General features: G+C 41.7%; 16 protein-coding genes across 18 annotated transcripts; 9 read left to right on the top strand and 7 right to left on the bottom strand.

The window, feature by feature from the left end:
* Window positions 1-12,744: 12,744 nt before the first annotated feature.
* Window positions 12,745-14,224, top strand: LOC138604650 (apolipoprotein A-I-like). The gene is made up of 3 exons (XM_069676607.1): window positions 12,745-12,787; window positions 12,998-13,133; window positions 13,318-14,224. The coding sequence occupies exons 1-3, from the start codon at window positions 12,745-12,747 to the stop codon at window positions 13,895-13,897; spliced, it is 759 nt and encodes a 252-aa protein (XP_069532708.1). The 3' UTR covers window positions 13,898-14,224.
* A 13,324-nt stretch (window positions 14,225-27,548) lies between these two features.
* LOC138604550 (apolipoprotein A-I-like) lies at window positions 27,549-28,710 on the top strand. Its single transcript, XM_069676480.1, has 3 exons — window positions 27,549-27,600; window positions 27,811-27,946; window positions 28,131-28,710. Exons 1-3 carry the CDS (start codon window positions 27,558-27,560, stop codon window positions 28,708-28,710), a joined length of 759 nt encoding a protein of 252 aa, XP_069532581.1. The 5' UTR covers window positions 27,549-27,557.
* Window positions 28,711-39,477: 10,767 nt separating this feature from the next.
* LOC138604676 (apolipoprotein A-I-like) lies at window positions 39,478-40,960 on the top strand. The gene is made up of 3 exons (XM_069676640.1): window positions 39,478-39,520; window positions 39,731-39,866; window positions 40,051-40,960. Exons 1-3 carry the CDS (start codon window positions 39,478-39,480, stop codon window positions 40,628-40,630), a joined length of 759 nt encoding a protein of 252 aa, XP_069532741.1. The 3' UTR covers window positions 40,631-40,960.
* A 1,566-nt stretch (window positions 40,961-42,526) lies between these two features.
* Window positions 42,527-48,682, top strand: LOC138604549 (T-box transcription factor TBX1-A). The gene is made up of 9 exons (XM_069676479.1): window positions 42,527-42,533; window positions 42,694-42,868; window positions 42,972-43,073; window positions 43,180-43,351; window positions 43,455-43,610; window positions 43,737-43,804; window positions 46,339-46,448; window positions 46,747-46,893; window positions 48,528-48,682. Exons 1-9 carry the CDS (start codon window positions 42,527-42,529, stop codon window positions 48,680-48,682), a joined length of 1,092 nt encoding a protein of 363 aa, XP_069532580.1.
* Window positions 48,540-64,332, top strand: bace1 (beta-secretase 1). Of its 2 annotated transcripts, none has more exons than XM_069676636.1 (9): window positions 48,540-49,434; window positions 52,998-53,086; window positions 54,867-55,083; window positions 57,104-57,241; window positions 57,321-57,455; window positions 57,553-57,654; window positions 59,922-60,071; window positions 62,311-62,482; window positions 62,770-64,332. In XM_069676636.1, the coding sequence occupies exons 1-9, from the start codon at window positions 49,093-49,095 to the stop codon at window positions 63,006-63,008; spliced, it is 1,584 nt and encodes a 527-aa protein (XP_069532737.1). In that variant the 5' UTR covers window positions 48,540-49,092; the 3' UTR covers window positions 63,009-64,332. The 2 variants fall into 2 exon arrangements, with proteins under 2 accessions (XP_069532737.1, XP_069532738.1); XM_069676637.1 differs by lacking the exon at window positions 48,540-49,434 and adding an exon at window positions 50,452-51,009.
* Window positions 64,333-65,876: 1,544 nt separating this feature from the next.
* On the top strand, window positions 65,877-90,340 carry pcsk7 (proprotein convertase subtilisin/kexin type 7). The gene is made up of 17 exons (XM_069676722.1): window positions 65,877-65,954; window positions 68,103-68,404; window positions 70,210-70,446; window positions 73,691-73,825; window positions 73,944-74,109; window positions 74,203-74,293; window positions 74,631-74,685; window positions 75,086-75,224; window positions 75,737-75,837; window positions 79,419-79,586; window positions 81,250-81,354; window positions 81,505-81,607; window positions 85,438-85,594; window positions 85,781-85,875; window positions 86,560-86,665; window positions 87,051-87,168; window positions 88,999-90,340. Exons 2-17 carry the CDS (start codon window positions 68,162-68,164, stop codon window positions 89,272-89,274), a joined length of 2,295 nt encoding a protein of 764 aa, XP_069532823.1. The 5' UTR covers window positions 65,877-65,954; window positions 68,103-68,161; the 3' UTR covers window positions 89,275-90,340.
* A 1,960-nt stretch (window positions 90,341-92,300) lies between these two features.
* On the bottom strand, window positions 92,301-101,253 carry tagln (transgelin). 2 transcript variants are annotated; one of them, XM_069676548.1, is made up of 6 exons: window positions 101,074-101,253; window positions 95,466-95,508; window positions 94,574-94,762; window positions 94,285-94,456; window positions 93,033-93,135; window positions 92,301-92,941 (listed from the first exon to the last, which is right to left on the bottom strand). In XM_069676548.1, the coding sequence occupies exons 2-6, from the start codon at window positions 95,475-95,477 to the stop codon at window positions 92,803-92,805; spliced, it is 615 nt and encodes a 204-aa protein (XP_069532649.1). In that variant the 5' UTR covers window positions 95,478-95,508; window positions 101,074-101,253; the 3' UTR covers window positions 92,301-92,802. The 2 variants fall into 2 exon arrangements, with proteins under 2 accessions (XP_069532649.1, XP_069532650.1); XM_069676549.1 differs by lacking the exon at window positions 95,466-95,508.
* A 16,409-nt stretch (window positions 101,254-117,662) lies between these two features.
* Window positions 117,663-118,621, bottom strand: LOC138604548 (complement C1q-like protein 2). Its single transcript, XM_069676477.1, has 3 exons — window positions 118,615-118,621; window positions 118,209-118,349; window positions 117,663-118,096 (listed from the first exon to the last, which is right to left on the bottom strand). Exons 1-3 carry the CDS (start codon window positions 118,619-118,621, stop codon window positions 117,663-117,665), a joined length of 582 nt encoding a protein of 193 aa, XP_069532578.1.
* A 7,471-nt stretch (window positions 118,622-126,092) lies between these two features.
* Window positions 126,093-128,496, bottom strand: LOC138604547 (complement C1q-like protein 2). Its single transcript, XM_069676476.1, has 4 exons — window positions 128,434-128,496; window positions 127,955-128,087; window positions 127,722-127,862; window positions 126,093-126,526 (listed from the first exon to the last, which is right to left on the bottom strand). The coding sequence occupies exons 1-4, from the start codon at window positions 128,494-128,496 to the stop codon at window positions 126,093-126,095; spliced, it is 771 nt and encodes a 256-aa protein (XP_069532577.1).
* A 2,681-nt stretch (window positions 128,497-131,177) lies between these two features.
* ftr86 (finTRIM family, member 86) lies at window positions 131,178-137,008 on the bottom strand. Its single transcript, XM_069676691.1, has 11 exons — window positions 136,370-137,008; window positions 135,921-136,016; window positions 135,536-135,769; window positions 135,263-135,425; window positions 135,087-135,188; window positions 134,946-134,996; window positions 134,781-134,831; window positions 134,625-134,666; window positions 133,487-133,552; window positions 133,181-133,383; window positions 131,178-131,616 (listed from the first exon to the last, which is right to left on the bottom strand). The coding sequence occupies exons 1-11, from the start codon at window positions 136,877-136,879 to the stop codon at window positions 131,281-131,283; spliced, it is 1,854 nt and encodes a 617-aa protein (XP_069532792.1). The 5' UTR covers window positions 136,880-137,008; the 3' UTR covers window positions 131,178-131,280.
* Window positions 137,009-137,739: 731 nt separating this feature from the next.
* Window positions 137,740-143,995, top strand: nudt8 (nudix hydrolase 8). The gene is made up of 5 exons (XM_069676658.1): window positions 137,740-137,822; window positions 139,513-140,367; window positions 140,466-140,598; window positions 141,945-142,022; window positions 142,581-143,995. Exons 1-5 carry the CDS (start codon window positions 137,740-137,742, stop codon window positions 142,764-142,766), a joined length of 1,335 nt encoding a protein of 444 aa, XP_069532759.1. The 3' UTR covers window positions 142,767-143,995.
* A 395-nt stretch (window positions 143,996-144,390) lies between these two features.
* Window positions 144,391-153,123, bottom strand: mfrp (membrane frizzled-related protein). The gene is made up of 13 exons (XM_069676729.1): window positions 153,070-153,123; window positions 150,953-151,061; window positions 149,785-149,922; window positions 149,428-149,595; window positions 149,054-149,273; window positions 146,392-146,522; window positions 146,146-146,271; window positions 145,980-146,056; window positions 145,723-145,871; window positions 145,458-145,588; window positions 145,105-145,239; window positions 144,744-144,871; window positions 144,391-144,615 (listed from the first exon to the last, which is right to left on the bottom strand). The coding sequence occupies exons 1-13, from the start codon at window positions 153,121-153,123 to the stop codon at window positions 144,391-144,393; spliced, it is 1,791 nt and encodes a 596-aa protein (XP_069532830.1).
* Window positions 153,124-154,956: 1,833 nt separating this feature from the next.
* Window positions 154,957-165,015, top strand: LOC138604594 (complement factor B). Its single transcript, XM_069676540.1, has 19 exons — window positions 154,957-155,008; window positions 155,123-155,229; window positions 156,967-157,114; window positions 157,242-157,427; window positions 158,940-159,119; window positions 159,303-159,401; window positions 159,505-159,647; window positions 159,752-159,893; window positions 159,993-160,127; window positions 160,280-160,387; window positions 162,542-162,679; window positions 162,799-162,908; window positions 162,984-163,101; window positions 163,248-163,395; window positions 163,506-163,579; window positions 164,124-164,215; window positions 164,300-164,432; window positions 164,522-164,571; window positions 164,659-165,015. Exons 1-19 carry the CDS (start codon window positions 154,957-154,959, stop codon window positions 164,830-164,832), a joined length of 2,337 nt encoding a protein of 778 aa, XP_069532641.1. The 3' UTR covers window positions 164,833-165,015.
* Window positions 164,888-175,060, bottom strand: pnkp (polynucleotide kinase 3'-phosphatase). The gene is made up of 17 exons (XM_069676541.1): window positions 174,940-175,060; window positions 173,492-173,538; window positions 172,946-173,224; window positions 172,550-172,831; window positions 172,045-172,124; window positions 171,818-171,875; window positions 171,624-171,731; window positions 169,848-169,919; window positions 169,595-169,643; window positions 168,424-168,494; window positions 168,134-168,226; window positions 167,932-168,028; window positions 167,787-167,848; window positions 167,505-167,614; window positions 165,747-165,834; window positions 165,579-165,646; window positions 164,888-165,392 (listed from the first exon to the last, which is right to left on the bottom strand). Exons 1-17 carry the CDS (start codon window positions 175,058-175,060, stop codon window positions 165,272-165,274), a joined length of 1,806 nt encoding a protein of 601 aa, XP_069532642.1. The 3' UTR covers window positions 164,888-165,271.
* Window positions 175,061-175,567: 507 nt separating this feature from the next.
* On the top strand, window positions 175,568-186,819 carry LOC138604593 (TRPM8 channel-associated factor homolog). Its single transcript, XM_069676539.1, has 13 exons — window positions 175,568-175,599; window positions 176,660-176,743; window positions 177,035-177,700; window positions 178,857-179,073; window positions 179,214-179,505; window positions 180,307-180,608; window positions 180,728-180,902; window positions 181,025-181,119; window positions 182,381-182,591; window positions 182,805-183,041; window positions 183,324-183,547; window positions 183,672-183,785; window positions 184,915-186,819. Exons 3-13 carry the CDS (start codon window positions 177,054-177,056, stop codon window positions 185,155-185,157), a joined length of 2,757 nt encoding a protein of 918 aa, XP_069532640.1. The 5' UTR covers window positions 175,568-175,599; window positions 176,660-176,743; window positions 177,035-177,053; the 3' UTR covers window positions 185,158-186,819.
* Window positions 186,820-191,463: 4,644 nt separating this feature from the next.
* LOC138604521 (endonuclease domain-containing 1 protein) lies at window positions 191,464-194,926 on the bottom strand. The gene is made up of 5 exons (XM_069676453.1): window positions 194,849-194,926; window positions 194,670-194,770; window positions 192,348-192,462; window positions 192,061-192,217; window positions 191,464-191,855 (listed from the first exon to the last, which is right to left on the bottom strand). The coding sequence occupies exons 1-5, from the start codon at window positions 194,924-194,926 to the stop codon at window positions 191,464-191,466; spliced, it is 843 nt and encodes a 280-aa protein (XP_069532554.1).
* Window positions 194,927-208,386: the final 13,460 nt, after the last annotated feature.

The raw sequence follows: 208,386 nt of genomic DNA, 5'->3' as shown, positions 1-208,386 counted from the left end.
GATGAGGGCGTTCAGTTAGGCGGGAGGCGTTTTTGTTACCGTTTTGTAACAGGGTTCAAAACAGGGTTTTGAATTTGGAGTAAAGTGTGCTGCAGGAAGGCCTGTCAGTAGGGAGTTGCAGTAGTCATTGTGTGATATCATTAGGGCCAGTACCAGCGGTTGTGTCGCATGCTCTGATAGGTAGGGTCTGATCTTCCTGATGTTGCGCAGGGCAAATCAACATGACCGAGCAATCAAGGCCACCTGAACCTCAAAGGTCAGCTGGTCGTCAATTATGACGCCCAGGGTCTGGGCAGACTTCGTGGCCATGAGTTCAGTTTGTCCAAGCTGGATATTGATCTGTGGTTGCATAGAGGGACTGGCTGGGATGACAAGGTGTAAACAACACAACACCACAAAAACATTTATCGATTGTTCCCCAGGGACAGGACTGAGTTGTTCGACATGTCCTCAGTCGTGATACACTCTGATCTTGTTGTTATCGTCCAGGCCCAGCTGGACCAGGCCGCTCTTGGTTGAAGGAGGCTGACAGCGAGTGAACAGAGGTCTGGAAGGCCGAGTTAAAAACAAGGACAGGTACAAGCAGTTTCAGGGCTCCATTGCCATAGACTTTCACATAATGGCATAAACATACAATATACTGTATATGTATTCATTATTACAGAGCAGTGTTGAGTACTGGATTTTAATTGGTAATTTAGGACATCTGTTTTTTTTGTAAATCAGTCAATTAACAGACTCCGGTGCCTGTTTACTGGATGGTGGTATTGGTACGGTATACAACAGTGCTTAAAGAAAATGTCATCAATGTAATCAAAGCTGATTAGGCTCAATTTAAGAAGCCTACAGTTTACTGTTGCCATTTAAGCAGTTACAAGGGACTTGATTTTTTTAGCAGAAGAAAAAAAATCCCTTTTAAACCAATAAAATATAATTAATATTATTATTGGAATACCATTCCAGGGGGAGCACTACTTGTTACTGTGGCTCTAATCTCTATTTACAGATTCTACATAGAAATGTTGACTCTGTAGGCAGGGACGTGGATTTCCTGGACTGCAAGTGTTCTGATTTCCATTTGTAGTACACTTGTAGTCCGAGTAATATTGACCAATCACGTATCAGCAGGCTGCGCCGTATGCAGTGTGGAGAGCAAAAGCAGGCAGAAAGTAATGCTCCGTAATGACATCCCGGCTCCCATCAGCGGCTATCTGATGATGATTTTGCTTCTTGTGATTTCTTATGAAACAGACTTCTGCATGCTAACAGCTAACAATCTGTTCTAGAGCAAAACTTCAACTTTCCCTTGACACTGTGTCACAAAAGCCGTTCCGCGTTCAGATCTCCCGACTTCCTCGAACGCAGCAGCAGATCGATCCAACTACCGTTCAGCAAACAAGCTTTTAAAAAGTCGTTTTCTTCTCCTCTTGAGGACCGACCTGACAAACCTTCATTTTTACTTTTTACTAATCTGCATCATGATGTTGAAATTTCAGCAAAGGTAAGACTCGTTAATATAAAAGTCAATCACAACAAAAAATGGTTTATTTATCTGTAAACAATGCAGCACGCGAGAAGGAAGACGTTTACTGCTACATGCCACGGCCATACCGCCGTCAGACTATAACTGGTGGGATCCAAGATTGCTGCGGCAACTTCAAATATTAAAAATACAAGCAAACCAGTTAAAATACAGCATTAAAAGTATTAGTGACCCATTATTAAATAGCAGTAAAAAACAAAATATAGTCAAAATTGTGCTTTTATAACAATTAAATGTATTCCCTGCTTTTTCTGTCTCTCTACCTACTCGTCAGTGCTGCTGTGGCTGGGGAGAGAGGGGGGGTCGTCCAGGTCTTTCACATAGCGGTGAGTCTTCCCTTTCACTGGGGGGCGCTGTGACCTCTGCTTGCTCTACCTTCTTCCTATCCTGTCTCGGTTCCGGTCTGATTGAGGCACTCACACCTTCGCCCTTTCTCCAGCTCACCGATTGGACAAAATAAGACCACAATCTCTTTAAAATGCAAACAACCCTGCAGAACACTGCAAATCAATCAAGTAATTTCACTGACTGAAATTGAAGAACATACTAGGTGGGACACTATACCTGATTCTGTGATTGAGACTGTCACATCTCTCTTGTAACAGCGCCACCTTGCGCCCCAGTCGCTGTTTGTCCTCCTTTTCCCTCCTACTCTCCTCCCTTGCTTTGTCTCTCTCCTTCCTCAGCCTCTCCGCCTCCTCCTTGGCTTCACTTCGCAGCTCCCTTGCTCTTTGCATGAGCTCTCTTGGCTAGATTTTTTTCCTCTCGAGCTCCCCCTTCAACTGGTCCCTCTCCCTAATTACCTGGGGTGAGGCCTGGAGACAAACAAATATACAGTATGGGGCAAATATGGGGTTGATAGGTGGACTGATGGGTGAATATAATCTCTGTTTTCATGAGGAAAGAGTAAGATGTACACCTCTAGCTGACTGTCCAATTCATCCTCTTCCTCCCCAAGTTTCTTCCTCCTCTTCTTCACTTCTGCAGCCTGATTAGAGACAGAAATCATTCGAAAGTGTCACCTTGCGTGAGCGTCAGCTGTGTCTTTTGTATCTGTTTGTCAAAAGCTGCAAGCGTTGGACAGCGCGTGAGGCCCGGAGGTGCACTCCGTCCTCCTGCAGAGCGGAAAGCAAGCTCTCTGTGCGGTCTCCTGGAGCGGACAAACACACAGCCAATTATTTGTTATTTGTTTCAAAGATGATAATAATTTGGATAATAATGTGAAATGCTCTCACGTCATCGAGGTACACTGCTCTCTGAGGTTGTTCATCTCCCTCCTGTGGTCCTTCCTCAGCTGCTCCAGCTTCCTCTCACCTCTCATCCCGCACCTCCTGAAGACAATCAGCAAGCTAGAGAGACAGAGAGCGACCGCCATGTAACAGCAAAGATATAATGCAGTCAATATTTAGTTTAAACCTTCAGAAAGAAGTACACATTATGATGATGGTTATGTAATTCTGTACATAATGTGTGTGTGTGTGTGTGTGTCCCCTCTCACCTCTCGGTGGTACTCTGCAGGTTTGTGACTCATGAGCTCCCTCCAACTCTCTGTGATTTTAACCTTTATACAGGGAAAATAGTTCAAACACAGAGTCAGACACACATTAACGAGGTCATTACTCAGTGTCCCTGAGGTCCAATGCCACCTTGTATCATCGAAATAGAGCAAAAGCAAACTTTTAATTCGATTTGTGATAAAGGGTGAGGCACCAGACTAACCTCCCATGAAAATGGCAGAGCGAGAAAGAAGGATGAAAACACAGCTGAGAGTCACTAGAAAAGTGGACAGTGTGTGTGTGTGTGTTCTTTTAACCTGTTGGGAGAGTGCTTCAGGACTGTGGCCTCAAGATGGGGCCAAGTCTTGCAGCTCTGGCTCCGTCCTTTCCTCAACTAGCGCTCCACCACCGGCTTCACTGTCTTACAGCGAACACACACACACTAAACTTTCCACTGGAACGGAATAATCCATCCATCATCTTAGACTATACCTATTTTCCTGTTCAGGGTCGCGGTCCGGCTGGAGCCTATCCCAGCTGGTCGCCACTTATGCCAACCTTAATTGTAACATCTGACTTTTGACCTGGGGGTTTTATTCTGCACTTCTACTCCCTATAAATTGATACAGACCTTTTTTCAAACAGGACTCCGAAGCTGATTAAATTGACCTCCTCTGAAGCTCATCCTGACTGTTCCAGCTTACACTGCTCTACTCTTATTATGTAAAGCTACAATATTTGTTTTACCTTAGCCTCCTTTCCAGATTCCAGATTATACCAGATTTGCACTGGCACTTTGATTTTACTGCCAGCTCTCAGATGGAAATTAGGTTTATGATTTTAAGTATAACACATTTTTACCTTTCTGTTACAACACTTACTTTGTTGCTGCAATTGTTGAATATTTTTTATAAAATTATATGAATTAAAAAGAAAAACAAACACACACAGTTGGAGTCTTGCAGCTCCTTATTCTTCTTCCTCCCCGTGCCTTCTGCAGAGGCGGCGAGTTGGGCTGTGTTACGTTCCCCTGAATGGGCTAGGGGATGAGGGGAGTAACAATAAATTAAAACCAGGAAAAAGAAGGGATGAACAAAGTATAGGCAAAGTTGAAGGGATTTATTAACAACCTAAAGCAAAAAGGAAACACAAAGCGAGCTTCTACTAAACAAAAGAGAAGCTGTTCTATAAGACAAAACACATACACATCCAAAAACTGCAAATGACAATACAACACTAAGGCCTCGAAGAAACGCCCTCTTTCCACTGAAAGAGTAAACCCGAACACGAAGAGGTCTGTCACACACAAAGCCAAATGGCCCACTGGCTCTTGCTGTCTCCTCTCTGCTGCTCTTTATACTCTCTCCTGATTGCTGGAGTGGTAACAGGTGAGCCTGATCACCTGCTGCAGCAAGTGGAGATCAGCACCAGAGGAGCACAGGAGAGAGACACACACACAGAAAACACAACACAAAACTACGGCACGTAACAGGCTGCATTCACGCTCCTGAGCCACCAGGCGGCAGTAGTGCTGATCGCAGGGGCGATCCCAGGTTCACTGGCTCGAGGTAAAGCGGAAATAGATGTCCGCTGTCACATCCTGGCTGTTGGAGGAGAATGGAGAGGTGGAGGGATTCAGCACCTCATAAAGACATCCAGGAAGTTATAAAGAGAGCAGCTGGGTGGATGGGTACATGTCACCAGAAGTAGTGTTGTCACCTGAAGCTTAACACTGCTCCAACTGTGTAACATACATCATTAAAAACTTTGTTAGTTTAATCCACAAAGAATTAAAACTGCTAAGTGTTCACAGTTGTGACTGTGTAACAAATTATTTATGTTGAGTTAATAATTATTAGTTTAATACAATAGTGGTTTAAATAATAGAGAACAAAGGCGTCTATTTGTTTTAGTAGCTGTTTCTTTATGAATCATACATGCACCTGACTTATACTGCTGTTTTAGAAATGTGTTACTGTAACTTCAAAGCAGCTGAAATCTCCCTGGAGATGCTTGTTAAGTAAAAGGTTGCTATGCACCTCCACCTTCAGGTGTCAGAAACAGAGCCCCTCACCCGTTATTTGTTGCAAGAACTGACCGACTCCTACACTTCGTAACTGTAAACCACACTCTTAAATCTAACTTGCTGCTTGGACGACTACTTGTACAAACAAAAGCGAGTGTCTTACACATTCACAAGCATGTGCATAATTAAACATCTAGATAAACATAAAGAAGGCCCAAATCCACCTGGCGCATGGGGAGAGGCCCAACATGCTGCCAAGTGCAATGGAGAGAGCTCATTGAAGCCTTAGGGGATGAAGAGGAGTAAGTAAGTAGGTAAGAAAAAACTCCCCACAGAGGCTTTGACTTATTAAGCTAGCATCTCAGCTAAATTCAAATTAGCTAGGTGGGCGCGCCGTCTATCCAGGTAACGTTGGCACAGCTAGAGAGGTCGTTCGAGAATAGCTCATTTGTGACTTACGTTAGCCTCGGTGGCACTGACAATAAGATGTGAGTTTTAAAAACAGACATTGTTTGTGCAGAGAGGAGAAAAATCTCCATGAACGAGAGGCGTTCAGGCGCTGCAGCTGTTCCAGTTGTAATGTCACACTCACCAGGCTTATGCATATTATAATAAGAGGACAAGTGTTGTGTTTAAAAGCCATTTGCTTAAATCCACCACTGCAAAAGGTAAAATTTAGCTCCATAAAGATGTTGATACGCTATTTGAAGAAGACATTATTATTCTTTAAGAGCTTTCCTTTTTACAATTTACAAAAGTTAACATATTAAAGCTTAGTAGAAGTGGGTTTAATTTTCAAAGGGGAAATGGTGTGTTTGCATACTGTGTCTTTGCAGGGGACGTTAAATGCAAGGTTGCCTAATGTGTTGAGAATGGCACTTTCCTTGAGCCTTTCTTTCACAGCTGGGGGGCTTCATTGACACCGTGTGGCTAAATGATGCATTTGTTCAGTCTCGGAGCCGGGATGTGATATCAGAGCGTTGACACTCTTCTCTGTTGTCTACAGCAGAGTAAGTTAGCACAAAATATTCCCTGCCCACCATCCTGCATGCTTGAAGATGTTTAAAATTGGACCTTTTGTTGCATTTGTACAGAGCAGGATTATAGCTCTGCTGATCCCTTTACAATGATTTTTCTCCACAAGAGGGCACATGAAGGGAAATCATCATGAGTGATTCACGTTAAAATTGTAGTCTTTAGTCAACCTCTTGAAACTAAAATGACTGAATTTAGTGTGTTTTTGTTGTTTATTGTGTTGCTTATAATCCAGTACATTTTTAAAACCCCCCCTGTCAAATCTTAGTTTCTCACTTATTAGACTAGCTTCTTTTTGGAATTAAGTATGCCTCAAAATATAGTACAAATAAATATTGAAAATAGTTTAATTGCACTATATAATAGGTACCAAATAGCTCACCAGAATCCCTGACATGCATGGGTTAAGGTAAAAACAACTAATGTTCCCTTCCTGTGTTTGTCTATAGTGTGGGCAGCTCAGTTCTAGTAATAAGAGTGAATGACCTCTTCATCTTTGGCAATGCTGTGTTTAACTTCACAAACTGGCCTTGGAACCTCGATGATCAACTCAACACCTACGCACCAACCCACAAAATACACAGTGCTAATGCAAGATTGCAATGTGCAATCTCAACATCCCACACATGTAAAAAGCACTGTTTGTTACAGTTTATGCAGAACATCAAATCTGTTAGCCATAAAGTCAATCTATCTATAGGTAAAAACACGAGTCAATGGTGGTAGATGTTACAAATGTTGCTGTTAACCAATACCCTGCTTAGCCATGTGTAAAACTATTGCATTCATATTTAAATTTAGCACACTGAAGTGAACCTGAGAAACAAAAATACATGTGGAATGCATAAGAGTGTGAGTTTATTGCATTGAAACATGTAATATCTGTGTACCTACAGCCCATTTAACCATCGGATTTCGTGAAGGAAACGGTTATGAAAAGTTCCACTTCCATTCATTCATCTTTCAGGTCTACTTAAACAATACTGTGATCAGGGCCGGCTTTGGCGATCTAGGCGAGTTTGGAATTTGCCCGCTGCAAATGGTAAACTATGATTTTTTTTTTGCCACGCAATATAATTTTTTATTTCGCATGCCCGTGTGCAACACAGTTACCCAGAAGACACCTGATTATGAGAGCTGATATTGCAACAAAGATCGATCAAGCTTACTACAGTGTGTTGGGATACGAGGACATTGTGAGGCCTTAGGCCCCAGGAATGTTTTTTATGAAAGGTGTGTTTTGATGCAATTTTATGCACGCTTTATTTACATTGAAAGTAATCATGAATCAGTAAAAATCCGCACCTCAACTGTAATCATTTAACATTTATTGAATAGACTTGGAAAAATGTGAAATTCATTCTATAAGGGTCTTTCTTCATTCATAGACACTCACAATAAACGTTTTAAGATAGAGTGTCTCCTTCCTCGCTCTCTCTTTCCATCACATGCTGCTCTCTCTCTTCCCCTCCCTTTCTAGTATATGTTGCCTATCTGTCTGTCTCACTGGGAGACTGTACACGTGAGACTCTCACATGTGGGATTAGACCAGAAGGACGAGCTAATTAAACAACATTATTTGTTCAACAAAACCTCTTGCCCTCCCCTCTATTAAAAGATTGAGTTTTTTAGTTTTGTAACTTGTGTCAGGAAGGGCGCGCTGAGTGAGTGGTCGAGGAATGCGAGAGGGGCAGAGAGAAAGGTTGGAAGTGAAGGTGTCAAAGGTGTCAAAGGTGTCGTAGGCTTGAATTCATCACCAGGGCTTCATTCAAATATTAATGCTCCCCAGAACGTAGCGGACTTACGGAAGACGATTAGGGCCACTGAAAAAAAAAAAAAAAATTAAGGTCCAATAATTTTTTTCTTCTTCTCAGAATTCTGACTTTAATCTCAGAATTCTGACTTTTTTCTCAGAATTCTGACTTTTTCCTCGGAATAATTTTTCCAGTGGCCCTAATCCTCTTCCGTAGGCCTGGCTGTGTCATTCCAAGGCTCACATGTACACGATGTGCTTTGAATTGAACTATACTGTGTTCTTTCTTGTAGCATTTGACATTGCATCACCTTTCGGAGGTGTTGTGCTTCGACAAGAACATGTTCTTCTTTTACAGGCATGACCTGACTTTTAACTGAGCTCTTTCATAAACTGCATTATCAGTGTTAAGAGCAACGTATGGCTACAGAGGCTCATAAAAGGAGAAGATAATGTTCTCTATCAGCGTTCAGAACGACACTCACTGCATGTTGGTGGGCACAGACGTTGCCCTCGTGTGTCCTCGTTGTTGACTGATTATGTGAGTGTCGGGTCACCACAACTTTGTGGTGTGTGGATTATTCTATTATTTAAAAAAACCTTCCTACCTTAATTTCCCTCTAATAATTTAGGTTATCTGAGTTCAGGATGACTTTTCTTGCTTGCTTGCTTTTCTTGGAGGGTGATGCATCCTACAGTGACACTCTACGACCCCGGGCCTCGCTCCAGATATCTGTATTAAAGCAGAAGCGACCTCAGCAGATGTGACATTGCAAAACCACACCACTAGTTAGAATTGCGCTGAAATTTGAAGTGGTGTATGTGTTGGAGAGGATGAGAGCATGCGGCACACTGTTGCTCACAGCTGAGATAACCTCCCCCGCTGGTTTGAGAACAGTGCTCCATCATGGAGGCAGCTGGAACAATGACATGACCTTTGAACCTCAGCCAGAGCCTGATCAAATGGTGGATTTTCTGATTAAATATTTATCAGCTCCAGGCAATTACCCCACATCTGTCTGGCTGTTTGACGGTCTATAAACCCGGTTGTTGATCATCAACAAAGTCCCTGTCTTAGTAGGGCAGCAATAAATCCCATCACATGATAGCCTAGAAATCTTTAAACAACTGTTCAAGACATTGAATTATTTAACTTAATTTTTTATCTCTGTTTCGCAATGATATTGTCTTAAATCAAGTGGTCGGTTCAAGTCCCGGTATGGACAAAGAATGGAGTTGGGGCTGGTAGCTGGAGAGGTGTCAGTTCCCTTCATGGGCACTGTCGAGGTGCCCTTGAGGAAGGCACCGAATCCCCCAACTGCTCGGGGCGCAATCCATGTGCATGTGCAGCCCCCTCACGCTGACATCTCTCCATTAGTGCATGTCCATAGAGTCCTGTTTGTGCATGTGTGTTTTTCGGGGCTATGCTTGTGTAGCATGTTTGAACTAAAATGAGAACATTGAATTTCCCCTTGGGGATTGATAAAGTATACCTTCTTCTCACATGATTACAAAACAATTGCCCGGCCAGCTTGGGGTTCTGAGTTCGTATTGATAGCAATTACGATGGCTGTAAAAGATAGCTCCTGGTGGACGCTGATTCAACATGGTGCAATGCAAGCAGTCTCAAAGGTTACTGTAAGATAAGATTCATTCTTTTGACGAGGCCTGTTTCACTCCTTGTCAGATGAGCTCATTGCAGCTGATTCGTAGAACACTCTTATCTCACAGGCCAGGGCAAAAGCCCCTACAGGAAACTTTACAGTGATTGCATCGGCTGTTGAAAGGGGCCACATGCTGTAAACTGTTCTGCCCTTTACTGTTCCTGGTGTGTCTACTGGAGGTCTGCAACTAACCATAGTGCTGTGTTAGCATCAATCTATCATTCATTGATTGTTTAGTGTGAAAATGGCCTCTAAGCTTGTGTTTGCTTGCCTGTTCTAGTTTACTTGGCTAAATTCTCACACATATTTTGATGGCAACTACATTACTTCCTTACATTCTGCTGTATTTTGCTAGCCGGTCACAGACAAATGGCTAGAGTTGATAACATCAGTCACCTAGCAGGCGTTGATGTAGCTTGCGTAGGTGACAGCTCTGACACCCCTTTGACTTCACAGCCTCATCAAGCTCAGCTTGGCTCCAGACCATAAAAGTTTAGAGTTGAAGCGTTTGTTGGCAGGGGGTGAGAGTAAAAGAGTGTAAAATGGTAAACAACAAAGGAAAATGGAAGTAGAGGAAGACAAAGAGGTTAAATGTCATTTGGCGGGAAAATGTGGGTAAAGAAATCGCTGCAGAAAGACTCAAACCGGGTTTTTCAGACCCAGGAAGGCCCTCTAATAAATGCTGATTGTCTCTTTTCCCATTGTCAGTGGAGTATTCTCCTTTCGGCCTCTTTTCTGCTGCGTCACCATCTGACTTCACAAACGCACCAGACACCAGGTTAGGAAACAATAGTACGCACAAAGAGCAAACATTATACTCTTTAGTAAGCATCATGGAGGCCAGTGAAGATGTTTGGTTTGGTCTTTATCTAGTAATCATTCAGTCTGTTTATCAAACTCGGCGCAAATTTGGAACGTTGTTGGAGCGCTGCTCGGACGGAGAGTTGCTGAATTTGTAGCTGAGATGATAGCAGAGATTAGCGTGTCGACCCGGGTTTTGTGTTCCCATCAGTGCCGATCGGAGCCGAGGCGATAATTACCCGGGTCTACTGCAGAGTCAATTGACCCGGGTCAGAACGCCAATTGTAACGTTTCCCACTAAGCAAAAAAGCCGGGTGTTAAAGAGACATTAGAAATATGCTGGTTTTACACTCCTTAAAAAATAGTACCCCTTTACAAAGATAATTGAGTGCCACAAAGCAGTCTAATAAATGCAGCAATGTCATGTTCGGCACGGGTTGAGATGATATCAGATTAGCTGACTCAGGTGGTGCAAACATTCAAAAATGCAAGCACTCAAATATGCAGACCATCTGATCCACCATGTGAGGTAGAAATTCAAATGACAAATGTAAAATAAATGTAAATACTGTAGAATCCTTCCAGCATGATGTTTGGTAGTAGGGACTTATTACAGATGACTATTAGGTAAATGGTAAATAAATGGTTGCAACAGCTCGGAGCAGTATTGAAGAATTAGAGAGTCGTGGCAAAAAAAAGTACATTGAATTTTGAAGGCTACGTTCATGCCAGGAACACGGACCAGTTGCTTACAAATGATCAATGATGACAATGATTAACCTTGCACCTAACAACCCTGTACTTTTTCACTTGCAGATTTTTCTTCCTGATATGCAGAAGGTAACATTTTCCTTCTACGATGGTGGAGATGCTTGTGCAGGATCATTTCTATAGCCAATAACACACAAGGGTTAATAAAACAAGTAGAAAGCATTCCTATTCCCTCAAATTACACAAAGCCACGGTGACAAAGTCCACTGGTGATAGGAAAACAAATAACCGCATGGCACAAACCTCTTAATAATCGCAAACACACAAGCCACAAACTTTGCAATCCAAAAACTACAATAAGTCTTCATACTCGGTTCTTTCTAGATTAATGTACTGTTTTAATTTCAGTGCCTGCATGGTCGTCTCAAACTTTCGACTGCAGACTATATGTGGTTACATTTCAGAGAGTTGACTGCAACAAATCAGTGTCTTCTGTTTGCTCTTGTTTGTGTCCTTTGGGAGCCTTTTGGCATGACTGGGAGTGTTAACAGTGTTGCCTGATGTCCTATACACTCTCCTGAAGCAAATGGTAGCTAAGAAAACGACAGGAAACCGGGGGGGGGGGGGGGGGTTCCTGTTGTTTTTTTGTCTCATCACCTCATGTCATCCTTTGTTATATTCACATTTCTTTTGTAGTTTAAGGGTCTGCATGGCCCTGTCTTCACACCAAGTTTCTTTTGTATACGTAAGCCTTTCATGTCCTCAATACAACAAGAGGCTTAGCAATGAGACAAATGAGTATTTCAAGCGGGAAAAAAAAATCTATCACTGTAAAATTTCTCCTTAAAATAAGCTACATTTAAATTCGACTTTTGCTGTTCATGTATGATACTGATACTGATAACGTGTGTCAGCGTGAGTGCTGACTGATCCCCTCCCAGCAGGTGACCTTTGAACCCACAACCCACAGTTGGGGGGTGAGGTCCACCTCCACGGAGGCACACTGCTTTTCCCCCCTTCTCCTCCCCTCACTGACTCATCCCTCGCTCTGGCACTATAAAAACTCTGCTCGTGCTGAAGTTTCTCAGTCTCAACACGAGCTCCACCAGGTAAGACGAGCAGCTGCTGTGGCTCCAACTGGATCTTGAGCTGTAGAATAGAAAAGAACAACTTCATGGAGAGCTTTTTGTGAATGCTCAGCACTTTGAAAGCTTAGATAAAGTTGTGACTCCTTTGTGGTCTGATCTATTTATTTGTAACTTCAAGATACTGCTGTTTATCTTGTTGTGATATTTGAGCACTTCTAAACAGAGATTCCTTCACAAAAGCACTTCCAGATTGAGATAGTCTTTGAGATCAGAAAGTTGGCTCGCTAATTTACTGTCGAGCCCGGATCAGGATTATGTAGTAGTCCAGAGCTAATCTGCTTGAGCTGTCTCTCTCATTTGTAACCAGCCCTAATCTACACAGATTACAGGTTATTTTATTAAGAAGCCATATGTTGAGTGAGAAGTCAGGGATGAGTGTGGAGCATTGGCAATGTGTTTACTTTGAGGATTTAGCTTTTACTTTAGGTTTCGGGGTTCAAGATAGATTGAAATAACATCATTTATTAGTCTAATAGAAACTGTAATGGTCCTTTAAATGTAGAAGTGTGATGTGTTAACTGAATAACTGAGTAACTGTTACCTTTTTCTCCACTCAAGACCGCCATCATGAAATTTGTGACTCTTGCTCTCGCCCTTCTCCTGGCTGTCGGTGAGTACCAAATGCACTTAGCCGGTTAAGCTCAAGTATTTACCTGCATGTTCAGCTTTCCGCAAAATATCTTGCATAACAGTTCATGTATTTAAAATGTACTTTGAAATACTATGTATTGTAACTGCTTACTGTTGCTTTTCCCTGCTTCCCCTTAACTCTTTTTCTGGTCACCTCACCTCCTAACCTTTCCTTTTCTTTCCTACCCAGGCTCGCAGGCCGCTTCCCTGCAGGCTGATGCCCCCTCCAATCTGGCATACATCAGGAGTGCTATGGATGTCTGCATCAATCAGATAAAAGAAAGTACCCTCAGAGCCCTGGATCAGGTCGATGACGCTGATCTCAAGTAAGGCCATGTCATTCGCTCATGTTAGACCCACGTTCTTTCAGTGATACTTGCCCAGTCACTGGTTCATTTGCCTTTCCTCTTGAAGTACTTGTTACCGTTCTTTCTTCATCCTTTGCTTATTGAAGTATGAATTTACCTGATGCTAATATTGTTTTGCTCTCCCATTTCTGTTCTCTCCCAGGGCTAGACTAGTTGAGCACGTGAACAATGCATACACACAGATCAAGAGTCTCCAGCAAAATGTTTCCCCCATGACTGACACTGTTGTCGAAACCATCATGTCATCCACCGCTGAGCTCCGTGCTTCTATGGAAAGAGACATTGTGGCACTGAAAGGGGAGACTGATCCCCTTCTTCAAAACCTGAAAACCATTCTCACAAAACACATTGATGAGTACAAAGCAGCATTAACCCCCATTATGGAAGAGTACAAAAGAAAGCACACAGAAGAAGCGGAAAGCCTGAAGACTAGGCTGGAGCCCGTCTTTCAAAGAATGCAAGTGAATCTGGAGGAGACCAAGACCGCCCTTATTCCCATTGTGGAAGCTGTGCGTACAAAGGTTAATGGCTTGGTGGAGGGTATGAGGTTGCTGGCTTTACCCTACATCCAAGAATACAGGGACCAGTTGAGGACTTCCTTCGCAGAGGCAAACGCCAACCCCGAAGAGATGGCAAAGACGGTCAAAACAATGGCCAAAGAGTATGCTTTGAAGCTCAAAACCATCGTGGATGGATTGGCTGAATCCGCCCAAAAAGCCTAAATCCTCTCTGCCCTGATCCTGTACCCAACCTCACCTACCCGTCTATCCAAGATCCATTCCAACTTTCCTAAATTGTTCCTCTCAGACCACCTCCCAAAACGAAGCCGATGCCTAACTGATGCACATGGCAGGACTCTTGTTCTCTCTCTCCCATGCAAACATCTTACTTCATGCGCACATGCAGGCATACGTAGACACATACATACTAAGCATAAAGATGCTTCAGTCACTGCACGCCATGGCCAATGGCTTACATTTTGTGTAGGAATTGTATGTGAATTACCATCACGTGCCTGAACCTCTGTGTAATGATGCTTGTCTGATGAAAAGCAGATCAATAAACATTTGACTGTTTATACTACTTTGATCTTTGACTCTAATTTAAGGTTTTTATTTAGCATTTAGTTTTTGAAATGGTTTGCCCTTTTCCATTAAATGTCCCTTATTTTAATCAACCCACAATGAACCTATCTGACCCCTTTGCCCATTTTAAACTTTGGTTCATAGCTGCTTATCACTCGCTGCCCTTACAAAGGCAGTAGCTCAGTCTGTATGGACTTGCGAACCGGAGGGTGGCCGGTTCACGTCCCGGTAAGTATGGAGTTGGGGCTGGTAGCTGGAGAGGTGTCAGTTCCCTTCATGGGCACGGTCGAGGTTCCCTTGAGGAAGGCACCGAATCCCCCAACTGCTCGGGCCACAATCTATGTGCATGTGCAGCCCCCTCACGCTGACATCTCTCCATTAGTGGATGTCCATAGAGTCCTGTTTGTGCATGTGTGTATTTCGGGCCTATGCTTGTGCAGCATGGTTAAACTAAAATGAGAACATTGAATTTCCCCTTGGGGATTGATAAAGTATACCTTCTTCTCACATGATTACAAAACACGCAACATTAGCAATTGCCCGGCCAGCTTGGGGTTCTGAGTTCGTATTGATAACAATTATTATATATAGATTCATTCTTCTGACGAGGCCTGTTTCACTCCTTGTCAGATGAGCTTATTGCAGCTGATACGTAGAACACTCTTATCTCACAGGCCAGGGCAAAAGCCCCTACAGGCAACTTTACAGTGAATGCATCGGCTGTTGAAAGGGGCCACATGCTGTGATCTGTTCTGCCCTTTACTGTGTGTCTACTGGAGGTCTGCAACTAACCATAAAACTGTGTTAGCATCAATCTATCTTTTATTGATTGTTTAGTGTGAAAATGGCCTCTAAGCTTGTGTTTGCTTGCCTGTTCTAGTTTACTTGGCTAAATTCTCACACATATTTCGATGGCTACATTACTTCCATTCTTTCTGCTGTATTTTGCTAGTCTGTCACAGACACACTCAAAAAAATGAATCATGGCATAGTTTATTATTAAGTGTTTGTATCTATTTGATTTTATTTAAATCATCATATTTTCAAATTTTATTTATTCAAATTCCTTAGAATCAGCGTAAATCTGTTAATTGTGAAAACAATTAAATTGAATCAGTTCAGCAGGAGTTCTCTCCACAATAAGTTACTACACCAGTGGGGGCAGCAACGCACCCAACTGTGCCTACTCTGCCGGAAAGCAGCAGAAGAAGGGTTCAGAGTTCAAATTGCAGAGGCTGAGTTGGGAATTGCACAGACAACGATGGGCATCTACATCATTCGGCTGGAGGGTGCTGGTCCCGGAACCGAGCCTACAGATGCTGGTGTTGTACTTGAAGGCGTGGAAGTTCTGCAAAACCTACAAAGTGTCACCCTTGGATGTGTGATGCTTTTTGGACTGATTTATGCACTTCACTTAAGCTAAGGACCTCAAGTGCACATTTGAAGTGTTTCAGAAGGTCCTGATGGAACTGGTCACAACCAAGCTTTCACCAAAAGTCCAAGCCCTGAAAATTAAGATGCTCCAGTGACTGAATGAGAGTAATTGGACTGATACACTGATATTTCCCTCTGGATAACGTATATCAAAGTGTTTGACTTGCTGCAAATTTGTCACAGTCCTTGATTGTCATGTTTTTGCTACAGAATATTCCTTTTATATTCCTGCACTCGTAATTAAACATGCATGAAAAGTGTGGTGGTACAAAGCCACTCAACCACTGAGCCTTATGGCAATGTTTTGGATTGTTAGGGTGGTGGTCAGAAAATTAAAAAAAATGGATGTCAGGGATTCTTTGAAATGTTAGTGTACTGTAAGCATCACAGTTATCAATGTTGATTTACCTGTCTACTTCAAGTTTCACACAATTGTTAAGCACAGTTCTTGAGGGAGTTTATCTTATTGCTGCACAAAGGTCTGTTTACAATATATATTCTTTGTGTCATGTAACAAGTAGCAAAGTGTTCAGGTCAATGGGGCACAGTTGCCCACCTGAGCCTTGTCAGCCTTCTGAGATCATAGACGAACAGAGTTCAGAAGTTCATGTTTGCATTTATTGGATCAAAGAGGTCGATTGTGGCAAAGGAAATGTTTGAAAATAGGGCACTTTAACTTCAATGCGCACGTAAATGTGAGGGCATTTTCTTTTTCATGATTTGTGTTTTTTCACACAACATTTAGTGTATGAGCACTTGTTCTGTGTAGAAGTGTGTCTTGCTAGCTCCTCTTTTTGTTGGTGTGTGCTCATATCAGTGTATCGTGCTGTTGAACCACACACATGCCTTGAAGCATTATTCTAGTTAGATATTGTAGGTGTGGGCTAAATAGAAAAAATATTTAAATTTTGAAATATCTGGTTAGACATTTTAAATACATTAGGTTTATTAATAAACCTCATTATTAAGCATTTTAAACACATTGGATTTATTAATATTGAATACATAAAGCTGGTTCTTATGAATTTGAAACACATTGGGTTTATTCTTACTATTACATAAATCTCATTCCTACTTGTTTCATTTATGTTTGACTGACAAATATGCATCACATTAGGTCTATTAGTTTGTTTATGTTAAAACTGAGTAATCTAAATGGATGGAAATTTGATATGCAATCAAAATACATAAATCTTAAATATAAGGCCTAAATATTTCTGTGAGTGCAAATGGCTAGAGTTTGGCACCCTGCTTTCTAGCCTTCAGCCCGCTCAAAGTGCTTTTACACTACGTGTCACGTTTACCCTTTCACACACACATTCATACACTGATGGCAAAGGCTATTGTGTCAATCTCCAATCAGAATCCATGAACATTCATAGCAGAGCAATTCGGGTTCAGTGTCTTGCCCAAGGACACTTCAACATTCAAAATCTTTGAAGTAAGTCTTTGTTACTCTTCCGGTTTTGCCGATGTCTTAAAGCTGCCGTGAGGAACTTTCAGTTTGTGTCAATTTTGGCACCAACTGTGGACAAAGCCGTACCTCTTATCTCTGATTTTGTCCTGTACATGCTTAAGTGGTGCTTTTTAACAAAAAATCTCACCCTGCTTTCTTTAACAGTCATATGTATGACTCAATTTAAATTTTTGCCCTGGTAAACAAAGGCAGTGTGCAGTTAATCGCTTCGTCTGACACCTACCCCCCGCCAGCAGTTTCAGGCATATAGAAACTCAAAACTATATAGAAATAATCAATGTTGTCGTTGATGGTCTGGTTTGCTTTTATGGGTCATTTAGAGGATATTTAATTTCTCCTCAACTCCTCACAGGAGCTTTAAAATGTATGTTACTGTATTTAATTTTCTTGCTGTCGTCTCTGAATTTTGAAGGCTACTGGACCTATGTTATGCCAGGAACACGGACCAGTTGCTTACAAATGATCAATGATGACAATGATTAACCTTGCGCCTAACAACCCTGTACTTTTTGACTTGCATCTGTACTTGGCTAAATTCTCACACATATTTTGATGGCAACTACATTACTTCCATACATTCTGCTGTATTTTGCTAGTGTTAGACAAATGGCTAGAGTTGATAACAGTCACCTAGCAGGCGTTGATGTAGCTTGCGTAGGTGACAGCTCTGACACCCCTCTGTCTTCACAGCCTCATCAAGCTCAGCTTGGCTCCAGACCATAAAAGTTTATGGTTGAAGCGTTTGTTGGCAGGGGGTGAGAGTAAAGGAGTGTAAAATGGTAAATAACGAAGGAAAATGGAAGTAGAGGAAGACAAAGAGGTTAAATGTCATTTGGTGTTAAAATGTGGGTAAAGAAATCGCTGCAGAAAGACTCAAACCATCAGAAATACCCCTTTCCCACAAAGATGAACGTGTTGACGCAGGTTTTTCAGACCCAGGAAGGCCCTCTAATAAATGCTGATTGTCTCTTTTGCCATTGCCTTTCGGCCTCTTTTCTGCTGCGTCACCATCTGACTTCACAAACGCACCAGACACCAGGTTAGGAAACAATAGTACGCACAAAGAGCAAACATTATACTCTTTAGTGAGCATCATGGAGGCCGGTGAAGATGTTTGGTTTGGTCTTTATCTAGTAATCATTCAGTCTGTTTATGAAACTCGGCGCTGACAAATTTGGAATGTTGTTCGAGAGCTGCTCGGACGGAGACGGGCTGAATTTGTAGCTGAGATGATAGCGGGGATTAGCGTGTCGACCCAGGTTTTGTGTTCCCATCAGTGCCGATCGGAGCCGAGGTGATAATTACCCGGGTTTACTGCAGAGTCATTTGACCTGGGTCGGAATGCCGATTATAAAGTTTCCCACTAAGCAAAAAAGCCGGGTGTTAAAGAGACATTAGAAATGCTCGTTTTACACTCCTTAAAAAAATAGTACCCCTTTACAAAGATAATTGAGTGCAACAAAGCAGTCTAATAAATGCAGCAATGTCATGTTCGGCATGGGTTGAGATGATATCAGATTAGCTGACTCAGGTGGTGCAAACATTCAAAGGTGCTGGGTGTTATATGACCCGAGTGTAACATGGTGATGTAGAACACCATGGTTGCTGATAGCAGCACAGATTGTGACCAATGTGTGTGGTCCAATCATCTTTCGGCCTCTCCTTCTCCTCTTTGTCAGATTGAAGCCTGCTTCATTGACAAAGATGAACTCATGGGGTCTGTCCAAGGATTCCAAGTCAAATATTGTCTGTGTAGAAATACAGTATACTGTATGTAGAATTTTGTAAGTCGTACAGAGACAGTGCTATACTGTAGAGTACAATTAGGCCTACTGTATGCACTTCTGATTCACATACATTGTATGTACTGAAGAGTAATGTCATTCACATAGTATGTGGCAGCACTGTAGACAATTTGGATTACAGTAAATGTGTCTGAATGTACACTTACTTGCACATACTGAGCTCGCAGTTCTTTCACCCTTGGTGAGTTGCGCTCAAAAGGTACTCTGTATACTTGTTTCATTCGCATCCTGTTATGCTGGAGGACATGGTCAATTGTGGAAATGCTCACACTGTCGATTCCCTGGAAGAGTGTGTTGTCTTGTATCACTCGTTCCTGGATTTCTCTGAGTCGTATTACATTATTTTGAAGGACCATGCCAACTATAACGGCCTGTTGCTCCCGAGTGAATATAGCTGTCCTTCCACCTGCATGTGGCAGCCTTGCAATTCTACCAAAAGTAGATGTGCAGTTACAAAAAATATTTATGCAGTACAATACATACAGTGATGAACTTTACAAATGTCTATTGAAACAGCTGCATATAGTGTAGTACAGTAAATTTGCAATTACAAAAATACAGTAGTATACTGTACCTGTTCTCTTCTCTGAATGTCCTTACTATGGTGGACACAGAAAATCGGCTCAAATTGGGTTGCACTCTAAGTCCTGCTTCCCGCATTGTCAGTCCATAGACAAGAACATGGTCAATGACTGTTGCTCGAATTTCATCAGATATTTCCACTCTTTGTCTTCCTCTTCCTCTTTGTCCTCCTCTTCCTCCTCGTCGGCCACCTCGCATACGCACTCGTCCTCTTCCTCTCACATTGTTTCTTCCATCCACTCTTAGACTTTCTCCGTCCCACCTTCAACAAACTGTTTGCTCTCTGAACTGGCTTATATTGGTTGTGTCACATGATTTGAAACAAGTGAAATCAATTTTGAGTGGTTGTGATTAATCAATGACATGTGTTCTCTATTTGTATTTGATTGTTGCCACTTGTGTTTACCAGTATGGATGACATGTGCATTAGAGTGCAGAATGTGTTTTGAGAATGAGAATGTGTTTAGAGTTCTGCTGAAAAGTCTAAGTGAGATCTGCAAATTGTGTTTTACCATGTGAAATGGTTTAAGGTATTGACAACAGACTGCACAATTAGCTAAATGAGTTCAGGCAACTGCGAACTTTGTTCAGCCAATGGGTTTTAGTGTTTTAGCAATTGAGAAAAACTGCAAGTGGTGTTTTTTAACAAAAAATCTCACCCTGCTTTCTTTAACAAATTTTTGCCCTGGTAAACAAAGGCAGTGTGCAGTTAATCGCTTCGTCTGACACCTACCCCCCGCCAGCAGTTTCAGGCATTTAAAAGTAACTATATAGAAATAATCAATGTTGTCGTTGATGGTCTGGTTTGCTTTTATGGGTCATTTAGAGGATATTTAATTTCTCCTCAACTCCTCACAGGAGCTTTAAAATGTATGTTACTGTATTTAATTTTCTTGCTGTCGTCTCTGAATTTTGAAGGCTACTGGACCTATGTTATGCCAGGAACACGGACCAGTTGCTTACAAATGATCAATGATGACAATGATTAACCTTGCGCCTAACAACCCTGTACTTTTTGACTTGCATCTGTACTTGGCTAAATTCTCACACATATTTTGATGGCAACTACATTACTTCCATACATTCTGCTGTATTTTGCTAGTGTTAGACAAATGGCTAGAGTTGATAACAGTCACCTAGCAGGCGTTGATGTAGCTTGCGTAGGTGACAGCTCTGACACCCCTCTGTCTTCACAGCCTCATCAAGCTCAGCTTGGCTCCAGACCATAAAAGTTTATGGTTGAAGCGTTTGTTGGCAGGGGGTGAGAGTAAAGGAGTGTAAAATGGTAAATAACGAAGGAAAATGGAAGTAGAGGAAGACAAAGAGGTTAAATGTCATTTGGTGTTAAAATGTGGGTAAAGAAATCGCTGCAGAAAGACTCAAACCATCAGAAATACCCCTTTCCCACAAAGATGAACGTGTTGACGCAGGTTTTTCAGACCCAGGAAGGCCCTCTAATAAATGCTGATTGTCTCTTTTGCCATTGCCTTTCGGCCTCTTTTCTGCTGCGTCACCATCTGACTTCACAAACGCACCAGACACCAGGTTAGGAAACAATAGTACGCACAAAGAGCAAACATTATACTCTTTAGTGAGCATCATGGAGGCCGGTGAAGATGTTTGGTTTGGTCTTTATCTAGTAATCATTCAGTCTGTTTATGAAACTCGGCGCTGACAAATTTGGAATGTTGTTCGAGAGCTGCTCGGACGGAGACGGGCTGAATTTGTAGCTGAGATGATAGCGGGGATTAGCGTGTCGACCCAGGTTTTGTGTTCCCATCAGTGCCGATCGGAGCCGAGGTGATAATTACCCGGGTTTACTGCAGAGTCATTTGACCTGGGTCGGAATGCCGATTATAAAGTTTCCCACTAAGCAAAAAAGCCGGGTGTTAAAGAGACATTAGAAATGCTCGTTTTACACTCCTTAAAAAAATAGTACCCCTTTACAAAGATAATTGAGTGCAACAAAGCAGTCTAATAAATGCAGCAATGTCATGTTCGGCATGGGTTGAGATGATATCAGATTAGCTGACTCAGGTGGTGCAAACATTCAAAGGTGCTGGGTGTTATATGACCCGAGTGTAACATGGTGATGTAGAACACCATGGTTGCTGATAGCAGCACAGATTGTGACCAATGTGTGTGGTCCAATCATCTTTCGGCCTCTCCTTCTCCTCTTTGTCAGATTGAAGCCTGCTTCATTGACAAAGATGAACTCATGGGGTCTGTCCAAGGATTCCAAGTCAAATATTGTCTGTGTAGAAATACAGTATACTGTATGTAGAATTTTGTAAGTCGTACAGAGACAGTGCTATACTGTAGAGTACAATTAGGCCTACTGTATGCACTTCTGATTCACATACATTGTATGTACTGAAGAGTAATGTCATTCACATAGTATGTGGCAGCACTGTAGACAATTTGGATTACAGTAAATGTGTCTGAATGTACACTTACTTGCACATACTGAGCTCGCAGTTCTTTCACCCTTGGTGAGTTGCGCTCAAAAGGTACTCTGTATACTTGTTTCATTCGCATCCTGTTATGCTGGAGGACATGGTCAATTGTGGAAATGCTCACACTGTCGATTCCCTGGAAGAGTGTGTTGTCTTGTATCACTCGTTCCTGGATTTCTCTGAGTCGTATTACATTATTTTGAAGGACCATGCCAACTATAACGGCCTGTTGCTCCCGAGTGAATATAGCTGTCCTTCCACCTGCATGTGGCAGCCTTGCAATTCTACCAAAAGTAGATGTGCAGTTACAAAAAATATTTATGCAGTACAATACATACAGTGATGAACTTTACAAATGTCTATTGAAACAGCTGCATATAGTGTAGTACAGTAAATTTGCAATTACAAAAATACAGTAGTATACTGTACCTGTTCTCTTCTCTGAATGTCCTTACTATGGTGGACACAGAAAATCGGCTCAAATTGGGTTGCACTCTAAGTCCTGCTTCCCGCATTGTCAGTCCATAGACAAGAACATGGTCAATGACTGTTGCTCGAATTTCATCAGATATTTCCACTCTTTGTCTTCCTCTTCCTCTTTGTCCTCCTCTTCCTCCTCGTCGGCCACCTCGCATACGCACTCGTCCTCTTCCTCTCACATTGTTTCTTCCATCCACTCTTAGACTTTCTCCGTCCCACCTTCAACAAACTGTTTGCTCTCTGAACTGGCTTATATTGGTTGTGTCACATGATTTGAAACAAGTGAAATCAATTGTGAGTGGTTGTGATTAATCAATGACATGTGTTCTCTATTTGTATTTGATTGTTGCCACTTGTGTTTACCAGTATGGATGACATGTGCATTAGAGTGCAGAATGTGTTTTGAGAATGAGAATGTGTTTAGAGTTCTGCTGAAAAGTCTAAGTGAGATCTGCAAATTGTGTTTTACCATGTGAAATGGTTTAAGGTATTGACAACAGACTGCACAATTAGCTAAATGAGTTCAGGCAACTGCGAACTTTGTTCAGCCAATGGGTTTTAGTGTTTTAGCAATTGAGAAAAACTGCAAGTGGTGTTTTTTAACAAAAAATCTCACCCTGCTTTCTTTAACAAATTTTTGCCCTGGTAAACAAAGGCAGTGTGCAGTTAATCGCTTCGTCTGACACCTACCCCCCGCCAGCAGTTTCAGGCATTTAAAAGTAACTATATAGAAATAATCAATGTTGTCGTTGATGGTCTGGTTTGCTTTTGTGGATCATTTAGAGGATAAAGAATTAATTTCTCCTCAACTTCTCACAGGAGCTTTAAAATGTATGTTACCGTATTTAATTTCTTGCGAGTTATTCACTGTTGTAATGTTGCAACAGCTCAAAGCTAACACAATGGCCAATCAGAAAACACAGTGGTAAAACAGAAAACACAACAACAAATCAGAAAACACAACAATAAAAGAGAAAACACAACGGCAAAACAGAAAACACAACGGCAAATCAGAAAACACAAGGACATTAACCAAAACGGAAAAGGTAGGTACCCTCGGGCAACATGAAACGTCGCTGATTGGTCCGTCCTTTATTTTGATGCTGGACATACATATGACGTGATACTGGATATGCTGTCGACAATTCACAACATAAACATGAGTCTGCGTACGCTGAAGACACGTTTAAAAGAAGCAGTGTTGTCCTTCCGGTTCAAAGGACGGACCAGTCCAATCAGCGACGATTCGTGTCGCTCGAGGGTAACTACCTTTTCTGGTTTGGTTAACGCTGTTGTGTTTTCTAATTTACCGTTGTGTTTTCTGATTTACCATTGTGTTTTCTGATTTGCTGTTATGTTTTCTCTTTTACCTTTGTGTTTTTTGATTTGCTGTTGTGTTTTCTCTTTTACCGTTGTGTTTTCTGATTTACTGTTGTGTTTTCTCTTTGACCGTTGTGTTTTCTCTTTTACCGTTGTGTTTTCTGATTTACTGTTGTGTTTTCTCTTTGACCGTTGTTTTCTCTTTCACCGTTGTTTTTTCTGATTTGTCGTGTTTTCTGATTTACCGTTGTGTTTTCTGATTTGCCGTTGTGTTTTCTGATTTACTGTTGTGTTTTCTCTTTGACCGTTGTGTTTTTTGATTTGCTGTTGTGTTTTCTCTTTGACCGTTGTGTTTTCTGATTTACTGTTGCGTTTTCTCTTTGAACGTTGTGTTTTCTCTTTTACCGTTGCGTTTTCTGATTTACTGTTGTGTTTTCTCTTTGACTGTTGTGTTTTCTCTTTTACCGTTGTTTTTTCTGATTTGTCGTTGTGTTTTCTGATTTACCGTTGTGTTTTCTGATTTGCTGTTGTGTTTTCTCTTTGACCGTTGTGTTTTCTCTTTTACTGTTGTGTTTTCTGTTTTGCCGTTGTGTTTTCTGTTTTGCCGTTGTTATTTGCACTTCAGGGCCACCGTACAAAGCAGTCTTGACCGCGCAAGAATTAGAGAGTCATGGCAAAAAAAAAGTGCATTGAATTTTGAAGGCTACTGGAACTGTGTTATGCCAGGAACACGGACCAGTTGCTTACAAATGATCAATGATGACAATGATTAACCTTGCACCTAACAACCCTGTACTTTTTCACTTGCAGACTTTTCTTCCTGATATGCAGAAGGTAATGTTTTCCTTCTACGATGGTGGAGATGCTTGTGCAGGATAATGTCTATGGCCAATAATACACGAGGGTTAATAAAACAAGTAGAAAGCATTCCTATTCCCTCAAATTACACAAAGCCACGGTGACAAAGTCTGCTGGTGATCGGAAAACAAATAACCGCATGGCACAAACCTCTTAATAATCGCAAACACACAAGCCACAAACTTTGCAATCCAAAAACTACAATAAGTCTTCATACTCGGTTCTGTCTAGATTAATGCACTTTCTTAATTTCAGTGCCTGCATGGTCTTCTCAAACTTTCGACTGCAGACTAAATGTGGTGACATTTCAGAGAGTTGACTGCAACAAATAAGTGTCTTCTGTTTGCTCTTGTTTGTGTCCTTTGGGAGCCTTTTGGCATCACTGGGGGTGTTAACAGTGTTGCCTGCTGTCCTATACACTCTCCTGAAGCAAATGGTAGCTAAGAAAACGACAGGAAACCGGGGGGTGGGGGGTCAACGTGTGGGCTGCAAACATTCACGAAATAAAACGGGACAGAAAAGACTCCTGCAAGATTCTTACTCCAGCAAAGCGGGGGACTATTTTATGTAGCCTCTTCACAACTTGTTCATGCCTCTTTATCTTTATTTGTCTCATCACCTCATGTCATCCTTTGTTATATTCACATTTCTTTTGTAGTTTAAGGGTCTGCATGGCCCTGTCTTCACACCAAGTTTCTTTTGTATACGTAAGCCTTTCATGTCCTCGATACAGCAAGAGGCTTAGCAATGAGACAAATGAGTATTTCAAGAGGGGGTTGTAAAAAATAGAGCCCAACCGATTTATCGGTCAACCGAATTTATCGGCCAACATTCGCACTTCGCAGATATATCAGTGTAAATGTCCTCCAACATGCTCTGATATAAATAAACTTAACCCCATACATTTTTTGCAGTGCTGTGGGTTAAAGCCATCACACCTTCCGATATACAGAAGGCGCAGTTTCAACTTAAACTTAATGAGAGCCAGGTTCTGTTTTTTTTGTTTATTTTTTTACAAAAATACAGCTGAAGTCAAGAAATGAAACAGCCACCTCACTCATGGTTAAACTATAAACCAGCACAAAAATGACAATTACCAACCTATGCAGAACATATGTTCTTAACAGACACATTAAAAACACTAACAAAATATTTTTTGGCATTTTGGAACATAAATAGCAAACTTAAACTACTCAGTCAGCACTAGGCGGCAGGCATGATGGGAAATGAGGACGCCTTCATTCACAGAACGGCAAATGAAGACGTTTTGTGAAGTCCCTTTCACGTCTCATAAAGATGTTAAAGTTACGGTGTTACAGACAGAGCAGAGCAGAGCAGAGAGATAGCCATGTCACCGTGATGCTACGTGTCGTTTGAGTCCCGACCTGCGGACTGTTGGCTGAGCTCCAGACCTCTTCCCCGCAATAGACAGCCCATAGATAGTTCATAGATAGTCCAAATGTCCCAAACAGAGCAGAATAATAAGAATAGAAACACAGACGAAGGGCAGATCCTCTGCAGATATAGACACCAGCTCACACTTCTCCTGGATTGTAATGTTGATTAAGAGGGAATATTTAATACGGAAAATCCTGCTCATAAAGCCTTTTATAACTATTATTAACAGTATCTGCATGTCAAATGATTTGGTCTGTGTTTAGTGACCTGTGTTCTGTAGCAGCACTGTGTGAAGGTGGGAAAAACAAGAAAATAATTTTTGGTCCTACTTTTGTGTGTTTTTGTGTTATACTCACTTCTATTTCATTTGATATTTTATTTTAGTGCTATTTAAGCTGCTACAGAAACACTATTTTATTTGAATTTTGTATGTCCTGCAAATGTGACAATAACCTTTCAGATTTGGAATTTTAATGTTTTGATTTCAGTTACATTTTGAACATATGTGAATATATCGGCCGATATATCGATATAGGAATTTTTGTACTCCCTAATATCGGAATCAGCATCGGCCCCAAAAATCCAATATCGGTCGGGCTCTAGTAAAATTTCTCCTTAAAATAAGCTACATTTAAATTAGACTTTTGCTGTTCATGTATGATACTGATACTGATAGCATGTGTCAGCGTGAGTGCTGACTGATCCCCTCCCAGCAGGTGATCTTTGAACCTACAACCCACAGTTGGGGGGTGAGGTCCACCTCCACGGAGGCACACTGCTTTTCCCCCCTTCTCCTCCCCTCACTGACTCATCCCTCGCTCTGGCACTATAAAAACTCTGCTCGTGCTGAAGTTTCTCAGTCTCAACACAAGCTCCACCAGGTAAGACGAGCAGCTGCTGTGGCTCCAACTGGATCTTGAGCTGTAGAATAGAAAAGAACAACTTCATGGAGAGCTTTTTGTGAATGCTCAGCACTTTGAAAGCTTAGATAAAGTTGTGACTCCTTTGTGGTCTGATCTATTTATTTGTAACTTTAAGATACTGCTGTTTATCTTGTCGTGATATTTGAGCACTTCTAAATAGAGATTCCTTCACAAAAGCACTTCCAGATTGAGATTGTCTTTGAGATCAGAAAGTTGGCTTGCTAATTTACTGTCGAGCCCGGATCAGGATTATGTAGTAGTCCAGAGCTAATCTGCTTGAGCTGTCTCTCTCATTTGTAACCAGCCCTAATCTACACAGATTACAGGTTATTTTATTAAGAAGCCATATGTTGAGTGAGAAGTCAGGGATGAGTGTGGAGCATTGGCAATGTGTTTACTTTGAGGATTTAGCTTTTACTTTAGGTTTCGGGGTTCAAGATAGATTGAAATAACATCATTTATTAGTCTAATAGAAACTGTAATGGTCCTTTAAATGTAGAAGTGTGATGTGTCAATTGAATAACTGAGTAACTGTTACCTTTTTCTCCACTCAAGACCGCCATCATGAAATTTGTGACTCTTGCTCTCGCCCTTCTCCTGGCTGTCGGTGAGTACCAAATGCACTTAGCCGGTTAAGCTCAAGTATTTACCTGCATGTTCAGCTTTCCGCAAAATATCTTGCATAACAGTTCATGTATTTAAAATGTACTTTGAAATACTATGTATTGTAACTGCTTACTGTTGCTTTTCCCGGATTTCCCTTAACTCTTTTTCTGGTCATCTCACCTCCTAACCTTTCCTTTTTTGTCCTACCCAGGCTCGCAGGCCGCTTCCCTGCAGGCTGATGCCCCCTCCAATCTGGCATACATCAGGAGTGCTATGGATGTCTACATCAATCAGATAAAAGAAAGTACCCTCAGAGCCCTGGATCAGGTCGATGACGCTGATCTCAAGTAAGGCCATGTCATTCGCTCATGTTAGACCCACGTTCTTTCAGTGATACTTGCCCAGTCACTGGTTCATTTGCCTTTCCTCTTGAAGTACTTGTTACCGTTCTTTCTTCATCCTTTGCTTATTGAAGTATGAATTTACCTGATGCTAATATTGTTTTGCTCTCCCATTTCTGTTCTCTCCCAGGGCTAGACTAGTTCAGCACGTGAACAATGCACACACACAGCTCAAGAGTCTCCAGCAAAATGTTTCCCCCATGACTGACACTGTTGTCGAAACCGTCATGTCATCCACCGCTGAGCTCCGTGCTTCTATGGAAAGAGACATTGAGGCACTGAAAGTGGAGACTGATCCCCTTTTTCAAAACCTGAACACCATTCTCACAAAACACATTGATGAGTACAAAGAAGCATTCACCCCCATAATGGAAGAGTACCAAAGAAAGCACACAGAAGAAGCGGAAAGCCTGAAGACTAGGCTGGAGCCCGTCTTTCAAAGAATGCAAGTGAATCTGGAGGAGACCAAGACCGCCCTTATTCCCCTTGTGGAAGCTGTGCGTACAAAGGTTAATGGCTTGGTGGAGGGTATGAGGTCGCTGACTTTACCCTACATCCAAGAATACAGGGACCAGTTGAGGACTTCCTTGGCAGAGGCAAACGCCAACCCCGAAGAGATGGCAAAGACGGTCAAAACAATGGCCAAAGAGTATGCTTTGAAGCTCAAAACCATCGTGGATGGATTGGCTGAATCCGCCCAAAAAGCCTAAATCCTCTCTGCCCTGATCCTGTACCCAACCTCACCTACCCGTCTATCCAAGATCCATTCCAACTTTCCTAAATTGTTCCTCTCAGACCACCTCCCAAAACGAAGCCGATGCCTAACTGATGCACATGGCAGGACTCTTGTTCTCTCTCTCCCATGCAAACATCTTACTTCATGCGCACATGCAGGCATACGTAGACACATACATACTAAGCATAAAGATGCTTCAGTCACTGCACGCCATGGCCAATGGCTTACATTTTGTGTAGGAATTGTATGTGAATTACCATCATGTGCCTGAACCTCTGTGTAATGATGCTTGTCTGATGAAAAGCAGATCAATAAACATTTGACTGTTTATACTACTTTGATCTTTAACTCTAATTTAAGGTTTTTATTTAGCATTTAGTTTTTGAAATGGTTTGCCCTTTTCCATTAAATGTCCCTTATTTTAATCAACCCACAATGAACCTATCTGACCCCTTTGCCCATTTTAAACTTTGGTTCATAGCTGCTTATCACTCGCTGCCCTTACAAAGGCAGTAGCTCAGTCTGTATGGACTTGCGAACCGGAGGGTGGCCGGTTCACGTCCCGGTAAGTATGGAGTTGGGGCTGGTAGCTGGAGAGGTGTCAGTTCCCTTCATGGGCACGGTCGAGGTTCCCTTGAGGAAGGCACCGAATCCCCCAACTGCTCGGGCCACAATCTATGTGCATGTGCAGCCCCCTCACGCTGACATCTCTCCATTAGTGGATGTCCATAGAGTCCTGTTTGTGCATGTGTGTATTTCGGGCCTATGCTTGTTCAGCATGGTTAAACTAAAATGAGAACATTGAATTTCCCCTTGGGGATTGATAAAGTATACCTTCTTCTCACATGATTACAAAACACGCAACATTAGCAATTGCCCGGCCAGCTTGGGGTTCTGAGTTCGTATTGATAACAATTATTATATATAGATTCATTCTTCTGACGAGGCCTGTTTCACTCCTTGTCAGATGAGCTTATTGCAGCTGATACGTAGAACACTCTTATCTCACAGGCCAGGGCAAAAGCCCCTACAGGCAACTTTACAGTGAATGCATCGGCTGTTGAAAGGGGCCACATGCTGTGATCTGTTCTGCCCTTTACTGTGTGTCTACTGGAGGTCTGCAACTAACCATAAAACTGTGTTAGCATCAATCTATCTTTTATTGATTGTTTAGTGTGAAAATGGCCTCTAAGCTTGTGTTTGCTTGCCTGTTCTAGTTTACTTGGCTAAATTCTCACACATATTTCGATGGCTACATTACTTCCATTCTTTCTGCTGTATTTTGCTAGTCTGTCACAGACACACTCAAAAAAATGAATCATGGCATAGTTTATTATTAAGTGTTTGTATCTATTTGATTTTATTTAAATCATCATATTTTCAAATTTTATTTATTCAAATTCCTTAGAATCAGCGTAAATCTGTTAATTGTGAAAACAATTAAATTGAATCAGTTCAGCAGGAGTTCTCTCCACAATAAGTTACTACACCAGTGGGGGCAGCAACGCACCCAACTGTGCCTACTCTGCCGGAAAGCAGCAGAAGAAGGGTTCAGAGTTCAAATTGCAGAGGCTGAGTTGGGAATTGCACAGACAACGATGGGCATCTACATCATTCGGCTGGAGGGTGCTGGTCCCGGAACCGAGCCTACAGATGCTGGTGTTGTACTTGAAGGCGTGGAAGTTCTGCAAAACCTACAAAGTGTCACCCTTGGATGTGTGATGCTTTTTGGACTGATTTATGCACTTCACTTAAGCTAAGGACCTCAAGTGCACATTTGAAGTGTTTCAGAAGGTCCTGATGGAACTGGTCACAACCAAGCTTTCACCAAAAGTCCAAGCCCTGAAAATTAAGATGCTCCAGTGACTGAATGAGAGTAATTGGACTGATACACTGATATTTCCCTCTGGATAACGTATATCAAAGTGTTTGACTTGCTGCAAATTTGTCACAGTCCTTGATTGTCATGTTTTTGCTGCAGAATATTCCTTTTATATTCCTGCACTCGTAATTAAACATGCATGAAAAGTGTGGTGGTACAAAGCCACTCAACCACTGAGCCTTATGGCAATGTTTTGGATTGTTAGGGTGGTGGTCAGAAAATTAAAAAAAATGGATGTCAGGGATTCTTTGAAATGTTAGTGTACTGTAAGCATCACAGTTATCAATGTTGATTTACCTGTCTACCTCAAGTTTCACACAATTGTTAAGCACAGTTCTTGAGGGAGTTTATCTTATTGCTGCACAAAGGTCTGTTTACAATATATATTCTTTGTGTCATGTAACAAGTAGCAAAGTGTTCAGGTCAATGGGGCACAGTTGCCCACCTGAGCCTTGTCAGCCTTCTGAGATCATAGACGAACAGAGTTCAGAAGTTCATGTTTGCATTTATTGGATCAAAGAGGTCGATTGTGGCAAAGGAAATGTTTGAAAATAGGGCACTTTAACTTCAATGCGCACGTAAATGTGAGGGCATTTTCTTTTTCATGATTTGTGTTTTTTCACACAACATTTAGTGTATGAGCACTTGTTCTGTGTAGAAGTGTGTCTTGCTAGCTCCTCTTTTTGTTGGTGTGTGCTCATATCAGTGTATCGTGCTGTTGAACCACACACATGCCTTGAAGCATTATTCTAGTTAGATATTGTAGGTGTGGGCTAAATAGAAAAAATATTTAAATTTTGAAATATCTGGTTAGACATTTTAAATACATTAGGTTTATTAATAAACCTCATTATTAAGCATTTTAAACACATTGGATTTATTAATATTGAATACATAAAGCTGGTTCTTATGAATTTGAAACACATTGGGTTTATTCTTACTATTACATAAATCTCATTCCTACTTGTTTCATTTATGTTTGACTGACAAATATGCATCACATTAGGTCTATTAGTTTGTTTATGTTAAAACTGAGTAATCTAAATGGATGGAAATTTGATATGCAATCAAAATACATAAATCTTAAATATAAGGCCTAAATATTTCTGTGAGTGCAAATGGCTAGAGTTTGGCACCCTGCTTTCTAGCCTTCAGCCCGCTCAAAGTGCTTTTACACTATGTGTCACGTTTACCCTTTCACACACACATTCATACACTGATGGCAAAGGCTATTGTGTCAATCTCCAATCAGAATCCATGAACATTCATAGCAGAGCAATTCGGGTTCAGTGTCTTGCCCAAGGACACTTCAACATTCAAAATCTTTGAAGTAAGTCTTTGTTACTCTTCCGGTTTTGCCGATGTCTTAAAGCTGCCGTGAGGAACTTTCAGTTTGTGTCAATTTTGGCACCAACTGTGGACAAAGCCGTACCTCTTATCTCTGATTTTGTCCTGTACATGCTTAAGTGGTGCTTTTTAACAAAAAATCTCACCCTGCTTTCTTTAACAGTCATATGTATGACTCACTTTAAATTTTTGCCCTGGTAAACAAAGGCAGTGTGCAGTTAATCGCTTCGTCTGACACCTACCCCCCGCCAGCAGTTTCAGGCATATAGAAACTCAAAACTATATAGAAATAATCAATGTTGTCGTTGATGGTCTGGTTTGCTTTTATGGGTCATTTAGAGGATATTTAATTTCTCCTCAACTCCTCACAGGAGCTTTAAAATGTATGTTACTGTATTTAATTTTCTTGCTGTCGTCTCTGAATTTTGAAGGCTACTGGACCTATGTTATGCCAGGAACACGGACCAGTTGCTTACAAATGATCAATGATGACAATGATTAACCTTGCGCCTAACAACCCTGTACTTTTTGACTTGCATCTGTACTTGGCTAAATTCTCACACATATTTTGATGGCAACTACATTACTTCCATACATTCTGCTGTATTTTGCTAGTGTTAGACAAATGGCTAGAGTTGATAACAGTCACCTAGCAGGCGTTGATGTAGCTTGCGTAGGTGACAGCTCTGACACCCCTCTGTCTTCACAGCCTCATCAAGCTCAGCTTGGCTCCAGACCATAAAAGTTTATGGTTGAAGCGTTTGTTGGCAGGGGGTGAGAGTAAAGGAGTGTAAAATGGTAAATAACGAAGGAAAATGGAAGTAGAGGAAGACAAAGAGGTTAAATGTCATTTGGTGTTAAAATGTGGGTAAAGAAATCGCTGCAGAAAGACTCAAACCATCAGAAATACCCCTTTCCCACAAAGATGAACGTGTTGACGCAGGTTTTTCAGACCCAGGAAGGCCCTCTAATAAATGCTGATTGTCTCTTTTGCCATTGCCTTTCGGCCTCTTTTCTGCTGCGTCACCATCTGACTTCACAAACGCACCAGACACCAGGTTAGGAAACAATAGTACGCACAAAGAGCAAACATTATACTCTTTAGTGAGCATCATGGAGGCCGGTGAAGATGTTTGGTTTGGTCTTTATCTAGTAATCATTCAGTCTGTTTATGAAACTCGGCGCTGACAAATTTGGAATGTTGTTCGAGAGCTGCTCGGACGGAGACGGGCTGAATTTGTAGCTGAGATGATAGCGGGGATTAGCGTGTCGACCCAGGTTTTGTGTTCCCATCAGTGCCGATCGGAGCCGAGGTGATAATTACCCGGGTTTACTGCAGAGTCATTTGACCTGGGTCGGAATGCCGATTATAAAGTTTCCCACTAAGCAAAAAAGCCGGGTGTTAAAGAGACATTAGAAATGCTCGTTTTACACTCCTTAAAAAAATAGTACCCCTTTACAAAGATAATTGAGTGCAACAAAGCAGTCTAATAAATGCAGCAATGTCATGTTCGGCATGGGTTGAGATGATATCAGATTAGCTGACTCAGGTGGTGCAAACATTCAAAGGTGCTGGGTGTTATATGACCCGAGTGTAACATGGTGATGTAGAACACCATGGTTGCTGATAGCAGCACAGATTGTGACCAATGTGTGTGGTCCAATCATCTTTCGGCCTCTCCTTCTCCTCTTTGTCAGATTGAAGCCTGCTTCATTGACAAAGATGAACTCATGGGGTCTGTCCAAGGATTCCAAGTCAAATATTGTCTGTGTAGAAATACAGTATACTGTATGTAGAATTTTGTAAGTCGTACAGAGACAGTGCTATACTGTAGAGTACAATTAGGCCTACTGTATGCACTTCTGATTCACATACATTGTATGTACTGAAGAGTAATGTCATTCACATAGTATGTGGCAGCACTGTAGACAATTTGGATTACAGTAAATGTGTCTGAATGTACACTTACTTGCACATACTGAGCTCGCAGTTCTTTCACCCTTGGTGAGTTGCGCTCAAAAGGTACTCTGTATACTTGTTTCATTCGCATCCTGTTATGCTGGAGGACATGGTCAATTGTGGAAATGCTCACACTGTCGATTCCCTGGAAGAGTGTGTTGTCTTGTATCACTCGTTCCTGGATTTCTCTGAGTCGTATTACATTATTTTGAAGGACCATGCCAACTATAACGGCCTGTTGCTCCCGAGTGAATATAGCTGTCCTTCCACCTGCATGTGGCAGCCTTGCAATTCTACCAAAAGTAGATGTGCAGTTACAAAAAATATTTATGCAGTACAATACATACAGTGATGAACTTTACAAATGTCTATTGAAACAGCTGCATATAGTGTAGTACAGTAAATTTGCAATTACAAAAATACAGTAGTATACTGTACCTGTTCTCTTCTCTGAATGTCCTTACTATGGTGGACACAGAAAATCGGCTCAAATTGGGTTGCACTCTAAGTCCTGCTTCCCGCATTGTCAGTCCATAGACAAGAACATGGTCAATGACTGTTGCTCGAATTTCATCAGATATTTCCACTCTTTGTCTTCCTCTTCCTCTTTGTCCTCCTCTTCCTCCTCGTCGGCCACCTCGCATACGCACTCGTCCTCTTCCTCTCACATTGTTTCTTCCATCCACTCTTAGACTTTCTCCGTCCCACCTTCAACAAACTGTTTGCTCTCTGAACTGGCTTATATTGGTTGTGTCACATGATTTGAAACAAGTGAAATCAATTGTGAGTGGTTGTGATTAATCAATGACATGTGTTCTCTATTTGTATTTGATTGTTGCCACTTGTGTTTACCAGTATGGATGACATGTGCATTAGAGTGCAGAATGTGTTTTGAGAATGAGAATGTGTTTAGAGTTCTGCTGAAAAGTCTAAGTGAGATCTGCAAATTGTGTTTTACCATGTGAAATGGTTTAAGGTATTGACAACAGACTGCACAATTAGCTAAATGAGTTCAGGCAACTGCGAACTTTGTTCAGCCAATGGGTTTTAGTGTTTTAGCAATTGAGAAAAACTGCAAGTGGTGTTTTTTAACAAAAAATCTCACCCTGCTTTCTTTAACAAATTTTTGCCCTGGTAAACAAAGGCAGTGTGCAGTTAATCGCTTCGTCTGACACCTACCCCCCGCCAGCAGTTTCAGGCATTTAAAAGTAACTATATAGAAATAATCAATGTTGTCGTTGATGGTCTGGTTTGCTTTTGTGGATCATTTAGAGGATAAAGAATTAATTTCTCCTCAACTTCTCACAGGAGCTTTAAAATGTATGTTACCGTATTTAATTTCTTGCGAGTTATTCACTGTTGTAATGTTGCAACAGCTCAAAGCTAACACAATGGCCAATCAGAAAACACAGTGGTAAAACAGAAAACACAACAACAAATCAGAAAACACAACAATAAAAGAGAAAACACAACGGCAAAACAGAAAACACAACGGCAAATCAGAAAACACAAGGACATTAACCAAAACGGAAAAGGTAGGTACCCTCGGGCAACATGAAACGTCGCTGATTGGTCCGTCCTTTATTTTGATGCTGGACATACATATGACGTGATACTGGATATGCTGTCGACAATTCACAACATAAACATGAGTCTGCGTACGCTGAAGACACGTTTAAAAGAAGCAGTGTTGTCCTTCCGGTTCAAAGGACGGACCAGTCCAATCAGCGACGATTCGTGTCGCTCGAGGGTAACTACCTTTTCTGGTTTGGTTAACGCTGTTGTGTTTTCTAATTTACCGTTGTGTTTTCTGATTTACCATTGTGTTTTCTGATTTGCTGTTATGTTTTCTCTTTTACCTTTGTGTTTTTTGATTTGCTGTTGTGTTTTCTCTTTTACCGTTGTGTTTTCTGATTTACTGTTGTGTTTTCTCTTTGACCGTTGTGTTTTCTCTTTTACAGTTGTGTTTTCTGATTTACTGTTGTGTTTTCTCTTTGACCGTTGTTTTCTCTTTCACCGTTGTTTTTTCTGATTTGTCGTGTTTTCTGATTTACCGTTGTGTTTTCTGATTTGCCGTTGTGTTTTCTGATTTACTGTTGTGTTTTCTCTTTGACCGTTGTGTTTTTTGATTTGCTGTTGTGTTTTCTCTTTGACCGTTGTGTTTTCTGATTTACTGTTGCGTTTTCTCTTTGAACGTTGTGTTTTCTCTTTTACCGTTGCGTTTTCTGATTTACTGTTGTGTTTTCTCTTTGACTGTTGTGTTTTCTCTTTTACCGTTGTTTTTTCTGATTTGTCGTTGTGTTTTCTGATTTACCGTTGTGTTTTCTGATTTGCTGTTGTGTTTTCTCTTTGACCGTTGTGTTTTCTCTTTTACTGTTGTGTTTTCTGTTTTGCCGTTGTGTTTTCTGTTTTGCCGTTGTTATTTGCACTTCAGGGCCACCGTACAAAGCAGTCTTGACCGCGCAAGAATTAGAGAGTCATGGCAAAAAAAAAGTGCATTGAATTTTGAAGGCTACTGGAACTGTGTTATGCCAGGAACACGGACCAGTTGCTTACAAATGATCAATGATGACAATGATTAACCTTGCACCTAACAACCCTGTACTTTTTCACTTGCAGACTTTTCTTCCTGATATGCAGAAGGTAATGTTTTCCTTCTACGATGGTGGAGATGCTTGTGCAGGATAATGTCTATGGCCAATAATACACGAGGGTTAATAAAACAAGTAGAAAGCATTCCTATTCCCTCAAATTACACAAAGCCACGGTGACAAAGTCTGCTGGTGATCGGAAAACAAATAACCGCATGGCACAAACCTCTTAATAATCGCAAACACACAAGCCACAAACTTTGCAATCCAAAAACTACAATAAGTCTTCATACTCGGTTCTGTCTAGATTAATGCACTTTCTTAATTTCAGTGCCTGCATGGTCTTCTCAAACTTTCGACTGCAGACTAAATGTGGTGACATTTCAGAGAGTTGACTGCAACAAATAAGTGTCTTCTGTTTGCTCTTGTTTGTGTCCTTTGGGAGCCTTTTGGCATCACTGGGGGTGTTAACAGTGTTGCCTGCTGTCCTATACACTCTCCTGAAGCAAATGGTAGCTAAGAAAACGACAGGAAACCGGGGGGTGGGGGGTCAACGTGTGGGCTGCAAACATTCACGAAATAAAACGGGACAGAAAAGACTCCTGCAAGATTCTTACTCCAGCAAAGCGGGGGACTATTTTATGTAGCCTCTTCACAACTTGTTCATGCCTCTTTATCTTTATTTGTCTCATCACCTCATGTCATCCTTTGTTATATTCACATTTCTTTTGTAGTTTAAGGGTCTGCATGGCCCTGTCTTCACACCAAGTTTCTTTTGTATACGTAAGCCTTTCATGTCCTCGATACAGCAAGAGGCTTAGCAATGAGACAAATGAGTATTTCAAGAGGGGGTTGTAAAAAATAGAGCCCAACCGATTTATCGGTCAACCGAATTTATCGGCCAACATTCGCACTTCGCAGATATATCAGTGTAAATGTCCTCCAACATGCTCTGATATAAATAAACTTAACCCCATACATTTTTTGCAGTGCTGTGGGTTAAAGCCATCACACCTTCCGATATACAGAAGGCGCAGTTTCAACTTAAACTTAATGAGAGCCAGGTTCTGTTTTTTTTGTTTATTTTTTTACAAAAATACAGCTGAAGTCAAGAAATGAAACAGCCACCTCACTCATGGTTAAACTATAAACCAGCACAAAAATGACAATTACCAACCTATGCAGAACATATGTTCTTAACAGACACATTAAAAACACTAACAAAATATTTTTTGGCATTTTGGAACATAAATAGCAAACTTAAACTACTCAGTCAGCACTAGGCGGCAGGCATGATGGGAAATGAGGACGCCTTCATTCACAGAACGGCAAATGAAGACGTTTTGTGAAGTCCCTTTCACGTCTCATAAAGATGTTAAAGTTACGGTGTTACAGACAGAGCAGAGCAGAGCAGAGAGATAGCCATGTCACCGTGATGCTACGTGTCGTTTGAGTCCCGACCTGCGGACTGTTGGCTGAGCTCCAGACCTCTTCCCCGCAATAGACAGCCCATAGATAGTTCATAGATAGTCCAAATGTCCCAAACAGAGCAGAATAATAAGAATAGAAACACAGACGAAGGGCAGATCCTCTGCAGATATAGACACCAGCTCACACTTCTCCTGGATTGTAATGTTGATTAAGAGGGAATATTTAATACGGAAAATCCTGCTCATAAAGCCTTTTATAACTATTATTAACAGTATCTGCATGTCAAATGATTTGGTCTGTGTTTAGTGACCTGTGTTCTGTAGCAGCACTGTGTGAAGGTGGGAAAAACAAGAAAATAATTTTTGGTCCTACTTTTGTGTGTTTTTGTGTTATACTCACTTCTATTTCATTTGATATTTTATTTTAGTGCTATTTAAGCTGCTACAGAAACACTATTTTATTTGAATTTTGTATGTCCTGCAAATGTGACAATAACCTTTCAGATTTGGAATTTTAATGTTTTTATTTCAGTTACATTTTGAACATATGTGAATATATCGGCCGATATATCGATATAGGAATTTTTGTACTCCCTAATATCTGAATCAGCATCGGCCCCAAAAATCCAATATCGGTCGGGCTCTAGTAAAATTTCTCCTTAAAATAAGCTACATTTAAATTAGACTTTTGCTGTTCATGTATGATACTGATACTGATAGCATGTGTCAGCGTGAGTGCTGACTGATCCCCTCCCAGCAGGTGATCTTTGAACCTACAACCCACAGTTGGGGGGTGAGGTCCACCTCCACGGAGGCACACTGCTTTTCCCCCCTTCTCCTCCCCTCACTGACTCATCCCTCGCTCTGGCACTATAAAAACTCTGCTCGTGCTGAAGTTTCTCAGTCTCAACACAAGCTCCACCAGGTAAGACGAGCAGCTGCTGTGGCTCCAACTGGATCTTGAGCTGTAGAATAGAAAAGAACAACTTCATGGAGAGCTTTTTGTGAATGCTCAGCACTTTGAAAGCTTAGATAAAGTTGTGACTCCTTTGTGGTCTGATCTATTTATTTGTAACTTTAAGATACTGCTGTTTATCTTGTCGTGATATTTGAGCACTTCTAAACAGAGATTCCTTCACAAAAGCACTTCCAGATTGAGATTGTCTTTGAGATCAGAAAGTTGGCTTGCTAATTTACTGTCGAGCCCGGATCAGGATTATGTAGTAGTCCAGAGCTAATCTGCTTGAGCTGTCTCTCTCATTTGTAACCAGCCCTAATCTACACAGATTACAGGTTATTTTATTAAGAAGCCATATGTTGAGTGAGAAGTCAGGGATGAGTGTGGAGCATTGGCAATGTGTTTACTTTGAGGATTTAGCTTTTACTTTAGGTTTCGGGGTTCAAGATAGATTGAAATAACATCATTTATTAGTCTAATAGAAACTGTAATGGTCCTTTAAATGTAGAAGTGTGATGTGTTAACTGAATAACTGAGTAACTGTTACCTTTTTCTCCACTCAAGACCGCCATCATGAAATTTGTGACTCTTGCTCTCGCCCTTCTCCTGGCTGTCGGTGAGTACCAAATGCACTTAGCCGGTTAAGCTCAAGTATTTACCTGCATGTTCAGCTTTCCGCAAAATATCTTGCATAACAGTTCATGTATTTAAAATGTACTTTGAAATACTATGTATTGTAACTGCTTACTGTTGCTTTTCCCTGCTTCCCCTTAACTCTTTTTCTGGTCACCTCACCTCCTAACCTTTCCTTTTCTTTCCTACCCAGGCTCGCAGGCCGCTTCCCTGCAGGCTGATGCCCCCTCCAATCTGGCATACATCAGGAGTGCTATGGATGTCTACATCAATCAGATAAAAGAAAGTACCCTCAGAGCCCTGGATCAGGTCGATGACGCTGATCTCAAGTAAGGCCATGTCATTCGCTCATGTTAGACCCACGTTCTTTCAGTGATACTTGCCCAGTCACTGGTTCATTTGCCTTTCCTCTTGAAGTACTTGTTACCGTTCTTTCTTCATCCTTTGCTTATTGAAGTATGAATTTACCTGATGCTAATATTGTTTTGCTCTCCCATTTCTGTTCTCTCCCAGGGCTAGACTAGTTCAGCACGTGAACAATGCACACACACAGCTCAAGAGTCTCCAGCAAAATGTTTCCCCCATGACTGACACTGTTGTCGAAACCGTCATGTCATCCACCGCTGAGCTCCGTGCTTCTATGGAAAGAGACATTGAGGCACTGAAAGTGGAGACTGATCCCCTTCTTCAAAACCTGAACACCATTCTCACAAAACACTTTGATGAGTACAAAGCAGCATTCACCCCCATAATGGAAGAGTACCGCCAAAAGCAAACACAAGAAGTGGAAAAAATGAAGACTAGGCTGGAGCCCGTCTTTCAAAGAATGCAAGTGAATCTGGAGGAGACCAAGACCGCCCTTATTCCCCTTGTGGAAGCTGTGCGTACAAAGGTTAATGGCTTGGTGGAGGGTATGAGGTCGCTGGCTTTACCCTACATCCAAGAATACAGGGACCAGTTGAGGACTTCCTTGGCAGAGGCAAACGCCAACCCCGAAGAGATGGCAAAGACGGTCAAAACAATGGCCCAAGAGTATGCTTTGAAGCTCAAAACCATCGTGGATGGATTGGCTGAATCCGCCCAAAAAGCCTAAATCCTCTCTGCCCTGATCCTGTACCCAACCTCACCTACCCGTCTATCCAAGATCCATTCCAACTTTCCTAAATTGTTCCTCTCAGACCACCTCCCAAAACGAAGCCGATGCCTAACTGATACACATGGCAGGACTCTTGTTCTCTCTCTCCCATGCAAACATCTTATTTCATGCGCACATGCAGGCATACGTAGACACATACATACTAAGCATAAAGATGCTTCAGTCCCTGCACACCATGGCCAATGGCTTACATTTTGTGTAGGAATTGTATGTGAATTACCACCACGTGCCTGAACCTCTGTGTAATGATGCTTGTCTGATGAAAAGCAGATCAATAAACATTTGACTGTTTATACTACTTTTTTCTTTGACTCTAATTTAAGCTTTTTATTTAGCATTTAGATGTTGAAATGGTTCCATTCCATTAAGGATTTGTCTGCAGTGAAGTAGAATATATATCAATATACAACAGTGTATTTTGTTTCTATATCCATGTCCGTACAATCAAAATTAGAAAACAGCTAACTTCAGGGGTGCAGGTTTAGCTCAGCGGTTAAGGTGTGCACCCTATGTACAGAGGGGTCACTCCTCACCGCGTGGCCTCGGGTTCAACTCCCAACCCTGGCCCCTTCGCTGCATGACATCCCCACTCTCTCTTCCCATGTTTCCAACTGTATCCACGATCCTTTCAAATAAAGGCAAAGGCCAAAAATATATCTTGAAATAAAATAGCAAATATTATCAGAATACATATGAATAAAGTAAAAAAAATTAAAATAATATATACATATATGTAATCTTAGGAATATACAGCACACCTCTAGCTTTTTTCCTAACATTTTGAGGGGTCATCATTGATCACAAGGTCAATTGGATTCCCAGAATTAATAATACAATCTCCTTAAGATAGGCTTCCAATAACATTTGAGATATTTCTGCCTGTAGTCCTGAAGGCTGTGATTGATGACCTGATCTGGGGTGTGGTCTATTGACTGACTGAAGTTTTGTTTTATAAAGGAAAAGTCCTTTTTTTCTGTCCTTGGCTCCCTCAGGCTAGAAACCCTTTCAACACCGCCTCATCATAGGGCCACATGAGGCTCTGCGGGAAAACACAACAACCAAACCCATAATGACTGCCACTCAGTTGTGATTGCACAACTTTGATTTGTCAAAAACATATATGATTGCTGTCTTAATTTCAGTTTTATGGACTGACAAAACTTTGCATGGTGGGACAAATACGCCTTCTAAGCACCAACTGACAATATCAAAAGCAAGAAAAACTATTGAGAATGTTGCCATTTTATTAACCAAACCAGATATTTCCACTTTAGTATGTTGTGGGGAATTACTGATTCTAATTAGTAAGGTGTTGAAACTCTGCTCCAAGAAAATTGCCAATGAATAATAAAAGCAGATTGTTGCTGTCTTCATCTGTTCACACCAAGCAACACCGGGCTGATTAGGATGTTATTAATGTCCTACTGCTAGGTCGAGACAAGTTCCACTTTAGGCTATAAGGCTTTAGGCAAACTATAGGACATGTGTGGGCGTGTGCACGTACTTGTATTCACAGTTATTGGGGTCACATGCGCGTGCAGCCATGATTAGTGCATGTCAGTGGCACTATGAGTATTGTAATGGATGAGGCAGGCATGGAGGTCCCCTGTGAGAGTCTCACGGTGTATAAAAGAAGCTTGTTCCCGGACACAAGCAGCCACTCCCACCTACCTACCCGAGAGTCTGGCACTGGACTGGGAGGACGATTTTTCGCCTTCTGGTTTTGATGTAATGAGAGGAGTTGCAGCTTGTCGTTGGAACAGACTGGTGTAAAGAGAAAGGTCAAACAAAGAGACAAAACGGCCAATTACTTTTCTTGTACACCTTGAAATTATGGAAGGTAAGTGTTTTGTTTTATCATCACAAAATATCGTCATCATCAAAGGACAAAAAATACATGTTTCGATGATTAAAGACAAAATCTTTGATCCAAATCGGACCACAAAACAAAAGCTCACCACACATCTCTCCTCTGCTGTCCTTTCCTTTCCTCCCTTTAGGTCCACAGCTGTCTCAGAGCTGTGAACTGTCTCCGCCCTGCTGTGCGAGCGGCGGGTCACTGTCCAGCGCCAAGGCCCCCCAAGTCAGCGGGGTCAGAGTTCAGCTGGAGATGCACGCGCTTTGGCAGCAGTTTGACCAGCTGGGCACAGAGATGATTGTTACCAAAGCTGGAAGGCAACAATGAAACTCATTACCTTATCGTATAATTCTCAATATTTCCTCTTTCTGTGGTGCCTCTTAACTAAATCACGCTCATTATTATGTTTACATTCTGCAGGAGGATGTTTCCCACGTTCCAGGTGCAAATCTCCGGGATGGATCCTGCTGCTGAATACGTCCTTCTTATGGACTTTATCCCTGTTGATAATAAAAGATACAGGTCAGACACACGTACAGAGTGTGCTTTTAAATGTAACAGATTTTACTTTTCCAACACACGTGTTTTTAGCTTATTGTGTGTGTGTGTGTGTGTGTGTGTGTGTCAGATATGCTTTCCATAGCTCATCTTGGCTGGTGGCAGGGCGAGCCGATGTCGTAGCCCCAAGCAGGATGCACTTCCACCCGGACTCACCTGCCTGCGGAGCCCAGTGGATGAAGCAGACCGTATCCTTCGACACACTGAAGCTCACCAACAACCTGCTGGATGACAACGGACATGTCAGTCAATGTCTTGCTTTTACTTTTTAGAGCAGCAAAAAGAGCCTCCTTATTTTGATTCCCTTTATTAATTATATTTTTTCTTGTCTTTCCTCCTTGCCAGATGATATTGAACTCCATGCATCGCTACCAGCCACGCTTCCATGTGGTGTATGTGGATCCAGCTCCCAACAGTCACTTAAATGCATACAGGAACTTCTGCTCCTTCTCCTTCCCAGAGACGCGCTTTATGGCCGTCACCGCCTATCAGAACCACCGGGTAGGAAGCTCAGGATCAGTAGGCTTCAATCTAAATATTACGCAGGTTCATAATCAGTTTGATACATTTGTACCAATGCATATGCACGCCACCTTTCTACCACCCTCCCCCCTTTTTCTCTCTCAGATCACCCAGCTGAAAATTGCCAGCAACCCTTTTGCTAAAGGCTTCAGGACAACAGACCCCCAGGTGAGGTGAGTGTCTATCAGTCATTAGAGGTGGAAAGAAACAAAGTACAAATAATTGTCGCCCCTAAAAAACAAGTGTCTGTGCATTCTAGTCCTTAAATGTTCAAAACAGGATACACTATAAAAAGCAACCTATGGAAGCTACTCAATAAAATTGAGTGAGTAAATTTGACCCTAATTGCTTGATAAAAATTTGTAATAATAACTCGAAACAGACAACTTTTTACACTCCCACTCACGGGCAATTTAGAGTCACCAATGAACCTATCAAGCATGTCTTTGGACTGTGGGAGGAAGCCGGAGTACCCGGAGGGAACCCACACATGCACGGGGAGAACTCGGAACCTTCTAGAAAGGCGACAGCGCCAACCACTGCACCACCGTGCAGCCTTTTGGGAGTTCAAGATGCTCAAATAAAACTCAATTAAAATAACATTAGCTTGCTTGTGTTAATTTACTTACTAACATTCATGAAAGTCAGCCAGTGTAACCGCCAAAAGAGGGCTGCAAATTTAAATTTCTTGTCATAAACAGACACGCCGACTACAAATTGTCTGGTATATCTAGCTAATAAATATATTCTTATATATATATATAACACTTTCATTCACTCTATGATACACAGCAAAATGTTAAACATGAATCATAACTTCAACCCCGATGGCACATCGACACTGGCTGATACCGAATAATCCAACCCTGGTCTGCAGCCAAGAACAAACGTTGACGCATGTGCCCTTTGCAGTACAGGCCCCAGATCTTTGGGTAGATTTATTATTGAATTATTATTAGTTATTTTGGGTTGCAATTGTCACCGTTGCAAATAAGGTAATGCAGGAAAACTTTACTCATTTCAATAAATTCATTTGCTGACTTATATACTTTTAGTGTAATTTACACAATTTGCATTTTTATTAATTTACTACCCTCAAAAATCGTTTTTTACAGGAGAGCTACTTCAGCTTTAACGCATTTGAGGAGGATTTATGGCTACTTTTATTCTGCATCATTGCTCATGGCCTTTCCAAGATCAAGACAGATTTCAATCTAAATAGATGGAACAAAAACAAATATGAGGGAATGACGAAAGGTGTAACAGGACGGAAACAACGTAAAATGCGTATCGAGATGAAAACAGACAAGAAGGGAAACTCAACATAAGAGAAGGGGAGAAGAAGTATTTGAAGCGTATTTTTTTGGCGGTCGCCGGGGTCAGCCCTACGCACGAGTCTGTATGTGACTGACTGACTCAGTGAGTGAGTTGCAACATCGCAATGGCGGATCATGGGGCATATTGGACCTCCACTGACGTGACTCTCTGTCTGTACGGCTCTGGATACTTTGTTTGGGGAGTAACTGCTACTCCGCTGCTCGTCCGCTGTCCTCACCTACGTCCGCAGCGCGCACCTGCTTTCAAACACGTTGTCATCTGCCTCATAAGGACACGGTCGGCCACATACGAGGTTTTGACCTAATCTTTTTGATTCATTCAAAGTGATAATCTCAAAGTTTCGTTCTATTTGGTGATAAAAGGCATTTACCAGCGCATGCGTCCCAGATAACCAGAAGTCTGTGGTTGGCTCCGGTTGTAACTCTTGATTTTCCTCGCTGACAGCCTCTTTCCTTTTTTACCTTCATCTGAGCGTCAAATTTGTTTCTTTTCTTTCTTTGGATTTTCACTTAATGTTGAAGTTGTATCTGTCGTCATCGATCTTTTCTTTGTTTGTTCAGCCATAGTAGATTACTGTTTACTCGCAACACTTGCAGAGACCGGAAAAGCAGCTGCTTAGCTCCGCCTACCCTCTCTGGCAGACCAACCACTGCTGGGTGATGGAAAGCGCGTCACTAACTGGGCCCCGCTTGTGATTTTTTTCGCCGCATGTCGCAACAGACACCCAGTCTGTAATACTGCAAATGCAAAGGCTTTCTTCAGTGGGCCATAGACTCAATCACCATTGTGTTACCTCATTCGGCGATAGATAGATAGAGACTTAACAGACATTCTTCAACATTATATCTTTAATCTGAAGTTAGAAAGTTTTAAGGGTTATAGTCTCTTATATTTGATGTGAGGTGCAGTTAGCTTTGCACACAGACAGCTGACACAAAAATGTCCTTTTTTTGTCTTTACTATTTCACTTCAGGGAGGGAATTGAATCAGCACTTTTGTCTTACACAAGTATCTACTTCGACTTGATTAAATAATGTGTGTAATTTGGCTCTGTCAGTCATTCAGTCAGGTATGGATGCAGTTTGCCTGATTAAGAAACACATCTTTTCCTGGAAAGGCCAGTTGAAACCATGACTAGATCACAGTGTATCTTTATCAGTGTATGTTATCAGCTGGTACACAGTGACAAGGCAGCAGCCTCCATGATAGCTAATTGTTGACCTTTGTATGGAAAGACGGGTCACATGTATGATAAAACTGTGAGGGACATGCATATGCGTGTGTATAGGCACCTCTGCGTCCTATGCTATTGTGACTATATACAGTATCCGTCTGGGGTAACTGTGTGTTTTTGTGCATGTGTGTGCAGGGTGGGTAATGCTGGACTCCTGGCAGTGTGGTGCCCACCAGAGGGCAGAGCTGAGCCCTTCAGTGTCAAACACGGAGAGCAGAGAAGAAGGGGGTCAGAGACTTCAAGCAGTGAGTCTACAAAATATAGTTAATCATGTTTTGTTTTTTATTACAACACATTTACACAGGGTTTTTTTAAGGTTGTCTCATCATTTTCTTTTCTTTTAGACTAGAATTTTTCCACTAGTACATAATTGTTTGAACTTTTTGCTGATTATATGTCTTATACAAGCAGCAGAGTAAAATAAAAGACTCTGAAATACACACATCAAAGAGCTCTAAGTAGTTTATCCTGTTAGATTTGACTGATTGAATACATAGCGATGCTGATTAGTAACTGCCCGACTGTGTTCTCCCGCATCCTCAGGACCGGAGGAACCAGCATTGTTGTTGGAGGAGCAGTGTGGACTTTTCCATCAATATAAAGACTCTGTGGGACTCACCATGGAAAGGAAAGATGGGGAGAGTATATTAGCACCTGCTTCCTTCCTCCCTATTTCGTCCTACTGGGACTGTCTGGGATCATCTCAAGAGAGAAGCAGTCTTCTATAGGGAAAGAGAAACAAAGTCACTTTGAATTAAATTTGACCCACTGCTTGCTTCCTCGTCTTAACTTTATTGTGTGTTATATAATAAATGTATATAGTTTGTGTCTCTTTCAAAACCCTGTGCTTGTAATTTTTGTTTTGTACAGCTGCAATGTATCTGTTTGTTGACTGAAATAATAAAATATTGTAAAATGTATGTGGACTGTATTAACCTTGAATTAGACTTCTGGATGAAAGCAGGAAGCAACGTCTTAAATAAATATGTGATCTGTGATCCGCAAAGCTGTTACGGTGAAAACTTCATTACCCAGAATGCTGAGTGTGTAAGGGTTATTTCCTGGAAAAAAGCTGAAAAAGCGTCGAGAGTCAAAACGTGACAGCGATGTTGCCTTCAAAGCAAAACATGTTATTCGGATTAAAGAAATATATAAATAAATATGGTGTTCATAATATATGACGAGACAGGAAGCAAAATTAATTTCAAATTAATTCAAATTATACAGCAATTCTACAAAACTAGGACATCGAGTGTCATTTGATGACAACAAACTAGTCCAAATATTATCATTATTGTGAGGTAGTTTGTAGCCTATTGCGTTATTGGCTTGCATTATAATGAAGATGACAGATATATTTATTTTTGTTTCCTTCCCCAGTTTATAATCAGTATCACGACTCTTTATTGTGGCCAGTCCAGCTCATTATGGTAGTTTTAATTTCAACAAATGGAATATTTAAGCCACTAATAAAATAAACATCTTACTGCACGAGTAGATTTGAAGTTGGTCTCAAAGAGTAAATCTCCATTTCACATATTGGTTTAACTCTAACTAGATTGCTGCATGTTTCAGTTGTTGGTTTATTTAATCAGTCAATGATGGCATCACCGTCTGGTATACTGCTGCCACTGTCCAGGACAAGGACAGGTATGCAGCGTATCATCCGCTCTGCAGAAAAGGGTGATATGGCTGCAATCTACCATCTCTCCACGACCTGCACACCTCCAGGATCCTGAGGCGTGCAGGTAAGATTGTGGCCGACCCCTCTCACCCCGGACACAGTCTCTTTGAGACCCTCCCCTCCGACAAGAGGCTGCGGTCCATCAGGACCAAAACCTCCCGACACAAGAACACGTTCTTTCCTCTGCTGCCAGCCTCATCAAGGCCCCGGCCCCATCCTACTCAGCCACATGACACGGACTCTCATTTTCACTTAATATTACATTAATATTAAGATTTATGCGTTTTCATTTTTATACTGTTAAATTTTTGAACAACCATCATCTTGCACATACCTGCAGATCTTTTATTACACCTGTATACGTTTTGTATTATATTGCTTTTTTTTTTATAACTTATGCTTATTGTCTATTTTAAATTCTATTTAAATGTCCCTGACAGTAGGAGTACTGTTAAATAGCTTTTTACTTATTTTTCTGTGTTAATTGTTCTGCACCTAAACACCAAGTCAAAGTCCTTGAATGTGTAAACTTGGCAATAAACCCCGATTCTGATTACTTTCTTATTTTGAAAACCTACCGGAAGTTGGGCTGTTTTGTCTTTTTTAACTTAACAGCAGTGCTGCTCGCTCTCTCCCGCAGCTCTGGAGGATGCAGCGGGGTGGATGGAGGAGGAGGAGGCGGAGGTGAAAGACTGGAAGGCGGAGATCAGAATGAACGGGTCTGGAAAGGGGAAGGATGCGGATTACGGTAGCCCGTCGGCCAGCCTACCTGCCAGCGATGGTTTCGGTCGTTAGACATGAGGATGTGCGGAGAAAACGTTACAGGCCTGCGGTGTGTTGATTTACTGAGCACGGAAGGGGAGCCTGTAGTTCACCCGTCGCCTCAAATTATCTGTGACACCGAGGGTTGCCTGAGTTAATAGTGAGGGTGATTTAAATTCAAGTGGAGGCTTTTTTTGTTTGTACATGTTACATTGTCGCAGTCTAAAATTGGTTTCCTTTGTCTTCAAATTACATGAAGAAAACTGGATAAAACCACTGTGACCCTGTCCCCCTTCATATCTGCGGCTCAACTGCCATCATGGTTTTAGCCGTCATTTTAGCATCATCGCCACCTGATCTCTTCTTCTTTGCCGCAGCAGCATAGAGGTCCAACTGAAGAAAGCGCTAAAACAAAACACACCAAAATACAACTTTCTGTCAACATGGAGGCGTCGACGTTACAGCCCTGCTGCTTTACAGGTCTGTTCATATGGACGATGTTGTGTCTGCTCAGCAACGGTCACACCGCTCCGGACGCCTCGGGCCTGCCTCTCGCCATCCGCGTGCCACTGCGGCAAGGCGCTCGCGCTGAGCCGCTTCTGCCACCTGCCGCTGCCGCAGCCGTTGGGAACCGCGAGCGCGGCAACACGGGGAAGCACGCTGTACGCAAGCGGAGAGGAGCGGCAGCAGGCGGTATCAGCTTCGTGGACATGATTGATAACCTACGTGGAAAGTCAGGTCAGGGATACTACGTGGAGATGGCCGTGGGGTCTCCTCCGCAGAAGGTAAAGGTTTATTTACATGGGATATTCAAAGAGATGCACCATATTATCAGCACGTTATCACCAACAGCTTGAAAATTACATACCACCATCGACAGATATTCTGCCGATATTTTCCGCCGATAAAACAACGCTTAAATGATGCCTAAATGCTCGATGATTCCCTTAAAAAAACTTGATGAATATTAAAGTTTTATTTGAAAGAAAATGTTACATACAAATAAATGTACATAACCTAAGTTTAAGCAGTTTTCTTATATTTCCCAGTGAATGTGTACATTTTAAAAAGCACTGTATTATGTTATTTCTGCATCTGCCAGTAGGCCACTACAATAAGAGTAGGCATGGTATCAATACCACTACAGGGGAGACTTTATGTTATCTGCAATTAGGAGGAAAAAAACGTGCCTAATATATTGATATCAAAATCGGCAAAAAAATATCAGCATGTCAGATATCGGCAAAACATCCAATATCGTGCATCCCTACAAAATACTAATAAATGCACATCTTGTTTGGGTATGAGCACTTTTTGTTCTTTACAAAAGATCTAGCATTTAAAAATCCAGTACATAAAAACCACGTTAATTCAAATTAAAAATGATATCATTCATTATTACCCTGCATAAAGGCTGGCTCTATTTCAGAATGCAATTTTCATCATTGGTTTTTCCTTCCCAGTTGAATTTAATCTGCTTTATCGGCAGTAATGTTGAATTTAATACCAGGTACGCTTAACTCTCCGTGGTACCACAACAAAATAATTGCAGTGTTTGTTATTGATATGTGGGTATACAATACAATATTAATTTAGTATTAACTTTAATAATACCCGACTATTAACATTAAAAGATTTTGTATTCTTTTAATGTTAGTGTATGTGTATGAGTCTGTCTCACTCTGTTTTGACAAACTAAACAAGTTAAGACATTAAAAAATATCTCTCTCACACACACACACACACACACACACACACACACACACACCAGACACACACTCATTAGATACTACGTAACTCAAAGGAAGGTGGCATCACTATAAACTTGACACACCTTGACAACACATGTAAAGAGTGTCCTTAATTTATAAAAATATCCTTACTTTCATATTTCTAATTTGAGATGTCTACACTTTAAACATTAAAGTCAGCTGAAGTAATGTTTTTCAAACACACTGTCAATACTGTTGGTGGCCCTGCAATGACAGATGGCCTGTGTACGCGCGTGCGTGTACGTGTGTGTGTGAGTGAAAGCACTGAGTGAGATGGATAATGGAACCATTAATTCTGCAGAGTGAGGAGTGCCAGCTGGGTGCAGCTGCGGTGTACAGGCTGGCACACAGAGGGCGACGGATAGAGGGAGGAAGAGAAAGTGATGATGTGGTAGAAGAGGAGAAGAAGGAGCTGGTGAAGGTGACAGAGGGAGTGAAACAGAAATGAAGAGACAACAAAGGAGGGAGCGGGATTGAGAGGAACAGGGAGTTACTAAGAAAGAGAGAGAGGATGTGGACGTGATGAAGGAAAAGGAGGGGATTAAAGAGAAAAGATGAGGGACCACGGGGCCAGTAGCACACTGTATGGTGGGTCGATTTACTGTCCACTTTCAAGGATCTCGTGCTTTAAAAAATGGAGACATATCTTGACAAAGCATCTGAGAAAGCTTTCACAAGTGCTTGTGATTTTTGAGAACTAAATTAGACTAAAGGGTGCTATAGATTTATTTACTGGAATTTACAAGGATATTAGTTAAGCCACACCCTTTCTGGTGCCTTGTCCTGGTCAGGGGTCAGTGACCGGTCAGGATAACCACATCCATACCAACACTGATAAGGCATTTGCAGCGACTGCAGTCGGTATAACTTATCTTGAATCATATTATCTTTATTTGCTAAAGGATTTCAGAGCCCCTGCATTTAAACGGACATAAATGAATGTATATACATAGATATATATTAATATAATAAGGCCTTTTATTTTCCTTGAGATGCTTATTAGGTGCAAAGTTGTGTGAGTGATCCCATGTCATGTCACAGTAACTTTCAGATAAGTTGCTGGTAACCACTAGATGATTTCTCTTCCATAGCTGAGGGGTGAGGGCAGATACGATGGCTGGAACAGACTGGCGCAAGATTGAGACAGCAGAGGAAGACATGAGGTCTCAGTGTGTCAGGATGCAGGCTTAAAAAGAAACATCCAACCTGAGCTGTCAGCACATCTCTCTGCACAGAACTTCATTACAGACGTTCGTGCTGTTTGCAGAGACGGCGTACATACGGGCATGTGTTACTGACGTCGATGCGTGTGTTTGGAAGAAAACAGTGAGGTGGTCAGAGTCGGTGTTTATTCTCGGCTTTCAGGCCCAGCCCTTGAGACAGTAGCGCTTCTCTGGATATTTTAAGAGCCAATCCATTATTGAACAGCTTGCTGTGGCTCCATGGCTGCCTTTCTGCTGTGTGTTTGTGTGCCGCACTGTCTGTCCAAATCTTTCATCATAAATAAATAAATCTACAGCTACAACAGCTTGGTGAAGCATAATGATCAGATAGTTGTGCTAGTATTAAAGGGGACATATTTTAGCAATCAATTTTCTATTATTCTAATGTTTTTGAATCATGTTGGTAATGTTTGTTTGGTTTAAAAAGTTAGCCTCGCCTTAGCCACGATTGGCTGAGAGTATTTGGAGTGACCCCATAGCCCCTCCCCCGCATGGGATCGCACTGCACTGTCACTCCAAAGTTGTAGAAAACATGGCTGCTCTAGGATCGGTTATTCGACCTGATATGTACGAGTCAGAATCGCAAGGAGGTATCGGAATGGTAAGTTGAAATCTTGACAACAACTTGACTACAAGCTAGTACAAGAAGGCAGCCTGAGGTGAATGACGGTGAATGGCGATGGGGCGGCTCAGTGGTAGAGTCGGTCGTCTCTCAGTCGGAAGGGTTGGGGGTTCGATCCCTGACAGCTACAGTCACACATGTCGAAGTGTCCTTGGGCAAATTGCTCCCGGTGGCATAGTTTATAATATATAATAGGATGCATAAGCAGTTGGTTTTGTATGTCTCCATTCACACATTCAGTCACTGTTTTGGCTGATTGCGCAAAATATGATACTCTCATAGAGATGCAGACAGAAGAGGAAGAGTTGGGAGAGCGAGAGGGAGTAGAATGGGCAACCTGAGAGGAGAGTGGAGACAGAGAGGGGACGGCGAAGGGCATTCAGGGCAACAGGAAAGAGCGCAGGATGCTACAAGGAAAGAGAAATGGATACTGAGAATGACTAAAATGTGAACAACAAAAAAAACAGTGAAAGCCGAGGCTCAAATGAAACAAATATAGCCTGAAATACAATCAGTATAAGAAGAGTTAAAATATCAATAGCAGACATCAAACATAGAAATCGTCTTGTCTGTCTCACAGGTAGCAAAGATACTGATTAAACTTGCCTTTCAGAGATTGAACATAATCAATTTCACAATGTAACCCAAGTGTCAGTTTTACAAACCTATTGATTTTTTTTGCACACAGCATCTTTTTAATCACTCTCCCTTTTCTCCATTCGTCTCATAAGTTGAACATCCTGGTGGATACAGGAAGCAGTAACTTTGCTGTCGGGGCAGCTGCTCACCCCTTCCTGCGGAGATACTACCATCGTTCACTGTGAGTACATTTAGAAGTAAAACATGTTTGTTTTTTTAACTGAAAACGTCTTGTTTTTCTAAAATGTTCATTTCCTTTACCCTTGCCAGTGCCAGAGCCAATAATCTAGTCTTCTATGATGTGCAAATCTGCAAGTACCAACCACTACAGCTACAAAATAAGAGACCACTGCAAAAATATGTTTTTCTCTGGTTTTCCACTATTTATAGTTGTGTTTTTCAAAATGAACTTTTGTTTTGTTATATTTCTCCCTCCTTCAAAATAAAATATTCTCCTTTAGGTCTTTTATTTGCAGAAAATGACAACTGGTTAAAGGTGTAATAAGTATGATTTTCCCTCACATTTTGTCAACAACATATTCAAACTGGGCCCCTCCTCCTGGGCTCTTCGTCACCAAAAGCTCACTCTCATTCTCTCATGCGGGAACACGCCCACCTGCCGAGCTAATACTGACAGCATCACGGTTACCTTTGCGCTAGCATGCTAACTGCCAGTTAGCTTGTCCTGCCCGGTTTGAGGCACCTACCTGTCCGAACAGAAAGAAGGCCAACTCTGCATCGCTCTTTCGCCATGTCTGCCGGTCTGAATGGGGCCCTGTTGCTAATTTGAACCACTCCCACAGTCACCCGTACGTCCCGTTCAATGCAAAACAACAGAATAGATGCAGAGGGAAGGGTCTCACAAGGGTCTGCACACACACTCACCAACACACATGTATAGAGGCCCATAAGTGATGATTAATATTATTTTACAATTGTAAAAGTCTATATTTTATTTTTCTAGGAAATTCCTACTTATTATACCTTTAAGGTAACAAAAAGATGCAAAAAAGAAGTTTTTCAGACCTCAAATAATGCAAAGAAAACAAGTTCATGTTCATGTTTAAACAACAGAATACTAATGTTTTAACTCGGGGAGAGTACACAAATCAATATTTGGTGGAATAACTTGGTTTTTAATTACAGCTTTGAGGCATCTTGTCATGCTCTCCACTAGTCTGTCACATTGCTGTCGGGTGACGTTACGCCCCAAAAATTGAAGCAGCTTGGCTTTGTTCGATCTTCCTCTTGATCACATTCAGGAGGTTTTCAGTGGTTCCGATCTGGATTGGGCTGAGATGTGTGTTTGCTTTTAAGATTTAAGAAGGTTTTTTTCCCCTATCTTTATTCAAAGGTGTATTTTTCATTTTGAGAGCTTGATTTTATTGATTTTGTAATACTTTCCCTAAAAACCTACTTTTGCACTTAAATAGCTCCTGTTTGTGCTTAGATTTTGCTCTCTTGGACAAAGCCGTACCTCTTATCTCTTTGCTGTTTTTGTCCTGTTGATGCTTAACAAAAAAAATGCAAATGTACATTTCTGCCCTTGAATATGTCAACAAAGGCAGCGTGCTGTTAATCGCTTCGTCTGACACCTACCAACCCACCAGCAGTAACAGGCATTAAAAATAAATAGAAATAATCGATCTCATCTCTGATGGTCAGGCTTGCTTTTGTTATCCATATAGAGACATCAGAATTAATTTCAGTCCATTTCATATCTTTAGAGCTTTAATGTAATAATCAAAATTGGAACTTACTTTATATTGGATGTCTATATTAGGTAACTACTTTTTACTACAAAAAGATTTGAATGGATGAATGTTTTCTATTTTTGTCTGAATTGTATTTTTCGCAGTTGAAGCTATTTTACACCACAATTCTGACAACTAATGCTGGAACCAATTCCTCTTCTTCCCACCCTTTTCCTCCCGCTCTGTTGTCCTACCATCCATTCACAGCTCCAGCTCGTACCGTGACCAGGGGAGGAGCGTGTATGTTCCTTACACCCAGGGCCGCTGGGAGGGGGAGCTGGGCACCGACCTGGTCTCCGTCCCGCATGGCCCAAACGCCACACTGCGCGCCAATATCGCAGCGATCACCCAATCGGACCGCTTCTTCATCAATGGATCCAACTGGGAGGGAATACTGGGACTGGCCTACGCTGATATCGCACGGGTAAGAGTGGTGTGTCACTGGGTTGCTCAAAATTTGGATATATGTTCTCATAAATGTTACACTTTGTGACTTCAGTTGACAAATCAATAAATTTCATGTTGTATTCTCGTCATAAACTCATGGACATGGGAGTATTTTTATATTACATTGTGCATTCGAGGGCCTTAAAGTGAAGAAGTCTTGTATTAAAAGAAAGAAGTAAAAAGCACTTAAAGCGACATGTTTTTATAAATATGTAAAATCAAAAAGAAGCAAGTTGAAGATTGATGAGAGAAAGCTAAATATCAAATTTTAGATCGATATTTAACTTTAAGACGGAGGACACGTCACAAGATTATCATTGGGCACACCGCCAGCAGCTGGTGAAGATTGACCACCGGGGAAAAAGGCATATATATTTGTTTGTTAAAAAACGACTTTTCCAAAGTATTAAAGCATAATTCCATCAATATTTAGACAAAACATAAAAAAACCCATATAAAATATGTAAACAATATTCACTCTTAATATTCACAACTTAATTTAAGCCTCAAAAACATTGAGGTCTCCTTCATTCGAAATGATGTCGAGATGCAGAAAATAACACAATTAAAAAAACAAGAAAAACACCACACTGAGGTAAGGTGGTTTGAGATCATCGCCGTGATTTGTTCGAGAGAAGTCGATCCTAAGAGTGTGTTGTAAATAATTCCACATATTTGGAGCACAAAAACAAAGGCGCATTTTCCAGGTTCAGAGTATATCTCCTGGATTTGAAGCATAGAGTCAGGAGAGTGAGTTTTGTATAGAGATAGACCGATATGGTTTTTTCAGGGCCGATACCGATTATTAGTAGTCAAGGAGGATGATAACCGATATTTGGACCCGATATTCATTTGGAGTAAAAGTGAAAATATTGGCGTCAAAATTTTGAGTAATACAAACTCCAACACTTAACTTTGTTTAAATGCCTTTAAGCATATGTTTATTAAACAAACAAACAAAAAGCGCAGGGAGTTCCCAGGGTCAGCAGGGTTAACTGAAAATTTAAATAAATAAATAACTTCCTGAAGTTTTATTAAGTAAATAAAACAAAGTTAAATAAAATTTGCAAAGAAATGAACTTTTTCTCCTCTCCGCCGTGTGTGTGAGCACTCTGCACTATTATCGGCCGTCGGATAAAAATAATAAATTAGAAAATTTAAAATAAGAAAAAAATTAAAAATTAAAAAAATGCGTCAAAATGCAGAATAGCGGCGCCGCTAATCGGCCCGGCCGATTATCGGTCTATCCCTAGTTTTGTAGGGTCCAGTGGGTGTTGTACAGGGTGGCGAACTACACTAAGGGATTTATAGATAAAAAGTGTTTATCGAGCCTCTGCGTCAGACAAGACCAGCCTACTTTGTTATATCGAATACAGTGATGACTGTCATAGAAATCTCCAGTGAGGAATCTAAGAGCAGACTGAGTCTATTCATTTAAGAGTGGAAGCAGCAGCATGTCTGCACAGCTCATAAAAAGACTGCTTCAATTATAAGCCCCTTTTACGCTGCAAGTTCAAGGTGGGATTATTACGCCTCTGTTACATTTGTCTTCTGTATAAAATGCACGGAGGCGGAATGGTGGAGTGAAGTCGTTCCACCTCTGAGCCGGCATCGGAGGTAGTAACAGAGGCGAAACGGCGTCAGTGTTAACAGCGGAGCTGGCAGGGCGGAACAGCGCTGTGTGTGTGTGTGTGTATTTAAACTTGCCTCAGTAGCAGTAAGATGATGCTTACATGACTTTTCTCTGGCATCCACAACATAAGCAGGTCTACCTTAGCATTCACTCAAAAATGCTGTTTATTTCGTCTCCTGTGAACCATCAGAATAATACCTGTGTATTTCCTTGGTAGAACAACGAGGTGAAAAAGAGACTGAATGTAGTCTGGTCAATTTTGTCAAGCTGATAATTCAAAGTTGCAGCTCAGTTGTCGTGTAGCAGTGAAGCTACCTACTAACTGTGTGTCTCTCTTGCTGTCTCTCTGACTCTCTCTCCTAAGCCTGACGAAACATTGGAGCCTTTCTTCGACTCTTTGGTTCGCCAGACTCCAGTCCCCAACCTCTTCTCTCTCCAGTTGTGTGGAGCTGGCTTCACCCAAAACTACTCCCTGGGCAGTGCGACTGTCGGGGGCAGCATGGTGAGACACAGGCCCACACGCAAATCATCTAATGTTGTAAATGGAGCCAGAACTTGATTCCATTGCTCTGTGCTCTCAGATCATCGGAGGCGTGGATCCATCGCTCTACGTGGGAGAGCTCTGGTACACTCCCATCCGCAGGGAGTGGTATTATGAGGTCATTATCGTTCGTATTGAGGTGAATGGACAGGACCTCAACATGGACTGTAAAGAGGTAACATCTGACAGATTGACAGGCTGCAAATACAAAAAGAAGAATGATTGAAAATCTGAACTAAAAGCTGTGTAACTGGTGACTGTGTGTTTTGCAGTACAATTATGACAAGAGCATTGTGGACAGTGGCACCACCAACCTTCGGCTGCCTCGAAAAGTCTTCCAGGCTGCAGTGAAGGCTATCGAAGCTGCCTCTTCGGTCAGTACATACCAAGTTTTACCAATTTAAAAAAATCTGGGTTACCTGAGTGAATCACCATTTGTTTTTTGCCTACACTCAGGGGGCTTTCTACATTATTGGTCTAGATTACATGGACTGTATCATTGATTTATAAGCACGAAGGACCCTGTTCTGTCAAGGTTTGGGTAAAAAAAAAATGGTAAAGGACCCAGGTGCAGACTTAGATATACGATTTAATTAACAAAAGGCAAAAATGCACAAACAAAATCTAGAATCCAACAAAAGACAAAACCAAATGGTAGAACAAAAAGTCTTATAGTCAAGGTAAAAGAATAATCCAAAGGAAAAACTGGAAACACACACAACAACAGGGAGCCACAGGGGAACAGGGAAAATCCACAAGGATGACAAAAGTCCACAGGTAACACGACAAAGACAGTGAACCAGCACAGACACAGGGGAGCACAAAGACTAATCAGACACAGGTGAGACAATCAAGGAACAGGTGAAAACAATCAGGGCAGGGCACACAATCAAACGAGCGGGAAACACAAAGGCAGGAAGTGGATCAACACGAGAGACAAGGTGACAAAGTAAAACAGGAAATGATCTAACCAAAGAGACCCAAGTGAAATACTTAACTAAACAAGACTAACTACTGACAAGAACACAGACTAAACTAAATACAAAACTGAACAATGAGAACTCATGACAATGCAAAACAGTAATAACTGAATACCTTAATACAAGACAAAACCAGAACTAAACTAGAAACTCATGACATGTTCATTCTTATGAAATTTTGCTTTGTGGCGTATGAAGTCCACCAAAAGTTCAACCAACGCTGCTTTCACACCTAAAGTCTGTTTGTTTGGTCCGAGTCAAAGACCAAATTTTTGCAATGTTGCAATTTGCCTCGAGTTTGGTAGCTTTTACCAGCAGAACAAATATTATCAATATTTTGATGAAAGAGGAAACTGCTTTCTGATTGGTCAGAATTTCCACGCAGGAAAGCTCCCTGAAGTTAACAAAGAGAGAGAGAGAGCACACTCTTCAGTCACACTCAACACGAACGCTGACTTTAATGTTTTGTTGACTGAGTTTTTTTTTACTTTTAACCACCACAGTTCGATCAGTTCCACTCTCCTTTAGTTTTTCACTGAACTACTACTACTCATCTTGCTGCCTGACTGCGTGGCTGTCTCTACAAGTGTCAGCATCCGTTAACAACCCACAATGCTCAGTTTTTTTGGTTTGCTTCCTATATTAGGTCCTACTTTAAGTCCAATTATGTTCTCACCTGAATCAAAAAGGACCGTGGTTTATTTGGAAGCGAGAGTTCCGACTTTTCTGGCGGACCATGGTCTGATAGTTTGGTCCGCACAAGAGTTTGAATGCGTGTTCTCACCTGTCCATATGAACCAGACTTTAAAGCCCCTTTCCCACTGGTCAAAAAACCCGCCAACACCCGGCTTTTTTGCTTAGTGGGAAAGGTTACAATCAGCATTCAGACCAGGGTCCGACTGGCAATGATGGGAACACAAAACCCGGGTCGACACGCTAATCTCCGCTATCATCTCAGCTACAAATTCAGCCCGTCTCCGTCCAAGTAGCGCTTGAACATCGTTCCAAATTTGTCGGCGCCGAGTTTGATAAATAGATTGAATAATTAATAAATACAATAAAGGCCAAACCACCATAACATCTGCACTGGCCTCCATGCTGCTTACCAAAGAGTATAATGTAAGCTCCTTGTGCGTACTATTGTTTACTAACCCTGTCTCCAGCGTGTTTATGACATCAGACGGTGACGCAGCAGAAAAGGGACTGAAAGTAGGATACTCCACTGGCAATGGGAAAAGAGACAATCAGCATTTATCAGCGGGTCTTCCCGGGTCTGAAAAAACCCTCGTCAACACGCTAATTTTAGTGGGAAAGGGGTATAAGAGTGTAAGTGTGAATGTCCGGTGTGAAAGCACACTAAATTACCCTGCTCTTCCTGGTCCCTTTGGCAAAGGGGGGCCTGTAGAAAAAGTGCACCACCGTTCCCTTTAAACCTGCCGAAAATCTGTGTGGTTTTGATGTTTGTTCATTTTCTGACTTTATTATTCTGTCCATGTTTTTGGAGTTCAATTATTTTAATCCGGATTGTAGAAGAACAGAGTTCATAGGCCATTTGAATTCCCCTCCTTCACCTCCTGGATAAGCTCCAGCCTCCCCACATGACTCTGATGTGTTGTGTGGAGGAAAGGAAAGAATGACTGACTTCTGACCCTGTTTTTCAGACAGAACAGTTTCCCTCTGGGTTCTGGCTGGGGGAGCAGCTCGTATGTTGGCAGGCCGGCACTACACCCTGGCATATCTTTCCAGTTATCTCGCTCTACCTGATGAGTGAAAACCACAACCAGTCCTTCAGAATCTCCATCCTACCGCAGGTAATTCAAAGTATCTCTTCTTGAAACTGAACGTGGTTGTGTAAGGCAGGAGTTCACTGATGATTTCAGGTCAGGGATTGACTCTGTGGCCTCCTTTCTTAGCTTAACATCCTGTCCAAATGATTATTATCTATCATTTTTACTACACCTGGTTTCCTGATGGGAAAATTCAATATCTGTCCAGTGCTAAAGAATACACAGTGACTGTTAAATACTGTTAGGAGATGTGTGAGACAGGTGTTTGATTTACTCTCAAATTTACCATAAGAGTTTTCAGAAAGTTGGTCCTTGCACTGAGTCATGTACATCCTTTGTAATTCAGAGGTCTAAGGTGATTTCACTGACTTGTAATCTTGAATAAATGCAAAGTTTTCATTTCCCCTGCCCCCTCACAGGAAGCCTGGTCCCAATTCAAGTCACTCTGTCCTTCAGCTGCTCTCTCTCAAATAGTCCCCAACAGATGAAAGCTTGGCAGGGAACCACAAGGAAAGAAATAATGACCACATTTCAAAGCGAATAACCTTTGAATATATTTTCTAAAGCCTTTCATAAACCTCTGAAAGGTCCTTAAACGGTTTTGATTCAAAGCCACTCAGAAAGGCCTCGATGCGGGTGGAATGAAAAAGATTTGACTGAGAGAGGTTCGGCTCTGTAAACCTGTGGGAGGCTCGTGCCCTTGGCACTGACTGGGGAATTACATGCTTGAGAAAAGATTTAACTTTCTTTACCTTTTGTAATTTTAATAGCAGGTATAACTCTAAATCAACCGGTATAGAATGCATACTGACTATACACTTTTACAAAAAAACTTAGAAGATGAAGATACTAAAAAACTACAGTAGAAGATTTTTGGCTGACAGATTCTGTAATCACCATATGACAATTTAGGTAACATTATTGTCTCTAATCTGACATTCATACAGGCTTGAGCAGTAACAGAATACAAGTACAAAAGGAAAGTAAATACTTATTTATGAATAAAAACATTTATACAAGTCATTTTAACACTATCTCCATTTATTTTCATTCAAAACACACACAAACTACAGCCTACCATCTGATTTTGCCATGTCGAGTCTGCAATCCTGCTAGCTAGCGTTAGCTGGCAGCCTACGGTAACATTGATTGTTGTGAGGGCGATCATGACGGAGCATGTCTGTAATGAAGCGTTAGCAACAATCAAATTAGTTCGCTTCACTTAAAACGGCGAGGAAAACACAAAACAGCACTGCGGCATATTGTAAAGATTAGATGTTGTAGTGGCTTAGACCCGGAAACAGTTCATACGGAGATGTGAAGTCACCACTTAACCGGATAGCGCCATCGTCTGAGTAAAATACCGTAACACAATAAAATACGTCTCTCTGCATTTTAAACTATAGGATGCTGCCCACTTTTAAGATGAAGAACTAGGTCAAAACCTCGTATGTGGCTGACCGCATCAGGTCATTGTGCGCTTTTGTGGGTAATGTGTCCTTATGAGGCTGATGACGACGTGTTTGAAAGCAGGTGTGCACTGCAGACGTAGGTGAGGACAGCGGACGAGCAGCGGAAGAGCAGCCCCGCCTACTCCCTGAACAAAGTATTCAGAGCCGTATGTTCCAATTGCAATGTCGCAACTCTCTCTCTCTAAGGCTGTGAAAATACCGTCACAGACACATTTATTAAAAATGGGGATGACTAGCAGTATTGCAGTTTTAAAATGAAGAAGATATAATACCAAAGATGCTTTGTAACATTTGGCATCTAAATTCTAAACTGTCCGTCCAACCGTCTCTGATAATACCATGTACCTGCGCGCACACTTTTCGTCTCTCCACGACACACAAGTCTCACAACACCGCTCCTCAAAGTTACCATCAACAGTCTATGGCTGCCATGGCCTGTGGTGAAAAAAGTGCTTTCACTGGGTTGAAATTTCTTTTCTCTCGTCTTTATTTGCAGATTTAGTATTGAAGTAACCCAAAAGTAACTGAAAGTAATCAGTTACGTTACTGTAAAATTTAGTAAAGTTGCGCCCTGCTGAACATTGTAGGGAATTTAGCTTAAAGTCTCAGGTTACAATAAATGCAAAAACTGAAAGTAAACAGAGCAAAGACCTCATTTATACCTCCATGGGAAAGTCCTAAAGCAATGAGGGTGTGTTTTTTCAGCTTTTCTGTTTGTGCTATAAAATTTGTAACACCACTCCTTGATTTTTCTTTCTTTTCTAATCTCTCTTCAATTTTTGTTTTTGCAGCAATACCTGCGGCCAGTAGAGGACGTGGCATCCGCCCAGGAGGACTGCTATAAGTTTGCCGTGTCCCAGTCCAGCACTGGCACAGTGATGGGTGCTGTTATCATGGAAGGCTTCTATGTGGTCTTCGACCGAGAAAAGAAACGCATCGGCTTCGCTGTTAGCACATGCCACGGTGAGGAATAGAGGGTGGAGGATGAGGAGAGGAAGAAGGGGATTCAGAAAGGGTTCACAGAATGAAATTGAAAAAAGGAAAAATAAAAGAAATATGGCCGGACGTACATCGAAGTATTAGCTTTCAGAGACTTGTTAAAGGCCATGAAAATATAGCTTGAAAGTGCATGATTTATCTTTAAGAAGATTTCTCTAATAACAACCGATTTGCAGTAATAGTAGCACACAGTGTATTTCATCCTGATGTCTGTTTCTCAAAAACCCTAAATCATATTCTCCCATCTACAGTCCATGATGAGTTCCGCACGGCCTCTGTAGAAGGCCCATTCCATGGAGTGGACCTAGAGGACTGCGGCTACAACATCCCACAGACGGACGAGTCCACTCTCATGACCATCGCCTACATCATGGCGGGAATCTGCGCGCTCTTCATGCTGCCACTTTGTCTAATGGTGTGCCAGTGGCGCTTTGCCCGCTGCCTCCACCCACATGGGGACTTTGCTGACGACATATCGCTTCTTAAGTGAAGGAGGGAAAAAGGGGACAAAGAGACCTACACTTCAAACACGGGACAGAGATGGATTGTGGTAAAAGGGTGTTCATTTTAACAAAATGATGGTGCTGCTGTAACAGAGCTTTGAAAAGGTTCTTCAGGAATAAAATATATAAAGTATAACACACTGTGTTTACACAGTAAACAGTGCTGCTCTAAAATTGGAGAGCATTTGACGAGCCATTACTAACCTGAAGGATAAACCATAGAAAGTTGGTGTCATCAGCGTCAACTTTAAGCCTGTTTAAGCTACCACGGATCAGCACGGCTAGAGGAACTAAAGTAGGAAAAATGCAGGGAAAGAAATCTGCTCTTTCTTATAAATAGTGTATAAATAGACCACAGAGATGGACTGGACGTTTTAAAGATGTGTCTCGTAACATTGCAGAGCTCCACACAGAATGATTTGGGATTTGTGGGAAATTAAAGAAAAAGCAGATATTTTAAAAAGATGGCTAAATAAAGAAATTCACAACCTGAATGTGAGCACAGGATGGGAATCCATCATGTAGTCGGGCATGGTTTGCTATGGTATGATTTGACCATATGAGCGTGTGATTACATGTGTGTGTTTATAGATCTACTGTTTGTGGCTTTTGAATGAATGTTGATATGTGTGAGCATGCCTGTATGTGTGCACAGCTGTACTGTAAGTAAAGAGTATTAAGAAAGATTTAATGAAAACGGTACTTAAGAGAATGAAGAGCATCTATGAAATTACACTATTCTGCAAATGCCAGCAACTAAATCTGCAATGCAATTCAAGTAAGCATAAAGAGGCTAATTTGATGAAATATAAGATTGTAACAGCCTTTACTGCATAAAATCAGTATTGCTTAGTGTGAAACTGAGACTACTGAACCAGTCAATATCAGATGTCACTTTCTTCTCTTATAGCTTGAATATAACTATTGTACACAAAATTTGTGCATTCCAGATCTTCTATTTGCGCAGGCACATACACACACAGACACACACAAATACACGTTGCTTATCCTACTGCTGCACCATAATGATGATTTGCACATGTAACACATTACATGTTAACAAACCCAGACTTGATAGGGCTTCTTTCACAAACAGCCTAACTCACCACATTTCTCAATGGGGACCATATATGCTTGGACAAGGAAACCAGCCCAAAGTATGTTATACACTCAAGAACGCTATGTATGTCTTCAATGGACAGTTTGTATTGTCCTTCAGCAAGTTGTAAATAGATAAACTCAGAACTGTATATTTATCTGTCAGGCGCTGGCAGCACTGTTGAACCAATAAAGTACTTATTGTAACTGTAATGTGACATGGTTTTCTTTTGTTCCAACACAAAACATTAATCACTAAAATCACCAGAAACTTCTGTAATGTTGGGAAATAATTAAGGTAATGCAAACACAGCTAACAAGCAGTCCCTTCCCCTCATTTTTTTACTGTTGTACTTCATCCCATTATCTACTCTATGTGTCGATTGTTTCAACTGGAATTTTCTTTTAAATTTTCCATCATTAAATTGCAATATTAATGGAGGGTATACGCATATCAAGGTGGCTACTTCATTACTCTTCAGTCGCTGTGTTGCTATAAGGTATTACTGCCATTACCCTTACCGGTAACACATCAAAAAACAACAACAAATGAAACAGACAAAAAGTCGTAGCAGTGGCTGTTCTGGTTATAGTTGTAGCAGTTTTACTACAGTTGAATGTAGGGCGCCCTCTTGCAGTTAAAAGCCTCTATGTTTCATGTTAATTTGTAATAAATTAAAATGCTCCTTTAAAATTTAAGTTAACCTTATACAAAACAAGAGCATAAACAATTTCAGTGCATTCCTTAAGTAAGAGAACACAAATTAAACATTTGCAGCGCGACAAAAAAACAGTGAATAAAATAAAAAAATATACATGGGTAAATCGATTTAATTAAAAATCAAAAAGCATCATTGTGTAACTCAAATATCAAAATAGACCAATGTAGAAGCAAAGGGATCATATTTGGAGTGGATGCAGAGGTATACGTAGTTTATTTCAAAGGGATGTTGTCTCTTTTCCCTATGTTGTTACTTACTGGAACAGCTTTACAAGAGACCTACACTGGAAAAACATTTGGAATTTGCCCTAGAAGTATTTATTGACTAACAAAAAAAGAGCAGTCTCCTTTCAAATCATACACAGATATTATCCAGTGAATCACTATCTTGTCAAGTTGAAAAAGGATATCAAGGTAAATTCTTCATTTTGTGATGTACTCCCAGAAATGCTTCTTCATTTGTTTTGGGCGATGTAACCAAACAAAAAAGCTATGGAAGGACCTGATTACATTTATTATTGATAATTCTGATTCACTTTATGCCTAGAGAATGTATTGTTTGGTTTCAATAAATGAAACGGCAATACAATCAAAGAATATTATATTATTAACCTACCAGTTCTTCACATTCACAAATGTAAATTTAATAAATCTAAACCCTTATTTATCGTTTTTGCAAGCAGTACATGAAAACTATTTTCTTCTCCAAATATAAGAAGGCTATAAAGACAATTTGTGCACCTCCTTTAATGTATTTGAATGAATAATTATCTCTGGCTTTACAAATGTACACTGTCCCCTGGCACTTTGTTTTGTTCTGTATATTTTATGCACTTTATTACGATTAACTGATAACACCTGAGTGTTCTCTGTGCCTGGGTTTCGAATGGTAAAGAACATTGGAGAAAGGGGGGGGGGGGGGATATTTGGAGAGGATGCAGTTCCTGGGCTATGACTTTGGACCAATCAGGTGGGACGCACGACGTTTACGCAACAACAGTATGACGTACTACGTTTATGTTGTGAGTCGTATGTCGCGGAAGTGAAATGACAAGCTCAACGTTACTCATAAACATCGCGAGGAACAGATGAGAACAACACATTTAGGAGAAAGGTAAGGTTTAACGGTATACTTGCCATATATTGTCATGATAACTAATGTCTTATATCACAAAAGAACAGGGATCTCATCGATTAGCGCCAGGACATTAGCTTACTTACCATGACAACAACAGTGCTTCGGTTGAAACTCGAGTCCCACTACAAGTTGTTCTGGCTTTATATTGTCGTTTTAAGATAATACACAAGTGTTATGATTTCGTTCACATGGCTGTAATGTTTAAGTGTTATAGTGGCTATTCATTGAATTACTAACCTCCTCAGCTAGCTGCTCAACTCGCTAGCTGATCCACTGGCTAAATAAAAACTAAGCAATCAGCAAAATTGAGAGCTAGCTAACATTAGCCGAGCAGGGGGGTAAAAGGTTACAGGAAATGAAACCAATTCTAACACAAAGCAGGTGGTTTCTCCAAATGTCGCATATCAGGAAGCTGAATTTATGCAGCTGAATGTAATTAAAATCTTAGTTATTGTTGTTAATGTTAACGTGAGTCAAACGTTTAAATGAGAATCTGTTGAAATCTAACATCACTTGTCTCTGATATATACCTTTTGTCGTTGTATATTATTTTACAATGTGGCCGGATGTTTGGCTACAGAGCAGCTTACAGGCTTTCAATGATCTCCTCAAGAACAGGCAGACACGGTTGTTGTTGGATGTGGTGCCTAATACCAGAGCCCTCTGGTCCATTAACTGGACAACTTCATAGAAATCCTCAACAAATGTGTCTTATGCATTTATATTATGGAAAATATGTGGCACATGGGAGGGTGTAAATATACAGTATTTTACAAAGGCAGAAAATAATTACATTCAATGTGTCTGGAAGAACAAGATGTTTCCTTTTAAACGTCACATAACGCTACGGTTTATTATTCCAACTATGGGTGTGGCAGTTTTGACATCTAGGTGGCCTCAGTGTTGATTTGTTATTGCAGTTTTTCATTTGGTGTCCCTAAGCAGACAGGCAGAGTCATATATATGTCTTTTATTCATATGATTTCTTGGTGAATTAAATCACTATCAGTGATGCAGGCGTTGTACCTGACTGTCGTGGTGAAGAGGGAGCTGAGCCTGAAGGCAAAGCTTTCAATTTACCAGTCGATCTATGTTCCAACCCTCACCTCTGGTCATGAGCTTTGGGTAGTGACCGAAAGAATGATATCGCAGATACAAGTGGCAGAAATGAGTTTCCTCTGAAGGGTGTCTGGGCTCAACCTTAGAGATAGGCCTTAGACATAGAACTCGGCGTAGAGCCACTACTCCTTCACATTGAAAGGAGCCAGTTAAGGTGGTTTGGGCGTCTGATTAGGATGTCTCCTGGGCGCCTCCCTTTGGAGGTTTTTCCGGGCACATCCAACTGGGAGGAGACCCCGGGACAGACCCAGAGCTCGCTGGAGGGATTACATATCCCATCTGGCCTGGGAACGCCTCGGGATCCCCCAGGAGGATCAGGAAAACGTGGCTGGGGAGAGGGACGCCTGATGCCACCGTGACCCGACCCCGGATAAGAGGAGGATAATGGATGGATGGATGATATCTAACTTGTATTTAGTGCTAACTTTAGTCAAGGCTGGATTAGCATTTCCAGACTTCCTTATTAATTAATTGACTGACAGTAAAAGCAGGTGCCGGATAGTGATCTACAACAGGTGGAAAGGTTGTCTGGGCAAATAACAAATGGGGCACCTATAATTTGCTGTGTGTACTGTGCTTGGGAGTGACACAGTACACTTATTATTTCACCTAGCAGGTTATACAGCATCCCTTTTTACTACTTAGCATTTTTAACTATTATGTTCACTAAGTTATCGTTCAACTGATCTCACAGGTGCTTGTTGTTGTTTTCTACTTATTATTTTGTTCGACCCTAGCAGTGCTAATAGAGGAGCATTCATTTGTAAATCACATCACTCTGTGCAGGAGCTGTGATGTAACCACAGCATTTAGCGAATGTGCCGCGGCCACAGCTCCCTCTGAACTGGTGTCCAGTTAGTGTGGTGCTGTGAATTCAGTGAGCGTCCTCTGAATGCTGCACATATATGAGAAGCAACCGGCCACTCGTTCTCAGATGATCATCACCACTACTAACAAAACCGTCTGTTCTCCCTGTCTGTCTGTCTGTCTGTCTCCCACGTCCAGGTTGCTCTTCAGATAAGGAGGGCTTGCCTGGTTGAGCCCGTTTGTCTCCCTCCGTTGCCATGGCAACACCCTATTTCCCCACATTCCTGCTCCTTCTCTTTCTGTCTTCCTTCTCCCTCTTGCTTTTGACACTCCTGCCCTCAGTTGCCCCATCGGTTCCCTTCGAGTCACCTTCCTCACCTTGGTCGTCACCCTCCTGCGGCCATGCTCAGGCCTGGGCTGTCCGGCTCGACGCTGGCCCACATCATGAGGAAGAAGATGACGAACAGAGCTCTTTGGACCTGGATGTGATAGCCAACAGGGTACAAAGCTTCTTAAACCCTTTTTACTGGATGTAGCTCCAGGACACATTTCTCTGTTCATTTTTGAAATAACAGAATATAGGAGAGCTACATACTACATATTTACTTGGTACTGTTGATTGCGAGGGACTACAGTATGGTTTGGTTGAAAGATACTTTTGTTATTGTCTTGTGTCCTACTGCATCATTTCAGTTTTACATATGAATGACCAGCCCACGCTTTATGTTTCCGGGTAGTACGATATATCAGGAACGCCTTAAAGGAGTTTCCTTCAGCTTTGGCACAAACGTCCGCTATCATCAGACTTTAGAACTTTAGTGATCAAAAGTTATGGAGATGTCTTTCTCTAATTCATTCATTATGTCCTGTCGAAAAAAAACACTTTTCTGGTTTCAAAATCCTGTATTTTTCTGTGGATATCTTAGGAACGCCTGGGGGGAATATCTTGGCATATGTCCACCAGCTTTTGGTGTCAAAGAACAAGGTCACCATGACCTCAAGTTCATTTTATTACATCTGTTTTAGTTTTATGTTGTTATCCCTCCAAGAAAACAATCAGCGAACAATCCCTTGCTCAACCCCTCCCGAACCTGTTGTTCTGTTGTAGCAGAAGGGTTCGCTGGCAATCGCATGCTGTGAAGGGAAACACGTTTTTTGTTATGTCTCTCCTTTATATAGTAGTGGTGCCACCACTTCTGTTTAAAGCCCAATTATGCTGTTAGTTTATTGTGTTCGTTAAAATGCTTTCATTACATCCTGCGTCCTCTGTCCCAGTCTTCTTGAATGGTTGGCAGAAGCATACAACCTTGAGGCCGTTATTCAAGTAATATACAGCTTTTTTAATGTTTTAGTTTTCTGATTTATATTTAAAGCTCCTGTGAGGATTTTTTCGCTGGTTATGAAACAGGAGGCTAAGCAAGAGTTACTTGAATTACAGCTCAGGACATCAAAAAATGCGGTCATAAAGGCGGTCAACAAAAATGCATCCTCCTCCCTCAGCCCCTCTCCGTACAGACAAACAGGTGAACAGCTGAATTCATGCGTTCATTTCTACCCCCACCCACATGATTAAATAGAGACTCTTACATTGCTCCTACAATTCTGATTACTCTAAATCAGTGGTTTACAACTGGTGTAGCCTCAGGACCCGCCATTACCTCCTTAATGACAAATCTCGACCCAATTTTCAACCACTCAAATTTATTGTTCATCTCTATGTCAACTTCACAAAATGTAACAGTGTTAAAGTCAAGCAAAATGACCAGCAGGCAGCAGTGCATAAGAGGAAAATATTCACATCTTTTTTTCAACAGAAATATACTTAAAAAAGTGCAAAATAAATGCAGCTACTGTGGGGCTCATCAAGTTTGAAGAATGTAAATGTAACTGTAGCTCGGATTACCCAATCAGTGGATACATGGAGTGGGAATAAACTATGCACATCATAGGAAACGCATGTCCTTCAAAATAAAAGCGCAGCACAGACTTTTTGCCTATGACTGTAAAAGAAAGCAGGATGACATTTTCTGTTAAAAACAACCACTTAAGCATGTACAGGACAAAATCCGCAAAGAGATGAGAGCTTTGTCCACAGTGGGCACCAAAATGAACACAAACCAAAAGTTCCTCAGTAGCTTCAATAAAACCCCCAATTTTGTATTTTATGCAACAACCCTTGTTCTAGGAATGATTGAAGTTTCTATGAATGTGTTCAAAAGTTGCTTAGGTCGGGGAAAGTTGCCCAATTTAAGAAGAATTGTGTAGTTTAATTTGCACTTATCACCAGTGTCCTCTCCGTACCCAGGTAGCAGAACAGGCCGGGCTGCAGAACCAGGGCCAGATTGGACAGCTGGAAGGCCACTATCTCCTGTGTTCTGTCAAGCCTGGATCTGGACCCGTCGCTGATGTTTGGAGTCTCCAACCTGCAGACGTCCTTGCAGCTCACCCTCATGTGCTTTGGTACTCCCGGGAGAGAGTGCTCAGCCGCTCTAAGAGATCTATGGCCTTCAACGACCCCCACTACCCGAAACAGTGGCACCTGGTGAGATTCTAGACGGTTGTCTGTCCTTGTTATCATTTGCCCACTCTTCTGGCCTTAGATTCGTGTCTGAAGTAACTTATTGGCCTTTAATAGTTCAGTCCATTTTGCAGTCACTTTATTTGTTGTATTTTTGACTTATGTTAGCTAAGTGTGAAATTTGATGTTTGTGGTAAGAATGATAAGATAAAAAATAGGCAGTAAGAATAAAAAAAGTAAGTGTAATTATACGCTTGTCTTGCAATATATCAATTATCACTGTATTGTGATATTCTTGTTATCATGGGCCACGTATCGTGTATCGTATCGTGACTTTCCCTGCGATTCCCACCCCTAGTTTGCACTATACCTATGGAAGCATTGATATGGTGAAAAGAATAAAATTGTGTTCAATGTCAAAAAAAAATCTGAAGCAATTCTGAAGCTGTCAGGTGTTTAAATAACTCAAAAGTATGTCAATGTTCTCATATTTGTGTGTCAGGATGTGACTGAGGTATGACTCTGAGAGGGAGTATGGTTTCCTTCACCTCACACTGTATCTTTGCCTTTCCTTTATCTATCCACATCCCCCATTGGGGAGGCTTTTGGCTTTCTCTTTCGCTTTGTCCTGCAGAAAGTCCCGTTATTTCCCCTGTGGTGAAAATGCTGTCCGAAGCACGTACTGTTCTCGTTAAAATGGGCTTTTATTCTCGATGTGATTGTGATGTTGGAAGTGAAAGAGGAAGGGAAAAACTAGTGACTGGGCACAGTCAGTCTCACTAAGTAAACAACACCCAAATAGGAAAAGTGCTTAAATGCTTACAAAATGCTACTCAAAACTAGTTAAAAAACAACATTTCAGCATGCCAGAGGGCTCTTTGCACATCCTTGGTATAATAAAGAGGAAAAAGTACATCAGCCCGTCTCAGTGTTCCTTCCCCATACCATGTTTTTCTTGGAAGAAGATACTCTGATATGTAATTCTATCTAATCGAATGACCAGACAGTATCACCATTTAACCTAACAAAGATCAAAGCAGGCCTTTCTTTGCTCTCTACAGTTTGTCCAATTAAAATACTGAGTGTGAAGGATCCCACACATTTTTATTTTTAACCTCTCTAATTGCTCATTTTAAAATCTTGATTTGCTTGGGAACACTCTGTTTAACTAAACATTAGGGGTGCTGAAAAAAATCAATTTTTAATTTCGACAACTCTGAGTCGATTTCAAACTTCCAAAAATCAATTTTCATACACGTTTTTTTCGTCCTAAGTAAATCAGCCAGTTTGCGCACGACAAACCCGCTGCATGCATAGTTTGCCGTGCACCATTTCTGGCGTATGTCGGTCCTGGCTAGTCGGCAGCGCTGCTAACGTTAGCTAACTCGCAGCGTTGGTTATGTACAGGGAAAGCCCTGACCAACGCCCACCTGCAATGTATGGACCTCTCGAGCCACCAAGTCATTCGTGACATTCACCGCTTACTACATCAGGGACGCCTTGCAGCTTGAGTCTCAAGCGCGAGTGATGCACGAAAGCCACACAGCTGTGAACGTGAGTCTGCAGTTGTCCACACACAAGCTGAAAATCGATGTCTCAAATAGCTGTCGAGCATTATTGTTTGTTTTGAAAAACATACAAAATAGGAGTTCACTGTTATTTGTGTAAAAATATTATTTAATTTCTGATAAGAGGCAGCTGGCCTTATTTAAGTGAAAGGATTTCTTATTTTGCATAACAGGAACTTGTTTTTCTTAAAATGTAACAGTCGAAGTCAAGTACTAAACAATGTTTAATTTTTGCTTCGGTTTGCCTCTATGCATTTACCATATTGTATCAAATATAAAAGCTGCATAATCTTGAACACATTTTACTGTGCTTTAATGTCATATAATTATTTGCCACTGCGGTTTTCTTAGCACACAGCAGACTGGAGTAAATCCTGCACACAGTGTCCTGTATGTTTAAAGGGCTGGGTAAAATGTACTTACGGGCGTAATAAGGCCCTGTTGTTCGGCTTACCAAGGGAGAGGTGAAAGCTGACAGCTGTTTTTCCTAAATACATTGATTATGTCTGAAGAGGTAGCAGGTGAAGGGGTAAATTTATGGTACAAAGGCAGAAAAGAATTCAATTCAATGCCTCAACCAGTACACACTGATGAGCCATACCATTATGACCAGTGAAAGGTCGAGTTAATAACATTGATTATCTTGTTACCATGGACCCTGTCAGTGGGTGGGATATGTTAGGCAGCAGGTGAACTTTTTATCGTGTGAGTTGATGTGTTGGGAGCAGGAAAAGTGGTCATTAGTCATTTTTACCATTTATAGTTTTAATAGATGACAACTCAAAACATTTTAGTCCAGATTTAGTCAATAAAAAGTCTCCCTCGTTTTCACCTGTTTGCTTCAGGTAAAGTTATCACTTTAAATTTGAGCAGTAAATGAACGAAGGGGACACAGCATCTAGGGACACTGAATTACATTTCTATGTTTGGTCCTAGCTTTTCAGCGCTTCTCATTTAAACAGTCGTACTCCTTTAAATGAGGATGGCTCTTTTTTGTATAAAACGCCCCTTTTTCTGTGAGCGTGCACAGAGCCTGAAGCGGAAAGCCTGAGTTAACAGAGAAAGTTCGTAACCACCTTCGAGATACCTGTTTTCTCTGACTGGTACTTGATGCTTTTAAAATATCGTGGCACTTGAATCGACAGCCCACCACTGTCACGTTAGTCCTATCTCGTGATGTTTACGAAAACAAAACAAACGTTAGCTCGTCAATGTCTCATCTTCGAACCTTTATTGTCATTATTTCCGTTAACGAAATGAACACTGCAATCAAGTTTCATGAAAATCCTGCTAGTTGTTTTCTCTTAATCCTCCAGACAAACATACAAATGGACAGACAAACGGCTCAGTCAGCCTGCTGCTTGTGAGCACTGCCTCATCCTCTTGCAGGTGTGGAGATTCTGAAAACAAACTGCAAACAAACTAACAAAAGTTGTCACGAAATTTGAAAGATTAAAACGTTTTTATAAAACCTAGTATTCAGAGACGCTGCAGCCTGAGCTCTCTGCTCACGCATCTTACTCTTACTTACGTTTATATCTATATTATTTAAAGCTTTGGCCACTTTTCAAATGAACATCTGACTTTGTATTTTGTATTTAAGTATATACTCAAAAAAGGACATCACTTTAATCCTGCACTGATGATCCCCCTACCCTTTGCAATAACGCATCCTTTCCTCGCTTGTCTTATTCTTGCAGCACAATGACCTCAATAAGGGTTTGGACATCAACGTAACTGGGGTGTGGGAGCGCAACATCACAGGGCAAGGAGTCACGGTGGTTGTGGTTGATGACGGGGTGGAGCACACCCACCAGGACATCCAGCCCAACTATGTAAGTAAATACTTAGAGTGGTTACAGTCTATGATTAATTTTATTGTAAATGTTTCCTATTAACCTCTGACTATCCCCACATTGACTTTTTTCTTCAACATTTTTGTTGTCCTCTCAGAGTCCTGAGGGCAGTTACGACCTGAACTCCAATGACCCTGACCCCATGCCTCACTCAGAAATCCACAACGACAACCACCACGGGACGCGATGCGCCGGAGAGATCGCAGCCGCGCCCAACAACAGCTTCTGCGCTGTAGGGGTGGCCTACGGCAGCAAGGTGGCAGGTAAAACTGTTGTTTTAAACTGTTTTAAGAACCGCTGAGAATTTAGGTCAATGTGTGTGGTGAAACAAATCCTGCTTTTTGTGTTTTGTTCAGGTATCAGAGTCCTGGATGGCCCGCTGACTGACAGCTTGGAGGCTGTAGCCTTCAACAAGCACTACCAGATCAACGACATCTACAGCTGCAGGTAACAAACATGTCTGGTCCTGTTATGTATTTTCTTTTTTTTAATGTTGTTTTTGTTCTGTTTTTTTACAACTTTCTGACATTTTAAAAACAAAACAATTTGACGATTAATCAGAAAAGTATTTTCCATATGGATTGATAAAGAAAATAACCATTATCTGCAGCCCTTTTTTTCCATTAGGATAGGGACTCTTATAACCAGAAAAACTTCCCACATGTATATGTGTGCATGTATCTCTTGATTCCATATGTCTATATTTATTATGTTACTCAGTGTAATATAATTCATACTGTCATGCCATATTGTGAAAGTTCATGGATTCTGATTTGTCTCCTAGTTGGGGTCCAGATGATGACGGACACACTGTGGATGGACCCCATCCCCTGGGCAAGGTAAGTTAGAAGCACTCTTTGTCCTGCAGAGGGCAGTACACCACAACAGATCCATTATATGGGGCGGCTGTTGCTCAGTGATGGAGTCGGTCGTCTCTCAATCGGAAGGTTGTTTAACTGACTGCTACAGTCACATGTCAAAGTGTCCTTGGGCAAGACACTGAACCCCAAATTGCTCCCGAAGGCGTAGTCATCCGGTGTGAATAAGCATAGATCCTGACTGGGGATTGGCACTTAGGCCATCAATGTGTGAATGGTCTCAAGTCTAGAAAAGCGCTATATAAGTACAGTCCATTTACCATTACAGAGAAATAGACATGTCAAACAAACTTTGTCCTTGATTGTATGAAGTACAATCTTCCCTCTTTTTAACGACAGCATCATTTGTTTCACCCCTCAGGCGGCGCTGCAGCACGGGGTGATTGCAGGCAGAAAAGGCTTCGGCAGCATCTTTGTGGTTGCCAGCGGCAACGGAGGTCAATACAATGACAACTGCAACTATGACGGCTATGCCAACTCCATTTACACCATCACAGTCGGTAAGACACAGCCGCTTGTGTGTGCCTGCATCATTTCTAATGATGTCTTCACTGGCTGCACAAAGAAGTCTGGCTGAATGTAAATTGATCAGAACACAACAGCACTTCTCTGTTGATTTATTACCTCATTAAACATTTTGGTAATGGGTTTATGGTCTCTTAATTGCTACTTCCAAGTCTCGTTCAATACAACGTGATGTTAATGTTGTAAGTTTTGGTCCAATCTACAGTTACAGTTATGCTGAGAGCGTGGCTGCCTGTGATTGACAAGTGGCTCCCACAGTGACCTGACAGTCAGGATAGAGGCATAGCCATGAGTATCCACCCTCTTCTCCAAATATGGTCACTTCTGGCTCCAATAAAGACCAAAATGCCAAAATTAAAATTTCAGATTGTCAAAAAAACCAATGGGTGACATCACAGTGGCCCTGTCCACTTCTTACGTACAGTTAATTGTGTCAACATGTAAGAAAAGGCAGTGAGTAATCATTCTGTTTGTTTGTGTGTTGCAGGAGCAGTCGATGAGAACGGCAGGATGCCCTTCTACGCTGAGGAGTGTGCGTCCATGCTTGCTGTCACTTTCAGCAGCGGGGGGACCAATATGAGGAGCATTGTGAGTCTTACAGCAACACACAACCACCCACACACGCACACAAAGGATGACTAAGAATGGATGAATAGTGACACAAGGAACAACAGTAAAGCAGGAAGTCAATAACGAACCACCCTGCACTGGAAAATTACGTAGATAAATAATGTCATTAAGTTAATTATTGTAGAGTTTGTCCAGTCGCAGTGACGGGAGCCGTAAGACCTAACCTAAGCAGTTAAACAAACTGTGTGTTGGATTGTTTTGGCTCCTATGAAAGCTGCATGTCCTACTTAATGTGGATTATACTGGCAGTATTCTCATTATTCAGGATGCGGACCAACCAGAGTATTCTGATGTGATTTTAGGGTGAATTCAAAAACTTAAATACTATTTAATCCATCTGCTAATCAGAAGCTGCAAAGAAAATGATCTGTAAGAGGGAAATATACATCGATGCAGGCTCCATGGAAGGTAAAGCTGTAAAATATGAATTCTCTTGTAGTTGGGACTTGTGTTCGGCCTGCAGATACTATGTCCCACAAATAAACACAAAATCCAGAAATATCTGAATTTGACTGGATGAACCTCGAGTGTTTTAAAAAAAACAAAAACATTGAGTTTAATGATTGTGACCAATTTTTAAAAGCTTATTAGAGAACAGCTCCACATCAGAAGAAACCAAAACTATTTTCATCCCAAAACGACAGCGGATGATGACATGAGTAAGGGCCGATTGAAGTCGCTGTTTGTGGTTGTCACCATGGTAACGCAGCTCGGACCAGGGATGTCATCGCCTGAAGGCTGAGGAGCTCAGCCCGGATTGGCCCTCTCTGTCTCTCATGACTGATCCACCACCTACCACACTATACTCTCTCAGGCCAAGTGCTTACCACACACTGCCCATTACTGTATTATTCTGAAGAAGTCATTTGAATTCTATCAAGAACAGCTGTCTTTCCAAAATCATTTCAGTTTTCCGAGTCTGTAACGACTGGAAAAGTCACAAAAATGGAAATTCAATGATTATTTATGCACTGTTTGAATTTGATAGCAGCTTGTGAATGTTCCTGTCAAACTTTTCTGCTGTTTGTAGAAGAAATTCAAGAGGCTGATTCGTCATCAAGTCTGTGTGTGAGACATAGGATTATATTATATATTTAAAGAGGCATTATTATGCTGTTTCTGCTGTTTTTTATATATGATTTATTTTGGGATTTTCAACACCAAAAGCAACAACAATATAATACACAGGCAGTTGCGTGTACAACTGAATAAATGAAATAAGAGCAAACATTCTGTTGAAAGAGGTAATTATATACACAAAAACCACAAGGAGAAAACTAAATAAATAAATGCAATAAAACCAAAAAAACAACAACAAAAAGAACATCAAAGACAATAACATATTAGGCATATTGTGTGCTACAAGCATGGGGAGAACAGGACTCGATCAGGGGTGCAGAAAATTTGAGCAGTACAAGAGGCCGCTCAGTCAATGGGGACAACATCCAGAGCCGAAGGGACCTGACATGCTCTAAGAATGGCCAACAAATTTTAGAAAATTTTACATCAGCATTTTATTTATTTATCTTTTTTTTTCTGGCATTTTGTCTTTATTAGATAGGACAGCTGAAGAGAGACAGGAAATGTGGGGAGTAGAGAGTGGGGGATGACATGCACCAAATGATCGGCAGACCAGGAGTTGAACCTGTGATCAGCGCATTGAGGACTGTAGCCTCTGTATATGGGGTGCCTGCTCTGCCGACTGAGCTAAACCAGCGCCCCATTGGAGCATTTTATGACAAATATACAATGTCACAATGTTGGACGTCCAGACTAAACGGAGGTTAAGTTTTCCAAATCTGTAGTTAAAAGTATGTCGGAGTAATCTCCAGGCTTCTCAGCTCGGTCTGCAGGCTGCTGTGAACGCCAGGTTTTAGACAGTTTTTTTCTACACACTCAGCAGGCTTCAGAGAGCTGGCCAATCAGAAGAAAGCAGGCTTGTAGGGGCGGGGTTTCTTAAAGGGACAGAGCTGACTGAGTCGTTTCAGGTGGAGCCTGTATGAGGACCTGTACAGAGCACCAGAAAAATGAGAAAAATACTACTGCTACTCCACAGGTATCACAGAGTGAAATATGAGGCTTAAAATTAGCACAATACTCCCCCTTTAACATGAGGCAGGACATGACATAAAAAGTGCGCTGCAGTCCCTGCAACTGCCCGACAATTTGACGCTAGCCCTCACAGTCAGAAGCTCAAAAATGTCTTCCTCTCTCCAATTTGCAGACATCTTTGCTATTATCATCTTGTACATGATCCTTCTTCCACCAGTGATCTTTGTAATCATCCTGTTATGTGCTGCTCTTTTGGTTTTGGGCTGATCGCATGAACATCATCACTCTGCCCACTCGCTCGCGGTGAATGCTCCTGGCTATTACCTGCTGCGTTCAAACATCGGCTCACCCCGACATCTTGCGCACATTTTACCAGGAGGCTGGCAGGAAAAAGTCTGCATAAAGTCGGGGTGAAAAATTCTGACCGTTTGCTTTCAGACATGCAGCCCACCAGGACAATGTTGGGAAATTTGGAGTGTTTAAGGGTCTGTGGATTCACACAAAAATCCCTCACTCTGCCACGGAGTTGTGCAGAAGGGGAACGTGTTGGTTTAGAATATAATCCCCTGGCTTGCTTGATCCCCGCTGTTCTCCACTCGCTCGTTGAGTCAGGTAGGAGGGGCAAACTTTAAATTAACCAATGTTTAATTTATAAACACAGATGTAACATGTTGGGGTTTGGAACGTGATTGTATATTCTCACCACATAAACAGCTGCTCTGGATGAACACGTCCAGCCCCTGTTGGTTAACCCACAGCACTGTGCAGCAGCTTGAACAGCTGTTGGAAAAGGTCCACACGTTGTCCGCATGTAAACACAGAGGGCCGGGAATTCCTCTGCCCCCACCCCTGTCTGTCAGACAGCCTGTCACTAATGTGTGTATCAGCGGGAGCGGAGGTGTATATGGAAGACATGTGTCACTTGTTTGCAGTGATGCTGCTTGCATACTGGAGGATTGGACTCCCCTCTCGATCCCACACATGTAGGGCCGAGAGACGCAGCTGTAAAACAAGACTATATCGGTCTCTTTTTCCTGCTTATAAAGTTTATCTCCTCTCAGTTTTAGTGAACCAATATCTGTCAAGATTTCAAACTTCTCTGCACTTTCATTCTCTGTTTATCTTCATTTTAACTTTCTGCTTTTTATTGTGTTGTAATGTGTCTCTCTACTTCCTTTCATCTCTTTAAAGCTGAACCTCTCCAGGCCTTTAAACTGCTGTCACACGGTCCATTAAATGTACACAACATCGTTGAACTCTGGCCGTAAATACCTCATTTTAAAATAGAGGCTCAATGACACTGGCGCCTGTTCTTTGCTGCTAGTTTAGTACCAGACAGAGTTGCATAGTTTGTGTTGGATATAGTCTGAAAGGTCTGTATTCACACATCTGTAAATGTATACACATACATGTAAGTGCTGGTTTGTGTTGAGCTTCTACAACCTTGGCACTGTTTGTAATGAACTGAATCTGTTTTTCACTGTCAGGTGACGTCTGACTGGTCCATGCGGCAGGGGACCGGCTGTACCGAGGGCCACACCGGCACGTCTGCCGCGGCCCCCTTGGCGGCAGGAATGGTGGCCCTCATGCTGCAGGTCCGGCCCTGCCTCAGCTGGAGAGACATCCAGCACATCATCACCTTCACAGCCACCCAGGTAGGCCTGATTACATTTCTTGCTGCATGCATGCCGGCTTGGATACTCATCCGGATGCTTGTGTCAGTAATAAATACTTTTACAATGTTAAAGCTGCCCGGTGGAGCTTTTCCAGTCAATAAGTGCATTTATTTCCTCATAAATCATTGGCAATGCAATTTGAATATGTAAAATTTGTTCTAACAATTTGCAGCACGACTATGTTACCTCTCCTGCATAATTGCATGTGCACGTGTCTCCACATGCGTGTGCACAATTTAAACAGACCCACTTGCAAAACATTGCTTCATAGCACTACTTGTGATCAGAAGCTCCACAGGGTTTGTTTTCGATTTATCTGCTCTTTATTTTTCTGATTAATTGATGACATTTCTGTAAATTTGATCAGAAATAAGGCACATTTCCAAATGTCCCAGGGGCCATGTTGCTTGAATTTGTTCAAACTTGTTCAAAACCTATAAAATTAAAAATGGCAATTTAAAAGAGTGAAGCAATAATTAAAATTATTACACATCTTGTTATTTCTCGATAACAGACTGTTGCTATGAAGAACAGACCGTTGCTAGGGATGCAGCTCTAATCCAGAGTAGAGTGGGCCATATGACAATATATATGGTTAAAACAATATAAAAATGTCTATCTTATGTGTTTTTCTATTTCGTCTCTATCGTGAATAAAACAGAAACTCAGTACTTTTTATTTGTCAACTATTGAATTCATACAGGATTTTCCAAAAATAGCCTTTACCATGTGGTTATTTCATATGGACTAATTACCAGAAAACATGCTGTATCATGATATATATCGTTATCGAGATTTTGGCCATATCGCCCAGCCCTAATCCGGAGGACTAACTGTGATCGTAATAATCCGCCGAAAGAAGTCCGGTAAATTTGACGTCGGTCTGTTAACAGAGGGAAAAAAAGAAAAGAGACAAAAACAGCAATAAAGGTTAAACGATGCAAAAACTGAAGGCTTCAGCTCAAACTGAAGACAGTACATGAAGTAAACATTAAACAGAACACAGTACGGGATACAGCGGCGTTTAAAGACGGTGAATGTAAAAGAAAATGTCAACAGGCTCCGACAGTGACGAGACAGAAAACCTCAAGCAGGTGCTGCGCTGATTCCTGTTGTCCTGTCCGTGTCTTACTTCACCGTCAGTGGACATGTTTCCATTTAATGTGAGTAATATTAGCTTACTCTGAGTGTAACGGGACTATTTTTAAACAGAAAATGGACTTCGAAAATAATTTCTAAATCAATATTTTGTCAAATAATTGATTTTGTAAAAAGCAGTGTAATAAGCAGGATACTGATGAAAGGGATAATAGTAAGCAAGTTGTTATCGCGGAGGGACCTGCGCGCCCTGTCGGGGTTCCATTCCACGATAACAACCTGCTCACTATACACTATCCCTTACATATTTAAAAGGCTTAGTAGTGAAAATGATCATTTGAAGTTAGAATAGGAGTCTGATACCTCTCTTGTAGCCACAGCCATTCTGTTAGCTAAACTGAAAACAGGTGGAGACGAGGCTGCCTCTGTTCAAAGTTTCTATCTGCCTGGTTACAAGACAATTTGTATTTGTTTGTGGGTCTATATTGCTGTATAACAACAAAAAAGTGATCTCCTGTGTGTGTGCCTGTATTTGTCTAAACAGTGTGACAGCAGTGCAGACTGGGGGGTAAACGGAGCCGGTTTCTACCACAGCCATCAGCACGGCTTCGGTCTGCTCAATGCATGGAGACTCGTCAATGCTGCCAAGGTAAATGATTATATACGCAATTATAGCTGCCAAGCACTTGCTTGTTTCACATCCAGTTATCTTCTTAATGAATAATTTAGTTTAGGTAATTACAAGCATTATTTTAGTTACATTCTAAGCCTAACATGTCCCCCTTTCTCTCTTTCTCAGGTGTGGGAGTCTGTGCCGTTCCTCGTGTCCTATCACAGCTCAGTGATAAAGGAGGAAACAATCATCCCAACTTATCCCAACCAGCTGATCCGCACCTGGAAAGGTCTGCTCCTCTCTCACTCTCTCAGCTCTGTATTGGACAGCTGTTTGTCCAGTTTACATACTGCACTACGTAGCTCTCTCTCTCCCTCCCTCCCTCCCTGACTGCCTGCCTGCTCCTCACTCAGTCTGCCGCTCCATATTAGGTAATGTTCTCCTGTTTGTGTGTTCCTGCGTCCACATTGAAATACTGTGTGAGATTTTTGTAGACTGCCTCCGTTATTTTTTCCCCCCTTTTTTTCCCTTCATTTTTTTCCCAAATCTGTCTCTGCATTTTATTCCTTCTCTCACTTGCTTGTGTTTCTTTTTTGACTGCAATAGTCTCCGTCAATAGTTATCCGTCTTTTTCTCCCTCACACACTTTCATGCGTACGGTGACCTCACTGAGGCAGAAACTTTTCCTTCTCCCTCGTCTCTTTTCCTCTCCTTCCTTTATCTGTATCTTCCCTTTTTTATGGCCTCGTCCCAGCCAGGAGCAAAGCCAGAGACAAGTGTATATGTGTGGACTCTTGCAACAGGAGTTTGTTAAGGACACAGGACAAAGAGTTGTTTACATTTGCAGATAAGACCCACAAAGATTCAAATTTGATATATACACTACATATCTGGTCTTTTAGTCCTCTGCTCAGCCGGTCTTCCTTAAAAGTTATTTTGCAGCTGACAGAGTTAAGGTCTAAATGTGTTTGTTTTTGTAGTCTCTATGTGTTTTGGCGAATGCACTGCCTCGTAAGCATTTCAAACTGCTGGCATCCCATGTGAACGCGGTCGCCACAAATATGCGTGTGTGGGTGTTCTTGCAAAATGTGCACAGTGACTGGTGCCTGATAATGACCAGTCACATCTCCATGTGTAACATGTGTTACTGTTAGAAAAAAGAACGTTTGTCTGTGTCTGGGTTTCTCATCATGCCAGTGAAGAGCTGAAGCTTGGGGTGTTTCTAAAGTAGAAAAGTAAAGGAAAGCAAGAAGAAAGATGGTGGTGCAGTGGTTAGCCCTGTCACCTCACAGCTATAAGGTTCGTAATTCAAATCCCGGTTTGGACGAAGTGTGGAGTTTGCATGCTCTCGTGCATGTGTGGGTTTCCTCTCTGGCTACTCCCACAGTCCATAGACATGCTCGTTAGGTTTATTGGTGACGTGTGGGTGTAAGCGTGAAAGGTTCTGCCTCTGTAGCCCTTTTTACACTGCGGTTTCGCCTCAGCACCGTAATGAAGCTCAACCATCATGCAGCCTTTGCCATTTACATTGGACCAAGCAACGTCGGTGTAAAGCCGCCCCAGTGTGTGTTTTTTACACAGTGTTCCAGCGTAGTGGAAGCAAAAGGTGTGTGAGGTGTAAACAAACAGCACATGCTTTATGGTGCAGTGAAAGGGACAAAATTTAAGACTATTGAGAGGCCGAAGGAGGCTATATCCTTGCTGAAGCCAGCTACTGATCTGGCCAATGATAAGCCAGCGCTGGTAACTGAGAGGCCAGCGGTGGCAAATAAGAAACCGTCTATTCATTCTACCAGGGCGGCAAGTCATGCGTCTAACATAGCAGTCAAGAAGAAATCAGTGGCTAATGTAGCTAACTTTGGCATGCGAATTACCAGCCTCGTAAGCTAACGGCCAGCCTATTCAGTAACTGATCCAGTGGGTTGCTAGCTTCGGTGTGCTAGTTGGCAGCCTTGGAAGCTAATGACCAGCCTATCCAGTAACCAATTCAGTGGGTTGCTAGCTTCGGCATGCTAGTTGCCAACCTGGGCAGGTAATGACCAGCCTATCCAGTAACCGATCCAGTGGGTTGCTAGCTTCAGCGTGCTAGTTGCCAGCCTGGGAAGCTAACGACCAGCCTATCCAGTAACCAATTCAGTGGGTTGCTAGCTTCGGCATGCTAGTTGCCAGCCTCGGAAGCTAATGACCAGCCTAGCCAGTAGCTGATCCAATTGGTTCCTATGTTAGACACATGACTTGCCGCATATGCCTGGTCGAATGAATAGGCGGCTTCTCATTTACCTTCGCTGGCTTATCATTGGCCAGATCAGTAGCTTGCTATAGCCTCCTTCGGCCACTCAATAGCCTTAACTTTGTCCTTTTCCCTGTGCCATAGTGGCTCACATACACGCACACTGGGCTGTTCTGACCTGCTGGCTCTGCTGTTTACACTGACGCCGCTTTTCTGATGCCTGTTACTGTTACTGTTACTACCTCCGATGCCGGCTCAGAGGTAGAACGACTTCACCCCACCATTCTGCCTCATTGCGTTTTACATAGATGACGAAATGTAACAGAGGTGTAATGATCCCCCCTTGAACTGGCAGTGTAAAACATGACATGAAAATAATGTCATAATGCCTTATGTCAGCGTGTGTTAGTGCGCACAGGACGGGTGATCTTTGCAGAATTGTCGAATATTTCCCAGTGAATATCGAATAGTATTTTTTGCTTAAAATGCCCACCCCTAGTTGACATTTCAGTTCACATAGTTGATATTTCAGCCATTAACTGGTATGAAATAAGCAAACAGCAGCTATTATCAAACTTATAAATGGATGTTTTTTGTTACTGTGAGACCCCTTGGCACCAACCTGACTTGTGTCTGATTGCATTCTAAAGAAAGTGTTCATACTTCAGTTTTTTCCATGTTTGAAAACTCAAACAACACCTTATATACTGACCCCTGTGCAGACGGTGCTTAGGGTGTTGTAAAACTATGGAATTGGAGCATGCCCTTCTGGATAGCCCAAACTTTGTTTGCTGCAGTAGTCTTTGCTGTCAAAAAGCCAATATCAGGCCGATAGTATCGTCCACCTGGTATATTGGTCATGCTCTAGTATTTTCCTAATGCTTTCTTCTGAGCATTGAAGTCCTATCCTACCATTGCCAGGACAATAAGAGTAAATTACTGACACAAAAACCCCTGGAGTGGGCACTGGTAATCATTAACCATATACAGAGGCCTCGATGTGGCGGCCCCGGGTTCGACTCCCGCCCTCGGCCCCTTTGCTGCGTGTCATCCCCACTCTCTCTTCCCACATTTCCGCCACTGTCCATTCCCTCTCTAAAATAAAGGCATAAAAAATCACGAAAAAAAATCTAAACAAAAAATTTTAAAAAACGGGAGTGCAGAAAGTTTCTTCAGAGGAAAAATGTCTTTCATTAAAAACTAACTTATAATACTGAAACTAAAATTGAAAAGCCAGAATGATGCAATCTTTTTCTCCTTTCCTTTGCCCCTCAACACTCCACTTTCCACTTGTCTCCATCCCTCCCTCCTCCTCTACATCTGCCCCCCGATGGTCTGTCTTCCCTTCCCCACCTTTGTTTACCACTCCTCGCTCCCTCGTCCCTTTCGGGTCCCTCCCTGCCCCGAGGATGTGTGCAGCCCTACATGGTCAGAGAGCACCACGGCTCATTAGTAGTCAGAGGCCAGGAAATACCAGGAAATTAGCAGACACTTCCAGTCGGGAGGGCGGGAGGTGGTCAGGAAGGCCGACTGATAGCAATCTCAAGGAGAGAAAGTGGAAAAGAAATATCCAGATTGAATTTTTTTACTGAGATTATGCAACTATCTCAGATTCCCTCTGTCATGTTTCTTGGTTTATAGCTTGTTTACCCTCCCTGTCACTGTATGTGCACTAAGAGCATAAACTATAACTAGGTAACATAATCTAACTTGTAATGCTGTTAGAGTTGAATTAATTGGTGTTCTGAGTGGTATTAAAAGATTCTTGATTACGTTAATATTTTTATTTACTATAATAAAGGGTCCATTTTAACCAGAAGATGGTCAAACACACTCACACACTCTCTCACACACACACAGAGACTAAGCTGCTCTCTCCGCTCCCTCAGTCTCGTCCGCAGACCTGAAGCAGTCTGGCATGGAGACACTCGAGCACGTGGCTGTGACCGTGACCATAACCCACCCATGCCGTGGCAATGTGGAGCTTGTGTTGGTCTGCCCCAGTGGCATCACGTCAGTCATCGGGGCACGCCGTGCCATTGACAGGTACACACAAATATCCACACCCATGCATTTTGAATGAAGTGAATTAAAGTTTGTCAAAAGACCAAGGGAGATCTGGAAACTAAGGTATTATTATAAAACTCTGGTTTTAAACTATGGTCATATATGATAATAATATTTTGGCTGTAGTCTAATGAAGTTGTGTCTTGTGTTGTGTTTTCCAAACAGAGACCCTGCAGGCTACCAGGACTGGACTTTCTCCACTGTGCGCTGCTGGGGAGAGAGAGCTGAAGGCCAGTACATGCTGAAGATATCTGACCACAGTAAGACACTTCTCACACACTTACCGTAAAATCTGGAATATAAGTCGCAATCTGTTTTGGGGGGTTTAAAGTTTTCTAAAGCTATTTATTAATAAATATATGTACAGAAGTTATTTCAACACTATTTCCATTTTTGTCATTTAAAACGCATTCAAAACACACACAAATTACCGCCTGTTTTCGCTATGTCGAGTTTGCAATCCCGCTAGCTACTGGTGCTCGCTGGCAGCCTAGGGTAATGTTGATTGTTGTGAGGGTGGCGGCTGCAATGGCGATCATGACGATGCATGTCCGGGACGAAGCGTTAACAACAATCAAGTTAGTTTTCCTCACTTAAAGCAAAAAGGAAAACAGCGCTGCGGCATATTGTAAATAGGAGACGTTGTAGCGACTTGGACCCGGAAACAGTCAAACGTCACCACTTAACAACCGACCACTTTAGCTAGGTTATGGTGCCATCGTCTGGCTAAATACTGTAAGACAATAACATGCCTCGCTCTGCATTTTATACTGGTATATTGATTGCACTGGTATATAGGAAGCAGCCCACTTTTTAAAAGGAAAAAAATGTATTAAAAGTGCTTCTTATACATCAAATTGTACAGTGATAACAATATTCTTTGTTGTCGTTGTTGTCTTCCTGTTCTCCCCTGCCCGCACTGACCCTCCTCACTGCTCCTGCAGAAGAGCAGTCGTCTAGGCAGTGTGCCGCTGTGGGAGTGTTGAAGCAGTGGGCGTTGACCCTGTACGGCTCCTCTATGACCTTCAGTGAGGTCAAGGACAGACAGAAGTAAGACTTTTCATGCTGCCATCTGGATACTTTTGAGATAATTAGTTTTTTTTTGTGGTTTCCTTCCTGGAGCTTTAGACCTTTTTTTCCCTGGAATTGTACTTTTTCATTTCCATTTTAATAAGAATAAAGTAGAATAGAAAGAAGTTTTTGGTCTGCCTTTTGCATGCAAAAAAAATGTCTTTAGCAGAAATGTGGTAACATTAAAACATATGATATTATATCCAGACAGGAAACCTTAATATACATTTACAAAGAAACACTATACAAGTTATTCAGCAGTGTCTTTAACAATTAGCTACTATACCGAGTGACAAAGTGTTTTGACTGGCATTAAAGCTGGAAAGATGTTCTGCGTGTTGATTGGCTGTGCATTGATCGACAGGCTGGTGGAGGAGGCGATGAGTGGCAAGTATCTGGACAGCAGCTTCTCTCTGCCCTGCCCACCGGGCCTGGACATCCCTCCAGAGATAGTCAGCCCTTTCACCTCCAACAACCTCAAGGTACACGACCCAAAACCAACACATTCATCATGTCTCTCTGTCCCTCTAACCCTCTGTCCTGTCCCACCTTTGCCTCTGAGATGCCCGAAATGGAATTTTTTTTTTACACCATTAATGTTATATAAAACTATGGTATATGCTATATAAAACTGGATTAAATACCATTGATTAAATGGTTAAGATTATGCTGACTGCTCCCCCCTTAAGAAAAATGTCTCCACATCCTCAGAGTAAACAAGCTAGAGGGCAGATTTATTTAAATGTTGCTTTATGCAGTATTGAGTTCTGTTAAAAAAAGAGGGATTTGCCTACTTCGTTCAAATTCAGGGTACTTTCTGCCTTTAAGCCTCGACATTATTGCTGTTTTTTAAAACATTTATTAAAGAACAACCAAATGTCCAAATTCAATATTAACTATAAATAAACATTACACACATTGCAGTCCTGAGTTTAGCCTCGGAGGCAACCCTTCATCTCAGGCTGCAATAAAATCATGCTGTTACACAATGATTGGCAGATATGTGTATCCATAGTAACCATCACTTTCACTTGACGCCTTAACTTACATGTTATTATTGCGGTTGTAGAAATGAGGGACCGATTCTGGCTGCAAAGTAATTGACTTTGCTAGTTACTAATTGACCCTTCGTTAAGTCCCGCCCCCCTTGGTTACCGTTTCTACGCCTGTCAAGCTTTCGCACCGGCATGTACATATTATGCCGTTTTCAACTATAACAGTGAGAGATGTTCCAAGGGCACATTTCTGGAAAAATAGTTCCCAAATATCAGAGAGAAGTCGAAAGAAAGGGCGACAACACGCATTTGAAAGCTACATCTAGAATATCATTTGTCAGCGGAGTGTTGAGAATGAAGAGGACATACAAATTGAGGCAAAAGCTTACCGGGCCCAATGCAAGCCTCAGGCACCCCACGTCTTGACTATTCATGCTAAGGATCATATACAGGAACAACAATGTTCTTGCACAGCAGGGTGAGTTAATATATTGTTTTATTTTAAGCTAATGTTTAGTTATAACTCCCTATAACTTTCACTAACGTTTTAGCCCATTGCTAGCAAAACTAAACTATCCCACTTTTTCATTTCGTTTAAAGCGTGTCAGGATATTGCTCGTATATCGTGAGGCGCAACAGGAAAGCCCAACAAAATGTTCGCGACAACAATGGCACAAACCAAGAGGTGGTAACATAAAGGCTGTGCCGATATCACCGGTGCTGGTAGCCAAGGCCAGACAGAATCACAAGTGGAGACCAGTTGACTCTTCCACAATTTTTAATCCATGTCCGACATCTCTCCTCTCAAGTTTCTGGCTTCGGAAAAGCGAAAAAATATGACACTCCCCTCTAAACTTTGAGGATATCTGCTGTCAGACTTGCAGATTCCATAAGCACACCATTTAGGTGTTTTTCTTTGTTCGGAAAGCTTGACAGGCCTCCCGCGCGTAGTTACGGTTGCTAACATAGGATTGGGCAGTGGCAGTGCTAAGGGAGGGAATCTTAAAATTTGGGTTACTCAGTTTAAAGGGAAGTTTCAATGTTGTAAAATATGTACTATCTATGCATTTTATTATGAGTATTGATGTGTATTTGCATACTTTTTAACCCCAACTATTCTTTCAAGTAAACCAGGAAGGTTTACTTTACTCAGGTCATAGAGTGCTTTTACTTTGTCGACTTTACTTTCACTTCCTCTCCTTTCCCTCCTTGTAGTTTTTCTTCCGCCTCGTCCAAACATCCTGTTATAAAGAGAATCCACTGCTCCTGTTGTTGTGATGATGTAATCTATCTCTCCTTTCCTCTCCTCCCCTCCAGTTCCTGCTGTTGCTGGGCTGCTTCGCTCTTTTCTGGTCCATCTACTACACGCTGGAGGTCACGCTGGCCCACCTGTACCTCCGGGGCATTTTCTGCATGGGCAGAAGACGGGGCGGCCACCGGACCAAGAGGGGGCGCAGGGGGAGAGGAGGAGTGGAGGAGGCGGTGGGAGACGAGGGGGAGGAAGATGAGTGGGACTCCAGGGTGGAGCTGCACGCGGTGCTGGACTCAGAGGCCAAAGTGGTACTTTTAAACGGAGAGCGGACGGTGACATAGCACCGAGCCGGGGTTTTAAACTTCTTACTGTGCTCATTGGGCGTCTCAGGCTTACACCATCTCCTCCCCACCCTTCCAGCCTCCTATACTGCCTCTGACCCCCATCGACCTTATCTGTGGTGGTGGGGGGGCAACAGTCTGGGCTGCAGATTAACTTGAAGGTGGAGTGGACTCTCTGTCATTGTCTGCATTCCCCAAACAGGTGGCCTTGTTTGAAAAGTCTTTCTGCCATAACGATACATGAGGGAGTGTGTTTATTCTTGTACACCTGCCCCTCTCACAGATGCCTCCATTAGGAAGGAAGACATGAGGGAAATCCTCCAAAGTGAGGGCATTTTGTCAGGCATGTGGTTACATTTCCTATCAGGATTAGGTTTCCATTATCACTCCAATCATGCTTGACCCTGACTCCAATAGGGATTAACATCCCAGTATAATTGCACGCTTTTATGTTTTAAAGTGTGTACAGGCTTTTCTGTATAGTGTGAATCCACAAAACAGTTTACAGATTTGTGGGATGTAATTTAGGGACATAATTGGTGTTACTGTACCGAGCGAGAGATTATGACATGATGTGCACTAGAGAAAGGTAAAAATCTGCTGCGTGTGAGTGTGTGTGCATTGTGTGTGTGTGTGTGTGTGTTGAGACATGAGTGAGAGTGCTTGGAATATGCAAGGTCTTCCATGAACAAGTGTCCTCAAATGTGAAAGAGGGTGCGATTGTATTTTAGGATAAAGTTTTATTTTCTGAGGTGGTTTTTTTATGCATTTTATTTATAGGTCTGGGGTTTATTATAATCTTTGGGTTATCAAACAACTACTGATCAAAACTTGAAGTGGGATTTTCAAGTGTGGTTCATGTACATGTATTTTTATATGAAGTGTAATATATTCACAATGTGTGCCTGCTGTACAGATATACACTGTGTTTAAGGATTTCTACAGTGTTTTTATGAATGTATTAAAGAGTTTAAATTTTTTATGTAAAGGAGAGTTTGGGGTGAAGTTGGAAGCTGTGTTTTGCTGTGCAAGTCACAGGTGATCTGAATGGTAATAAAAGCATGGTTGTGTCAAACTTTTACTTTCAGTTTGTCGTGTGTTGCAAGACATTTATTTCCGGTGGCAACAAGATTCCTTTTTAAATCTAGAGCTGTTTAAAGGGTCAGTTCGCCGATTAGCAAACTCAATCCTATCATGCCATTATGGGGAGCTAATGCCATTATGGTAGAAAAATAATGCACTTTCGCTCTGTGCCTTTGGAGGAGGCTTTCTGTTTCTCCAATGGACCATGGAAAACCTTTGCTCAAGTAAAACGAGGCCAGGGAGCTCGCTAAACTACACTTCCTCAATCTAGGACGCCCGCCTCCGATGTCATGTCTCGTTCAAAATCGTCAGGTTTGAAATGTAGACTGCAGACCTGAACATTTTTTAGAAGATCCACCGGTATATTCTGATCATATTTCTGATTCTGTACCGCTCTGAGCCATTGCCTGCAGCGATAAATGTCCTTGACTGAAAAACGGTAGTATTTCACTCCAGTGTCTCTCGCTGGGCCGTTCCTTTCAAAGGGAGGGGAGCAATGCACGCTGGGAATGTAAAATGGGTGACTTTAATGGCGTCAGGCGTGCAGTGCGTGAGTCTGTGAGGGTCTGAGAAATGCATAAAAACGCACGATCATGGCATCACACATTGCCAGGAAACCAAATGGGCCATTAAATCTAATGGTAAATCTAATAAGTAAAAAAGCCGACCTGCAGCAAGTATTTGTGTGTCTTACAGTGTTTACATACTTTAAGATAAGATAAGCTTTATTTAACAACCATCAAAAGTCAGAAAGGCATTAATGTTACTTATTGCAAATATTTAATTGTTGTCACTTACGGATAAAAGTATTTGCGGTTTCCGTTTCCCGTCCATGCTCTCATTGTTTACATTTATTATTTTTTGGTCAAACTTTATTGAATACTACATCAATTTACGAAAATTTGTTTACACTTAGTGGGGGGCTGGACAATCACGTTTGTATACGTCACCAAGTTCACTATGAACCCTGGAACCACAGTAACGTCTGCAGATATGTGGACTCACGGAAAGTCCGTAATTTGGTGTTGAAAAGTCCGCATCAAAGCCCTCACACACTCTGTGATCTGACAGTGGGACAGCACTAAGCACTCTCACACTTACCGGGCACGCACCTCAAAGTCCGTGAGTCTGTGAGTGTTGAGATTGGGATTGGGCCCACGAGCTGTTTGTACAACTTTCTCCACAGCTATGGCACCAATTTCAAATATGGCCTCTATCGATGACAGAGAACACCAGCTTTGACTGACAGTGGCTTTTTCCAGGGGCAAACTGCTCCTTTAACAAGACAGATTATCTACAACCATGCCAGCACTCCTGTATAGCTGCAGTATTGGCACAGCTGTACTTTCAGCTGAATGCTGTGGCCAGCATGCTAACTGAGATCACACTTACAAAAAATGATGCTAACATGTTGATGTTTGCATGATGATACTTTGTGGGTAAGCAAGTCTTAGTTTAGCCTGTTAGCACGGTAACATAAGCTAATTAGCACTAAACACAAAGTACAGCAGAAGCTGATAGGGTAGCTTTAAATTGTTAGATTATTTTTAGCATTGACCAAGAAAGCACAGTAAAGTATTAACACTGCTATTCTTAAAAGCACGCTACTAGCATGTTTTATAACCTAAAATAAGTAACCTTCATATAAAACTACAAAAACTGCACTTAGCTTATAGCGTAGGGAAAATAATCTACCTTTTTTGAACATACACCAGTAAGTACCTTTCAGATGTCAAAACCCCAAAAGTGACATGTGAACGTTTCCTTCGTAGAACCCATTTAAAACTGTTCAGGGAAACACAACTAAACCTCTTTCAAATATTGGTAGTTAAGGACAAATCAATTGTAGGCTGCATATGTGTATGTATGATACCGAACCTTCCAGTTTCCCAAGAGTGATCAAGTTCTGGTAGCTGCCAAAAATCACAAAGTCAACCCAGAGATGTATTTCAAAGGCATCATTTAATAAGACAATGTACAAAAAATATTGGCGCTGATACAGCAGGCATAGCATTGTGGGAAGTGGTAGAAGAAACCTGCCAGATGAAACTGGTCAGATATCTTTAGCCTAATATGAATACTGTTACCTAAATCTTATGAAGGAAGGCACAGCTCAATTTGGCACATGATCATTTTGGTGTTTTTACCTCCAAGGCAATGCATTGGTCATTCTTACGGTTCTATTTCAACTTAAGACTACAAAATTCACTTGTACTGATCCTAACTGCAGGGGAAGGAACTAAGCATTGTGAGCTCTGGTCTGAGTGCTTGTCAAGCATCTACATAAGGGGTTCAGGACGAGTGTCAAGACCAGGAAGAAAAGTCTAAACTCTAAAGTACAAAAGGTTTTATGAAGAAAGGGTTAGTGACCCAGTTAGACGCTTACAGGCTCTAGGAAGGTGTGAGGGAGCTGAAGAGGTTTTGGGTTTCTGTGGCACAGTGATTTTACATGATCTGTCGGGGTCTTCCGTAGCTCATGCCCTCCTGACTGGCTCCCTTATTGGACCCCATCTGTAGACCGATGACGTTTTTGCCCGCTTTCAGCTGGTCATCGCTGAAGTCTCGCTTGTTCTCCTGTGCTTTCCTGCAACATATTATTGAAAATGTCATTTAGTGAATAAAAACAAATTCCAGTGTTGTGACCTTCCAGATCCAACTTCATGTATCTGACTCACTTGAAGAACCAGTTAGGGTCTCCCTGGTATGTGCCTTCATCCTTAGTGACAGCCAAGCTACCCAGAGCTGACAGGGTCCTCTGAACCGCTGCCAGGTCCTTACCTGTCCACGCACAAACAAAGAGCAATGGTTATTAAAACTAAAATCAGACTCATTGTGATGTTTCTGTGCCGATGCATTGGGCATATTCAGATCCAAGATTTTTTCCCTCCTCTGCACAACCATTGTGCTTAAAGCTAGCCTACATGATATTGTGACGCTGGGTTTAAGTTTGTGTTTGCTGTTGTTTTGCAGTTGTGTATTGAGGGAGGTGTCCACCGTAGTGAGTAATTGGCTGAGAACTAGTTCCGGGGGAGGGAAGAGGGAGTTTTTGATAAAAAGCTTTTTAAGCTGGAGTTCTGCATTCTGCGGAAGAGAAGACATGTTGAGCGATCGAGAGCTAAGCAGTTAGCCAACCTGTTGTTTTTCTGGGGACACCTCAACCTCAGGTTAGCTGTTGTGCGACAAGGAAATAAATCTGGACTGTGTTCAGCTAGCAATGAATATTGCCTCTTCCCGTTCTTCCTCCATCCGTCTAGAGTATCATACAGAACCTTTAACTCTAAAAACATTCAAAAGAAAGTGTAGAGAAAAGCTTCCAACTGGTGACAGAATGGTGACTTGCCAAATGCTTTGCTATCCCCTTTAATCGTTAGCAGTTAGCATACACGTGCAACGTTAGCTGAGATACTAAAAATGATTGTATTAATACAATGCTAAATGGTGGCTGCGTAGTGTTAGCTAGTGCTATACCATTACGGAGCTAAAATTCTCCATGCTGTTGCTCAACACAAACCGCCAAAACTAGGTCGACGACGGCCCACGTTTAACTCTGGCAGCCGAAAATAGAAAACTGCGGTCGACAAACAGGGCCAGCAGTTGTCCACAATGCTGTCAAAACTTGGAACGCAGATGGTGCTAACCTTAGGTGTAAACTGCCAGACAGCTACCTTGTAACTTCGAACTTGGATCGCGGGATAAGTTAGCTTAATTAGCCCAATTCAAACGTAATTTTTAGGAACGTTTACAGAAACTGTAATGACAGTATTTCGAATTTGGATTGAAATTACCTTCTTTTTAGATGCTAACTATTATAACCTATAGTAGTTAGAAGGCTATTGTAGTGTAGGGTTTTTCAGTGGCTTTAAACCCGTCTTATATCATTAAATAAATGCAGTAGGCAATGAATGGAGACCATGAAACCACTCTAACCTTCCCAAAGGTCCACCGTCTGGAACATGTCAGTCTTGGTGACACCATATTTCTCTGCAGCGTTGAGGAACTGCGAGATCTGCTCCATCTGTTTGAAGGCCATGGTCGAACTCTGGATCTTCTTCACAGGTTTGTCTCCGGCGGACAGACTGTTAATCAGCTCGCCCAGGACCTGTGGCGAAAGGATAGGGTGACAAATATAGAGGAGAAGAAATAGAAGTTGTAAATGGAAGGAGAGGCAAATAAAAGATCATTATCGTTCCAAGAAAACACGACATGTTGCACTCACACAACCGTCCTTCAGCCAGGCCTGGAATTCCACTTTGCCCGCCTCTGGCCTCCCCACACCAGAACCACACTGACGGACGATCCACTCCACCAGGATCTGCTCCAGCTCGGTGTCGTACTTGCTGTCGATCTTGTCCTGAACCTGCCGGCTCATGCCATAGGATGGACCTTTGTTAGCCATGCCGACTCCCTACAACGTGAGAATGAAGTGGTGGAAGGATTGAGCAGGGGAATTGTAGGAGAAGATGGAGGACGGAGGAAGTAAAAGAAAGAACATGTCATAAAAAATTACTAATCTAAGTAAAAGGAATGACAAGTAGTTGGGTTATCTCTGGTGCCATCCTTGTCTGCCATCTTGAACAGTGTTTTTATCCATGACAACCAAAAGAACTTACTGTTTTTCTGCATTGAAAACAATAGCTAACATTCTCACCATGGCATAGAAGTGTGAATAATCTATATAAAGGTCTTGCAAAAACACATACAGATATTGTATATAACATACACCAATACAAACATAAAGGACATGCAGGTCAAAAGCGTGGATAAGCGTAAATTTTCAGCGCTGAATTTGAATACCTTTCCCAGAAAAATAGCACGGACAGCATTGTGTCTCCTTATGCACACCATTTAGGCCTATCAGGACCTGTGATGCTGTGTCCCAGGCAAAGTGGTGTACAATGAGAGCTCTCTATCAGCAAGCAAATGTTTTCGCATATTTTCCCCTTTTACGCGCACACACAAATTCATACACTCTCTCTCCCGTCCGGCTCTCTGTCATCACATTGCCTCATATCATTGCCAGCACTTTTTTTTTTTTAGCGTCTGTATTGCCTTTGGGCCAACAGCCAAGTGCAAAAACCCGAAACCAAGTGCTGTCTGCACCATCCAACCTTTGTTGCCATCTTGATGTCAGGTCACTTCAACTTCCTGTTCCTGGGGAGGTTCAAAGTTCAAATGTTAAAGGTTAAACCCCTGGTGTTTACTCTCGAGGAGGGGAGGATGATATGTTGTCATCATTGGAAACAATAAAGTTCTTGTTTATGAACAATACACAGGCTCTTTTGTCATGGTGGGTGTGAGGAATCTGTTTTGGTCACTGGATTTTTCCAACTGGATTGAGTATTCATTGCATAAAGTCACAGAATGTTACAATAGGTCAAGAGTGGACCAATGTATTGTTTCAATATATTCATCACATTTTCAATACACCTGCTACTTACAACCAGAGCATACCCAGATAGAAATGTGTGGTACCTAGAACTGTAGCTAACCTTTCCCTAACCCCTTTTTTCTTTCATTCTTTCCTCCCTTGCATCCTTCCTTCCTTGCTCCTTTGCACCTGTTTCTTCTTCTACTGATCTGAGGGCATGGAAATCCCAAACAATGCAGATACAAAGCTTTCATCAGAAAGCAAAACTGAAACCTTTAATATGGCAGCGTGAACACCTTTTAGAATAAAACAGAGAGCGTGTTAGCATTAAGTTGCCTATTTACACACCAGATAGACATCGAGCTACATTTAAACACGTTATAAGAAGTGAACGTAGTTTCAAAAGTGAAGCCAATGCAGAAGTGCCTTAATCCTGCACTGTTTTTAATGGCCAGCAGGGGGACGACTTCACTGGTAGAAAAAATAAGTCGGATTATATTGAGTCTCCCAGTAGATTTAATACCTTTCGTATGAGTTCATGGTCAATTTAGATTTAGGCTTAAGTCAATATAGCATGCTCTTCGTTTTGAACATGATGCTCCTATTCAATCTTGGATCCCATCGGCTACAGTCTGACGACGACGTAGCCTCTGGGACAGCGGTGAACATGCCGGGCGTGTAGCCACTTTCACTTGTGCTACAAAAGGAAATTTTGTCAGGTCTGCCCTCGAGAGGAGAAGAAAACAACTTTTAAAATGCTCGTTTGTTGAACGGAGGTCGGATGGAGCTTTTCTGATGCATTCAAGGAAGTCGGGAAATCTAAATGCTGAACGGCTTTTGCAACAGCGTTTTTTAACTTAAACGGATTGTTAGCTGTTAGCATGCAGATGTCTGTTTATAGAGATTAATAGGAAAGTAAATCGTTGTCTGATGGGAGTCGGGATGTATTAAGGCGCATTACGTTCCGCCTGCTTTTGCTCTCCACACGGCCTGTTTTTCCTGCATACGCCGCAGCCTGCTTATACGTGATAGGTCAATATTACTCGGACTACAAGCGTAGAACAAACGGAAACCAGAACACTCTATATTGTCAATAAAGCAGGGTATGCTTTAGGGCGTGGCTCCCTGTGATTGACAGGTCACTACCCCTACGAACTGGCATAGAAGCATAGCCATTCGTATCCATACATCCCTGCTGTTCTTCTGTTACTCCTGGCTCCAACAAATCAAGACGCCAACAGCCAAAATGCAGAATTCAAGGCAGTCCACAAACCAATGGATGACATCACTGAGGCTACGTCCACTTATTTGATACAATCTATGATTTGGAGTCGTGTTTTTGTCCAACTGGTATATTAAAGTCCAACATTCACTCTCCTTTTAGCTCTGTTTTTGGCCTCCACCAAGGTGCAGGCGGTAAAACAATTAGCTAAAAGGCAATAAAATAGTCTGTAGAGCTAAAGGGGATCTCCTTTCAGATTATACAGTTATTTGACCAATGGAAATATTGTTAATAGCTGCTTTCAGTGAGTTACTTTGTCCTCTTAACTACAAGTCAAATTGAATGTAGGAGTAAATAGTCCTGGAGGGTTTTTTTTACCTTGTGGTTATAATACATAAAGTACTTGTGTACCCTTTTCCACCACTGCAAATAGTTTTCTGCATGTCTGCACATTAGTGTCTACGTGCCAACAGCACTGATGGATTCCTGCCCAGAGCGTCCACAGAGCGTTACCACCAGCTTTGTTTAATATTCTTTTCATTCCCTGTGGTGCTTCTCCAGACCACCAAAAACCAAACGCACATGCTGGGGCAACATGCTCACTTACATACAACCACAAGGTTAGACACTATAGTTTATCTTTGTCTGCATGCACTCTCTCTGGTACACACACACACACATGCGTCTTTATATAATCACTATTACAGAATACTGTTTGTCTGGTATGCTGATAACTTTTTTTCCATCGGCCTCATAAAGTTCTCTTTTGACCACACATGCAAATCACACACAGTATGCGCTCTGTAGGGAAGGAAATAGAAGTTATGTTCACCACATTGTGCACTCAGTGCCCTCTCATGTGTTGTGGAGAGAAATGCTCTCAGTCTGTATGTGTCCATAGCACAGAAATATTATGTTATCTTTTTGAAGGTTAAGTCCACTAGGGCCTGGTCTCTATTCTGGTATTTATGTGCATCCAGGGACCTGCTGCAATTCCTGGGACCCAGACCAAGTCCAATAACTCAGGATTATCTGCTAAACAAGCTCCTGGGCTGTCTGGCTGCTTCTCTGTAAATATTTAAATCAGTTTTAACTTGACGTATGATATAAAAACTCTGTTACAAACCCTCTTTAAAACTGCCTTTTCAGGAAACACATCTACTGCCGTATGTTACACTGAATTCTGTTACTTTTAACACCATTATGACAGCTGTTTCTACAGTTGCATTGCGAAAAGCCTTAGTAAATGGTTTTCTAGTCTTCAGACCACTCAAAGCACTTTTACACTACATGTCACATTAGTGGCAGAGGCTACGCAATGGTCCAATCAGGATCTAGCCAATCAATTTGAAGTTCAGTGACTTGCCCAAGGACACTTCGATGTGTAAACTGAGCAAATGGGAATCGAACCACCAACCTTACGATCGAGGGGCGGCCCGCTTTACCACTGAGCCACAGCCGCCTCTACAACCAACAACTGCTGATACAACTTCTACTGGTGCATCGACAATAGTTACTAATACAATACAGTTAAAAAATCGTGTTTTTGCAGCTTTAGGCAACCAGCTGGCGGCTGTGGCTCAGTGGTAGAGTCGGTCGTCTCTCACTGACTGCTTAAAGTAATAATCTCGAAGATTTTCATGTAAATAAATGTCTGTTAAGTCACCATCTATCGCCGAATGAGGTAACACAATGGTGATTGAGCCTATGGCCCACTGATGAAAGCCTTTGCATTTGCAATATTATGGACTGGGTGTCAAAATCCCAAGCGGCGCCCAGTTAGTGACGCGCTTTCCATCACCCAGCAGTGGTTGGTCTGCCAGAGAGGGTAGGCGGAGCTAAGCGGCTACTTTTCCGGTCTCTGCAAGTGTTGCGAGTAAAAAGTAATCTACTATGGCTGAACAAACAAAGAAAAGATGGATGACTACAGATACAACTTCAAAAATAAGTGAAAATCCAAAGAAAAAGAAACAAATTCGACGCTCAGATGAAGCAAACAGTCTAAAAAGGAAAGCGACCGTCAGCGAGGAAAATCAAGAGTTACAACCGGAGCCAACCGTGGACGTCACACATGCAACACTGTCTGGATATTGGGAAGTTTGCTCCCGCAATTACCGTTTATCGCCACAGGTGCCGCCAAAGATCACAAAACTGAGATCTTCGAGATTACAACTTTAAGTCACATGACGAAGTGTCCTTGGGCAAGACGCTGAACCCCAAATTGTTCCTCAAGGCATCACAAATCCTGATTGGAGATTACGCATTTGCCATCAGTGTGTAAATGAAGTGTACAAGCACTTTGAGGGGTTGGATGACCAGAAAAGCGCTATACAAGTACAGTCTATTCACCATCTCCATTTGCTACTACTTTTTAGCATACTGATAGGAATTAAAACACTATAAAGGAGAGAAGTGTTACTATGTAAGGTGAGCTGTTTCCAAGATTCAATAAAAAAGAGATTAAGCAATAAGATAAAGGTTATGATGTTGAATGTGAATGATAAATAAAGAGAAAAGATACGATACAGGAGAAAAGGAAAATATTATGAGTCCAAAATTTCAAAGAAAAGAACACTGTATCCCACAAACATGACTTCATTTCCTCCGTCCCCACATCCACCCGTCTCTCTCTCTCTCTCTCTCTCTCTCTGTTTTTCCGGCTGTTTCTCTATCACCATGGTAAATCTGCATCATGCCAGAACAGGAAACCAGTGCGAGGGCTGTGGCCTTTGTGGCAGGCTGAGGGGACGTGGCGTCATGCGGCCTCACCTCATCTCCAGTTAACCTAACTAACCACCGTGTAATGACCTGGTCTGAATAAACTATTGGGAACTCGTTTGGTTAAATGTAATAATGTTCGTCAGAGGTTGTGATGAGTTATTCAGCTGCTGAAACTTGGCTTCAGTGTCGATTCCATTCGGTTTAAGGAGGCACTCCTGTGATTATGCTCCTCAGAGTCTGAGCGCTTTTCTGACTCTGCTTTCTACCAGCTGCGCAAATATGCTGCTGCTTTGCTGAGACTTTCCAGACTTTAATAAGCGCTAAGATTACTTTCCGAAAAGCGCTGCCAAGACTTTTCTGATAATTCTGTCAAACTTTGCAGCTGCCTTGTGTCCTAGCTAAGAAAATGTCACAGACTCTGTAAGCGTAGATGGTGCTGTCCTGCAACAGGGTTAGTTCCTGGACTTACTGTGCGACACTGTATTCTGCTGTGTTTATGTGCTGCTGCAGGATTGGCTGCAGAGATAGGGTTATCTGCTGCGTGTGCTGCTGTTCAGAAGCTAAGCTGCCCGCTGGTACTTCCCTTCTTTTATACTGCTGGCTTGGTTTCACTGGAAGCACTGGGTGTTTCCAGGCAAGCTTGAATGAACGTTTAAGAACACAGCTGGAAATTTAAACCTCCCAACCTCTACTTGTGATTGTTTTTTGAATGTCATTTGAATGTATTGAATGTAACACACATTTTAGGCTCTTAGAAACATAGTTAACATCTTAGGCTTTTTCCTACACATCTTTATTTTCTCAACTTTCTGGTAAAATGTCCACATTTGGCTCTCGTCACACTTCTTTTTAGCTGTTTCTGAACGTGCAACTCCGCCTGGATCTCTGGCCCCATGAGGAAGTGTGGCTGCCTTTCCCATGTATGGCTGTGTGGATGATTTGCTTGTGCAAATAAAAAAGTATGTGCACTGTCTGGCTCTGTGCTTCTTCTTTCACATGGTAAAACACGCCAACCCTGGGAATACCATCTGAATCATATTAGGGATGAACAGCAGGTCTATTTGCATTGAGATAATCCTCTGGGGTCAATGGCTTATGTTCAACCAGACTCCATCACATGTAATTAGGTGTAAACAAGTTTGAATGCACCAGTGGATAAAATATATGATAATCAACAGCAACAACTTTACAGTACAACCTTATATATTCCATTCACACACGTACAGATGCGTCTTAAAGTCACAGACCTCCTCTTGGATCTTTAAAACAAGAGAAACGCTCTTATTTTGAAACTCCTGCTGCCGTCGTCTTATATTTAAAACACATTTTTAACCGCTGTATTTTCAAACTGTTGCAAATACAGATGTTTATTCTACCTAGAGGAATAAAATAAAAGTATACTCACTGTGTGAAGGAAAAAGGTCAGTTCTCTGCTGGCTACTACTTCAGCGTGTGCGGCGACTGTGGATGCTTGACTTAGTGTTTGTATATGCTTTGGCAGGGACCTCCCTCCAAAAAATGCTGGCTTAAAAGGAGCAGATGAGGCAAGATGACTTCACTCGTCCACCAAGTGTAAGAAAGAGGGAGGGAGGGGAGGAGGCATGACGGAGGAATAGGAAGGAGAGAGAGAGAGAGAGAGGGAAAAAAAGGAACCTTCATCCTTAAAAGGGCAATGGCCTTTCAGCAGCTCGCTCTCTCCCTGTCTGCGCGTCTCTTCCCCTCACGTCCAGTTTGAAGCCCGGCCTTATTTGGGTAGAGCTGCTCCATGTAGAGACAGCAGCCAGGCAGCGTCGGTTTGGTCAGCAGGAATTCTCTGAATACTTTCGCCGCATCGCTCCTGATTCAAAGTGGCAACAAGGTGGAGAGGGAGGAAGGGAAGGAGGAGTGGAGATGGAGAAAGAGGGACTTAGGGAATTACAGAAAAAGATGCTGGACGTGGAAAAGAGAATGATTGTGTTAGTTCTGTTCCGTTCTAGGGAAGTAAAATGGCGTGAATTACTCTTTATTTTAAAGTTTTTACACAAGGAGAGTGAAAAAAAGATGGAAAGGAAGGGATAGAGGGATGCATGAAAAGAGGAGAGGAGGTGGGAAGAAGAGGAAGACAGAGAGCAGGACAGGAAGAGTGAGAAAAGGGAGGAATGAAGAGAGGTAGGAGTAGAAAAAGAGTGAGGAGAGAGGAGAGGAGCAGAAAGGATAAGGGGGGGCAGTGAGAGTGAAGGAGGAGAGGAGAAGGGATGAGAGGAAGGAGGAGAGGAGAGGGGATGAGAGATGAGGAGAGGAAGAAGGAGGAGAGGAGAGTAAGACAGAGAAATTGAAGGAGAGGACAGGAAGCTTGAGAAAGGAGAGACGAGGAGAGGGAGGAGAAGAGTGAGAGGAGGACAGGAGATGTGATGAAAGGGAGAAGGAAGAGAGGAATGGAAGATGAGGAATAGAAAGAGTGAGAGGTGAAGAGAAGATGAAGGAGGAGAGGAAGGGAGAGCAAAGGAAAAGGAGGTGAGGAGAGTAAAACAGAGGAGGGTAGACATTGAAGGAGAGGACAGAAAGTGTGAGAAAGGAGAGATGAGGAGAGGAGAGGTAGATGGAGGAAAAGTAAGGGGAAGAGTGAAAGAAGAAGAGATGGAGACAAGAGAGGGGTGAAGGAGAGGACCGTAACAGTGAAGGAGGAAGTGGAGGAAGAAGAGGAAGAGTGAGAAGAGAGGAAGAAGGAGAGGAAAGAAACCAGAGGGAGGAGGAGAAGAGGAGATGAGAACGAAGCAGAAGGATGAAGGAGAGGACAGTAATAGTGAAGGAGGAGAGGAGGTGAGATGAGAGGAAGGAGGAGAAGAGGAATGAAGGATGAAGAATGGAAAAAGTGAGAGGTGAAGAGAGGAAGAAGGAGGAGAGGTAGGGAGAGCAAAGGGAAAGGAGGTGAGGAAGAGTGAGAAAGAGAAGAGTTGAGGAGAGGTAGATGGAGGAAAATAAATGAGGAAGAGTGAGAGGATAAAAGGGAGATGGAGAGGAGAGAAGGATGAAGGAGAGGACAGTAAAAATGAAGGAGGAGGGGAGTAGAGGAAGAAGAGGAAGAGTGAGATGAGAAGGGAGGAAGAAGAAGGAAAGGAATTGGAGGGAGGAGGAGAAGAGGAAATGAGAACGGAGGAGGAGAGGAGGGGAGAGCAAAGGAAAAGCATGTGAGGAGAGACAGAGGAGGGGAGAACATAGCGAGGACAGAAAGAGTGAGAAAGAGAAGAGGAGAGAAGGATGGAGGAAAGGAAAAGTGTAAGAGTGAAAGGAGGAGAGAAGAGAGAGGAGAGGAAAGAAGAAGGATGAAGGAGAGGGCAGTATACTAAAGGAGGAGAGGAGAAGTGATGAGAGGAAGAAGGGGGAGAGGAATGGAGGGAGAAGAAGAAGAGTGACAGGAGAAGAAATAAAAATTGAGGAGAGGAGAGGATGAAGAAGGGGAAAGGAAAGGTCAGAGGAGATGAGAGGACAGGAGAGTTAGATGGATGAGGGGAGAGGGGATGGGTAGCAGTAAGGAGGAGAGGTGAAGAAGACAGAGGGGAGGATGAAGAGTGAAAGGAGGGAAGTGGAATAAGGAGGAGAGGAGTGGGGGATTAAGAAGATGAATAATGAGAGGACAAGAGAGGGAAAGCAGAAAAGGAGGAGAGGGGGAGAAGAAGAAGGAAGAGAGGAGAGGATGAAGGAGAGGAATAGTTAGGGGAGAGACAGACGTGGATGAGAGTGAGGAGGGTCATCATTCAGGCAGAGAACTCCATGTAAGTCCTGGCTCCTCTTTAGACACTGCTGTGTGTGTGTGTGTGTGTGTACAAGACCAGTCGTGTAACACTTATTTAACCTTGCATATTATTTTTATGTTTTATTTTGAAATCTAACATCTCCTGTCATTTTACTTCCTGCCTTCATGTGTCTCCCAGTCCCTTGATTACCAGCACCTGTCCTCATTGCACACCTGCCCCTGATTATCTCGTTAGCCAGCCGGTTCATAGACTCATATACTTGTCCTCCTCAGTTGCCAGTAATTTCTATAGTTTTGTTATTCACGGTTTGGATATTTAGATTTCGGCCTTTACCTACTGCCTTTGTCAGAGAAGACCAAGCCTGTTTTGAACTTCAACCTGTGTCCTCTTCATCTCTGAATCTGAGTCTTAAACTGTCTTTTTAAAAGTAGTTCCTTTCCTCTCTTAAAGATGTTTCACATGTCTTCTCTGCCCATCTGTCTTTCCATTTCTGGTACTGTAATTTTCAGTGCCCTATGGGCTGAGGTCCTCAAATTAAATCCTCATTCAGTCAGCTGTAACTTGAACAGAGCCAGATGTTGCTGCACTCATACTGTGTTTTATTGGGCGTGTTTTTATGTGATGTATTTCCTTAATTAACTCATGAAATGTTTTGGCAGATGGCTCTCTAGCGATGAATGCGTTTCTGGTAGAGGTTTCTGCCTGACCTGAGGCCTGACAGGAAGCAGGATTTGCAGTTAGCGAGGTATCTTCAGGGTAAACTCTGGGTTTCGTAGCTAACTGTCACTTTATTTTGAACTGTGGTGTTAAGCAGAAAAGAAAAGAAAAGTTACGCCTACACTGTCTCCCTTTGAATACCAGCAACTCAAACGCAAGGACAGTATACTCCCTCTTAATGGCTGATGGTGCATTTCAGAGTCTGCACAAGAAGGCTTGCAATGCATTGGTGATCTTTTCTAGCTAGTTTTCTCAACAAGTATCTCTCACTCCAAACACTTTTTTTTAGACTTTAAAAAGTGAAGCATTATGAACATCATTTAATATCAAAATCATTCATGCTATATTTCTCTCTGTCAACCAACATTAAAAGGTATTATGTCTGACTTTTACAATTTTATTTTGAAATGTCACTACCCATCAATGGCAGAGGAGAAGAGAAGAACCGTTTGGAACAGGACCTAGCCTATCTTCATAGCGTGTTCTTTTGGTTACTTTTAAGGTCTGTTATATCTTTATTCTCTCTGTCTGGTTGCCTGTTATGCTAACTTTATCCATCTTAATTCCTAAAATATCTTCAGTGATTAGTTATGGATATGTTGTGACATGGGTGAGTGCTGTTTCAGGACCAAAAGCTAAAATTCCTTTCCCTGTGTGGTTTCATTATCGTCCATCAATAAAAAAGACCTTTAAAAGGAAGCATATAACCCTATTAACATATTAAAGTAACAGCATGGACTTACAAGCCAGTGCTTCCTGCTACCTCATGAAACTTCCTCCTGGAGTGACTCACTTGCAGAGAATGTTTAAAGTCTTAACAGTGTTTGTGTGCATGATTGCGTGTGTGTAAAAATGTGTGGAGCATGTGTGAGCTGCTACATCATAGGTTTATGTGTTTAACGGAAGGATATTCACTCAGTATGGCTGTGGTTTATAATCACCTGTAATGAGCTTCCATAAAAGGCACTTGTTAACACTGATACAATACTGTCATAGGCTAAATGTTAGCAGCAGCACACTATGACCCGCTGTTAGCATTCCCAGATGATATCCAGGCCTGTGACTGCTACTGATTTCCATTCATGGACTATATGTGCATCTGTGTGTCTGTCTCTGAAGAGGAAACTAAATCATTTACCTTAGAGCCTTTAGATGATTTTTGATTATTTGACATGACCAAAAATAACACTGAAAAATATAATTTCCCCAAGCAGAAATTAAACATTAGTGCACTGGTGTAATCAATCTTTAAAAAGTACCTTTAAGAATATATGTAAAGTTGAAGCCTGGATAAAGTTAATCTTGTTGCTAATACTGCTAATACCGTGATGTTATCACATGCAGTTATTTGCAGGTTACACTTTATCTATTCTCTATTAAATTCCATTTAATCCCAGCTGTCATTGGGCGAGAGGCGGGGTACACCCTGGACTGATCGCCAGTCAATCACAGGGCTGACACATGAGCCCTTTTTACACTGCGGTTCAGCCGTAACGAAGCTCTGCTATCATGCAGCCTTTTCCATTTTACCTTGGACCAAGCAACCGCCCCAGTGTGCGTTTTTACAAAGCGTTCTGGTGTTGACGAAGCAAAACATGTGCGAACAGAGTGTGCTTCAAATACACACACGGCGCTGTTGTGCCCTGCTGGCTCCACTGTTTACGCAGACGCCGCTTTGCTTCTGAGCCGGCATCAGAGGTGGAACGATTTCGCCCCACCATTCCACCTGCGAGCATTTTACATAGCAGACGGAACGTTACAGAGGCGTGATAATCCAGCCTTTAACTGGCAGTGTATAAGGGGCTATTGAGACAGACAACTGCTCATGCTCACATTCACACTTACGGGCAATTTAGAGTCACCAATTAACCTGGCGAGCATGTCTTTGGACTGTGGGAGGAAGCCGGAGTACCCGGAGGGAACCCTCACAACATGCAAACTCCACAGAGAAAGGCCCTATTCGTCCAAATGGGGATTCGATCTAATGTGCTAGAAAAATGTTTAAATATTAACAACATTATAGTTAAATTAGCCTTTATTAAAAGAAACAAAGAAAGTCTTAAAAATTAAATTAAATTAAGAGTCATTAGGGGAAAGACTGGGTACAGACAGTTCTGCTGCAGAATATGGAGGTCCTCTCTTAGATAGGTAGACGTCTATCAAGCCTGCAAGTTCCCCTTATGGCAACTACTTAAAAAATAATAAATTCAACCATATTTGAGGTAATATCATGATAAAAGACATCAAAAGTACATTTTCTTTACTGTTGTACTTTTCAAATGAAACAAATGAAACAGAAGTCCCCACGTTTTCTGTGTAGATGGATGGTCCTCTGTTGGTAAGGTTGGTAAGAATGTATGTGCTACTCATGGTGATTCATGTTGGGCCTCTCTTTAAATAACATAACAAAGAGCCGGTCTAGACTTGCTCTTTTTGTAAAGTATCTCGAGATAACTGGTTATGATTTGGCGCTATACAAATAAAATTTGATTGATTGATTGATGTGTGATGAGCTAAAATACACCGACATTGAAATGAATTCCCACCGCCTGCAAAATAAACTTTTATGTGCAATTAAAAGACAAAAATCACATTTAATTTCTACAATGTATTTTTTTTTATTATGGCAGTTTATTAACATATTTTTGTATTAATGCAAATATTTCAAAACATGTCTCTTTATCTTTTGATGCTATGCAAAACTTGTGTAATTGTGCGTTTGTTTGTTCGGATCATGAATACCTACATACACCAATGACTGTATGTAAAGATGGGCGACACGTCTCCATGTCCACTTGAACCCTAAATACCCCCAGAGAGAGTGCTAACATCTTGCACGTTTGGAGCAAGAGTCCGCGCAGAAGAGATCGGCTGGTGGAGCTGAGGCGCTGACGTACATGCCCCTTTGTGCTTACCAAAATACACATGTAACTCTAGTGTTGGACTGAAGCAGATATTCACGGTTGCTGTAATGGTTGTTTTAGTTATATCTCCTTTTGCCATTCTTCCTCTAGTCTGTTTATCCCGAACAGATCAGCTGCAGGAGCCATATTTGTCAACAGAGCTGTCAATCATGAGGTTACACCCTCTTTTTATAGCATCAAATAACTAATTAAAACTGAACTGCTCCAAAAAATAACCACCTGGACATAAATCGGCATGATAATAACCAACTATAATGACAGAAACCATGTTTGAGAAAATGTAATTTGACGTGTATTTTGATTTTATAGTTTGACTCATGTCCTATCTGTTAACATGGAGGAGGCGGGCTTTATGACCTATGACCTAGAGATGTTCCAGTTTCACTTTTGGAGAGCTGTCATGTTGTCCATCTTTTAATACAGTCTATGATATACACATGCACCAGTCTATGTGTCTTTTCCCTACTGCAGGGGTGCTTAAACTATGGTTCTCGTCCCTTGACGGGTCACAACCGTACTTCTGGACTTCAGAGCACTACTTTGTTTTCATGAATCAGGATCTCAGCTGGGCGAGGATAAATGTAATTATTTACGGTTCTGGTGTATTACTCGTAATCATCAGTGTCGGGGTATAACATATAACCAGTAAAGATGTTGTACTGCAGGTGGTTACAGATTCTCCTCCCAGACATGAGCTCGGCGTAGACCTGATCACCTCTCTTCAGCGCTAGTATCACAACCTGAAAGTTTGCACAGTAAAAACCGACGTCATGTTCAAGTAGCCATTAGAAAATCCTGTCAAATCATGGGAAAAATTCTCTGTCCAATTTTCAAGTTACATATATTTGATACGAGCAAGCATTTGCGCTACTTTGCAGTCAGATTCTGCTCACTGCTTACCTGAGTGGCGCTGTCTTCACCATCCTCTCGATTATCCTCCCACACGCTGACCACCACCACACCGTTCAACATCAACTGAACCTATACCAAAAAAAATATATAACATTGCTATATTGCCATAGCTAGAAATGTATTCTGAAATCCCATATTTGATAAATCCACTTACACTATGGTACAGGCGCTGGCCCTTTGCCACTGATGAGTAGACTGTGACCGAAAAGACGTAAACACCAGAAAGAGGGGCAGTGAAGATACCTGGAGAGGAAGAAGAAGAACCAGTGGAGCTGCAGTGATGTCTTCTTCATGTACACACAGCTTTTATTTAAAATGCTGCTTTAGGGTTTCTGTGTTCGTTTCCTACCGTAGGAGGGGTTGTATCCGTAGCCGTCGTTAAGTCTGACCAAGTTGTAGGAGATCGGCAAATTAGTATTGAAACGACCAAGGCAAAGTCCAGGAGAGTCAGAAATTGTGGCTTCGAAGGAGATCTTATAGTTGTCTGAAAATAAGAGAGAGAGATTTATGGTACAGAAAAGCAGTTCGAAATCTACCTCTGTCACTGTTAGTGTGTTTACCTATGAGCTCGTGCACACCGTACTTCAGGTGGCTGATATCACGCCACAAATGCTTAATCCTCATGAAGGTGTCGTCTTCTATTTTGTACATATCCAGCGCCGCACAGCAGCAGCCTCGCTGGCGAGTGAAAGCACACTGGCAGTCCCACTTTTCACATTGCAGAGGTTCCCCCCATTGCACTGGAAAAAGACGGAGATGGTGAGACACGTACAGCTTGTTCGTGTGTGCAGTTTAATATGTGTAACAGTGTTTCTTGTGGATTTGTTGCTGGATGAAATGGAGAAGTTTTTGTGGCTTACGTGCAGCATGTTTCAGTATGTCAGTGGTGCTGGATTGGGCCTCCACATGACCACAGAGGAACAGCGACCTCAGCAGGAACAAAAGTGGTAATGCAAACATCTGGGGAAAAGAAGTATTGAAACACATTAACCCTTTTCACACATGCACTCCTGGCAATTTCCAGAACAGACAGTCTGGCCCTGAAATTTTACAGCGTTATCCTTTGACACATGTCCCTCACAGCGGGAGATTTCCCCTGTCGGACAAGTACACTCCTGTACCTGCAACAATTTTGGCATCAGCCCTCACAGCCAGAAGCTCCTGAATCTCTTCACCTCTCCTTTGCTATTGTCGTTTTGTAAATTATCCTTCTTCAACCTCAGATGTTTTTATTTATCCTGTTATGTGTTGCTGTTTCGAACCGGGCGCATGATATGAACGCCATCGCCCCGACCACTAGCTCGCGGCGAATGTTCCTGACTATTACCTGCTGCGTTCACACATCGTTCCACAACTTAACTGAAACTGGACTGTTGTTGCCAAGCAACCCAAACATTCTCCTGCACTCTGTGTACAGGTTACAACAGATCAGCTGTTTTTTATCATGTACATTTATCTGTATGCTTTAATTTATCATCAACACATGATTCAGAGGTAGCAGCTTGATCAATGTAGACATACACGATCGGCAGTAGTATTAATTAACAGTATTCAGAACACCCGGCTGAGGCGGAGAGAAATATCACTTAGAAACAGATCTAAGCTGTTTCTAAGTGATATTTCTGACTTTCATATTGACCCAGGTGTTCCTGTGTGAGGTTAAAAGGTCAATTGTGTCGTACCTCAGAACTCAACTTCCAATTTCAAACCAGTGTTTTAGTTCTTGGACCACAAATTCACTATTTTTGAGTGTTAATTTAGTCTCTAACTGCATTAATTCTATATAACTGAGGCCTGATATTTCCACTGATCAAACAGTGTAACCATGGAAATAGTGATCGGCAGGTCATATGGCATAAGACTGATTAAACAGTGTGTCAGTAATTTCAATGTGTAAATAGGCCAACTGAATCTTCTTGACATTAAAATACTGTTATTTAATTTAAATGCTAATGTAACAGCCATCCATTCATTATCTATACTGCTAATACTGTTCAGGGTCACGGGGGGCTGGAGCCTGTCCCAGCTGTCATTGGGCGAGAGGCGGAGTACACCCTGCACTGATCGCCAGTCAATCACACAGAGACAGACAACCTTTCACGCTCACACTTACACCTACGCAATGTAGAGTCACCATTGAGCCTAACGAGCATTTATTTGGACTGTGGGAGGAAGCCGGAGTACCCGGAGAAAACCCACGCATGCACGGGGAGAGCTCAACTCGTGTTACTAATGTAACACATATTCCAAACAAAGTTAAATAAGCTTGATTCCACTTTATATATCAAGACAATTTTTGACCTGCAAATCAACAACTAAATGTTTTTTAAATAGATTTACATATTCACTCTTAACAAAACAGGGTTAACTCTGTGTGCTGGATGTTTGATGTTTTCTTTCAAACGTAAGTAGAACATGTAGGTAGTGTTAGCCAATGTTATGGGAATGTTCCTTGCTAGCTAGGAATCCCATTCACACACCATTGGCTATGCCACCAGGAGCAATTTGGGGTTCAGTGTCTTGCCCGAGGACACTTCGACATGTAGACTGAGGGAGCGGGGGATCGAACCACCAACCTTTCCGATTGAGAGCCGACGGACTCTACCACTGAGCGACTCCCACCCCAACGTACATGCTATAACAACAATATTAATACTGATAGTAATAATCTGACTTTAATTAATCCACATGAGCAAATTTCTCTGCTTGTTTCGAGATTATCTTCTAATAACAATTACATTTTTTAAATGACTTTCAAACTCCAAACACCCGTAAAACCAACAATTTATGTTTTACAAAACAGCATCACTCAAACATTATACCCAAAACATAAAAGTTGTTAAAAATCTTTCTTGAAGATACTGCGTTTGTCGGTGATTGACAGCCAGACTAAGCTATTTTTAAACAATAATAACTTGTGAGCAATTAAATTAAATAAGTGAATAAAACTTACTATTGTTTAGATCTTCCCACCTTGTTGTGAAAATCTACGTGAAGTTCTTGAGAGTTTGTGGAACAGAGTAGGAGATTTAAGCAAGGGATAGTTTTAGTGTCTTAGCAGCACAGGTGATCCTCCCCATGATGAGGCGAATGGCTCCGCCTCCTTTCATACACACACACACACACACACACACACACAGAGTTCACAGCCAAACACTGACACTCCATTTCCTTCCACAAACAGAGCCACGTACGTCTCTGGTTAAACAGCACTGCGGATAGTTTTTCTTTGGTGTGAAAGAAGAATCGATCATGTTGCACCTTTAAGCCCCCTATTGTCACGTCCATAATGCCCTTATTAGGACAGAGGTGTCTGATTGCCATCTTTTTTGAGGACACCTGCTACTGAAATGCTGATATGGCCAACATTGTTGTCCGCGCCTTGAGGATGCAATGGTCAACACAGGAGAAGACAAAAGAAGCTGATAGGAAATATTATCAGTTCATCGATAAAGCCCCACATCCGAGAACAATACGCAGCGTTGCCTGGTTCTCATGCTGGGAGAGAATAAAGAGAGAAGTGATACTGCGTGTTCCCATAACTACTTTCCCTTTGGATATTGTTGGAAACCCAGATGTATTGATTGTAGTTTGTTGTGTTTGAGATATGTGATCGTGGAATCCAGATTTATCAGAATGAAATGATCTTGTTCTGTGGGACAATATTGATTCAATGAGGAACAAGTAGGTGTTGCCATCCTTCATTGTGTTTTTCATTAAAAGATTAAAAGAAAATCCATGTTTAAAAGACATGTTAGCTGGTCGTCCACGGAAATGCAGCTCATGACTTTGGCTCAGAGTTAGAGAAAGTTGTTTACCAATTGTAAGATTGGTGATTTGATCCCAGGCTCCTCTAAATGTCAGAGTATCCTTTGGCATGGTACTGAACCACCAAGGTGTAGCCTTCGGTGTATGAGTGTGTAAATGTATTGAATGACAATGGCATGGCTCCCTCATCAGTGTATGAATGTGTGTGTGTGTGTGTATGCTGACTTGTAGCACAAAGCGCTTTAAGTGGTTAGAAAACTAGAAACTGTACGGTGGGTGACAAAGGCAAATGGCCCAAACAGTTTCCATTACAAGAAATAGGCTGCAAATTCAGAAACAACGCTAATTCAAGCACACATGCAGAAAACAGAACCGCACTGCAAATTAAAAAAAAATGCTGTAAAAGGCTGAAACAATACGTGAACATCAAACGCGCACACAAATACAGTCAAAAACGCATGCAAAAGACAAACCCTGCAAATGGAAGTGCTCCAGGCCTTTAGGACACTCTGTGTAACAGCTAAGAAAAACACCTAAGCGTTGCTTCCATTAACTATGGATATAAGTTAGCCGTGAAGCTAGCGGTACTATCAGCTGACTTTGCCCGGTGTCTGGCTCTGACCACAGGGGTGTTAGTGTTCACTCCTCAAACTCCTCCGACCTATCGAAGCCCCTGTGATAGTTAGAGGAGTTACCACCATCACTTCACTGTGCTCTGAGCGGGACACCAGGCAGTCATCTAAAAGTAGCATACCGCCAGCTGCGCGGCTAATGCCAGGTAGCTAACAGAAGCTAAATTCAGCAGTGGTTACTTAAAGGAGCAATCCGCCCCGGGAAAAAGCCACTGTCAGTCAGCTGGTGTTCTCCGTAATCGATAGAAGCATTAATATTTGAAATTGGTGCCATAGCTGTGGAGAAAGTTGTACAAACAGCTCTTGGTTTCGCCCCATTCTACATTCCTACAACACCCAGGATGCATTGTGCCTCTCTCTCTGTAAGGAACGGCCCAGCGAGAGACGCTGGAGTGAAATACTACTGTTTTCCAGTCAAGGACATTGATCGCTGCAGGCAATGGCTCAGAGCGGTACAAAATCCGAAATACGACGAGAATATGGTGGTGGTTAGTCTAAAAAATGTTCACGTCTGCAGTCTACATTTCAAACCTGACAATTTTGAACGAGACATGACATCGGAGGCGGGCATCCTAGATTGAGGAAGTGTAGTTTAGCAAGCTCCCTGGCCTCCGCCAGATGACGCGTTTTATCTAGTCTAGAGGAGGTTTTCCAGAACCCATTGGAGAAGCGGATAGCGTCCTCCAAACGCACAGACCAAAATTGCATTTTTTTCTACCAAAATGGCATTAGCTCCCCATAATAGCACGACAGGACTGAGGATGAAAATCAGCAAACTGGCCTTTTAAGCTAAGCTATCTGCCAACCTGGAGCCATTTCTTTTGCAGCACGTTTTCTTCAATTGCATCGCTTTTCCATCATTGCATTCGTTTTGGACTTTTCATGTGTTTTTGAAATGGCATAGTTTCTGAATTTGCGGCCTGTTTCCTCTATAGGAAACCATTTGGGCCGTTGCAGCCCGAGTGCCCTTGTCAGCCACCATAGAATAGCGATATATGTGTAATCCATTTACCATTTACAAGTAAAGAAGTTTGGAGCCTTCTTAATCCTGATTCAGAGATTGTGTGTAACTCATTTTTGGTTAGTGAACTTTCATTTGTCTGCTGAGTTAAGAACTGGTGAATGTGTTCTACAAGGACTTCGTATGTTGCTGTTAAGAAGAGAAGTCACGATTGCCGGTTTCTAAACTTAAAACAAAGTGAAGTCACAGTTTTAAATACCAAAAGTCTGCTGACTTTAGTAATGTTATGTAATGACAGGAGGTATTGTAATGTGTGTTAATGTCTATGAATCTTAAAACTTCATTGTGTAGAAAAGCCCCTGCTGACCTTTATCTACTGATTGTTTGTAACCTAGATTTTCAGGCATGTGTTACTGTCCTTGTTGTTCCTCTTTTTAGATAACAGGGTGTTTCCTGTGTTCACAGCTTCTTTTAAAGACTTGCTGGCCTCTGGGGCCGTGCATTGTCTACGTTTTTCAGTGACCACCTGCGTGTATCGAGTCCCAACTCAGCCGACCTGGTTCTAAACATTGCCTTATCTGCTAGATGGAGGCCAGGATGTATCAGGTGTTTTCATGTTTTCACACAACAGTTCAAAACAGACCAGTCCTTGACGTGAATCGTCTACAGTAACATGATGGGATAAAGTGACCGTGCCCTGACCTCAGATGTGATTTCAAACCAGAGCTTTGAATTACAGCATAATGGTGTAAATAAAGGTCCTTGTTGTCTTTCTGACATTGTTTGATATGGAGACCATAATGTAGATTTTTATTTTCTGTTTTGTGCCTCTTTCCCTGTCAAGAATTATTCAGACTGCTTTGGCTATTAAAGCGACCGATTAACACTAAGAATAAGCTCAAATTCATCAGAAGAGTGAAATCACAAAAGAAGAAAAGATGGATGATAATAGAATGCTGTAGAGAACATAATATATCATTCAACAGACACTAAATAATCCTGATTTTCACTATGATCCATCTGGATATTCATATCCAGATAATAGACCAAAGCCTATCCCAAAGTCAAAGCCTATCCCAGCTGTCATTGGGCGAGAGGCCTTGGACAGTCGCTAGTTCACATCTACAGGCTATGTCAGAGTCACCAATTAACCTAAGGATCATGTCTTTGGACTTTGGGAGGAAGTAACCCACGCATGTACAGGGAGAACATGCAAACTCCACACAGAAAGGCCCCCTCTGGCCAAATGGGGATTTGAACCAGGAACCTTCTAGCTATAAGGCAACAGTGCTAGCCACTGTACCACCGTGCAGATGTTTTTGCTTCTGTAAAAATTAGTATAATAGACATTCAACTTGTTTTCAGTGCTTACCGAGACATTGATCGTGTTCTGTCCACCGAATTATTACCCAACCCGAAATAAAAACAAAAACCTTGAGTGTTATGAGTGTCATAGGTGGCTCTTCTAGGTTGGAATGGTCAGTTTGCTCACGGTTATTTAGGTTTCTGGCACGATGGATGGGCCGATCTTTTCCAAAAACCATCTCAAATTGGACCCTGTTTAGTCTGAAGTTAGCCTTGAAACAGGCATCATCCAGACGCAACTCTTGTACCTGTTGGTAATATTCTCCAAGCCTTTTCCTTGCACAGTTAATGTCATGTTTTTTCGAGGGTACAATATTCAGGTCCAGAGCTGCTGGTAATGCCAGGACATAATTCCTTTCCATTGTTTTATGATTTCTTGGTTTTAATTTCCTCTGTATGCTTAATAATTGCTTTTATTAAAGTAATTTTTCCAGAACTACTGAGAGAGCAGACGTGCCGTCAGACAACTTACATACCCGTAACAGGCCGCCGAGTAGCGCTCTGAAATTGAGGTTGTGGGCGCAGCCTAGTAACATTCGTTTGGGATAGTCATCAGCTCAGTCTGTAGGGACTTGGTTTGGGAACCGGAGGGTTGCCTGTTCAAGTCCAAGTACGGACCACACATGGAAATTGGGACTGGTAGCTGGAGAAGTGCCATGTCATTTCCTGGGCACTGTTGAGCTGCACATGATCCCCAAGTGCTCGGGGCGCATGTCCATGAATACATCTATTGATTCCTGTTTGCGCATGTGTATATTTCGGGCCTATGTGTGTGTAACATGTTTGTACTAACAGAGTGAAAAAATTGAATTTCCCTCATCTTTAACTCATCTAACTCAGCCCACACTTCTTCGTTCAACTAGACACGGGCTCAGAGTGAGCTTTTAAGAGGGTTGGGGCTCACATAGGCATATACATGGGCTAGAAATGGGCACACCGTTTAATCAGCATATATGGGCCCTGTGCGGAGCACAACAATCGACCCATCTGGGGTCCCCCATGTTGGGCCTCAATGTAAACTGAGGACTAAACTGGATAGGTCCCATGTGGGTGTGCTGGCTAGGAGGTGAGTTTCATCAAAATTCAGCCACTGTGCTTTTGTAATAAATGTTGTGTTGCTTTTGAAGACATTAGAAGGGACTTCCACATTGGCTGCACTTTTCAGCCCCTGATGTTATAGCCTGCTTTAAAGGCATTTTGTTTCCATCAAATGTCATATATAAAGAGCCCATGCTAAGTTGCATATCTGCAAAGACTGCAAACACCAAAGACTAGACCCCATTTAGCTCTCCCATTTTGGCGCCACATAGCTTTGCTGGCTTGGAAGTTAGTGACTTGCTCGTAGAGCCAGCCATCATGGACCATTCGAGGAACAACTGATTTTTGGTCATTTTTCAGCCCCAGATGTTATAGCTTGTTTTAAATGCATTTAGTTTCCCTCAAAAGATTACTTCAATGATTTAGCATTTCACTATAATATAAAAAGATCTGTTGCATGTTATACTCATGCTATGCTCATTCACTGAAGTATAAATTCTGTACACACTTGATATAGTCCAATTGCACACCCTCAAACTACATTACTAAATGCTAACATTCTATATATATCACATTGTACTGTGCATCATATTCTAATCAATACCTTTCTATAAATTATCCCTCATCTTGCTACACTGTAAAAAAGGATTTTTGAGGGTAGTGAATAAAATCCATGCAAATTGTGTAAATTATACTAAAAGTATATAAGTCAGCAAGTGAAATATATCGAAATGAGTAAAGTTTACCTGCATTACCTAATTTTCAACCCAAAGATATTGAGCCTGTCTTGGCTGCAGGCCAGGGTTGCATTAATCGGTGTTCACCAGTATCTGTGTGCCATCGGGGCTGAAGTTAAGATTCCTGTTTTGCTGTGTATCATAGAATGAATGAAAATGTTCATATATTTATTACTTCGATACACCAGATGATTTGTAGTTGCCGTGTCAGTATATGACAAGAAGTTGAAATGTGTAGCCCTCTCTCTGTGGTTACACTGGCCAACTTTCCTGAATATTAGTAAGTCAATTCACACGAGCAGGCTTGAATTTAGTTTTATTTGAGCATCTTCAGTTTAAAGAAGGCTGCACGGTGGTGCAGTGGTTAGTGCTGTCGCCTCACAACTAGAAGGTTACTGGTTTTGAATCCCGGTTCAGACAAGTTGTCTTGAGTTTATATGTTCTCCTCGTGCATGCATGGGTTCCCTCAGGTTACTCTAGACTCCTCCCGCAGTCCAAAGACATGCTCATTAGTGACTCTAAAATGATTGTGAGTGTGTGCCTGAAAAGTCGTCTGCCTCTGTATCAGGAGTTATTATTACTCATTTTTATAAAGCAATTAGTTGTTTAATGTCATGAGAAATGTTGAGTAGGATTTACCTAATTAATTTCAGTGTATCATAGTTGTTAAATTCAAGTACTCTTCAATCAAAATACAGGGTATAGGGCTTTCATTTGATTTGCTTCTCATAATGTTATGTAGTGATGGCTCACACAAAGAGTAAACAAAATTGTGGATAAAGTGCTTTATTTAAATGTTATGTATATAAACTTTAGTTCAAATTTTATACTAAAAATCCAAGCTGTGGTAAACTCTATCATAAATGGACAGTTACGTACTGGTAAAATGTTACTTGTGTCAACAATCTCTTCAATGCAGACATGAAACATTTCCTCTGTTAGAACAAAAATCATATCTTATTGTCTTGTAATTGTAAAAGTACAAGTGTATTTTTCTCAAAAGTTACAGGACATCATTTCATCAAGAGAAAGGCAAGCTGTTACAGAGCAAAGATACTGCACTTAGAATTTGTAAGCTGCAACCTCCCTTCAAGAAGAGCACGTTAAGATGAGGCGCTAGTGCACGACACAAAATTTCATTTGGCTTTCTCTAACCTCGTTAGCAGGAATAAAAAGCAGCTTACTAGCTTACTACACCTCTGTAACTTATTCAGTAGGATAAAGCAGAAAGCCGCTGAAAGTGTTATAGTGGTATTTGTCATCGCAGAGGAAACATCCAGCTGGCACGTTGACATGCACCTTGTCCCCGGCCTTCAGGTGGAGGGCCACAACATTAGAGGAACTGTCCTCTTGGTCGTTCTTATTTTTGTCTGCCGACCCAGCCACGTCTACATCGTTAACCTGCAGACCGGCGCAGGCAGCCACGCTGGCTCCAGGAGCACCAGTATCGCTGTAGACGGTGATGGCGAAGCTGTAGACCCCAGAGTGGGGCACGGTGAACATACCAGTGAATATATTGTAACCATTACCCAGGTTAAGGTAGACTTGTCCGTAGATGAGAGCTGTGGCTGATGCCGAGCTGCCAAAACACTTTAAAGTTCCATCTTTAAGGAGAGTGACAGAGAAGGCAGTGCGGCTAGCTGGAGAAACAAAGGTAGAGCAGATTACAAGAGTTAAAAGTAGTACCACTTTGCCTTAATAATGTCGATCAGATCAGAAGATTTCCCTGTAACTCGTGGACGCGTCACTCACCTTTTAAATCGCTGAGGCTTTGCTTCGCCTTTTTGTATTCCGCCTCCAACTCATTCAGTCTCTTGTCAAAGTACGTCTCCATCTTGTTGACCTCTCGGTAAATCGTACAGCAGCCGCACGAACCCTGATCCCTTTTACACTCTGAACACAAAAATACATAAATACACCTGCAGGTAAGAAAACATGCAGACACACTGATTATATAAACGGGATTCCTCACCACTGCTTGGATCTGGTTCTTCTTTCTGATCTGGGTCCCAGGAATAATTCATTGTCTGACCAAAAGCTGAATGCAGCAGACAGAGCAATATAAAAGCTGCGAGCAGGGATGGGAAAGGAAGCTCGCATTAGTTACCTGTTTTTATAATGCTGTATATCACTTCTATGTAAATGTATTAAATCTCACCTCTCATGTTGACGCTTCAGAAGGATAGAAAGTGATGGACTGACCAAGAGAGGAAGCGTTGTGTATATATATTTCTCCCAGAACCCCTCCCTTAATACCTCTTAGTTTTATCCCTCCTCTTCTATCAACGCTCCTCCTTATTTTCGTCATTTTTTTATCCGCCCAAATTTTGCCTTTATATCTGTAGAAGAGAGACATTTTTTATTATCATGTCCGGGTACTCTCACTCTCTAAAATCACACACAAAGAGAGACACATACACCCTCCAGGGCTTTGTGTATAGACGGGCCAGATTTCAGCCATTGTCTGGACGCAGGTGTCTCTGTTACATAATGGAGTTCACAATTTCTTTACTATAAACTCAAACTTCCTTGACTTGAGAAAGCCACAAATAAGCTTAATTGTCTCAGGCATTAGTGGGATGTACTGGTTAACTGCACTTATGATGCTTATTTTGGAGGGGCGACATTCTGTTTCGTGCTAAATAGCATATAGGCTGTGTACTGACACTGTTTTCATTACGATACCAGAATTATGTACTGATTACAGACCCTATAGTTTGATCAGTGTCATCTGAGCTTTTATTTCCTGGCCTCGTTATTGTCCACCTTTTTTAGAATCTTAAAAAAAGTCACAGTCAAACCAAGTGTAAATCCTACATCCAAATTGTCCATGTGTGATTTAATATCATCCATTTTGAAATAACATTTTTGTTCCAGTATTCAAGCACAAGTTTCTAATCCCTTTCCCACTGAAATTAGCGCGTTGTCGCAGGTTTTTCAGACCCGGGAAGACCCGCTATTAGATGCTGATTGTCCCTTTTCCCATTGCCAGTGAAGTATATTCCTGTGATGAGGAGTCGCAGAAGTCGGAGCATTGCATCGAGGCGGAGGAGATTAACGCGTCGACCCGGGTTTTGTGTTCCCATCAATGACGATTGGAGCTGAGGTGATAATTACCCGGGTCTACTGCAGAGTCATTTCACCTGAGTCTGAATGCCCATTTTTTGTTTTTGGACCAGTGGGAACGCGGCTTAAGATAGTACTGATAAAAAGTAATTAAAACAACTAATGAAACTGTGTACATAACTGTGTACACTGTATCCTGTATTAAAGCGGGGCGGTTGTGCCTCAGTGGTAAAAAACAACATCTAAGAAATAAACGCTGACTGGTTTTGTGCCTCATCGGGTCTTCCTCAGGGCGTGGCTAGGAAAAGTCATGAAAGGTTAACTTATAAGGGAGGCTGTGGCTTAGTGGTAGAGTTAGTTGTCTTTCAATCGGAAGGTCAGAGGTTCGATCCCCCGCTCCCTCAGTCTACATGCTGAAGTGTCCTTGGGCAACCCCAAATTGCTCCTGGTAGCATAGCCGTCAGTGTGTGAATGTGATGACTGACTGACATTTGGGCACTTTACGTACAGCCTCTGCCATCCGTATGTGAATGTGATGTGTAGTGTAAAAGTACTTTGAGTGGTCACAAGTCTAGAAAAGAGCTATATAAGTGCAGTCTATGAAGCGTAATATAAAACTGAATCCTGTGATATTGACTCGGGATGCACCAATACCACTTTTTTTCAGACCAAGTACAAGTACTTGGGTACTTGCCGATACCGAGTACCGATACCGAGTACTTAATAATATTATTACAGTTCTCATAATGACTTTAAAAACATTTTTCATTTTCATCAGATGTTCCTCACTTTCTGACTGTAACAAGGTAAATAGACACAAGGATGCAACTGTTGCTGACATTTTAACACTCGACTTTGCTTCTCCGCCTTCCTGCTTAACTACTACCAATAACAGTATCGGGTATCGGGCGGTAGCGGAGCTTAAGCACTCGTACTTGTACTCGCACTCGCACTCGTAAAACTACGACGAGTACTCGTCGCCTAACGGGAGGCTGCAAAGTGATATTCTGGTGCTGTACTCGTCGCCTAACGGGAGGCTGCAAAGTGATATTCTGGTGCTGTACTCGTCGCCTAACCGGAGGCTGTAAAGTGGTATTCTTGTGCGGTACTCCTATTGGTATCAATACATCCCTAATATTGAAGTATGCAAATTGAGAGATTAGTTTGTATTTCACCTGCAATAGCATGTGATACACAATGTTCTTTATCAAACAAAGTCTTAAAAATAATAATAATAATAATAATAATAATATGAAAAAGTGTGTCTATAAACCTTTATGATTCTTTTCTTGGTATAGAGTTGGATATTGAAAAATGCTCATTTGTTTCGCATATTCCCATTAAAATGTTCTTTTTCAATCATTTAAAGATTCTCTCTGTGAAAGCCAGCACAGGGTATCCAAGTATCGAAGAGATATCCAAGGATTGTACCACTAAGAAGAGTTATATCTGATCATAATTAAACACCATGATCAAGCATTTTTTCTCCATGTTAAAAACAAAGTGTCTATCCAAGAATGTTAATGTTAAAGCTTTATCATAAGCACACAGTAGTGTCATTAATAATCCAACTTAATCAACAAGTGATCTACAAGTTGTTCTTTAAATATTGTAAATACTGTATATCAAAGTTGTAATAGCTTTGAATTTTAGGTTTAGTTATTTTTTAGTTTAGTTTTTATTTTTTGAAAATACTTCGTTTTTATTGGTTTTAGTGTTACGTTTTTTTTTTTGTAATACTTAGCTAATAAACTGGAAGGAGGATTTAATATCCAGCAAAAATACTCGGCATATGTATGAAATAAACTGACAAAACTTAAGACAATTTTATTTTATTTCCGTTAGTTTTGTAAACACACAATACAGTTTCAGTTAGCTTTTATTTTTATTTCAGTTAACAAAAATGTTTTTGACAATCTAGTTTTCAATAACATTGATACATATTAATACTTTAATACAGTCTACTTTATTAATACTTTACTTTAGTTAGTGCTGTTGCCTCACAGTAAGAAGGTTCCTAGCTCGAGTCCCGGCTTGGTCTAAGTGGGCCTTTCTGTGTGGAGTTTGCATGTTCTCCCTGTGCATGCCTGGGTTCCCTCCGGCCTCCTCCCACAGTCCAGAGACATGCTCGTTAGGTTCATTGGTGACTCTAAAGTGTGCCTGTAAAGCGTGAGAGGTTGTCTGTCTCTATGTGTCAGCCCTGTGATTGACTGGCGATCAGTCCAGGGTGTACCCCACCTCTCGCCCAATGACAGCTGGGATAGGCTCCAGCCCGCCCCCGTGACCCTGAGCAGGATAAGCTGTATAGATAATGGATGGATGGATAGTTTCTTTAATGGAGATTAAAACAAAGTAACTTATTGTTTTAAAAGTGCTGTTTATTTTCTCTGTAAGTTTTAAGTACAGCAATGTCACGTATTCAATTTCCTATTACAACGCTACATTGCAACGCTTACCGCTTCAATATCAAGAGCTTATGAAACAGCATGACATGAGAAAGACATTTCAGCTGTGGATTAAAACATGGATTATCTGAAAGGTAATGATAACAATTTGGACATCACCTCAAGAAAAAAACAGTAGAACATGATGGAATCAAACAAAATAAGGATGATGGCATGGTAAGGCCTACAAGTTATAACTGAAATATTTTATCTAACAGATTAAGAAACTCAATTTATGGTTATTACAAAGCAGAGGACAGCTACATTTCCCCACTTAGTCTGTGGCATACAGCAGAAAACCAGTAAAAGTGTTGCGATTGCTTTTTTCATCACAGAGGACACACGTTTTGGGCAAGAGGACGTACACTGCATCCCCAGCCTCCAGTTGTATGGCCACAACAACTGTAGCACTGTCTTCAAGGTCCTGGCCGTTATTCTCGAGTAGCTCGGACACCACCTTGCCGTTCACCTCCAGATTGGCGCAGGCGGCCAAGGTCTCCGTGGAAGAAGCGTAGATGGTGACGGAGAGGCTGTAGACACCAGCGCGGGGAACGGTGAAGATGCCGCTCTGAATGTTGTAGCTGTCGTCCAGGTTTAGATAGACATGTTGGTACATGATGATTTGGTCATCATCAAAGGGGCCGAGGCACTTTAAATTGTTGTTCTGGTTTAAGGCGACAGAGAAGGCACTGCGGCTGCCTGAAGAAGAAGAAGAAATATTAGACATAATTCTACTATCATTATTGGCATCGTAACCATAAGTCTGCATTATCTGTCGTTGTGCTTTCTCTCTCGTTCTGCCGCTCTCTCTATCCCTCTTTCTCGGCCCATCCAGATGTATCTCTCACCTCTCATATGATCAAGGTTTAGCTTTGTGTATTCAAGCTCTTTGCTCATTTCTTCATAGGTGTAGTTAAAGAACCACTCCATCCTCTGCATCTGTTCCCTCATCAGACAACAGCCGCACGACGCCTGGTCCTGCAGACACGCTGAGCATGCACAAACACACACGTAAATACATCAGGTTGTAGGATTTGCAGATACATTAACCATGTGTGAACGGAAGGGACAGACTTATCCCTGAACAATCTCTCACCATCTTTTGGATAAAGTTCTGGACTCAGTACTATATCAGGTCCATTCCAGCCGTATTGGGTATGCCCAACATGCAGCAGACACAGCAATACAAGGGCTGGTGTAGAAAAGAAAAATTACATTTACAATAATAATAATAATAAAAAACGTTTTGCATTACATTTGATGCTTTTACTTTTTACTGGGAATAAGTTGAGAGTGAATTATAGCTGTTTCGGCCCTTTTCCTAATTTTAAGACTAATTTAAACTTTTAATAAAAGATGGCTTATTAATAAAGTCACACAATATTCTCCCCCCCCCCCCAAAAAAAATGTTATCTGCTTTAAATCTTACCATACAGACTTTTATCCTACAAAATTATACACAAATTGGAAATAAGCCGACCTTAATCTGGATTTTTTTCGACCGAGAACTACTTCCATTACTTCTGACCTCTCAGTTTTAAAGGTTCCAAGTTGCCCTCCCCTCCAAAATAAAACACTTTTATCTCGTCTCACCTCTCATGTTGAAGCTGGAAAATGGTGACGGATCAGAAGGACGGAAGGTGCGCAGACTGATCATGGGACAAAAAATTTGTGGATATATATTTTTCTGATAGCCCCTCCTTTTAATATCTTATTTTTTATTCCTCCTCTTTTGACATCGCTCCTCCTTGTTTTTGTTTTTTTATAGTCCACCCTTTTTGGCTTCATAACTGGCACTTTATTTCTGCATCACTAGGGGCACTCATTGTCTAAAAGCCACACCCAGGCAGACACACACCTTTCAGGGCTTTGTAGATGATGCTACCCTGGTATTGCCTGAGGTGAGCGGTTTAGTATCTGGAGTTCAGATTTCACGTCTGCAGCCAAACATGATTTTCGCCATGCACTGGGTCCAACCACCTGTGAGGTGTGCTATACAGAATCCGATCTTGCTTTTCTATACCTGTAGAAAGAACGAGGGGCTGATTCAAAATACCATTCTGTTTGGATGACACTTAGCAGCAGGTAATATTCGACCAGGTCTGGGACTGACTATACTGTTCATTCGGGTAGTAGTAAAAGATACTAAATTGGGTACACAGTTAATCAAACGAGGGTCTCAAGTCTTAATGTGAATGGTTCTGTGAGTCTGCACTTGCTTTGAGCTAAATGCTAATGCCAGCATGCTAAAATATCCACAATGGTAATACTAATAAACCCGTTTCAAGCGGGTAATTTTTACAATGTTTACCACGCTAGCATGCTAACATTTGCTAATTTGTTTGAAACACTAAATACAGCAGAAACTTTTGGGAATGTTGCCTGGCCTTCAGTTTTGCAGGCATTTGACCGTTTAAGTATTGCCAGCGCTAAAAAATTTTGTACGGTGGCCAACAGGGTCAATTGAATTCCATTAAAAAAAACAGGCTGCTAATAGAGAAACGCTGCAAATCCAGTCAAGGGAAAGCATCCCAGGCCTGAAACACTACCGTGTTGCGGACTGGATTTGCAGCGGGGTTTTTTTGCGTGTTTTCTGGGTTTGTGTGTTTTTGACTTTGTGTAATTTCTGAATTCGATTGATATCAATGCGTTTGTTTTGGTCTTTAGCGGCACGTTTTTTCCATTTGCAGCGCATTTCCAACGTTGCATTTGTTTCGTACTTTTGCATGTGTTTTTGAATTTGCATCATTTCTGTATTTGCTGCGCGTTTGCCCTCGTCGGCCACTGTGTAACTGCCACCCTATAGCAAGAGGATGTGGGTCAGCCAGCCTTGCCTTAGTAGCCTTAGCATTGTGAACATGATACACCCATTGAAAGCTGTGACAGGCCACAGCTCCTTTGACCCTGAACCAGTACAATAGTTCTTCACCTGGCATGTGAAACAGTATAGTTTTCCCCATCTTGATAAGAGGGCACATAAAGTGGAACCAAAATGTGCTTGATTATACAGCTAAAGGGCTTCGTAAAATGTGTGTTTAATTAAGAATGATTAAAATTCAAGGTGTAGTCCTAAAGAAGTTAGCCGTGTTTGTTAGCAACCATAAAGAGAATCGTAAAAGGGCAACTCCACACATTTTACCTATCAAAGTCTGTTTACTGTACAGGGAGAATATCACTAGAAAAGAGTCATATTTGAGTTAGTTAGGTCCGAGGACTTTAACTTTGAAAAAGTTAAAAACCGGGGTTGTGGAGTTACAAGGAAGTTAGCTTACCAGGCCTGTGTAGCCTCAACTATGCTAAAGGATAGCAGCTCACAGACTGCTGCGTTTGGGTTGCATTTTGGGTAATGTCACAAATGACAATAAAGAAGACTGAAATAATCTGTGGTCCTACTGCATCAATTTTGACTCTTTCTTTAGCTGCCAATTCTAAATCCTTGTGTTAGCTATACCGCTTATCCTGATGCTATATAGCAACGTCTTAGGCGCAGGACCACACTGGCATTCCCATAAATTCAAACCCCTCCCTCACACCCTTGCTCTTGTAGTTTCGTTCTGTCCTCCTATCCGTAGGGCCCTGAAGGGGTTCGTCGTGCCCGGGTGCTATGGCAGATCCCCAGTAAAGCTTCCCCAAAGTGCTAACCGCAAGAACTTCGAACCTCTCCACGCCCAATCATCATTATCATCAATCCGTAAATTGTTAAATCGCTTCCTGTTGATGGTGTGGTCCTTGCTAGTGAACTATACCTTAGGAGTGCAATGCTAACTCTGTGTAGAATTATTTAAACTCTCCGTTGTGCTATTGTGGCGATTGAAACATGACTACTGCATGACACCACTAATTTGTTTATAATCCTCATTTTATTTCCTGTAATTTTCCAGAAATGTCACAGATTTCCATCACAATTTTGTATTCATATGAACAGTTATTGCTAGATTTACAAGAGCAAAGATACTCAGAATATATGACAGTAATCAGTGGATGTAAACTTTGCCTCAGCCAAAACACAAAACAACCAAATTAAAGATGAGAGCATCTTGATGGTGTGGGTGAGAATACAAAATAGCAGTTAAATTAAAGGCTAAAAACACTTGTACAGATCTCATAGCAGCTACATTTCGCTAATTTAATCAGTAGCATAAAGCAGGAAACCAGTGAAAGTGTTATAATGGCTGCTGTCGTCACAGAGGAAACATCCAATGGGGAGGTTGACAGCCACCATATCCCCTGCCTTCAGGTGCACCGCCACAACAATAGTGGCGCTGTCCTCTTGGTCTTGCATATTCTTCTCTCTCGGCCCTGCGATCACCTTTCCGTTCACCAGCAGACCGGCGCAGGCGGCCAAGGTGTTGCCAGGAGCACCGGCGTCGCTGTAGACGGTGAGGGCGAGGCTGTAGACCCCAGAGCGGGGCACGGTGAAGATACCGGTGCTCAAGCTGTAGCCGCCTCCCAGGTTGATGAAGACGTGTTGGTAGGGGATGATCTTGTCATCGCGGTAGGGGCCGAAGCATTTCAAACTTTTTTCACTGGTCAGGGCGACAGAGAAAGCACTGCGGCTGGCTGCGGATACAGAAGGGAAGAGACAAACATGAAGTTGCACTTGGAAAAGCCCAAGAGGTTTAGGTTCCCGTAGTAGTTCTCAAAGCTATGAATGCACTGCTAAATGATGGCTCTGTAGCAATACTTAACCGGAGGAAGATGCTAACGCTCCGTGTAAACAGCCAAATAGCTGCCTAATTCAAATCAGGAAAGTTCACAGAAACTAAAAAGACAATATTATTGTTTTGGGTTGAAACTAATTTCTTGCAATTTTTAGAGGTTTACTTTGATGTTAATAAACCCTAAATTACATTGTGATGTAGAGGGAGGGTTCAATGTGAGGTAGTTGGATCACTTCTATTAGAAGAAGAAGCAGGATGGAGACGTGTAACTTTCTTATGCATCACTTTTACTGTTCTCAACACTTAATCAACTTCACAACAACCTCGTTACTCATCACGTCTCTGAACTAACCAATCAGAGACTAGGAGGACTTAGCTCAAGGTTAACTTAAAGGGCCAGTTCACCGATTTTCAACCTCAGTCCTATCAGGGGAGCTAATGCCATTATGCCATTTTTTTTTCGCTCTGTGCCTTTGGAGGACACTATCCGCTTCTCCAATGGGCCCTCGAAAACCTCGGCCAGACTGCATAAAACGTGTCATCTGGCGGAGGCCAGGGAGCTCGCTAAACTACACTTCCTCAGGATCCGACACCGGTATATTCTCGTCGTATTTCAGATTCTGTACCACTCTGAGCGAAACGGTAGTATTTCACTCAGGCTTGGAGCAATGCACCCTGGGTGTTGTAGGAATGTAGAATGGGCGAAACCACGAGCTGTTTGTACAACTTTCTCCACAGCTATGGTGCCAATTTCAAATATTATTGCTTCTATCGATTACAGAGAACACCAGCTTTGAGTGGCAGTGGCTTTTTCCAGGGGCGGATTGCTCCTTTAAGGAAAACCCCAGAGGTAGATTCATTACTGTAACAGTTCTAAATATGCTGGAGAAAATATTGAATGTCATATAATATCTTGGTAAATATCAATATGTAAATAGTTCCACAACCTATTTTTATAACTTAACTTAAATACATGAATTAACTTCACTTGTAAAGTTGGCAGTTAGAAGGCTATTTTGGATCTGGGTCTCCTGTGGCTTTAAGATGTTTTGACGGACTTCTCTGGTTTGTGTAGCTCATGCACGTTGTCTCACCTCTGACATTGTTGAGGACCGTCTTTGTCTTGACCAGCTCCTTCTCCAGCTCGCTGAGGCTCATATTAAAGAACTCCTTCATCCTGTGGATCTGTTGCTGCATCAGACAGCAGCCACACGAGGCCTGGTCCGTAAGACACACTGAACACACACACACAAAAAAACAGGTGGTTGCAGATAGGGCGACACCTTGACTATAAATTGACTCTTTTTTTCAATAAACAATCTCTCACCATTTTCCGTGTTGGGATCAACAGCTCCATTCCCCGCGCTTCCAGGTCCGCCCCAGGAATAATCTTTAGTCTGGGCGAATGCTAATTCCAGCAGACACAGCAATACAAGAGCTGGGAGAAGAAGAGATGGAGACTTTTAACATTGAGTACAGAAAATATGACGCTTACATTATAACATTAATGTCACTTTTTCTAACAGTCTCCCTGCATGCATCTATTGTTGCATGTTTCCTATACATGTATTCTTACCTCTCATAGTGATGCTGGCGACTGATGATGGCTTCAGAAGGGCAGAAGGTGTAATGTACTGATGCAGGGTCACACGTCTATATATATGTTTCCCATCACATCTATTCAATCAACCAGCTCCTCCCTGTTTACCCTATAGTCCGGCCTTTTTTGCCTTCATACATGTACACATATACACCTTTTCTTTAGGACTAGGGGCTTCACAAACACACACACATACTAACACGTACCCTCCAGGGCTTTGTGTTGTAGATGTAGGTCAGGTATCGACTATCCTCTGATAGAGTTCCCATCGGCACACAAAGATGTGTGTCTTTCCTGTGTTGACAAGCAGCAGGAAATGCTTTATTATGTATTAAAGATGGTCATGAAAAATACTGTGGTGTTTGATTAATGTAAAACTGCGAGATGCGAGTTGCGAGAGTTAAGGGTTGTGTCCATATCAATCCATAAGTTGTTCAGCCGTGACCGTGAATTCTTTTTACACAAGCAGATTTTTACATAAAAAATTAAAGATAGATATTTTGCACCCAGAAGCCATCAGTGTTCAGTATATGTTATCAATCAGGCCAAGATGCAACAAGCTGCTGCCCCCACGTGTAAAATGAGAGTGTCATTGTCCTTCTGTGAATAGTGTCGGATTACGCGAGTTTGGCTGTGAGGCTATGCTGATGAATGTTTGGAATAATAAAATGTTTTCTCCAAATATTAAATTAAATCAGGACTCTGATTTGCAGGTTAATGAGAAAGGAATCGGACGACAGCCTTCAAATGAAGGTCAAATAGTTCTTTCCAAATCCATGTGGGAATACTAAAGATACCACAAATAAGGTTAGAACGGAGGTGGAGCTTAAAAGCCTCCAGGTCACTGAGGTGTCGGGATCCAAGATAAGATCAGCACTATCCTGGTTATTCCTTTAGTCACATAAACAGGTGGATGCTTCCAGATGCTGTATACTCTGTCCAAACAATAAGTTATGGTTACTTTTTATTTATTGCCAGTTTAACTAGAAGTTAGTGTAAATGTGATGACTCTATATTTTGTGTTTCTGTATCTCAACTAATAAAAAGTTTTCCAACTGACAAAAAATATTCTACTGAAATTAAGAATGTGAGTCAAAATAGTGCGAAGATAATCCTTTGTCTTTAAATATATTATTAAAGTGATAACCTCACAGATTTTTATGTAAATAAATGTCTGTTAAGTCACTATCTATCGCCAAATGTGGTAACACAATGGTGATTGAGCCTACGGCCCACTGATGAAGGCCTTTGCATTTGCAGTATAGAGTAGAATTATGGACTGCGTGTCGCTGCCGACAAGCAGCGCCCAGTTAGTGACGCGTTTTCCATCAGCCAGCAGTGGTTGGTCTGCCAGAGAGGGTAGGCGGAGCTAAGCGGCTGCTTTTCCTGTCTCTGCAAGTGTTGCGAGTAAACAGTAATCTACTATGGCTGAACAAACAAAGAAAAGATTAATGACCACAGATACAACTTCAAAAATAAGTGAAAATCCAAAGAAAAAGAAACAAATTCGACGCTCAGATGAAGGCAAACAGTCTAAAAAGGAAAGCGACCATCAGCGAGGAAAATCAAGAGTTACAACCGTAACAAAGGGAGCCAGCCATGGACGTCTGGATATCTGGGAAGCACGCTCCTGCAATTGCCGTTTGTCGCCATAAGGTGCCGCCAAATAGAATGAAACTGAGATCTTCAAGATTATAACTTTAAGTTGACACAATATGGCTGTATGATCTGGAAGATCTCTGGTTAGCATCCTGGTCTGGCCATGTATGAAATCAAATGACAAAACAGTGAGTTGACAAAACAAGAGAATTATATGGCGACTAAATATTAATTAAGAACGGAGTAAACTAAAGGCTTTAAGTTCAACTCCATTAATGTCCATTTCATTTAACTGGGACAAATTACTTGTTTTGAATCAATATAAATTTATCTCAATTTATCTTCTATTTATCAACTATCAAATATTTAAGCGACACTTTCTTCATTTTGACTCCTTATATCGAACATTAAAGGTAACACATAGTCAATGTTAACTACTAATGGCATTACTTTTTCAATCTGACTATTTATGATATACAGTATGTATTTATTATGCTGGCGTAGTTCAGCCTCCAGGCCACTTGATGATATAAGTTAACCTTTCGTGACTTTTCCTAGCCACGCCCTGAGGAAGACCCGATGAGGCACAAAACCAGTCAGCGTTTATTTCTTAATGTTTTTTATGAGAGATGCCCTGATTCAATAAAGGCATTTTAAACTAAATCCTTGGCTCGGTGTGAGTGTGCCTGAAGAAAGTTCAGTGGCTTCCCTCAAGAGCACCTGGCATTCACCTGGAGTTTAACACGTTGCGATCACCCAGTATCCCTCTTTTTCTCAGTCAACTTGAAATCTTTCAGCTGCCTGGACACGAACTGTTTTGGTTCAAACAACAAGTTTTTTTTTACAGTGTAATATTCACACAATTACATAAGTCAACCATGAGCAGTCACATTTTCCCCAACCTAACAACTTAAAAGGCTGAGAGAAGTATTATGCTTGAAATATACTATTATACACTGTATAATAGGGTTATCAATACGTATATATCTTCTAACCTGATTTGTACGACACAATTATTGATAGGCTGACGCCAAATTTAAATTTACAAATATGACGCCCTGAACAGATTTCCCTGCGATTTTGACTCACCGCGTCACTACTGCATGACTCCTCGCAGTAATGCTTGTGACATAAATGAGGTTAACATAAACGGAAATTAATTGGCTGTTAATCCGATATTGTGATATATCATTTTATGATTTTCTTGCAATATATCAATTATCACAGAATCATTGTATGGTGAGTTACCCTGCGATTCTGACCCCTACTGTATAAAATAAACTAAATATAATGTTAAAAAAAAGACATGTCAAGATAAAATGTGCGTTTACTGCTCTTTATTAACGTAGACATTCATGACATTAATAAAAGCTGGTGAAAAATATTTTATGAAAACCAGACATTTGTGTAATTTTTTTAGGATATCATGAGAAACAATACATTACAAAGACAACTCAATCCAGTGGACAAACGGTCACCTCTGCGCCTACTCCAGCCCAGAACCTGAACCCTGGGTACAGCGGGCCGGTGAACTGGGTCTGATGCCGGTGGATGAGATCAGCCTGGTTGTGGGCGATGCGGTAAAAGGCCAGAATCCCTGCGTGCTGGTCCACATAGACGCCGATCCGTCGGGCCTTAGGTGAGCCCAGGAGTTTGTCTTTGCCGTTGTGCCAGAAGGAGAAGCCGGTCCCGGACCAGTACAAGCTCCATGAGAGAATATTGTGGCCCAGGCGGCTTTTGTCATCAGAACCCTTACGCTCCATCTCCTTCTGGGCCACGCCGATGGTGATCTGTGAGGAGAAAAAAGGGTTAGGTCCTGGTGCTGCAGTATTGTCAAAACCTGAAAATAATATGTAAAGGGTGTAAACTAAACCGTCTTCTAGGTCTTTAAGGCTTTATATTTGATATAATAAAACAAAATTAATATGCTAACATTTGCTTTTAAATATTACTCAAAGTTCAGTTGAGGCCTGTAAGTGACATTAGTTCTGCAAGAACTTAGTCCAATAAGTATTGGAAAAATTACAACTGAGATATGATGATTAAAAGTTAAGTTTTCGAAGTTCAAATTCACCCTGACATGTCACTCAAAAACCCAAACACTGTATAAATCACTAAAATCATTTGGATTCATAGTTTGGTTTAAATGTACCAGATTTAATGCAATCCATCCAGTTGCAGTAAAGAGTGGATTAGTAACTTTACAGACATTTTCATCTCCGAACAAAGCTGCTGGTTTGTCTTAAAATCCAAATAAGTGACTGTACATCAGTCATTATTCTAAATAAAAAAACAGGGGAAAATGTTTTTTTGCTTTTTGCAAACACTGAAGTATAATAATTATAATGTTTAGAGGGAATTTGGTGCACAATCAACAACTTATGACAGTCAGTGACCTCTTGCAGCAGGAAATGCAACATAGTGAAATGTGTAAGACATAAAATCTGTTGCAACGTTAAAACTGACCTGTTTCTAGTAAAATTTACAAAAGAAAATGAAGCAACTTATATCCAAAGAAAACAAAGGGGCCTCCATCTTTGTTTGGACAGACTGCTGATTGTTTATTTTGCTATGAATTTGTCGTGACATTCTCTGGTTAGTGAACGCTTTCACTCACTACTGTTGTCCTTGTCTTTTATTGTATGTATTGTGTTTTGACATGGACCCATGTGTCTAATGAAATAAAGTACTACCAAGTTGGGCAAAAATGACTCTACTATCAAGTAACCTCAAGTCCTCAGTTGTGGTTTAATCCAGAGTTTTTAGATGACATTAAATTCTTAAATAAAATGGATCGTGAGATTGACGGGTTGGTGCATCGTCTGCAGTATTGTGGGCATTGTACCGGATCGTCTTGAAGAAGGAGCTGACCCTTAAGGAGAAGCTCTCAATTTACCTGTCGATTTAAACTCAAACATACTCATTAGCTCTGGGTAGTGACTGAAAGAATGAGTGTCTGGACTCAGACTTAGAGATAAGGTAAGGAGCTCAGACATCCGGAGGGAGTTTAGAGTAGAGCTGCAACTCCTTCGTGTCGAAAAGAGCCAGTTGAGGTGGTTCGGTCATCTCATTAGGATGGGTGCATCCAACTTGGAGGAGACCCCGGGGCAGACCCAGAGCTCACTGGAGGGATTATATATCCCACCTGGCCTGGGAACGCCTCGGGATCCCCCAGGAGGAGCTGGAAAATGTTGCTAGGGAGAGGGACGCCTAGGCTAACTTAACTTAGCCTGCTGCCACCGTGACACAACCGCGGATAAGCAGAGGAAAATGGACGGATGGATGGATTCTTAAACTTAGCTAGGATTTTCATTAATGATTAATACACCCTATTAAGTCCATCCGTTTCCTCACCTTCTGGCCTTTCCACTCCACCTCCCAGTAGTACGGGCTCCCCGCCAGCGGCTCTCTGCAGAGAACTTGTCTCCAGAAGTCGAAGCGCTCAGGATGGTCTGGTGGGTTCAGGTTCTCAGCCTTCATTGTGGCTTTATGACCTGTGTCTGACAGCTGCACGTGGCGATACACGGTGTTGGGGTCCATGGTGGGTTCAAAGCGAACTGAGGAGAGAGGATACATTTTAGTAAAGACTCTGGACCCCGCCTAAAAGGCTTAACACTATGTTCTCTATAATGTTTATTTTGTGGAAAATGATGAACTCACATTTCAGCAATTCTCCTCTTGTCTTTGGGTCTGGATTGGCAAGTCCCAATTTTGTTGCAGGAGGTGCTAAAAGGAATACAAACAATAATGTATAGAATCAGAGGTCTATATTGAAACCTTCTTACTCCAAAGAGAATTTTCTTTACATCTTTACTCTCAAGACTCTCACACCTAGAGGTCTGAACCAAGAGTGTAGTTAAAGTTTTTTCATACAAGGATGTATAGACCAATCTCTGTACATAAATAATAGTTTTCCACATCTTTTGGTCTCTTACTTTGCATATTATCTGAACATATGGGATGTAGATCGCTATATGCATTTAAATAAAACATCTTAATGTATTTGAGAGTAAGGAAATATGGCTTTTAAAATGTTTTAGTAATACTTTAAGTATTTTTTCACATATATTGTAACTGAATTATCAATTGTTTCTGGATGTTTATGCCTCTGAACAGTTTGTTTGGTTTCCCATATTCCATCAAAGAGCTTGATGCTTATTGGTGTGAGGTTTTTTGTATTTTCCATAGACTGTAAAAAAAGATGGATGACATGACAGCTCCATAAAAGTGAAGCCAAACCCTCTCTATCGCCCCCTGCTGACTGGCTGCAGTATAGGTCATAAAGCCCGCCTCCTCCATGTTAACAGATGGAACATGAGTCAAACTATAAAATCAAAATACACATCAAATACATTTCTCTCAAACATGGTTTCTGTCATTATAGTTAGTTCTTATCATGCTGATTTACGTCCAAGTGTTAATTTTTCTGACAAGTTAAGTATTGCTAATTAAATATCTGATTCTGTCAAAATGATGATTGACAGCTCTGTTGACAAATCCGGCTCCTGCAGCCGATCTGTTCCCAAATAGCAGAGTAGAGGAGGAACGGCGAGAGGAGGCGTAACTAAAACAATCACAACAGTCATTGAAGTTTCCGTATCTGTGAACGTCTGCTTCAGAGCAACACTAGAAGCTGTTCTGCTGTTAAACACGTCGACGTGCGGGATCTTGCTACGATCGCTACTGCACAGCTCTGTCTTCAAATGATGTCACCCACACAAGATGGGAGCACACATCACGGGGGGCTTCAATTTTGTACAATTGTCGTCCATCTTTATATACAGTCTGTTGTATTTACCTTGAGGTGGAGGTGGATCGTAGGGTGGAGGGGGGGCTGAAGCTTCATCGCCAGGGAGATAAAGAGAAAGGCAACAAGGGAATGGGTAAACAAAATATAACCTTGAAGCTGTGCCACTTAACATCAATGAAAGTTTTTTCCATGGCAGGCTCTTACCGTGAAGACTTGCAGGACGTAGAGATTGAGATTTGGTTGAAGGCTCACGGCCTGTGGGGGCAAAATAGATGAAGCAAAAAATAACTTACTAACAAAAGAAACTCCAAGAGCACTTGTTTCTTAAGTGACAGACAAACGGTATACGAAGCTTCTGCGGTAACTTACCTTGAGGTCGTGGAGGTGGCAAAGGTGGAGGGTCTGTGGTCATCTCATACACTACATGAAACAGTGCATGAATTGTGAGAAACACTCAGTTTATCGCTAAAAGCAAATTTCTTCTGCACTTGTCATTTTAATTCACCATACCTGTGTCTTGTGCACTGGACGGACCACCGTTATCAGCTGCTGTTGTGTCTCCTGCTGCTGTGTCTGCACCATTGGTTGTTGGAGCCACAGCTTCCTGATTCACTGCAAAGAAAAAGAGAGGTTTTACTGACTGAAGAAGAGAAGATAAAATAAGGGAAGAGAAGAGTAAAACTGACGTAATGTGCTGATCTTGGCCAGGCTGGCTTTGCATTGCTCCTGTATTGCCTCTTGCAGTTCTTTCATGACTGAGCGGATAGAGTCAACCTCTGCTTTCTCCTGAGTCAGCACTGACTCTCCTGTTGCACCAGCCTGACCCAGCAGCTCAATGGTGTGGAAATTCTTAAGAAAAATATCACGCAGTATTACATGTATTAGTAAAAATCAATTTATTCTCCATTTATCTGTTCTCCATTTATTTAAATGAGATCTGTTCCAGCAACACTTAGTACCTTCAAGAAGCAGATGTCGTCCTGCATGTCTGCCAGCCTGCACAGCTCTTCACTCTTCCAGCGCAGCTGTGCCACCTCCTGCTCCAGGCTTTGGATCCGACTCTCGACCTGGCTGCCTAAGGAGGCCTCATGTGTGCTGAGGAGCTCACCAACCTGGATGCCTGTTTGATTCACGTTCTTGACTAGGCTCGAGAACAATTCTGTGCTCTCTTGCTCTAGAGCTTGTACCAAGGCCTGGGGTTGAAGCGGGAGGAAGAGAAGGATGAAGGAAGAGCCGGGATGAGGAAATTATGAAAAAAAGGGATGCTTTAAAATGTTCTGTCTACATGAGAAGTAGAAAATTGTGCAAAGGTTTCTACACATAAAAGTCATACCATTTGCTTACCTTGTGTTGGCGGGCAACATGTGGGATAACATTAAGCTGCTTTTCAGTCTCCTGGATTTTCTTTTGTACGTCAACCTGCATCTGGGCGAGCTCTTTCTGGACACACAAACACACACAATCTACATGTAAGCAAAAGAAGAAAAGAGGCCGCACTGTTGCAGTACAGGGCATACAATGTGATTTGGGATGAGCCGTTCTGATATTACAATATATTTGGCCAGAAAATCCTTTTAAAAACAACACTTTCATTCATGCAAGAGGAAAACACAGTTGTTTGACGAGTACTTCAAGTTCAGCTACATTTTGGAAAGGCTACTATGAAAACACAGTTCCTGATTCACCTGTCTTCAACTCATTATTCACCAAGACAAACAACAGAGAGAAAAAGCAAACTAGAGAATAGCACCGATAATAGTAATCAGGTTATGTTTGCCGTGACCTTCACATACCTGTCTCTCCTTCCTCTCCACCTGTGGTTTCAGCACCTGGTGACCTTTGTGTCCATGCTGGCAGCACACCTCACACACACACTCCTTGTCTTCATTGCAAAACAGGTCCATGGGTCGGTTGTGTTGAGGGCAGGGCCTGGGTTCCACTGTGGGTAGCTGGGGGTATATGCTGCCCTGTCGCCGCACGGTACCTGGTAGGACATCCAGGTAGATAGGCATAGACGGTGGGGCAGAGGAGACGGCTGTGGAGGAGCTCTGCTTGAAGCTGTTGGTTCTAAGTTTCTCCATGGCTTCCACTAGCACAGTGCTCTTAGCCAGCGAGGGTCGAGGGTCGAAGACCTGCCTGCACTGGGGGCAGCTGTACTCACCCTTGTTGTCTTTCTTGTCCCAGTGACTCTTGATGCAAGCCAAGCAGTATGAATGTCCACAGGGCAGAGTGGCAGGGTCCTTCAGGGTGTCCAGGCATACTGAGCAGACAAAAGTCTCCTCCTCAGACCAGGCAGATGCCATGTGGTCCTGTGTGAAACACAGACGGATGAGCTAGATTTCTTGGAGGTCACACCTGGATGTATGGACAACCAAATGAGACCAGGAATAATGTTAGTGAGCTCTTTAAGAAATACACACAACGATACACACAACGCTGGCAGACTAAAATGCCAGTTCACATGAATCACATGCTGCTTAAAAAGTCAGGCAGCCTGTGCTCAGGGTTGGGCTGGTAAAACAGGTGGGGTGAGGAGTTTCTCTCGTTTATGTCATAGGTGCTTCCCAGTTTCTTAAAAGATACATTGTAAGACTCATAAACTAGTGGCAACTTAATGCCACATTGAAAATGAAAAAAAAATATTAAAACGACACTCATACAATTTTTAGAATCTAAAGGTAGTGATGTTAGGCTCCTTAGAAACTGAAACTCTGACTAAAACATGATTAAGTCTGGTCTGGTTGAGGACAGACTGGTTTTACACCTCTGAGGACATGACTTGTGATGTAAATTGCAAACAATGGGGGGACTTCCCCAATGATGTTATCAGTAAATAATGCAACATTCTTTCTCGCATACGGAATCGATTAGTTTGCAGCAGGGTTATTATAATTAACAAAGACTAAAACTAAAATAAAAACTAAACAAAAACTAGTTAATTCCTCAAAATGAAAATAAAACAACTTATGAACTCGTAAAACTAATTAAAACTAAACTGGAATCAAAAAACAAAATGAAAGACTATATAAAAATAAAAACTAATGAAAATTTCAAAACTATAATAACTCTGGGTTGCAGTACATAAAAGCGAATTGGAAAGAGTAGTGGGTTTGTGATATCTATATGGCGTCATCACAGCGCAGTTAGGGCAACACTGACGTGCATGAAGCTACTCGGCGCCATGTTGACTAGTGGCAGCCGGCTAGCCGGGCGAGAGGCCAACTTAATATTGATTAAACTTTTAAGGTGAGTGTTTTCCGCGTTCAAATGATGCTTTCTTTTTGAAATGGGTCATCTGCCTTTCTTATTATGGCGTGTAGGACATGCTGGGTCTTTGCCTGTTATTAATTTAAAGTTTCAGTGTCGGCCTATGACATTAGCCTAGCTATGATTTAGCTAGCTTTATGCTAACGGTATGGTTATCCTGCATATACTTCAGTGACTGACATCCGAGCCAAAGGAAATCTTGACGAGTATGACACAAGCCATTGATATTTTAAGGTGATTGAGAATAAGTCAAAAACCAGATACTTATATCATAGAGCGGCTATTATATATATTTAAAACGTAGCTAAGCTGGCTAACCAGCATCTGTAGCCAAAGTTTGACAGCGATGGTGGACTAATGGTTGAACTTTGTTGGTTTGGAAAATTGAATCGAGTTTAGATTTAAGCTTAATAAGTTACAGAAAAAGTTAAAGGTAACGTAAAGTATTGCAATGGTGTTAAATTTGGCTGAACCTGTGAGATCAGATTAGCAAGATTCTGACCGACCAAAACAAGACGTAGGGTAAACGTCCCTATTAAGCCCACCTGTATCATTTTAAGCCCAATTGACTGTCTTTCAATTGAGATGTTCTCCCTTGTGACCTTTGCACTGTTTGCCTTATACCAGCACTAGCCTCATTTTTAAACCTTTACTTTTCAGATCAGTTTAGATGACTAAAACAAGGAAAAACTACAGCTCATGCGCACATATGATGGAAGCATGCCGTATGTACAGAGAGGGAACCATACGAAGTGTCTCATCTCTGGCAAAATTATTTTTTTTAATTGTTAATCATGCAGTTGACTCATTTACTATCTATCATATCATATTACTATCTTTGGAACATTAGTGTTGAACATGCAGGTTGTTTTTCTTTCAGTCATTCTGTCTTCAGAAATCTTCATAAAAACCTGCACTTTCAACAAGCTGGCTGGACCAGAAATATTGGGCAATTTCAAATGCCAGCAGCACACTATAGGATACAGATACCGACAAAATGACAACACATATTGAAAGATTAAGTGTTGAAGATTGATTTCCACCATAGTTTTCATTTTGTATGTAAATAATGTTTTGGCTACATTCCACTGAAGACATGTAAGTTTGGCTTTTTCTGTGTTGACAGCACAGCAAATAGCCTGGGCTCACCTCTTTCAAATACCGTTTACAGGCCATAGGATAAGAGTGGAGACAAAATGAAACAAACTATTGAGAGATAAGACATTACAGACTTGAATAGATCAAGTTTGTTACATTTAAAATCTATATTTATTTATATACCAGTAAATCATGAAGGGGGCTTATTGAGAACACACTTGGGCCTAAAGGGTACATTCGTTACCCATTAAGCCCGTGCCAGACGTTGGACATATTTCCTTAAATTAAATAATAAAAACATAAAAGTGGTATAAATTGATTATCTAAACTTCAAATGAGAGATTGTTTCATTTCATCTATTATTTTCTCACTTAAATTGTGGCAATATATATTAAAAATGTCTGGTTTTGGTGGGCTTAAAAGGGACATTTACCCTAATCATGATCTCCTCTGCAGGTGGAGTCTGTCGTATCTGAGCTGTGGGATAGTCAGAAGTTTACATGCTGGCTAATCGGCTAATGAGCACAATGGGCTTCAATTGCTGATGTCATGTTTCTATTTCTCTTCACAGGATGTTTAGGGGCCCTCAGATCCTGACGTGGTCCTTCCCCATTAGACCACTGTTGATATTGAGAGAATCCCACCTCTCAGCTTTCTCTGGGTACACTGGAGTTGGATGGCTTGGTGCAAGAGATGTGAAGGAAAGGAGATATGAAAGGATCTGTGAAAGCAAGGAGGGGTCATCATTGTCCCCAAAGACTGTATCCTGTTCAACACAGATGTCCTTTAGTGAAAATCATCAGTTGAGAAAAGCTTCATTTCAAAACCTCCTAACTAAAGCTATTTTGTCCAGCCCACCCCACCCTCCTCAGGTTCCTGTCTCTGCCAAGGATAAACCAGTGACTGATTCTTGGAAATGCACTTTTGTGGAAAATTTAGATCAAAATGTCAAAGCTGTGAGCACTTACCCAGACTGTTTAATCAACACAACTTGCCTTCAACCCTGGAGAAGGACTTCACTCAGTTTCACCAGCAAGACTCTGTGTAACCGTCTTCAAAACAATTTATATCGCAGGCAGCTTTCTTTCAGACATTTCAGCTCGTTGACAAATACACCACGGGTTTTGAATCACTTTCATTGTAGACATCACCCCTCCAGCTTCAACGAAACTAGAGCTCATTATCAGGCTGCCCCTCAAGTGGCGGACGGATGGAAATATTGTCTATCCCTGGAGAATGAGAGCAGGTGTCGACAGAGCCTGGGCCCCAACTTGAAGCTATACAACGCGAACAAGGGGACGAAAGAGAAGAACCAGGAGAGACAGGCTTCAGTCTTGGTCTCTCTTTGCTCTGTTGAGGGGGAGCCAGCTTTTCTCTTCACTCTGCGCTCCAGCACACTGAAGGGCAGGCACAAGGGAGATGTCAGGTTTGTGGCTCACTTAAAAAAAAAAAACTCTACATAAAAAAACTCTACATAAGGCTCAGAAGAGAACTGTATCTGCCCTAATTTCCAATCTTTTGTAGCTTTGCAGGAGGGAAGTGGGATCCATCGGACAGAGACTTGGTGGACACAGCGTTGAGAGAAGCAAGGGAGGAGCTGGGTGTTAATGTGGCAACAGAGAAGGTCTGGGGAATCCTGAAGCCTCTCAGGGACAATGTGAGTGTCATTAAGACTTTAGGTAATTGCAACTGTTGAAATATGTCGGAAATTAAGCTTTCATGATATGGGAAAACTGCGATGTACATTTTAAATAGTGCATTTTAAATAGTTTAAAGTTATTGATCGGCTTGACGAGCAGGCATGATGAAATCAGAAATCAGAAAGCCTTTATTGTCATTGTATAGGAATACAACGAAATTAGTAGCGACACTCAAGTGATGTATTTCCAACATAGAAACATAAAAAAACAAGACATAGGATGGCAATAAATAAGCATTAAAATATATAACTAGAGAGCCAAGAGCCGCTGCACCAGTGCGTGCCGCCGTCTTATTAATTTGAAAGATTTCCTCAACATCTGGGTAAACCAATCCTATTAATTCTTTCTCATTTGACTTCTACATCCTCCAGAATGTATGCACAATTAAGAATTAAGTCTGCATGTCGGTTGCGATCTTCTTCTGTTTCCGGCAGACTGCACACTTTTTGGCGTCGCTGCCACCCCTATTTAAGGCTAGGAATCGCAACTATCATCGGCTAACTTTGAGACTCATCTTTGTCGAGTTGCAGCCAGTGTAGATTGCAAAATAGATGCTGCAGTGACGCTAAGGTGTTGCGCAGGTTCATCTGATGCTGCGGTGTCAGTGTAGATTCCCCTTTTAGGCTTCATCTGATTACAGCAAAACCCTGGGAAAGCACTGACATCATACCCAGGGCTCCTTCCAATAGGTCAAATGTATGCATGCTGAAATTACATTTTCTTACTCCTTGTGATACATTCCGACTTTTGCGACGTGTTCATTGTGAATGCTCATATTGCCATAACAATGAAATTGTGATTTATTGTGCAGCCCTTTTGGAAATTGTAAAACTAGTGGTATGCTACTGCTAAAGATGCTCTTCATTTTTCTATTAATGTTTTTTTTTCATGGCAAATTTTCATAAGCCATGAAAAGGGGTTACATAGTATTAAATATGGCTTCAATTAAGTTATTTCTTTCTCTACTCATCCTGTTTAAATTTGCCTTTATATTAATAGCCTTTATTTTTTAAAAATTTTGTCTCTAATTTTATTTTCTTACAGGATCAATAAAGTATCTATCCATTTATCTATATATATATCCATTTATCTATCTACAATTCCTTTTCATAAATGTTAGTCCAAAAACAGGAAAAGAGTAAACAATGCTCATCGAAAAATCCTTAGGGTTTAGATATCATTTGTACATGTCTTCACTTTTACAGTTCAATTATCTGATTAGAAATTTTAATAATCAATCATTTTGAACCCCGAACCTGTGTGTCAATATGACGCTTTATGTATCTCTTGTCTCTCTCACCAGTCAGGGATGATGATTGCTCCTGTGCTGGCTAACCTTGGCCCCCTAGAGGAGCTGTCCTTCAAACCAAACCCTGGAGAGGTATAGTCATTCTCTCTTTTCGTGTTCCATGTTTGTAAGTGACTGAAGGTTGTGTTTTTGGAGATGAAGACATGCTCGTTAGGTTCATTGGTGATTCTAAAATTGGCCTTAGGTGTGAGTTTGAATGGTTGTCTGTCTCTCTGTGTCCGCTCTGTGATTGAATGGCGACCAGTCCAGGGTGTACCCCACCTCTCGCCCAATGACAGCTGGGGTCAATACCTGCGACCCAGAACAGAATAAGCGGTGTATAGATGGATGGATGGATGTTTTATACAGTTAAACAGACACTGGCAGATATCAGGTGTAAAGAAATGTTAGCGAGTGTATGATGTCACTCTATAGAAATGCATGTCCCTAGAGGTCAGATACTTATGTTGCACTTTCACCAAATTATCTTTATATATGGTTTTACATCATCCTCCAAAACATTGGATGTTGGCTGTTAACTAGCAACAAAAAATACAAATGTATAGGCGAAGGCAAGTAAACAAATTATCCAGTTGATGTCTTTTTAGAGCCAAAGTTGTAAATTCTCCTTTCTGATTCGTTCTTTCCCAGGTGGAGGAGATTTTCACCGTGACCTTGTCCCACTTGTGCGACCCTCAGAACCGTGGCTATACACACTTCCGCGTAGCTGACAAGTATGCATACACACTCCCGGTGTTTCGCAACGGGAAGCATCGAGTGTGGGGCTTGACAGCCATCGCCCTAGATCATACCCTGAAACTCATTGTCCCTCCTTAGCAGCTCAGTTACGGCTGCTTTACAGTTTGCAGTTCACTTACAGTACCAAAGCAAATCATCTGACTTGAAGATCTTATTATGACAAATGTGCAATCAGGCTTTGTGTAGCAAAACCAGGACAGGAATCAATGTGAATAGAAAGTATGGTCGGTCATCATGTATGAAGGTAAATGCCTTTCCTTTCTCCCCATGTCTCAGCATTGGGTTTCTAAGACTTTTTATTGAATGGATGACGTGCAAGGTGGCACACAGCTTATGTAGCTCATAAAGAGAAGGAAGGAGAGGAGTAACGACATGAAAATCAATCTTATATCTGATTGAGTCTTACTCAAACACTGTCAGTATTTTCAGTATAATAGACTGTTATGATTTTCAAATGCCTACAAATCCTTCTTAAATTCAATTAGAAATCTTCTGTAAGACAAGTTACCATTTAAATGGATTGTAACAAGTTAAACCAATGACTGTGTGCATATATAGATGGACGACGCGTCTCCATGTACTCTCATTGCACAAAATTGAAGCCAAAATAGCCCCGTGCTATCTAGCGACGGTGACGTCATTTGGAGCCGGAGTTGCGCAGTAGAGATCTGCGGGTGGAGCCGCCTTAGCCACTTCCACTAACCAAAACACACACTCAACTTACCGAAAAAAACCCGGCAAAGATTCCACATGCTGTCATATTTAACAGCAGAACTTCTTTGTGTTGGTCTGAAGCAGACGTTCACATATGTGGAAACTTCAATGACTGTAGTGATTGTTTTAGTTACGTCTCCTCTCACTGTTCCTCCTCTACTCTGCTAATCCAAAACAGATCGCCTGCAGGAGCCGTATTTGTCAACAGAGCTGTCAATCATCCTTTTTACAGCATCAAATAACTAATTAAAACTAAACTTGGACATAAATCAGCATGATAAGAACTAGCTATAATGACAAAACCCTGTTTGAGAGAAATCTATTCGGTGTGTATTTTGATATCATAGTTTGACTCATGTCCCATCTATTAACATGGAGGAGGCGTGCTTTATGACCTATACTGCAGCCAGTCAGCAGGGGGCGATAGAGAGGGTTTGGCTTCACTTTTAGGGAGCTGTCATGTCGTCTATCTTTTTTATACTGTGTTTCCACAGTGTAATTCAGCATATGCCCATTTCATCTCACCCTAGATCAAATCTGAACAAAACAAGCACATCATGTGGTGTATTGATAAACAATGCAATAAAGTTTGTTTTAAAGGTATTCTCTCTGTATTCGTTCTTTTGTCTGAGGTAAGATCTGTTTTTACATGATGGACATCAAAGCAATAAATAATGCAGAAAGATAATTTACATTAGTTTGATTTCTATTGAAGAGGCAGATTAAAAACTTTCATTTTGTTTTGTTGGTATTTAAATCAAACAAAAAATATCTTTAGCCATCCTATTGTGCCACAATGTAATGCTTCCACTAAAACTATACTACACCATAAGTGAGGGTTGCAGTTATACTACAAATCAGAGCTCTTAAATGCTGCAGAGCAACAGGTCCAGAAATCAGTATCCCAGCTTGTAAAATGCAGGCCTTTTGGTCCTTTAGACTTCTGCAATAAAATTGAACATTGTGTAATCATCTCAAACTTTGAGCATCAAGGCAGCGAGCACTCCATGGGGTCCTGTGAGTCTGGCAGGAGGTGGCAGTTGAAGGGCCAGCTGAAGGAGAAAAGATCCAGTGCATGGCTGCATTGCTGCTCAGCGGAGGAGCAGACTGAACGGCAGGGCTGGAGGACGCCACCCTGAGGGCTGCACTGGGGCAGAAACATCCCGCACACTAGCCTCCGCAAGGGCTCGAAGCACGCCAGCTCCATCAGAACCTGGATGACGTGATGGAAATAAGAGATGAGTGTGAGATGAGAAGCAATAGCTGTCCGTTTGTGCATAGTATGGGCTACTACATTTGAATACGGCAGTAATTTAGGTAAGTTAGGAAGATTGCTTTCACCCGGTACGGTCGCAGGAGTGTTGCAGCTTCTCTCTGATCAGAAATGGACAGCCAGATGTTTGGGAAAGAGGTGACATTGTAGCTGAGGCCTTGACACATCTCCACCTCTATTGACTCACACGCTGAAGCTGAGGGAAGGGAGAACAGTCATTCTTATCCTTATATTGCATTCATGTACTTGGCTCGCAGAAAACCAGAAGTAGCAGCTATTATTATGAATCGGAATCATGCCTCTATGCCCCTGTTCTTTTGAGTTTGCTAGTGATAAATCAAAACCAAAACTCTGGCCCTGGGAACAAAAACTACAGTATCTGTGACTCCACTGGGACTCTGATCGGGGTCAGAGATAACAGGGCCTCACTGAAGGGAGGGTAGGTGGAGTTGCCGCAGCCTTGTTCATCTGCTCCGTCAGGGCAGTCGTTCCATCCATCACACAACCACTGCTGCTGAAGACACTCCCCGGTACTGCAGGCAAACTGGCTGGGGCCACATGTTCCTTTAAACAAAGACGAAAACACAAAAGAGAGTTGGGAATTGGGGATTTTAAAGAAGTTTAACAAAGTGTCGGGAAATGGAGGTAATGTAGAAAGAAGAAAGCAAGGAGAAAAAAAGGAACAAAAGGATAAGGAAGTAAGGATATTTAAGAGGGAGGGGGAAGGAAACGGGAAGTAAAACAAGAAGCACACTTGGTTAAATATGAGAACAAGAACTCACTGTCAAGTACAGACACAGCCTGGTACGTTGCGTTGAAGCCGCTGTCAGCCACTCCCTCATCAGCCACGAACACCACAGTCATGTGGGGGCCAGAGGAGGTCAGGTCAGGAGGGAAGGTGGTACCACAAAACCTGAGACAAAGGAAGACGAACAAAAGCTGCTTCAGAGCATTGTGGTTACGTAACTCACATAAAGGACGACAATCGTTTATCCTCATTTACCCTCAACATACAGGATTTACATTTTAATCTGTGGACGGTCTCACCTTCCCAGCACTCTTCCAGCTCCAGCGTCGGCGCTGTCGTGCACCTCCACGTAATCAAACTCACACACATCCTGAGTCTCCAGGCTGAAGTTCCTGAAGCTCAGCGTGATGACGTTACCCTCCTCAACAGATATGTACCACATGCAAAACTAATGGGAAACAAAAGAACAATGGATAAGTGAAAACACACACATTTTACAGGCCTGTCATAGCCAGTTTGGTGTGTGTTCGGCAGTTTAATGTGGCTATAAATGTACCTGCTGGTGAGGATAAGGCCTGGGGTGGTTTGGACTTGACAGGTAGCCATGTGGCCCGGTCTTCTGCCCACCACATTCTGTGACAAACAATGTGTGTGACTTCATTTGTGTACTACGGTCTTCTCAATGTGTTTCTGTTATGTGTTATCTGTCTGCTTGCTCTCACCTTTGTGTTTATGGCTGCAGTTTGCCTCGTCTGTTTGGTCATGGCAGTTTGGATGACTGTCACACACAGACACAGGCAGCAGACAGCGACCGCCATCACACATGAACTCTTCTCTGGAGCAGCTTTCTAAGAAAACACGCACATACATACAAAATGTACATTAACTCAAATGGATAAGGGTCAATATATTTTCAGATGCACGCACACACACACACACACACACACACACACACACACACTACTGACTGTGTCCAGGCAGTATGGCCTTGTACTGTGCAGTGAAGCCGCTGCCTGTGATGCTGCCATCAGAGCGGAAGGTGACCCACACAGTGCTGCTGTTTGTGTTGACTGTTGGTGGTGCCACGTTGCCACAGAACCTGCAGGAGAAAAAGAGCGATCTCCACTTGAGCCTGAACTCTGCACGGTAGGATATGTGAACAAGTTATGTAACATCAATTATGTTGCAACACTTTCCGAGAATACAAGCAAGCAAAAGGGTCAAAGTTTTCACATGTTCTGAAATCTTTCTGAGAACTCTTTCATACCCAGAAGTACTCTCCAATTACAACAGACCTTTAGTGCCATCTATTGGCAATATAAGGTCACAGCATGGACCATAATGTTTCTTTAAGGAGAACGTGTATATAAACTGTACAGATTTTTAAATGTGAATTTGCAAGAACACAATCGATACTTTGCCTCCCCTTTGATAGTTAAGTCCTCCAAACATAAGTATTACTTTCTGAGTGAAATGAAAAGTAGACATTTATTACATTTACTCTGTAGGTATTTTTTTTGTTCTTCTCAAGAGTGACACTGAGCACACCAGTGGAACCTGCAAGCAACTAAAATGTGGAGTGCAAAGTTTGAGGTCGTCTTGCAACAGAGGCGTTAGCTTTAAAAAGACAGCGTGAGGTGGTATGAAAATAACAGAAGGGAACAAACTAGGGTATTTTGTGTGGAGCAGAAACTGCCAAAGGCCCTGAAAGTACTTGATGAATTGCAGCAGTGACCTCAGGCTGTGTGAGGGGCAAGGGATAAATACAAACAAAATGGGCAAAGAGCGGTGATGCATTTATGGCTTAACAGTTCCACACTATTTTCTGGCATGTTTGGCACCACGTTTTCTCTACTTTAAGGGCACCAAGTATTACATTGCATCTATACAGGGAACTGCACTATGATTTCTCCACTAAAAGGCCACCCTACAAAGGGAACATTAGAATTGCGGACCTGGAATAACACCCTAGGGAGAATTTCATCATGATTTGTCCTCTAAAAGGCCCTCTTATTGATCATATTCACACAGCCAACATTTTCTTTTGACATCATGCTCGGGTTGGGAAGCCCAAATGCTGTTAGCTGCATAAACTTTGGATATCAGACACATCATAATTTATTTTAAGTTAAAACAACATAACCATTGGCTATAGTCAGACAACAGCTAATGCTATCTTTCTGTCACTTCCTAGCTTACATAAACCAGAAAGTGTTACACAACACTATAGGAAAAGCATCAACTCCTACTTAACGTATGTTAGCTAACATATTGTTAGAAAGGAATTGACATCCTAGCTGATGCTATGTTGCAATGTTGAATGCTAATATTAGCCTGCTTAACATATGTTCGCTAATATATTGTTAGCTAGGAATTGACATCCTAGCTGATGCTAGCTATGTTGCAATGTTGAATGTTAATATTAGCCTGCTTAACATATGTTAGCTAACACATTGTTAGCTAGGAATAGACTTCCTAGCTGATGCTATGTTGCAATGTTGAATGCTAATATTAGCCGTTCTCTAAAGGTAGATAACAGATTGTCAAATATGTTTTACTTTAAAATATGGCCCCATGTCCCTTTAGAGTTTCACTTATTCTCTTGAGATACTCGAGATATTGGGAAGTGGTGCAATAATATCAACTGTTACATACCTTAGATGTAGACTACAGCCTGAATAGCCTACATTAGCATAACCTTATACCAGCATTTCAGCTCCCCACCCTGACATCTACCTCCGAAAAAAATGGCTGCCGTGTGAATTTGGTGAATGATGGAAACGTCATGATTTCTTCTCTGGAAGAACAGCCTATCAGGAACTTCATTAAAATTTCTCCTCTATAAGGTGGCCTGTTGGTGGATCTTCTTCATGTTTTCTCCACCAGAAGAACAACCTTGAGGGAACTTCATGATGTCTCCACTGGAAGGGCATCCTAGAGAGAAAATCATCTTATTTTCTCCACTAGAAGGACAGCCTATAGAAGGAACTGCACCATGATTTCTCCACTAGAAAGCCAACCTTCATCATGTTTTCTCCACCAGAAGAACAACCTAGAGGTAACTCTTTTATGAATTCTCCTCTAGAAGACTGTCGCATAGAGGGAACTTCATCATTTCTTCTTCTCTGGAAGAACACCTGGGATTTCTCCACAGGAATGGAACTTCCTTTGAATTTCTCCACGAGAAGGCCACCATATAACTTTATCATAACTTTTGCACTAAAAGGACACCCTGTGGTACTTCAAGTTTTCTCCACCAGAAGAAAAACCTAGAGGGGAATTCCACTATGATTTCACCTCTAGAAAGCCACCTTATAGAGGGCGCTTCCTCATGATTTCTCCACAAGAAGGCCAACATATAGTGGGGAGTTCATCATGATTTTCAACCGCAAAGGCGTCCTATAGACATTACCTTATCTCCCCTAAAAACCACCCTGGTGGGAACATCCAGTACTTTATCACCCAGTACTTTATCACATTTTCACCACCGTAGAGTGGTGAAGTAGAATGGAATATTTCACATCCGTAGAGGGCACTTTTGCAGCATCTTTTTTCAAACACGGACACCAGCTGGGTGATCACCCCCCCGAGCTCGCCAGTGATTATTGGAAAAACGGATGTCTGACCAACCTGGTGACCACAGAGCTCTGTTCTATCTGCTCCTGCACCTCAAGCCAGTCAAACAAACAGGGAGATGGCCCCTCTATGGTCAGAGAGGAAACGTGGATCTGGACCAGGGACGGGGGTGGGACACGGATCACCCACACACAGAGCAGGTTTGGAGGGTAGGAGCCGGGATGGTTTGGTGAACTGAAACTGCCCTCAGAGTCAGTCAAAACACCTCCACAACCTGAGAGGCAGAAAGGAATACCTTGTTTTAGTAACACAAAAAGAAAAGGGCCTGCAGGTGAAGAAAAGATAACATGTTAATGGGGGTGGATATTGACGTGTGATTGACCTTGCACATTTTGTATTTTAAATGATATTATACATATATCTTGTACGTGTTTCTGATGGTGGGATCCTGGCAGGTGGTGGTGAAGCTGTACTGTCCAGTTGACTTCTGTTGGCAGAAATTGTGGGCAAGGTATGGGACGCTCCATCTCCTGCACTCAGCAGGTCTGGAGGGCTGGTGGACAACATCTGATCCTCCACTTCCTGGCCTTTTATCTCTTAACCCAAAACGGAAAATAAAGACACAGGAAATGAACATGAACCTTTGGACTAATCAGAGAAGAAGCTTATTCTAGATAGAAAAGCTCATTATAATATCATGAAAGTGTTGGCATATCATATAAATGAATAAACAAAGCTAATACTAACGACTAATGACTCATCTGAGGTGCAGCAGTACGACTCACGTGTGAGGATGAGGGCCAGCGCCAGTCCGACAGCTGTCAACAGGAGCAGGGCAGCAGCAGAGACCACCACCACCCCCCAGCCACAACCAGGGCCGCGCAGACGCATCGCACACACACCAAACAGACCCCAGCCCAGGCCTGAATGACATAGCAGACACACAACACGTTTCTTTTGTGCACATCATTTGAATTAAAATTGCATCATGCAGTATGTAGTATTAAAGGAGCAATTCGCCCCTGGAAAAAAAGCCACTGTCAGCCAAAGCTGGTGTTCTCTGTAATTTATAGAAGCAATAATATTTGAAATTGGTGCCATAGCTGTGGAGAAAGTTGTATAAACAGCTTGTGGTTTCGCCCACTCTACTTTAGTACAACACCCAGCGTGCATTGCGGCTCTTCCTCTGAAAGTAACGGCCCAGCGAGAGACGCTGGAGTGAAATACTACCGTTTCGCTGCAGGCGATGGCTCAGAGCGGTACAGAATCCGATATATGACGAGAATATACTGGTTGATTGTCTAAAAAATCTTCATGTCTGCAGTCTACATTTGAAACCTGGCGATTTTGAAAGAGACATGACATCGGAGGCGGGCGTCCTAGATTGAGGAAGTGTAGTTTGGCAAGCTCCCTGGTTTTCCTCTATGTAGCTGTTGGCACTTAAAGGGCTACATCCTTTTTAATTCATGATTAGTGATTTTTAATTGTCCTTCCATAAAGTTGCTGGACTTGTAAGAAACTTAAAAGATTAAAATAATCAGTTATCAAAATAAAAGCAACAGAAGCCAAGATACTTTAAGTCCCTACAATGGATCAGAAGCAAAAACACTCAGGACCCTGCACATTTACCATAATGCAATATAGGCTTTAAACCTGACTTTCTTCTATAAATATGTAGTTTCCACTACCAAGCTGAGATACAAATGTCACTATAACATACAGAGCCGTAGCAGATATTAAAAAACTAGTTCGCACAGGTCAGTAGGACTAACCATGACCAGAGAACTGATGTGGATTGTACCTTTAATTCTTGGTTATAACTAAAATGTTAGACACAAACTTCAACACTATTCTTTAATAATATTGGAGGCAGCCGAATTTGAGAGACACAATAATGTTAATACTCCAATAAACATACACAGGAAGCAGCAAGAAGCCGATTGGCTGACTCACTTGCAGTTGGAGGTTTGATTGGCTCAGGGGTGGAGGATGTTGTCCTGAATCCCTCCACCCTCTCCTCTCGCTCCCCCTCCAGCTCAAAGGCAGGATTACAGAACACATTCTGCAGAAAGCAGAACAGAAACAAGAAGTTAAAACGAACAAGTTATTATTAAAAAATAGGTAGTTGGTGTGTAACTTCAAGTCAAGTCATGTCAAGGGGTTTTGTTGAAACAGTAGTAACTTGTTAGCAAACAGTTGCTTATATGTACATTCTGTAGTTAGGGAGAATATACGTTCAATGTTCTTTTGTGGCCTCTAACAACTCTTCAACAAAATCCGCGCTCCACAGTGTTTACCAGCTAGATGCTAACTAGCAACTAGCTAACAGTCTGCCATTGGTGCTTAACAGGTTGTGTATTGTACATAGACATGTAGAACCTGAAGGCAGGGAAGTGTATTTCAGGGAAGGCAAGTGTTCTGGTTTCCATTTGTAGTACGCTTGTATTCAGTTGCTGTGTCCGAAACCGCATACTAACATACTGCCTACTAACGTACTGCCTACTACATACTCAAACAGTATGTACTGCATATACTGCCTACTAACCTGACTATTAGGATGCCGTTCGCATCATGCTCAGAGCCGTCTTCTCCATATCACGTGACTTAATCGTTTACGTATGTCCGGTCTGATCTCCGGTCCATCTCCGCCATAGTAGAAGCTGAATAGCCGCAATGCATTTTGGGGCGGTTGAGTACAACCAGTAGGCTCCCGTCTCATACTCAAACATCCGGGACGATCTAGTATACATCCGGGCATTTCTCGCATACCCAAAATTGCATACTATGAGATGGGAACGCACGACATACTCAATTTTATGTCACGGTTTGTATGATTAGTATGATTAGTATGATAGTATGCGGTTTCGGACACACCCAGAGTAATATAGACCAATCACGTATCAGCAGGCTGCAGTGTATGCAGGAAAAACAGTCCCTGTGGAGAGCAAAAGCAGGCGGAACGTAATCCGCCACAATCACATCCTGGCTCCCATCAGCGTCATCTGACAACGATTTACCTTCTTATTAATCTCTATAAACAGACATCTGCAGCAAGTTCAGCTCACAATCTGTTCTAGATCATAAATTAAATTTGAGATGAATCTCCTTGACGCTGTGTCATGAAAGCCGTTAAGCATTCAGATTTCCTGACTTCCCCGAATGCATCAGAAATGATCGACCCGACCTCCGTTCAACAAACGAGCATTTTAAAAGTATTTTTCTTCTCCTCTCGAGGACAGACCTGACAAAGCTTCATTTTTACTTTTTACAAATCTGCATTGACATTTCTGCAAAGGTAAGACTAGTTAATTAAAGTCAATCACAATAAAAACTGAATCTTTTTCTGTAAACAATGCAGCACGTGGAAAGGGAAGTATTGGAAGTCATTTATTGCTAACCGCTGGCTAAACCGGACACGCTTCATCACCGTTGTCTCCAGAGCCTATAACGTCCTAAACTATGGCCGATGGCATCCGAGATCGATCCAAATATGATGCATGAGAAGTGAACCAAAAAAGTAAGTGAGTTTAAACTCACTTTAAAGCTCTTTCAGACAGAGGAGTGCTTTAGATTCAGGTTACAATCCTCTGTAAGTTTTCATCATATTTCATATTGTTACATCTTTCACATTTTGATATGAACTATCGTTATTTTAAGTTACTTATACCAGGTATTTAAGCTTCAACTAAAAATAAACACTGAGTACATGTAACACTCTAAATATAAGAGAACAACACAGCTAGGATGCAGGATTTTACAATGCACCAACTGTGATCTGCACATATACCGTTTTTAGCAGGGTTCCAGGATCGCAAAGCTTGAAATATAGTACTTAAATTATTTGTAGAGACAAAACTTGTGCTCAGTTTAGATGAAAACCTTTAAGTATATATCACATATATGGCGGCTGATCAAAAAGGGTCTGTTTTCTTGATAATCTTTAGGACTTTAAAGGATTTTAAAAGGGCCCAGTTTGCAAGAAAGTGCTGACCAATCTCCTGGTAAATGTCAGAATAACTACGTGAATATTAAAATGAACCACCATGGTAAATCCCATCCTCTTCACCCACCTTATAAATATCTGTAGAGTCTGAGTACACTGCAACTTGGCTGAGGTCAGACATGTCGAGTCCGCTGTCACTCTTTCAGGGCTCCTCCTCTTAAAGAGTGTGATGTTGTGATGAATACATCCGTGGTGACATTGTGAAGAGAGCTGATTCTTCATGTGTTCATGTTAAAAAGATTGTGTCCTGGGTTTTGTTAGCATTTCTCGCTCCGACAGTAAACTTTGACAGACGCTTAGGCCTTCACTCCTCCAGCACAGTAGATCCCGTTGTTGGACATCCATCAACTTAACCCAGATAAAAATAAAGCAGTAGAATTCACATTAAAAAAAAAAGTACGAAACATGCAGGTTTTCTTCTGCCTTTTCTGTCTTAGCAGCAGCGTCCTGTATTTCTCTTGATTTCTGAATGTGTGAGTGGTTACAAAAGAGTTTTAAGAAACTCCTTCACAGTGTCGAACAAAGCCGAGTCAGCTGAGAGGACTGAGCCTCTCGGAGGAGGGGGGAAGGGGAGAGAGGGTGAGGGTGGAGGTGTAGGTGGGGGTCCCTGTTAAATCTCTATAATCTCTGTAATGATCTTTTAAGCTCATAAAATGTCATTCACACGCATGCTTGCATGAAGAAAAACCTGAGTGAGCAGGTGCACAAACATAAATACAGACACTCAGTAGCCACTTTATTAGGTACACATGTTCAACTGCTTTTTAACGCAAATATCTATCAGCCAAACACATGGCAGCAACCCAATGCACTTTGGGTGAAGGTCAAACCGAGCAACAGAATGGGGCAGAAAGGTGATTTTTGTGACTTTGAACGTGGCATGGTTGTTGGTGCCGGACGGGCTGCGGATCTACTGGGAGTTTCACCCACAACCATCTAAAGGGTTTATAGAGAATGGTCCGGAAAAGAGAGTTCTCTGGGCTAAAACGCCTCCTTGATGGCAGAGGTCAGAGGAGAACGGCCAGACTGGTTCGAGCCGATAGAAAGGCAATAGTGACTCAACCACTCGTTACAAACGAGGTATGCAGAGAAGCATCTTGAACCTTGAAGCAGATGGGCTACAGCAGCAGAAGACCACACCAGGTGTTGCTTCTGTCAGCTGAGAACAGGAAACTGAGGCTACAGTTTGCACAACCCATGTGACAAAGCTCAAATCATTTCAAATTTGCTTGAACACTGTACTCAAATGGCTTCCACATTCACCAGATCTCAATCCAATAGAGCGCCTTTGGGATGTAGTGGAACGAAAGATTCGCATCATGGATGTGCAGCCGACAAATCTGTAGCAAGTTTCGTGATGCTCTCATGTCAGCACGGACTAAAATCTCCAGAATGTTTCCAGCACCTTCTTGAATCTATGCGTCGAAGGATTAAGGCAGTTTTGAAGGCACCTAGCAAGGTGTACTTAATAAAGTGGCCGGTGAGTGTATACACATGACCTTTAAACCCCAAACATTATTAAAGTCATCTTTAAAATCAGGGTAATTAGGCGTCAAAACAGCAAGTTCTTTGGATGCCGCTTGGTTAAAGAATGGTGTTTTATAGGCCGGAGTTGGATACTTTGCCCAAAGCTGGCTCATGACAGAAAGTTTGTAATCTTTAGAGCAGATTTCATTGGCTCTGAATGAATACTTGTCACCAAATAAATCTCACACTTCACAGGGACATAAAACAGGCGAAGCAGATGAAATGAGTGCAACCAAAAAAACGAAAGTAAGAGCTTTTATTTGTGGTCTGTACTAAATTGCTCAATCCTCCTTCCCGGTTTGGTTCTGCTATGTTAATGGGTAATCGGTCATCAAATAAAGCAGCTGACTGCAGGTCGATAAAGACACTCTCGCTGTGGTTTTTCGTCACTCAAAGACGCAAAACACCACTGATACAGAGCGCGGTCATGTATGTCAAAGCCATACTGTGGATACTCCTCTTCAGCTCTGTCCAGGAGGGTGAGTATCTTTTTTTTTGTTACACTTGAGTGTGTTTACTTTGTTGGTGTTTGTGTCTTGCACGCATGAAGAAATTCCTGTTTATCACCAACACTTGTACTGTTTGTGCTCCAGTGTTTCTGCAGGAGTTGGACTATGATTATGGAGCATATGAGGATTCAGAGCCTCGGAACTGCTCGACGACAGAGAGCATCAGAGGTGGACATGTCACCTACTCACAGGTAAAAATAATAAACAGAACATTACACCTGAAATGAATAGTTTATTAATAGATTCACATATCCACATAAAATGTAATCATCCATTATTAACCCCCTCTCAGTTTGGATTTTGATTGTAGGTCAGAAAAAACATTTGAAGGAGTTTTTGGACTGTACTTGCTGTGGGCCATTTTCACCTTTTTAATATGATGTTTAAAAGACTATACAATAATCTATAGACAAAAAAATCTACAGTCAATATAATTGTTTGCAGCTCTACTTCTTTCCTTATATGATTATTTACATCACTCAGGTTGAGAGTAAGGAGCTGAAAAGAAAAAATGTACAGCTTAAGAAAAGATTGCTTCTTTAAGAAAGTGTAGAGGAGTAGTTTGCTGCCCTGGTCTAGATGTTTCTATTATTTTTAACATTAATTTATACATATTAATATACTTTCAGTTCAAGATATCATCTCGAAGATTTTCATGTAAATAAATGTCTGTTTAGTCACTATCTATCGCCGAATGAGGTAGCACAATGATGATTGAGCCTATGGCCCACTGATGAAAGCCTTTACATTTGCAGTATTACAGACTGGGTGTCTGTGGCGACTTTCGTGGAAAAAAATCACAAGCGGCGCCCTGTTAGTGACGTGTTTTCCATCAGCCAGCAGTGGTTGGTCTGCCAGAGAGGGTAGGCGGAGCTAAGCGGCTGCTTTTCCGGTCTCTGCAAGTGCTGCGAGTAAACAGTAATCTACTATGGCTGAACAAACAAAGAAAAGATCAATGATTACAGATACAACTTCAAAAATTAGTGAAAATCCAAAGTAATAGAAACAAACTCGACGCTCAGATGAAGGCATGAAGTCTAAAAAGGAAAGCGACCGTCAGCGAGGAAAATCAAGAGTTACAACCGTAACAAAGGGAGCCAACCGAGGACGTCTGGTTATCTGGGCAGCGTGCTCCCACCATGGCCGTCTGTCGCCATAAGGTGCCGCCAGATACAACGAAACTGAGATCTTCGAGATACCATAGCATCCTGGTCTGGCCATGTATGAAATCGAGTTGACAAGAGAATTACATGGCAACTAAATATTAATTAAGAACGAAGTAAACTTTTTACAAATTTACAAACAACAAATAGTTTTTTTTTTTTTTTACAGTGTCATAGACACAGAATTACATTGGTCAACCATGAGCAGGCACAATTTCTACAGAAAATGTAAAGGCTGAGAAAAGTAAACCATTATGCTTGATATATACCAATATATACTATATATGCACCTGCAACTGCCTTTTATCGCCTCAAGGTGCCGCCAAATAGAACGAAACTGAGAACTTCGAGATTATATCTTTTAAGAGGCTAATATACAAATGTTAAACACTGCATAACAGAGGTTACAAGGTACAACAGAACAGGGACAAAAAGTGAAAATGACAGATGATTATTATTTTTGGGGGAATTTATATAAGAATAAAATAATACAATTTGATGTATCATGTGAGCAATAAATAACACAGAGGCTTCAAAGTGTTTAAGCAGTCAGGAGTCCAGTCACAGAATGTAGGCTAATTAAAGGAGTAATGTCATATGTTGGAAGAGGTCAAAACCAAAAGCAAAGCATTTAAGTTTGGTATAAATTGTGCAAATAAAAAAGGAGTTTATACACTGATTTAGGGGGGTTATATTCAGGTCATGATTAAAAGGATCTAGACTACTTAATTTAGCTCCAAAATTGACCGTGTGTTTCCTCTTCAGGGGGGTCTGGAGGGCAGTGAGCTGACCTATCACTGTGACCCGGGGCAATACCCCTCCCCAGTCAGCTACAGGACCTGCAGTGCTGATGGGGAGTGGTCACCCATGACGTTACCCAGTGGCAGACAGGTGTCTCGTGCCGCATGCAAAGGTGATACATTCAATTTCACGTTCTCAGAACTCTTCTGGTTATAATCTGACTTTTCTTTGTGGTTTTCATACTTCCCTTCTTCCCTGCATCCTCTTTTCTGTTCTGTCCGTCTCTCTCCGGCTCCCAGATGTGTTGTGTCCGGCTCAGCTCCAGCTGGATCACGGGGACATCTGGCCCAGGGATCAGTGGCTCCCTGTTGGGGCCACGCAGAGCTTCCACTGCCAGGAAGGGTTCACTCAGCACGGGTCAGCCCAGAGGACCTGCACTCAGTCAGGGGAGTGGACGGGAACCACTCCTGTCTGCGACAACCATGGTAAGGACGCAACAATAAAAAACCATGCTCACGATAAAGGCCAAATCATGTGTATGATTAAACTACATACAACACATGGATGTATTTCCTGTCCTACATGAGCGGAACAGAGAACAACCGATAGAATATCCTCTTAAATGAGCCTCGTTCACTGTGTGTATTAGAGCGTATAATTATAGAGTGAGCATGCACTGACTAAGCTCACACTTATAAGGATTTACATTGTAAAGCAGCTTTTGATGAATACATGCATTTACTCAACTTAACTTTACCATTTAGTGTTTTTAGACATAAGCTTTCTTTATCATTTCTGTATCAAGGCCTTTGTGCATTAAGCACTATATGCACATATATCCTTTATCAGCACAAACACTTATACATTTATACAATATTTAGGCAATGTCAAACGAGAGGGGGTGCCGTTATACTAAATATCAGCATGGCTGGTCATAGAATACGACCCAATATACAACTGTTCTACAAGCAGCATAGTTATAACAGTAATAATAGTGCCAAATCATAACAGTGTAGAGCAGATCTAGACTGTGCTCTTTGTTATATTACTTACAGAGACCCAGCATTAATCCACCCTGAGCAAGTGCTTTGTGAACAGCCACTTGCTACGACCGGATGGGCAGAGAAAGTCGGGAAGAGGGAGAGACGGAAAGAGAGAGATGAATATTTATTTAGTCATTCATTCAGCTTTATAAACAAAAGTATTTTCGCAACATGACTGGATCACAGGACAAAACTTTCTATAACAAATACTCATCTGTATGTTTCTATTTATCTGCCTGTAAAAAGAGTCTGTGCACAGTGTGATTCAGAAGTACCAGCTTAATCAATTAAATGACTTAAAGACCAGCTCCAGTCATGTTTTAAGACAAATAAAATGGTTGAAATAATAAATAGTGTCTGATATGTTTTTTCTACAAAATCAGTTTAATTAATTTGTAAAAATCCTCCCAAGGCGTCTCCTCCTTCTCCCTCATTAAAAATTCCTGAATCTGCATATCCCGGCCACTATGCACATTTCTAACAGCCCCCTCCACCGTGAAACAAAACACCTCTCTGCCAACGTTTAGTGGCAACTTGCTGAAACTTAGCTAGCTTGAAATGTAGTAATTAGTAGAAGTAACGTTAACGTCAGTAGTCAGTAGTGAGTTTGCAAAATTACAACAATACACATAATGCAGAGCGTCACCCCATCCATGAACGGGATTGGCTCCTTAGGTTTGTGACGTCACAAACCTTCCAATCTGAAAACGTGTTGTTCAGCCTGTCCTTGGGACACTGCAGTTTAAAAGCAGACAGGCCCAGCCATAGAGATGACTGCTGATGTTGTCCCTGATATGTCTTGTAGTGCATGAGAAACACCACATGGAGATGTTTACAATGTTAAGCACTTGATTTTAACAGGAGGGGGTCTTTAATTAGCACTGTATAGTAGACCTTACTGTTGTATAAAATTAAAATTGGATATTTCTTCTGCTCTTGCCCTTCTGTCTTTAGTCGCATCAGATGACTGTCATGACCCAGGGATCCCACCAGGGGCCCAGCGGTCATCGGGCCGGTTTTACCCTGGGGAGAAGGTGACATATCGGTGTCAGGCAGGTACGGATCTGCTCGGGTCTGCTGTAAGGATTTGCCTGGAGAACAGGGAGTGGAGCGGCTCAACTCCACGCTGCCAAGGTGCAGAACGCTAGCTTTTTGTCAAAATAAAATGAGTGCACTGTTGTAATAACAGATAATGAAGCCTTTATTTACTTAAGAACAGAATATGACATTTAAAGATCAACTGGCATTGGCCGGTACGAACTGAACATTATATCATGGTATAACATCCATGCGCGATGTCTTTGTGCTTTCCTGCAGCCCCAAATACCTTTGACTCCCCCAGTGTTGTGGCAGCAGCCATGGCGGGGTCACTTGCTGGAGTCATGGACGTTCTCTCACCTGATGCCAAAAGGAAAGGTGGGCATAGCTTGTATCTGTTATACATGCAACATGAACATGTAAGAGCATGTACGTGAAATTAAAGACAAACCAGCTGAAGATTACTCCGTGTGTTTGTAAGGTGAAAGGTATTCTTTTGGACGATCCTTCCATGTGGATGAAGGCAGCCGGATTAATATCTACATTTTACTGGACACATCTGGGAGCATCTCAGAGACGGACTTTGCAAAATCCAGGGATGCCACTATTGCTCTAATTAGAAAGGTCTGCACCATAAAAAGAACATATTAAATTAGTGTACCAGCTTGCCTGTCATCTTGTCTCATTGGTTGTAAATTGTGCATGTGTTTTTTTTATCTTCTTTCTAGTTGGACAGCTACGAGGTACAGCTGAATTTCCACGTGTTGTCATTTGCCAGCGAAGCAAGAGACATTGTAGATATCACAGACGCACACTTAAGTGGCAGCATCGAAGACGTCATATGGAAGCTGAATAAATTCAAATATGATAGTAAGTCTGCTTCATTCATGCACCACACTTGAGGATATTACACCCCAGGAGATGGTCATGACTTATGGTTACAATCTTTTGCATTTTTTCCATCTGAAGGCCACGGTCGTAAGACGGGCACGAACTTACATGCCGCCCTGAACCGTGTCAGTGAAAAGATGGCCTTCTTGAAGCAAAACAGCGACAGCAACCATTTCAACGAGACTCAGAACGTCATCATCATAGAAACAGACGGTACAGAAAATGTCTCGCAACACGTGCTGAAAAAGCAGCTCCAGTTTATAAATATCTTTAAAACCTCACTAGAGCATAACAGAACATTATAAGAGCCTTAATTTTGCAGAATACATGCGTTTATTATTTCTTTATGTATTCTATGCCTGCAGGTTTCACCAACACAGGCATCGCGCCTCAGACTGCCCTCGCCAGGATCCGGAATCTGTTGGGATACTACAACAACATATCCCCCGACCACACACACGAGACAATGCTGGGTATCAAACAATGTCATAGTCTGCCATTTATAGAATAGATTTACCTTTAAGTTACTCACCTGACATTTTAAACCTACTTTCACTAGTGCAACAACATCAAAAATGACCTAAATTACACACAATCCGGTATGCAAAGTAAAGTGTGTTTGTTCTGCTGATGAAAACTTGGGATGAAAATAATCAAGAGAGTGATTAACGTATCCTCAGCAACACCTGTAGTTGAATTTATTTATATAAACACACACATTAAGTTTACAGGAAGTTATAGAGTAGGAAGTACACGCTGTAGATGTGTCCCAACTCAGGGGCTGCATCCTCCGAAGGACGTATTTCAAAGCTGATTGCGTCACAGAGCCGCGCCTAAGGCTGTCCCATTTCAAAGGCTATGTCAGATGTGGCGGACAAATGCGCCCTCCTTCTCCCAGGACAAGAACGATTCATATGGTGCATCTTTCTTGGCCCAACATTTCCTGAGATTCATTTCGCTCCAATTCTAATTAGATGGTGGACTCTCAAGTGGCCGAGGAATACACTTATAATTGTGATAAATGTTTTTGGTTTCAACTCAATTGAATAGCTCGCAATAAAAATGTTGAAAATAGAAAGAGGCCTTGAAACTTGATCCTTCATAGTCTGGATCCTTCGAAGGATGCAGCCCCACTGAGTGAATAGTGCATGAAAAATACAGTTAACAGTGTAAAATATAGAATAACAGGTCTAAATGTGAATAATTACTCAATACAAAATGCGGCTTGCCCAGCTATGGGTTTTCCTCTGCGAGTAGGGAGTCCACCCGCGCGCGCACACACACTTAGCTACTACTCTGCTAACTTAACTCTAACTTACTGTCTTAAAGTCGAGGTGAAATGAAAAATGTCATTTTAATCCTTTTAGATCACATCCCTGATAATATTGTGCATCTATTTGACAATATAGGCCAAAAAAAATACAGAAAATCCATTTCTTTGTATTCTTATATCAAAATCTGATCATTTTTTCTTCCTGTAAAAAAAAAAAAGTATCCAGTGTGCTTACGTAGGCTAGAACCAACCAATTTCAATCAATCAATCTGCAACATTTAGCCGCAAAGCACCAAGAACGTTCGGTCAGTTAGCTAGCTACTGCGCTGTGGAGAACGTCTGTCTACGCCCACTTATCTACGATCAAATCAAATCCGTCTGATGATATTTCCCGCGTGCACGTCCTGTTTCACTCGGAAATGCGTCACGATATGGAAGCTCCTTTAACGGTCATGGCATGTTAGGAAGATATTACAGACAAGTAACTCAGTTAAAATATGACAACATACCTCAAATATGGGGAGAAATAATCACAAGACTGATAAGCTGATAAATAAGTAGTGTTTTGACGTTCGCGAATGATCCGATTCTTTTCAACCGCTCTTTGGTGCGAACGATGGGAACAGAGGCGCAGGTGAGAGCCGTTCTTTTTATAGTTGTGGCCAAATTTTACTGCCTGCCCGAGATCCACTCCCCTTTATGCCGAATTACCACAGGCAGGTTTTACAGCTGCAACTCCAGCGGAATCAACAGCAACAGTGCCGACGGTGAGCAACAGTATAACGCTCCGCCAAGTTTGTTGTTTTTTTGTTGTCATCTATGTAGTCATACAGAGTTGTATCATAAATTATTGGCAAATCAATGACACTGATTAATTGTTCCGACTTGATTCTGCTGTTTACTTTAAAATTTTCAAAGTGCAGAATTTGAGGCATTTGAGTGCAGGCACGTTTGAAAGTCTGAAAAAAAAGAACGATGAGCCGTTCTTGTTAACGGCTCACGGACAGGAACGGAGCCATAAGATCCGGCTCCCTTCAAACAGACGTAATTCCCAACACTTTTCTTTAGCGACATCTGTAGTTAAACGAGGGAAAATCCCGCAAATTCCACAGGTACATGAAAGGAGACAGAAGCAATCGATCTCAGGAAACAGATTAAGACCACTTTGCAGATCACGGATTAATTTAAACCATTTGTTATTTAGAATATTGTAGCATTTAACCATTTAAAAGTATGTAATTGCTTTTGAAAAATATAATGGTTTTAGGCATACCTCATGTATAACCTGATTTTAGCTTGTCATGTGTTTGTATAAATAATATTATATGTACTGTATGTGTGTGTGTGTTTTTAGATGTCTATGTGTTTGGAATTGGGGACAAAGTGAAAAGAGATCAGCTGAACTCCTTAGCCTCAAAGAAGCGTGGTGAGGAGCATGTCTTTGTTCTGCAAGACTACGAAACGCTGGCAGCGGTGTTCAACAGCATCATAAGTAAGTAGGAGACCAGCAGGGAATAACATTTTTATACAGATTTAGCTCTAGTTTTTAATCTTAAAATTGTAATTAAAACTTCGTACCAACATGTTAAATGGGTATGTTTTATTATACAGGTGACAAGAGTGTGACGATGTGTGGGTTAGCTCAGGAAGACACCTCCGAGGCCCTGGACGGGAGTGAGAAAGGGGTCTACACGAGACCCTGGCACGTCACACTGACAACGGTAGGAGCTTTGCATAATTCAACTGTAAATTTAAATGGCGATTTCCACACATTATATTTTTTCTCCCCTTCCTAGACTATGCCATGTGTTGGGTCCATTGTGAGCGAGAACTGGGTGCTGACGGCTGCTCACTGCTTTGCCAAAGCAAGCACAGACATCATCCCTACTCTTGGGTACATAAGATATGGGCAGGGTCAGTATAAATTATTATAATTCATGCGAGACAATAATAATATAATGGAAGAAAAACAAAATTTAAATAAGGGGCCTATTATATCGTAGCAAACAGCAGGTTGACCCTTTTATTTTGAAATAACAAGCAGCTTCTTTGGTTCCCAGGTGAGGGCACGGTGGTTCCCAAGAAGGTGATCATGCACCCCGAGTACAACACCAGAGCACTTGCAAACAGAAATGTGCCCGAGTTCTATGACTACGATGTAGCTCTGGTGCAGGTCAACATGAGCATCCCGCTGTCCTGGACGACCAGGTAAGACAGGGAAAAGTAATATGGATAGTGTCTTTTGTTCCTGCCTTTGTGTGGCTTAGAAAATGGAAAGAAAACTTAGAGTTGAGTTTGTGTATATTCTCATACAACAGACCTATCTGCTTGCCATGTACGGTGTCAGCCAGCCGAGCCATGAAGAAAGTCAACTCCACCTGTCAGCAGCACAGTACGTGACCCTCTGACCTTTACCCACTGCAAAAGCATTCATGATATAAGTATACAATAACTATTTTTATACTTTACATTGTTAAAGTCCCTGTGAGGAGTTTTAAGCTGGTTATGAAACAGACTAAAACTCTTACTCATACATTTTCCATGGCAAATATTCACATTTGACAGTTAAAAGTTTGCAGGATGGAATATTACTTAAGCCCCTTTCCCACACCTTTCTGGCGCGTTTGTGACGTCAGACAGTGACGCAGCAGAAAAGAGACCGAAAGGAGTATACTTCACTGGCAATGGGAAAAGAGACAATCAGCATGTATTAGTGGGTTTTCCCGGGTCAGGCTGGGTCTGAAAAACCTGCATCAACACGCCAATTTTGGTAGGGATGGGGTATTACAAGCACAGGATGAAAATTCCTCACAGTAGCTTTAATATAATGTTAATAATAGATTTTGACATTTTGACAAAGACTGAATTTTACGTCCAATTTCTATCAATATTTTTAATTCTGATGTATTCTCAGTTAATTGAATGTGTGCTTGCAGGGGAAGAACTGCTACCTCTCAAGGAGACGACTTCCTTTTTTATCCATAAGAACTCCAAGCGCAAGGCGACATATATTCAAACAGGAAGTCAGGTGAAATTGTAATGAAATATACAAACAAATGTAGAGACAATACATTAAATTCATATAACAGAGTAACTCATTTGCTGTGTGTAGAGGCCTAGCTGTGTGGAGAAGGCGATGCTAACGCTCAAAGAGCCCACCGATGTGACTATGGAGGAGTATGTAACTGACAGATTCCTCTGCTCTGGTGGATCAACAGCATACAAGAACTCTATTACCTGTAAAGGTATGGGCTCTACAGAGTCATAACCACCACACTGCTGCTGACCAACATGGCATTCACAATAAAGTTACATGTTGTCTTTCTCTGCACAGGCGACTCTGGAGGATCCTTGTTTCTGCCAAAGAGAAATCGCTACTTTCAGGTTGGGAAGTTTAAGAAGAAAAAAAGCCTCATGACTCGGTCGGCACAGTTTTCATCACATAGATTTTTCTCTCTCTTTCACCTCCAGGTGGGGGTAGTGAGCTGGGGCACCACAGACATATGCAGTAACCCATCGCTGGCAGGTAGAGATGGCAGTCCGCCTCCTGATGCCCGAGACTTTCACATCGACCTGTTTAAGATAATGCCGTGGCTGAAAGAGCATCTGGGTGAGGAGATCCAGTTCCTGCCTGAGATCAAGTGAGAAGACCTGCTCGGATTAGGCCGTAATAACAGAATGCAAAACACAAGAGCCCTCCGAGCTTTCCAAAGCTTTATTGTCAGATGGAACAGTTGATTATTACAGCTGCGATGCAGTAAAGTCACTTGTAAAGGAAGGCTTTTTTTTAACAAATTATAAAAAACATGAAAAAGTAATCCTGCTTGCAATCACTCTCTATTCTTAACTTGTAAAACCATGCATATTTAGTCCCTGAGACACAAATATAAATCAAGATCTATCATTACATTCATATTATGTGTCCAATAAGTTTGATAAAATAATGCTTTTGTGGAAGGACCTGATTCAGAGCTGCAAATTTTAACATCACTGGTCTTACTTTGTACTTAGAGGCTAGTAAGCAAATAAGCCGAGACAGAAAAGCAGTTGAGTGTCAGCGGCGAAGTGAAGGTCAGTTGTCCGATCAGCCCTCAGAAAACTGCCGGAACAGGATTTCTGATTGGCTGTCTTTGAAGGTTGGGACAAAGTGGATCTGTAGGATCTCAGAGAATCCCTCAGAGAGAGCAGGAGCCACAAAGTGTTTCCTGTCAAGAGAGAGGAATATATTAGAGTGGTCAGGACCAGAGCTGTTACTATAACAAAACCGGCAGCCTTTCATTTAACATAATTACAAAGATAAAGCAAGAGTTACTAAAACCGTATTGAAATAGAAGAATAAATCATGTTTTATAACCGGTAAAGGTGTAAGAAGAAAGGTTATGTCTTCTTACTTGTAACTGTGGAAAACCATGTCATTGACCTTGGCGTGTTTGCTGTCTGATGGAGCCATCTCACGGAACTGGGAACGACAATAATTCATTATTAAAAAAAAAAAACACTTGTCAACACCAGCCCGGCTAAAACAAAACAATGGGTAAAGCTGTTATAAAGAGTCTTACTCTGTTGTTGTGTTTGGCTTGCTCCAGAGAGGCGGAGAACTGGAAGCAGCGACAGGGCACTCCTGCAGCCTTGGCCACGTCCAAATATCTTTAAAATATACACAGAACATTGGTTACACAAACAAAACATATATAAACACATTCAGAAAAGATAAATGCCATCTGTGACAAGCCTATATCTGCCCAAATATAACGGCTCTAGTTTGAACCAGATTGCGAGGTATATAGGGATAAACAAAGCCAAAGGGATTGCCTACGTTCTTACATGATCCAGACAAGCCAATGCGAAAAAGGACATAAAACCCATTAAAACTATAATTTCTAGCATGTTATGTTTACTACCAATGTAAACATTTTACATGCTAAAAAAAGTTATTAAACCACTAAAGAGTCTTTTGGCTTTTCCCACAAACATTTTTGAAACTATTAAAGAGGGGGTATTATGCTAATATCAAGCTTCATATTTCACTCTGTGATACCTGTGGAGTAGCTTAGCACAATTTAAAGTTAAAAAAACACTGATGCTCTGTGCAGGCCCTCTGCCTGAAACGACCCAGTCAGCTCTGTCCCTTTGAGAAACCCTGCCCCTCTTTCTTCTGATTTGTGATGTCACAAAGTGCAGCGTGTAGAAAAAACTGTGTGAAACTTGGCATTCACAGCAGCCAGCAGACGCTGAGAAGCCTGGGGGTTACTCCAACATACTTTTACCTACAGATTTGAAACTTCACCCACATTTAGTCTGGATATCCAACATTGTAACACTAGATATGTCTTAAAGCATAATAACATCATAGCATCTCTCCAGAAAAAAAACAGGTGTTTGGTTCTTTGATATGAAATAAGTTTTACAGTGTTGTTTCCGATTTCAAAACTGTTCCTTTACTATGTCTGATTAAGTTGTATGTGTTTGCTGAGTTAGTGGCAGAGAAGTGACAGGAAACATCAAAATAGAAATCACTTACTAACTCCCCTAAATTATTGTTAGAAGGAACAATAGATTGCTGGATTACCTTGGTAATATGTGTTATACTGTGCTAATACACAGCTCCATAAAAAATTAGGCGTTTTTACAATGGAACACCTGGCCAAAGGTAAATGTTTAATTCTGTGAAATTAGTTATTTTCTGAAAGGATTGAAATTGCTGGTCTCATGTGTTAAAAATGTTTCCTTTAATCATTCCTGCAAGGTGTTTTGTCAGAAAAATTATTTTAACTTACTGCGCCACAATTTCAAGAACCATCAACCACCAGAGAGGTATCATCTCTTGCACTATCATCCATTATCTGTAACGCTTATCCTGTTCAGGGTCACAGGGGGGGCTGGAGCCGATCCCAGCTGTCATTGGACTGATTACCAGTCAATCACAGGGCTGACACATAGAGACAGACAACCTTACACGCTCACTCTCACACCTACGGCTATTTTGGAGTCCACAATGAACCTAACGAGTATGTCTTTGGACTGCGGGAGGAAGCCGGAGGGAACCCACGCGTGCACAGGGAGAACATGCAAACTCCACACAGAAAGGCCCACTTCGTCTGAACCAGGATTCAAACCATGAGCCTTCTATCTGTGAGGCAACAGTGCTAACCACTGCACCACCATGCAGCCCAGTTATACTTGTATATCAGTGCAAAATAAGACCTTATTTATGCATTATTGTAAGTGAGGTGGATACTGATTATATACTGAAACATGCATGGACACACTCACAGCAACGCATGTACACAGCCCGTTGTGATACATTTGTGCTTTACCGTTTGCGAGACTCTAGGTCTGGGTTGGTGTTGTCGACGGCCACGCTACGACCCTCTTGCAGAGCGCGCTCACATGCTGACACGCACTTCTGCCATGAACCGAGAGTGTCCTGATACAGAAAAAAAAACATGGCGGATTGATCACAACATGTTGGGTACGTCTTTAAGGAAAGAGGTTAATAATATGTGGGATACTCTTCTTATTATGAAAGCAGTGTAGAAACATCATTGTAAACATTTCTGCATTTAGAACTGGAGCATTGTTAATTAAAATCCACTCACCCTGTTGATGTAGGCATAACCTTTTGGAACAACGTGGGTGTGGAAGAAGGTGGATTTACCCGCTGTGGAAGGGAAGACAGATGAGTGACATCATCCAAACAGTGTTGGTGGGAGGGGAGAGCAGAAGAAGTTATATATAACTTACATGCAGGGAAACCCACAGCAACGATGACCTCTGTCTTGCTGGAGGTGAGAGAGGCGGACGGCGGGTCGTACAGCTGTGCAGTGGAGTCAATCTTCTTCTAAAAGTTTAGATAAAGAAGCGTATTAATAAAAATACAGACCCAAAGCAAATTAGAAAATGTTTTCTTATACAATGCAGTTTACAGCATGTTCATTGTTCTCACAGGGTCGTAACTAGGCAGGTTGTAGGGGGCACTCTTCCAGCCCAGGAAATACTCCTCCGGGGTGTGGAACAGCAGCCCAATGTTCTGAGCAAACTACAAAAGCAGGAAGGAAGACAGTAACTGGTACACAGTCCTCTTATTTAAGCAGTTTTTAAGGTCATTAAGAAACATTAAGAGTCTTACTTTAGACATATTTGTGACACACAAGATTACACATAACACCATACAAGTAAAGGCAGAGGGAGGAGGAGGAGGAATGGCACAAACAGAGTTTAAATCAGAGGTCTTACCAGTCGGTCACTGCAGGAGAAATCCTTCTTCTTCTTCCCTGGAGCCCAGTTCTCTGGCCGTCCTGCAGCATCTGTGCACAGAGGTTAGGTCAAAAGCTGTGTGTGTGTGCAGTTTTAAAAGGTTAATTCTCAATCATTTCTGGGGTTTTGGGGTTAGGTTTACACCTGGGCATCCTACCTGTAATTGGGTATAGTTTATGGTTCAGTTTACGTCCAGCACTTAGCATTAAAGCTACAGTAGGCAACATTATTTCATAAGAATTTGGTTAAAATAACAAATTTTGATCATTGCATTTCCCTTACAATATTAATTTGTAATTTGTATTTAGTTTGTTTAAAAATGTGTCTGAATCAAACAACCAATCAGGGTTAGCTTTCCATGTAACTAACCAATCACAGCAACCCTGTACAAACTAGCGTCATCCAACTTCTACATGACTTGTTTCAGCAGCACACATGCAGAGGGTTTGTCGGTCAGGAGCTACCACAACTTGTGTAATTTTCCTATACCTCTTTTATATTTCATAAAGAAGCATATATTGCTAAAGAAGAGCAACGAAGAGAGCACTAAATAAAAAGAGGGATCCGACGAGTGGGAGTGTACGGGGCTGAAGAGCAATGCGATGCAGAGGTTGACCTACCGGTAACGGTAGCTCTTACGGTAACAGCTAACGGTAGCACTAAGCTCCAACACCTTGAGGTAAAAAGATGGTCCACACCAAGAATCATAACTGTAATGATAACTTTAGTAGTATTTTAATATTTTGCAATAAAGCAAGAAGGTGAACTTTTTGGAATAAACTGTATCTCTCTTTTCTCTCTTTCCTTGCCTGGGTGCTGCAGAGAGACGCACCGTATTACGGCTGTGCGGCACACACCAGTTGCAAAATGCATGTGCATGTTTTGGTGTAAGTGAAAATGTTTTTTACACTGAAATATCCATGTTGCTTACTGTCACTTTAAGGATTAAAATGGAGGCTAATATTTGGTTTAACTTTTGGGTTTAAGGAAAATAAGGTTGAACAAGGATCAAACAACATCTTTGGTTTTCAAAATGAAGCTGAATGCTAGCGTGTGTGTGTTTGCATTAGAAAGACTAAAAACAAAGTCACCTGTTGGTATAGGATGCTAATCACTATAGCAACAACTCTTCAAACCCAACCTCACTCACCTCCCACATAAACACACTGTGTCTTGTCAACAGTCACACCATCATTAGCCTGCGCAGGAAACACACATGCAAAGACACCTTTAGTTAAACCTGACAGCTTCTTGTCACACAAAGCACGAGACAAAAGTCAGCATGATGGGAGGAATAATAAAAGGGCGTCTCCTCTGACTCATCTTAATAACTGCACTGAAATTCAGTGCAAACACTCGATGTGAGGTGTGGTTCGTAAATAATAGGGGGTGTGTGCAGTTACCTTGTCACACAAGTGGTTCCACATTCCCATCACGGGTTTTCTGTAGATGCCAGGACCGGTTGCTACAAACACCTGAGACACAAACGAGAAGAGGACATAAATATCAGCTTTTTGTGTAACAACTAGGAGAGAAATGAGAGCAGAGACTTGCAGAACACCTGGACGTAGCCTTTTGGCTTACCTGCTTTAAACCTGCATTCTTTATAATCATCAATAGGGGGCGACTCCATTGGTTGCAAAAACAAATCAAATGAGAAAACAGCCTCTTTTCTCAATTGATATTTTATATTTATGGTCTCAATTACAAAATTTAAATCTCCTCCGATACAACTTAAAAAAGCCACTGTCAGTCAAAGCTGGTGTTCTCTGTAATCGATAGAAGCAATAATATTTGAAATTGGCGCCATAGCTGTGGAGAAAGTTGTAGAAACAGCTCACGGTTTCGCCCATTCTACATTCCTACAACACCCAGCGTGCATTGCGCCCCTCATTCTGAAAGGAACGGCCCAGCGAGAGACGCTGGAGTGAAATACTACTGTTTTCCAGTCAAGGACATTGATCGCTGCAGGCAATGGCTCAGAGCGGTACAGAATCCGAAATACCACGAGAATATACCGATGAATCGTCTAAAAAATCTTCAGGTCTGCAGTCTACATTTCAAAACCTGACGATTTTGAATGAGACATGACATCGAAGACGGGCGTCCTAGATTGAGGACGTTTTCCAGGGCCCATTGGAGAAGCGGATAGCGTCCTCCAAGGGCACAGAGCGAAATTGCATTTTTTTCTACCATAATGGCATTAGTCCCAATAATAGCATGATAGGACCAAGTTTGAAAATCAGCGAACTGGCCCTTTAAAGGATAACTTCAGGATTTTTCAACCTAGACCCTATTTTCCCATGTGTTTGTGTGTAGTCTTCTCTCACTCCTCTCTCCTTCTTCCTGCAACAACTACGGTCTCGCGCGACATTTCGGCTTTGGGACAACCTGCCTGAGGAGATAAGGCTCGCAAAATCAGTGACATCTTTTAAATCTCTTCTTAAAACTCACTTTTATAGACTTGCTTTTACGTGCTGTCGTCTTCTTATTGACTTTTATCTATCTTTTCAAAATTTTTATTTCACTTTACTCTCTTTTTCATCTTTTTATTGCTCTTAGTTCTTTTATATCCTTTTATTGTTCTATTGTCCTAACCTCCTTTATTGCTTATATTTCCTTTAGCCCCTTGATTGCCTTTTTTTTCCCCTCTTACATTGCTTGTATTGCTTTTATTTCTTTTGTTTGGTTCTATTGCTTTTAAATCTTTGTTTTATAGCCCTTGTTGGTTTTATTTATTTATTCTGTTGCTTTTACAGCTTTTATTTCTCTTTTTGATTCATTTCCTCTCTTTTATCTTGACTAGCTATTTTATTTCTATTTATTGTTTCTACTTCTTCTTGCTTGTCCCCTTTCTGTGATCTGCTGGATTTATGATTTGCTTGTTTTCCTGTTTTGCTTTGCTTCGTTGTCAAAGCACTTTGTAAACTCTTGTTTTTAAAGGTGCTATATAAATAAAGTTATTATTATTATTATTATTACCTGTGATTGACTACCATGTCAACCTGTCAACCAGGTGGAGGCGTAGCACCTCTATCCACCCTCTAGTACAAATTTGTGTAATCCTGCATTGATCAAAATGCTCAATGCTCTAAAACAGTAATCCACAAACCAAATGGTGACATCACAGTGCCTCATCTGCTTTCTATTTATCGGAGTTAACCTCCAGCATGACCGACCTGCACGGGCAGCTTCAGCGTGGTGAGAATGTCCTCTACTTTAGACTTGAAGACTTCTGGTCTGAGTTTTCCTCTAGCGATCCCCATCTGGTTGGTGAAGAATACCACCTGCAGAAAGAGAGCAGAGGAAGGGTAGAACAGGAAGTGCAGGGGCATATTTCACATTGAGTTCAGATCGTTTTGTTCCTTCTCACTTTGTATCCTGTCTTGAGCAGGTTGGCAAGCTTGGGCTGAATTTCAGGAAACAGGATCCTGTTATTTGAACAAATAAAGCAGAAGAATATTACCACAATGCAGGACTTGTAATATAATCCATATAAACCAAAGAGCTGGGAATAAAGATACGCGAGAAAGAGACCATGTGTCACATTGCTAAGCTGTGTGACAGTTTAAAAGGGAGAGTTTAAGATTGAAGACATACTTCCAGTCATCTGGTCCTGTGGGGAACACTTTGCCAGACTTGGTGGTGATGATGCAGCCATCAATGTCAAACCCAGCAATCTGGAGAACAAGAAGAGGACATGTTCAGACATGAGCAGCTTAAGCTAACACAAGTAATTAAAGATAAAGTTTGCTAGCTCCTATAGAGCACTTGTCGGCTTTATTGGAAATAAAACATGTTAACAAGATTGAAAATTATCTAACACTGTCGAGAGAACCTTCTTTTGAAGGAGTACTTTTCACCCAAGACTGTTCGTTCTAAACTATAACATAATATAATACTCCAGGAGACTGGAGAAGATGCCCCACCAAACTCAACAACAGAAGTTAAAGCTACAACCACAATTAAGTCATTATTGTTTCTTCTGTTTATTCATTTCTTGATTCATTATTTGTTGTGTAAAATAGCAGCAAATGTGTGTCAACAAAGTGTCCCACACCTATTGTAATATTTAAATGTCTCGATACATTACAACAGTTCCCACCTTGTCACTCCCTTTGACGCCAGCAGCAGTGTAAAGCAACAGGTTGCTTATCTGCTGCCAGTTGCTCTTCAGACAGCCCTTTGAAGATGATGATGAAGATGAAGGCTGTGTGCTGGCACTCCCCTCCGCCACAGACTTCCCTGCCAACTCCTGCAGCTGCTTTAGCTTTTCCTCTGCCAGTCTCTCCTCCTCATCCTCTTCTTTGTCTGCGGCCACCTCACCTCTTCTTAGGCGCTTCCCCTCAGGGGGCCCCCTCTCTGGGCTTCGTCTTCTCTTAGAGGACTGAACAAGAAAATAAAATAATACAATGTCTCTCATTTTTAGTTGCACTTATGACACATGAAATAATAAACCAGATGCATAAACACAAAGACTGAACAGTGTCAGGTGTGTTACCTTCATGGGAGAGGTGGAAAAGAAATCCTTTATGCTGCGCTTGGGATTTGGACTGGACTGGGCCTCTTGTTCCCTCTCGTTCCTTCCTCCTTTTGTCTTATCTGTAGCTTTTAATCCTTTCTGTGCAGCACTGGAGGCTGCTCCGTTTGAACTCAGAGAAAAGTGCAGTTTAAAAGGATGGCTCTGGTTAACCAGGTAGAGTGTGCCTTTATCGGTGAGTTTACCAGACTGGCCCCTGCTCAGCTGCTCGCTGTCCAGAGAACTCGGATTTGGACCCAACTGCGGAAGAAAAAAGGACGAGTTTGGACATTGGACTGCAGCATTTATTATAAAGTTTATAGGACAGAAGATAAGCAGGGTGTGTCAAAGGTGTGTACCGCCATCATGTGCTTTAGTCATGATGACCAAGCTGATATTTTTATTATGCGGCTCCAAATATTAACTCGGTGTTGTCTTAGTTAAGTGTCGCTTGGCAGAGGTGTCTCTCACAGGGAGGGAGACTGAACCCGAGACACTGTGTGCTGGCTGCAGTGTTTGTTGTCTTACCTGAGTTACAACCACATCCCGGTCTGCATAGCAAGCCACCACCTTCACTGAAAGAGACACGAGGGTTATTGCCATCATATAGACACAGACACATACTGACACACATTTCCATATGCCAGTTAATTCAGAACTGAAATATTTGGCGGATTATCTGATTGACGAAAATGTCATAAAACAGTTTGACATCTTATTTAAAATGAATAAAATCCCCTTTTCAAGCAAAAATATTTAAAAAATAATAAAAGTTTTGATATGTAATTTTCAGCTTTTCTTTTTGTTTCACTGTTATCTGACATTTTGTATATCAGATGACTAATCTAATGCGTAAAATACATTTATATTTGCTTATATTCATGCAAATATACACAATTGCTGTGGCCTTCAAAGATGTAACCACCTTTTCAAGTATGTAGTGCCAATACACTTGTTCAAGAGAAAAAGATTTAACAGGAATGACATCTATAGGGCTCGAATTAACACTTGTTTTCATTATTGGCTATTATTGATTATTTTGATCTGTAAGTGGTAGAAAACAGTGAAAATAGTTCTTCGCAGTTTCCCAGCACCAGATGTGACATCTTTAAATGGCTTGTTTTGACCGACTTAAGTGTAACTTACTCCTTCTCACACTAAGAGCCTATTAGGACAATCAGGACTGCAGAAAAAAATCATTGGGGCTGACCTGCCAGGTAACGTCACTGCAGGCCCCTCACACCCCGGACATAAACCGTTTAAACTTCCCCCCTCCGGAAGGCGTTACAGAACACTGTACGCCAAAACAGTTTCTTCCCACACTCACTCTGATAAACACTTAACAGTAACAGAGTGTCAGTACAATCAGTGTCACCTGTAATAACATTTATTGTTCTTCATTGTATGGGCACATTTTTTACTGTAAGTATTGGAAACTATCTACTTTATGTAAATTAACCCATCTATTACATAACTAAATATTTTTTAAATAATATTACATATTTCAGCATCGTTGCACTCCACATATCTGCACATGTTTAAGTGTACATATAAAACAAAGTTAACTGGAGTCAAATTCCTTGTGTGTGTACATACCTGGCCAATAAAACTGAATCTAAATATTCTCTTTGTAAGAACAATGAACCAGTTCATGTCAAGCTAGCAGGAATATATATTTTAATCTCATTCAAGAAATGTATTTAGAATTAATTCTCTCCTGCTCAGCCCTGGTACTGAACCACCATGACATAGCACAATTAATTGTTGACATAATTAAAAAGAAAACTTTATCAGCCAAATTACCACCCTATAATGCGTTGCCTTTATCATATTTATGTAGGGTGTGTGTGCTTTTGAAAACTCGTAGCCAATTGACTGAGGTATATTTTGTGAACTAGAAGGTTCTCGTGGTATGTAAGTCCAAGTGACCAATGTCATGGAGATCTCCAGTGTTTTCATGTCCGAGTTTTCCTCACCCTGGTGCCTGGAGCATTTCTTATCCGCGACCCCGGTGTCCGGACCCCTGCCCAAAATCACAGCTCGTCCATCCTCCAGGGAGACCCGAGCTCCAGAGGGGCTAACAAGAGTGCAAGACATCAGAGCGAGCGACCACAACGAGACTGCTTCACTTTCAGCTTACTGCTGTGTTTGTGTCCGACTCGTTTGATAAAATAATGAACCGAGAAACAGAAATAAAATACTTATCGGCAGCTCCCTATAGTCTTAATGTACTACTTTTACCAGAATGTATGTGTATCTGAGTTGGTAGTTAAACTGCTGTAGGAGTAAACAAACCGGAGAGGACTTTTTTTGGAGTGTGCCCGCGGTCCCTCAGAAAAATACGCTCGTACGGAAACATGACCGACTTCAACGTTCCTTTTACTTTTCCGGGTTTCTCTTCAGTATTCCATCCAGCATATCTTTGTCATTCTTTATTTGTTGACTCGTGTAATTCTACGGTAGCCAAGTCCGCTAGATAAAGTAGACTTTGATACAAAAAAAAAAAAAAATTGTACATTTTTAAAAAGTTTCCATTTTAATGTCCCGCTGAACAGCGAGTGACTCACCTATTCCCTCCTCCACCCAGTCAGTCCCACAAGAAGACAGCTGACCAAAAAGGTGAAGCAAGACATAAGGTGAGAAAATGAAAGCAATATAAATGTACTTTATTTACTTACCGGCTTGAGCTAAAAGCTGGTCTCTTTGTAATTTTGTCTAATCAGTAACAAATACCCGTTCGTCATCTTCCTTCACCGTTTAAACCTTACATGTTTTGATGAATAACCGATGAATAAACTACCTCCTGCAAAACAGGATGGTTAGGTTTTATTTTGTTATGATGGCTGGTTGCTGGACAAGCCCTTAAGATTAGAAGTGTCTGTTTATTTATTTTAGAGGCACCCAAAAACATTTTTATAACATCTAGTCGCACATAGACATTGATTGTTAAATTATATTTTTGTAGGCTATGTTATAATATGTTTAATGTCTGAAAAAATTAAGACAGGCTGATATTACTCAAACAATGGCACCAGAAAGAAGGAGTGATTGGGTGTCTGACAACAGAATACGGTACACTTAAACTGGGTTGGAATCAATGCGTTTGTGAATGTATTAATTAATGTGGTAACTTTTTTAGTTAAAGTTCCTGTTTCTAATTACTCTATATAACCTGCAAAAGCAAGCAGACCATCAGCTACAAGGTTGATTATTTCTATATAGTTATTTTTAATGCCTGAAAGTGCCTACAGGACAAAATCATGCAACTACATACAAGCAATTGTCGCCCAATTTAAACTGGTCAGAGTACCAAAAAAACAAAACACAACCTCTCTATAAAACATAGTCATCATAAGCTTCATTAAGATACATAATTATTAATTTATTTAACAGCTTAAGTTTTGCCTTGTGTTAATCCACAAATATTAACATATGCTGACAGAATAAACAGGTTCATTAAAGAGTCTCACACAGGGTGTGTCGCTGTGCAAAACCTCATGTGTACATGCTGTGACATTCACACAGTGAGAATGTTGACAGACTGGTGTTGTTTACAGTATGATCCAATGATGTTTGATCTTGGCCATCATTAAAAGTCTGTCACTGGGTTGTACTGCCTCCTCCTTTTGTCATTTTCCCTGACATTGCAAAATCCTGTTCTTGCTCTCATTTATAGTCTCTCCTCTGTCCTGTCAGGTAGTGCTCCTGGTGGATTGCCTGTCTGGAGAACGGTAGTGCTGCAGTCTAATAATACAAGCTGAAAGACAACTAAACCTCCAGGTAAAGAAAGGTAGAAGGTATATTTTGGTTGGTTTCGGCTGCTTAATAACTTGTTCTATGAACTATTTGTAGAGATTTAGTTGTTATTTCCTGTTTATAAAAGTTTGATAGAGTAGGCATTAGCAGTACTTTTATTTGTTTGCTCTCTTTTTTTGCCAACAGGAAAACCAATTGACATAACTTACATCTACAACTGTTTAGGCTCAATTACCAACTCAACTTGAACCTGACTTAACAAACCTTTGTCTACCATCCTGCCTGCATCCACCCTCTTTCTTCCTTATTCTTCAGATCATTGATCCTAATCATCATGGCAACCCAGCACACCCACGACCACCATGAAGGGGCCTATGTCTCTCTGATGAGAGGCTTGAGGGAGATGGACCTCTGTGGTTCTTCTGTTCCCAGTGACCTGGTGCTCATTGGAGACCATGCCTTTCCTTTAGCAATGAACAGCGAAGGCCAGGTCCATGTGGCTGCCTCTCTGTTCGGCAAAGGAAGGATTGTAGTCCTGGGTCACGAGAACTACCTGACCGCTGTTCCTGCTCTGGTGGAAAACGCTCTGGTCTGGCTGAGAGGAGATGGATCTGACAACCTGTCTGTGGGGGTCCAAAAAAACGTAAAGGGTGTTGCTGATAATCTCAGCAAATCCAGCTTCCAAACCAAAGTCGTCGGGTCCTTCGATAAAAGTCTTGGGGTTGGAGTGTATGTGACCGATGCCTACAGTGTGGGTGCAGATGTAAAGGACCTGGTGGCGTTTATGAAAGCTGGAGGAGGGGTGCTGATAGCGGGGCAGGCGTGGGAATGGGCTGAAAAGCACCCTAAGCAGAACACGCTGCTTCTGTTTGAAGGGAATAAGGTCTCTGGTGTGGCGGGGATCTACTTCTCTGAGCATCAGGGAAGGGTTGAGTGCGTCCCTGTTTACCCACAGATCCCATCCTCCTGGATGTCTGTAGTGTGAGTGTGATACTGTTTTTAATGCACATTTAAAATATTCCATTTATCAAAATGATAACTTTTAATTTGAAAGTATAATTATAATGCAAGACTACACTAGAATCACTTAAGAAATTTACTTCAGTTGTTTTAGTGATTTATCTTAATAAATACATGATAAATGCAATTGCTTCAACAGTAATAATATAATAGTGGCAAAAAAAAACGTTTTTTTGGTGACCTAGTGGTTAAAAATATAATCTCGAAGACTTCAGTTTCGTTCTCTTTGGCGGCACCCATTTTTAGACTGTTTGTCTTCATCTGAGCGTCGAATTTGTTTCTTTTTCTTTGGATTTTCACTTATTTTTGAAGTTGTATCTGTAGTCATCGATCTTTTCTTTGTTTGTTCAGCCATAGTAGATTACTGTTTACTCACAACACTTGCAGAGACCGGAAAAGCAGCCGCGTAGCTCCGCCTACCCTCTCTGGCAGACCAACCACTGCTGGCTGTTGAAAAATGCGTCACTAACTGGGCGCCGCTTGTGATTTTTTTTCGCAAATGTCGCCACAGACACCCAGTATCTAATTCTGCAAATGCAAAGGCTTTCATCAGTGGGCCATCGGCTCAATCACCATTGTTTTACCTCATTCGACGATAGATAGTGACTTAACAGACATTTATTTAAATGAAAATCTTTGAGATTATTTCTTTAACATGCATATCAAAACTGTTAACATCATCACTATCCAATAGAATAGGCAAAAAAACCCCGAAAAAAATGGAGCTTGTTATTTGTGGTAGTGTAGGGACAGATCAAACGTGTGACTTTAAGCACACTCCAGTTGTTGCTAAAAGAATGGCAGTGATTTCTCAGGATTAAAAAAGTTTCACATCGTCTAAACAGAACTTGTGCTGCTTCACAAGCAACGATTATGATAATCATAAGTATTGTTTTTTTCTGTATTTTATGTAGAAACAAGATTAGCCAATCATAATCTCATATTAAGAGTAACAGGTGTGGCATACAGTAGCATACAAATACATTCAATGATAACAAGCACACTCTCAGCATACAAATGACTCAGAGTCACAACATTGATACATGTATTTTAAACTGTAATTATATAAAAGACTGTATCTCTCATACTAGGTCTCCTCTTCCCCTTTCTAATACAGCATTGGGAAGGACTTTGAGGATGATCTGGAGTTCTTACTTGACGGGGTTCCAGAGTTTGACCTGCAGGGTAATTGCACGGCTTCTGAGATCCTGATCCACGGCCCGCTGGCCTTTCCCATCGGGACCACCGAAGATGGACGAGCATTCATGGCAGGAGCCTACTATGGGCAGGGACGTGTCATTGTGACAACACATGAGGGATTTCTGGGACGAGAGGTAGAGCAGATTGTCATTAAATGCTCAGTTTGACTTATTAAGACAAAAACTCAAACACCAATCTGTACTGTACTGATGCGCCCAATGTTTTAATGTGATTAACAAACCACTGCCCTTCTTTCAATCTTAACTAATTGCAGAGCCTGACTAAGTTTTGGTGCAATGCCATTCGTTGGTTGGACGAAGGCCGTAATGGGGTCGTTGGTGTATTGACCAAACCTGCATTCAAAAATATGAACCAATCCGGGCTAAAGTGTGAGATGTCAGTGTTCAAAAAAGACCTGAGCGTATTCGTGTCCCATGCGTACACCGATGACCATGCAGAGGAAATTCAAGACTTTGTGGCAGAGGGAGGAGGCCTGCTGATGGGTGGACATGCCTGGTACTGGGCACAAACACACCGTGGACAAAACCCGTTAACAGATTTTGCAGGTATGATAATGCACTACAAGAGCTTGATGACTTAACTTAAAATGGGGGTATTATGCTGTTTCACATTTTAAGACATACATATAATTTTACAATGTTGGCTGTCCAGACTAAATGTGGGTGAAGTTTCAAATCTGTAGGTAAAAGTGTGTTGGAGTAATCCCCAGGCTTCTCAGCTCAGTCTGCTGTGAACGCCAGGTTTCACACTGTTTTTTCTACACGCTGCATTTTGTGACGTCACAAAGTGCAGCCTCAGCAGGCTTCGGAGAGGGACAGAGCTGAGTGAGTCGTTTCAGGCACAGGCTGTATGAGGGCCTGCACAGAGCGCCAGTGTGAGAAGAATTATTAGTTTTTTTAACTGTAAATTATGCTAAGCTACTCCACAGGTATCACAGGGTGAAATATGAAGCTTGAAATTAGCACAATACCCCCCTTTAATGTAAGATATCACATGACACTAGAAGACGATAAAAGTGCAATGTTAGGAGACAGGACTCATGAGAGAGGGGGAGAGAATTATTTATCTTCTATTTCAGTCTCTTATTTATTATGGCATTTACTCTGTTACATCTGTATATAGGTTTAGGGTTAGGTCAAAATATAACAATGATGTATGTATAGAACATATATATATATTTTTAAAGCGCTCTTTTTCCAGATCGGTACACAATAAAGGCCCATACAAAACATCAGATTTTGTAAACGTTATTGGCAAAAAATGAATGAAAACAGTATTAAAACATCTCTAATGCCTAGTCAATCACTGCATACAATTCATGATACATGGCTTTTTATGCCTTTCAGGGAACCATGTCCTGAACAAAATGGGCCTGAGCCTGATGGGTTCAACCATCTCAGGAGGTTTATACAAGGCGCCTGTGCCGAGCATGTCCGTCAAAGACACCTACCACTTCCGCCACCTGCTTCGCCGCTTCGCTAGCCATGTTACCAGGGGGGAAGAGCTGAACAAGCACGAAGAGGAATGTTTGAAAAAGCTGGGCCAAGACTGTGCCAACTACTTGAATCTGAAAGCTCATGACTGCTGCTCCTATACGCAGGTCTTGTCCACCCTCACTGGCATCTTAATGCAGTCGGGCATGCCTCAGGTAAGTAAAAAGAAGGACAGAAATCATTTTCAAAACTAGAGAAAAGCACAGAGCTGACAACCAAACAGATGTGTAAGAGCAACATCTTTAATCATATTTAATATCAATTTTATTTGAAGGTGTGCGACACCTGCCCTGTGAAGAGTCCAAAGGACCACCTGCTCCTCAGTGTGGCTCGGGAGGTGTATAAGGCTTGCCCGAACCCTGACGCTCTCCTGCCCTACCTCATCAAAGATAATCCCGTCATGCCTGTTCTCCACAACCACAAGGTCACGGTTAACGTTAACACGTCAGGTAAGAGCTCAGTGTTGTCGACAAATATGATAACTACTTACCCTAGTCTAACTTAAACACTGAATATGTTACATGTGATTCATTGGGTTTCTTTGACATGATTTGTGCCCATGTGTGTGTAGGAGGGGAAGAGTGGGTCAGTACAGGCCTTTACCTGTCTCCTGGTATGAAGACCTACATCGCCTTACCTGCAAAGATTGTCAACAAGGGATGGAAGGTAATGCACGTGAAAATAAATAATTATTGAAATCATTGTGATTCAGTCTCCAGGGCTGATAAATGACGCAAACACTGAATTCGCAAAAAATGCAGTTCCATTTGAAATCTCTATTTACATTTGCAGGGACGTGGATTTTAGTCCGAGTAATACTGACCAATCACGTATCAGCAGGCTGCGGCGTATGCAGGAAAAACAAGAGAGCAAAAGCAGCGATCATCTGATGATTATTTAGCTTCTTATTAATCTCTATAACCCGATATCTGCATGCTAACAGCTCACAATCTGTTCTCGATCTAAAATTCATCTTGAGATAAAATTCCCTGACGCGACGTCACGAAAGCCTGTCAGCGTTCAAATTCCCCGACTTCCTGGAATGCATCAGAAATGATCGATCCGACCTCCGTTGAACAAACGTGCTTTCTAAAAGTAGTTTTCTTCTCCTCTTGGGACCTGACAAAGCTTCATTTTTACTTTTTACAAATCATGTAACAAAGGCATCATGATGTTGAAATTTTGGCAAAGGCAAGACCCTTTAATTAAAGTAAATCACTAGAAAAAACTGGGTTTTTTTTCTGTAAACAATGCAGCACGCGAAAAACTGGCTACACGCCCGGCATGTTAAAGGCTAAATTGTCATCAGACTAGAACCGATGGGATCTGAGATTTTTCCATGAGTAACCACTTGAGGCTTTCAAAAGCGAGTCAATCCCATTTGGGCCCCATATTAACATGCACAACTTTAAAGCAGAAATAAACATGTTTACAGCCTGGTACAAAAAAGGGTATTGGTGCCGTTCATCTGACACGAGGGAGCAGAGAGTTTGCTCCATTCCACAAGCTTTAGCATAGTATTTAGCTTTGATAACTCCTCCTTTCCCTCCAGCGCCATCCTGACTTCCAAATATGAGCACTTCAGGCACCAGAAAACCGACATACCAACAGCCAAATAACCCAACTCATAAAGGCTTCATAAAGGATAAAGGATGATGCTCCGATGACTGTGTCCATTCTTTATACATCCTATGGTTTCTGTAAATGTTGCACCCACCAGTTGAGATCAAGCCAACCATATGCAGGGACAGCATTCTCCCAGCCCTTCCCCACATTACTGCTGTGTATCAGTTATTCAGCCCTCTAAGATCATACAGTCTTTGAATGCACCGTGGTCAATACCATATCAATCTTTCTAGCCTTGCATCCTTTTATACAGTACAAACTCTGCTTACAATCAGTCAAACACACTGTGTGTAATCCTCAGGTCCAGATAGGCTGTCAAACTGACACTCTCAAGGCTGCAGTGCTGAAGAGAGCACCATGTGTTCATGAGCGGTTTCCTGTAGACTCAGAGATGATTCAGGTGTGGAACCTGTGGGGGGGACTCATCTACCTGGTGGCCCCTCCCAAGACCAAAGAAGATGGCATAGAGGTCACAGTGCAGATAGCTGTACCTGCGCCGTACTATAAATCTGGTGAGTCCGTGGTGGGTGAAACTTTGGTACGTGTCCTCTGAGTGTGTGTGAATGAAAAGTGTTTAGTGATGATGGATGGGATGAATGTGATTGTTTTGAATTTCAGGGATGTGTAAATGAGAAAAACATTTTCATTTAATCAAGGTAATATTTGCAAGATAACTGTGTAGTTAATGATTATTTCTGAACACAGCCGTCCCTTTGTTTTTTAAGGTGTCACAACACCAGATCAGTGGTCACTGCTGCGCACAGCTCCCTCCCCCTGGGCAGAGATGGAGTTTGCAAACATCATCCTCACCGTGCCATCAGATGCCATTCGGAACCTGGAGCGCCCTGATGAGTTGGCAGTGCTCTGGGATGACATCATGAAGGCCATTGCTGACCTAGCAGTCATACCGCACAAATTTCCCCGCAAAGAACGCTTTGTAGCAGACGTGCAGATTTCCCATGGTAGGTGTATTTGACTCTATGTGCCTGGCTGTTATTTGCATATCCTGTAGAAAATCCCGAGTCATGCTGGATGGAAGGCAGGCACGCTCTATAACAAACAGACAACCATTCACATTAACACCTGTCAGCAGTTAAGAGTTTCAAATTCAACAATTGGCACCACTCAATGCTAACTGCTGAATTTAACATATAATACAAACGTATATACAGCAAAATAAGGACATCTTACTGCAAACCAACTATCAGATATATGAAAACCTAAAGATCCATTTCTCCACCCAGGTTGGATGCATGCAGGTTATCCTATCATGGCGCACAAGGCAGTAGCACCTCAGCTGGTCAGTGTCGAAGCCATCAAGACTAAAGGCTTGTGGGGCCCCATCCATGAACTTGGACACAACCAACAGCGAAGGTGCTGGGAATTCCCCTCACACACCACAGAGTGCACATGCAACCTGTGGTCTGTGTATGTGCATGAAAATGTGATGGGGATCAGCAGGGACAAGGTGGAGTAAAGGAGTTTTATTTTATAGAATAGCCAATAGCTTAATTTTTTTTGGTCCTATTTTGAGAGTATTTGACTTTTCAAGATTACAAAGTTTCACAATCAAATGTTTTAATCTTGTTCAGGCTCACCCAGCTATGACTGTTGAAAAGCGAAACGGCCGAGCAGAGGAGTACGTGAAGGGGGGCAGGGATCTCAGCAAATGGAGCGTGTGGACGGCCCTGGAGACATACATGCATGTGAGAGAGAATTACTTTGTCTATGGCCCCTAACAGACCTGGTGTTATCATGTGTCCTGGGTGATCCGATCACAAGTGGTCAGCTCTAAGCCCAGCTGTTCACACCTGGCATTAACGAGCCCCTCAAATGCGTCTTCAGTGACCACTTGTGATCGGATCTCACTTTCCCGCTCTGTATCCAAATGAACACGGATCCGCTTTCACCTTAATAAGACTTTAAAAACATCATGTAATACAAAAACACTGCGATGCACACTCGCAGCACAGAGAGGGGGAGAGCTGCTGCGCACAAGCACAGAGGGAGGGAGAGAGAGGGGGAGGGAGGAAGGGAGGGAGTGAAGGAGCGGGTGAGTACACTGAAGTGATAACGTGATATGAAACTTTGTTTGAAGCCCGATGCTGCTCCACAGCTCTGTGTTTATTAGTGAAATATATGAACTACACAGCACATGGACATACGCTATCTCTCTCCCTCGTCAGTTCGGGATCGTCCCGTATTAAAAACTTAAATGCAGTCTCCTTGCTGAATAAATACAGACACATTCTGTCTGTATTTCCGTGCACACTCCGCTCTACATAAACATTAAACTACGTTTACACAGCTGAAGTGACATGACAAATAAATAAAAATAAGAATTTCAAGAGACACAGCGGAGAAATATTAAATCAGACAGGAATAAGAGGCGAGTGGTCTCTTCGTATCCACGTGATCATTGCCGTGGATACGGGGAGAGTGGGAGGTGCTTAAAGTTGCCCGGGACACGTGTGTGTACACACTGCCAGACGTATGTAGATAAATGCGTCCGAGATCACCTCCGTATGTGGCCTGAGTGATCGGATCTGATTGCGTCTTCAGTCCGTCCTGGGTGTGTTCACACCTGTAGTTAAGGCTGTCCACACACACGATCATGAAATGTTAATACCAGGTCTGTTAAGGGCCCTCAAGATGTTAAACACCCTCAAGAGAAAATCACATCACCACAGTTATATAACAACTACTTGGGAGCATGATCCAGTGAGCGGATTATTTTTCGCTTGTAACATTGAAATCAGCATAAAAAATAACTGAATTACATCCCTTGAATGGCTAAAAAACCCCCTTCATAAACCTTTGTTCCCTTTTATATAGCTCAAGGACAAGTTTGGCTGGGATGCCTTTAAGAAGGTGTTTGGAGCCTACCACAAGATGAGCAACTTTCCAAAGGACAACAAGGGAAAGATGAACCTGTATGCCGAGACCTTCTCCCAGACTGTGGACATGAACCTGGTTGAGTTCTTTAAGGCCTGGGGCTGGCCCATTGAAACGGCAACGGAGGAGAAACTTTCCTCCCTGCCTCCCTGGAGTGACCACCCCATGGTCAAGTATAACTGAGCGTCAGACTGCTGCTGATTGTAGAGTGTAGAGAGATGGGTTTAATGACTTGCAACTTCTTGAGGGGTGAATTCACAAAGAATGTTCTGTTGCTGCTAATTGCAACCCCACCCACCCCGTCCTTATGTTATTATTATAATATGTTTTTAATATGTTACATTAAAAACATATTAGGGTAATAATATTCCAGCACATAGATGCCCTTCAAGTTTTCCAGCTGAGTGCAATTTGCCCTCGTTATGTATTTGATTACAGAGAAGAGCTGTCACCGACTCCACTTTGTCCACTTAGATGTATGATGAGCTAATAAATTTCACTCTAACTGCGTGTGGCCATTAGCTTTGGTGTTAATGAATTGGCCTTTTATGGATGAAGCTAGTTTGCACAGAAAGGTCCTGATCTCGCCCTAAATGTATGTATTTCCTCCTAATTTAATTAAGTACAAAAAGGACTGCAAATTCTATTTTCAGCATCCTTTGCAAGTACTGAGAATAACATGGTTTATATTGGTCTGTGCAGTTTAGCGGCAGCAGAGGTGTCCAATTCTTTTGTGAAATCGCTCCTGAGAATTTACAATAGATGGAAATTCATTTAACTGACTTTTTTGTTCTTGTAGTTTTACTGTATTTATTATAATATTCAAAAATGTTACAAAAAGTTCAAAGAGAGTTATTATGTTGACCCGATTTATAAAGCTTTTAAATGAATTAGCTCCATTTGAAGGGGGAAAAATGTGGTTGTTAAATACTGTAAACACTAAAATACCAGAAAGAGAGTCCATTAAATGAACACAGTTGCTACCAGGTGGGCTCAGTGACTGTATATATAGATGGACGACGCGTCTCCATCTGCTCCCATTGTACAAAACTGAATCCAAAATGCCCCCGTGACGGGTGCTGACATCTTGCGCTGATGACATCATTTGGAGCCAGAGCTGCGCAGCAGAGATCGTAGCCACTTCCGCTAACCAAAACACACACTATAACTTAACTGCAAAGGTCCCACACGTCGACGTGTTTAACAGCTTCTTGTGTTGCTCTGAAGCAGACGTTCACAGATATGGAATCTTCAGTGACTGTAGTGATTTGTTTTAGATATGTCTCCTCTCTCCGATCCTCCTCTACTCTGCTAATCCGGAACAAATCAGCTGCAGGAGCCGTATTTGTCAACAGAGCTGTCAATCATCCTTTTGACAGCATCAAATAACTGATTAAAACTAAACACCACAGAAAAATAAACACTTGGACATAAATCAGCATGATAAGAGCTAACTATACTGACAGAAACCATGTTTGAGAAAAATGTATTTGACATGTATCAGCTTATGGACTTTTTACTTTGTTTTCTCAGTCATTAATACTACACTCTAACCTGTGCTGTACCAGCTTCACCTTAACTTTCACAGTTTATGTTTTAAATAAAATAGGGATTTGTTTTAGGGCCATGATAGCACAAATTTTCTTTGAGATGTTTGGATGATTCTTGTGTTAAAAAATAAGTTGCATCTTTCCCTTGTACACGATTCGCCCTGATGCCACGTCTCAACACTATGCAATGAAACAGGAAGCCACTCAGGTCAAAAGATGGGTCAGGTTTTTAATTTCACTACAGTGATATTTGTCTTAACTGTCAATAGAAGACACTAATAAATACTTACTTTACCCCTTGGCTCTTATTTGTATTCATTTATTTGTTCTTGAATGACGAGTAGTGATCAGTGCATTAATGTAAAATACACCAGATTCACAAAAAGAACAAAATATATGGATATAACAATGAGGGAATAAGTGTTCTTCAAGGTTCCATCCATTACCTATACAACTTATCCTGCTCAGGGTCGCGGGGTAGCTGGAGCCTATCCCAGCTGTCATTGGGCGAGAGGCAAGGTACACCCTGGACTGATGACAGGCAACCTTTCACGCTCACACCTACGGGCACTTTTACAGTCACCAATGAAGCTAACGAGCATGTCTTTAGACTGTGGGAGGAAGCCGGAGTTCCTGAAGAGAACCCACGCACGCACAGGGAGAACATGCAAACTCCACGCAGAAAGCCCCCTATGTCCTGACCTAGCTGTGAGACGACAGCGCTAACCACTGCACCATCGTGCAGCCTGTTCTTCAAGATTAAACAGCTTTAACGTAAAGATGTAAACATACATACACTTGAAAAATGTCTTTCATAAGCTACATTTACACTTCTGCTGCGATGATTAACCTTTTGAAGCTCCACCACAGGGACCAGGGCCTTAATTAACTTAGCTGGGCCTTGGTACTTGTAGAAAATTACAAGAACCTCGGGGTAGGAGCTTGCAGCCGTGAATATTCCTGGCTGGTTAAATACAAGGAGCATTACTTTTTCAGCCACCATTTTTAAAAAATATGCAGCCACAAACACGTTTGTTTCGTTTTTGTTCATTGTGCTTTTACACATCAATAGGCTTATTGAAGAAGCACACAATAAATTGGTTTTACAGTAAAGTCCTGGCCGTATTGGACATTTAAACTAATGAAAAAACTAAGGGGGAAGTGGAAACCTGCAACCTGCGATGATGAAGTGTTGCTATAAATGGCATCACTGTCTCTGTGTAGTTACATTTAAACGGGTGCTTATAGTATATCAGAGATACCAAGGAAATGATCTTTAATTCTTATCCAACTTTATACTTTACACTAAGCCATCCTTGTAGCCAGATCTAAATATATTTGGTAAACAAACATGCATGACGGACATGTTATCTTGCTGCTTTGCAAGGATCATTTCTAAAGACAGCCCCGGGATCCTCAAATATTGACCTTTGCTGGCTGGATGAACAAGTTTTGTCCATTCGCAGTTAGGGTGTATCTGTTTCAACCCACATGAAGAAACTATTGGCTTAAGTAAACACAGACTGCAGACAGACAGGTTTAGTTAATTCTGTCCAGTGAAGCGTAATGTTCCACTCATAATAGTAAAACACAAAAAGATCGATTCCCAAAATAATTTGGATTCAAATTTTTGTTACTTTTGATTTTTATAAAACATTTTAATCAAGAGTCAGACAGGAAATGTCGACTATAATTCATATTACCTGTTTGACTCTTCAGTCTGGTGAGACAGGTAGAATATTTGCAGTCTGTTTTGACAGTTTCACCGGTCATTCACTGGGTGTAGATTTTATTTAAAGTTTACCTCTACATAAGAACTAGTTTATCTGGTTTGAAAACAGTTTTCTTTTAAACTCTAATCCGCCATAATATTATGTACCTTACTTTTACATATATTTAAATTGGTATTACTCAATTTTCATTGATATTTTCTACCTATAAGGCTGAGCTACCCGAGCGCAAACAGCTGATAATATAACTATTATAATACAACTAACTAGGCCTGGTATCTACCAGAGCTAATATGAATGAGCTATCAGGAAGACTTCTGTGTTGAGTTTCTGTGTTAGCTAAGAACATACATATATTTTATGGTCAATTTCATACTGTATACCCTCATTTATAATAATATAAATCATTCACAAGAAATACTCATTCTTCTGTTTATTCAAACTGTAATATTATGATTTTTAAGCTAACTGACTCTGAAATTATGAATGAGGCAAGCGGAGCGCTATACATTCGCCCTCCATTGACCGTGTGATTTGACTTGTTGTCTTTGTGTGTCAGGTTTCCCAACCCAGCCCAGATCTGCTACATGAATTCCAGCCTCCAGAGCCTGCTCACGCTCGCAGACTTCATCAGAGACGTCAGCAGCCAGGAGGAGGTGTGGAGTCTGATTCCAGAGGCCGAGCTCATAAGGTACAGCAGCCACACACACACACACTGAAAACTCTGAATGCAAACTGATTGTTTCTGTGCATCAAATTAAATCTGTGTGTTTGTACGTTCAGGATGCCCACGAGTTCGTGACCACCGTCCTGGAACAGATGAGGAGCCTGGCTGCACCGCTGCAGGAGGTCGCAGCCTTCATCTGGAGGAACTACAGCTGCTCCGTGGAGAGGAACCTGGTGTTCAAGATGCAGAACACGAGGACATGCAGAAGGTGAAACATATTGCTCATATCTTAAGTGTTGCAATGAAAACAGAAATGTGTTACTTAGATTCATCCACAGATTGGTTTTTGACTCTGTTATTTGTGTGCTGTTAACACATCTTCATCTGTCTCCTGCCTGTTTATATGAACTCAGATGTTTGCATATATATGACAAAGTGACCTGTGATAGAAGCTTCGTCATGTCACTGATGACGCCTCCCCAGCAGGATGCCTTTCCTTCACATGTATGACTACAGTCTACTTGTACACATGTTGTCCCTTTAATGTGCAGGTGTGGCACTGAATCTGTCAGAGAGGAGGACTTCACCAACCTGTCTCTGGACCTGGTTCCTGGAGGGTCTGTGCAGCAGATGCTCCAGGAGTACCAGAATGTAAGAAGCTGGTGTTCAGTCTCATCAGCACCGACTGACATGAAGCCTCAGCCGCTCAAACGTTTCACACTGCTGCTGTTTTTTGTTGTTGTGGGTGTTTTGTTGGTTTGTTGCACAATAACTGACAGCATGTTGTCCCTGCAGGAGACCGAGTTGGAATATAGGTGTGAGTGTGGCGGCCACACATCAGGCCAGCAGTCCACCTTCCTGACTCTGCCCAGGTGAGTGACAGTGTGGAGTTTGGTACGGAGGCACAAGAGAAGAGACAGGAATCATCTGGCAGCATGGAGAAGGAGAACCAGGGTATAAATGCCGCAGCAGGTGCTTAGTAGATTGAAAGCAGGCGTGCGCAGCGAGAGCTCCAGCCACAGCTAGCCAAGTCCAGTCTCTGCAGGGGGAGAAACACAGCGGAGGCCAGTACACAAACACACAGGAAAAAAGAACACTAAAAAAGTACCGGACCACCACATGATGAGCTGTGAGGGGAGGGGGAAACCCTAAATCCAGTTTATGTCAAAGCTCAGACTCGACAGATCCCCCAAACATGGGTCAGACGGTGACGTCGGGTCCTTTGCTAAAAAAAATATTCCCTGTTGGACGCCAAATAGTCTGTAATGGTCCCATTAGACGCTGTCCTTCAAAGTAGGGAAAACAAAGACTTCAATAAGATGAAAATAGTGCAAATGTATTTGTCTTTATCATTTAAATATATATATTTTTGTTTTTATAAAATTATTTGATTGAGAATTTATTTGGTTGTGATCAGGCAGCCAGAGGTTCACACGAGGGACACCTTTTGGTCAGTTAACAATTCAATCTGTGCATCTAACAGTACAAACAGTCACTCTAAATCTACTGGTGTTTATTATTGCACGAGCACATTTTTTTCAGTGAGTAAATCAACATAGTGGAAAACGTTAGCCAACTTTAGGACACCCTGAAGGGCAAAGAAGGGTTGTTGTTGACTTCTTTATGAGTGACCAATTATTATATTTATTAACAAGTTTGGAAATGAGAAAAGTCTTTAGCAATTAGACCCCATCGTGATGTCTTCATGTACTCGTGAGGCCGAAAGCATGATAGGATAACCCTCGATGGAGTCTGGACACTGGTGGTGGTGAAGAAAAGATGCAGGATGAGCTGAGGAGCTGGACTTGGACACTGATGAGATGGATTGGAGATGAACGGGATGGAGGCGGGTCGCAATGATATTCCATTTAAAAAGTAAATTTAGGCTCATTTAAAAATCTTCCAATATCTGTTTTTTTCAGCTTTATATTAAGGTCCTCGAAATAAGCATTAATTAATAGGTAATAAGACCCTTACAAGTCCTCATAAGATGCTTATTAACATTACATATTTGTTATTTAACCTTAATATAAAGCGTTACCGTTTTTGCTTGTGTTGATCAACATCACTGTTCCTCCCTGTGTAAGATCAGCTGCTCCTTTAGCCCTGTGTCAAAAGTTACACTATAAACTCAGACATGGATTCCTGAAACCTAGATGTTGCCTTTACTGTTATCTGGAAGGATTGACTTATATCTTTTTACAAGACAACGAAATGAATCCCATTTATTCATTCATACGCTTTATTACAGTAAATGACAGATAGTGATTCAGCAGGGTTTATATTTCACACACTTGTATTTGCCTTCACTGTCAGTGAAAAAGGCTTTAGTCAACAGTCACATTATCTTCTGCTGTTTATTTTCACTTATCTATGTGTGATACAATAAAGACATTAACGTATGTATTAGACTTAAATGGTAACGTGCACCATGTGGTCAAAGTGTGAAATTGTTTCACCACAATTGAATAGATTAAAAAAAATAGATCAATCAAACATTTAAGCACCAACATTTCATCCCTCATCGTCCTTCCCTTGTCTCTCATGCCCTGCAGTTGTTGTAAAACAGCTCCCCTACTGGCTGATTGGAGAACTGCTGGAGGAATCCTCCCAGTTCATCCACAGCGAGCACCTCCACTCGGTTGTCCTCCGTGTTCCTGGCTGTGGCAGCACCGCTCTGAACGGGTCTGTCGTTGCTGTCCACACAGCAGTAGGCGTTCCACAGGTAGTCTGGGATGTTGACTCGCTTCACATTGTTTTTGATAATCCAGTGGTCTGCTGAGGGAACGGCACCGACCAGCACATAGGCCTTGGAGCACTTTGCCCTGAAAAGGTTGGTGAGCTGGGACTCGTGGATCCTCCAGGCGTTCTGGTTCAGCTTGGGGTTCTGGGGAACCACGTTGGTTAGGGTGAAAGTGGCGTTGCGGCTGGGGACTGAATGAGAGAGGAATGGAGGGTTATATGCAAGAAGATGAACCAAGACATGTCTAACAGTTGACCATCCAAACAGTACCAGGTTTAAACATCTCTTACAGTGAGAGCTTTGATTATCAGAGGTCCCAAACACCCCCCTTGTTGGGCTCAACTGATATCTTTGTCTCGTGTCTACTGCCACCTGCTGACCGTACTTCTCTATTACCTGCATGGTGTCCGTTTGGGTTGAGGTGACCCCGGTCGAAGCCAGAGTGTGTGTAGTCCTCATTCAGAGCCTGTCTCTCTCCTTGGTAGACCCCGGGGTAGTCTTTCCCCAGCCAGTAGCCATCCTTCATCTCTGCTTGCCATGACATTTTAACCAGCTATAAGGCACAACACGCACTTTCAAAGGGTTTCACTGGCTAAATGCAAGCAGCAGTCCTAGTTTAAGACATCAATGCATTCACATTAATACTTTCCACACCGGATATATGCAACAAATGCAACACCAACCTGGGGCTCAACAAACCACCTTTTCTCTCTGCCTCCTCCGTTGCTGGGCTCAAACTGATATGCAGCGTAGACAGCAATGCGATGTGTGGTGTCATACAGTGTGGCAAAGTGGTACCTGGAGGTGCAAAGATTCAGTGTAGTGATTTGGAAACATGAGACGTAGTGAGTAACAAGCAGTGGAGGAACGTAACAGAGTGCATTGATTGTACTGCACTTAAAGCTCCTGAAACAAACTGAAATTAATGGCTCCAGGAAGTCATGAAAGCCATGTTGCGTTCCCGCAAATTCGACCAATCATTCTATTTCCCGGCGTGCGTGAAGTCATTTACGTCACCAAACTTACTTCTTTGACGTTCAAAATATGTTTTAAAAATATGGCGGCTGATCGTTGGGATCCCCCCCTTTCATGAGCTTCCTAATCCGGCCTCAAATTACACTTGATGTCTTCTTGTGATCATTTATCCATGTTTACATGCTAAAACTTTGCACTTCACTTAGCTGCTTTCAAATAGTCATCTCAGTAAGATTGTAATCCCCCTGTTCTCTTATCAATTGTTTTATACTACCGCAGGAGCCGAAATAATGAGTAGCTACAACAGTGTAATTAATGATAATGTGCATTTGCACATGTGGATAGCCTTTAATGTGTATTAGAATTGCAAAATGTGCATTTCATACCTAGTGACTGTAGTATCATTCAGTTTTTACACATTTTATTCAGCGTCTTGTCACAGAAATTGACCGGGAAGTGATGTCAGAAGACAACAGCTCCCTCAGCCAATAGATGGCTTAATCAAAGTTGTTTAGTATGTTAAACGGAGATAAAGCCTCAAATGTCACAACTTGCATTGTAACTTTTTAAAAAAAAATCTGCCATGAAGTCAGACATTTTTGGCTGCAACAATAACGCCAGAGAAATCCTGGAGGGACTGATTAATAGTTACGCCTTTGTGTGACCTACAAAAAGAGCATCAGGAACAAGGTAAGACTTTCTCAGAGTTTGTTCTTAATGCCGGTAACCGCTTTCATCAAGTTGGTTTCAGATTAACAGCATGCAGCCGAAAACAGCCATTCTGGGGCGGCTGTGGCTCAGTGGAGTCGGTCGTCCTTCATTGGGAAGGTTGGTGGTTCGATCCCCAGCTCCCTCAGTCTACATGTTGAAGTGTCCTTTGGCAAAACCCCGAATTGCTCCTGGTGGCATAGCCAAGGGTGCGTGAATGTGGGTGATGTGTTGTGTAAAAGCGCTTTGAGTGGTCGCAAGACTAGAAAAGTGCTGTCCAAGTACAGTCCATTTGCCGTTGACCATGAACAGTGAGTGATACGTTTGACAGTTAAAATACAGCAGGAGGAGATTTGACATCTGGAAACATTACGTGCACATGAACAGGACAAGATTAGCAAAGATGAAGCCTTTTGCCCTGCCAGCACGGGGGGCCAGGATGGACACAAACTAAAAGTTACTCACAGAAGCTTTAAAGTAATAATCTCAAAGATTTACATTTAAATAAATGTCTGTTAAGACACTATTTATCGTCGAATGAGGTAACACAATGGTGATTGAGCCGATGGCCCACTGATGAAAGCCTTTGCATTTGCAGTATTACAGACTGGGTGTCTGTGGCGACACAAGTAGCACCCAGTTAGTGACCAGCAGTGGTTGGTCTGCCAGAGAGAGTAGAGCTAAGCGGCTGCTTTTCCGGTCTCTGCAAGTGTTGCGAGTAAACAGTAATCTGCTATGGCTGAACAAACAAAGAAAAGATGGATGACTACAGATACAACTTCAAAAATAAGTGAAAATCCAAAGAAAAAGAAACAAACTCGACGCTCAGATGAAGGCAAACAGTCTAAATAGGAAAGCGACTGTCAGCGAGGAAAATCATGAGTTATAACCAGAGCCAACCGTGGACGTCACACATGCAGCACTGTCCGGATATCTGGGAAGTGTGCTCCTGCAATTACCACTTTCTAGTCTTCCGACCAGTTACACCACATGCCACATTCACTCACTCATTCATTCACGGATAGCAAAGGCTGCTATGCAAAACTCCAATCAGGAACTAAATACATTTATGCACATTCATACTTGATGGCTATGCCCTCAAAGGCAATTTAGGGGTTCAGTGTCTTGCCCAAGGAGACCGCCAACCTTCCATTTGAGAGACCACCGACTCTAACACAAAGCCACAGCTACTTTACTTCAGCAGAGGATCTGAATATTTCCTCCACTGTTTGCAAGATTATAGCAGATTTTCTGATAATCAAATGATCAACTTAAAATGAACTTTAGAAAACACTAGGTCCCACTTTGTACCCTTTCCTTACCTGTTGACAAAGCGCTGACAGAGACGGGCAGCCCCGGGTGTAGAAGCCCCCCACTCTGGCACCTTCTCTTTATAGAAGTACTTCATGCATTCTGGCACATCCTGGGATACAATTACCAGTTAATTAAGCTACTTCAATTCAATACACACACAAGTTTTTGAATAAACTGCATCACAAACCTCAAAACGTTCCACAACATCCGCATGAGCAGAGAAGAAGAGCGAGACAAAAGCGCACAAAGTCACCAAGGTTTGCATCTCGGTATCAAGGATTCTTGACGACCCTATAGAGTAAATAAAACGTAATATAATAACACAAACAAAGCAGTCAGGGCATGAATACTGCGAGAGCCTCGGCCTGCATGCACGTGGAGGAGGATCAGTCTGTTTGTACCATCTGTGTTTGAATGTTTGTGTTTCCACTCACCTGCTGAAGCACCTGTTTGCTGCCACGGTCCGTCCTGAGCGCACACTGGCTTTTATATATGTGACTCCTCTTCACCTTTCACCTCGTCCGTCCTCTGACCCACTGTGGACACGTGACATTTTTGTGTGGGATGAACCAGAATTAGATCCCCGCGTGTGGATGACCAAGAGTGTGAAAATGACACAAAGGATACAGAAAGTGTCAATAGAAGTGCAAAGTCCTTGTGGAATTGTGCAAGATATGAGACGACAGCCTTTATATAAACAGGACTAGTTCATGTGTCATCACTATGGCAGCAAAAACAGACACATGCAATGAATGGATAATCCACCAAAGGGCAGAATATCAGACACAGAGGACCTTTGGATGAGACATCAAAAATGGAGGTCATCAGTCTGTGACCCTCACTTGGTTTTGCACCCATATTTTTTGCCAGTTTCGAAAAAGTTAAGGCGGGAAAACATTCAAACTGTTCCTGATACTTCAAGAGCAATACTTATTGGATTGAAGCCCTGTCGCCCTTTTGCTGCCAAAACAGCCCTGACCCGTCGAGGCATGGACTCCACTACACCTCTGAAGGTGTGCTGAGGTATCTGGCACCAAGACCTTAGCAGCAGATCCTTTAAAATCCTGGAAGTTGCGAGGTGGGGCCTCCATGGATCGGACTTGTTTGTCAACACCTTGCACAGATGCTCAATTGGATTGAGTGGGGAATATGGAGGCCAAGTCAACACCTTGAACAACACCGTGTTCCTCAAACCATTCCTGAACCGTGTTTGCGGTGTTGCAGGGCGCATTATCCCGCTGAAAGAGGCCCGCTGCCATTAGGGAATAATGTTTCCATGAAGTGGTGTACTTGGTGTGCAACAATGTTCAGGTAGGTGTCAAAGTAACTTCCACATGAACGGCAGAACCTCCGCCGGCTTGCCTTCTTCCTATAGTGCATCCTGGTGCCATGTCTTCCCCAAGTAAGAGACGCACATGCACCCAGCCATCCACATGATGTAAAAAAATGGTGTGAAATTGTGTGTGACAAATTATCAAATAAAATACAGCAGGTGTTTAGATGGCATAATTGGCCATATTTATAGTGGAAACTGACATATTTATAGCCTATTGCTTTTTGCATACTCAACCTGCTGTATTGCAATAATGGAAGAGTTTGAAGTTTGAAGAAATGTTCTGTAGGCGTGTGGTACATTTTTGTGAGGGGTGATATCATCAAAAACAAAGTTTGTTGTGTATGCTTTTATTTATTTAAGACACACATGATGTAACCAGTGAATTATCACAGTCCCTCCTCTGTGATGCAAGTATGTGAGTGTTTATTTCAGGCTTCTTAGTAAGAGTGATGCACGGCGCCGCAGTGCTTAGCGCTGTTGCCTCACAGGAGTGCTTGGTGAGTTTTAGTTCCCCCCTCCCCCCTTGCCCTCTCTGTCTCTGTCAACACACCTGCTCTTGATCTGCAATCAACACACCTGCCTGCCATCCAGCAATCACGAGCTCCTACAAGAACCCTGCACTGACTGCCGGTCCCTGCCAGGTTGTTGCGCCATACACGGTTTGTTTATGTTCTGCAAGGCAATCTCAAGTTTGGCCTTTTTTCCTGCCTGTAATACATACCTGTTTGTTAGCCTGCGTGCCGGCTGCCTTTACTTCCACCTGTTCTGCTTGTCTCCAGTACCTCCATTTTGCCAGCCTGCCCAGCCACTTACTAAGCCCGTCTGCCAGCCAACCACCTCCTGGATCACTCCATCACTCCCCAGCCCAGGACCCCCAGTGGCTACTCCTTCACTGTCCCCTGCCAGCTTTATTAAATAAAACACCTTACCTGTTGTAGTCTGCATCCGGGTTCAGTTGTCACAGAAAATAAGCCTTACACAAACCAAAGACTGTACAAAGGATTTGATGAATACTTGCACTTTATCATTGATATAAAGTAATTGCAAGTAGCTCCACCTTTCCCAGCTGTAATATTTAGTAATTTCTGCATTAATATATGAATAACAGACATTATAATGAAACAAATAAGCCATTCTGAATAAGAAGTACCTTCATGTTTGGTACTTTAGGTGAAGTACGTCTTCCACCATACGGCCTACGTTCCCACCTCACACCCAAAGACTAAAGGGGACCGAGCATTTGCTTCTCAGGCTCCTCGGCTGAACCCCGACTTGCTACATCAGTATCTTCTTTTAAATCACTTCTAGACTTTCTTGTTGTTTTCATGTTTTATTGTCTCTTTCACAAGCTGGGTTTGCATGCACACTTTTTTGTCATTGTGATAGAAATCATTCCAATTAAGCTTTCAGGTCAACTGTTTAGTGGGGTGTGATCCATTATGATCTGGTGTTTATGCATTTAATCGGAGAGATGCGCACGTTATGCATTCTGATTCATATGAGATCTAACGTCTGATCAGCGCAGTAGTTGCCGTTGTTTTGTTGCTGTTAAGGTGTGAGCGTGAATCAACAGCATGACACCGTCAACGTGTTAATATTAAGGTCTCTTAATGTTGAATTTAAAATATGCTCTCTGAGGTTGTCAAGTGTAACTTGCAGCGAACTTGCCGTCATCTTGTGAAACGTACATCACCGCACATTTACGTTAAGACGGAGGGAATGCGCAGAAGAACGCAGTCCGGACGTATTGTTTACATGCTACAATTTTTCACTTGATCGGTTCATGAAAAGGTTTAAGCCAACCCTCTGCAGCCCATTGAAATTTCAATCGGTTTTTTTCTGACTGAGGTGTTTATATGGAGGATTTTTATTCAGTTTAGGCTTTTAAACCGATTATAATCGGTATATTAGGCTCCATGAAAACTCAGCTAATGTTTTAAGTTCCTCTTTTATCCAGTACGTCTTCCTGTTTTATTCCTACACATTACAAAATAAATAAACTTCATTACCATTATTATAACTGTGCAAAATGAAATGAAATCAAACACATTTCCGGAATGTTTTGGAACAAAAGTAATTTTCCACAGTGACTGTTGGTCAGACACTGTGAGTCGCAGCCACAGCAGGTGGTGGTTTTTGGTCCTCTAAGCGTTAACGGGCGTTTCAGTGCATTTTATTCGTCACTGCATTGACTCAAGTTCAAAACAAGCTCTGATGCTCATTCCTGTTCCTGGATATCAGCTCCTGAGTTATTTCAGACATGTGAATTTTGTGGTTTCACTCACAATCTCCTGCAGCAGGAGCGTTAGGTTAGGTAACACTCACATATCTGTCCATGTGTCATTTTTCCCACGAGCACAGCACAGGCTCACATGTCGACTCCTCACAGCTCTCCTTACATCCACCTACTGTAAATGTGACAGTTCCTGAAGGAATCTATGTTTCATATGCTCCACGTGTCCAGTGAGGTCAGGAGGTCATGTTCAGCGACAGAACACAACTCCAGCCACTTCTGAGATTAGGCTCTGTGCATGCAAATCAAGTGCCAGTGAAATAAGATGCTTTGTTATAAATTTCTGTTCGATAGTTTGTATACACAGATCAGTCATAACATAATGACCACCTGCCTAATATTGTGAAGGTTGCCCTTTTGCTACCAAAACAGCCCTGACCTGTTGAGGCATGGGCTCCACTACACCTCTGAAGGTGTGCTGAGGTATCCAGCACCAAGACGTGAGCAGCAGATCTTTGTAGGGATAATTTCGGATTTTTTTGAAGTGGGCTTGTATATCAATAAGTGACTATCAGAGGTGGAAAAAGTACACACATTCTAAACTTAAGTAGAAGTACAGACTTTACTCAAGTAAAAGCAAGAAAGTACAGGCTTTGAAATGTACTTAAGTACAAAAGTGAAAAGTATTCCTCTGCAGGACATTTTACCGACCACTTCTGTGCAAAGCTAACTAAACCTCACAATAATAAAAATAATGATAATAATAATTCAAAGACAGTTAAACTTAAACATTCGAGTTTAAAATGAAATAAAACTATATACTGCCAATAATGAACATTAACTTTGTTCTAGAGTTGTAACAACACCAGGATTTTAAACTTCAGCAACACACGATACCTCTTTTGATAACTGAAAAAAGTCCTCGGCACACTAGGATAGTTCTCTTTGTGTATTATCACTGGACACTGTCGGAACAGAATGATAAAGACTGAACCAAACTGAGGTCCCAAATGAGCATCTTGATCATTTTTTACAGGTTTGAAATCACTCTTGATGTTGGGAGGGTAGCGTGCAGAGACCAAAATAAAAATAACGGGCCTTTTTTTGAGAATGTAAGGAGTCGAAAGTACAGATTTTTGTGTTCAAATGTAGGGAGTAAAAGTTAAAAGTTAAAAATAAATACTTAAGTAACGTACAGATACAGTAAGTACTTCCTTACCTCCCACCTCTGCTGACTATATACAATAACAGTCAGCGCTGCCCCTGTTAGGAGAAGCCAGCAAGAGTTACTACACGGAAGCTAAGCTAAGCACCGCTCCAGATGGGGTCAGGAGTACCACGTACCTTAGTCACTTAGTCCTACCATAGCCACTTAGTCCTACATATAAATGGACTGTACTTGGATAACGCTTTTCTAGTCTTTGCGACCACTCAAAGCTGCTTTTACACTACATGTCACATTCACCCATTCACACACTGATGGCAGAGGCTGCTACGTAAAGTGCCCAACTGTCAATCAGATATCACATTCATACCCGTTGGCTATGCCACCGGGAGCAATTTGGGGTTCAGTGTCTTGCCCAAGGACACTTCAACATGTAGACTGAGGGAGCTGGGGATCGAACCACCAACCTTCCAAATGAAGGACGACCGACTCCACTGAGCCACAGCCACCCCAGAATGGCTGTTGTCGGCTGCATGCTGTTAATCTGAAACCAACTTGATGAAAGCGGTTACCGGCATTAAAAAAAAAAATTGAGAAAGTCTTATCTTGTTGCTGACGCTCTTTTTGTAGGTCACATAAAGTCGTTACTGAGGGAGCTGGGGATCAAACCTCTGACCTTCCAATTGAAAGACGACCAACTCTACCACTGAGCCACAGCCGCATATAAACAATCTGTGGTTCTCTTTAAACTTCCACTGTCTCCTTGCAACATGAGAAGCCACCTAAACTGAGGTGGATGCTGCACTGTAGCTGCCATTGGGTTCCCCTGCAGGCAGTAGTGAGGTATATAAAGTAGTTATGTATTAAGTAGTTGTCAATCAGAATCTGTTTAAATAAAATATTGTCCCACTGAAGGTTGAATAATATTAAACTAGCATGAAGCCACAGTTGGCGGTGGCTGGAAAGAAAACACAGAGAACATGAGGGATGAGATAAAGAGAGTGCAGCTTTATTTAATCAGCCTTGTATTTTCCCATTACTCTGCTGACATTCACTCACATTAACCAATCAGCATCCCTCCGTACATGACTGCATTACAGTGTGCGCTGTTATAAGTGAGTTTGCTCTGAGGCACTGCTTTATTATAAAGGGGAATAAATATATGTAGAAATTAATGAAAGGCTGTCCGTCTGATTTCAAAAGTAAATCAGTCCCTCCAGGAAGTTAGATGTTGCGATCATCCTATTTTCCCATGTGAAGTCACTTACGTCACCAAGTGACTCCTTTAATATTCAAAGTACTGATCCCTTTAGGTCTGCATTGTTGTCTAAACATCGGGGGACATCTTTACTGTTTCTTTAATATATTTCAAACCCTGCAGGTTGAAGATGTACTCTCTTTTCACAGTGGAGCAGACAGCTGCGCCGTTATAACGCAGCTCTGGTAAGATCATCTCACTTTTATGAGCTACCTATTCGGCCTCCAACTACAGAGTCCTGTGGAGACTTTTTACGCTCGATCCATAATAATAAGTCCATCAATCAATGTCTTTTGTGTTGGAAACTATTAACCGTCTACTCCAGCGAGGCACCGAATCCCCCAACTGCTCAGGGTGCATGTCCATGTGCAGCCCCCTCACTCTGACATCTCTCCATTAATGCATGTCCATAGGTTCCTGTGTGTGCATGTCTGTGTTTTCGGGCCTATGTTTGTGTAACATGTTTGCAGCAGAGTGAAAAACATAGAATTTCCCCTCAAGTTATACAGTGTGTCTTCTTCTTCTTCTTCTTCTTCATCCATGAATAACATTGAATGTGGACATGCAGGGGAAATTAGCCTTTCATGGCCATTGACTTCAGTTTTATTCAGTTGTTTTTGGAGTACTGACACAGAAAAGGACAAACAGCCTGCCAGCCAATAAATGTCTTTGTATCTGTGTTTTTCCCCACAGTGTTAAACAGAAAGCAAAAATTGGAACTTGCATTGCAACTTTTTAAAAAAAGAGATTTTTGGCTGCAACAATCACAGAAAAAGCTCACCAAATCCTGGAGGGGCTAATAAATATTAGGACAAGGAAGACAAGGCAGCCAAACTAAAGGCTTTGGTAATAAATGATAATTGAACAGAAACAATAATTAATTATTTATAACAAGAAATTATTGTTATTCAAAAACTGAAGTTGTTGAAATCAAATAAATAAACCATGTATAAAATCATGGGGAACAATGGGCATTGCAGTTTTTATTAATTAAGTTTATGAAGAGAATTCCTTCTGGCTATCATACAACTTCTGACACCAGCTTCAGTTACACTTTTTAATATCATTATGTTCACTATCATGAGAAATATTACTTTTCAGTTTCAGAAGCTGTATGTGCAATATGACTTAACCCTCCTGTCATGTTCCTTTATCCCCCCTTATTTTGGTGTTCCCGCTCAAACTTGACCGTCCAGTCTGTTTTAACTGCTCTTACATGAACACAAAAACCATTAATCATCACCAAACACCTTTTTACGCTGTAAACAATGTCTCAGACTACTGGTTTACATGATCAACTGCAGTGAATATACAAAGAATAGACATTCTATTCCAAAATCCATCGATGTGTTCCATGTCTGAGACATCCTCCTCTATCTCTTCAACTTCCATCTCCTCTTCATCTGGTTCAAAAAATAGGTCCAGTTGTTCAGTGTGAAATGTGTGGTTCATGTAATGTTTGGGTGTGAATGGGGATGTTTTCCATCTGATGGAATCTAGTGTTACCCATTCATTTACTATATGGCGGACCGGGAACACCACAGGTGTTACAAAGTTGACTAAACCACTGAAATATCAATGAGAGTGGTGATCAGCAATTTGATATGTTCACATGCCTAGCGTGGAGGATATCATAAGACCTCGAGGCAATCAATTGTAAAACACAATATTTATGATTGATGAAAGTTGTAGATCGGTCAAATTTGTCCCGAACACGACAGGAGGGTTAAACTTTCACTCTCTAGTACAACCTGACTTTTTATCACTATAGTGTACAATTACATTTGATTTCCTGTGCTATCTTTACATTCATCATCTGATGCAAGTCTAAGAAGTCTAAGAACTTATCTTCATGTACACGTGTCTTTCTGATTGTGTGATGTTGCACAGGTAAAGTAGGTAATATCTTATTTATTCGTCCATCCATCCTTTATCTATACCACCTATACTGTTCAGGGTCGCAGGGGAGCTGGAGCCTATCCCAGCTGTCATTGGGCAAGTTGCAGGGTACACCCTTGACTGATCGCCAGTCAATCACAGGGCTGACACATAGAGACAGACAACTTTTTACACTCACATTCACACCTACAAGCATGTCTTTGGACTGTGGGAGGAAGCTGTGAGTAAGATAAGATAAGATAAAACTTTATTAATCCCCAAGGAAATGACAGTGCCAGATAGTTCAAGCTGCAAACAACAACTCAAATATAAGAGATGTAGAAAAGTATTACTGCACATGGTGAACATCATATAACCTGAAAGTTTTATTGCACATGATATCAGAAGGTGCATACGGTGATAAAAAGTCCCTTCATGCTCCATGTGAAGGGAGCCCAAGCCGCATGCACGGGGAGAACATGCAAACTCCACACAGAAAGGCCCCCTTCGTCCTGAACAGGATATGAACCAGGAACCTTCTAGCTGTGAGGTAACAGCACTAACCACTGTACCACTGTGCAGCCCTCATATAGACTTTATATTTAATATTTAACTTACATTGGTTTAGCTGAGTGGTTAAATTCGGCAGAGGCCACAGTCCTCGATGCGGTGGCCCTGGGCTTGACTCCCACCCTCGGCCCTTTGACGCTTGTCATTCCTCATTCTCTCGTCCCCTGTTTTCAACACTCTCCACTGTCTGCTCCATAAAAAGGCATAACAAGCCTAAAAGAATCTTGTAAAGAAAAAAACAAGATATTTTACTTATATTCTCTTATTTTGAAGTGTAATTTAGGAGAAATCTGGTGCTTAAATTTCCTTCCAGGTTAATAAAGTTCTATCTTGTGTTATTTTCATGTGTTTGATTGTGTGATGTTGCACAGGTAAAGTAGGTAATATCTCATTAATTCTTGTGTTGTTGCTGAAGTCGGCCTCTAGGTTGCACTGTTGCATCATAATTCCAAGTTCACCTTTTGAGGTCTGTTTCTTCTACTGAACACTATTGCAATGCAGATTATTCACGTGTTCATCTACCTGGAAAATACTCATTCTGCAAACTGATGATCCAATCATTGACAGGCAGCACTCAAAACAATAGACGACTTCAAAGCCACGAAGCACCTTCAAAGTGAGGATCGTGGCGGATAATCATTAAACGTGGTGCTCTGAATGACAAGAGAACATATTGAACCGCCACTATGATGGATTTTAGTGACGTCTTTTATGTTTTTGATTTGGCCCAGACGTTAATTTGAGTGGACTGCGTCTTTAATTGACTTGAGTAGCGCTTTGTCGCTTAAAAAGATCACAGGGACTTTGGTTCCCCAGACACAGATTCAGTCTAATCCTTGACTCAAAAGCATCCTCAGTCGCTGTCTGTCAATGAGAGGGAACCCAGCGTGGTTCAACAGGAAGCAGTGTGCGTGAGACAGTGTAGACCAGCACGCCAGAATCTCTGAGGTTTTTTTCAACTCGACCTTCTAGACTCTGTGAGTCTAGGAAACCTCAAGCTTTGATTCACATTGATCCTGGTCACTTGATTGATCAGCTGGTTAGAATGTAAATTTGATGGTTAATTGCCTTTGGGCTCTCTGGTTATATTGATCCAATGCTGCTAATGAAGATTATTGTTGTTGGGAGCCTGTATGTTAAATGGTCAGCTTTTTAATTTGTCGCTGGATGTGGACTACGATTCATTCATTTACATTAACCCTGATGTTCTGTTCAGGAGACATCAGGCCCTCTTTAAACGCTCAAAAACGATGTTGTGTGACCGTGATACTAGAACTACTTTAAGACCAGCTCCAGTCATGTTTATGTTTAAGACATATAAAATGCTCTGCTTTAAATAGTATGTTTTTTTGTGCAAAATTTGTTTAATTACCTTGTAAAAATTAGTGTTGGGACCAAGTCATCTTTGCTCCAGTCCCAAGTAAGTCTCAAGTCGTTTGGTCCAAGTCTCAAGCAAGTCTCGAGTCATTTTTTTCTTGGGCAAGTCAAGTCAAGTCACAGGTTATGTCAAGTCAAGTTGAGTCGAGTCCTTAGTTAAGGCAAGTCAAGTCCCAAGTCAAGTCACTTTTTTTCCACCCAAGATCCAGCACTCTTACCTGTAGTATCCGCTCTTTATAAAGAGAAAAGACAAGGTATTAGCAGCCCGTCTAATAATGATATTATTGGCCAATTTATATAACCTGTTCAAAAAGTATGACAATGAATTGTATCTGTATTATCTTGGCACAGACGCAGCCATGATGATGGTCTGCTCTGACACAGTACTGAGTAGTAACAAGTATGACTGATGAGGATTCTCTTTGGGGAAAAAACATCAGGTAGCGGGGCTCTTTGATGTTGCGTGTTGCCATAGCGAGGAGTTTGACTCACAGCCAGTCATCCAATCATGACACATACCGGGGAGCTTTTTGAGTGGTCCAATCATGATTCCCAGTTTGCGCTGCGTACATACTTGATAGTTAGACAGAAACTTGACAACATTGAATTTTAACAGCTAACATTCAATCTTATGAACACACGCAAGTCATTCGAGTCATCATGCCTCAAGTCGAGTCTCAAGTCATTTATGTTTTGTGAAGTCAAGTCACAAGTCATCAAAACAGTGCCTCGAGTCGACTCGAGTCCAAGTCACCAGGTCTCAAGTTCACATCTCTGGTAAAAATCCTCCCAAGACATCTCCTCCTTCTCCCTCATATAAAATTCCATAATCTGCGCGGTCCCCGCCCACTATGCACTTATACTTGTGGCAAAATCCATCATAAACTGTTCGACTGGAAATGGTTACTGTAAACCAGCGTTTTCTCTGAAACTTTGACTGGGGCATTACAATTTTTCCTGACTGCACCCATTTTTCTCTGATTTTTATTTTCCTCTGTAACAAATGAAGGCTCACCGTTTCTCCTTTCGTAAAATTACAGCCGAAAACAAAACACGTCTCTGCCATCATGAAACTTAATTAAGTAGTAGTAACGTTAACGTTAGTAGTCAGTAGTGAGTTTGCAAAAATGACGATGACGGTTACAGCTGGCTCGCACATCGCCGAAGTGGTCGCCATAGGCTACACATAACGATACGCATAGCGTCGACCCGTCCATTAACGGGATTGGCTCCTTAGGTTTGTGACGTCTCAAACCTGCCAATCTGAAAATGTGTTGTTCAGCCTGTCCTTGGTACACTGCAGTTTAAAAGCGATGACTGCTCATGTTGTCCCTGATATGTCTTGTAGCATATGAAAAACACCACATGGAGATGTTTACAAGGTTAAACACTTGATTTCACTAGAGGGGGTCTTTAAAACTTACTCACAACTCCTTAAAAATGTTATATTACTCCTATTTTTTGTATCTTAGGCCTAAACCTAAACCTCTTTCACACATGCACTGCACTCTGAAAATGTCCAAACATTGTCCGTTTGGGCTCCACACCTAAACCAAACAGAAGATTGCAAGTTGTGAGAACTTGTGTGAAAGGGGCTCTAGTTATAAACATATTTTTTTCTTTATAGTGTGGTTTGATGAAAGGACTTTTCAAACAGTAGTTCCCTCCAAAAATTTTCTTAAAACAAGACAGACCAGGGCGCTGGTTTAGCTCAGCTCCCATATACGGAAGCTACAGTCCTTGATGCAGCGGCCCTGGGTTTGACTCCCACCCTTGGCCTTATGCTGAGTGTCATCACTTTCTCCTCCCCTGTTTCCAACACTATCCTCTGTCTCTATAAAACAAAACAGACCTTAAAGTTCCCTTTTATTCGATTAATTCAGTACAACACATACCCTCACGTGGCCTGACTGAAGACACGTCTCTTCACATCTTTAGGCAGATACATATAAGGTCACCACAGTCATCCCTCAGTTCTTATGCTCCTAACCTCACTAAGAACACTTCTGCTGAGTAGGGCTAGTTAGATACAGCTAATTAGCTCTGTCTCTTCGTTAGGCTACTGCCAGGCCGGAATTAGTTTAACGGCCCTGTTGGTGTTAGCCACTGCTAGTGCACAACTGGTGAGTTGATGGCTGCCCATGGAGCGCTAATTTTGAGTCTGTTTTGTTCACTCAGAATGAGCACCAACCCAAAACAGGCAAAGAAGGAGTCTTCTGTCTGCCCCTGTCCTAAGGGGACGTAAAACAGGTTCATATAATTTCCTGTTCCTGTACCCTCTGTGCCCCACCCTTCTTGTTCTAATCGCCTGTGTTTGATTAGTCTCACCTTGCCTTTGTCTACCCCTGTTTCTTTGCCAGTTTGTCTTAATCAATTGTGGTGAAACACTTCGTTCTATCTTGGTGAAACTTAGGTCAACTTCGTCAGCCCCTTTCAACCTTGCCAACCATGATTTTATTGTGGCTTTACATGGGTTTTTTTTTTCACCTTGTGTTTTCACCTGTTTTTTGGTTGCAATGAAGTTGGACCTTTTGTTGACTTGTTTTTGTGTTTAATCAAATCCTTCGTTTAGTCAGCAACTGGGTCCTCGTCCTTTTTGTTTATACTCCATACTCAGTCGGACCAATCATAACTGTTTATCTAATATGGGGTGGGTTTAAGCCCTAGTGAGGTTCTTAAAATCCAAGATGGCTGCCACATATTTGGAGTGAACTGCTTTCACGTCAGTATAAAACGAACTGGAAGTGTAAGCTACTAAATTATTTCAAGCCACACATCTATGTAATACGTTGAACTAAAAGTCAAATGAATTGGATTTTGTAACTAGCTACCTAACCTAGCAGTCTTTCGCTAAGTCACACAGTCCATTGCTCAGATGGTTGCAGCTCTCAGAGGCATTTGGTCAGCACCTCTTCATCACTCGCTCCACCACTTACACAGCAATATTAATATGATGGCACTTGGCAAAACATGCACAGTTATAAGAGTCCATATGTCTTATTGAAGTGCGTTATCTCTTAGTATAATGTCCACATTATAGTTCCAGTTGGAGCAGATCGGCGGGGCCTGCTGTACGGCCTGAAGCAGCTCTCGTACAGTCGGACTGCAGTGCTGCTGAGGAGGCAAAAAGGTGAGACTGCATCTTTCCACACACTTACCTCTCGCTCTGCTCCAAGGACGGATGGCCAGACACACATCTCAGTCCAGACAGAAGAGAGGAATTCAATCACACAGCACAGAGTCCCCCCCGATTCCAACCCCCCCAACCCCATTTCCCAATATCTTCTCCCCCTCCAATCCTCCCCCACTCTCCCTTTATCATTTTCTCTCATTCTTTTTTTTTTTCATCTTTTTAAGTCGCTTCATTTCAGATGCATTCATACATTTCCAATATCTTTATGTATGAGTCTGTCTCCCTCCTGCCTCCTCCTTCCTCACCTCCCCTCGTTCCCTTCCTTTCCTCCTCTCCTCCTCTATTCTCTCTCCCTCCGTCCTTCTCTTCCCTCCATCCTCACCTCTCCCTTCACCTCCCTCCCTCCCTCTTTCTTCCTGCCTCCTTCCCTATCTTCTTCCTACCTTCCCTCCCTCCATCCCATTACTGTAATCCATCACTCTTCCATCAGCCACCATGCAAACAGGCCTCCTGGTTCCCATAGCAACCACCTCCGGCCCGGCAGTGCGCAGCCCCTCTCTGATTGGCTGGCAGGGCCCAGGCAGTCTCAGTCTGTCTGGTAGATGTGGTAATTGGCTGGGAAGTCATACACACACACTTGCACACATGCACAGAGGCATACACACACACACACACACACACACATGCACGCACGCACACTACACACACATAGTAAAGCACTTTCACATTGACATACAGTATACACATCCTTGCACAGACACATAAACACACTTGT

Source organism: Semicossyphus pulcher, unplaced genomic scaffold (genome assembly GCF_022749685.1).
Source record: "Semicossyphus pulcher isolate SPU_LCO1_2020_fin unplaced genomic scaffold, fSemPul1.0.p SCAF_26, whole genome shotgun sequence".
Taxonomy (NCBI): Eukaryota; Metazoa; Chordata; class Actinopteri; order Labriformes; family Labridae; genus Semicossyphus; species Semicossyphus pulcher.
The sequence above is the reverse complement of the archived record's forward strand: the minus strand, read 5'-3'. Positions and strand labels throughout refer to the sequence as shown.

Excerpts from the sequence above, each read along its gene's own strand:
- LOC138604650 (XM_069676607.1), top strand. The coding sequence starts at position 12,745 with ATGAAATTTGTGACTCTTGCTCTCGCCCTTCTCCTGGCTGTCG. Across the intron at positions 12,788-12,997 it reads CGCCCTTCTCCTGGCTGTCG|GCTCGCAGGCCGCTTCCCTG; the intron begins GTGAGTACCAAA and ends TTTCCTACCCAG. Across the intron at positions 13,134-13,317 it reads GTCGATGACGCTGATCTCAA|GGCTAGACTAGTTGAGCACG; the intron begins GTAAGGCCATGT and ends GTTCTCTCCCAG.
- LOC138604550 (XM_069676480.1), top strand. The coding sequence starts at position 27,558 with ATGAAATTTGTGACTCTTGCTCTCGCCCTTCTCCTGGCTGTCG. Across the intron at positions 27,601-27,810 it reads CGCCCTTCTCCTGGCTGTCG|GCTCGCAGGCCGCTTCCCTG; the intron begins GTGAGTACCAAA and ends TGTCCTACCCAG. Across the intron at positions 27,947-28,130 it reads GTCGATGACGCTGATCTCAA|GGCTAGACTAGTTCAGCACG; the intron begins GTAAGGCCATGT and ends GTTCTCTCCCAG.
- LOC138604676 (XM_069676640.1), top strand. The coding sequence starts at position 39,478 with ATGAAATTTGTGACTCTTGCTCTCGCCCTTCTCCTGGCTGTCG. Across the intron at positions 39,521-39,730 it reads CGCCCTTCTCCTGGCTGTCG|GCTCGCAGGCCGCTTCCCTG; the intron begins GTGAGTACCAAA and ends TTTCCTACCCAG. Across the intron at positions 39,867-40,050 it reads GTCGATGACGCTGATCTCAA|GGCTAGACTAGTTCAGCACG; the intron begins GTAAGGCCATGT and ends GTTCTCTCCCAG.
- LOC138604549 (XM_069676479.1), top strand. Across the intron at positions 42,869-42,971 it reads ATTGTTACCAAAGCTGGAAG|GAGGATGTTTCCCACGTTCC; the intron begins GCAACAATGAAA and ends TACATTCTGCAG. Across the intron at positions 46,894-48,527 it reads TATTTCGTCCTACTGGGACT|CTCTGGAGGATGCAGCGGGG; the intron begins GTCTGGGATCAT and ends TCTCTCCCGCAG.
- bace1 (XM_069676636.1), top strand. The coding sequence starts at position 49,093 with ATGGAGGCGTCGACGTTACAGCCCTGCTGCTTTACAGGTCTGTTCATA. Across the intron at positions 55,084-57,103 it reads CCTACGCTGATATCGCACGG|CCTGACGAAACATTGGAGCC; the intron begins GTAAGAGTGGTG and ends CTCTCTCCTAAG. Across the intron at positions 57,655-59,921 it reads CTATCGAAGCTGCCTCTTCG|ACAGAACAGTTTCCCTCTGG; the intron begins GTCAGTACATAC and ends CCTGTTTTTCAG.
- pcsk7 (XM_069676722.1), top strand. The coding sequence starts at position 68,162 with ATGGCAACACCCTATTTCCCCACATTCCTGCTCCTTCTCTTTCTGTCT. Across the intron at positions 70,447-73,690 it reads ACCCGAAACAGTGGCACCTG|CACAATGACCTCAATAAGGG; the intron begins GTGAGATTCTAG and ends TTATTCTTGCAG. Across the intron at positions 75,838-79,418 it reads GGACCAATATGAGGAGCATT|GTGACGTCTGACTGGTCCAT; the intron begins GTGAGTCTTACA and ends TTTCACTGTCAG.
- tagln (XM_069676548.1), bottom strand. Across the intron at positions 93,136-94,284 it reads GACGGTGGACCTTTGGGAAG|GTAAGGACCTGGCAGCGGTT; the intron begins GTTAGAGTGGTT and ends GTGCGTGGACAG. Across the intron at positions 92,942-93,032 it reads GACCCTAACTGGTTCTTCAA|GAAAGCACAGGAGAACAAGC; the intron begins GTGAGTCAGATA and ends AATATGTTGCAG.
- LOC138604548 (XM_069676477.1), bottom strand. Across the intron at positions 118,097-118,208 it reads AAGCCTCAGCGATTTAAAAG|CTAGCCGCACTGCCTTCTCT; the intron begins GTGAGTGACGCG and ends TTGTTTCTCCAG.
- LOC138604547 (XM_069676476.1), bottom strand. The coding sequence starts at position 128,496 with ATGGGAACTCTATCAGAGGATAGTCGATACCTGACCTACATCTACAAC. Across the intron at positions 128,088-128,433 it reads ACAACACAAAGCCCTGGAGG|TCTCCATCTCTTCTTCTCCC; the intron begins GTACGTGTTAGT and ends CAATGTTAAAAG. Across the intron at positions 126,527-127,721 it reads GGTCCTCAACAATGTCAGAG|CCAGCCGCAGTGCTTTCTCT; the intron begins GTGAGACAACGT and ends CTGTATCCGCAG.
- ftr86 (XM_069676691.1), bottom strand. The coding sequence starts at position 136,879 with ATGGCATCTGCCTGGTCTGAGGAGGAGACTTTTGTCTGCTCAGTATGC. Across the intron at positions 133,553-134,624 it reads CGATCCACCTCCACCTCAAG|CACCTCCTGCAACAAAATTG; the intron begins GTAAATACAACA and ends TATTCCTTTTAG. Across the intron at positions 131,617-133,180 it reads TGGAGTGGAAAGGCCAGAAG|ATCACCATCGGCGTGGCCCA; the intron begins GTGAGGAAACGG and ends TTCTCCTCACAG.
- nudt8 (XM_069676658.1), top strand. The coding sequence starts at position 137,740 with ATGAAGCTACTCGGCGCCATGTTGACTAGTGGCAGCCGGCTAGCCGGG. Across the intron at positions 137,823-139,512 it reads ATATTGATTAAACTTTTAAG|GATGTTTAGGGGCCCTCAGA; the intron begins GTGAGTGTTTTC and ends TTCTCTTCACAG. Across the intron at positions 140,368-140,465 it reads AGGCACAAGGGAGATGTCAG|CTTTGCAGGAGGGAAGTGGG; the intron begins GTTTGTGGCTCA and ends AATCTTTTGTAG.
- mfrp (XM_069676729.1), bottom strand. The coding sequence starts at position 153,123 with ATGTCTGACCTCAGCCAAGTTGCAGTGTACTCAGACTCTACAGATATT. Across the intron at positions 145,589-145,722 it reads GCTGGAAGAGTGCTGGGAAG|GTTTTGTGGTACCACCTTCC; the intron begins GTGAGACCGTCC and ends CCTTTGTCTCAG. Across the intron at positions 145,240-145,457 it reads GGCTGTGTCTGTACTTGACA|GAACATGTGGCCCCAGCCAG; the intron begins GTGAGTTCTTGT and ends CTTTGTTTAAAG.
- LOC138604594 (XM_069676540.1), top strand. The coding sequence starts at position 154,957 with ATGTATGTCAAAGCCATACTGTGGATACTCCTCTTCAGCTCTGTCCAG. Across the intron at positions 163,580-164,123 it reads CTCCACCTGTCAGCAGCACA|GGGAAGAACTGCTACCTCTC; the intron begins GTACGTGACCCT and ends GTGTGCTTGCAG. Across the intron at positions 164,216-164,299 it reads ATATTCAAACAGGAAGTCAG|AGGCCTAGCTGTGTGGAGAA; the intron begins GTGAAATTGTAA and ends TGCTGTGTGTAG.
- pnkp (XM_069676541.1), bottom strand. The coding sequence starts at position 175,060 with ATGTCTTGCACTCTTGTTAGCCCCTCTGGAGCTCGGGTCTCCCTGGAG. Across the intron at positions 171,732-171,817 it reads TGCTCAAGACAGGATACAAA|GTGGTATTCTTCACCAACCA; the intron begins GTGAGAAGGAAC and ends CTCTTTCTGCAG. Across the intron at positions 169,920-171,623 it reads CGCTGAAGCTGCCCGTGCAG|GTGTTTGTAGCAACCGGTCC; the intron begins GTCGGTCATGCT and ends TTTGTGTCTCAG.
- LOC138604593 (XM_069676539.1), top strand. The coding sequence starts at position 177,054 with ATGGCAACCCAGCACACCCACGACCACCATGAAGGGGCCTATGTCTCT. Across the intron at positions 181,120-182,380 it reads TTGTCAACAAGGGATGGAAG|GTCCAGATAGGCTGTCAAAC; the intron begins GTAATGCACGTG and ends TGTAATCCTCAG. Across the intron at positions 183,548-183,671 it reads TGGGGATCAGCAGGGACAAG|GCTCACCCAGCTATGACTGT; the intron begins GTGGAGTAAAGG and ends AATCTTGTTCAG.
- LOC138604521 (XM_069676453.1), bottom strand. The coding sequence starts at position 194,926 with ATGCAAACCTTGGTGACTTTGTGCGCTTTTGTCTCGCTCTTCTTCTCT. Across the intron at positions 194,771-194,848 it reads ATGTTGTGGAACGTTTTGAG|GATGTGCCAGAATGCATGAA; the intron begins GTTTGTGATGCA and ends ATTGTATCCCAG. Across the intron at positions 192,218-192,347 it reads GGTGGTTTGTTGAGCCCCAG|CTGGTTAAAATGTCATGGCA; the intron begins GTTGGTGTTGCA and ends TGTGCCTTATAG.